Here is a 288,358-nt window from a genome sequence, read left to right as displayed (position 1 = left end):
CAGTTTGGCCTCACATGGAGGCTCTGGAGAACCAGCACATGCTCAGCATAGACTGACTTTTTGGAGTTTTCATCTGCCAAAAGCTAGAGAATCCTACTGAGAAAATGCAAAGTGCAAAGGGAATGGTACAAGGCAAATACCTAACTCAAGGCCGGTCAACCCCTGCGTTTCAGGTTCTCCTCCTTTCACTCAAGCATGGCAGCTGTAAGGATTTCTTTAACAGTGGCAAAAACATGCACTTCTCCATATTCCTGTTCCCAGAAATAGCCCAGCATGTTTTACTGCAGCTTTCCAAGGTCTTCAGCCTGACAAAGAAAATGGAAATAATAAGCTTTAGCCTGAAGTTTTATAAGGTCTTAAGCAGAGAAAAATGAGTCTTATTTTGGTTTAAAAGTTAGCAACTGTGAGAGAAGGAAGACTTTCTACTTATTCTTCCTGAGATGTGGAAATAGATGTTTTTATTCATTCTTTTCAGAGCTACATCATCCACTAGGGAGTTGAGATATCAGCTGAACAACTGGGCATAAGTCTGAAATATGTGAAATGCCAAGGAGCTGACGGCCCAGCAGTCCTCCCAGAAGCTTCCTGGGGACTGGTTGGAAAATTCTGTTTTTTCTCCAGTGACAGCACAGCAACAGCACAGCACAGCAACAGAGCACTTCAATTTATTGTAAGGTCAAAACCTAGTGTGGAGCATCTACCTGGATCAAATACTTTGGCACGGGAACCAAACTAATTGTCTCTAGTAAGTACCCTTATTATTGATTTTTTTCTTTCGCCTGCTAAATGGAGCACTCCAAAGAGAACAAAAATTAAGAATGAAAGAGTGTAGGAAAAATAATTTGTGCAGGATAAGTCATGTTTTGTCTGTGGTCTGTGCATGGAGCTCCAGTTGGATGGGTTGATGGGCAAGAAATATGTGGATCTGGTGAATACTGTGAGCACCTTTAGAACAGTTCCTAGATGTTTATTAAGGATGGGGGAGTGGAGAAATGCAGAGCAAGTTAAAGTTTAAATATTGGTTTGTGTTTATTCCCTGTGCTGCTCCAGGGAAGAAAAACAGAACTGCTTGAACATTGGCAGAGCCACTCTCAGGGTAGCAAGTGAGAAATGCAAAAGTTTCTTGTTGCTGGAGCTGGTTCAGTCGCTGTTGACTGGGGAGGAAAATTGCTGGGAATGGCACAGACTTGCAGCTCCTGGCTCTACTGAAAGTGATTGGTTTCCTTTTGCATTTGCATTCATCTGAATTGTGTTACAACTGTGCAACGGGTAACACGAATGCCTATCTCAGTTTAGAGCATGAAGCACTACTTACAGTGTGTTGCTCAGAATATATGAGAGATTAGCTAGGTGACTGTAAATATGTCAAGATGTAAAGAGCAGAGGACGATTCAACCCAAATTTAAAATGTTGTCATTGCCTCTAATCAAAAATGCTCTCTGCTACAATTTGCAATGAAATTGTGTTTGTCAAGAAAGATGATTTTGCCAAAGAGAGAACAGTACAAAAACTTACATTGTGCATGAACTTAGTTAAACACATCCTGGGGCTTAGTAAGTTTTAATAGGACAGTGGGCTGTGCATTTATAACATAGACTTCAAACTGTGAGTTTGCTGAAATCTTTTACCTCAAAGATTCATTAGTTCTCACAGAAAGTTACATTGATTGGCAACCAGAATAAAATATTTTGGCATTGGCACTGATGCTTTCAGGTATGTTTGTCAAAGTGTTTTCAAAGTTTCCTTCTGGCACAGTGAAATGAGGGCCAGGTTGAAGTACTTGCACACAATAAAGACTTCACAAGACAGTCAATCTTAAGAAAAGAATGTGTTTTCTGTTTGTTTAAAACCAACAAATAACTTGTGAATTGTCTGGATTTCCTTCAGGAATTAGAATATAACCATTTGTCTTCTTAAAACAAGTTAAAAGAACTTAGAAGAAGTTATCTTTGAGAAAACCCAACAGACTAGAGATAGCAGATCTTTGTTATGGAAATCCCAGAGATAAAAGGATTGTGCTGTGTTTGGAAACCTGAACTTTCTACTCACTACGAAAATCAAAGTACTCCTAAGACTGTAGTCCTTGTTAAAATTGCAGTTACTGCGCTGGATCAGGTGTTCACCAATCTCTAAATCAGAGAGACCTTTTCTGTAGCCTATGAAAAGAAAGTGAGGTGCAGGGGATATTGCTAAGCATTATCATACAGTGGGATGCTGATGTAAAAATATTTGGAAGTGGAACCAAGCTGATTGTTTCAGGTAAGTGTGAAATGTAAAACTTGCAACTTCTTCAATGCATTTCAATGGTTAGATTCTGCCTGCATGAAGTGCTCTGCTGCTTTAGCTCCCACTAGTTTTAATCCTACCGAATGCTTGGCAGGATTTTCCCCTTAAAGAGCATTTCAAGATACAGAACGCAACAGAACTGTTTTGTGTTTATTTATGAAATGTGGGAAATACAGCAATTATTGCAGAATAGAAGTATAGCTAATGCCACTATCATTTTGTTTTTAAAGATGAATCTAAATATGGCAAAGTTAACACCCAGGGAACTAAAAGATCCTTTTGTCTTTAACGATGTGCATTCAACTTCTATAAAATTTCTAAGTTGTTCTGAAAGAAAATGTCAAAGCTTTGGGTTACTCAAATTCTTTGAAGAGCAAGAAGTATTCATTTAGGAGTATGCCAGACTATACCGAATGACAGGAGTTAACAGAGTTATGCCTGGGATTGTCTGAAGATGTTCAAGGTTGAAGGGCTACCGCCTCTTCCTAGCTTTTGCAGAAACCTTTCAGTATTTGTTATTGTTATTATTGCTACTACCATTAAGGAAGAAAGACAAAACATGCAAACATTGAGCTTTCCCTCCCAAAACATTGGACATACTTAATCAAAACTATATTGTCTCAGGTTAACTTCAGCTGCTTCAATACTTGCCCATGAGTTGGCTTAATTAGTCACCTGAGATGGAAACAGTTTGTCTGATTGCAATCATCTAAAAAAGGGGTGTCTGGCTGGTGGGGCCTTTGGCTTTGATTCCAATGCAGTCAGGGTTTTTCTCCATGTGCTGACAAGAAAAATATTGATGTGGAGTCACGTTCTGCTTAGGTCTCAGTGTAATGTTCACTATTTTTCTGTCTGATTCTATGGGTTTCTTTTAGAAGAGTAGTTAGCTAATATCTGATCAGACAGATCAAAGAGGTCTTCTGCTGGTGCTTTCAATCTCCACAAAGCACATGTGGAGCCAAGGTGATCGATTTGCACTGTTCATCTAAACAGTCAGAAGATAAAAATTAGTTAAGATGACTCCTGCCTAGTTAGCACCATTGATACCTTAAAAAATCCCTCCTCCTTTTTATTTTACTTTAGGTTTCTGCCCCTTCTTTATTGTTCTAGGACCTAAAGATTGATTAAACAGCAAGTCTGTTTTTCTTTAAAAATAATATTTACCCATATAAACAAAAATAGATCTACACAGTTATTGCAAAGGTTTTATCCAATGTGTACGAGCAACTTAAAAATATTTGGCTATGGTACGAAACTCATTGTATCAGGTAAGTTACGCACTACTTTCTGTACAATAAGAACTAGGAGCTTAGCGTGGTCATACAGAACAATGTAATTCTAGTGTCCTGGAGGGCATTGAGCTTGGCTGGAGCCTGGGCACCAGCCCTGCATAGCGTCCTTCCTACAGCCAGCCTCGTTGATTTGTAATTTGTTGTTTTAGGATCACAAAGATTTCTGAAAAGCAGAGGTGTTTTGTGTCACTTCTGATCATAGTCTTACTTGGAAATATGTCAACAAGTGGTCTGCAGTAGTTTTCAGAGCCCTCATGTTTTGGTGGGGAAAACAGACATAATATTCATTAAAAAGGAGAACTTTGGGGAGGTGTAAAGAGGCAAATAAACAAAGTAGAAAGAGGCAAAGAAATTAAGTAAGCCTCAAATAGAATGGTTTAGAGCTTGCCTTCATTTTTGTATTATACAATTATTTAAATCAAGATTTTTTTTTTTTAATCATGTGGACAAAAACACTCACCATTCCAGAAAAATTTAATTGAAGGATCTTTCTCAGTTGCAGAATCAAGAGGAAATATTGTTGCTCAGTTGATGACCCAAAAAACAACAGTTGTGTTTTATCTTGTTTTTTTAACCAGTAACAGCAATTATCTTGAAACTGAATTTAAAGTACACATCACTAAGGGCTCCTTGAGAATAGCAGAATTAGCTGAGATTCAGTTCAGGTTTTCTACATACATGTAACCAAATGAATTGACTCTCTCTATTCACATGATTGTTGTAAAAAACAAACAAACAAACAAAAAAAAAAATTCACTGATTCTTGTCTGCTCAAAATGTTGCAAGCAGTTTTTGTAAGAAAATATATCAGTGTGAGGATCTTTACAAGATATTTGGTACTGGCACAAAACTCGTCGTCTCTGGTAAGTGTTTTAAAAAAGCTATTTTACAAGTTTTGTAACAGCAAAGCAATAGAGTGAAGGTTGACAGCTCTTTAGGGTATGTGGGGAGACTTGCAGTGGGTCAGGAGTACACTATTTTATTACCTGTGATGATATCAGAAGTCGCTGGCAAGCAGGACAAGAATGTTGTGTATGAACTCAGTGTGCTGAGTGCCCTCAGCTCCCACTGTCTTGAAGGGGACCTGAGAAGCTCTCAGGGTCAAAGTTACACGATTCTGTGGGACCATCCAATAATGAGCAGTAAAATCTGAGCTTAAAACAAATATATATATTTCTAAATCTTACTTATAAATATTTATAGACAAACTGTAGGGGAGCTTCCTTAGGAAAAAAATCCTAAAATAATTGATCTAATTAAATGTGTTTCTTGAAACCCAATAATTATAACCTCTATAATTGCAAGCCTAACTCCAGAGTTTTATTTGTGCAATATTGTGCAGAGTCACTGCCTTAGTACAGGAGAGAAAAGACAAATGACAGCTTATGAAATAAGTGCAAATTTTATGTGTGTGCTTATCTATTATTTAAAAAGTAAGACCTGTGTATCTGTTTAAACGTGCCTTAGAAAACTGTTATACAAATGAAACAGCAAAATGTTTTGAAAGTTTTACTAAAGCCAAAAGGACAGTGGAGTGGAAGTTCATTATCTTGAAATTCTTCAGAAAGGCTCAGATCATATGTTCAGAAAAGTAGGGGCAAAATCATCTTATTGACATCAATGGCTTTACAGCTCAGCCTAAAGGCACATCAAAATCTACAGCCAACTCTACACATATATTTACGTCCTTTTTTCCTAAGCATACCTACAGTTTATAGGTATGTGTGTATATATATTCTCACACACACACATGTAAACATATTTATATATATATGTATATATGGAAAACTGCATTTGTTCAGTTACTGATTGTTATCCAGTTATCTGTATGTGCATATGAGACTCTCCCATGCATGCACATGTACACAGCTATTCAGGCACTACTTTTTGCTTGAAGCTTGTACATAATTGGAAAGAAACTGGACTTCCTCAGTATAGTGATATGATTTAGGTGTTTCATTTAAACTAATCATCTAGATCTTTTTATGGTAAATGGAAAGACATTGGCACCTCTGGAGGGGAAATTATCCCATCTTAATAGAAGTCTCTAAAATAGACATGATGAAATGCCAACTGGAAGCATCTCTCTCTCTGTCTCTCTATTCAGATTTGATAATCCAAGAGAAAAAAAAATCAAACTGGACAATTACATTTTAGTCTACTAAAATTAGTCAGGGTATCTTACTGAGCTTTGAAAATCTAAAAGAAACACCTGAAAAAGCCATGAGTTTTTGCAGAGGCAGTGTCACTGGGACAAAAGCTACATCATGCTTTTTGAAACATTCACAGCTCTGGAGCAGATAAATAATTTTGGAAATGGGGTTAATCTTGCATTTCTGGTAGGTCTGATGCGTACAGAAGATAAAACTAGCCCCTAAATTGATGCTAGGGGACCACAAAATTGTTAGCAATTTTATTTCTGGGAAGAAAAGAAAACTCAGTCCACATCTTCATTTCAATGACATATCTCCAAAATGAGTGAAAATTCATTAATATAAGGATTATCTTTTTGAAGGTAGAAAGTCTTATACTCTGGTTATCTTTTCTTTTGAACAATAAGTATGAAATACTTGAAAGAATCTCCTGGTAGTTTCTTGGGGAGATGCAACGTGAAAGATTGCTCTAGAATAGCCCGATCATTTAAAGAAAGGTTAAAACCTTTTGACAGAAATATATGTTTATATTAATGTATTTTCTCACAATGCATGAAAAATGTGCCACTCGGCCAAACCAACACTATAAACCCTTTGCTTCTAGCTGCCGAAAAATGGTGATGGAGATTTATGCAGGCATCTGGAGGGAGGGAGTGGTGCAAGGAGGTGAACACCTAAATCTCTTTGCTGCCTTAAAAAATCAGCCTTTAGCAGTATTTTCTATACAACAAAAGTCAGTTTTGAAATCTGCATCTAGCTCCCACTCATACTTAAGCGTAGACAAAAATAACTGCCCATGAGCACTGGCTATACATGCACTGCGGAAGTGTATATATTTAACCAAAACAGCCTCTTAACGTTGCTCTCCACTTCTATAATATCAAAAAGTCATTTTTGTATGGACAAAGTCTGGCTGATTTGGACTCCTCCTAATAACACACGCTTTATTCCAGAGAGGCAAATGAAATAGAGATTAACTCTAAGCTTGTGGAAACAGCTCACTGTTCATGGTAAAATGTGCTCAATGTTCATATATTTGTATGGAGCACGTTTCTGAAAGCATATCACTTTCTAGAATGCTGGTACAAAGAGATATGATATTTGGATATAGAAATATTATTTGGATATAGAACTTTCTTCTCTTTTAGTTTTTTTTTTTTTTTTTGCTTTTCATTTGTGCGAATTCATACATTTACACAAACCTAGTATTAAAGTAACAGCATCGTCAACTTTCCTAATTCAGAGCATTTTGTGATTCCATATTTCTGTCTTTATCTAGATCATTCTCTGGTGAACACACAGAATTTCTTCAAAAACAATGGCCCAAATCCACAAAATTAATATCAGATTTAAAAAGAATTATTTAGGTAGAGCAGATCTTCACTAATTAGCAGTGTCTTATCCACTTTACAATGGGGACATAAACCTGCAAAGATTTGACAGCTAGGTAGGTCCATCTTTAATAAGTTATAGACAAATCTTCCATTTAATTGTCTTTGCATAAGCATTACAAAGCAATATTAAATTCCTTTCATCAAATAAATGAACAAAGTTATTCCAAGAAATATTACTATTATTTAATAATTGTCAAGGACTTGTGGAGACAAACACACTTTCTGACAGCTGTACCACTTGGAAGACTGTGTGGTCTACACTGCCATGTAGCTCTTTAAATGTTTTTTTAATTCAGCTTGAAGGGAAGTTGATTATGAATATCTTCAGCAATATTTCAGCTTCTTAACATGATTCTCAAAAATAATTTTTTGAACTGCTTTGGAAGAGATATCTCATGTTTTAAATAGCCAGATTTAAGTTTATTTTTCTAATAAAGTACTCCAGAAATCTTTTGTGAGATGCTTTTAAATCTACTTCGTATAACCTTTAATTCTTTATCTATCAGGTGCCATTTGTTTAAATTTCAATTACACAAAAGGTAATTTTTCAAAGACAACTTAACAGATGCTATACATCTCTTTAAAAATTTCTGATTTATTAATACGCTGGGAGACAAGATGCATGAATGAAGCACAGTCTGGATGTTAGTGTACACTGAGGAGTTTTACATTTAAATTATATTTCTCCACACACCTGGAACAGTATTAAAGTTTAGACTGAAAATTCTCAGGACTCTAAACATCTGTGTATTGTCTAAAAAAGAACAGGTTTACAAAATTTGGGCTGTATCTTGTCTTCAAGATTTTGAGTTTGGTTTGCTGTATTTTACTCATAAAAGCCTCTATTCATTTTAGTTTTCTTTCAACTGATTCATTTAAAGACAAAGTTAAAAGTCTTATTTTGTATTCTCACAGTCTTGTAACTGTTTTGGAGTGGAAACAAAAACCTGACATGTGGGTTCATCCAAGCAGTATTTAGTATAAAGTGTGTTTGAATGCGAAGTCAGAGAGTCCATTCAGCTCAAGCAAGAACTTATTTTTTGTTGAAGGACAGAAACAGCGGAAATTCACACATCCTATAATTGAAAATTCCTTTTGTACACAGGACATTTCTGTTCCCATCCTAAACACTGAATAACAAATCGGAGAATTAAAATGTTTGTTAATAAGACATTTAGGCTGCTGTTCTTCAGAAACTGTGAAATTCAGAAACTGTGCAGCTGAATATCCGATCTGAGAAAATTGTTAGTACATCTAGGTGAAATACTTATTTCTGTACACTATTGATCTTTCAACTCTCTATTTTATTCTTTTCTTTTTTCCTCCAAAACCAAATCCAGACAAAGGAACTACTGCACCAAAAAACTATGAAATCCTGAGTAGTGAAAATGAAAATAAGCTGACATATGTTTGCCTTGTTGAGAAATTCTACCCAGAAGTTATTCGAGTGACATGGACTGAAGGAGAAAAGGAAGTGACAGATAATGTAGTAAATGGAGACATCTGGAAATCTGCAGATAATGATGAATACTCTATTGGAAGCTGGTTAACCATACCAAAGGAGAACAAAAACAAGAAATATTCTTGCAAATATGAGCATGAAAGCCAAGTATATTCAATTAGCACCACTTCCATACAAGGTATATACTACCTTTTTAAAACAGGTATTCTCCATATTATAAAAAAGGTATTCTGCATATTAATATAGAACTCACTTTTTCTTTGCAATAAAATTATAGAAATAACCCAATGCATTAGTGCTCCTGAAAGGGGCTGTGCTTCTTGGCGCAACCATAGCCAAAATGCACATCAGGAGAAGATTCGGCCAAGGAACAGCCTCATGGACACATCCTTGAGCAGGGCAAAGACAGAGCTCTGAATCAGGGCAGCAAATACCCATTTACATGTATACAAGAATTTTTCCCTTCCAGTTTCTCTCTGCAAATGAATCTTACTCGTGAACATCTGCTCTGAGATGTTCTTAAGTGTCCATTTTGCTTATGTTTCCTTTCCATGAAAGATAGATCTTAAGTGTTTAATAGTATCTTCCCATTTCACTGTTGCTGTACTGCCTCTTCTTTTCTGTTTCACTATTGTTAAAGACAAGCCTAATTTGGATGTTTAAATTCTCTTTCCATTAGATCTTACAAAGACTGCAGGGAAACAGGACTGCAATGCATATTCTGGAAACAGTACAATTTTTTATGGAGGTAATTAAAATGTATTTAAACATGGGAATACAATGCATGTCATGGAAGAATTAAATATTGTTATACATGCTCAGAACATGATGAAAATAATCCTTCTAAATGGCCTACAGGAAATATTTTAAGTTGCTGGTGTCTGCAACATAAAGATGCTTAAACACTACTCTGAATTAACATCTGCTGTGGGTTATAAAACTTCTTTGACTTTTATTAGCATGCTACAGGTGTTTTTTGGGCTAATATAGTGCATTATTAGCCTACATTAAATGCTGTTGTTTTAAATAACTCAAGTGGTCAAATGCTCAGAGCTTCAGCTGATACTAGACCAGCAACTGCCCAGCATTTCAGAAAAAGAAACTCTCTTTTAGTTTGAATAGGGATTGAGGAAAAATCTTAGACACTAGTGTGCAAAAAAAATCAAAAGGATTGGAGAAAAAACAAGATTACCTGTAATCAGTGCTGGAAGCACTAGAATTATGTTCTTGCCTTCGCAGAGAATAGCACCCTAGCAGCATTTAGACAAACAATTTAGTTCTAAGAAACCCGCTTGACATTGGACTTGTTAGCAGTGCAAACCCTCTCGGAGGACAGGCAGACGATGCATTTGTTTATACACTGTTTGCTGAAGGTGATGTAATTGCAGCAATACAGGTACTACATCGTCTTGGTTCTGCCTGTCTTTTAGGAGGCTGCAGAATATCGATGGCTAAACAAGACTTTTCTGTGTTCATGTTTATTCCAGATCACTTAATGCACAGGACGGCGTATTTAGTGTACATAGTCCTTCTTCTGAAAAGCTCCATGTATTATGTCATCGTACTCTTCTTCGTATACAGAATGAGGACTCCAGCTAAGCACCATGGAAAGAAAACATAAGATAATGATTTTGTAAACCTTTGCTAAATCAGCACATATGTTTTCTTTGATGTAAGCTTGTTAAGTTTGCTTGGCTGCATTCTTATTCACATGGATCCCCTTGCTCCTAGTGTTACATATAACAAAAACACAAATGGATTTTCTATCACTAGTGCACATGGCCTGTTTTGCTTTACAGCTAGTAGTTTTATATCAGTCTCTGCTTCTCCTAATTTTTCTGAGTATTGAAATGGGTGGGGGGCAATAGGAGTAAGGTTATGTTTCTTGTATTTTAATAGGCATTTAGTATTGCAAAATAAGGATGGTCCTTGTGTTAAAAACAGTTATGCATGCAGAGAAAGTTTAGAGATTTAATGTTTAAGGCTTAATTAGGAGCATTCCAGTGCTGTAAAGTGACAGCTATTTGTTCTTTTCACTTATAGTATTTTTCTTATATATTGCTTTTAAAAGATTCAATTAAACGCAATATTACAAAATGTTATGATTGTCTTTTTAAAAGGAAGTTTAATGAGCATAAAAGCAAATCTAAGGCACACACCTACACAACTCTAAGAAATTCACTTGGTCACAGACCAGTGCTGTTAAACAAATTGTAAACCTGCACAACGTATTTTTAAAGAAACAAAACAGTTGTAATGATTACAAACATTATCTTGTTTAGAGAAGCCATTTAAAGTTGACAGAGCAAGTGTTTTCACAAAGAGGAAGAATTCTCAGACGTTGGACTTTGAATGCCTCATGTCCCCGCTCTGCAAATTTCTTCTTTTCAAAAGTTTGGAGAAAAATCAGAAGTAGAAGCATTTGCATAAAGCATTTGTTCAACTTGGGGCAACATATTATCACAGGTTTGCAGGTGAGGACCTGCAGTATTTACAGTAAAAGTCTACTTGCCACATCTGTAAGGATGTAGAGAGCAATAAAAGCTTTCTTTCAGACTGCATTTGTGAGGCCAAAGTTTGTGCTATATTATTTCCACTGCATGAACTAAGATGGCTAGAAAACTTGATTCATTTCTCACTGCTCACACAGATTCCCCAGGAAGCCAAAGATCTTTTAAAAAAGGTCAATTTTCTGCTTTTCAATCTATTAAATGGAACACTTTTCTAGATAGAAAAATAAAAAAGCTAGCTCATGAAATTTGTTTTCTATTGGACAGCTAAGCTGGGAGAACATGTTTTCTAGGGCTCACACCATTGCAAGGGAAAAATAAGTCAGGCTCAGTTCTAATAATCACAGAGGAGTAAGTTATTTTACAAATAGCATGTTGAAGCCAATGCAACTACTTGCTGCAAGTTTTGTGTGTGCAATGTCTCAGAGGCCCCAAAAGTTTATTTATAGAGATATATACTGTTTACATCATTTTTATCTTATTTATTTAGCCTGAATAAGGGACAAATTGATGTTTTAAGGCTTCTGGGTGTCGGGGGAGTTGTTTGTTTAGAGGAAGGTTTGGTTACTTAGTGGAAAAACCCTGCAAACTGAACCAGTCAGTACTGGTTCAGAGGAGGTGGGCTGTGATCAGCTCGGGTGATAAGTGAGGACAGTTAGACCACAGCCCATCCTGTTTGCTACCACAGTATGCTTCTAAACCATGCTTGCTAATGGAAATACAAAATGATAAAAACCACATACCTACATTACATGTAAAAAAAACAGTGAAACTTACTCTTCACTGTGCAGGTTGAGCTAATTGCATGGTTGTGGTCATAACACATAAGGACTACATCTACTGCAAAAACAGGTGCTCAAGGAAGTCTACAGGATTCAGCATTCCTATTTATCATGAATGCATGCCAGAGCTGTGTTATCTAGTAAATGCGAACTTCTATGATCAAGCATTGGTTAACATTTGAAAGACATGTCTGCTCAAACACACATCTTGCACCAACTGATTGAGTTTTTTCATTTTCAGTATTATCAGTGATTTCAGGCTTCTACAAGTAGGAGCATTACAGCTGCTCTACTTTTGTCACAGAGTTGCAGCTATTAATGCAAATATTAAGAGAATGGTTACAGAATCTGGTGCTTCTAGTGAAATCAAGATGACAGAATGGGATGAACTCTTGTTTTGTGTGTTAAAGCACACAGGAGTAATTTGCACAAATTTATTATTTTGTAGAAAGGGACTTGAAATGTATTCTTTATCTTGCTGGGATCCTTCTGTGTCCTATACTGTGCAACAACATACACACTTAAGAATACTGATTTTTCAACTATCAAAATACTCTAAAATAGATGATATATAAAGCTACCCATGGGTTCCATCCCCAGGAGACAGACCTGCGTAACTGGATTATGGCAGCCTGACAACAGTGGACTTCTGTATTAGTTTTTGAGAGACTTCAATAGACAGATATTCAATTTGAGATTCTGAAACAGCTGAGGCACCAGCACATAGCATAAAAACTGCTGAGGAATTAAAAAAAATCTCAGAGGTATAGTCTTAGAATATTTAAAGAGACAAAAAGAAGAAGTAGGGTTCCCATAATAACATAGGCTGTGATCCAATATTTTTTCAAAATCCATATTTACTGCAGTAGCTGATTAACATTTGCTCAGCTGTATTCAGACAGACAGCTGACAACAATTCAGTTTTCAGCAGCTATGCTGCTTTGATATGACTGATGGCATCAGTGACTGTAGTAAGAGATATTCCAGTCCCTTACAGTAAGGAGAAGGGGGAAACACAACAGGAAGATACTTGCTACTGAGTTCTGTAAAACTGAAAGCATCATCGAAGAGTTGAAGGAAAACACATGCCAGAAAACTTCTAATGCAAAGAGTGACATCTCGTATTTACTGTTTTCTGTATTAGTGAAAGTATTACAGAAAGCCAGTTTCCAGCAATACTTAACTATTACACTTAAATCAGGGAATACAGGGCTACAGCAAATAGTGAAAGGATTGTTATTCCAGCCTGAACAATGTCCACCACCAGCACAGGACATGTCATTAAGTTACTGCAGAAGATACTGCAAACACAACAGGCACAGTAATGACAGGTCACTAGCACTAAGACGGCATTCCTACAGGCAGCCAAATCCAGGCAAACCAAAAACGATTCAGAACCCCCCATTCCCCAGCCAGAAATAAGGAAGCGGTGCAAGCTGATCTGCAGCTCAACTAACAAAATATCACAACATATTGCCCAGGTTTTAACAACGTTTTTATTTCAGAAAGTGAGCATATCCATTAAAAAAAAAAAAAGAAAATGCATGGAGTTTAAAAAAAGTAAACATCAGAGATCTTCTTTAAAGCAAGGCATTTGCCTTTTCCTGCTGGAAAATAGGAGCTCTCAGATAATATTTATCTGACCATGGACCTCCTCTCCTAGGCTGCCTGTGAAAATAATGCAGCAAAATTAAGTTTGGATTCTGCTTTGTCCAGTCCCCCATGCCTATTTGCAACAGCATGACTCCCAGCTACCAAGTTATATCTTGCTTTCAGCAGCTTCATACTACAAACATCAGACCCTTCTTCAAAGGCTGTGTTGGAAATTCCTGCCTGAAATAACCCTTTCACATTGTGCCTTCAAGAAATGCCAGGGTGTTTCTCCGGATTAAGCTAAGTAGGACACCTACATTCCAATACCTTGTTCTTCAGGCATCTGCTTGTGTTTTGGAGGTGGTGGTCTTTCACCTGCTGGGACAAGAAGTGTCCTCCCAGTGCTGGGGCGGGAGCAAGCCGTGCTGGTAACACTCCGAAGACAATGACAAGGTGGCTCGAAAGGTTCCCCTGTTCAAAAGTTTCAAGGCACTTTGGATGACTCAAACACTCCTGGCAAATATCTTAAGATCTTAAGAGACAGTGTCTACAAATGGGCTAGACATGAAGCAGCTCACAGCTGTACCTACAACATCTGTCTTTCTATTCAACTAACAATAGTTAAGCAATAGTTAGGTTGATCCTGATTTGCAATTAAAAGGAGAACAGAAAGAATATTCACCTTTCCCTGGCACAGCACCAATGCTCCCTGTCGCTATTTCTGATTTTCTGTTTCCCCTCATCCTTTGTACATCTGGAAACACATACAGAGCACAGCAGCAGTTTGTTTTGAAGCAGTTTAAACAGGATGCCTCTTCAGTTACTACTTATCCTGAGGAAACAAACAGCTGGACAGGAGGCACAACCATGTGCCTTTTATAACACAATTTCATGTGCATCTGTACAAGCAGCTAGCTTGAAAGAGTCCACTTCTCTACAACAATGGTCTAGGAAGTCAAAAGTGACTATGGCAGATCCCTTTTCACACTCCACTTACCAGCTGGCTTTGTGCTTGGTCTAGGATGCTCCACCTAATTCTCATCCTGGAACTGTTCCTGCTGAGGCTGTGCCAGACACCTTTCAGGTCCTGGTCTTGCAGAGACTCCCCAGGCATCTGTTTTGGCTCCTGAGCTTCTGCTGGGTGATTTATGGCAGAAATGTATATGGAGGCTATCGTCTGAATCCTCCCCAAAGCTGCCTGATTCATGGCTGGGACTCTCAGGTACACCTTCTCTGTTGGTCACACCAGTACCAAGTCGGCGACCTTTAGCTATTAAAAACAAAGGATGATCTAGAGAAACATCTCCAAGTGTTTCTGAAATTGTTGCAGCCGAGTTGAGATGTATGATGAAAAGATGTAACAAGAAAATCAGTGAAAAAAAGGTTATGTTGTCTTGATACAAGTATTGGCAGGGGAAAACAAAGTGCAAGTAAGCATGATTGAAACTTGGCTGGCAAAGGGGAAAGCTTTTTTTATGAATCAAAGCACAATTCACTTAATCCCAACCAGTGTGTCCATGGCAGTCAGATGAATAATGGCTACAAGACCTTACCAGCATTGCTGAAAACCACAAATTGCTGGTTGATCAAATGCAAAATAAGTCTTAGCCATAAGTGAGGCAAACCTTACAGGGAAAGGTATTATTTTTGGTCAGACCAGCTTGGGTTTGGTTGAGAAAAAAAACAGAAAGCTGAGTTTAGTTTAATTATAACAATCAATTAGAAAATTTTAGAGAAACTTGCCTACAAGGGGACAGACAAGGTTGTTACTCCCTCTTGAATGCAGGATTATGCCTGACTGTTTACCATAAAAAGGTGAGAGCTTAACAAAAAGTGGATATAAGGGTCTTGGATTGAGTGAGTTTGGGTAGTCAGTGCAATTCCACCCAAAACATAGGAAGGCCTCTGAATCTAGACGTGCCTCTTCTTCTCACTTCTGCACGAGTGTCCCTAGCGCTGTCAGGAAGCAAGGCTTGGACTGCACTGGGAGCTGCCTGATGAGTCCTAGTGAATGCCCTATATTTATAGTACACCCTGTCACAGGTCGTGGAGCCCGGGAATAATCTCTACTCAGTGGATAACAGCCCGTCCTTTCACACTTTTTTGGAGTGTCTCCTTGATAGTCTACAAATGCATGCCTGCTCTTCACAGGGTCTTCTGACAAGTAAGTCATCCAGCTTCTGACAAGCACTTGCTGAAGAGACCTGTAATTTAACCTGACAGTTTTTTCCCAAAGCCATGTTTTTTGTCATAAGGCAGATTTTTTTTTTTTTAACCTGATAACTTGAACGACAAGTGGTTTTTTTGGCTTGCATTAATCTGTTGGAGAGGTGGGTGTTAATCTGGGTTGTAGTGGCAGCAGCTATATATTGTATGTGTATATATTGTGTGTGTATATTTGACTTGATGCTACATGATAAGGTACCAGCATTTTACAAATCATGTTTGTTTTTCTCCTGGGTCTAAAGAATCAGTTAGAAGGTATTTACAGTAAGGCTTGGTAGAAAATCCAGTTCCTCAAAGGTGAGTATGGAAACTAGGAACTGTCATGGGCTGGCTTGTCCTTTGTGTGCAACATCGTTCTGCCTACTTGGCCAGAAAATGAATGGACCAGTGAACAGTAGGAGGCAGAGTTGATCAGGAAGTGCAGTAAAAGCATATCCTGTTGAAGCCAACTACATTCTCTGAATATATTTTGGGTTCTTGTGTCCTGTATAAGCAAGGTCAATATGAGAGAAAATTACTATTTGCATGCAAACTGCTTTTCAAATTCCCAAATCAGTAGGAAAGTTTGCACTGATCAATGACTCCTTCCTAAAGGATCCAAGGAGCTCTCTTTCAGACCTGGCTGTTCTTCTCTCTCGGCTTCTCAAACAGCTGCACGTTTCTTCAAAACAAGAAGCTAAATATAAAGAAAATACTTTACATAAAAATAAACTCTGTAGCCCCAAGGCTGTTGTTTTTCCCTCACTGCTTGTTTTGCTGGAAAAAGCTTTTCCAACTCGATACTGTAAGCAAAGCTATAGAAATTGTTGCTTAGGAATAGCCATTATCTTCCCAAAGGTGCATTTTTTCCTACTTTTTGAGGGATTTTCTGCTGTAACTGATGAAAAGATTTTAGTGCGCTCTGCAAGTGCACATGCAGAAGTTCAGTCATGTTAAATGCATCAGAAGGTATTTTAACATTTTCTATATCTTCAATATGATACATGCTTGGAAAGCTGAAAGAGTTCTTACAGATGAACAGGGAAGTTTCTTGGAACACTGCTGTGACTCAAGTCAAAAATAAAGGTGAAGGACAAACAGAAGGAAAGAAGTATAAATTGAGAAGTGGAATAAATAGCATTAGGCTGTGCCAAGGAAAGTTTTTTTTTCTTCTTCTTCTTTTTTTAAATTGGAAATAAAGGCATGAAGAGGGTCAACCTAAACTCCTTTCTTGAATGGCAAAAGATAGAGCTGGGAGTTGGCTCATGTCTAGCCCACTTGTAGACATGGTCTTTAAGATTCATGTTTGTCTGAATTGTCTTTGGTGAGTGATGATTAAGTGAACATCAGAGCTGTCTGAATGGAGAACCTTTTGAGCCATCTGGTGGCTGTCTCTGGGATGCTGCCACCACCGCTCCCTTGCTCCTCAGCACTGGGGTGCAGAGTTTGCTCTGGGAGGTGAAGGAGCAGCACCTGAAACTGTGGGTGAAGCTGCCCTCTTCCTGCGAGCGTTGAAGAGCCATGGATCGCAGGGTAGGTGTCTGGTCTTCACTGCATCTACCGGAACACCATAGTCTTTCATCCAATGTAGGGGTGTTGAGAGTGTTGAAATATGAGAGTGTTGAAATATAGGCAATAAGTTCTCCCCTTCTCAAGAAGTGCCTGATATTAGTAGTTCGAAAGAGTGCAGGAAGGAATCAGCTTCTGTCTCCTCTCGCTCTCCGTTCCAGTCCTTCACCTGTTAGCAACTGCTGTCATTCACGCTCTCTCTGTTCATCCTTGCCTTTGTGTTTGTGTTTTCCTTAGTGCGGTTGTGGAGCTCAGGCAAAGCAGGAGGATGTGGCCCCGAAGCAGCTGCTCTGCCTGTTCCAAAGGGAGATCATAGGGTGTTTCATGGTGGCTCCCACAGGCATTTTTTTTTGGCCAGGTCTCTTATTCTTTGTTGTCTGTGCGTGAGGAGCTGGGAAGGTCCTGCTAGATGGTGAGCTCCCTGGCCTCCTTCTGACCCATGTATGTGAGAGGGCCTTCCAAAAGTAAGTCTTTCATTTTCCTGAGTGGCTGTGGACATACACCTGAAGGCTTACTTCCTGTTGTTGCCTGTGGGAATACAATGTGACTTGAGAGGCAAAAAATCCAGCTGAGGTGCCTAAGGGAAAGCACTGAAATTCACATTACAGCACTTAATCTCCAGCACCTGAGTTAGAAAGGCTTTTCCAAATCCAGTGGATGGGTTGCAGTAGAATTAGCAGTAGCAAGGGCTGCTCAGGCCCTTCAGGACCAGCTCTTGAGGGAGAAATTCATTTCCTGCAGCAGGAGCTGTTTACATGATTTTGAAAACATTTAAGCTCCTGAGCACCTCATTTTATTGTATCATTTGCAATGTTTTCCCAACTTCATACTTCCATTCTTTTCAATGGTGAAGTTTTTTGGTTTTGGTTTTGGGGTTTTTTTGAGTTGCATGATGGTTGTTGGAGCAGAACTGTGGATAACAAATGTTTTTGTTTCAGTTTATGATATAATCTAAAATGAAGAATTTAAAGGCAACTATCACTTCTAGCACATGAGCATTAGGTGCTGCCAGAATGACTATGGCCTGAACAAGCTTAACTTGGCTGCCCTGCGCATGCATGCCTCGGGAAGGGGTTGTTGATATAGCTCCAGTTTCTCCTCCTTATGAGAAGTCATAGCTGGGGAGGGGATACTTGACTTCTTTGGAAAATGAGCAATTTTGGGAGGATTTCTGCAATATGGAATTAGAAGTCTTCAGTTAAACTCCTATAGTTGTTTAACTTGTGGTCATACAGAGTCTGCTATTTCCAATACTATCAGCGATATCAAAATAGAGTGTGTTCATTCCAAATGAAAGCAACTATGAATGTTTCCTTATGAATAGGTGGAAGTTGTGGGCAAGTCATTTTTTTATTCTGAGACCTGCTGCTGTGGGCTGCTAATGAAACTTCATATTGTTTCCATATGGAGAGTTTTTATTCTGTAGAATCTGAAATGTCCCAGTTTCAGGAGGATTAAGGATTAAGTAAAAAGTCCCTTAATGTATTGATCATGTTGCATCAGTCCTTTAAAACTGATGTGGAAAATGATTTTTCTTGATGAGAAGAGCTAGAGAAGATTCATCTTCAAAATGGATCACAGAGCCTTTTAGTTTCCTGTTGTATCAGATCTGTGTTTGCATGGATCTGAAATTACTGACTCATGCTGTCTTAATAGGAACATTCAGACAACTAGAAAGATGTGATAGAAATAAGACAACCGCTTGGCTGGATGAAAAAACAATCTTAAAGAAGGCCAAAACTATAATGAATAGACTCTATAACCCTGTAACTCACTCAGTGTATTCATATTACAATCATTTTATGACAGCAGTACTCTAGTGAATTAATATAAATGTGTGTCCTAGCACATAACGCCACTGTGTTAATGCTATCCTCATCTGCCAACACCAGTTCACCAGAACACATTTATCACTGATATCAGCTCTTCACAGTATCGTAAAGGGTCTAATTCCTGCCTCCTCAATAGAAAACAGTAAGCAAAGGTCTATGAGAAGGTTCTTGAAAAAGTAAAAAGTGGCTGACATAATGCCAACCATATGCCACTGCAGAAGTGAGGATGGAGTTAATTTTCTTTCCCAGGAAATAAAAAAATGCAAGGCAAGCTGGGGTAGGTTCACTTTACAAATCATCTGCCTAACGGATGCCTACAGATCACTGCTGTGCCTTCTAGCTGCAGAGTAAAAATGAATCTTCATGGACTAAGCCCATATTGTGTCAGCATGGCACCGTGTCAGCACTGGCACAGACAATAGCCATCACCTTGGGGTCAGTTTGGCCTGTGGACAGCATGTTAAGAAGGCCACGGCCTGGGAACGTCATGCTCACACGCAGGTTGCAGCAGCAGTAAGACCAGTACTGCACACATTCAGGCAATAAGGGAAGGAAATCACCCAAAGATGTTCCCCCAACAGACATCGGACCTGGAAACAGCTGGGAGTCCAAGCCCACCCCTGCCCACACAGTGCAGGACACCTCCCTGCTCAGGAACAGAGATCACCATTGCCATCCAGCTATCATCATGCCTTCTTCCATCATGCCTGGGCAAGACAAGCTTCTGGTCCTCATCCTGAAATAGGAGGATGGACCAGCCTTTCCATTTATTCTTCCTGGGGTGCTGCTTCTGATGCTATGTTTATCCAGAACAGAGCAGAAAACAATGATCTGCTGGAAGTAGGAGCAAATTCCTGACTGTTGCAAAAGGATGAAATTCCATTAAATAATGAAGCTCAGGCTGACTCACAGCAGTAGTGACATTGACTCTAAGGCCTGATTCTTCTCTTTTTTTTTTCTCCCCACTAGCACAGAATGAATTTTACATTTTGGCCTCCCTACATCATCTTTATTTTAAACTAAACTTACATGAGCTGTAAAAACATATCTGTTCCTTTGTATAACACCCAGCATACAGAGATGCCACCCACGGTATATGGTCTCATGTCACCTGTGACAAGAAGCAGTAGCAAGAACAGCAATACTGCTGCCAAGCTCCCATACAAGTGCAGTGTATTTTTGTAGCCTTTGGCATTCAATTTGTGTAATGGGCAACAATTTGAGAACCTTCAAGTCAATCTCCTTTCTTTTTTTCTTTTTTTTTGAGTATTGAACTGCAGAGTGAAGTAGGCAATTGGATTGCAATATGAATTCCATGGCAAAAATTAAAGAAAGTCTTCCCATTAAGAAGTCAGGCTTGTGGTTGAAGCTTATTAGTTTAATGGAGCTTTTGACATCTAACCCACAGATGCATTTTCTCATCAAGTTTAAGACTTGATTAGGAAAATTCTCATGCTGTAAAGTGTCAGGTTTTTGATCATTTTTACTTCTAATGATTTATTGTAACTTGTAACCTCTGAAACAGGATTTAAATATCCTGAGGTGACACTTCTTTTCAAAAGGTTCAATTACACACCACTGTATAGGGATGAAAAAAAAAAAGCCAATCTCAATTCTAACAGTCACAGAGGACTAAGCTTTTAATAAACAGCACATTGAAGACAATGCAACTACTTACTGCCTTCAGTGTTATGTTAATCTTCAATGCGAGGGAAGTCAGGATGCCTAATTTTTAGTCATACTCTTACTTACAAGAAATAATTAGAGCAAAAGAGTAGCACATGATTTTATTATTTGTTAAAGCTTGATACCACCCAAAGTAAAATAAAATCGGTGTGAAAGTACTCTCAGAACATCTATTTAAACATAGCTAATGCATATTTCAGTAGCATCACTACTGTTCCCCTTGTATTGCTCTCAGGTGCAATGGCTCACAAGCCCCTACTTCAGTTGTTTTAAGGGGGGACCAACAGATATTTTAAGGCTTTGACAGTTTTGTCTTGTTTGCTGGGAGGCATGCTTTTTTAGTGGAAAAGTTATATAAGATGAGACAGCCACTACTGGTTCAAGGGAGAGCTGTGACCAGAACAGTTAGACAAGAGCCAGTCCTGTCTTCTACCACAATATACTTCTATTCCACAATAGTAGAAACACAAAGCAATAAAAACAACACATGAGTTGCCTGTGAAGAATACAGTGATATTCCTATTTGCTATACAGGCTGATCCAACTGCGTGCTTGTGGTATCATAATACATAAAGACTAAATATGGAAATCTGAAGCACTCATCTTCTCATATGTCATGAAGACAGACCAGAATTACATGTTATCTAACACTTTTTTGATCAAGCAATGATTAACACTTCAGAAGGATTACAGGTATGTGGGAATAAGATCTTTATCTGAGAATATATCTGACTGATGAAAATATATAGTAAAGAAACACTTGTATTTGCAAAGGCTCACTTACTTCCATCTCCTCCTTAAATCTGAACAATGTCCACCACCAGCACAGGACATGTCATTAAGTTACTGCAGAAGATACTGCAAACACAACAGGCAAAGAAATGACAAGTCTCTAGTGTTAAGATGGCATTCCTACAGGCAGCCAAATCTAGACAAACCAAAACTGATTCAGAATCCCCCATTCCCCAGCCAGAAATAAGGGAGTGGTGCAAGCTGATCTGCAGCTCAACTAACAGAATATCACAACACATTGCCCAGGTTTTACCAACGTTTTTATTTCAGAAAGTGAGCATATCCATTAAAAAAAGAAAATGCACGGAGTTAAAAAAAAAGTAAACATAAGACTAACGACAAATTTATAACAACATAAAATAATTTTACCTAGTGAATCCCAATAATCATTAAATATACTTCATTATATTACCAGTCTTTGGATTAGGTACACAAGACAACATTTTCCAGTAGTTATCTAGTCATTAGAAGATCAACTTCAAGAATCACTGAACACATCATGGACAAATAGTTTCATACCACCTGTGAGGCAACCTAATAAACAGATGTGAATAAGGTACATGTTGCTGAGGTATTACAGTACATCGGAACTGTTCCCTTTGCTTTCTAATGAACACATTCCCCTGTTAGCAGCTCCACCAGCAAGTCAGCCACAGATTCTGTTGTCACAGTTTCTGAATCCCAACAACTGCCCTCGGAAGTTTTCTTCCTGTAACAGATTACACAAGTCAGGGTGAATGAAGAGTGTGAGGCAAGGCAACAGACATTGATAGCAGTGAGGATGAAAAGAAAAGCGCATCCATTATCCCATGATACAACCTTTCAAATCAGAAACTTCCATTTCAAGAAGATTTATGCCTCCCTAGCTTCAGATACCATAATCATCTGTGGTGAAGGTGAAGGCACGGGGCAAGACAATTCCAAAAGAAAATAATTACTGGAATAAGCAAATCATCTGACATTTATAACAAAAAAGGCAGCCCCCAAATGCTAAGTAACACAGTAGGATGCAACCCTTCTGTTGCATTACACAGGAAGAGCAGGAGGGGAAATATCAAAGTGTTTTTCTCCATGTAGCCTTCAAGATGGGTAAATTTGTCCTAGACTTTAACTAAAAGAAAATCTCTTCTTAGTACTCCTGCATTCCCAGCTCCACAGAAATTTCTCTTTCCCCTTCCAGAAAGGGAGTTTTTACACTTCTTGTCCATCACTGTCCTTCCAGCATGGTCACGGAAGAAATGCTGGAGGTGTTTCACCCCGAGCCCACAGCCTTTTGCACTGGATTCCAAAACACAGCTACCTCAGACCCCTGCTCAGCTGCCACCAGCCTCTTGCCTGGGTGAACCAGCATTCAAGGGCCAAAGAGCACAACTACAGGCTCCACAACACCCAGATACCTCCCTGGCAGGATTTCCTGCTTGATCTGCTTGCTAGGAAAGAGAGAATGGGTTTAAAGATGAACTCCCAAGAATTACCCCACCATCCAGATTATGTGGGAAGAAGCTAAGAAGAAAAAATACTTTTAAAAAAATTCAGGTTCTGTGCAAAGGTACTTACCTGCTTTCCCTCATTTGCTATACGACTGGTTTTTCACTGTCCTGTTTTTCTTCAGATTCTTCATCTGATCCTAAATAGGAAGGAAGGAATGTTATTAGTTAGGTTAAAGAAAAAAAATAAAAAAAGACCAGCACTGATACCGATTTATCCAAAGGCACTCCAAAGCAAGCATTTCTGTTAAAAACACTTCCTTTTTCTTTTCAAGTACGTGTCTGGTTGTCAGACTTGCCACCTTGAAGGCTTGTTATAGTTATCAAAACCAAGCAACAGCCCTAGGATCCTTCCTGAAACACCTGGCCTGCCAATGGAGTCATGTAACAGGTGCTTCAAGCCTTCGTTATAACACACTCAGAACAAAACTGCACACTTGTTCACTGGCAAGCAGGGTTTCTCCCTTGCTCTAGCCTGCACTTTGGAAGACAGATGGTGATAACATTCCCAAAGCAGTAAGAAAGGCTGCTCTATAAAGTTAATCATTGCTGTCAACTAGCCTCCCTGGCAAGAGATCTTCTCTCAACCACACATCCAGCATCTCCCTCTGCCTCTCCACTACTGCTTGTTGTCGTCTTCTCCTCTTCTTGGCCTCAGCTCTTTGTTCTCACAGTCAAAGGGCTGCAAGGCCCACAGTAAAAAGCTGAGCTAGTCCCAGGGCTGGCCACAATCTGATACTAAGCAAATTCAGGGGAGCACCACTGATCTGCACTTCTGGAGCCCCACTCCAAGCCACATGTGTCCCTGCCTACATCTGAGGTGGCAGTCAGCACTATCTGGGACTACTGAGAAAATTCCCATCCCCAGCCTGTGTATTTTTATATACTTGTCTTGGGCAGCTTAAATGAGACTCCCACAGAAAAATAAATGAGAATAAGAAAGAACAGTCTTTGATAAAATGCCTGGAAAGCTTTAGCTTTCTGCTACCAGTTGAAAGCTCAATTACAGACCCCTATTCCCTCTCACGATGAAGCAAAAAAAAGAAATACAAAGGGATTAAGCTTTTGTTTTTGCCAAACTACTCAAACTAAGTCCTTTCATTTTCCTGGAACAGCATAACTGCTTTTCATTTTGAGGCTGAAATATTTAAATAACTGCAGAAATTAACTGTTTCCAGGCTAATTTTCCACCTGACACTACCACAATGGCTATGCAGCAACCAAACCCTATATTGAAGATGAAGGTTCAACACATATAAACTAGTGGAGCAAAAAAGTTATGTCCTTGTATATGTTTGTCTTCAAGAGAAACATTAAGACATAAATACACTGCAAATTCTAATAGCGCCTGTTTTTAATGTCACCTCCTGAAAGTTGTATTTGTTTTTAGACATGTTACCATGTCAGTAGAGGTATTTATTTAGCCTGCACGAGCATGAAGAACAGTTTATCTCTAAAAATTCTTCCTATCAATACATAAGGTGAATTGACTAAAAATTGCTGTCTTACAACAATCCATGGTTTTATCTTATCTGAACATGTACAGAATTTTGAAGTAAATATTTTTAATTGGGAGCTATTTTTATTGTACATCTCTGCTAGTTTTCAGAATAGTTCAGCGTTTTAGTTCAAGTATTTGTTTTTGACAGTTTTTCATTTCTCATACCCATAAAGGGTGCTTAAACCAATATAATTTACTTGGCATTTGGGGCAGACTACCAGAAGGCACGTGAGCTGTTACTGAGGCCCAAGTGACCAGTGGCAACTCATTAAGGTCAAAGCAATGGCAGAGTCAAATGCCTGTAGTCATCACTTGCAATCTGAGGCAGAGTAGCTGACTGCACATGTACTGTTAAGCCAGCCAAACGGCCAAGAAAAACATGTTAGCTCAACTCATATTTCCTCTCACGCTGTATATTTTACTGTCAAAAAAGCCAGGCTGAATCCAGCATAATCCTTTGACCAATATGCCTCAAAATCTACTGACAGGCAAAACAAATCAGTGAGCATATATACTGAGTTTGAATCATTAACTTTTTTAAATCTACATTACACCCAGAGATCATGGCCACTGCAAAAAGTTTTAACAATTTCCATGTGGGAAGGATGGTAACTTTATCTCAAAGCACAGAAATGTTCCCTGACTTATAATGTACTGGTACAGCACAGCATTATACTTGACATTGTCTTAATCCTTTGTCATCCCTAGATGGAGCTGTAGGCCATTTATTATGCAAAGACAATCAGGAACTATATAAAGGCAGCCATCAAGCTGTCAAAGGTATCACCAGTTATATCTTTATAATGGAGGACAGCAAGGATAGCTGTAAGCATTGAGCAGATATTAAGATTTTAATTCTAGTACATGATAAAACACAACTTTAGAAGAGACGTTTACATTTTAGTATAAAGAGACTGACGTGGGTTTTTAGGATTCACACTGGGTCCTCAAATAAGTCAAACTCAAATCCACTCAACCCATGAAGAAATTACCTATTTTCTCAAAATATCTACAAACAAATTCTTAAACCTTGCAGTATTTCCATTTATTTTTTGGCTTATGCGCCTCTTACCTCAACTGGAATGAAATGCACTATATATAGAGTTAAGGTATAACTAATATTCATCCTCAAAAAATTTAACATACACACAGCTAACTTTTTTTTCCCCCCCTAAATAGAGAGAAAATGTTTTTTGTAGTTATGAGAAAGGAAAAGAGCCTTTGATTGAAAATTCAATTTGTTTTAAACCAGTTTTCTTTCAGGTTCAGCGACTGTCCCACAATATGGCATAGTTCCAACCTTAGGCTGGAATAAATAGCGGCAGTTCTGCATAAATACCATTGCTAGCAGGACAGAGGGAGCAGAAACGAACAATAACCACCCTCCCTTTCAGTAGCAGTACCAAATTATGTCAGACTATCTGTATTGTATCTTAAAGCCAGTAGTATACTAATATTCAACAGAACTCACTTCATCCTTTGAAAAGTCTTAACTGCTTCTGAACAACACACTTAACTAGATGCAAGTTGGATATGAATTCTAGAAGTCTTCCCCTAAAAATGGAAATGGACTCAGAGATGATTGTGTAAAACTGATGCAGTGTATTTAGGTTATCTTTGTGTTATTTACAGCAGTGTAAGATTATTTATAGCAATGTATAAATTATTTTCAAAGTTTTAAAATGCTGTATAGGTTTGTTTCCTGTATTATTCTTGAGAGAACTTAGCTGGAAATGGATGAAACAAATCTAAAGCAATCTAATCCATGCATTTAGCAGGTTATTTGCCTGCTGCCTGGACTCTGGTAACTGACCAGGTCATCTCAGTCTGACCAGGCTGTGAATTAAAGAACCACTGATGATAGTTTAATCCAGCAAATTTTATATCACTTCTGAGGCATATGAGAAGGCCCACTAAGTGTACAGGCACACCTCGGAGATATTGCGGGTTCGGTTCCAGACCACCACAATAAAGTGAATATCGCAATAAAGCAAGTCAGACGATTTTTTTGGTTTCCCAGTGCATATGAAAGTTATGCTCACACTATACTGTAGTCTATTAAGTGTGCGATAGCATTATGTCTAAAAAAACCAATGTACATACCTTAACTAAAAAATACTTTATTGCTAAAAAATGCTAACGCTCATCTGAGCCTTCAGCAAGTCGTAATCTTTTTGCTGATGGAGGGTCCTGCCTCAATGCTGATGGCTGCTGACTGATCACAGTGGTGGCTGCTGAAGGTTCGGGCAGCTGCGGCCATTTCTTAAAATAAGACAAGAATGAAGTTTGCCACATCGATTGACTCTTCCTTTCACAAAGGATTTCTCTGTAGCATGTGATGCTGTTTGATAGCATTTTACCCACAATAGAACTTCTTTCAAAACTGGAGTCAGTCCTCTCAGACCCTGCCGCTGCTTTATCAACTAAGTTTATGTAACACTCTAAATCCTTTGTTGTCATTTCAACAATGTTCACAGCATCTTCACCAGGAGTAGATTCCACCTCAAGAAACCTCTTTCTTTGCTCATCCATAAGAAGCAACTCCTCATCCATTTAAGTTTTATCAGGAAATTGCAGCAATTCAGTCACATCTTCAGGCTCCACTTCTAATTCTAGTTCTCCTGCTATTTCCACCACACCTGCCGTTACTTCCTCCACTGATGTCTCGAACCCCTCCAAGTCATCCATGAGGGTTGGAATCAACTTCTTCCAAACTCCTGTTAATGTTGCTATTTTCACCTCCTCTCATGAATCACAGATGTTCTTAATGGCATCTAGAATGGTGAATCCTTTCCAGAAGGTTTTCAATTTACTTTGCCCAGATCCATCAGAGGAATCACTATCTATGGCAGCTATAGCCTTATGAAATGTATTTGTTAAATAATAAGACGTGAAATTCGAAAGTGCTCCTTGATCCATGGGCTGCAGAAGAGATGCTGCATTAGCAGGCATGAAAGCAACATCAATCTCGTTGTACATCTCCATCAGAGCTCTTGGGCGACCAGATGCATTATCAATGAGCAGTAATATTTTGAAAGGAATCTTTTTCTGAGCAGTAGGTCTCAACAGTGGGCTTAAAATATTCAGTAAACCATGCTGTAAACAGATGAGCTGTCATCCAGGCTTTGTTGTTCCATTTATAGAGACAAGCAGAGATTTAGCATCATTCTGAAGGGCCCTAAGATTTTCGGAATGGTAAACAAGCATTGGTCTCAACTTAAAGTCACCAGCTGCATTAGTCCCTCACAAGAGAGTCAGCCTGTCCTTTGAAGCCAGGCATTGACTTCTCCTCTCTAGCTGTGAAAGTCCTAGATGGCGTCATCTTCCAATATAAGGCTGTTTAGTCTACATTGAAAATCTGTTGTTTAGTGTAGCCACCTTCATCAATTACCTTAGCTAGATCTTCCGGATAACTTGCTGCAGCTTCTATATCTGCACTTGCTGCTTCACCTTGCACTTATGTTACGGAGATGGCTTCTTTCCTTAAACCTCATGAACCAACCTCTGCTAGCTTCAAACTTTTCTTCTGCAGCTTCCTCACCTCTCTCAGCTTGCTTGAACATCCTTGCTCTGGATTAGCCTTTGGCTTAAGGGAATGTTGTGGCTGGTTTGGTCTTCTATCCAGGCCACTAAAACTTTCTGCGTATCAGCAATAAGGCTGTTTTGCTTTCTTATCATTCATGTGTCCACTGTTTGGCACAAGAGGCCTAGCTTTTGGCCTACCTGGGCTTTCAACATGCCTTCCTCACTAAGCTTTATCATTTCTAGCTTTTGATTTAAAGTGAGAGACATACAACTCTTCCTTTCACTGTAGGGTTAACTGGCCTAATTTCAATATTGTTGTGTCTCAGGGAATAGGGAGGCCCAAGGAGAGGGAGAGAGATCGGAGAATGGCCAGTTGGTGGAACAGTCAGAACACACAACGTTTATCGATTATGTTTGCCATCTTATATGGGCGCAGGCCCCAAAACAATTACAATAGTAACAAAGATCACTGATCATAGATCACCATAACAGATACAATAATAATGAAAAAGTTAGAAATATTGTGAGAATTACCAAAATGTGACACAGAGACACGAAGCAAGCATATGCTGTTGGAAAAATGGCGCCAAGACACTTGCTTGATGCAGGGTCGCCACAAACCTTCAATTTGTAAAGACTGCAGTATCTGCGAAGCGCAATAAAATGAGGTATGCCTGTACTGTGATTCAGCTGATAGGCTGTAACTTAACTAAATTATTTTATAGAAGAATCCCTCATTTTAGGATTGTAAAGTACATTTCTCATTTCAAAAGGAAAATACACTTTTTTCCCTTTACACCCCCCATTATACTCTAAAGCGGGAAAAACATGCAGAATTTTAATGCCAACAAGAAAAAGCATTCATTATGCAAACATAACTACCTGCTACAGATTCAGGAGGAGAATAGAACTGCCCATCAGAGAGGACTCCTGGGTGAAGAAGAGCTGCTCGCTCAGAGGCATCCTGTGCTATCAACAATCCTAAAAAAAAAAAAAAAAAAAAAAAAAAAACCAAAAAAAAAAACCAAAAATAAAAAAAAACAGGCTATTATTCATAATATTTTAAATTAAAAAAGTCACAGTAAAGATTAATGTATTGTATTAGCATTCCTAATAAGTTACTGCTATTAAAAATAGCTCAGAAAAAAACAAATCATTAATGAAACATTAAAGTCTTCCATATAGTTTCAGTAAGCTAAAGAGAGACACTTCAGCCAAACAGAGGTACTGTATATGTGAGTGAAAGAATCCTTCCTCCCACTATATGAAATTACATGGTTAGGATGCCATATGCAAATTCATTAATATAACCAGAACTCTGAAACATATTTTTAATGCTAGGTGAGCTGCCACATGTAACCAAATAAATGTATTTTCTCACTTTGGCTCCTCATTAGGAGGCAAAGTAAACTCCCCATTAATAGCTTGCTTTCACTTCATCTGTCTCAACAGACTTAGTTTCATCTAAAATCAAGCAAATGCAATGAGTTAAGAGGGGTATTCTGATGGGTATAAGAGAGGCAAGAGAAAAACAAGGGGGGCTGGGAGAAAAGGGAACTCATCTCACCCTTACTGGCATCAACAGGTCTGCTGGTAACTAGCAGGGTAAAGATGGTATTTTAGGTCAACATAAGACCATCAAAGTTCCATCCTTTACTCTCTGCCACATGAAGATTGACAGGGAAAAAAATCTTGATGTTTTATTGGATCAGGAGAGCTACTTGAGGTAGCTAGCAATTATAAAAACCCAAACTCTTTCCAACTCAATCTACTATTTCCACATACTGATTTATTGTATTAATCAGTTATGAAAGATAACAGCCAGAAGCAGCCAATTATCAGTGGCAAGAAAGCAAATGGAAACTACTACAGTCAAGTAAAAATCACTAGGCATGAAAACTGGATGATACAATCAAATGTATAACCCTCAATAATTAATCAATACTGTAAAAATAAGGACTACATGTATGAATGTCCTTCTTCTGTGACCTGCTCAGTGTTCAAAGAAGACTTCTCTATGTTACTTTTATTTCCACTCTGTCCAAAAGAGGAAAGTCAGTCTCTACATAAGTCACAAAATATTAAAAGGCACACTGGGTGGGAAAGATGGAGAGATGGTAAGGGGAAAAAAAAAAAAAGAGGAGGATTTCATCCTCTTCTTCTCAAGAATCAGACTTGGCCTATGTTCCGTTCAAATACATCCACATTTTTTTACTAAGGATTTTATTCTTTATTTAGTTGAACTGTTCACAGAAGCTCAAAAGGAAGCATCTAGAGCTGGAAAGCTTTTTCACTGGAAAGACAGTTTTGGAGAATTTTTGTTCTTAAAAAATTAAGTTAAGTTATGAACAGCATTGCATTAGCTAGAAAAGCTAGAAAATTGTTTTTTAACACAATAGTAAGATGGAAAACAGTCACATTTCCACTCCTAATAAAGAGATGAGAGAAACATACCTGGTCAAAAACAAAAACTATCATGAGCTGTCTTCCCTGTCTGCCTCAAACTAACTTAAGATTATGCAAGGCACCATAGAATTACCTGTGCATGAGAAGTACCACACAATACAATCCAAACACGCCTATTTTTTGTCTCACTTAATTGCTTAAAAACTGCATTTTCCAGGGAAATTCGGCCTTCTTTTTGGAACATAGAGTTCAAATATTAAGCACACAGACTGTATTTCTAGATAAACGCTAAGTTACAACTAACTGTTTCCAGCTTAGTAGAAATTAAAAAAAGAAAATACCACCAAGTTTCACATGGATTTATCAATAATATCTGGATTTATGAATATCATTTTTTTTATCAATTACTTGATGTGTATGTGTCAAATCTTTTCTTAGTCTATGAATAGTGTAAGATATGCAAAAGTTCCTGAACTGGTTAGGTTTCTTGTCTACTGAGACAAAGTGGGATAAAGCTGCATTGTCCTGCCCCTCCCCCCCCCCAAAAAAAAAGAGAGAGGGGAGTACACTAATTTTTCCTTTCTTTAGGCAAAACACAACGTCTTTATTTAATAAACTTTTTTCTAAGAGTGGGGGGGAAAGTGGAGGGAAGGGGACAAAGTAGAAAGGCTATGCATTTCAGAGCACAAGGAACTGGAGACATCCACGCCCATTTCAAGGTTTTGTTATTAACCTAACAGGCAAAGACATTCCTTGGAACAGTTTCAGACCGTATTTCCAAAAGTGATGCACAAATAAAAGGTTCTCTATATAATTACCCTCCTGCTGTTGAAACTAGAGAGAACATCTCTAGCAGAAATTTATACTTTCTTTTCCTCACCACCCAAGTAATGTTCTCTTTCACTAAATCAATGAGTTTCCTCTATTTAACTGAATGCGTTCCTGGGGTCAGATGACCTGCTGCCTCATCTTGAAGAGGCTGAAATTCATACTTGCTCTGGTCTCAATCTGTGCATGAAGGAGACTCTCCACAATACTTCTTCGTGTTCCCTTTCCACCTCAAAAGAAGAGTTAGTGACACAGAGTTAGTTATTGTGTCTATTCTTCCTAGAAGAGGAACCAGTAACTTCTTCTGTATATTACCCACAAAATAAAATTTTACAAGCCCAAACCAGTTAAATTTTCACGCCTTAACCGTACAAAATTAGATATGCTCCTGAGTGCTTGACAAATTACTGATCTGGCTATTGTAACTTTTAACCTGGCCTCGCTAAATAAATTGAAACTCCACTTCTTCAAAGGCACACACATTCCTTCAAGAAAAAGAAAAAAATATACCATATGAATAATTTTTCCACGGCTCTAAGTTCTTGAAGAACCGAAAGAAGCAATCTTTTGCTGTATAGTATGGGACTGAATATAGCCAACTGCAGTGACTGACGGGAATAACAAAAGCTTACTGTTTTCTTCTTCTGCTTCTTGTGGTAACACTTTAAAGTCTAAGAACCAGGTTTCAATCCAGGCAAGTATGAAGGATATGATGGGGAGCACATAGCCAAAAGCACCCTGTGAAAACAGCTTGAAGGAAACAAAACCACACATTACAGAAATTATCTTCAAGAATGCTGCTTCTTCAAGAAGCAAAAACAAACATACAAACATTTGATTAGAATATATATACCTGTGAAATAATTACTTTTGCTAATAAAAAGGCACTGGTCACTGCTGTTGTAAACTGAAAGAGACAGGGTAAGAACAGTTAAGACTAATAACTGCATTTACTTTCTTATTTCTGCAATTATTTATCAGTTGCAGCTTTAAAAGTATTTACCAACAACAGCAAGATCATAGATTAACAAAATTTATCAAGTATAATTAAGTTTATTAAAATAACCTCCTGAATATGGACATCTCCAAATGCTCATTTCCATTCAGCAGACAGTTTAGATGCTATGCAAATACTGAGTTGTATAAATTGTGATCTTACTGTATAATGATGATGCAATATTTTATTCACCAACTCCCCTAAAAAAGATATCTATTGAGAAAAAGCAAATAGCTATTATTCCAAATGCTTTTCAATATACTATTCACATCAAAGCAATCATTTCAAATAACAAAGCATCTTTGCATGAGAAAACCTGAATTAGTATTGTAATTCACCCTCTCATGCTGTGAAAAATATGTAATTTTTGTTGAAGACTTAATATTCCTATTTCCTATCTGAAAAAGGGGAAGTGAGATAAAACAGACCTTGTGTCTGTAGAAAAAGGCAATGGACAAGTAGTGTGCACTTAAAGCTTCTAACTATATTAGTGCATTTGGGTCCAGCACTTCTTTAAATAATAAGAAAACATAACAAGCTTCTGGTAAGTGCAAATGGGATTTTAAGCTAAGTGGCTTCTGCACAACCTTCAGTGAAGCTTTATATGTCTACTGCCTACCAACAAGATGGGTTGGCCCTCGCCAGCTCATAACCAAACTGCATCAAGTTGGAGGATGTCATTGTAAAAAATATTCTAAAGCTACACAGCTATGAGTAAGGTGTTTTGAGATGCATGCACTTTGCAATAAAAATCCCATCACAATCAGAGCAGCAATTACTACCATGTATATACTTGTGTGTCATGCTAATAACTTCAAAAATCATGACGGCAATCTCAGACTACTAAACAGATTGCATGCTACTCAGTTGAAGAAAGTTATACATGGACATACTCTACATGCAGCTACCATAATGTAAGGAAAAAACCTCTAAGATTTACAGTATACTGAACCAGCAATACGCATTTCATATTACAAGCTGCAGTATTAATTTTTCGGCAAACACACAGATGGAAGCATGAGTTCATCATTAAGCAGTTTTGCATTCATTCTCATCCACATAGCACAGCTGCATTAAAGATATTTGTTCTAACCCACTGAAAGAAATATCACTGGCTATAGTTCAAGAACTTTCTTTCTAAGGGATGCATAATCTACATTTTGCCTCAGAACAAGAAGCAATACAAGCTCAATGGCTGGTATTCAAAACTCTCTAAAAAGCTAAGAATTTGGGAGTTAACACAGAACTGGATATCTGGTACAAAAATGATAACTCCTTTTTGGAATACAGTTCATTATTTCCAGTGCATGTATATTTCAAACTTCAATTAAGAAGTCAGAGATAACAAGGGATTAGGCATACATACTGAATTCAAAATAAGCCTTCAATTTGTATTAACATAATGCTTACTAAGGATCACACCCACTGTGATATTAATTTTGTCTTTAAGCTGAACATCTTCCAGAACAGAAGTTTTTAATCTGTTACTAGTTACTGTACAGTGAATTTTTATATATAGCATCAAGATGATTCTTAACAAACAAACGTTAAGAGGCATCTAAAATTTGTCTAAGTTTGACCCATTCTAGTTAAAACTCCATTATGCTTGGCTACTACTCACAGCTATTGCCCACCAATGGCGCAGTCTGCACATTGCATATGCAAGTATTAACACCTTAAATCGAAAGACTGCCAGTAGCTATAGAGAAAGGAAAAAAATATTTGTTGGTTAATTCAGAACACAGAAGAACCACAAGATTCTCAGCTCACTGAAAATACTAACTGCTTATAAAACAATTTAAAACAGGACAAACCAAGTTCTGTTATTAAGAAACAAATTTGAAAGTGGAGTTGCTTATTAAGATAGAAATAGCATATCATTTTCCATTTTTAAAGGACACAGTTGATGACATCACTCACATGCTTACATGGCATCAAATATGCAAGCATGTGCTATTCCACAAATGTAAGTTAGAAATGTAAAAAAAAACTTCATAAAGTATGTTTATGATCATTTTATCTAACTGGAATCTAAGCAGTTCAATCTAGACAGAGTTAAACCAGCAAATACATTAAGTGTCACTGTACATCTCACTAATCTTTCTAGTGTGCTACTATGCAAAAATACCATTCCAAATTGGCCAGACTTCAAAAATGCACGGGAGAATTTAAAAAGATTTTCTATTCATTAAATTTAAAGTATTTATTGAAATCTCGACATTGCAAACATCGATTATTCTTTGTGGAGATGCCTGCAGTTGTTCTATTTTCTTACCACATCCAAAAAAACAGCCCTACTTTTTCACAGGTAAGCAAGTACTTAAGCATAGCTAAGAAGCAAGCCGTTCCAAACATCTTGCAGTGAAAGAAGGTGAACTACAGGATTTGCTCTAGGCCAGAGAATGAATCAATAGCAACAGCCAGATGAGATTTCTGGATCAGGGACCCTAGTCCTCTGTTTCTCTGTTTATTCCTCAATTTTATACTGCCTCTAACTTCCTTTAAAAGATATGCTCACAATCTATAAAATGTAAAACAAAGACTTGAAACTGAAGAGATCTGTCTTTTGGAAAAGGGGGAAATAACAAAAACAAACAAACAGAAACAATGAAGGAAATGACCAGAGGTACAATGAACCCATTTGATATTATGCAAATATGTACATTTTGGACATTTGTACCAGAAAGAGAAGAATTCTGCAAATGATTTGTGAGCTTACATGCTATTCCAATGACCTAGTCCCTTCCCAAAGAATAAAGGTATACTACTTGACATTAGATGTTTTTAACCCTTGGTTTGGCTACAGGCAAAATAATTGCCAGTGCATCCAAATTAACAAATAACACTTTTTGCTTCTGCAGTAACATACATCGTGGAGAAACTGCCAGCAAAATAACGGGAGGTAAAGAGAGAAGCAGCATAGTTTGCTAGCTTATAAATCTTTCGTATCCAATGCCTCATTCTATTTGACACAGTAAATGTTCCAATGCAGAAGGAAGGACAGATTTTTATACCAGTTTCAAAGAGAGATTCTCAATACAGTCATTAGTATAAAATGATATATACCAAAACAACTCATCTCTGCAGGGCATCTCTAGTAGAATTAATGGCCATGCAAAAAGATGGGGCCCTTTACAAGATCTGCAGATAAAAAAACACAAGCTTTGCTTGGAGATCAATAACTCAACGGTCCATACAGTGCAAAATGTAATGCAACCACAGAGCTACAGCCTAGCTGAAAGACAGAAAAGTTTCCTAAAACAGCAGAGCTCCTTCCAGGTCCCTAAGGCTCTTGTGCATAAGAAATGAAAATCATACTTCTTGTCATCCATTTTTTAGTGCAACATTAAAAATCTGTTTTAGTTAAAAAACAGGAATCTAGGGGAAAAAACTGATCCATACAGGCAAACTGGGAAGAAGTCTCTCCTCATTATGAGGGAATATTTCTGTGGAAGAATGAAAGTGTCAATTTAAACAGAATGTTTTTACAATTGGAGGACTACTGGTCTTTTCTTTCCCTTAATGAATTCTCTGTGTTAGATTAGTCTCTCATTCTTGACAGAGTTTTTCATCTTTTTTCTCCCAAAGTAGAAGATCCAATTTAAGTGTGCTTAAGCACCTCTACCAACAGGCTCCATGAGCACTTGCGGTTAAAGCAGGGGTAGGCAACCCCAAGACAGGTGAAATTTGGCACAACTCCTACTTTATCAAGAAAAGACCAACCCTTTCACAGGACTGAAACTAGGTCACATCTAGGGAAGGAGGAAAGTGGGAAGATTATATTCTTGCCTTTTTTTTTTTTTTTGAGAACACTTACAAATATATCAAAATATGAGGAAGAGTAGTCATATTGCAGGACTTCTTTCTCTAAAGTAGTCTCAATGCCTCCTTTTACCTACAAAGGAACAAAGACACGTAACAGCTCTAGAACAGAATTACTGAAGCAAAAATACATATTTGAAAGACCAAATTAATAGTTCCCCATCGATGCACAAAAACATCATGAAATTAAGTACAGAGGACATACACACTAAGTATGAACATCAAAACTGTTATCCTCATTTGTCTTTCATGATTTTTTACAATTTCAAAGTCAAAATACTCTAGGATTATGAACATTAATAACCTGACCTATTCAAGCTACACTTCAGACTATCCTAAAGTAAAAGCAAATAAGATGTTGAGGGAAGAAGAGAGGTTTAAGTCTAAGTTCTCCTATACAAATTCACTGAGAGTTTTACATCTCAGAAGGATCAAAACAGCCAATATGTTGAGCAAAAAGCCATGCAGAAAGCTCTAGTTACTCACATACTGACAATCAAAAATACTAAGGTTACTTCTTTTAGGCTTCAGCACTTGAATTCTAGCTAAGTTACTGAATTCATATTCCAGCTTTTTTCCTGAAAAGCATATATGCTATCGATTCTACAGAACTGAGCAAAAAATACTGTAAAAAAATAAAGCAGCTGCAGCAGCTTAGATCATTAGAACATTCCCCCACAAATAACTAACACACAAGTTTAGCTCTTTCCTTTGCTTGCAGGGATTTGAAACTACATCTTCCTTAGCCACAACGTTTTTTTGGTGCAAGTTCTCATCACCTCTCCTGTTCAAGCTGTGCCAGTAAGAAAATAATTTAAGATGTCTTGGGTGAGAAAACAAGAGGAACACAGCTTAGCTGGGAGTGAAGAACCTTCATGTTCACACACTATTCCAAAGACTGTTTTTAACATTAAATTAGATAATTGAGATTAGACTTAGATTAGATACATGAAATAAGTATGTAATGCACTAGAAAACAACAGCAACAGAAGGCTTTAATACTGTTTGACTACTGTCATCCTTCCAAAGAAAGGAGATACCAAAGCATCGCAACAACATACACTCACCATGTCAAAGCAATACAGCATAGATACTTCCATACTCTTTTCTCAATTATACTGCCAGTATTTTAGAGTTCTTTTCTGGAACTATTCACCAACCACAAGTTTCTTCTGTTTCTTCAACCCTCCCTTCATTTCACCCCACCTCTGGCTAGCTGACAAAGATATTTTTACGTATTGCTTTCTCTTGTTTGCTCTGCCGTTATCAGGAATCATCATCTGTTTCCAGCATAGATAAGAAAGATATACTAGACAGAATATAGAAGAAGATGGAGGAAAATGGTAACTAGATTGCTCACATGTTTTTGGGAAGCATTTATGAGGAAACAGAAGGAAAGATGCGTACAAAGTAATGTGTGGGACACTGCTCCATGGCACTTTAGGTCAATTTAAACAAGGGTTGCCTGGTCCTTTCTTTCTCCCTGATCCCAAACATGTTCTCTCAGTCCTTTCCTAAGGGACAAAGCAAAGAAAAGACAAACCAAAGAATAAGATGACGCGACACATCAGCACCAGCTGATGACTGACACTAAGACAGTTCAGGAAATTTTCAACATGTGGCTGCATAAGCACCCATGCTAATGCAAGAATGAACAGAGAACCATGACAGCCCTCATTTAGGGTTTGCTCAAATTGCCATGGAAATACTCCCTGAAGTGTTTAAACAAACAAACAAAAATTATGCTTAAGCACTTTGGATAATGGATGGCCAAGGGAAAGCATATTGCTAGTATATAAGGTAACTGATCTTGATTTTCATTTTCCCTACAACATTCTCAAGCTACCCACTCCAACTGTTGCTCCTACTGAAATAAATTTTGGTGACTGTCCACTCTGTAGCTTCTAATAAATAAAGAAACAATAATAAAGATCTAGATCTGATAGATTTATTCAAACAATATTTAGAGAAACACTGGTGGCAGTTCTGAAGCTCCATTAGTTATTTATCAGTGAAGGACAAGCATAATGCAATACTATGACTTCCCTGTGAAGAAAACTTAGCTAAACGAAAACCCAAACCAACCAACCAAAAAAAAATTTCAAACCATGTGTTAATCTCAGCTATCATATGATATGGCAGTCATGATACCACGACCTACGAAGGCAAAAACTGTTTTTTTCATTCTTGCTGACTTCTGACACTATAGGGCTTAGTTCATAATTTTTCTTTAAAATAAAGTTTTTCCACAAAAAGAAAACTGCTAACGCCTGCCATCTTGAAGTTCCTTAATGCTGCAACATTCAAAATAAAACTTCAGGAGTCAATAACATTTTCTATACAGAGTCTTAACTAAAGATACCAAGAGAACTAATGTGAAAGTCTGTGCTCTGAATCCTGAACAAGAGATATACAACCAGATTCTGTTCCTCTAAGTCAAATAAGCGGTTGAGAAATTGGCCTAAAAATGCATCAGAAGGCTAAGCTTCACAGGGTCAGATCAATAGCTAAAAGCTGGTTAGCTTGTAAAGGAATGCTGACAAAAAAAAAAGATGTTTACTCAAGATCTTTACTATCCAAGAAAGGGATTCCTCATATTTTTCTTTTGTGTTCTTTTTTAAACATGTACTTCAGGCTATAGTTTAAAACTTTGCTCAAGAACTAGGATGTTACTGATCAACTACTAACAAATAAACCAACCTACTGTTTTTTGGAAATTTCATGAGAACAAAAATAGTCATTTTCCTAATTACAAATGCTAGATTTAAAAGAACAGAAGTAACTGTGGGAGTTTATGTTGTTGTTCAAACGCACCCTGTCATAAACAATGTTATACTAAGGTTGGCTTAAAGAAAACGCACCACTGCAAAAGAAAAGCTTTGGCCACTGCAAGTTTTTCCAAGGACTAACACCTCAAAGACTTTTTCAGCTACTGAGAAGGCAGCAAACTGTTGAATCTTGTTAAAATTCACGCTTCTTATCCTATTTAAAGAAGTTCAATAATGTTTTTTATTTACTTGCTGCCTGAAAAGGTCACTGGATTTCCAATGGTTTCTTCAGTTAGTTAACAGACTAAGTTAGTAGATTACAGGAATGTCAAAGGATTTAATGATATGAATAAAATAAGGCACACATCCAGTGACTAAAAACAGGTTCAGGTAAATAGATATTATGCTCACAAAAACTAAAGAAGAAGCTACTTTAGTTTAAATAAAGATACAAATAGCATACATTTGGCATAGAAAAGAACAACTTACTAATCAGTTCCAAAATAAATTATCCAATAAATAAAGTCTAACAATACTGAAAAGACAACTCACATTTAACTCTATTATCCACAGCAAGGTTACGAATAAGAGATCAAATGTAACAAACAAACAGAAAGTCCTTCTGACATCTGAAATTCCTTTCTTCTCTCTTCCTTCATATGACTCAATTCTTGCCATCAGCTGCGCTGGGTTGATGGACTGGACATCCCGCAAGGAAGGACAGGATTCCACACTGCTACTGTGAGCATTTTCTGCATCATCTGGCACCCAATTCATCCTCGGTTTGTTTAGAGTAGTCCTCTTCCTGCTTCACCATCACTAGAAGGCTGATCCATATAGCAAGAATTTCTTTAAAACAAAATTAAAAAGAAAAAAAAAGACATTAGTCACCAAAAACTCCACTAAAGAACTTCATCTTACCATGTGAGATTTCTTTTTGCTAATCTGACAACTAAGGGCATTTGGCAAGTAGATTCTGAAAAATGTTTCTAAAATGAGACATTTCTATGGTCTCTTCATCTCTCAGAAGATTTATGAAACAGAGAACTAATGTTCAATTAGACAGCTCGGAATGAGGGAGCACTGCCTAGATTTAGAAGGCTGCAATCTCCCTTTAGTTGGATTGAGCATTAAACAGGCATGAATAAAAGGCATGATGTTATGCAACAAGTTACCTATACTGATTTAAATGCTATCAATAGTAAGCTAATTTAAAAGAGGTCTTCCACATAAGTTGTTGAAATATGGCAGCCTTAGGCATTAGCACATCCAGCGTTGGCACCAGTGAAGAGACCAGAAGTCCATTAAAATAACTGAATAGTAATCATTCTTTAGTAATCATTTAGTAATCATTCTTTAGGGTAAATACATTGACATTTGATCTGCAGATAACCACAGTTGCTGTGACAGTTTATATTGCCAGACTGGTCTCTGTGCAACTCAGCAGCAAAAGGTAAAGGCAATTGCATTAAGTCTTCTCTATTGACAGGGCTTTTCAAAAATATTCTCAGGCTAAATTTCATATAAAACTTGGACAGTTTGGTATATGATTCACTATATTAGTCCATGGGAACCTTTTTCTAATTAAAGCTTCTAGGAAGTGTTAACAAAGGAAATCACAAATGTTTCAAGAAAACAGACAAAATTTAATTTTATGCAAATACTCAGAATATAAAGCTCTATTTCCTGCAATATAAGTCACATCAGACAAGCTTCTGTAATGCTTGGAGCATAACTTTCTGCAAGTCAAGAACCAAAACTTCACCTCTTCCTGCGTGGCCCATCTTTCAGGAATGGCAAAATAGACAAAAGTCTTTCTGGTTCTTTGATTCCAAGTAACTACAGTGTTTCAAACGCAAATTGTCCAATGGTATAGAAAGTCTAAGCATAAGGCGAAAAATGGATGGGGATCTGTAATGCAACACCAGGCAAACATGAGAATATAGGGACATATGGGAAAAGGAAAAGTGGGGTAGGGAGTGGCCTGGGCACACAGATCACCGCTCAGGAAAAGGCAGACAAGCCAGAGGTGATCAATGTTTAGTTCAGGTCATATGCAACTTTCAGGCAGTTCAAATCAGCTCTTCTTGGGCTACATCACAGGAACAGTAACAGACCCATGCCAAGACGGAAGCCACCTCGTCAGTCAAGTTTCTGACTGAAGGGAATAAGCTATCGGAGGCGAATGAAGCCAGCACAACCATGGCATTCTGGGATCTGGCTATGAGCCGAACCAAGCTCAAGACTATTAGCAGGCTACTGCCATCCTGCTCCTGTCTGGGGAATCAATTCCAGGCCGCTGCTGCCCTTGGCTTTCCAAAACCAACCCATGGAACACATGTTTTAGTTCTCAATCATAAATTACAGGACTTGGAAAGCTGATAGGCCCTTAAAGCAGGGGCTAACCTCTTTTCAAGAGATTTTAGCACAGCACACACGACGAGAGAAGTTAAGAAGTGGGAACATAAGGCACAGATAACCAGTTTCAACATTAACAGAGAGGGCAGAGTTGTTAGAGTCCACTCTCTCCTGTTCCAAAATTTCTTTCTTTTTCTTTTTTTTTTTTTTTTAAAGCAGATCTAGACCTGAACATCTTCATTACATCTCACAGTCACTGTCATGTTTATCCACCTTTGGTGGGAGGTGTCGTCAGAATCTGTGCAACAACTATTCCCAGTAAGTACAATCTCAATTCTAATACATGCTTCCTCCCCTGAGTCATATACCCTGAGTCATTAAGAGTTTATAAACACTGTTAGGCAAGTGGTCAAACTCTGAAGTTAAAGAGAACCCACATCATGCTTCTACCTTTAAACACAAAACAACACACACATTCATTCAAAGTATTGAAAGGTAGGAAGTTTTACTTTAAGAACCTGAATGTGGAATTATTTCACACTGAGAATTCTGAAGAACCTGCTTCTCCCTGACTGTATTGACATACATTTTCAATCAGAAATTCCTTTACGCTTCCTTATCTGTTTCAAATACCAGACACTAAACCTCCTTTTACACATCACATCAATCCTTTAGTTTGATAATAACCACAAATTATCTGAAATGACTACTCAGAACAAAGCATATCATCTAATCATCCACTACTATACATGGAAATATTTCAGAATAGTATACAAAAAAGTTAAGAAACAAGGTTATATCCTAATATCTTAAATAATTATTAAAGTTTGTACTCTATACGTAAAGATTTGTGTTGCTCCTTAAAGAAAAGGCACAATTTTGGAAAGTAAATAAAAATTCTGAAGAGCTCTGCCATTTATTTTTTTCTTCTGTTCCCATGAATAGAAATACTACTAACTGCCATCAATTTCACTAGTAACATCAGACTCACAACTTCATACCAACTATAAGCTTATTGGAATGTCAAAATATTTTAAGAAAGAAAAAAATCTCTTTTTCCCCCAATTATCTGCATTAGTATATTTGTGGTATATTTCCTCTTCACCCTTTCTGACTCCAAGAGAAAGAAAAATAAGTTTTTTTTTTGTTTTGTTTTTTTGCTTAGCAACTGCATACACTCACTTTCACTCAACTCCTAACACTAAGACATTTAACAGATTATTCTAGAAAACCTACATAGCTAAGAGCTATGTTCAAATATTTTTTTTCCTGAGAAGGAACAAAGTTTGTATTTATTTCATATAAAATGAATGGGGTTTTGTTGTTGTTGTTTTTTAAACACTTAACAGTTATAGCCATAACTCAGGCTTTCAAAGACAGAATTCTATTCCAAAACTTTTCCTAGAGAACTAAAGATTTTACTCTTACTAATAGCACTAACTAGTACAACAAGTGAAAACTAATCGAGTTTATTAAAACTATCACAGTCAAGACTCAAATCCTTCCCTGCCCTGAAGCCTAATAAGCTTTAGTAATACACGGAGAGAACTAACCCATGGTTATCAAGTTATATGTACAATTAATAAAATTATTTTCACTCAAACTGATGCAAGCAGATACACATATATCTCAGAGACACAAGATCAGGACTGTATTTCTCTTTCCTACCATTATACTATCCCTGTTCTTCCTTTTAATCTTGTTTTAATTTACTTTTGTTATGCTTATGTTAATTTATTATGCATGAGCATCAACATAGCTTATTACTTTTCTTTCAAAGTAAAAAACACACAATAATTTAACCAAAGAGATACCAGATGTGATTAGCAGTAAAAAAAACACAGGAAAAAAAATGAAAAAACCCCCATAAAAAAACCCACCACCAACTTAATCAAAGGGTTATCCACAGCTCAGCAAAATTGAAAGAAGCATGCGGAGACTATATTAGAAAAAGGAAGCACTATTTTGTGTTAAAATATCAGAGAAACCATATTTGCATAAAGTAGTTATGTAACCAAAGTAATGCTGTGTCATGATTTTTCCTGAAACCTACTGAAAAACTACAGTATTTTACACAGTAGTGTAATGCTACAGTGTTTTCTACATATGTTATGATAAAAGGACTTGTATTACTGCATACACTCTCCGTTAGTCTTCGGGAATACAATATGTGGCATAATATTTATCTTTAAGTTGCAATGAAAGACAGTTTCAGATAATTTTAGCATATATTTGTATAACACAAAACAACAATTACGTGTAAGCATAACAAGCAACATAATACCTACAGCTAAATGGTCTTAAAGTTAGCAAATTCTGAGTCAGCAGCTTTTCCAAAGAGTAAGACCCTAGGGAGCATCCAATCCAAGGTCCAATGTGGGCAGTATCCATTGCAGGTGATGAATGGCCTGCAACAGATACTCCAGGATTTACTGATTCATTACAGAAGACCACATCAGACTTGAGTCCAGTAAATGTGTTCCAGAAGCACAGTACAGAAGTTGCTTTAGCCACCACCTCAGACAGGACATAGCTGTAAAGACTGCTCTGGTACACTGCATATACAAAACCTAATATGCCAAGTACAGATGGTAAAAATCTGTATTCTCCTCCAGGAGTATTAGCTTAATTCTCTCAACCTGTCTTTTGACAATTCCAATATAAATCCAGATTAAGAGCCAAAAGATGTGAACCCAACTCCTCTGAAGATGATGTAATGCTCAAAAGAAAGAAGGAAAGAAAGTCAGTCAGTCAGTCCCAAAGAGCCTGAGACTGCCTCCAAAGCTTACCCAGACGCACTTTGATACCACTCACTATTACAAATGAACCAGGAAGGTTCTGCTGATAGTCTCTCTTCTTATGTAAGTCAAAGAACTCATTTTCATGAAATCAGCTTGTCATGAACCTGTTACTAGTGACCTTCTGGAAGCCATTCCATTTCTACCTTTTCTGAACAGTGTTTATATCCTATTCAATCTGTACTCATTCTACCTTTAATCATGACATATCAGTGCCCCAGAAGCATTTACAGGTTTCAGCACCTTTTAAAAATACTTTTCCACTAGTCTAAAGTAATCTGCTCTTCCTAACAACCGTTCCTTAGCAAACATGGGGAAATATTAAAAAAAAAAGAGAGAGAGAGAGAGACAGACAGACACACACACACACACACACACACTTGGGGAAATGTACCACCATAATTTTAAAGTTGATTCAGTTCCTTGGTGTTATAGTTTGATCTGTAAAGTAGAGAATTTAGAAGATGAAAGCATCTCCAGATGCAGTCCCATCTTGCAAATCTGGGCATTAGCTAAGCAAGAATGTACATTATAAAGCCCTTGAATTTCAATACCACTATTCTGGAGACTAGTCGACAACCTCCTGCTCATCAACATGAATAGCATAAGCAGAATAAAAACATAAATTCATACAAAATCCCACTGACACAAAGCAGGCACATAATTATAGAAAATGGAGAGAATAAAAACTTGATGTTTTGTGTAATCATAGAATCACAGAACTGCTGATTGGAAGGGACCTCTGGAGGTCATCTAGTCCAACCTCCTGCTCATAACAGGACTAGCACAAGACTAGGATTAACGCTAGATCAACTGAGGCTGCGTTAAACTGAGAGCTGAAAACCTCTGACAGTTTCTGTGGGTAACCTGTTCCAGTACAGCACTAACCTCCTACAAAAGGTGGTTTTCCTGCAATTTGCAGGGTTATCCCTTGTTATGCCATCTACCACTACAGAAGAGTTTGGCTTCATCAGTCCCTGATTTAGGACTAAAATTTAGCCGCATGTATTGGTTTTCCAGAATCCAGGCATAAAAGGAAGACAAATACAACATAAAATAGACTTACCATACCAAAAATTTATCCAAAATTATTCTCAAAGCTCCCATTTCAGCCTTCCCTGGACTTGCAGTGTCGAAACACTAGCTGACACATGTTGGGAGGTCTTACTGACATAATTCTGATATCCAATGATGCTCAAAGGCTTAAAGGATAACTTAAAGACATCTGCCCTTCATACATACAGTAGTAGCCTTTATGGTCATGAGATGTTTCTTAATGAGTGAAGTAGCATGTAGTTTATAAGACTGCTCACTCCTCAACAAGTTAGAACAGAGACATAGTATCTGAATCCTCTGATAGACGAAACATGAAAAAATATCTGGTGCTGTAATTTTTCAAATTGAGCCAGTTTATTTGCTTTCCTATTAATTACTTCACAGCATATTTGAGAATTTTAAGACTCCTCTGCTTCCTTCCTCCACAGATATTTTTTATTCCAGTTAAAGTATGTAAAGTCCATAAAAATATTTTGGTTTTATTATCTCTAGCTTTAAAATAGGAAGGTATAAATGGTTAAACCATATTAATAGGCACACCACAGTACTAGACTTGTACATTCAAAACTAAAATCTGCTTAGTGAGAGAGAACTACAGAATAGTCAAATGAAAGCTGAAAGAACAGCAGTTAACCTTTGGAAAGGAGACTAAAATAGGAAAGTTACGTCATTTCAATTGACATGAGACATTCTGAGTAACATTCAGGTCACATTATATCATCAAAAGGCACAAAGAAAGAAACAAATCATTTACAGAATTAACACACACTGCTTTAAATCAAAATCTAGTGGGTTGGTCTGGAGAGAGGGCAAGACTTAAAACTCATGTCTGCATAGCACATCAAGAGGTCCAGGCTCTGAATAGCGAGACTGAATGATATAAACCAACATGAAGGTACTGACGACTACCTGAGGAGCTCTTAATATCAAAAATAGTACCACAGATACCAATTCTGGTAACTGTTAGTACAGAGAAAGCTTTTCTCAAACAAGAAGTCTGCCTTTTGTTGTCCCTGACTTGCACAGTACTGTATTTCCTTTACATTTCACTTGTCTTTTGTGCTCCCTTCCAGCTCTGTTCTCATGAAATTCCTGCAAACTATGAAGCATGCCTTCCTACTTTGGCTATATTATAGGGTAAGTCAGCTCCACTATGATCAATTGCATGTTCTCTTATTCCAACAGAGATTTCATCTAGTTATACAATTATTATATGGTTAGGAATATATCTTAACTTACAATCTATCCTCTATACACTGAGTTTCTTCTATCTATTAACTAAAAAAGCTTTCCAGATACTGTTGCATTCTACAGGCGTTAGACACTTTAATAAAATTAAGACCAAAAAATTGAAACTGATGCATGCCCACAAAATTCAAGAATAGAAGCACAAAATAGAGTGTATAACTTTGTTGGAATTCCCTGGATATTCAATTAAGCAATGTATCAGTAATTACAAGTTACAAATATGCAATCCATTTAAAGACCGGGAAGCCTTCCAGTTGAAAAGGCAGGATGTATTAGCATACAGAAGAGTTTGGATTCTTCTGAAAGTTCAGAACTAGAGTAGTTCTGCTCGACTTTGAAGTAGAAGTTCTTACCTATCCTTCAATTCAAAAGAACTCCTCATCCAACATACAAGATGAATACACACAATATACTTGAGGACAGCTTGCACAGCACACAAATTATACTTATTCTTACATTTATATTGCGCATGTTGTTTCATCTCAATGAACCCTGAAGTAACTTATCACCAAAATTTTGAAAGGTATACTACCAAGATGGCTAGATATCAAACAAAAACAAAGCAAGACAACCTATTAAAATTGCCTTGCATAGAAAGTGAATGGAAACACTTTTCCGTACTTGTGTTAACAGAGAGAAAACTAAGATGAAGTCAAATATTTGCTTTTGCTAATGATTAAATACTAAGTTATTTTGTTTTGCCTTATTTCCTGTTATTTCTTTCATGTGGGATTTAAGTTTTATTTTCTATGAAAAGATTATGCAACTTAAAGTCATGCCATTTACTTGATCAAGAACAGTATTTGAAAAATACGTAGATAACTTATCTAGTTAAAAAAAAATTGTTTTCTAATTTCCTCGAGCAAGACTCTTCCCCAGATTACTATGCTCTCGTGGCAACCTAACAAAAGTAACTACAATTACACAGCTCTCACATACCTGCTACACAATATTTTTCTGTAAATACTGGAAGAAGGTGCGAAAGAGTAGAGGGGATAATTCACACGCTAAAAGGAGAAAGGAAAAAAACGTCAAACTTTTGTGTCAGTGGGACATCTGAGGGAATAGCAATGTCATCCTTCCTTATCCCTGAAGAATCCGTCTTACAGATTCTGAAAGTCAAATCAAAGTGCTCCAACCTTGGACTAATTTTTTCCCTGCAGCTGAAGAAGGCCTGCTAGTAAGCACTATGCTGCAGACCATGACTGTTCTTGACTATCACTCTAATTCTTGCTCTATAAGAGCTGAGAAAATGGCAGAGCAAGCAACTTGCAAACTTGGTATCTTCAATGTCTTATTTTTATCCCCACTACCATTTTTACCTCTGGGTTCTTTTGCTTAACAGCACGTCCCAACTTTTTTACTCTTAAAATGAGCAAGCATGGTTTTGTGCCTGCATATGAACATGCTCAAACCAGACATGGGAAATGGGACACGAAATATCAGTCCTTCAGATCTAAACCAAAAATACTTTGAAAATACACTCCATGCTGGAATTCACGAGAGCCTTGAAAACATATTTGCCAGGAATCACAAAATGTCTTAAGTACAGCTTCTTTTTAATCAAGAGTGTGATTTTTAAATATGCAATTAAAATCTGTTTTAAGAAAAATACTAAAAATTGACATATAAAAAGGATGCATCATAATACATTCTGAAGCTGTATCTTAAATAATGTCTTACATTCAAGGCTTTTAACCACTCCAAGCTACAAAACTGAAATGCATGCATTTTATCACTATTACTGTTAAGTCCACTGAACACAAAGAATGAGAACTTCAGTTACTGAACTGATAATAAATCATTCCATTTGAGACCAATAAACTCCACTCAATAGTATTCAACTATTTAACTATATATTAGGTTATTAATCTTTTCTAGTCTTGCCAAAGACCTGAAACTGCATCAGGATTTTAAGCTAAACGTAATCAACTCTGCACAGATGTACAAGCATAGTGTATTGTATTTATACAGATTTTATAAATACATACACCCACACCAGTAACATGCAGCAGCTGCATGTAATTAAAAAAAATAAGAAAATGACACTGATTTCCTGGCAAAACAGGCAAGGAGGAAGAGTGGGCATAAAGGGGAACTGGTACGATAACAGAGAAAAGACAATTAGAAAAACCTCTGCCAAATCTTGTCTTAACTCATTTTCTTCACAGCTATTTCCTGCTCTTCTGAAGCTGACTTTGTGGCCCACCCAACTTCAGCTCACAGAAATAAAGATCCCATTGCAAAATTTACTACATTAAGCACTAAATGCTAAGCAAAAAGAGCTTATAATATATTTAGTTTGCCAGAGTTAACACAACCGCAGGTCAAATAAACCTACTTTCAGGTATCATTAACAATTATATTTTAAAACATCCACATCCCTTTAGAGTTCATGAGTTTTATTTTATATTTAAAGAGACCAAACATCTTATTGATTGTTTGAAATATCAAGCACAATACTGGTTTATTACATAGGACACTCAGATTTTTTGTTTTGTTTTGTTTTCTCTAGTTCAACAACATATGCTCAGGGCTGCTAGCCAGAAGCTACTCAGACAAGAAAAGCTCTTATTTTGCTAACACTGAACTGTGGGACTCTTCGGTCATCTTATTCTTAAGCATTTCTTAACGGGAAACCCTCAGGACTCCATAACCTACACAGCTATTCCACAAAATGGTGGAAAAGCTTTTTCCAGGCAAACTTGGTCCCTGGAAATTCTGTGGAGCTCTTAAGAAACACATTATTTTAGAACCTGAAGCCCGCTTAAAAAAACCCACAAAATAAACTTTTGAAAGCTTTTTAACCCTAATTCCTATTTTATAGCTCTTTAAAAGGCTTCCAAACAAAAGAAAAACATCAAGTTTTACGTTACCTCAATTTTTCTCCTTATAAGGCTTAAACGACATTGTAAGGAAATAATTACCCAGTCCAAGAAAAAGCAAATTCTAATAAAGACCTATATGTGAACCTTCAGCATAAAGTACTACTTCTACCACACTTCCCAGTAACTAATCTAGTTCCTCTGTCCATGCTAGATACAAATTAAATCCTGATGTCCAAAGTCAAGACGTTTCAGGGCTTCAATTGATGTCTAGCCGATTTTAGTATGAAAGTGTAAAGCCATCAAGAGATATTTGTTTAGTTCCACATATTTGCTGAGATTCCTCCCTCCCCCCACTTCATTCTGAATCTCATTCCTAATTGAATTTAACAAAGTGAAGCAGACAGGTCACATAAAAATCATATAAAATTAGAACTTGTGTATGTGGATACACTTAGAGAATATTCAACAAAAAACATATCTGCAATGCTTTATACTGTCTCAGCTAAACTGGTGGAAGCTGATAGCTAATCATGCAAAAGCACAGTTTGCTATTGTCACAATTCAGATTTCCATTACCACTTCACCAATCTCTTCTGCAAAGGCTCTGGTAATATCACACTTGCTGACTTAAGGCATTGAATGAAATCCATTAATCCTGCTTACTAGAAATTAGGTTTGGCCCTGTAAAACATTTCAATAAATAAAGTTACCGAAATATATTTAATATAATGGTCTGATGAATTTTAAAATGGTAAAAGTCTAAATACATTCCCTCAAGTGAATGAAGATATAAAATAATGGTGCAGAATGCATTTCAAAAAGACTCAGGGATAAGCACTTTTTTTGAGAATTCAGGAAAATTATAACACCTCAAGTCAAGGAAACAGCATTCTACTCCAAATGCACCAAGAAGAACACCTAATCGATCTCAATTAAGAGTTAAATAATTCACAATTTTCAGTATTATTGGGAAGGTCAAATATTTCTTTCTCTGAATACCAAGTTTATAAAGAAAAACATTCATCCCATAAAATCTAACATGCAAATAACGCAGACAAATACTTCAAGTTAAGGATCTGTTTCACAAGACAGACCATTGGCCCATTATACCCTCAATGCTGCCAAAACACCCTGTATCTAGCCTATTGCACACAACAAACTTGATAAACAGTATCTACTGAAAATAATTATATCCAGGAGCTGATAAAGAGAAATGAAAGTGAAAGATAGTCTTCTCGCAATGCTGGACTGAGCAACAATCCCCCAGAACACAGGCATTTTCAGAACAAAATGAGAGCACTCATTATCAATGAATGCTCAGCACAATCCCGTATCACATAGTAAAAGCCCGGGTGACAAACACACATTTAAAAAAGTATCCTGTTAACACTGTGCAGAAATACTGTGATGATCTTAGTGCTCTAAGCACACTAATATGATCTTTTTTAATCTTTCCTCAAGCTTACTATTAATTATATATCTACTTATGGCTAACTATCATGAAACTGGGAACTGACTAAAGGTCACCATTATGAAAACAGCATTACTGGATTAACAACATTTCTTTACAGATAGCTTTTTCATCAATGAGTAACTTTAACTGCCAGTAAGATCAAGCTGCTATAAGGTTAACCAGTCAGATCACTAGACGTGCGAGTCTAGCCCTTAAGAAACATGCAAGACATTACACTTCAACAATTAATAATGCTGTTGTAACTCAGATTAGACACTGAAATCAAGAATTCTCTCTCCATAATTACCTGAATTCAAACTGACATGGAAATTAAACCCTAACGTAACATCTCTCTGGGACGGAAGCTAGAGATTCGCACGCCCTAATTTGCCGGCGAGACAGACAGGACGCTGTACGTCCACGAGAAGATGCGCCTGCTGAAGCCGCACCTCAGAAGGGTAAACAAAAACACATCAGTAAATAAATAAATCACAGACAGATAACTAAACGAAGAGATCCTCCGGCTTTTGAAGCCCACAACCAAAACGACCCGCGCCTCGCGGGGGCCGCGACCTCCTTCCCCCGCCTCCTCCCCCCTAGCCCCGCACAGGCGGGGGCGGCCCGCCCCGCCTCCCCCCGCCCCGCCCCGCCGCAACGGGGTAGAGGGAGGGGGAGGGAGGCCACAACGGCCGCAGCGCGCGGCCGTAGGCGCGGCCCGGCGAACCGGGCCCTCCGCGCCGCCGCCCGAGAGCCGCCCCTCCGCGAAGAAACCCGCTCCCCCCCACCTGGCTTTATTTCCTCCCCCCGCACCCGCGCTGCCGGGCGACAGCGGGAGGGTGGCGGCGGCGACGCCTCTTACCCCGGCCGCGCCGCTCCGGCCCGAAGGAGAGGGCCCCAACCGCGGCGAGCCACCACCGCAGGCCCTGGGGGCTGCCGGGGAGGGGGCGGGGCCGGCGTGCGACGGGGGCGGGGCCACGGCGCAACGGGGGACGGGACCATGGCGCGGCGGGGCGGGGCTCCGCCCACCGCCCCGCCCCCCCATGGCGGCGAGGGCCTGCCGCCGAGGCGGGTCGCGTCCTGTGGGGGGCGGGGGGAGCGTACGCACATATTTGCGTTTTATTTCAGTCTGAGGGCACGGCTTAAGTTGTACCCGTGAGCTGAAGCTGAGTGAATTAGCGGGTTTCTCTGCCGAGTGCTCCTCAAGCATGCAAATGCTTGGTTGCTGGCGCTGGTAACAGAGATGAGGACATAAAATTAAATGTTAACGTTCAGACGTCCCCAGGATCGCCATGGTAGCTAGCTGCTGCTGCTGCTTGCTTCTGAGCCAAGCTGTTTTCCATTTCAGCCTGGCCTTGGCGCACGGGTTTCTGTGAAGGCTCGGTGGAGGGATGACTCGTGGCCAAGCGGGAAGCTGTAAATAGCCAGTGTGTAATGAAACACGCACCTGTATGCGGGACGATGAGTGTCGCCTCCTTCAAAAAATGCCCTGGCACATGGCATGGAAAAGCACTGCTGCATCCTGCCCCTGGAGGCACTCTCCTGGGTCATCAGGTTGGGATTTCTGCTGTCGCATATGGTCCCTCTCAAAAGCTGACTGAAGGCCCGTCTTAAAACCAATCACTAAAAAAACTAATTATTTTTTGCTCTTACTACTGCTATTAGAAAGATGCATATCGTTCCTTGGGAATGACAGCTTGGTCTCAACATTCGGTGATACATGCGGGAGTCAAAAATTGCATTGCAACGCTAGTTTACCTGCATCTTGATTAGAAGAGCCAAAACAATGTGTTTCGAGAAAAAAATATTATCTTGTTTCAGCTCGTGCGTTTCAGTAGTAGCTTTATTTAAATGTGAACCCCTCTAAATTGTAATCTGCAATCAAAACAAGCAATGAAACCGGTTATATCTCATTGGCCTAAATTCCACTTAAATTCCTGTGTCTTATTATGACACAGATTACACAGAGCCCATATATTTACACAGGTTAGTACAAAACCCAATCATCATTAGAGTTGTTACGAAAACGTGGCAGAAACTTGACCCACCAACCACCTCAGAAAACTATCCCTTCCTTTGAGGAAGCCTAGTGTCCGTCCTTATCAATCACATAGGTGATTCATAGCCCAAAGCTTATCAATCACATAGGTTGTCGGCTTTGCCTGCAGTTAAATATTCAGCTCAACAGAGCTGAAAACATATGCACTGAACATGTGTAATATCAGGTATCGCATTGTGATTGATACCTGAAGTGAATCTCTTCACTCTTGTTCCACAAATGCCGCAACCGCTACTGCCTCTCCTTAATAAAAAAGGAGAGCAATTCTGTTACCTATGAGGAAAATCTTGCAAGATCTTTTTGGTGCTAACATATTTTCTTATTCAAATTCTGTAACCATGCAGTCATTTTGTGCATGTTCTTTTTATCCATATGAGTTTTCTTCGATTGTCTTTATATGGTCTTTTTTCAGATTTTTTGTACTAAAAAACTCTTAAGGCTTTCAATCAGGTAGCTGTATTTATGACTTAGCATTGCTTTTATACAAACGCAAAAAGAAAGACTTCTGAATCTCTACAGCAGCTTGTATTTGAATTATCTGTCTCCAAACAGTTTTGATAGAAGTTGTTAAAGTCTAACATATTGTAAAAGCAGAAACAGCTGCCCTCTGCCACTGCATATGTGTAAACATATATTGAAATAAAGTGTAGCCGACATTTAGCTGAACACATCAGTAGCATTATTTGTGAAAATACATGAAAAACACTGTAAATCAGGCCTCATGAGCAGCTATCAAACTATAAAAAGGCCCAATGGTACTTCTTGGAAAATACAACCAAGCTAAATAAATATGGCCTAGCTACAGCCAGCTAAAGCCTACGCAGGCTGTGTGTAACCATTAATATCACAAGTAAAGCAAAACATTCAAGATTCCTGCACAAACATGACCAAATTTCCAGAGGGAATAAATTAGTATAAACCAATAAAGAAGCGTGATAATTATAAACAGCTGAGACTCAGGCCTGTTGTCTATATATATTCAGAGAACTAGCCAGCTAGCTGATTGACAGTAAAGAGAAGATGTGGCTGGAAGCAAAGGGCTAAGTAGAAAGACATTATGTAGCAGGGCCAGAATGGCTATTCTATTTTTTAGTTATGCTAGATTTGTATCACTTGGCGCAACTTCTCTGTTTCCTCAGATTTTTTGTTATGTTGACAGCTCTCTTAAACTATTGGTGATAACTAGGAAAGGTTAAGCTATAGAAAAGTGGAGAGCTTGAGACAGGGGTGATTGCCTTTCAGAGAAAAGAATAAGGCAACTACAGAAGACAGGAGGAGGGGTGAAAGAAGGAGTCCTAGATCAAATCTAGGAAAGAGGGAGTAGAGATTTAAAAGATAAGGACAATCTTTGTATTAAGGTAATAAGCTGATGTCTGAAGTCCTGTTAGATTAGTGTTAGAACCTCTTCTTCCTCCTAGGTTGCTTATCTCCTCTCTTTCTCTGCTAGCTTTGTTAAAATACTCCCTTACAGAATCTCACTGGGGAAAAAAACAGTATTTTTCCTACCCTTCAGGCTTCATAGAGGGAATCCTGATGACTGAAAAACTGTTTCATGTCCTTCTGCATGGAGTCAGAGACATTACTTCTTATATTCTTTAGGGAAATTCAAGAAAACATTTTGAGATGACTTTACTAAAAATCCTTGGTAATTAAAATGCTTAGTACAATATACCAAGGCTATGTAAAATAGCCTGGAATTCTGAGAGCCAAAATAGCTGTGGTCTTGTTCGTGCATCCTGCTCAGTATTATTCCTGTGAGTCTTAATTTCAAATCACTTTAGTGGGCTAAATGGCAGCTTAATTCTGAGAGCTGATAATGAACTTCAGCTCTTGGATGAGAAATTGAGATCTCTATGGATTTATGCTCAGTAACCACTCAGATAACTTTAGACAGATTAAATTGTATTGAAGTTGTCTTCGAAAGCCCTTATTTAGGGTCAAATTTAACCTAATCAATCTTGTGATTGCAGTGCTAGCAGTGAAGATTTGGGGCATATGAGCTGAGCCCAGGATAATGGGCTGGTTTTCCCAGACTGGACAGAGATTTTTCTAGTATTGGGTGGATTTGAATGTAGTGAGGGACAGACAACATTAGTTTATGTAAGGATTTTGCAGTTTTCTGGCTAGTGCTTTACTAAAAGAGGCATGTCTCTCCTTCCTGATGCTGAAGTTTGAATGTGAGCAACTGAATTTTGTGTGCAGGTGAAGGAGTGCCTGCTTCTCCTTTGAAAGAAGGGAAGGTAGTTGCTCTCAGGTGACTTGAACTGCTTCCCTGGGCCACGTTGATGAGTTGCTGTTACAGGATGTTATGGAAAGAGCGTCTGTAATGTTCTGGAGCAAGAGAAATGGAAATAGAAGCATTGGATCAGGACTCAACATAACTTACAATCTTCAGTCTTCAGAATCTACAGTCTTCATCAATCTTACAAAAGATTATTTTTTTTAATGAAGTGATTCAATATAAGTAGATGAACAGCATAATGTAGAAACTGAAACCTTAGCCTGTAGTAAGAGAGTGACTAAGTGAAACTGAGAGACAAACTCTAAGCATATGCCAGGCATTTAAATTAAATGAAAATGAAAAACCTTCTTTTCTAAATCTTTTATAAGATGACACAATGTTATTAGTGCAAGTGATAATTGCTGCTTAATATTCAATGCAGTAGCTGAGCAGCAGTATTCAGCATTTTCATAACAATGCCATATTTGAAAGGCTAACATGCCACTTTTCTTCATGCCATGAAATTAGATACCTCCTACTTACTTTTGTTGTGTCAAATGCTAAAAGCCTCTAAATTTCTAATACACGAGTCAAACTTTGTAACCCCACATTCTGAAGAGAACCTCTGCTTACCTGCAAGACAAACAAACCAAATATCCCACTCTCTGTGATGTTAATGGAAGCTTTATTTGACTGAAACCCACAGCAGTGTACTTGTCAGCTCAGTAACAGCAGTTTCCTTCTCTGAGCTCCTGCCTGTCATCAAAATGAGACAAAACCCATCTTAAAGATAAGAGCTTATTCACATGGGAAATAAGAAAGAAATGCTTGTACTTTAGTTTTGAACGAAAGACCACTTTGAATTTCTGTTAGCTTTTGGAGAGTGCTTTGAGTAGACAGTGCTACAGGGTGATTTCACAGCTGGTTTTTCATTTTTGGCCATGTACACTTATTTTGACTTTCTGCAAACTCTACATTATCTTTCTCATGCATATAAAATTTTCTATTAATTTTTCTGTGTTGACTCCTCTTTGTCCTGTTTCTGTACATGACTTCTTCAGATTGTGCTTCCTTCTTCATTAGTACTGAGTTCCTCTGTTCTAGTAAAAGTGTTCTCACCCACTGTTAGAGTTTAATGGAAACATTTCAGAAGAGTATAAATTAACAGTTTCAAGAATTCAATGGTTTTTTACTTTTTTTTCCCTAGAATCTGAGGATAGGTGGAAATAAACTTAAAAACTGTTCACATGTGCCCAAAACTATCCTGCTGTCTTTATCGAAAAACTTCTGTATGCTCTCCATATGCTATTCTGTAGACAGCAATATTTAACTCATCTTTAGCTAAGTTTTGGAACATAAACTGCAGTTAATTTTCTATTATGGATCTGTTTTATTCTAGTTTATCTGGTTTTATATGTTTCTGAGTTTACTTGTCCATTGATTCCACCTAAATGATTTCCGTTTTGCACAGAAACACAGAAGTTACGAAACATAGAAGTAACGTGAATCTCTGAAATATGCACATATGCGTACAGGACCAAATAAACAATCGGTAGTTCATGAAGCTGAAAAAGGAAGACATCATTTTTCTCATTCTTGTGACCAGACTTATTGAAACAAAAATATTTACATGAAAAAATGAGAACTAGCATAAAATTAGAAAAACAAGGAACAAGGTCTGAGGTTTTAAGCATGACCCTTTGATATATTTTATTTTGCTAAGAGGAACTATTTCCACATTACTGTGCAGAAACTACCCTGTAAGCAAGACAGGTTTTTCACCACATCTGACATTACCCAAGAAGCATTTGTAGTGCTAATTCTGCAAAGCCTGAAACAGCAAACTAGCAGAGGTCATTAAAACTACAGCTGCAGCCTTCAGTAACCAACTTTACAGATATTATCAGTATGAAGTACTCCCCACATCAGTAAAAAACAGAGATGGTCAACAATTCAGTACAGATGATCAATACCTCTAGATTTTAGTCTCAGATGGTCACCAATATACTATACATAGTACCTGTTTCCTGACAAATTTGCTCATGTGCATCAAAGTACTTTGGCTCCAGACTATGTATTTGATAACATTTCCTGAATGTAGATAAAATAAACAAAATTTTTCTAAGGAAATAACATGTATGTTTAAAACACTGTCAGTTCTAGAAAGGTCAACAACACTGACATATTGTTTCAGCCAAAGGGTTACTTAAAAAGGATGCTTTGACAAAAGTTGATCAAACCATTTGAAAGGAATGCTGAAATAGCTGCAGTCCATTTTTTCACCTTAAATGGCCATAGAGTGAGTTGGCCCTGTAGTCCTTGTCTCGTCCCTCCTCTTCCTCTCTGTTTTGCTTTAAGGATATTGTCATAGGAACGACACTAATGTCTAGTACATTGTTCCTATCTGAATAACAAATATTTTCTGAATGAAACATTTACAGGGGATTTTGAGTAAATGGAAAAGAAAGCACTAAATCATGCAAATAAAAGAGGAGAGAAGCAGAATTCATGCCGCTGGCAAGGAAACCTGGAAAATTCAAATGACTAAACCTTTTACTTTTTTTTCCTCCATGCTGAAGCATATGACCCCATAAGTGATATCAGTTTTTAAAATACCTGCACTCCTTTTTCACAGAGCAATACAGAATACAGAATGCAGAAAAAGTAGCATCATTTTTTTTTGCTGCAGAAACAACTTTTTAGTGTTCAGTAATCAGATTTAATTAAGCTTGTGTATTCGTTTGACCCAGTCCTCCATGAAAAAAGTAGTCACATACTCATTTTCATCTCTTTTACTCCTTTCCATCTCCTTTAGCATGTGAGAGTCTGTCTCGTACATTCCTTTCCATCTGTTTTGTGAAATTCCTGCACAGTTTGGGTTTGTCTTCTAAAATAATATACATGGGCCTCACGCAATGTAGCTAGACACGTTTTTAGTTGAGTATAGTTAGGTTCGCTCTAATTTGGGATTCTCTTTTTGAAGGTACTGCTTGGGAGCTGTGCTGTGTGACACAGCACCCACTTCTTCTGGCAGGTCCCCAGCAAAGACCTGCTGGCTGGAGGTGGGTACGGAGCATATCAGGGATACAGACAAGGTCCACAGGGAAGATCTTCCCAGCTGAGCCAAAACCTGGTGATCTCTGACCAGGTATCAGTGCAACCAGGACTCTGGTCTATTCGGATGGCAAACTGCCTTGTCTTGTGCACAAGCTCAGGGGAGAAATGCTTTTTCCTCTGTCGCTTTCTGGTGAGCACAGAACAGCCATCAGGCTTGAAGAGGGTCAGGCGAGGATGGAGGAGCAGGTCACTGGCCCAGCTCCTGGCAAGGGGACATACTCCCTCCACAGGATCAAACCAAAAAATTGGGACCTGGTATCACAGCTCATCACCCGACCTCAAATTTGTCTTCCCCAAATCCTGTCCTCCTCCCCTGCGGCTGTGCCGCTCCGGCAACGCTGTCGTGAGCAATGAAGCCAGCCCCCTCTTCTGGACAACCGAATTTCTGCACTTGCTTTTCTTTGATTTTTGCAAGTAAATCCCCCACAAAAAGCATGCCGTTTTTAGATGACTTCTATGTTATGATAATCTGTGTTTTCTCAAGAAAAGAAGACGTGATTAGTCAGTAAGACTTCTAACCTCAGGATAAGGAATATCTCCTTATGTATATCCGGAGACATATCATCTCTGGTCATTGGAAGAGACCACGAAACATTAACTTGCAAGAAAATGCAACCTCTCTCATCAAATAAGACATATCCTGAAAAAGAGAAGAGTCAAAAATTCATTTAGCACAAAAAATCTAGAAGCTGACAAAAGGCCTTCAGATGAGGGAATTGTCTTGTCAGCATTTGTTCGTCTAAGAGCCAAGCAGAAACACTGCACTTACTCTCTTCTTGTTCTTTAGAGTTCAGCCTAATGCTTCTGAAGCATTGTACCTAAAATGAAGGAAAAAGAAATCTATAGAAGGAAAGTTAAAAAATAGTGTATGACCCAGTGCAGCTGTATTTGAATTATCTCTTATAGAGGCTTTGAAAAAGAACAAGAGAAAAAACACATTGTTTCCATTTTTTTTCCAGGAGTGTTTCCTCCTTTCCAAAAGATAACACACTGCAGGAGAAACTCTTTATGCAAGCATCTTTTTTATCAAGGTATTTTCATCATCTATGTCTCAGTGAACTGCAACATTCAGAAAGTAGGGCAGGATGCAATAGATAGTAAAGTTCATGTGCATTACAGACATTAAAGGTTGTTAAAGGATTAAAGGATGCTTTTAATTAGCAATATATATATATATGACATGCATTGTATTTCATAATATTCTGAGCCAGTGTAGATTAATTGGGATAAAGCAATTGTTCCAGCATGCATTGTGAGCGTTAGCTTTCTTCACACACATACTAGAGAAAGATACTTCAGATGTAAGAATAGAGGCCCAACGTTATTCCCTTTCATGCTGAGGCTGTGTTCCACTGTAATTTAATTACAATAAATGGTACAGCAAGTTTAAATATCCTAGGGATTTTTATTGTGATATATTTTGTATAATCTTATACTGGTAGTAATGTACATGAGAGAATATTGTTTATATAGATGGTAAATACATGAAAGAATATCACTTAAAGCAGAGGTAACCAGTGTTGATCAGCTTAAAAAAAATCTACCCTTAGTTTTAGAACACTAAACTTTTCTAAAATTTAGACAAATTTTGGTAGTAGTAATCTTTTTTTTTGGACAAAGAATTCTTAAAGCTGATGAATAAAGTTCCTAAAAAAACTGCTTAAAGTGACTGTAAATATAAATTGTTAATAGTTTAAGAAACTTAATGTTAAACCAGTTATTTCGGTTGCAAAATTATGTGCTAGGTATAGATGCTTAAAAAGGGAGAGAGATAGCTGTTCTAATGCTGAGCTGAACTTTACCCTTCACTACAGAAAAGGGGAAGGAAATTCTCATGCTTGCAGTATGGAAGTCTAGAACAACCTTCTGTTATGGTGGGAAACCCTTCCGTTGTGTACAAGGAGTAGTGTAGTGCAAACAGCTGTGGGCTGCAACATCTGTCACTGAGTTGGTGGGAGATCAATTTGATTTTTGAGATATATTTTGGTTGACAGTCCAGTTACGTTACACAGCCAGTTCAAGAAACTCTTGAATCGTTATCTCATGGCACTGAGCCCACAAAACTGTGTTCCCTGTAGGAACAGGCTTTGATTTTGAACTTATTTCTTATTAATTAATGGCACTGTTGCCAGGGTTGTGACTTCACTTGCAGAAGCCTCATTTCCTCAGGAATACCTCATCAAACTTTTCCTTGAAACCCTCATGCCCTGAGCAGCGTTACATCTTGCCACACCATGGGAGGCCATCAGAGAGCTGGTCAATGCGTCGGTCCTAGTTCAAGAGCTGATGGAAAGAGTCCTTCCTCCTGCTTCTGCCAGCTTTTTTCCTGATGGTCTATGCTGCAGTTATAATGCATTTCCAAGTGCCCTCACGTTACACATTGTTGCTTCCTTGCTGGGAAGTATTTTCTTGTTCTCTTTCTTTGATTGCACACAAGGGAGAGAACCTTGCATTTGAATAATTAACAATCGTTTGTCTCGAAGCTGGCATCTGTTGCTGCGCAGTGGTGTTTACAGCTTAAGCCGTTCCCACACAGGGCAGCAGCTCTGCCAAAACCTGATATCTGATCGCATGTGGCAGCAGATGTACTGGACACTCGCTGCGTGTTACCACTGAGCCCTTTGGGATTCTGCAGATGCACTGGCCAGTGAAGGAACGTGGAGTATAATTCATCCCATGCTAACTGCAGATCTTGGGAAGTTTTGGAAACCATCTACATCTCTGTTTTGTTAATTACTGTATTAGCAGGGAACACTTCCAGGACCTTGTACAGGAATACAGGGCTTAAAAGCCACTCTGTTGAGCAGACAAAGTTGCTGTATTTGGGGATGATAGCCAGATTTCAGGGAGTCTGGAATAAGAGCTCCTAGAGGTGTTTTTTATATAGAGGGACATTTAGTAAGTGAGGCACCAGATAAGAGCTAAGTAAGTGAAGTGAAGTGCAGGTCAAGGAGATTACTGCAAAAAGGGATTGGACAAATTCATGGACAACAGGTCCATACACAAATAGTAAAGGGACTAGGTAAGGATGTACCCTCTAACATCCCCAACCCCATAATTGCAGATGCTGGAAGAATACAGGGGAAAATGAACCACAGAAATCATTCTTCCTAAAAAATATCTTTTATTATTACTGCTGGAGACCACAGTAGGTTACAGGGACCATGGCTCTGACACAGTAGGACATGTTTTGTATTTTTACATTCTTAGCTGCCAAGTGTGTGCAGACAGCTCAGTCTGCTCAGTGTCATTTGCACTATCAATAAAGAGAAGGTCCTGATTTGCTGTGTATATGTGGTCTCTTCAGAATGAAAGACGTGTTACTTTTCCCTGCCTTTTGTTCACAGATGACAGGTACATGGGATTTGGGTTTTGGCCTGTTGAAACCACACCAGCTTTCCACTGGCCTGCAGAGTGAAGAGATCCCTCTCCACTGACTGCATCTGTGTGTGGGTTTGTCAACTGAGCATAAAGATTCGATGGTTCATCCCTGAGTTTCACTGCTGAAGAGCTTCTAGTTAGTACCAATGCCAAAGTACAGTGGCAGAATCATATGTTTATTTTTCTGAACTTAAAAACTATTAACAAAAATCCTGAATAAATAGACTTCCAACCACTACATTCTTTTCTCCTTCCATCCCAACAAGCAATGCAAAGAGAAAACATGCCCAGCCTGGCACCGCAGAGCTTTGGAATAAAATAGGATAGGTAAAAGAAGTGTTGTGAACTGAGTGCAGCATTTCCAAGAAACAGCCACTTGCAGGATCAAGTGCTTCTTCTGCCCGTTTGGTGATACTGTTCTTTTTCCTGCCTGCAAATTTCCTTACAGGTGAACTGAGATATAGTAACTCAGTAAATCCATAGTTTCAGTCCTTGTGAGCCTCTTTTTTTCTCTTTGCAAGTGCTGTTCTCAAGCTCTCCTTCACTTAAAGGGGAAAAAATATCCATACTATAGTAATACTATTTCTAATGCTATTATGATAATAATATCAATATAATACAGATGCTTTATACTGGCTAAACTATCAGTATTCTATCTCAGTTTTTGAGACAAAAAAATTAAACATTTTATTGTGTGCTAGTATGCATCTACTTTAATAGAAATTAGAGTAAAAGAGGCCGAGAGTCAGATTTCTTTGGTGGCTGATGCCAGGTGGCATTTTCAGAAGTAATGGAGAAAGGTGCGCAAATATTCATCCCAAGATTATGTAAGATATTTCTTCAGAAAGACATATTTAAAGGTAGCTGTTGCCCAAACCAGGTAACCTTCAAAGGTAGTCTGAAATAATCTAGGTGCAGCCTGGTCACTGTCTCAACCCCTTATATTTGTGTTATCTCACGCAGCGTTTGTCTTCTGCTGCCCTCCCTCACCCAGCATCCTCAAACCTCAGGGTTATTGAGCAAGGCAAACTCCATCCCCAGTCCTAGACACAGCCCAGAAATGGCCTGGCTTGTTTTGCTGGCTGAGGCAGAAGGAGATTGAGGGAGCAGGCTGTGAGGGGCAACCTCAGCGCTAAGAACCTGCACCTTGATTCCAGCCCCTTCCTCCTTCAGCAAAAAGGCCTTCAGAAAGACCAGAAAAAAGAAAACCCTTATTGAAGTCACTCTCAATAACATCTGAAAGCATCAAAAGGATAGCTTATATCATCCGTGGAGAAGAGGAAGGGAAAAAGGGCTCCAGGATGCATGATAGATGTCCATATACCTGCATGGTGGGATAGCATGCACGTCTTCCCTTCCACCGTCTGTTGCCCGCAAGGCAGATGCAGTGTCAACAGCAGGGATGGACACCTTGCACAGGGATGGAGAGAGGTTGGGATTTAGTCCCTTGTGCCTGAGAAACTGCTTAGGCTGAGCTCACTTGTTTCAGGTGTGGAAAGCACAAATCAAGTTTGGAACCTTCATGATGAAGAAAGCACTGCCGCAATAGCTGAGTGTCTCTACAGGCCAGTGCGCAGGGCCAAGCTGTGACTGGAGAGGTGCACGGATGTGTATACACCTCTATCAGTAAATGCATTATCTATAAAATTTAATTTAAAAATATTAAATAAATAGCTGTACTCATGTGCTCCCATTCAAAATATGGGCACAGAGCTCTCAGGGCTGCAGTCAGAAACAACGGGCTGTGTCTGGGCTTACTGGGCACAGGGTTACAGCCTAAAGTCCTTCTCCAACAAATGTTTGTTTTCAAAGTATTATCTGCCTGAGCCTCTATGAAGAAGTAGGGCCAGTTTGTTTATTTTTTTACCGGTCTTTGGGATCTAATCCTAGATTTTTTAGCATCATGCAGGGAATAGAAACAGTTCTGCTCTGGTTAAAGCTAGTGTTTGCTTTTAGAAAGAGATTTTAAAAGAGGGAAAAAGTAACAAACACTGAAATGGGGGGAAGTATCAAGGCCAAAGTAAGCTTACTTAATGTCTCTGTGGCCTAAGCCATAAATATAAGCAAAACCCTTTCTATTCCTAATTTTGGCAGAGATAACTTATGAGACATTTAGGGATAATTAGGGAAGTATTTTAATTTCTCGAGCCTGTGGAGATGTATGAACTAGTTCCCTTGCATTCTGAATTACATTAGTTAATTCTGAAAGTCAATGAGAACAGTTCATTCAGCACAAAAGCAGTTTGATGTTGTCGCTTTTAGAAGGGGGATCAGAGTGCATCAGGTGTTTGGCAATGGACTTTGAAGGGGACATGGTACCTATGAAAGTGCAGGCAGAGTTACAAAGTACAGAAAACCAAATGAGTCTCCACGGATGCTGCTGCTGCAATAGCAAGATACTAAGCTAATACCTAGAAATCCATTTAGCTCACAACTTACTGACTTTTGGCCTGTATGCAGATATCCCAGGGATTTTGCTGAGTGAGTTATTGTTGGGATTATTCTGACATTGAATATGAAGGCAGAGCTACATCACAGCAAATTTACCTGCACCCTAAATTGAGAAGGCTCACAGATACAGCTGGGAGGCCGCTTAAGGATGGCAAGGTTGCAGGAAGTACAGATTGCAAAGGAGCAAATCAGTGGGGGGAAAAGATGGTATGGGTAAATGGAAAAGTATAAGAAGCTTTTTTATTTAACAGGTTCCTTAATAGAGAGGAACTTAGCTAAGAAAGCATATTTTATCTGTCAGGTACCATACAAAAAGACAATCAGAAAAGGAAGCTTTAAAAGCAGATGACCAAGTCAGAAAAATGTGTTCTATTACTGTATCAGTAGCATCTTCTATCAAAGCAAAATAAGCCAAGCAAGCCATGTGTTGATAGAATTATGGCAGTGTTTTTATAAAGACTGTTCTGCTTACAACCTAGCAAAAAAGCAATAAGGGCTTGAAAATATTTGTTTTAACTGAAAGAAATTCTGTTTATTGGGCCCTAGCACACTGTTACGGTAAGCCTGAACTTTTCACATCCCATTCACGAGTGATGGGACAGAATAGAAAGCTGATGTTTCACTTGCGGCTTGGTTCTATTCTATTGTATTTTATTATAATTACTCTGGTTTGAGAGTGAAATTACTGATGAAGTGGCGAATGATTCCCATGTCAACATAAAACCTCTACAAACAGGGGTTTGGTCTCTAAAGTACACACATCACAACACAGTATCCTATCATTTACATCTGACAAGACATATCCACTGTTTTGGTTGGCCATCAACTGCAAGGGAATAGCCAAGTTTCCAATAGCTTCACTTTCCAAACTCTAAATGAGACTTCAAAAGGCGTAGAAATGCAGTACAGGATTATGAAGTCCTATACATACAATATCAAATCTTTCTAGAAGGAATAACTGTGGGAGCAATTATTGTTATGCTAACTTTGACATAGTTTCTGGAAATTGCTTGTGATTTCTCATGAAGGCTTTAAAAATCTTTTCCATCTGTTCTTTTTGCTGGTAATTTTAAGGTGCATTTATAGTAATACATCCGCAATATATTGTGGCCACAATATATAGATAATATTTGATGTATGCATTTCTCCCAAAAAGCTACATTTAAAGTAATATGAATACTGATTCCCCTAAAGAGGCATCCAAAGAACTGAGACTGACTGAAGGCTCCAACCAGTAGTCTGGGATAAATAATAGTCTGAGAAAAGGAAAATTCACTTGGTCAGTAGTCTCAGAAGACTGAACATTGTCTTCCTGTTCAATGCACATCTCAAGCCTGGGAAAGATCTGAGGTTTTCTTCACAGGGGCATACTTCAGCAAAACAGAATCCAATCCACAGCAATGCCTGTCCCCAGAAAACTGATCATCTATCCTCCAAAAATTAGGAGGCTGCACATCCTGTGGTAAGAACAGTATAGTTATTACAGGTTAGTTATTAGCTAGCCAACATGCTGACACTATGCAAAACACTCTCACTGCATTAAGTCTTCAACTGTGGACCAGTTAAGGACATGCATTCCTCATGCTAATTTAGATGTCTGAGAGATCAGGCACGCCAGACATTTTCTTCAGCTGCTTTTGAGGATAAAAAAGCTTATAGTACTATTACATAAGTGAAACAGTTGTGCAAATACTTACAGATTTAGACTAAAGCCTGAAAAAGTCTACAAGGTCACCTTTCCAAGGCAAAGATAGCTACTACCAGATTGTTTCTTGAGTTATAATGACAACTTTTCACAGTATATGCTGCCCCACTACATTCAACAAACTCTTATGATGGTAGTCTACCATTTTGAAATTTGACAGAGCTCTAGTCTATAGTAAAACAAAGCTACCATTTCCTCTATAGTTGCTATAGTTATGAGCCATCCATAGTCGAGGTAGTCTCAGGCATAATTCATAGCATATGAATGGCAACTACAATGTGTGTGACTAGAAAGGCTTAAGAAAGTAGCAAATAAAATGTTTTCAGCAGAAGGACTATTTGGCATTGAGAATAATATGGAGGCAGCAGATGGGTGTTAAATGACCGTATTGCTAAATAGCTCAACCAGAGACAAAGTTTGGTGGGCATTACTGATGACCTAAAAAAAAGAAAATCCATTAAAACAATTTGGATAATGGTGTGGAAGTGAAGAAATTAAACCATGCCACCCTGACAGGGATGAACAATTTTCTGATTGTGTTTTCAGAAAAGGCTATGGATGGTCACAGAAGAGGGGTAGAAGAGGACGTGTCACAGGAGATGACACCCCAAAGTGGCCTATGTCTGGAAGGTCGATCTAGCAGCACAGTCTGGGCATGCCTGTAGTGGAGATGCTGGGTGACTGTCCCACATGGGACATAGGCTATATGCTCTGGAGACAGTGAAATAGTAAGTTGTCTTTAATGGGGTCTCCACCACAGACAAAGACAGAGTTATACAATAGAAAATAGTTTCTCATTACATTGCACAAGTATTAGAGGAAAAGTTAATGCACAAAAAAAGACTAGGCTTTAATTTGATTATTGCTTGGCTTCTACAGACCCCACAGGACAGGTGTGCCAGTGCCCTGTTGCCAAATAAATATAATGAACTCCACATCTTTTCTCACATCAAGGAGAGAATCAGGAGAACAAAAAACGAAAGGCTGCCCTTCCCAATGAGGAGAAAAAAAAAACAGATGTGCTAAAGGAGATCTGCAAGAAATCAGTGTTTGTCTGTTTTATACAAAGGCAGTGAGAATATCTTTGGCCTGTATCATCCAAACAACAAAGTTTTGCAAGAGTACACCCTACCTTGCAGAAATGGCTTGAGAGGAAAAGGAGAGAGATTCTTATGAAAGCCTCGTAGCAGTTGGTTCACGCTTCTCCTCCAGCCACAGAGCTGGCTGGCTATTTACCCAGTACCACCCATCTCCTCCTTGTTTGGCAGTTTGAAGAGACTTAGCAGTTCAAGCTGTACATGAAATAATCCCCAGATGATAAGGGCTCCAAGTCATGGTCCAGGCAGTAGGAGTGAAGGACACCTGGGCTGTAACCAAAGACGTCATCTTTAAGGGGAAGCAGTAGACCTCTTTCTGGAACAGCTATTGCACATTAGGCACTGAATTTTGGAAGCATTGTTAACCACACTGACACAAGCCATACAGTAGCCTAAGGATTAATATGGTCTGAAGAGTCTGTAAGCTGCCATCGCTTCATCAACAGGAAGTAAACTAATGCACTGAATGGCAAAGGAGTCAAAAGTGGAGACAACCAGCTGACAGCTCTGGGGAAATGATGATTTTTTTTTTCCCATTGGATATTAAGCAGTTGCTAACTCCTCATCACGGAAGAAGTTATCTACCTCATCCACTGGTAGATAACTTTCTTGGCCCAGGGAGCTGCCTGTGAAAATCTCTTATGGTTCTCAGCTACACAAGCACTTCCATGTACTCCTGAGAGCCAGGAGGGAGATAAATGATGCTTTTGGCTTCCTTGGAGTCCCTGTGCCCTCTGCAGAATAAGATGGGCTTGAAGAGCCAGATCTTACCTCAGATGCACGGGTGTTGCACCTGAATTGCTCATGAGCTGTATGCAGCTGAAAAGCCAGAGGGTTGCCCAGTATTCAGGGAGCAAAGAGATTACCTGTCATCCATGAGGACTCTGGAAAAAGGGCTGCCTGGACAGAGCAACAGAGATGGACTCGAGTGCTTCCCTGGCTTGGGTTTACAGGGAGAGGTTGGAAACATTTACAGGCCTTACCAGGGAGATCTTTATGCCTGTCCTGAAACCTGCCCTTTGCCTGATCAGCGAAGGTCCAGACTCAGTCTGGAGGTAAAAATATCAGTAGGGGAAAATGCTAATCGAGCTAAAGAAAAAGCGTGATCTGAGAAATTTTGTCTGCAGAAGACCTACTTTTCTGGCGTGGGAACCAGAAAACAGAGCTCCCAAAGATGTCAAAGAATTGCTCCTCTTCTCTCTCCCTTGCTGCATCCCTCCAGCCTTAGCTCCAAACACTTCAGTTTTTCATCCAGTGGCTGCTCTATGAGCCAGTGAAACTTTTAACAGAGACAACTGCCAATTGGCTCCTGCAAATGGATCCACATCCAGGAGACAGTATTACAGCAGGCCTTCCGTTCCTGGGTAGACACTTTCCAAACAATTTCATTCCTTTTAAGGTTGCAGGTATCCTGGAAGTTTACAGGGATGATCAGATCATTAGTCCACTACCTAAACCTCCATAGGGATGTGTGTGTGCGTATATATTTTAAATATTGATCTGTCAACTTAATGCCATTAATACATTTTTGTCTTTAATTCAACTTGTTGATTATGAATCCATGTGCCTGTAATAGAGGTCAACAGCTTAAAAATAAAAATACTCCTTAAAGGGTTAATTAGCAATAATAGCTCTTTCCTTATAGAATGCAAATTGCTGCAAACTTCGGTTTACTGCCTAAATAAGTAGCATGAATTTATAAAGGACAATGATTTCAAAACTTAAAGGAAAAATGGTCAGTTTTGGAATACTACATGCCAAACCAATAGCTGAGATGTTTGGACATTATTTTAGCCCAGGTTAGTTTAAATAAGAATATTTTCTGTTTCTTATCACAGGAAATATCGTGCACTTATCTACTTCTCAAAATACATGTTTAACATTGTTAAGTTTCATTCAGCATAATTAAGTATGATGAAATTCAGCAACATAAACTCTTAATAGAGCTTTATTTTTTAATACAGTAGAAATTCAAACATAAGATTTTTTTGTTGTTGTTTAAAAGACAACTTAGTTCAGGACTAGGTAATTATCATTTTTATGATGCACATATCACCTGAAATGCTCTAAGTCATTTACAAACATTAATGCAGCAGGTTTTTGAAAGTTTACTTCATTTTCTCCACTTGCAAAATGGGATTAATAAATAGTTTCTGAAGAATATTCTTCAGTTTCCTGTGAAGGTGGCAATGATAATAAATATAAATGATATCTTGCTTTTGCCAGTCCTGAGCTTTAATGTTCTGACCACTGGGCATTATTGGAGAAACCTTGATCAAAAGCATAAGGGTGTAATTAGAGCGTTTATTTTCTTTTACAATAATAAAATGGTACAGGACCATGGCTAGGAGGATTTTGACTTACTTTTGTCCTATCAACAATGCCATACATGCCTGTTCGGACTTTAAAATTTAAGGAACACTGAATTATTTTGTCCAAAAGTGTGCTTGTCATTGATTCTGAGAAAATTCCCTTTTCTCTGTTTTGGGTGTGTTCAATCAAGTCTTTCCAAAGGGGAAAAGAACAGTATTCTATCTGTACAAAGATTTCATCAGATTAAAAAAAAATGCTGATGCTTGGGCATTATAAAGATACATGGATAATCTTCTACTCAACACAACATTCATGAATTCCAACCATGGGTCAAGACCTCAAGAAATGTTCAGAGTAGGAATGACAGGTTGGCACCAATCTTCCTTAGGCTATGGAGGATGAGCATTGCTCCAGCTACCTGGATGACTTCTAGAAACAAGGCAGTCACAAAATATAATCAGAAGTTGGCTGGATCCTGGAAAAAATAATATTCTAGTCTATCATAGTTTGTTATTTTACAGGGACATTTATACGAATGAAAAGTTGCATACCCAGCCCCTGCTCTTAGGCTCAGGACTAATGTCTTCAAGCTATGGACAGGACGTGTCCTGCTGTCCTGTTCCATGACAGTGGGTTAGTTTCTTTGCCTCAGCTTCTTCTTATCCTCTGTCATCTCCAAATATAGTGTTCAGGCAAATGGTTATTTTTCTTTTTAGACACCAGATGCAAAGCTAGGCATGTCGCCAACTTCATGTATCCTTGAACAGAAATGATAAGACAGACCTTCTGGGAAGAGCAAGAAGGAAGTTCAAAGGGCAGATAGCCTTCCAGCTGCATTTATGTTATGCTTACACAAGCCTCAGCACCCACAGCAGAACTAAAAAAAAAACATTGGCAAGTTAAGCAAAGCACAAATACAGGTAGTTGGACTACCATTGCAGAGGGATAAATTGTTATTACTGCATTAATTGCCAAAGAAATGTCCGGAGTCATCTTATTTGGCAGTCTCGCAAATCACAACTTAAGTGCAGGATGAAGTAGGTCAGAGAGTGATATGTTATCCCCTGAGAGCATGTGAGGAGTACCCAGGCCCGGCAAATGGCTCTTGAGCTTCTGAGTTCACGCCAGCTCAGTTAACTGTAAATAAATATCAGACCTAGAGTGAAAAGATAGGAGAGGAAAGGTTTATTTGTTCCTGTGTGGGCTGCCAGGAAAAGCAGACATCTTCCTTCATGTCTTGTGAGAAAGGCCCCAAGGGACCAGATAAGGACAAGAGACCACTGCTACCAGTCTCTGAAGAAGTGTAGTGTCAGTGTTGTCCATAAAGCGCTGTTTATCTGAGCTGTCTATTGCTGAAACTGATGGTGACAAAACTACTTTTCCTGAAGAACATAGCAAGCAAAAGAAGGCCTTTTTCTTTCTGCACCAGCCTGGGAACTTGTTGGTGGTTTGTCCAGATCTTGGTAAAGGCAAGATGGAAGGCCTACTTGAAAAAGAAGTAGATTGAGCTCAGTGTGTTTATGCATGTCCTACTCCTCATTCGTTTGTCATTCCGGGGCGCCTTTTGGGATGGTTGGTAGAATTTAGGGACATGGTGAAATTTGTGGGCATTGAGGGGAGTGAAACTGATGGATTTTCATGTGACTTTTATTGCAGAAAGAGAACTGCCTAGAAAAGAAGGCTGAAAACCTCATCTCCACACACGTAACTCTGGTATCCATAGCCTTTGAAGTTGCCTGTTGCCCGAGATGGAGCTGTGCTGTAGTACAAGCCTGGATGGGTGGGAGGTCAAGCAATGAAAATGGATCTGCAGATGAATAAGTCCTTGACCTGGGATAGTAACCATGCAGATGCCAGTTACAGGCTCAGAGGCATAGGGCACACAGTCATATGAAGGGTGTGGCAGAAATCAAGTAGTGGCTTTTAGAAGTGCAAGTGGTTCCTAGAGGGACACAGAGGCAGCTAAGTATCCATCACAATAGCAGTGTTAGTTTTGATAGTGATTTGGAAGAGCTCTTTGGTCCCCGCATTGCTGATCCCTCCCATTGCACCAAAAGGATTAGTTCTGAGGTCCACCTGGCCCATACCTTTGTTGGCATTTTATTGGCCGAGTTGTCCAAAAGAGCCTTAGAAGTGAATTATGCCTGGAGGCCCACAAGGAAATATAGTGTATGATACCATTTGTGAGTATGCTTAGTAAGAAGACAAATGCTAACCTGTTTTGATGCACACAGGATCAGATGACTGAAACTAAGTCTTTTAGGACTTCCAACCAAAGAATACCTTGATCTTTGCAATAACACTGTAAAAGCAAGGTGGGTTTTTTCCTTCCTGGAAGATCTGCTGACCTACACAGCTGAACAACACTGAACAAAAGAACCCAAAACCCACAAGCAGTATGTATTCCACATTAGAAGCACAACAAGTGACCGTTACAGCATGCAGTACTTGCTTTGTTTCTATTTTAAGAGCACTGAGTAAGTACATTGAGCAGGGTTTGTTGGTGTACATGTGTTTGGAAAGAAACTATTGGGAAATTGAATCTGTCTTAGCTATTATCCCTATTTACTGACAGATCACTCAGCTGCTCTTCAAGCAGCAAGTATGATTACAGACACCCATTTAACTTACTCAAAAAATAAATTTAAAAAAAATCTACATCAAAGCTAAGATAACGTTTACAGAAATGACACGTCAGATTGTTTGCTATTCCTTGCTTGCAAAACTTTGATTGAGGTATTGAACTGTGGATGAATATTGTATCTACAGCTCAGCGAATATAGTGAGGCTTTAGTGAATTTGGCCTGAATGGTGCAGTTTTGTTTTGTTAGTGTTTTGTGATCACATGCACAGTTGAAGCAAGACAGGGTTTTCAAGCAAGTTCCTCACAGTTCCCTGAGATGCCGACCCCATGAGTAGAGCACAGGGTAGCTATACTCTGTGGCTTGCTGCCTGTCTCTGGTCGGGTTCATCCTTTACACATATATGTAAGCAGGACAGACCTGCATGAACAGTTTTGTGCCTCCCTAATTCCTGGACTCTTCAATATCTGTCTGAGATCAGCAACTCCTATTGCAGTTTCATAAAAGGATTAGGAGGCAGGACAAGGTTTCAGATCAGAAGCCTCAAAGGGGATCAGGAACATAAGCAGCTATATTTAGGCAGCTGAGGTATGTAGTATCAGTTGTTCTCAACTGTTTTATGGTCACATTATGGGTTTCACAGGATCACCACTGACTGAATGGAGCAAGCCCATGACTATTTTCGGTCCCAGTGAGCTTATTTTTGACCTTCCAGGCCCAAGTTAAAGAACATTTGTTCCTAACATAAGTAACTTGATCAAAGAGTGTCCATTGGTGATGAGTAGCTAGGACTTAAATCCTTCCAAGTCTTATTCTTTGTGTTACATCTTCTCTGGCAATGAAGAATCTGAATTACCTTTTTTCTAGCAGCTACCTCTGATAGGCCTCTGGAAATGTTCTGGTTCAGATTGGTCAATATTCTGACAGTGTGAACATCTTTAAGAAGTTCTCCTGCCACCCATTCATTTGACAGAAGTCAATTAAAGCATATGAGTTTTTTCAAGGTCTTCTGTGCTTTAAATCCCTAAAGAAATGTTGGCAGGACTCAGATATGACAGATCTGAATTCTGATGGGCAGTTTCACTTTGTTTTGTCTCTGAATCCTGCCCAAGTCTTTCACTGCTGAAGCTTTTAAGCCAGTTCTCCAGATCTAGCCCTCTATGCCCTTCCAGCCTAAAAGCTGTACATTGTCCGCTGCCAGTTTGGCTGCTGTCTTGAATGTGTTGTATCTTAGTGTTTGGGGCCAGAAATCTGAGTTTTCCTCTTTTCTCAACAAACCCAGGAACTAAAGACAACTATCACATCTGAAGCTCATTAGTACTCTTTTGAGGTTTGTCCCAGCTGAAAAGGACTTTGTCAGTTTTGTATATGAAAATATTTTAAATGCAAATCTATTTCCTTTGTATTTTTTAAGGCATATGCTAAAGAACTTCAAATCATTTAATTCTGGAGAATTTATGTAAACATTTGATGAAGTTAATGACTGCAAACATAGGAAACATTGCAGTGAGAAAAACAGGGATTTTCCTTTAGGATTCTAAATACAGGATTTGGGGTTATGTATCTGAATTATATGCTTGTAACTTCCATGAAGTCTAATTAACTAGCCACTTGTAAAGTTTAACCCTTTCTAGATGGACTGGGCTTCAGCCCATCTTTTGCTGTGGAGGAAACCAGAACAAAATGTCATGATGTGGACGAAGGGTCTTGTTACAATGATTATGCATAAAATAAATGTATTTGTTTTCCAGTGGTCAAAGTGGGTTTTGAAACACTATAATTACTCGTGGCTGAAAAATATTTCTGAAAGGACGTTTGGTCACAAAGGGAGACTATATATTCACATTATTGTTATGGGCTGTTTATACAACAGAGTGTGCAGTATAACCTTTTCTTTAGCTTATTAAACATTTTCAAGCATAAAATACATTAACAGTTTTAGTTTCCTAAAATTTTAGATATTGAATATTGCTAAGAATGACTGAGCAATTTTCTTTTTAAATGGCATAGAATGAAAATTTTTACTATCTTTTCTACCAAAAATGTAACCTGGTAATGAAATATGGTATTGTGGAATCAGTATAAGAGGGTTAACTTAACATTAAAAAGCTGATAAAAATCATTCTGTTACTATGTTAAACCTCGTACAGTGGAAATGTTTTGTATAATGAAATAGAGAAACAATAAAGTTCTTTAATAGGCTTATAGATTTAAATCTGTAAAGCTGACCCACTAAAATGTTCTGTGTTTATTTGATAGACAGCAATAGCCTAGAGAGTTGCTCACTCAGATAGACAAAAATCACTTCATCAAACAATTGCAAGGGGTTTTTCTGAAATGACTCACGAGGGAGAGGGAAGTTTTGAAGGATGGGGTGGGAAGACAGGCAACAGAGTTGTCATTAAATTTTCAGCAAGTGGCAGATAAAAGCCATGGAACTGCTCATCTTCAGAAATGAATGTTACCCCAGAATGATTTGTTTTAATTAAAACAGGCAATTCCAATTCCCTTGGAGTCAGCAATATGAATAGTCAGGCCAAGAATTTATACCAAATTTTGGCATAAACTGAATGGAGACTTTAGAATCACTGAAGTAAGATTCAGTAGATAAGCACAGCTAAAATGAAAATCCCGAAGAAAGAAATACATTAAGGTAACTGACTAAGTATCATTAACTTTTTTTTAACCCTGTCTTATATAGATCCATGTGGTATGTTCACGGGTCTGGCTATTGGGCCTTGTGATTTTCTATCATCCTTTGCTAAGGACGTGATCATTCAACATCCATGAAATTAGATTTCAAGCCAATGATCTGACAAAACAGATTTCTAATTTGGAATTTTAACAGGGAATCCAAGGGTTTGCTTGTATAGTCTTCTAATCAGTGGCGTGATGTACAGTGGTTATGTGTCATGCAGTGAACTTGCCATGTTTTCTTTGCTGCCAGAAAGCACTTCCGTTATTCAAAGTGTTCTCATAATAACTAAAACCCTGTAATTTGGAAAAACAAGTACTGCCACTGCAAAGTGTCAGAGAAGCCACGTATGAGATTCAAATTCAAAAGCACACCAGCACCTCTGAGGAAAGGAACTGACAACCAAGGAAGGAGAAAGAGCAGAGAAATTAGAAGTTAGAACCACCAGAAGTGAAAAGACCAAATGGCACAATGTATAGGTGGACATGTACTTAAATTCTGGCCCCTCCTCCATCCAGTGATCACAGGAACAGCCCACGTCCAGCTCTCAGTGTAGAAATTGAAAAAAAAAGACCCCCAAGAACCAAAGATCCCTTGAGCACCTCAGAAGTCTCTTGGCTGAATGGACTAGAAAGCTGCATCGGATATATCTGAGATGCATCAGCTGAGCCTGCAAGGCTCATCCAGCTGCACAGAGAAAGACCTCCCAAGGTGATGGACTATGTGAGACAGTGCTACTGTGCCAGGAGCGGTAGCGCAGAAGGGCTTGTAACAGGCAGTGCTCTTTTTTCCCTGAGCCAAGATACAACTGCAGGAGCAGAAGATGGTGAGTGGTGCTCTGCAGAGATGGCGCAGGACAACATTAAGGAGGGGATGCCATGTGATATTTCAGAGGATTTAAAAGAAGGCTGCTTGTGGGCCAGCATTTATGCAGCCCTTCTGTCAGACACTGCTGGGCAGCAATGAGAGGCAGAGTCAGCTGCCAACGGTCCTTGTTAAAGCATTTAGACGGGAACTTAAAACCCAACTCGGAAATATGGAAAACTTAATTTAACTCTTAACTCTGGGCTCTTAATGAACTACTTTTCCTTATCAAAGAATTTAACACAGAACTTCATTACAGGAGAAGAAGAGGGAAACACAATAGCACTCTCACCTGTAAAATGAAAAATCCTTCCAGTGCTACCAGAGCAGTGACGATTAAGGTCACAATAGTAACACACACCAGTGTACACTCTCACCCAGAGTTCTTGGTGATGACTGACCTGCTCAATGGCTATCCTTCAGCCAGTTGCATCCTGTCCTGTTTGTCATCCCACCCAGAGAAGCCCAATTCTGGTGGATGTATGGCTTTAAAATCTCCTTTTTTGACTCTAGGTAGCAGTTGTACTCTGGGGTGAGAAGCTCTCCACAGACCATTCAGACCTGCTACTGCTAAGCTTTCCTACTACAAGGTTCCCCACTGGCTGCTGCTTTTCACCATGGTTGTCCATTTTGCCTACTGACTGCATTTGCAGCCGACTGACTGGCTTGCTGTGCCTGCTAGTAGTCATTTGCTCTAGCCAAGCCCACTGGGGTGGACCTCACAGCAGCCTATTTCAGTGACTGACTCGTTTGAAGAGGGTGCAGTGACGTGCAGGATCCACACAGAGTCCTTGCCACATAAAAAAATGAAGGCTTCCTAAATGGAGTCTTCTCCTTTCTTAAAAAACCTTCTTTGTCCAACGTTTCTGTAGTCTAAGGCTATAGCCTCTAATTAGGACCATCCACGCTGGGCACGTCATGGACAGCGGAGTTGCCTATGGTTTTCCCTGCAGCGATATAAGCGTCTTCATTTCCCCACCTTTAAGAATTCAGCTGTCTTTAACTGAAATGTCCTAAAATATGGTAACACTGGGACATGAATTAGATCTGCGTAGAGCCGCCCACTGGTCCCTTCACCTCAGCTCTCTGCAGGCTCCTGCAGGAGCCGGCCAGGGCTCAGGAGGCAGCTGTCAGCTGTCCTGGGCTCTCGGAGAGGAGCTGCTCTGCCTCGCTTCAGGCTGGCTGACAATCCTTTGCCAGGCCAAAGGAGATCACTTAAGCCAGCAGTTCTGAAAGAAGAGGACACGCTGGTGCTAGATGCAGAGTTAAAGAAAAAAAGTGATGTCTTGAATGATTAACAGAAAACAGGGTGTATTTTTGAAAAAACTTAATTTTAGGTAATAAAGGTAACAGCTTCTGTCACGGAGTGTTGAGTGAGAAGAGGAATAGCAATTTCACTGTTTGCTATATTAGGAGAAATATCCACAGGACACTCACACATGCGATCTGAAGTCCCACTGTTTTTATTGTTACTTCTGGGATTCCTATGATAATCAGCCACAAAGTTTTCCACAAGTTGTATTTCATTAGTAAGTATGACAGCCAAACCTTTAGTGGATATTTTCACACTATAAGCCTGCACAGTGCTTTGCCATCCCCTGAGAAACCTCAGGGCTTTTAGGCATGCTCATCATTATGAGAGAATGTTTTTCTAGTCTCATGTTCTCACATTTTGGCCCTACTGTCCATAGACGGGGCCCTTAGATACATATATATGTGTGTATATATGTACATATGTGTGTGTGTATATATATATATATATACACACACACACATACACACATACACACACACATATATATACACACACACACACACACACACATACATACACACACTGATAAACATATATGCACACACACAAAGATGCACACATTAATTCGTTTCCCATGAAAACAAGGTATATCCAGGATATGCTTGGCTTTATTTTTCTGTACTTTTTTCCTGCATAATAATTTTAAATAAAGGCCTGGAAGTAAAATTACTTAATGGTAAAGGCAAGGGAAAAGGGAGAGCAGTGCAAGTCTTGGGCAACTGTCTAAGCTACAGGAATTGCTCCAGTGAAGGCAAGAAGGTTTGAAGACTGTAGAAGAGCTAACGTCCCAATTTACAATGCTTGGTGAAAGCAACATAGGGAAGAGGGAAATCAGAGGATTCATTAGCTTGCTTTGCTAAATATGTAATCACATAAAATGGCTCTATGGATAATTTGGGGGAGAGAAAAGAGCACCAAAAAGCAGCCTTTGCACAGTAGAATGAATAGGAAAAAACTAGCCTTTAATCTAAATCTTTGTTTTATGAGCTTTAGTCATTAACGCAGACACCCTAATGGTTACTATGATTTTCCTTTTGGGAGGTGGGGGAAGGGGGCTGCATGTATTTAAAGAATTTCAAGATTAATTTTAGAAATGCTTATTGTCTTAGTGACCAGTGTGGCTGCCTCTTTGCTGTGTTTTTTGTTTTTGTAGAAACTAAAAATAATTTAATTGGTTTGTGTTAGCAAGAAATGTTTGGCTTTTCTTCTGTGCTGCCATGTGGCATAGTCTGGGATGTGGGTTTTTAATGGCCCAAGTAGTTTGTGCTTTGTCCCCACAGCATCATCAACACCACATGCTCCAATGTACCCTTATGTTTGTACAAGAAAATGAAACCTCTGGGCACTGTAGCCTTTCTTTTAATATCCCTTCCACCTGTCAGACCTGAGTCAAAGTTAGACTATGCAGCTTTCTAGTGTTGTGTAATGCTTCAGCAGTAAGCAAAGTTTAAAAACAACATGGGATCAAATCCAGCCAGGGTATGCTTAGTCCTTTTATCAGTCACAAAGCTATAGGCCGTGGGACTCCTAAGTTAGGCAGGACAAATAGGCTTGTGGAGACCACCAACCCTTTACGAAGAGTCTATGAGGAAATCAGCTGTGTGAAGAAGTGATTTTTTCCCACACCAGGTAATGCCTTTAGAGCTGAAGAGATAAAAATATCACAGGTGCTTTTGATGCTTACAACGTCCTTTCTGTGAGTTTCTCTTTTATTAATATTTCAATACTCTTCACACTGAATGGCAGAGGCATCACCTTTGCATATCAAAAAAAAAAAAAAAAAAAAAAAAAAAGACATTCAGGTGGAGGACAAGGCTTCCAATGTCTGAGTTTAAGTAGATTTATGGACAAAAGGAGCTGCATGACCCTATTGCTGAGTTACAGTTCATTCCAAATAATGAGGCTGAGAAATTGAACAAGAGTTGCTGGCTTACACTGCCATCCGTAAATCTTTTAACTCATTGTAGCAGCAGTTGAAATGATATATTTGACACTACAGGTCTCTAATCAGCTAACCTCTTGGACTCATGAGGGAAGTAAGGAAGGGACAGGGAGGAAAGAAGAAAGATCACTCACCCTGTAGTCATATATTACCTGACATTTTAATTCTTGTTAGTATGAGTCAGTTTGTATATCAAAGTTTGGAGGGGAAGGCAGGATGTGTCTCAGCCCAGAATATATGAAGCAGAGTTTTGTAGACCCTTATACCGTGTCCCTGGCTTGTGGGTGCTAGCTGTTTATATTGACTGATGCATCTAGTGCTTTCACGTTTCGGTTTCTAATAGTCTGGCTTTCCTCGAGTTTTATTGACCCAGCCTTGTTCACGAATCAACTTTCAGTTCTCTGTAGTGTGGGGACTGTAGAAAAGAAAAGACAAAGGATGATGCAGCAGAGCCAGTTGTGTTACTCGATCCACTAATGTAATGGTCTCAAATATCAGGGCACAATATAAAAACATCTCTTTAGAAAAAAGCACAGCTAATGAAATATTGTCAAAAATTTTCCTTCAGCTGTATTATCTATAGATATTATGGAGAGTTTGGATTCTTGCATTTCTGAGCAAGGACTATTTAGGAAGATGAGTGTGTAACCTTCCTTTCTATTGCTGCAACCTCCCTCCCCCTCTAGCTTGCAGTAAAACTCCTTTTGAAGGGGATTTATTACTGTTTGGGACTCTTCAAAAAGCCTCCGCCTGATGCAGTTCAAGGTTCACGGCTCCTGCTGCCCATGAGCTTCCATCGTGATGCAAATCAATGGACAGTAAGCTTTTATTATGGCCAGTCTGACCATGTAAAATTTGCTCGTCCTGATGTCAAAAATCCTTCCGCATTTTTCACTTACAACTAAAAAAGCTCTAACCATGTCCTTTGAAGGGACATTTTTAATTACATTCCACTGTTTTTATTTACTATGTGCATTTAATTTGCCCATTGGTTTCTGGTTAAAAAAAAAAAATCTTTACCATGGGATCTTACACTGAAACATTTTTGAGGGGATACTTAAGGAAGTTATGACCGATCTCTTTTTCCTTAAATGAAAATGGTAATTATGTCAAATGAATGATAAAAAAAGTAGTCCAGTCTCTGTCTTCTGTGAACATATTAAAGCACAGAATGATGTGGATGCTCAAAGCTCAAGGAAGATTTTGCCTTCCTCTTTGTCCATGACCACCATCTGTCTCCACCAAGGAGGCACAGCTATGAAGCTCCACCCCAACAGCATAGTCCGGCTGCCTCTGCTAAGGAATAAAAGTGTGGATATTTAGTGAACTGTCCCATTGGCATGTTATGATTTTACTGCACAGTGATTGCTTTTTGTAATCTATCCAACACCTTAAAAGCTGATCTAAAAACTCTCTTAATTCAGTCACATACTTCTCATAAATCAGTCATTCACCAATATCCATGCTGAGTTTGCTCTGTGCTTATCCTAAGTATTTTACTCTAGCTTTTTTGGTATGCGTACGGTAACTGCCAGGAAACAGAGCTGGCAAGGTATCAGATAGCTAGAGGAAACATTAATCTATCAAGATAAGACAAGAACTATGGATCTGACTCAGGAACCAAACTTATGAGTGAACATTAGAATGTGCCTATGAACCAGGGTATAAAAGCCACCATAACCAGCTGATTAATGTCAGTGAAGGATGAAAACCATGATAATTACATGTTAGTATGGCCTTTACAGCCATAGGAAATTCGTGGTAAAGAGCAAACTGAAAAGCCAGCACAAAAACACTATCGGGATCTCCAAATGGGTGTCAGATTTTGACAAGAACATAAAGAAGTAGTTTTTCGAACTTGTTTTTTACCTGTTTTGGTGTCCTAATGTAGAGGAAGGCCAAAAGCCGTAGCTGATAAATTTGGGAGAGCATGTTAGATGCAATCCATATCTCCCTGTTCCAAGAGAAGATGGGGAACAGATGTTCAAGCTGCAAATAGAGACCAAATAGCCACTACCACCACCAGTGCAGCCCACTGACACTCCCTGCTAGCCCTGCTGAAGCCAGAAGAGCTTCAGTCTGAGCAGGAGGAGAGGGAGGTGGCCACGTCTATCCCACAGCCCTGGAAGCAGGAGTTTGCCTGCTTGGACTGTTAAGGGGGTGTACTAAGGCGTGACATCGTCTTTGAATTGTTCTAAAACCTTGATCTGTCCTCCAAAGTTTCTGAAGTCAGATCATCTTTGAGGTTTAGACAGCAAGGAGAGGGGTTACACAGTGTTCCTTAAATTCTGTATAACCTTCCAGCTATGCTCACAGCTATGTCATGGTTTCTAGAGAGGAAATGGAAGATGGGAGGGAACAGCTTTTACCAGCTGCTAAATACACTGGGATTTTCTGGGAATTGCTTTGGGGGTACTGTCTTTGGCTTTTTGCCTAGAGGTCAGTCCTTTTTATAAGCTACCAAAGACTTGGGGCGTATTCTTGATTGCTCTCCTAAAATCCCCAACTTCAAGACAGCTCAGTTTGTTCTGATGACCTTGAGAAAAAAACAACCCCAAAGTAGAAAGGGAGACAGAAATATATTGTCTTTCTCAGGATGAAATCAGAACACACACATTTTTCTGCCATGTTAATACACTAGAACCATGCAGCAGGGAGCCTGGCAAGGAACAGGGCAAATGCAGTGAAGGGGAAAGAAGGTGCAGCTGGAGCAGGAGATGGTAAAAGGTGACCATCCCTTTCTGTGCTCCCTGGTAGCCCTGGCTTTGTGGTTCCAAAAGGAGCTGTTGTAGTCAGCAGGGAAACTCCATAAAATACCAGCGATTTTGGCAGATTGGCTGTTACCTTTATCAGCAGCAAGCTGGGATCCTTCCTGTAATGTATTAGGCCACTTGTGTAGGACCCGTCTCCCTTCAGCTCTCTGGGCTGGAAGTTGATGTCTTATGACGCTCCTTGCAGTGTTTTGTTTTTGTTTGAAGCTTAGGGTGTGAGGACTGTGACCAGCGGCCCAAGGGATTCCCTGGGCTGCAGCCACAGTAGCAACCATTTGTTTTCTTTTGACAGCCTGTGGGGGCCCTGAAGACAGCTCAAATCCACCAGTTTACTACAAGCTACAAACCACAACCCCTTTCCACTATTTTAGAGCATGTACCTGATGGGAATATAAGCTTTGGAGGCCTTAGCTGTGTTCTTCCAGCTGTCTCTTACATTTCACAGGTTTTTTAACCTCGGATTTGCCTGCAGCAGCTTGCTTGGATTTTGGCATCCCTAAAAGTGGTGGTGGTAGCCCCAGCCCCAGCCTGTGGGTAACTGGAGGGAGCAATTTTCAGAGGTGTTCAAGGAGCTGGAGTACCAAAAAGGGTCTGCAGAAAATACTTCATCCCTTCCTACTAGTGTCATAAAGAGAATATGAACAGGAATGAGAAATTAGGAAATTATAGAAAGGATGTTTCACTCCTGAAGTTCTCTGTGAGATTACTGTTTCCCAGTTCGTGAAGCAACTTCCTAAAAAGCACACATATATGGAATTCAAGTGGCTTTGAATCCTTCTGCATCTGGTGTCTGATCTCTCAGTTTCTGTGAAAGACTGGGAGTTTCTGTAGGCTGCCTGGTAGATAGCCATCTCCCACAAACTCTGCAGTCCAACACCTGAGTAAGCAGTTGTTTCCCAGCTCTGCCCAAGGTTCTACTCAGCCTAGGCAGCCAGGCTAGAAGAATAGTTATTGCACTGTTCTGGGCTGTGGTGACCGAGATGTCTTTTCAATATGATTTACACAGAAGAAAGATGACCCCCACTTCAACTGTGGTACGTGATTCCTGTTACCCTAAACAGCCAAAAACTCTTACAAAATGACTGAAGGGATAATGAGGACATCTCAAATGAGAGGTCCAACACACAATCTGCTGCGTGTTATTGTTAAGTCCTACCAAAATCAATAGGACATATATCATTCAAGGAAACAGAGCGGTGCAATGTGAAATAGCTCTTCCTGAGAGCTTAAGCATGCCAAGTCTGGGGGGAGGAGAGGAAAAGACAGCCACTTACTGCTCAGGACTTTATCATAAACAGGTAGTTCTGAAAACCCTTCTGTAGCAGCGCACATCTACAAACACAATATTATTTCTAGAAACCACCCATGGCCTTTAGTGCTGAAAGATGCAGAGGGGCCCCAGCATGAGGAACATCAAGTTCTCATATTCCAGACTGCGGTTTCCTTGCACCTTTCCATGTGGGCATAAGTTTGCAAAGCCACTCTCCATTTTTAATATTTAAATGTTAGCTGATGAACCAAGAATATTCTTGGGAAAAGGAGTGGCTACAGCTCCAATAGACAAAGCTGAAAAGGGGAAAAATAATATGGTCATATAGCTCAGGGCAAATGGGGCAATAAGCTACATGAACTAGGAAATCCATTTTTTGCCTTGTTTAGAGAGTAGGTCTTACTTATTGCTTCAGACTATAAAGATGCTGGTTAAAATTGGGTGATTCATGTTGATTCACTACAGGCTTAAAAAAAAAACCCTCTCTGACCAAATTCTTTAGTGGGCAGGAGAGCCTTCTTTGTTGAAAACAAAACAAAAAACAGAAAACACAACACACACACATATTCACACACGCTTAAAAGTTACTGTTTTTTCCCTGGAAAATGTGGTTTCTCTAATTGAGGGTTGTAAAAAAGAAAAAGCCTTTTCAAGCATCCCACTCGATTAGTCATTTCAGGGTGGGTCAGTCTTATCATGTCATGTGATGTCCAGTAATGGTGATGCAATAAAAGAGATGCTGTCCAAATTTCGTGCCATCAGTCATCAGCAAAACTGTTCAAATTAAACCACGGTCCTTTTCTAGAAATTCCAAAACATCACATTTCCTCAGGGCACTGTGTTTAATAGTCTTGCCTTCCCAAACAGTCTGGTGAGGAATTAAATGTGTGCTGATTTGTTCTTCCACAGCACTTGACAAGAGTAAGGGTCAGAATATTGGGAACCTACGAAAGCTGAAATCCTGCTTGATTACAGAGGGTCATTACACCTTCTTGGAAGAAGAGGTAGGAAAAATAAGATCTCCACATATTCATTACTGCCAGGCTACCAATATTGTCCCTAAAATGTCCTACTGAGGTAATATCAACCTGCTTAGTCCCGCCACACTCTGTATTATCCCTGGAAGTTTTTACCAAATGGAAGAAAGGATTGAAAAATGCAGAATTTCAATATAGAAGTGAAAGAAGGATGATGACAAAGTGGTATTAATTCTTCTTCTATTTTGCACATTTCTCATCTAACTGATATCTGGATACACAGAAAAAGAAAGGTAATGAGCTGGACTGTCAAGGTTAATAGCTAATTTATTTGAATGTATTTCATTTGAAGAACCCTCCATCATGGATTGTATGACTTCAAGAAACTAATTCTAAGCAGGTTTTATCCAATAAATGAGAGAAAGCTCAATAAAAATGTTACGTCCCAAGATTTTGTTGCCACAGAGTGAAATAGTGTTAGCAGTGTATGAAAAAAATACCAGGACACAATCAGAATGACTAACACCAAGCACAGCAGTATCTATAAATCAGACTTTATGAATAAGTGATAAGATATGATTTTTATGGTGAATCTGGTTTTACTTGAAAAAGTGGCAGTATTTCTGCTGGAACATGAAGTCTTGAAGTTATTTATGACTGAAACTTTTCTTCATTCTCCAGCTGCCAACAACAAATCTAGAGCAACACTATCATCTTCTTTTAAACAAACACTTTCTTGAGATACGTGTTCTGCCAAGCTGTAGATGAGTTTTCTATCTTATAATTAAGGTTCTCTAAAAACTTCTGAAGTTGCTTTGGGTACCTGACTAGGCTCTAAGAGGAAGGAAAAATGCTCCATCTCCAATTGCATTTCTAGAATTTGTATACGTGCTTTTTATAGCTAAAAAAATAGTATCAGAGACAAATTTTATTGTGTAATTAATGCCTTGAGTATGAAAAGCAGAGTTTTAAAAGTATAAGCCCAGCTGTGGTCAAAAGACAAGATGTGATGGCAGTGGCCATGCGACAAACACAACTGTGCGAAGAACTCATTACTGCTGGCTTGCTGTTGGCCACAACTGATCCAGGTAGGTATGTCCCTAGAAGCCATGTTCCCCATAGCCCCAGAAGTTTGCCCAACAGCCGTAAAAAATACACATCAGAGAAATCAAGTGAGCTAAACACAGAGCCATGGCAGAGCTGAATTTTCCAGGGCTTATGCCCTGTGCTAGACTAAACTTCAGAATTTTTTGCTGTGAGCAGCTGTAGTGACCTGGGAAGGCTGAGGTGCCAGAAGCTTACTGCAAGACAGCTTTCTTTGTCCTTCAGCATCTGATGATGCAAGCAAGTGGTTTGTGGGAAATGGTCCAGAAATACAAAACATTTTGAAGGATCTCCAGGTGCCGGGCCAGGAGGATGCCGTGGGAATTAGACTGGAGAAGGCCTAGGGTAAAAAACAGCAGTGGCTAATGGGGGAAAATCCTTGGATAAGTTGCAGTTGGGGCAATATAGTGTTTGGCCTGAGTAAGTGAAAGAGGGAAACAGATTTCCAGCAGGTTTTCAGCACAGGAGTAGTTGAGGAAGCCTAATTTGCAACAGCCAAACAGTGAGGTGTGTTTAAGGACTGAGGGCTGGTAAAGGAAACTGTAATGAAACCATTGCTTTTAGTGGAAAGACACTTTCCAAAGTTGTCGAGTTTTTCCAGAATCAGATGTTCAAAAAAGCCTCAGTAAGGCTTGCGAAAGACCTACAAAATTACCATTTATGAATTTTAATCTATGTGGGACTTATGCTTGCTCTTTGTTTGCAAACACTTGGCCTGCTGTTGCATTTCATGCTCAGTCCTTTCTCTGCCACCATGATGAAGAGCAGCTGATGTGTGAAGGCTGAGAGTCTGACTTAGACACAGCCCTGAGGTACTGTGGAGGCATGCCTGGGCTCATACCCAGGAAAAGGCTGGCAATATTGGACTTCCTTGGCCATACTTCAAAATGGAAAATGTCCTTCAGTCCCTGCAACCATGTGCAGTCAGATCCTCCCCAAAGAAGGACACCTCCCCACACACATTGTACACGAGGCCCTAGCAGGGCACATCAGAGCAATTGAGCAGAAAGCAGCATTGTCCCAAGGAAGCTGCTTAGCTGATCTGGGACTGAGGAATGCAAATGGCTTTTGGGAGAGGAAGAGCAGTGACTGAGACCTGTCAACTGAAGTTTGAGAGAGAATGGAAATAGAGAGGTCTTTCCCTCCAAAATAAGAACTTTGAAATAAATATTTAAATATCCCCTACACAAGAAATTGAAGTAACTTATCTCAGTCCGCAGTGATTATGCAATGTTTATACATTCATATGATTTAAAACTTAAAAACTTAAAAGCATCATAATATTAAGCATCATAATATTATAGCCTACAATCTTTACTGGAAAAAGCAAAGACATGCAATGGAGTGATATTTAATTTGGAAAAGCAGCATATTTTCTGAACCTTTTTGTTTGCTTATTTATTTTTTGTTTGAGAGAAGCAGGCTAGCCTCATTACACATTTATGCCTCGTGCATTTACCCAGGTGAATACGTGAAGCAAATACAGAACAGGAGACTTCATTCCACTTGGAAGAGGCATTAGTATGAGATTTGCAGAACAAAGTAGAGCATTTTACAAATGCACTGTGTTGTAGTGAAGTACATTGTAATTTAGTAGCATGCTATATGCTTAAGCAGTGGCCACTATATATGCTGCCTATTAATTATTAAGGGTGTTTCCTGATTAAAAGACACAATATACTACATGCAATGAAGGAATAATACTGGAATGATTTATTTTTAAATGCTACTGTGTCAAAATTATTAAATTAAACTCTTAGGTTGAGAACTGACCATATGACCATATTTGAGGTATGTGAGATCAGCAATGACAATGTCTGTTTTACTTGTTTCTCTGTGATATATAATAATCTTTCGAACATTCCTACCTGCAATGTTATGAGTGCAAAGAACTTTTTGGAGAAGTCCCAGAATCGAGAAACGTTCTATTAGGTAATTTGGCAGAAAACAATAGCACTGCAAGAAAAACAATTGCTTTTCCAGGCTTAAAAATAGGCAGTGTTAACAGGTCTCTAATCTTGCACAGATCTGTCACTTGAGCAATGTAGTTATAAAATCGAGTACTAAACATTTGCATTCTGATGTTTCCATTCTTTAATAATTGAAAGCCCTTGCCAAGCATAAGGAAACCTTAATTCCAAAGATGCACTGAAGCTTTGTCAAAGAAGAATCAATCATTTTCCAATAGATGATGTCCAGGAACAATGCCTGCCAGAATCTCCGTGGGAGGCTCTAAAGGCATATTTTGTATAACAGAAGGCAGAGTCAGACTTATTTTATGTAGTTCTTCAGCATGATTACATTTTCCAATGCCTGGTACTTGCTCAAAAGAAACTATGGCTGTCTCATCTTCCTTTCTGTATTTCCAGTGTTGCGTCATTCATTTCCCGTTCTCATTTGCAGGGTTTGTTAGTTGCTGATGTCTGGCAATTTATACATATGGCAAATGTTAGCCGGTGAGCTTGTCATGGATTAAATTAGGCATCTGTGACTTCTGTGTGCTGATAATCAGACTGGACTCATAGAGTCCTTCTGATAGGAAGGGACCTTGGGAGGTCTCTAGTCCAACTTCCTCATTAAAGCAGGGTCAATGCTGAATTCAGACCAGCTGTGTCTTGAAAATCTCCAAGGATGGCAACCTCTTCTCAGTAACCTCCCCTTGCATCCCAGGAGGTTGCCCTGAGATCCTGCACCAGGTGCCATGCCAGTTTGATTTAGCCCATGGAGTTGAGCTGGGTGGCTCCATAGAACCAAGTGTTAGAGCACAATGTGCTGTGAGAGAAACATTCAAAGATTTCCCCTGCCTTTGGGTCATGCTTTCCCCTGATTTCACATCACTGTCCCAGTTAGTTGCCCAGTGAAAGGATGTCTCGTAGAGAGCTAGCAGAGACCTACAGATTCTCCCTATTCACCTAAGGAGTTATTTTTAAGATGAGAAGACTATAGAAGGGTGCTAATGCACCATAGTCATGATAGTAGCATACCACATGTGAATCCTGTGTGGGAGAATAAAAGATTTCACAGAGCCAGAAATAAACACAACTTCTATAATCCATCTGCTAAAAGTGATTTCTGCTTCTGTTTTCCACTCTTAGAGCTGTGGACTTGGACAGACAAAGGGGAAAACCTTCCCTTCCCAGAAATTTTAACCAAGCTGGATGAATTTCTGGGATATAGCTTGAGTGGCTGACACTGGTGGGAAAGGTAATCAGCGCTAGGGTGAATGCTTCGCTTCACTGACTCAGACATTGCTCAGTTAATGTTATGTCCAGTACTTGCAAGATCCCAGCACAACCCTTGTGGCTTTCCCCATTGGTTTACTTCGCTGGATATCAGTTCCTGGTAGGGCCAAAGTGGAAACAAGAGAAGAGAGGCATGGTAAGGACAGTGGCAAATAGTACGTGCCCCCAAAACTGAGCAGGAGCTCTATGACAAAATAAAGCAAAGAAGTATAAGCTAGTCATGAATAAATTTAAGCTGGAAAGTAGGTGTCTAGCTATTAGAGGAGTGAGATCTTCCAACATCCTTTCAATAGGAGCAGCAGGAGGCAAAACAACATGACTACTTTAAGATGGAGCAACCTATGTTTTTAAAAGAGAAGTGCGGTCATAAAAGGACTAACTGCGATAGCAGGGGCCTGGCCCTGGTGTTCCAAGAAATGCTTCCCTGATCTTTAGAAAAGGTGAGTTTAAGAAAGCTGCTCATTCATATAGGGTAAAACAATCTCATTTTTCCATATTCTGAAGATCCATTATAACAGACGCCTTTAATGTCAATGAGTGACGAAAGAACGCTTCAAATAAAGAGCACTTGAATACAACAAAGAATGCAGTCCACACTATTTTTTAGTTTGACTTGTGGTTAATGAAGCCCTGGGAACATTCACCTTGCCCAATTAAGCATCAGTTATGACAAAACGTTTGAAGAGAAGAGTCATCCTTTGGGTTCTTTGGTTTTTTTTTACAAAAAAAAGAAAGAAAACCTTTCCAAAGGCAGCAGATGTGCTGCCTTTATTTACTACTGAGTAAACAAGTCTTGAATTTTGGGGGTTTAGGGTTTGTTTTTTCTTGACCTGTTTGTGCCACAACAGCCACCAGCATCTAAAACACATCTGGTGCTTTTATTTTGGCTCATGCATACATATAAAATACACAAATGTAAATGTTAAAAATATGACTGCCAGAGCACTTACCCTCTCCTCTCTCATTGCCAGCCATGGCCCACCTCAAGCTGCACCACAATAACCTTCCCTCATTTCTGTGCAAACAGTCAGTAAAACCTTGATCTCTTGCTGACCTTCTACTGAAAGCCAGCCTTCTGCAGCCATTGAGCTAAAGCCCAGTGATGCTTTACTTATTGTGAGGAATTCAATTTATCTCTGATCTAAAATATCAATCCAGATAGTTCTTCTATAGCTGTCTCCCTGGGCACTGCTCACCACAGCTGTTAGCTACCTTTCTCTCCCCTTAGTTCTCAAGCCAATTTAATTTCCTCCTGTAACAGGCTTTGTGGACAAAGCAAAAGCAGTAGGTGTCATATATCTTGAACCATGTTTCATATGACACTCATAAATAAGAGAAGGAAACATGGTCAAGATGAAATGAATATTCCATTGGAGAAAAGATTCTAGAAAATCATGTTCAGAGCAGTCATCTATGTCTGCTGTCAAAGCAGAGGGCTACATCAAGTAGGGTTTCACAGCAGTTTAATCTGTCTAGTACTATGCAGCAGTTTCATTAATGACCTGATGATAGAATAAAGTGTTGCATTAAATTTGCGTATGATGCCAAGCTGGGAAGAAGGACAAGGTTAGAATTCAAAGTGATCTTGCCACATTGGAGATCTCTCATGGAAACAAAACCAAACACTTTTCAACAGAGACAAGTACGAGGTACGCAGACACTGAGGAGTAACAACTGGCTCAGCAACATGTCAGTAGGAAAGGAACTACAAGCTGAACATGAGTCAACAATGTTATAGTGCTACAAGAAAAGCAAAAACTGGGTTGTATAAACAAGAGGAAGACCTGTAAGACACATAGATGGAAAAATCTAACCGTTCAGTTACAACACAGCCTCGGCTGGAGCTCTGTATCTAGCTGGGGGTACTGCACATTAAGAAGGACATAACTGCTTGGAAAGAATCCAGAGAAGAAGAATGAGCCAGAGCAAAAACCTAGAAAACATAGTCTGTGAAGAAAGATTGAATTTACTCATGTTTAGCCTAGAGAAGGGATGGCTCACTGAGACTTCAGTTTTCCCAGAATATGAAAGACTGCTGCAGCGGTGAAGGGAATAATCTTTTTGCTGCATCCATAGAGTAAAATAAATGACTGTGGGCTTAACAAGTGCAGGGACATGCCTAGCAGCAAGGGAAGCAGTGCATGAGATAGACTATCTAAGGAGACAGTGAGGTCTTTGGGAAATGGATGAGAGTTCAAAGCTATTTTAAAAATGACCCCATACCACTTTGAAGAAACTAAACTTCACAGCACTGTTTCATGCCTGCCTGGAAATGTTCGGGCAGTTGTCTGTGAGGAGATGGGGCTGTACAACACCATCTGAAAGCTGTTGCCAAAAAACAAAGGTTTAATACTTACAATCCAATGGCAGCAATGAGAAGTTATTATGTTAGTGTCTGGTTTAGTCTCCCCTCACCATTGCAAAATAACCAGGAAAGCATTTATCCTTCATATCTCAGATTGTTGCATTCTCCCTTAAGATAGAGAGAGAATGAGTAAGGAAGGTGGAGATTTGGAGTTTAGTTTGGGGTGTTTTATGTCTCAGGATATATGCAAAATAGGAAGATTCCTCTAAAGGGCCCAGAATTATCCAAAAATCAGGTCTGCAGATAATTGCAGAGGCTGTCATCAAGCATCGCCACTACATAGGAAGGTTTCAGTGTGCTTGAGCCCCTTGCAGGTCCCACTCAGGCATCTCCTGACAGCTGAGCCAGTCAGAGTGTTATGGGGGAAAATACAGGATCTGAAACAGCCCTGTGGACCTTGTGGCTGCCTGATGAGGGATTATAGCGTGTGGCTAGAGCGAGTCCCGGTGTCGCTTCGAGGACTGGAGTGCTGCTGGCCCTGAAGGCTTTGTTTGACAGGGCCATCCCACAGCGTGAAAGGACAGAAACATGGTCCTTTTGCTCGAACTCTGAAGAGCCCCCATAACATGCCTTCGGAGATGTGTTTTCACATGCAGTGAGACACTCTCTGAACAAAGATCGAAAGCACGTATGCACTAACATCTAACAGTGCCAGTGCTTCTGGTGAAACAATATTTGGTAATGTCTTGGGATGAAAGGCAAGTGTCTAAAAACTCAGGAAGTTGATATGAGGCATAACACTGGATTTACTCTCTAATAGCTTTTGGTTAAAAGTTACTCTTGTGCTACAAATACTTCTTGGGGTTTTTTTATGCTGTTTTGGTGGTTTGCTACACATGAAGTGTTTCACTGAAAACTGGAATTGTGACTTTGTTGAAAACTGACTACAAACATTTATTTATCAATGCTTTACATGGAGTAGCTCTGAAGTTTAACCTCTGTAATGCCTTATGACAAGTCCTGAACAGACAGAACACAACCTGAGCTTCAACAGTAAGTGCACTAAGATACAGCAATACAGAAGGGTGGACATCAACCACAGAATTGCATTGTCTCAGGATCTTGATAATCCATTACACCACAGTGGATTACTATAAAACAGATAAAAGAAATTTTCTCTGTTGCTGCCTACTGCTAATTTCATTCTCAGCAGAATCAGTGAACAAAGCCCTGCATGGGAAGGTAATATTGAAGTTGTCAAGATTTTAAAGATCTAACAGCTTTATAGAGTTGCATGAGCAGGATTTTGAATAAGAGTTCTGGGTTGAAAAGGCATACAAACCCCTGGAATGTTTTCATTGCAACCAGATGGGACATGAGACAAAGGAAATGTCAAGTGGGAAACCAGTAAGCGAAGGGGGTCAAATATCAACCACTGAGGTGGTAACATCTGGATGTTTAGTAAGCCAATGTAGGAAGAAATTAAGAGGTCTCTTAAAAGAGAATGCTTTATTTTTACCTTAAAGAAATGCATAGATGATGGAAAAACTCATTCACTTCTTAGACTTAGACAAATCAAGCAAGATTTTGTTGTCTGTATAGCCATTCTTTCAATGATCAGCACCTTCTATATTTGAGTGTTGAAATTTTCCATCTATTTGATGATTAACAGGGTGAAGCTGACAAGTCTGTCTTTCAGCTCCGTAACTCAGTATCTCCTAGACCTTAATGTGAAGATGTTTTCTTTTTCCACTGCTTTCTTTAGAGCAGTGAAAGTGGGAAAAGCATTCTTTGTAGTGTCAGAAATGAGTTTAAGGAATTTACAGCTGCTAATTTAAGAAAACCTTATTTCACAAATTTCTGTGATCAGAAGTATGAGGTGATGAGGATAATTCTGGTTCTCCATTAGCCACAGCTTACAGTGCTGCTGTCAATTGCAATACCTTGACAGCCCTCACTCAGTGCTTGGAACTTGAGAACACTTTCATGTATTACATGACAATTGCTGTTGACTTTATTCTCCTAATCTCAAGCTGTATTGCAAATTGATTTCATCAGTCTGAAGTTTTACTGTGAATAATCCAAGTGTCAGATCAACAAAAAACAAAAAAATGATGATGACAAGTGTATAGTCTTCCAGATTTGTTTGGCATACTTCTATTTCACGTAACTTTTTGAACTTGCTGCACTGCCATTTCTTTGGGGAGACAGGACTCTCTCTTTTACCTGAAAAAAAAATCTTTGCAAAGAATATTATCTTCATTTTACAAATGGGATGCTAAAGCAGAGGTGCCTCATCTAATTTGCCATGGTAGATCTAGGAAGCCAAGAGGAGTCAGATTCATCTAGGACTCTGAGGTCCCAAATTTTATCTAGGTTCCTAAACCTCGTTTGAGTTCAATAGCAAATTAGCTGCCCAAATACTTGCATTTAATCTGGTCTTTTGGTTTTTTGGTCAAAACTCCAGACTTTTTAACAACCACATTCTAGACAATGAAAGGACCTCTAAAACACAGTTTAATATTGACGTGTAAAACATCTGCAAATAGCCTGTTACCAATTATCTGGATAGCGGTAACACTATCAGACAACAAATCCCTTGGTCACAATCTCAGTTAAAATAAGCCCCCTCCCTTGAGCAATGAAAATGAACTGTTTAAAAGAAAGAAACATATCTCTGAGGAAGAATTTCAGTGCTTCTCTTATATATGCTGTGTTTCTCAATAGCTATCGGAAGGTGAAGTCCTAACGTAATACCGAACGATAAAAAGAGACTAGTTTCTCTAAGCAACTGGGAAAGGAAGGGTCAAGGGAGGAAACATTTTTTTTGTCTTGAAGTTGGTTTGAAGCAGCTTTTGAAATGCTTTATGCTTTAATAATATGGCTGGGGGAGTGGGGAGTTTTTGCCTAGAATAAAACTGGAAGAATGATTCACTGCATGTCTGCAACTCTTCCTTGATCCTGGTTAAGTTTGACACCACTAACACCTATGAGTCAGCAGAGGCTCCTTGGGATGGGCTTCGCCTGCCCTGTTTTGAGCCTGTAGCAGTAGAATCCTTACCCACGGCTGGAAATTGGCTTCCAGCATTGCCTGTGTCAGTTTTTCCTACCCACTATCAAATACCACCAGCCTCTGCTAGGATCCGGGATCTGTTACTGTATCCCATGATCTCTGCAGTACAGCTGTAATCCTGGGTCTGTATCTTACCGTTTACGTCCAGGATCTCAGTATTGTTTATCAGCTCTGTCTAGCCAAGATAATGGATGTTCCCATAGGGATTTTGACCCTGTGTTGAAGCTGAATGTCTGGACTCATCAACACAGCCTAGAAACGGGCAGCTGTCATAAAAAGCAGCCATGCCGTGGGAGAGGCCGGCATGCTATGCCCGAGCATCCCTTGCCTCGGCTTGTATTTTAATGCACTCTGCTCTTAAGTTTAGAAAACAACTCCACTTCTAAAAAAATCTGATGTCATTTTGGGATTTGAAAAAGTAGAAAATATGGGAGTTCTTCCATATATGATGCCATGTTTTTCAAATCTCACAATATGTCTTTCTTTGTCTTTTGTGATTCCAAGATTCCTCAGCCTCGGAGCTGGTTCAGCTGTCTATCTTGACTTGGCCCACAGCTCCTTAGACAAGTGCTACAACATTTAAGTTTTTGGCTAATGAACAGGCTTCTATCTTCTGGAGCCATTTTCCAAAAAATGTGATGAGCAAATGGTAAGGGAAATACTTGGAAGTGCATTTGATAGATGTGCTTGGTGCATCTATCCGGAATTAGAACATTTTACAGTAGTCCTCGTGATTTCTTTTAGCCCCATACCTAAAACTAGTTGCCTGGGAAGAAAGATTAATGATCTTCTTGCTAAACAATCTCCTCTGTACTGCAGTAGGATGTACTGCTGGTTATTCTGCAAAATGAAATCATTTGAGAGAGGCATTTTTCTCCAGATTTAGGTTTCAGCCACCATCTCCCTTCATAAATATTTTGAGTACACAGCACATGGGTCCTGTGCTGTGGAAATGAGGAAGCAAGATCAATTTTAGCCATTTGCCAACAGTCACAGCAAGTCAGCAACAGATTTGGAACAGAAGACATATTTTTATGTGCAAGCAAGTGTGGATGTGTTTTCCAGATTTCACTTTGAAGTATTCATCACAATGTGAGCTATGTTGGACAGTGCTAATGGATAGTCCAGATAACAAAAAAGACATGATTTCAAATAAATCCCCATGTCTGCAGTGCTTGCCCTGCACATACTCATTGTAATAAATTGAAGCCTAAAATAAGACTGCACGTGTGCAGACTAGTAGGGCTTTTGGAATACATTCAGTGGATGGTTAAACAATTTCGCAAAGTCCTTTGGAGGGAATGTTATCTGCCAAAATTCTCACTTTGCAAAAGGTGATCAGTAGTTTGCCACGTAACTCAGTCCGAGCAAACAGTCTCCACAGTGATACTACCTGGAAAAGCAATGATTAAAGGGTTAGTTAACATTCATGTCTATCACATATAGTCATCATTGCTATTGGTGATTGTGGGTTTTTGGTATGGAGGAATATTTTTATATCTCCTCTGTTAACTTCAGGCTGAATTACTGTGAGGTACTTTGTACAAGCTTACATCTTACGGTATTCCCAAAATTGAAGGCAGTACAGGTTTCACTTAGTTACCGGAGACTGCATCTTCCCAAAGTATATCACCCTTATATGCGTGGAACCAAAATGCTTGTCAGTTAAATGCTGAGCAGAGTTTTGTCATACTGTTTTTTGTTCATAAAGACTTTAATGGGGTTGAAACATATTTATCTTGGTCTCTGTCTCTTCCTGTGCCATGTAGTCTACAATCCTGGTCAGAGCTAGATTCCTATTGATCGATAGATGATGCAGTTTTCTTTTGGAGAAAGGGAAAAAAATCCACTGACATTTGGCTTTCTGGCTTCTCTGAAGGTACAGAGTAATCCTATTGCATCAAACTTTAGGCTATGCACTGATTTTTTTTTTGCTGATTTTGATTTATTAGTGAGTGGACAAAAAGAGAGTTTCTGAAATAGATTATTTCTTTTCAAGAAAATGTCAGGGAGCATCTGCAGAAAAAAAAAACATATTTATGAAATGCTTGCAAATAAGCTGTATAGTTGTCTTTGGTGCTTTTAATTGGCTTCAAAATTTACAATCTCAAAGTCTGACACTGAGAACATCCTACTTGAGCTTATACACCCCACTGAGAAGTGGGAGAGAGATGAACACAGTTCACCAGGAGAGGCTGAATACAGCTACCAATTTCAAAAGCTACTTTAAAATTTATGAACACCAAAACGGTCTTAAAATTTGGCCTTGGACTTCCACCACTTCTTCAAAATGAGAGAAAAGGACATTGGCTTCCAGCAATCGTGGACTTTTTCATTCAAAAGCTCAAACAAAATTGCATTTTAAAATTACAAATGTATTTTTATTTTAAAAAGTGTAAAGGAGAGATCCCCATCTTGTCTATGCACCACTTATAGATGTAACACTCTTAGCTTAAATTCTCTGTAAAAAACTCCACAATTCTAACTGTAAAAGATTATATTCTTACCAAAATATGGTCTTTGAAGAAAAACTGAAGTCAAATTCAGAAAAAATAGTTCCTCTACAGCAGCCTGAGATTTGCAGCCTTCTTCAGTCCTGTCCAGCCATCCATCTACTCCTCTGGCACTTTTAGAGGAAAAGACTGAGTGAGAAAATAATTCCGCTAGTTTTATAATTAGGTTTATATTTTGAATTATAACCTGTAACTCATGATTCTTTAGCAGTGGTGCTTACTGTGGGTCATTTCATTTCAGCTGAGTACCAGGATAGGCTGAGTGCTCTAGCTCTTCATTTCATTCTTGTGAGGAGCAGAAATTTACTCCAATAAATACTTCCAGACTGTTTCCATTTTTAATTTCTCTTGACAGGTAGCGTTCTTGAATAAGAAGAAGGGCCATGGCTCAGATTTCCTTAAAATCCTACCTGTCATTTGAGTCCTGCCTTGGATTTTATATTTCTACATGAAAGAGACACTCTTTCTAATTAAATTTAAATTTAATTTCTCTGTCAAGACTAACACTTGGCTTGTTCCACCAGTACACGAATGCTTTCCTGCAGGCCAGCCTGTTAGTCACCTTTCTCCCTGGAAACATTAAAAATATTGTGACAGCCTACTTGCGCTTTGGATTTCTTAAATCTTGAATCTGAATTTCCATCTTCAGTTAATCAAGACTGAGTGATTGGAATAATTCAAGGAGATTCATAAGACTTTTGTAACCTCAGAAAAATGGGAGAGAAGAGAGAATAATTTTGAGTTTCATTACCTTGGAGCACACTGAGATATTATTTTGGGATAAAGTATTTTAATCTTTAAGGTAACTTTGCCAGTGGTGCAGGACTAATTATTATTCTTTAAGGTTGCACTATGTTAAAATTTATTTACAGGAAGATTGGAGTGTCTCCATATTAAAAAACAAATGCTTTTTTTTACAACGAAAGGCCTCACATGATTGTTAAATTTGTGAGAAAACAGAGTTCAACTAACTGGCTTGTTTTCAATGGGTATGTAAAAATAAAGTGAAAATATTATCAAAGGGCTATTTGGAAGGAATTTAAAAACACTTCTGCCAAGAAAAATTACTTTTGGAAGCTGACAGCAAGGTCAATATTTGAAGCTTTTATCCCTAAACTTTCTTAACAAAGTCTTTTCGCTATGTATAAAGATACTGTATCATTAGCCAACCAGCATGATAGTCCTGCATGGATTTTCTGTCTCGTAAGGGTGAAGCACAGTCTTAAATCTCCATAAAGGAAGGCAAAATTTTAATATTTCACAAGTGATACAAGAGAGCTGGAGATGAAACATTTATTCCATCAGAGGTTCCTGTATTTTAAAAATAAATGGCCATTTAAATGACACTCAGGAATTTCCCTTGAGACTGGTGTTGTGAAATGTAGTGGCTTTGTCTCTGTCGTGGTTTGCGTTGGAGGCTTGTTGGTAAATAATAATTTTTTTAGTTCTCATCAATTATTCCTTTAGATGCAGTCTAATATCTGTTTAGGATTCCTTCTGGGGCAACAATAACATTACAGTAAATGACTACCTTCAGTGTGGAAGGGAAACACTGGTTTTGGGAATGGACATTCAGCTATAGCTAACTTTCACTATCAGCTGGCCTGTAACTATTTTTTCCTCCAGAGTGGACCAGCAAAATGACTTTGTTTTATCAGTCAGTAAATCTACATTTAATTCTCTTGACAGGTACAGTCTTTGAAGGAAACTCCAGATAGCTGGGGGGTGGTCACACTTTACTGTTAGCCCTTCGTGACCAGAGTACTGGCCAGCGGATGAGAGGACGAAGTGATCCTTCATGGAGTCGTTAGAAAGTGGCTGTAGTCAGGGCAGTTTACCACCTCCCCTTTCTTTCAAAATGACATATTAATGAAATAGCAGTGGTACCACTATTATTATTACTGCTATTATAGATGTACAGTACTTAGGTTTCTGCAAGGACCAATATCATTCTTCCAGTCCAGTATGGACTTTTGCTGTCTAGGTCTTTTCAATGGATGCTTAAGGCCCAACAGTTTTGATACAGGTCTGTAAATTACTATCTGCAGCCATAGCACAAAACTGCATAAATAAACTGGGTTCCAGTATTGAAGAGATGGATCTCACTTCAGGAAATCTCAGTATTTATTTTAAATGTAAGGAGATGTGTTCAGAGGAAGCGTATGCATGAGCCCTCAGTTTTTTGCTGGCCTGGGGATGGGTGAACTACCCTGTCCCTGAAAGGTTAGGACTAGAGTTTATTCTCATGTATTGTACAGTATGGAAATTTGTGTCTGGAAACTTCTGAAGTTGTTGGAGGAAGTGAAAAATAAATTTGAGGAGAATGCTTGGTCTCCCTAATTACACACCCAGATGCTTTGCTTAGTTCAGAGGTGGGTGAACACTCTCCTTCAGCTAGAGCAAAACACTGCTATATTAAATTATTGATTATGAATTCAGAATGTGAATTTACATCAGTCCCTGAGGTTATGTTTGGAGAAACCACTTAGGTTTAAAACTAAAATTTGCCTGGCTTCTTCCAACTCTCTGTTCTCTATATTCTTTGGATTTATATCCCTCTGACTCCTGTTTCTTTTTTTAAAAGTTATCCATCATTTTTGAACATTCAAATAAAAAGCTAATGGCAGCTTTCACAGCTCTGATTTAGACAATGCTCTCAGTTTAGTGAGAAAAATGTATAGCAGCACTGAGAAGTAGAGCAGCTCATGCCTGTGTACAAACCTCTCAGCATTATTTTTCTGTACCTGCCATAGTCATTAAAGCAGTAAATCTCCTTTGCCAGTCTAAGCCACAAACCTTTCTTCCTCTCTGCATCAAAATTTGGAGTATTTGTTACAGAAAGATGAAATTTCAGTTCTAAAGGCTGTTGCTCAGTCTAAATGGCACTGAAAACCAATCAAGTAAATTGAAGTTATTTTTCTGCATGATCTCAGGGGGATCAATTCTCATGACCTCATTTGTGTTATGCAATGTTTTGAAAGTGTCCTGTGAATTTAGAAGACCTGGCTCTTTAGTGACACTTCTAAAAATGTAACTGGTACTGTTAAGAGTTGTTTCAAGGATATTATACTAATAAAGATACTACAATAGGAGACCATGAACTGCTCATTTCATAAAATAAACCTGTCTATATATGTGGCTCACCATGCCATGTCTGAGGATTTTGTCTATTGAAGATCTCTCTTAATTCTCTGTTGGGCCAAAATAGGGGTTCCCTTCAGTTTGTCATTCCCAAATTCACTTGCAAATTAGATATTTCTGGGGGTGCCCCAGACAGAAAGTGACCCACAGGCACAATCTGTACCACAGACCTGCTGAAGAAGACCTGCCAAAATCAAAGTGTAGAGCAGATCCTCAGGTTATAGAAAACTTTCCATAAAGCTCTCTCATGGATGCACTTCTTGCAACCTGCAGTGAGGAATTAGTTATCTTCAAAAGGATTTAATTCAAATCTTTAGGTTAGTAGCAAGCTTGATGATATTCAATTTCATGAAGATGAAAGCTGTTGCTATCTAGGAAAATACAGATTCTAAAATGATCTAAAAGCTAACTCCTCTTCCAATTGCTTATGGTATGGTGGTTTTCATTTTTGTTTAAGAGAAAGTTCCCATGAGAAAACATTCACTGTATCTGTAACAATGATATTACAATAAGTGTAAACAAGCTTAAATAAGTGTAAATTTCTAAAATCCTCAAAAATGTTCTACCATATTTTCTCTCTGCAAACATTTTTCCGAAAGTAGCTCTTAGTGCCTTTATACATTCTGTCCCTGGAAAATAGTAATCGTAGTGATACAGGAAGAAATAAAGCCATTTGTAAGTCAAGTGATTAACTTCTTAATGCTGAAAATACTCTGAAAGGAAGACAGTAAGTCTTTTGAAATTGCAAGTATAAACTAAACTCCCACAATCATTAAATCTCATGCTAACTTAAGGCTATATGAATATCAGTAGAGGCTTTTTAGTCCTCTACTTGTTACTCAAATGTAAACGGTCAGTTTTCTAAACTGGAAGTCCCATCTAGTAAAGAAGATCATACCTGGAAAAATGATGATCTAAATGCAAAGAAAAAACCTGACTTTATGAAGGAGTCCATGAGTAATGACTTTTTATACTGCTTAGGTTTAAAATTCCTCTATAACAGTGGTTAAAATGTTTTAAGTGCTAAATTACAAGTTAGCTTCCCAGACTAATTCAAGGGGATGGTACAGTAGATTGCAAACCCAAGCTTGCATCTTTTCCTTGAGAGGCTAACCCAAAGCCAGTAGAAGCTAGCTGTAGTCTTTCCAGTGAATTTGCTTTGGGCTCTGGAAGATAAGCAGTGTGTAAGTACTTATGCCTTCTTAATTCTTTTCTGCTCCCAAGCAGGATATGCAGAGAAAGAGGAAACGGATGAGCAGGTGCAAACTGCTGCATGTCAGGTCTGACCTGCAGTAGTGAAACATGTTAAATACCCCATTTCAGTGCTGTGGCACATAGTCCACTGCAGACAAGTATTGACAGCCACCTCTGTTAGGGGCTACATGGCCCAATGTTTGAGGACGTAGAACTTGCAGAGGCCCCAGCTGATCCTCAGCGGGAGCCAAGTCCTCCCTGGGGTCTGCCCTGAGCTCCTGCAGTCCCTCTGATTAGGATGCCGGCAGGTGACCCCTGAGATGCACCCTGTGTTTAGCTTGTTGGACCAGCTAGCTCCAAGCCTCTGGATGCCGAGCTTGAGCCCTCCCCCTGGGATGATCCTATCGCTAGGCCTGATCCCAGTATTTTCAAGTGCATGAAATATATAGTCTTATGTCCTAAAATGGAGGATGAGATTCTTAGCTCCATCTCAATCAGGCACCTGTAAAGTGCTTTGAAGGCAAAAGACTGCCTAAAACTAAAAGATCATTTTGGTATTTACTTGTCTCATAGATACTGGTATCATATGGCAATCAGCCAGTTGTACAGTTCTTTTCTCTTTTCATTAGTACAAATCATTTTTGCACAGTTAAAATCCCAGAGCTTCAAGAGAGAAATGCATTAACAGAAGTAATAGCTAAGCCACATTATGTATTTTTGGTGCTTTACACTATAAATACAAACTTTGTTCCTACAAGCACTGGGATGAGGCACTGACACCTGGCTGAGGCTGAAGCAATACTCTCGTGAAGCAGGAAAGGTGGAGGAGGCAGAATACATTCTGAATTTGAAGCAGCGGAAAAGCAGGCTTATTCATCCTGCTGCTGCTAGGCGGGAGTTCAAGAGGCAGAAGTGATGACTATCATTTTTGGGAGGCATCATCACCACTCACACCCCCACAGTCCCAGTACCTGGACACTGCAACCCTCATCTCCTTTTGCTCAAAAAATTGCTCAGCAATTTTTATTTGTACAGTGTTTTATGCCTGCATTGAGCCAGGGTCATGACTGCTTTAGGAAGCAAAGGCTGGCCTAGGCTAAGTGAAGAATCTGCTTTCTCTCCTGCCAAAACTGCTGTACCTGCTAATCGCTACAGCCCCATAGTGTTCAGGTTTAAAAATGCATTACCTTTTAAACTGATTTTGCAGGGCTAAAGGGTACCATATCCCTATTATTTCAGGAAAAAAAAAAAAAAAGGAACAAATAATCTGAAGGGCTGGACATCTGCATCCTGTAGCTGCAAAAATTTAAGTTTAAAACTGCACTCCTGTCTGCACTAGCTCCAAGCAATGATGTACTGTCCTCTAACAATGATAGTGTTTCCCAGCAGTTTTCTGGGGTTTTAGATCAAATTCAGTGGCAATCTTGGCGATAAATACTCTGACGTAGTTGAATAATTGATGAAAATGTCTGCTGTGAAACAATTAGCTAGGCACCGAAGCACACTGCCTGCTCTGGCTTGCTTCATTAGAAACACTTGCACAACCAAAGTCTAAGCCCTCTCTGCTGCCCAGTGGTGAGCTAATTGCTGTTTGCCTCTCATGACAAACTTTTTTCCCCTTTCTAAATGTAAAATTGCTGACTTGGCTCATTTCCCCCCCTTCTTGGTTCTTAAGCTTTAACTGAGGACTGAGTGCGATTCTCTCAAAGTCCCGTGTGTGCACACTCACTCAAAGCAATAGGCTAGATTTCGATATAGTACCATCCAATTTGTATGTATAATTTCTAAATATTAAATGTGGGTCCTAGCTCATTCTGAGTCTTTTTTTCATTTGTTACCACAATTAACTTTTTCTTTTTTTTGGGGGGGGGGGGGGGGGGAGGGGGGGGAGCCTAAGCCTAATACCTCAGCTGCAATGCAGTGAACATTTATTGTAAACTTCCCTTCCCCGACCTCCAAATCCACCTGCTCCCTATAAAGTTGAGGCTATTATGCTTGTGGGCAGACCTGGGAAAACCTCTCTCTGAGTGTAAAACACTATATATAGTGAGAAGTATGAGAAATATGTAGTTTACAAGGTGAAAATATAGATACGATGTTTCAGACAACTTTTTTTAACCTAGCTGTTGGAGGGGTGGAGGTGATAAAACTAGCTACAGTCTAGTTTTGCCAAATATAAGGGGTTAAGGTGTTGGACAGACATGAGACTGATGAGGAAAAGTGGGGCCATAACTTTTCTGGGACTGGAAAGCTGGCCATAACCAAGATGCTCTGTGGGCAAGTAGCTTTTACGGATTTCCTGCCCTCGGGCAGAACACAAAAGCTAGATAAACGTCGTCTTCTGCAAAAACATGTCGATTCTAATAAAAGTGGTCCTTCTCCTGAAATCAGTTTATAGGAAAATTAAAAGACCTTGAGAACTTCTGATTTTTTAAAATTTTCTGTGGAAATCAGTTTATTAGGGGCTTGTTATATTTCACTGAACAAACACATATTGCCTCATAAGCTATTTGTTGTAAACAAAATAGTCCTTTTACAATGTTTATACAACCTTGTGCAAATTGTTTTTGAAAACTACCCAGAATATTCAAGACAGGCCATGCAGCTCCATGTCACAGGCTTTGAAACACACCAAAACAGACATTTAGAACTGTTGGAATTTTCCTTTTTTTTTCTTTTTTGGCTTAATTGCATTGCATTCACACCCTACGATGATCTCTGTGGAGAGCAAGGGCTTCTCCCTGCTTGAGCAAGCCTGCTTGTTTGCCAGCAATGATAGGAGGCAGAAGAAGTCCTGCTCTGCGCAGCCAGCTAATGGCATCTCCTCCCAGCTGGAGAGAGCCAGATGCCAAGTGTCCTTCTGCTGTACAGCAGGAACCGGACCTTGCCGTGCATAGACCAGTCCTCTATAGCACTTCCTTGCTTAAATATCAGCTACCTGTCAGGAGTAGTCTTTGGTACTGGCTTTTCAGGAAGACAAAAGTAATGTAAGCACCAAAGAAAATCTACAATAATCGACACTGGGCACACAGACAGAGGAATGCTGTCTGGGTAAAATATAAAAGGCAGCAATAAAACATCCTGCTGCTGTGAAGCATTCCCGTCCAGCCTCATGAAAGCTACTCTAGAGCCAAAGAAGCCTGTCTGTGAAGAAGGTGGAAAATTTCACAAAGTGAGAAATGCTTGAATCTATGAAAAGAATCTGGATTCACCCTCCAGAACAGTTCAATAGGCGTTAACTCCACAAGCGGTGGGGGGAAAGAAATTCTTAAATTTCCACTGCGATCATGGGAAAAAGATGTCTGGTCTGCATGGTGCAACCAGGGGGTTTGGCAAGGGCTATCAGCTGACAGCCAGATCGTCCCTCCTTCTTCTGTTAACTTGCCCCGGGAGGCTGCTGCATAGCAACATCATCCCTGGAGCAGTGTGAAGCAGAGTGGCTTCAGGGACCGGTGCCCAAGAAGAAGATATATTTAATCACAATGTCTTCCAAGAGTTTTGGCACCATGTCTGAGAAGCAGTTTCATTCCCACCAAGCTTGCACCTTTGAGCACAGTGGGAAGGACATCTCTGCAGGTGAAGCCCACTATGGTCACACAGCCTCCCCCACTGGTGGGGACTGGCTGGTATCAGACAGTAGGTTCCCAGCCCTGAGGGCACAGCAAATCAGTCCTCTCTTTCCCCCAGGCACTTTTTGGGAAAGCGAACTCCCTTCAGGAGCCCTTGCCTCTGTTAGCACGCAGGAATAACAGGCTGCAGCCATTTGCCTCACATCAGCTGGCAAGTTCACACGAATTTATTCTAAGCCACTCTTGTTATATATGGGAGCATTTTTCTTCAAGTTTGGATGCTTGAGATTGGCAAAACACCCTGAATGATGGTATTTGGCACTTCATATAATATTTTCCACATAAGGTGAGCCAATAAGCCTGACGCAGCTGGGGCTGGCCAAGTCTCCTCCTCGTCACACTGACCCCTTACGTGCCAAGGAAGCCCCATGAGTGGCAGCACGAAGGATGGGTTGCCGCGGAGGAGAGAGGAAATCTTGGCTGTCTTTTCATTGTTCTTCATATATCCCCCAAGACTCAGGAGGAGGAACCATGGAGGAAACCTCGCTCTGCGTCCACAACCTGGCTAGCAGGAGCCCTTTCTACCCCAGCCCAATGTGTGACGGTCCTTTGGATAGCACTCCCAGAGAGTTTCACTCCCACTCCCTTGCCACTGGTGATGCAAACCCAGAATTGTCCCAGAAATACTGTACCTGAGTGTGTGGAAAAGGACAACTGTCTGCTGTGGAAAGAGGAGCGTATTGGGTTGTGGTTACTGACCCTGTCTGCGGCTGAGGGCTCTGCTGATGGAGGAGGCTCCTAGGAGCCCTCTGACGAGGCTCCCGCCTCCCAGAGGTGGCTGGCAGATATTACTGATGTCTTTGGCTGCCCCAAGTGTCTGTTGTTCAAGACCCTGCAGAAAATTCTCTCCTCTGCCAGGAGGTTTTTTTTTTTTTTTTTTTTTTTTAAAATAGACTTACATTTTAAAAATCAGTTTGGAAAATATGCTGCTTAAAATCAACCCCCGTTTACAAAGAAATCAATTCAAGATGTTGGCACTTCCCGAGCCAGGAGACAGTGGGAGCACAATGCAGGAAGCCTCTTTGGCCCTGGGCCTTCCGCTTGGACAGGGGCAAGTTACTGTAGTGCAAGTGAAGCAAAAAAGGGCTTGAAGCACCCAGGGAAAAAGTATGCTTTGCCTGCATACAATGTCTATATAACCCAACCTGTACACTGCACCCACCTGAGGGATAGAAAAGAAGAGGCTCCTGGGCATTTTCCAGTTATACCCTCCATGAACTCACCTTGTTCCTGACAAACTACACATGGTATCTGATACGCATGTCGCTGTGATGCCTGTTCGTGCCACGTCGCTGTCAAGACAGGGCTAAAGGGGGCTGCAGTGGCTCCACTGCGTGGTCACATGTGCTTCAGTGGCAGCTGCGGAAGCATTTGTGCCGTGGCTTTGTGGTGGAGGCTCCCGTCTGTGCCTGAAGCCTGGTAAAGAATAACTGGAAAAGTTGGTGCAGAAACAGTGCGAAGGACAAACCAAACTATAGGGCTGTCAGGTACAGATGTCAGCAGGACGATGATACTAGTAATGCAATGGGGCAGTGAACCACCATACATACAGAAGTAATTAAATATTTTAAGCAAGCGAGTCTTACTTGGTCTGGGTGTTGGTGTATGATATACCCATGCTAAGAGTACTGAGGCATAAGGATGCGTGTCAGTTATCGGTTATTCTGTTACCACGAGATACATGCTCCTGCATGGCAGCACAATCACACACATGATTTATTTTAGGAAGGGGAGAGGAGAAGGGAGGAGGAATAGCTTTCTTATTTTTCAGTTCAGGACTGGATCCAAATCCCTCTGAAGTCAATGGAAATCTTTCCAGGGCTTTCATTAGGTTTCAGCATACATTGTGTTTGCAGTAGAACAAACTGGCGTTATTCTATAATGCAGAGAAATTTTCTGTCACCTTTACTTAGCAGTAGGTTTCTGTGCAAGAGAGACATAGCTCATATTTGTGAGTCAATATATTGCTTAATAACTATCTGGCAACACTGGGAGGTATGTGCCTTTGGAAGAACCCCTAGAACCGAACATCCCAGGGAGAGGAAAAACGTAAACTGGCATCCACAGGGCATAAGGTGTCGCTTCCAGGAGCCCATTCTTTTTTTTCTATTTCTTTCTTTTTTTGTTCCTGATCTCCTCGGCCGGCCAACCTTTCCTTTCCCTTCACTTCTTTTACCATAAGGTTTTTACTTCAGTGAGCCAATGCACAGTGTGTAAAATACAGATGCCAGGATGATTTTTTTTTTTTGAAACTGTTTTAAGGCAACTCAAATTTGATCTTTCTCCATTCTCTAGTGTTGCAGCTATTTTCAGTGTAAGCCCCTTCTGTAAGTTAAAATATCTAGTATTGTAGTGTGAAGTAAAGATTTATTTAACACAGGCAAAGAAGTGCAAGTTCCATTCTCAACACATATTTTACTAGTCAAAACCATCTTTTGAATAATTTGAGGAATTGTATAATTTAATAGGAATTTTTAATTGTCTATATCTGTAAGTAGAACTCTCAGAATTATTTATCCTCAACCCCATATGTACACATTTCTAAGAAATGAAAAATGTAGTCTAAAAGGTCTAAAAAAATTCTAAAACAATGTTTACATATAGAATATTGTAGCACTGAAGTTGGATCTCTCAGGACCCTACACAGATACTCCACAGATAGGATGGTATTTCTTACATTTAGTGTTATCAAATTCTTGACTGTAATTTTTTCAAATGAATGTCAGAAGTTAGGTTCTAAGTTAACTTGCTGGCATTTGAAATACTTTGAGGTTTTTTTCAGAAGTGAATTCTTAAGAAATCATAGTGTTTGAAACTATCTTATTAAGTGCCTAAACATGTATTAAAGAAACATAATTTTGAAAGTTCACCTTTATTTAGCTATTTTTTAAGAGATTGTTGGCTTGATACTAACCTTAAGATACATATCTGTATGTTGGCAGGGTTTAATTTCATAAAGTGATTTGAACAAACAGAATTATTTTCCCTTCTTGCTTGAAAATAATACACTGCAGAGATTAACAAATGACTCCTTATGTTTTGACAGAAAAGTCATTTTCTCATTGAAGTTCCCCTTTTATCCTCAGCTGTAGAAGGAGTATTTGTCCTTTATTTAAGTAAATCGAAAGATTGACTGCAGACTAAAAGGTTTCAATATCAGTTCAAGCAACATAACAAAAAAAAAGCCTGAGAAATCAGTTATTGTATGATAAAAGAGTATGAAGGAAAAAAGGCTTGGGTGCCTAAATTTGGGAACTTTGGACAACCAATTCCCTTTAACAATAGTAGAAGACAGAGACAACATTCATGAGGCCCACAGTAAGTGTCAACAATGTTACGCATGTTGGAGCTAGATGAACAGGTTCACTTTTAGTCAATAAAGGTTATAAATAGGCATTTTGAGACACTGATTTGTCTCCTCCTAAAGTAGACTCCTCACCTGGATCATATAGCTTATTCCATAAACTACCTCTTTGTACTCCTTGCCTCTGCAGGGAAACTGAGATTGCTTAGCCAGATGTAGAGCTTCCCATGCTGGTATCTATGATTGGGTAAAATGAATCCTGCCAAAACTGCCCAGTTTGCATGTGCAGCTTTGAAAATATCAGACTGATTCTTAATTGAGAAACCTAAATGTATGGCCTTTATTTGCACAGATACTAAGCTTAACAGTTCCTGCTGAGCTGAAATATTTTGTTTAGTTTCACTAGAGAGAGACGAAATCAGTCAAGAAGTCTTTGACCTAAACACCTGCATAGGCTTTTCCCAGAAAACAGAAATAAGCAATATTGTCCTTTAGGTTCTCTTTTAGAGTATGTGCTACTTTCCAAATTTAATGTAAAAAGAATTTCTAATCGATTACCTATTTCTGCTACCTTCAACTGCTTTGCCCTTTCATAGGCCCATCTAATATGCTGTGCATTTTCTCTCATCAACATAGAAATAATTCCTATCTCAAGTTTCTTCCTGTACCTAAAGCCAAAATATAAGGAGGGAAGTGAGAACACATGAAGTTAAGCACAGTTCCTAACACTATAAATCCACTCAAGGCATAAATAGCAAGGAGATTTGGTTTCTTAACACTTAACTTAAGTGTAAAAGCTAATAACAAGCCACAAATGCTGGAAAGTTGAAGATCGTAAAGGGTTAGGAGTAACTTAGATGTTAGAAATAGGGGTATAAAACTGGCAAAAGCTGTGCTGGCTATGAAGAAATAAGGGTTAGGAGCAAGAGTCCTGAGTCTGTGCCAGAGAAATTCTTATTTGAACAAATCATTCCATGAAATCTATTATGTGTCTGTATGCCAACATCTTTCATAAAGGCAGGGAATCATGGTGGGAAAATTCCCTGCTTGCCGCATGCAGATTCAGGAGCTGAGTACTGAGTGAGAGCAAATAGGCTGTGTTTTGTCTCTGGTTCAGACTGAGACATTGCATGTTGGGTGTCTACAAAGGCAAAAAATAGACTGTCCTTGCCCAGGAAGGCTTGTTCTGAAGACACCTTGAAGTTGTCAGATTAGCCTGAATTAGGCTTGAATTTGGAGGTAGCTGTTTCCACTCCTCTGGTTAGGGTTTGGGCCTCGTTTCAAATTCATCCCCATTGAACAAATGTATAATTCAGTATCACAACATCCTTGTGTTCCAGCACATCTTTACACACTGGCTGTTTCAGTTGTGTAGCTTAATTTTGCTATTCTGGCCCAAGTCCTCCCCTCGTATCCTTATGAATATCACAATAGGCCTGAGCTTAGATTCTCTCAAAACATTTCCTCTGAGTGGAGCAGATTATTCTCTGTTGAGAAGATCCAACAAACTACATTGTATGGAAACTTCAATAAAAGAAGATCACTTGGATTCACATGCATGCCTGTACATGCACTACGACTTGGAAGGCTAAACATATTTTTTTCCCTTCTTTGGGACAGGACTCTTTTGTGACTCTCCAGATGCATGGGGTCTGAGCACCGAATGGGACACCCAGGCAATATCCCAGTTCCCATGAGTGACACTAATGAGTACGGCAAAAGAAAGAGCTGAACATGAGTAAAGAAAATTAGATTTGTGCAGAATGCCAGCTTGAAAAGCTCACTAGTCTGGATCTAATGAAAAGTGCCTATTGGCTGCGCTGCTGAATGCTGCTATTTGCTTCCACTTTCATTTTTTGCTAGACCTCTCACTTGAACCATAGTGACTGCCACCACTGAGTGGTCCGGCATGTCCTCGTTATAGGTTGCTGAGCCCCTGACAACCTCACGCTAAGAGTTCATTAATTACAAGAACAGAAGTGCTGCCTGTGCACTACGCCAGTACGTGGCTCCCAAGCCTTTGATGGCGTGTGTTTATGCAACTGCAGACAACACCAGTGCCTGCTGTGCCTTGCAGGAGGACAAGGAAATGACAGTAAATGCAGGGGCTCGCCTGTCCACCAGTTATGCTAAAATATTTTGCTTTCATCATTCCAGACAGGGACCAATGTCCGTGCTCAACATTATGAGGTAACTTCACTGATGTCATGTCACTTGTCCCCTAGCCATTGCACTGACACAACAACAACGTTTAGGGTATTATATTTTGTCTCAGAGGAAGTTGACCAATGCACAACCATTTAGGTCAGCTAAAATGAGGTAAACTGTAGGCTACATAATGGAGAAATATCTTATTTGGCCTCACAGCTTGCTTGTACCTTTAATTCAGAGTAGCCATTTGCCTGGATTTTATGAATGGCAAATCACAGATAAGGATCAGCTCCTCGCTTGTGGCCAGCCAACGGAGCTCCCCTGGATGCAGTGGACTGACACCAGTTTACGCTGCGCGAGGATCTGGCTCACGGTCTTTTGGGCCTCCTGATTGCTGTGAGTCATCCACATTCCAACTGAAAAATAAACCCATTTTAAGACAGTTTAAAAATGTAAAACTAGTGCTTAGTTTCTTGACTGCTAGCATCAAACCCAGCCAAGGCAGCTATCTGTAATTTTAGAATGTCTCAGGAAGATTTACAGATCTCATGAAAAAACTCTTTTCCATCTCCCCAGTGATTTAGCCTTCCACTTGCTTTTTAACTTCAGTCCATCTTTAGATCCTGTGGAAACAACACCAAAGCTAAACACAGAGAGAATGATCTCACACCATCTGCAAAGACTTCTCTTTTGTGGATGCAGTGTTTAACTTAGGAAGACCCCTACCAGGGCAGTGGGAGTTCAAATGAAAAGCTTTCTGTAATAAATGTATTTTAAGGGTGTATACAGCGATAGAACGCAACACTATAGCTGATATCCTTTCCAGGATTCATTACAAAGGACTATGCAAATAGAAATGAGTTGCATGAACAGATGTCAAACTTTTTAAATGTTAGACTGAACCAAAACTTTATATTAAAAGGAAGATAGAGGAATAGGCTTGGAGAAACGTAATATAATGATCATAGCAGTGATGGAAACTTCCAAACATGGTGTTATAACCATTTTATGTAAGATGAAGAGGCTTCTTAATGATAGGTTCCCATGTAAATAACCACAGTAATAATGATCAGTGCTTTCATACTTGGCATCTATATACAATGTGCTTTATATATTGTACATAAATGTAAAATATACATGCATAATATACTTGTTTGTATAATATACTGTTAAGGTTGAGGACTGAGGTGGTCCTAACAGCCATCTGAAAAGATATCAAGCATTTTAATATCTTAAAATGAGTGGTTCACAATATGCTTGTGAGTAAGCTAGCAAACCACCTCATCCTATTTCTATCACTCAAAAAAATGGAAGTAGTGAGATCAAGAGACTGGGGAAAAAATGTGGTATGAGAGAGCTTGGAAAGGAGGCCAGCCATAGCACGGGTACAGAAGGAGGGTTTTTTCAGAGGAAAATGATAAGCTTAAACTTAAATGGGTAGCAGCTGGACTCTGCAGCTACTGCAGATAGCTGAAAATAAAATACTAGGAACTGTAGCACTTACAAGCCTATGCTCTTCTGAGAATTTCATAAATTTAAGACACCAGTTTTTCATCCTGAAGCCTCCCAGTCTTCCAGAAAGACATTTCACAGGGGTAAATCAACAATAATGAGCAATGACCAAGTAGGGAGCCTAGATCACTGCCATATGGGACCCTGAACTGAAGATACTCGGTATTTCCTTTCACAATTCTCCTTCACACCCATCCGTAGATTACAGAATCCTTGAGACTCCTGCTTGAGACTCCTTGAGACTGAGCATTGAGTTTTCAAGGATAACTTGTCTGGGGGGATGTCATACTTGCCAGGAAAACATAGGGCTGAAAGTCTGTTCTGAAGCTAAATATTTTATTCCTGTTATCTTATGCTACCCAATGGGCGAGACTAACTTTTCACTCTTGGTCAATGAAATACAGAAACAGACTCTGGTTCATCTTCCAGGATCTGTCTGGTATGAGGGAGATTTGAAAGTCTAACTAAGTTGTCCTTGGCTACATACTTGCATAAACTTGCATAAAGTTTAGGCTTTTAGTTTTCTAAAAAAATTGCATAATGCAGTAGTCCAGATGTTCTTCATAGAAGGCTATGAAGTATGTTACCACCACAACCAAGGAAAAAGCGCTGTATTCTTGCAGGCATTCACAAATTTCCTTTTTGTAGCCCAAACATTTAGCCAAGTATGCTACTCCAATGAGAAGGACAAACTGGTGATGGAATTGTGCATTTTTACGGAGATGTATTTATTTACAAGAATGCCTAGCCTTTTCCAGAACTCATGAGGAATCAAACAACAAGGAGACTGTTATTTGCCTGAAATGCCAAGGGTTTTTCAGTAAGGACTTGGCTCCAAAAGCACTTTCAAGGCCACATATCAGAAAGGTCTCAAGTGGTAACAGGACTTTTTTTCTGAATCTGTTTCTGAATTCCATCTTGTCCTGAGCTCTGTGCTATTCAGCACATAACACAGCCAAAATCCTACCTAGAAATGTTCTTCCATCCTTCCTGGAACAACCTGAGCAGCTCTTCATTTCTATTCACTGTGGATGGGAACATAAGCTTTGCTCTTTCAACGGGTATCTTATATCTTAAACTTACTGCTTCCACTTTTGAGTGGTAGAAAGGAGATGACACAACTCGTTAACTTCACAAGTACATTACAAGCACTCATTTGCTGGTATTAAAATACTTGCTGCTTGCTCCTATGGCCTGTATAACAGCTGCAATACAGTTTAACCCAAACTACAGAACACACCACAGACGGTTCAGAGGAATTAACACAATGAGCATGTGTTGCCAGGAGCAGGCTGATGCAGTCCTCAGCTTAGCTTGTAAAATATCACTTGAAATCTGGCAAAATAAAGTCACAAGGATAAAGAAAGTCACAAATCCCGTACAGCTTGTGGAGAACCCCATGCTATTGAGACTGCATGGGGAATATAGTTTTCTAGCTGTTTTACATGTCTCTCTTGACAAGGAGTTAATGGCACAGTCAGCATCCAGAACAGCTGTTACAAACCCCACCTCTTCAGGCCAGATAGTCTGTAGAGATTCTTCCAATATCAGGAATTACTGGTTGTTTATCTTCCTGGTGAACGTCCTTCACCCAGCCGCTGCAGAGAATGAACATGCCAGTCTGTAAACAGCATTCCTTCATAGGATGTACTTTATTTCAACCACAATTCCTTACTGAAATCTGCCATATAGAATAACCCAAACAACATGACTGCCTGGAGCCGAGAGAAAGGATACCAGCTCAACCCAGTCTCCTCCAAATCAGAGACAGACACTGGGTCAACCCACAGACGATGCAACAGTCCTGAAAATATGTAACTAATATTGTCATAACAAAAATTAACTCTAAAATATTAACTCTTGACAGAAATAGGAAAGCAGATAACTGACCAATGCACAAAGAAGGCTCTCTCTGGAACTAATTTAAACTTTTAAGAATGTTATTTTTTCTCCTTATTTTTTGATCATGATTTTTTTCATCCAAATTTATATTTTGGCATTCAAAAAAAAGTCATTACCATGCCCAGGTTATAATTATTCTTTCTTTTTAGTTTCTAAATTATTTTTTCTTTTAGTCTTTGAGAAGACTATATTCAATGTTATATATCACTTAGGATGCAAAAAGGTATTACCTGTATCAATGACAACATGCTTTTTGCTTGAAAAATTGCAAGATCATAATTCATCCGGTTCTGACCTTGTGGCCAGCTGTCAGTCAGCCTGAGGAAGGTGCTACTTTGTGCTGGGCTGCAGGAAGGACCTTGGATGGGCACCCCAGCTCTGTCGCACTGCTTGGCCAGTCCTACTCGAAAACCACTCTCGTGCCTGCATGTCCCCCATGGCGAAGCACCTTAAAGAAGAGCCACACTGCGGGAGAAAGCCATTAGGTACAGATGAAAGTAAGTTTAATTTCAAGGAACTTCAGTACATCTGAGCAGGGGGGGCACAGTTTCACCTTTTTTATCTTAAATAAGAAGGTAGATGCATATGAAATGAAGCCTGAATTATCTTCCAGTACCTGCAATAGATTTGTCACTTCAGGAAGGCTACCGATTGCTGGGAATTCATACCAGGAATGAATGCGGATTCATACCATGAATGAAATAAAGGCTTGAGTCTTAGTTCTGGAGAACAGGCCAAATCCCTTTCTTTCACACCTTGCTTTGAAAGAGTTTTAATATCTGTATATTTCAGATTATTTTCAGTATGGGAAGACAAACAAATGAATAGTAAACAAGACTAGATTATTAATTCCTAGGTGGATTGTGCCAGTTGACATGCTTCACTGCCCATAAATGCATCCTGCGTCATTCTGGCTTGCAGGAAGGCTAATGCCAGCTCCTGAACATGTACTAATTGCTGTTTCTCTTCTCTCGGGCTGTGGCAGAAACCAAAGCTGCAGCCAAAAGACCACCTCTGCTGGCCAACCTCTTCTCTACGCCAGAATTTATGTTCATGAAGCCACACAGTGAGGAGGATCAGGGAATTGATCTGGCTTAAAATGAATCCCTTTCTGGGGGTGGGGATTATTTCAGCAACTGCGGCATGGAGGAAAGGGAAAGTATAACGAGAGCCATAGGTTGGGATGGACGGTGCCAATAGACTGCAATGGAAATAACACAGGATTTTAAAAACAAGTGAACGGAGGTTACACCAGTGTGGTTGAAAGGTTGGTAATTTTCAAACCTAGAACAGTTGGATCCATGCCCAAAGCGCAATGAGGTAAACTACAGCTCTTCCAAACTGTAAAAATAGGCCGTTGCTGCTATCACCGTGACATCACCTTTTCCGACTGAAACCAAGCTGCGCAACTCCTTTCTTAAACACGCCAATTGGCCGTGTTTATACGGGATACAAAACGTGTTTCAGCCATGTGGTAAAACTTTCATAGCTCATTTGTGACTTTACCCTTCTTGAGAATTATTTGTCTACCTCATTTTGTGGGAAGACATTCAGATCTTATATAAAATCCTGGCAAATACCTTATTCCTATAGGATTTTGTATTTTTAGCACCAAGTAACTTAAATTAGCTCCCGAAACAGTAAGTAAGGTACTACTTCTGTCATTCTGTAGGTTGGTGCCAAAATTTCTATGTACAATCAGCCTCTAAATACAGGCATTTATACCATACTTTTATTTGGTTGTGGCGATGCCAGAGGTGAAAGAGGGGGTTCTGCTTCCTCTGCATGAACTTTTGCAGAGACTTGGAGAGCATATGTGATTTCCTCCCCATTCACATGCCCCAAGTGACATTTATCACTATACCATTTATTGTGAGGCCTTCTTTTTATAAGAAATGTGGAAGAAATGAATTATTTTGTGCACTTTTGCTATAACTGTCTTTGCACTAAAATAGTTCTTTTCTCCCTAGGCCTTAATTGATGATATCTTTATGGAAAGTGACTGTAGCCCTCTCAGCTTTCTGCTCCTTTTAGTCTTCTTTCCCAATATAGGCCCTCCATTTCCCTAATCATCTGATTAGCTTTTGCTTGCCTTCATCGCAGACTGAATTCATCTTTCTTGAACCTGAGTAATGAGAACTGTCCACTTACTGGTGAATTCTCACCAGTGCCTTGCACAATGCTTACCTTTCCTGTATAACTACCTTGCCTGACATTATAAGGATACTTTGCCTGTATAATATTGTGGCTCACAGTCGCACTGTGGTCAGCTCGTGGTTCCAGAAATATTTGCCTACTCTGATGTTTCCAAACTGCAGCAGAAACTCATGGCACTGTCCTTGACTTTGTGTTACCTGTTTCCACTTCGCAGTTCTTCATGTATGGGTTATGGATGAAGGGGGTATCTCTTCTGTCAGAGCTTCAACTGGTGCTGAGCACTGGGTAAGTGGCAGTCTGCATGGGTGGGCTGTGAACATGAAGCTGGTGGTGTCAGTCTAATCACTGTAAAAATGGATGCCTGCCTTGTAGGAAAGAAAATAAGCATAGTTGGCATTAACCGACCTTCCATTTTGGAAGCTTAATTTAAGGAGTACCAAATCAGCCCAGACATGGAAAAAGCTATTAGAGATGAAACACTGGTGGTACAATGTAACACAGTCAGTGGCAGTGCTGTCTATGGGATATGGTTTGCTATCCAGGAGTGTGACTGAAGTTTGCTGGGTTTTTAAATGAGTTCTGCAGGTATTTAATTTAGAGGAAGGCTGTTGTTGATAATGCTGCTACTGATAATGCTGCCACTGATTGGGGTAGCCATCCCAATCTAAAAGGCAACTGCCCCTGTTTAAGAGTACCTACCAACCTATGAGGTAGATGAAAAGGAGAACTGAAGATTTTGCTCTTTACATGCCCACATGAAGCTACCTGTGAATGTCAGTGGAATGTAATACTGATGAGGCTGTTCAGGTATAAAGGAACTAACTTTTTCTTGATTAATATGAGATGCTATCAAAAAGAATCTTCTAGCAAATGCTTGCTAATAAATCAGTTTGCAAAGCTGGTTCAATTATTGCAGGAGCTGCCAGACTATTTCTATACAGATTAAAGAATCTCAGAATTTTCATACAAGCTCACTGTGAACACACAGGCCTTTGAATGTGTCCAACACACATGGATCTCATAGAGCGGCAGGCAGAATGAAGCTAAAGACAAATTCCCTTGACCGTCCCCTGGCCAGAGGGCTTTCAGGAAAAAGACAATCTTTAAGTAGCAAGGATTCAAACTATATGGAATTTTTAAACTGAGACCTAAGTTTTGAGTTATGCTTGAAAATGAACTGGTAGCCAGTGCACTTTAAGACCATGCTTTCGTCTGTGCAAAGAGCTCCACAAGGCAAATGAAAGCTGAAATAGCACATCCTGAAAAAAAGTTATAGCTGTACTAATTGCATTCCTGTACCGTGCTGTATCTAGCAATAATCCAGACTGGAAGTAACAAATTCCTAGATAAATACAGTGACCGCCACATCAAAAAAGAAAGGTCGTATGTTATAGCCAATGTAGATGTAAAATTTTTTGGAAGCACAGGTGTTATTTGCTTTTCGTCTTTCTTTAACAATCCACTGGCTTTTCTTTTTTCTTTTTCTTCCTTTTTTTTTTACTATGGTCATCAATGGCCAGATCTCGGTTTTATATCTCATCCCAAATGTTTTCATATGAACTCCTATTACTCAGCAGGGCATTTTAGGGTGACGCTTTTCAGTATAAAGTGAGTGCTGTTTACAGCACTTGAAAGCAACACTTCTATACACACCCTTGGGTACAGGTGGCCCAAAGTTCATTGTAGTGCTCACAACACCTGACCAAACACACGCCACATATGTCTTCCTCCTCTAAAGCCCTTTGACAGCCATGTTTCTAGCAGCTGCTGTAGAAATAAAGAAGGAAACTTTAAAAATGTATTGTCTTTGGCCAATCGTGCTTGGTGTTTTTGGCTGGCTGGAACACAACTTGCTGTGGAGGCATTATCCAACGTTTCCTTCTGCTCTTAAAAAAGAACCTCCACAGAGGGCGGTTTCATTTGCGAGCAACATGTTTGACATCAAGCAAGTGCTGTTATAACATACACAATATTAGCACCAATCTTTGAAGTGCAATAATGCTTTGCTTCCTGTGGCTTAGCTTTCTCATTGCCTGTTTTGCAATTCCAGCTCCAGTGGCTCATATGATGGGAAAGGCAGCAGGTGTAAGGGAACATATCATGCCTTGTTTCTTTCTGGGCTACTCCCTTTGATTATTTCTCATAACGTTTCCCATTGGGACCATCTGTCCTTTTCATCCACATCTGTAAGAGTGAAACTGTTGGAAAAAATAATCCTAAGGGCAATATCATTTTGGCAGTGCGAGCTAGCACAAGGTGGAAATTAAATGGAAGGGAGTTAGGCGCATTTAATGTCCAAATTCAGCAGCTCAGTTAAGAAAACTTTTCTTGGAAAGAAAAGAACAGGGTCATAAGCGATGACTGCTAATTTCCACTGGCTAGATATGATTTCATGCTCAATGTATCTACTTCAGCGGGAGGTGCGTATGTTTGGCACTTCCTTGAAGTGAGCCCGAAAGGTCAAACACGCCTTGGTGTGGAGCCTGCACAAAGCCACCGCCTCTCCACGAGCCCCTTGCACGCTCTGCTTGGAGGGACTTCGCCCCGGGCCCGCAGGGACAGGCTGGTGCACAGGGAGCAGCAGCGGTGTGAGCCAAACCTGCGGATACTTTGTGAGACTGGGAATAGCCTTCGGGGGTTTGTATTGCCTCAGAAGGAATGCTGATCTTCAGGAACCTTTGCATTTGGAGTGGGCTCCCCATGTCACTTCTTTAAGCCACCCATAAAACAGACTAAGAAGGGGCAGGCAAGGACAGTTCTCTGTCTTCTTTTTTTTTTTTTTTTTTTTTTTTTTTTAGACTTTGGGAGTGTTTGCCTGGTTTCTGGGCTATCACTGTCTTAATATATTTTATTTTTGCCCATTCTCACTCCCATTTTTCACCTTACTCTTTCATCGCTGTCTTTCACCCTTTCTCTCCTAAATGGAACATGACCCTTACAGAGTCCTAAATGGTATTTCCAATCTAGTATGTCTCAGTAGGTATAAAACTGGGAAATAATGAATCTGCTCATCTGTTTGGCTGAGAATTTCTTCCATGATAGGGACACTGACTTGCTCATAGACTGCTCTGTGTTCAAGCAAACCCTTTTGACAAAAACATCTAAGGCAGATCCTCTGCTGGCATAAAATACCATCTTTCTTTGGAAATCTGAGGAGTAATGAGTATATGCACAAGTAAAAGAGCCCCACCACTTTGTCAGGATGAGGTTTTGTAGGAAGAGGCAATATCTTTCGTTTCATCAACTGGTATGATCAGACAAATTAGCAATCTTCAAGCAAGAGCCCATCTTCAAGTCCACACTAGAAGCAGCCTCTCTCAAAGCTGAATTGCAGCTGAGACTACTTACTCAGTGTTTAGTCCTTCTGACAGGTTGTATTTACTATGTCCATGATTTTAAAATCTTCTTAGGGTCAAGTGTTACTGATGCAAATTTGCTCTTCTGAGAAAATCCACCTGTAAAACAGAATTGGTCAGAAAATAAACATACATTTTATTCAATGGGACAGAGATTCATCTGGGGTAAAAATATAGTCATATTAGGAATATCTCATCACCACTGATCTGCTTTGCAATGGCATCTGGTGGCCTGCAGCTAACTAGGACTAAGCTGTATAATAGCAACATAAAGCTAAACGATATTCCAAAATTAGCACCTCTCATTTCATGGAGGAGTTCCCTCGCCTGCTGCAAGTGTAAAGCTAAACAGCATTTGTGGGAAGAAAACAAAATGTTGGCTCCATTTACAGTCCTGGGAGGGACCTGTGGCAGGTGGGCACTGAAGTGGTAACTTCTTCCTGTGTGCAAGGAGCCATGCAGGCTTCACTTTGAGATCTCCTAAGAAATTACTGGTTTTTTCTAGCCTTGCTGTGTTCAAAATCAAGGTTTTTTCCATCAAAGTTTTCTCTGATAAAAAATTATATTCTTAATTGTCATCCAGATTTAAAAACACCTACTTCCTTGTAAATTTTCCATTTTCTATTTGAAAATTAAAAGTTCTAAGGCTGAAAATCTTTAGCGTAAAACTATAGATTTCTTTATCTACATAGATACAGTGTTTCTTTCACTACAAGTCTTTGGAACTTTTTACAAAATATTTCTTTAACCCCGAAGTCAACATTTTCTGCTAATAACTGAGTTTTGCATCAGTTTTGTGGGATTCTGTAGCTAGGAGAAAATGTCTGTTTTTCTCTCTATTTATGAAATGACTGCTCAAGAGAGATTTATGGTCATGTGCGCAGGTTTCCATTGAAGTAACACAAGATAGTATTTTAATGTGGCATAAGTGCTATACAATTGCTGCTGCTTATTTTTGTATAGTTAGAGCAGCTTTATTTCTAAGCACTTCTCTCACAGTTGCAAGTAAAGGCCTAGAAATGTGCTGTTCATAATTTAACTACAGAGTTTTAAAAGTTTCAACAAACAAAAAAAATAGTGTTGAAATATTTGTCTGCATCAGCTCTCTTGTGGGCAGATGTTTTCTAGCAGCTGGGAGTACATTGCCCCTTTGTTGTGCCAGCATAAATCCAATTAACTTTAATGGGCACAGTCTGGTGCCTTGGCTGGCCCATTGGCAACGCACAACTCCTATTAAACGCTTCGCGGCTGCTCTTCCTGCCCAGCTGGGGAGCCCTGGAGTCCCACGGGATGCGCCTGCCATGCTTGGCCCTGGGCACTGAAAAGGGGTACGGGCAGTAGGACATGTAGGTGCATATGGGGGAGGGAGAGGGCAGAACTCACAGGAATGGCTGCCCTTCTTGCTGAGACTAGCACCAGCATGCACACTGGCACATGCAGTGCCACACTGGATGGAGGCCACCCCTAAAGCACCTTGCAAAGGGGGTGCAGCATTTCTTTGCAGTGAAGCATGAGGCACTGCGGTGCTGGATTTGTGTTACCTGATGATGGCATGAAAGCCCTCCTGGAGAGGCCTTTCCACAGCTTGAGGGAGCTCTGGAGACTACAAGGGGGCAGGGGAGAGGAGTACAGAAGGAAAAAGAGGCTCCTATCCTCATCTGCAGCCTCTCAAAATCCCACTGGCCCATTCCCCCAGGAGCTTAATGTTATCACAGTACTTGGTAGTCACTTCGGTCATCAGTGGCAGGCTCTTTGCTGTCATTCATCATTACTAAGTATTTTTGCCACACATGCTCTTATTAGTGCAAGCTGCTACCAGCATCAGGAATGTCTATCACTACAAGCCTGGCCTGACAGTCACTCAGTACGAAATATTGGAGCAATAAACAAGGGCCACTGGCCAGTACCAGTAGTGGTAGTAAAACAAGCAAGCTCAGCATCCCTGTGACAAATCACCCCATTAAATTAACAGGCACAGTTCTCATTTAAAGAAGAAAATAACCAGATGAAGGAACAATATCAAAAGGAGGTTCAAAACAACAGAAAGGACCTAAGGAAGGGAGCTGCACCCCATCTAGCATCCTATACCATGCCCTAAGCACAGGCAGCACTAGGTGAACCACCTCCTCTGAGAGATGGCTCGAGAGCACAGGGCTCCAGCCAAGGAAGAGGAGGCAAATCACAGTTATGGTGCAGGACACTCTTTCTGGGGTCACCTGAAGACCACTCATGCTTTAGGGTAGCTCTTCCAGCACCATTTTATACACTCTTACCAGCTAAATGATGGATCTATGAGGCTGCATTAGCAAAAGCAAAACCAGCAGGTTCAGGGAGATGATTGTGGGACACTGGGAGAACACATCTGGAGGCCTATACCCAGTTTGGGGCTCCCCAGTGTCAGGGGGACATGGACATACTGGAGTGAGTTCAGCCCAGCTGCTTGGGGGCTGGAGCACACTGTGTGAGGAGAGGCTGAGGGACCTGGGTTTGTTCAACCTGGAGAAGAGGTGGCCCTGGAGGGACCTTATGACTGTCTTCAGCTACCCAGTGGGAAAGTACAAGAGAAAGACAGAGCCAGACTCTTCTGGGAGGTGCAGAGACATGGGAACTAGCTGGAACACAGGAAATTGCAATGTTACTGGAAAAAAAAATCGTAATGGAGGTGGGGGATCAACAGGGTGCCAAGAGTGGTTGTGAAATCTTCATCCTTGTAGATATCCAAGCTTGACTGGACAAGGCCATGGACAGCCCGACCTAGGCGGCCTTGTCATGAACACCTGCAGGCCCTGTGTTTGGGGAGAGCCCGGGCAGTGCTGTCAACTTCTTTGTTCTCAGAAGTTGCTGGATGGACAGAGGACAAAACGGATGAGCTGAGGAGGATTATCCGGCAGCCCTCAAAGGTTTTCATAGACTTCCTTCTAGGCAGCCATGGAGTTCAGCTGAGAGCACCCCCTTCCCTGCACTCCCTCTGCCAGTGTGCCCGCTCAGGGTGGGCACCGCGGAGTGGACCAACACAGTGGCCTGTGTGGCCCCTGCTAGTTGGGGGCACTGTGGATGTAAACCCCTGCCAACCAGACTGGCACGTCTGCAGCAGGCACGCTTTCTCAACCGAAATCGATACTGAATTCCTGACCCAGCATGAAGGGTAATTTTAGTGCAGGGGGAGGAACTCAACCCTCTCCTTTAGCATGCTACCGGCTGTAACGTAGAGTTGACAACTGAACTGCTGCTGTTTCCAGAACGTCAAAACTCTTTATTAGAGCTGGGGAAGCTGGGAAAAACCCACCTGGTGTGAGCCCAGTGGGATTTCCTTTTCTTTCCCTAGCGAGCCACGTTTGCCTGGCTTCATTGAAGCCCGAGCTGAGCTCAGTTAACAATTGACGGCCGGATGCTGAGGTCATGATTAACAATCAAATGTACTCAGTGAGCACGCAGGCCTGCAAAGGTTAAGCCCATTCAACCACGTGTATAACACACACACACACACACACACACACACACACAATATTATTATACGTTGGAAGGGAGACGCTGGGAACTATCCATGACATTATTAGTTAAACTACAGCAATGTCTAGAGGCCTCCTCAGGCCCTGCTGTGTGAGGCAATGGTGTTGGCTTAAAGATTTTATAATCAGTAAGGCAAAGGTAGGTGAAAAGCGGGAATTATTTTTCCTACTTTGCAGAGTGGGAAAGGAATAAGTCTAAAGCCAGTTCTTAGGGAACGGAGATGGTGAGAAGAAAAATTTTTCTATGATCTGAAGTGCTCAGCATCCTCTTAAAGGCAGCAGGCCGCACCACTTCTGAAAAGCTTATATTCCTGTAGCTACATAGCCAGGTAACCTGGTGCTTGCTCATGCTTGAAAAAGTGTGCACTACTCTGCTAGTTGTCCTCACTTCAAACAAAATATCATACTACAAGCACGTGCATTATTTCATTCCAGATGCAGTTTCAGTCTTTATTCTGAAACACTGGCATCAAAGCACACGAATCTTTATCCCGGATTATTTTAAATCAGGATGTACTACAATGAACCCAGTTTCATAGTGACAACTTATCATTTTTATCCTAATTATCTATCACTGCTTTCATAGGGATGATGGTTTTCAAATGAAACCATGGGTTACTAAGAATGTTAGGAGACTATATAAAAAAATGGTGAAATTTCTGATGTTGAATTTTCCTGAAAAAAAAAGGTGAATTTTCCTGAGATTTTTATTTCAGGAGGGAGAATTAAACACAGAAGAGGGTTTTTTGCAGGGAGGGGGCAGGGAGGGCCTTCCTGGTAACTCATAGGCAACGCTCCATTGGTTCATAAGCATTTTTTCCCTCTCCTATGACAAAGCTGTAAAGGCTTAAAGGTATTAAGAGTCTTCAAAACTCAGTTCATTTGTTCATATGCCTAAGTGCAGCTATGAAGATTAAATGTGTACATGCCTGAGTACATGCTGGACGTGCACTATCACAGAAGGACAGCTGAGAGAGACCTTGGTGTCTTTACACGGAGGATCTCTGTCTTTCTGAGTCGCATCTGGGTGTTTTGAAATCTTTATTCATCTTACGTAGCAGCCTATTTCCCTATGCCCCTATCATCTTATCATTGGTCACCTGCACGTAGATCACAATGCATTGGTCACATTTTGTTATGGCCAGCCCTGCTCTTCAAATTAAGACTGCTGGCAAAATTATAGAGATCAGGTCCAGATCAGACCCATGAGATACGTATGTGCCAAACTTCCGTTGAAATGAATGGAAGTGAGAGTTTTAAATGCCATTTTGGAAGTGGACTCTACAACCCACTGACCTTAGGAAGGATGGTGCTGGGAAAACAGCTGCAACTTTGCAAGGAGTAAAGGTGACCACTAGAATGAAATGAACTTCAAGGTGGAAAAGACACTAATTTTGTTAGTATGTATGTCCCAGACTAAGAATACTGTATTGTTTTGAGACTTCTTCACCAAAGGTGACCTTGACTATGAGTTATGGTATTTCTTCCTACATTCTCTGTGAAAGAGCCCCTTGGTATGCCCTGGTAAATGGAAGCACTTTCATGGTGTGCAGCATGGCTTGAGGCAGCAAAATTTGGCCCTAATACTACAGTTAAGCAAACTGTTAAAATGGGAACTGAACCAAATGTCCAGATCTCCTCCCCAAACTCAAACTAAGCCTGTTTTGAGGTTCAGGAATGTTTGGTTAACTTTAAATAAAACAATGTTGTGTTTCTACACATCCTGCTTTCAGTTAAGCCTCCAAGCAGAAATACAAAAATATGGCAGGAAAGTCTGTTTGCGCTATTTCTGGCCCAGCTAAAACCAGGAAGCATTGGAAATCTCACAAAAACAGCTTTGTCTCACATGGTATTCAACTCTGAGATTCTGTCACTGTTACCTAGTAGAATATAATGTATCTTGTATAAAAACCAATTTATGATTAATTTTCCACCCAGATAATTGTGATAAAGAAATTCCCCAGACCAGACATATGAAAGCCCCTTTTTACTCTACCATGACAGCACAATTTATGCCTATTTTAAAGTCCTTTCATGCTCATTCTTATTAAGTCACTGGTATAGCAGCATAAAGCCAAAATGTCGTTTGCAGTACACAGTAACAAACTGCAGCAAACGATAACAAACTAGGCATACGCTTTTTCTGCTTCATATTTGGTTCATGGCTAATTCAAGGAATGAACAAAATACCAAAAAATTTGTTGTTTGCCCTTTCTTGGACAACTCTCTTTATTGAATTTGCACAGCATAAATACAAAGACAATAGCATTGTTTTAAAGGTACATATTTAGCCATATAAAATTGCCCCGGATGTCACTGCAACATTTTTAAAGCACTTCTGTGTTACAGAGTCTTGCAAGTTCATATTAAAAGGAACATTTAATTTTATTGCTAGAAATGATATCATTGTCAGCAAAACTTAATACATGCACTCTGATTATACAGCTATCTGCTCTACCACAACAAAGTCATCCCAAACGATATGGTACCATAGCTCCATGTTTGCTAGCCAGATTATTATATTTTCCAGATTACAAGAAGAAACAGATATTAAGAAATGCATGTTAATCATTGCCGTAATGAGAACAATATGCAGTTAGCTTTTAGGCTGTCACAAAAATACAGAAGGCAAGTACAGACTAAATGCATTCTAAATTTGAGGAAACCCAATCTATTTTTCCACTAGCACATTTCAGTGAAATGGTCATGTCTGATATAATATTTTTAATGAATTACTTAAATTTCAGCAGGTATATGTATATGTTTTCATTAAGCACGAGGCTAACTAAAATGCCATTCTGACTACAACCATGAAAGGAAAATACCCATTATACCACTTGCTTAAGTACAAAAAGCTAAGACAATGCAGACCATTAAAAGCCTACCCAGCTCCACTGTCTTCCACAGATGGTTCAGGCCTTTGGTTTTTGTTAGATATGGTACTATTGGCCAGTAAATTATGTATCCTGTTTATGTAAGACTTCCTATCACTGTCAAATTGGACCATTTTTCCTCACTAGACGTCCTAGAAAAGAAATCTATCTGTGAGGAGGAGCTCAGCATCCACTGGGGAAGCAACAGAACTTGACATCTGTGCCCAAAAACACACCAAACTCCTCCATGTTGCACTGTTTTCAGCTAGACAACTTCTCGAGCAACTACTCAACACGTGTAAAAGAATAAGAATCAGTCTCTAAAAAAATCTGCAAATAATACATTAAATGCATGCATAGACTTACAGAATAAGCCAATTAATTTAATTTGATAGAAGTGCAAAACCTGTTACCATTCCACACTCTCAAGGGCCTGAAGGTGCATGCAGATTTGGTTTGAATTTTCTAAAGCAAAGATGTGTACTTCCTGCACTTTTTTTTTTTTTTTTAGTTATTTGTTTAGTTCCTTTAAGGAAACATTCATTCTGCCCACCAGAAAAGGAGGTGCAGAAAATAAGGTTTGAAGTGCTGACTGAACAGCAAATATAGCAGGCATCAATGGAGTGGGGGCAAAAGAAAGCAAGATTGTCCTTTCTGCTTAGATTGCAGTGCCTTGCAGTCATACAGAAGGCAACCAAAACACCTCTTTTTCTCACTATTTCCTCCTCCCACCTCATCCCTGCCCCTCACACAGTTGTCTTTCACTCCACCTGTATTGCAAGGCACCATCTGAGTGCTGATATAGCCTTTATTAATAAGGTACTAAGAACAGGTGATTTTTACTTCTACCTGAAATTATAAAGGTGTTTCATACTCTTTGAAAAAGGAAAGACTTCTGAAAATAGGTGCAGAATATTAAAGCAACTTAGAGTGCAGTACCTCATAATGTCTTTGCATAGGTTAAACCTAGTATTGCCTTGAAAAGTGAGTGCTAAAGTAAAATAAAATCGAGAAATGTCTCATCAACCCTGCTGGAAAACTTCACCAAAGGTGTAATAAATATAAGAAAACTTTGGCTTACTTTTTTGGGGTGTCTTTCTCCCTGCTTTCCTTCCTTTCACACCATTCTCCTCAGGAAAAAAAAAAAGTATTTTTGCATTTTTGCATATCAGCTAGTGTTATATGAACAGAGTTACTCCCATTCCTTAGCAGAAAGAAACACATCAACCAAAGCACTGGACTATCAGCTTTCTGAAGAGCAGTAAGCAAGCAAGCAAGCAAGCAAAGCCACTAGAGAAGGAATTTCCATACTTTTGATGAATTTTTTTAAAATGGGCTATTTTCTGGTTGGGGATTAGGTCTTACCCAGGACATATTTCCCTTCCTCTCATCTCTCCAGAAGTAATGACAACAACAAATTCTAGCTTTTTCTTCATCATATTACCACCATAACAGGCTGCTTATGTTTTGTATTCTCGAAAAAATAAATAATAAAATCTTTACAAAAAGAAAATCACCCATAGCTAATATAAATAGTATCTATAAATATTATCTTCACAGTAACAATATAATACTGCAAGTGCATCATTGAACAAACTAATGTGATGAAAAAGACCTTCTGTTACATATCTTACTCAGTTAAATATTTATGTTCTCCTTAAGGGAAAACTTACAATTCCCAAAAGTGCAACAAGCAGCTTGAAAAATCAGGTTAGATGTCAACAGTTGACTATTAATAATCATCCTCCTAGGTATTATTTATCTGCCTGGGGCAGCCAGTGTCCATAATCAGCATTCATCTTTCATCTTTCTCAGCTGGGCTGTCTGGCAGGTGCTGGGTGGGGTAAACACAGAAGGGTCGGCAATACCCAGCTGTAGATCAAAAAAGCGAGTGGAGGTTGTAACGCTGTAGTTCCTTGTGTAGGTCTCCTGTACTGGGTAACAGTCTTTGACTGTGTAAACACCGACCCAGGACTCCACTGCAATAAAGTAGAAATTTGAGTATTTTAGATGACAAGCATGACTGTGTCACAACAGTGTCAAGACAATGGCCTTCCAATTCCCTCATCCTGAAGCAAAGCCTCTAGGTTGGGACTTCCCATGTATCTAAACAGGGCCCTATCTTTCTGAAAGCCTTAGTGTAGAATTGAAAACAAAAGCAATTTAATAGAAGATCCTGGAGAAATTCTGGAAAATCCTACGGCACTCACAATAAAATAGGCTGATTTTTGCTATCTGAAGGGCCATCAGTAGTTAATTAGCTTCACGTTCCTATGCAGTCTGCTTACCAGGACAGCATTCCCTATTAGAGGATGCACGGCAACACCAAGAAAGGCCACAAAAGTATCATGGACACCATGATGATCTTAAACCTGAACATCTTAGTGTCATGCATGTTTAGAATCATGGTACCACCATGGCATCAGTATGTCACCTTTCAAATGTACCTGTTTTGAAGGAACATCACTTATGCTTAGTCCCAAATTTAGTTACGTTCCACACAAATCTGATTTCTCTCACCTTTCCTGTCAGCATTCATTCACTTCAGCAGTAAACCAAGGTAATGCTCAGGGAGTTGTTTTCACAGAAAGCAAATTTTTGTGCCTTCAGTTTAGGTAGCATGTGGACATTTCACCTTACTCTCTGTTCTTAACAAGTTGAAAGGCATGTTTGCTGAAAACTTTTGGTCCATTTGACATTGTTGGGCCTCAACAGTCTTTGACACTCTAAAACACTCAGTCTCCACAACCAATGTAGGACATCCGATTCCTTCCTGTACACAATTCTGCACTCACCTACAGGATAAATCGCTTGTCCTCTGCTGTGCTGTAGGCTCCTTCTGCACCAGAACTCTCCACTGTAGACATCCATAACATTTTACCCTCACAGCTTTCAGTCATCTGAGACCTCAACTACCACTCTTACACTGATGATACTCACCATATCCTTAATTCAAATAAACATGATGTTTTTTCATAATTTTTCCACCTTACTGTCTCAAACAGTGTTTTTCTTGGAAAAGGTGAAACATTCCCAAATACAACTCCAGTGCCTCTATCTCTTAAGTCATTCCTCCTGTTTGCTGCCATCTATACATATTATCACTATCATGTTCATTTTTCAAATTCCAATTCCCCTTCAATGTATGTAATATAGCAGTTCTGCCCCTTTTCTTTAACTCCAGTTTAACTCTGCAACATACTTAACTCAAAGATTTTCTCTCTCACTCTCTTCCCTCTCATCCTCTGCCGTCACCCCGACTTTCACTGCTGTTCTACTTCTGCAGTCAATACCATTGAGGTGGTTTCCCTTGCCCACCCTTCACTTTTGAAACCTCACTTTTAATCTCTTTTATTTCTCCCATGCACCTCTTCAGTGATCTTTCTTTATCACTTTCATTATACATCACTTCATCTAATTGTTTCATGTATTTCAGATCTCCTGATAGCAGAAACTCTCATTAGGTTAGAATACAAAACTACCTGCTGTCATCACAATCAGATCCTTTCAGTGACTCCTGTTTGAAATTGTGCCAGTCCCTATGAAGCCTATTGTCTCTCACCCAAACAGCAATCAAACATACTTATTTTCTGTCATTTCAGTACTGTGTCATATGCTGTACCATAATCACATTATCAGAAGTAGGTAAGCTGTGACATGAAATGTACGTACAGTATTTATAAAAGGCCTTGCAAGCTAAGCAATATTTAAACATACCTCTCCAGTACACCTTATTGGCAAAATATAATGATACCAAGGTATTCTGTATCTCCACTGAAACCTTCATAATATTAACAGAATTATAATTTCTAGAATCCAAATCAATACTAGCAGAAAGGTGAATGGGTAGGCAAGTTTCAGATACTGTTTTTCGGAATGATCATGCAAAAAAAGTACTGGAAATACAAAATACTACAGGATAAAAATCACACATCATTAACTGAAGGTATCTGGATATTAAGTTCCATAAAAGTTCCAAAAATACTGGATCTGAAAAACAAGATTCTTGGAGTGAGGGATAATTTGTCTCTTGCAGAATACCAGCGGATACATCGACCTAGTTACAAAGCTATAATGATCTTATCCTTCATTTTCTTTCTACTTTTATCCAAGAAAGATATTTTTTCCCCCTGGCTAAATGCTCAGGTTCATAACCAGCCCATATATTAGGTGTCTATAACCGTAAGTATTGCATTAGCTGAATAATACCATAAATTTCATGGGATTTTAAGAATTATTTTTATAGTTGTCTGGGTCATCACTAAACCATAGACGAAACTGAAGCCAACGTGCTAATAAACTGCTATGCATCCAAAACCTAACATACTGTACCTTGGAAAATTCAGCCTACTTTCTTTTATGATGCAGGTGTTCAGCTGCCAAGTGCAGAACTAAGCTTTGAGAACAGATGCTTCTACTAGCATTGTGGATAACAAAACTTGGGTGCATACTGAAGATGTCCACTGCTGCAGAACAGCATATTGGATGTATTTTGTGATAACATTTGATAACAGTGTGTAGACAAACACTGATGCCTGCTTTATTTCTATAATGCCTTTTAACAGAAATATGATACATGCTAGTTGTGTCCCTGTGTTGAGTGTGTCCCTACCTATATTACTGATTTTTCTCTAGATAAATTTTGGATTCAGGCTGCTGCATTCAGATGCAAAATGACAGCGTTCTATGCTGAAATCTATATGATACAGAGTAGAATACAGATAAGTCCCTTGGATATATATGATCCTGCTGAGATATGAGACATTTTCTTAATAAAATGCATTGATAATAAAATGATATGCTGTACATGGGAGATATTTATTATGTCTTCCAGCAAACTTTATGGAAATATGGAAACATGAACAATTTTATTTGTCCCTGGGTAGCAGAAACAATGATTACTATTACTAAGATGAAATAAAAGTATGCACATACATTTCCTGGCTGGTTTTCTGTCAGACCATTCCTGTACCATAATTTCATCTCCAGGTCCCCCGACGTAGTACTGATCTTCATAAGTTGAATTGGCAGGGATATCATATGGATCCCATGGCTCAGTCAGAGGAATCTTTGAGCAAAGCTTTGTAACTTGTTCAATCTGAAACATCACTGCATCTTTATAGAGCAATATATACTCAAAGAATCTGAAACATTAAAAACAAGCAGTTAATATTCATAGTCTTTTTCTACAAAGAAAAAGAAGCATTGCTGATAGGTAAGCCTGCCATTGACTCCTCAGTGTAAGACCATTTTCACTTGCTTATAACTGCCAAACTTTGAGAAAGGCTAACCAGTTGGGCTGAAATTTCCCATGGTGAAAATTTGTCTCAGCTGACACTCTCCAAAATAAATAGATCAGGCTGAACTGGTTCAGCCATTTCTGAGAACAACAGGACAACTTTTCTGAGAACAACTGAGAGGAAAACATGTTATTATTCCCAGTTTTGTTTTGTTTTTTAATAACGTTTCATTAAAAAGCTCTAGTGCCTCCATGTTTTGGAGAAAGGTCTTGAAATTTGGCGGGGGAGAAGCTTTTACTAAAAGTTGCCCAAATTTGGCTAAGTTATAAGCCTTTTAAAAAATCTGTTTGCATAGGCTGAATACATTCTGTTCCCCATGAATGTGGTAGAGCCTTCCTCTGTGCCGGTTAGACATAGTATCTGTCACCCTCCCAGATGCTCCCCTACGGAAACCCAAGTAGCTCAGTGGGACATGGCAGGTGAAGGGAGGAATATGTGATCCCAAAGGCAGAACTGAGAGGGTCAGTACTGGCAAGTCTTCCCTCTGGAAGCCACCATGCCCAAGGGACTAGTGAAAGGAGAAAGCAGAGGAGCAAAAAAATAAGGAAGAGATAGGGGAAGATGTGGGGATTGGTGAGTCCAAGGGGCCAGAAGGTGAAGACAACAGAATGGTTAGCTAATAAAACCTTAAAAATGATCTTGTACTTGTAATGTATGCAGTGTAGGCTTCACTTATCATCAGGTAATCACACCCTTCTCTGAAGAGAAATGATAAATCTCTTCATGGGCATTTTCATCTAATTCCTAGTTACAGTAGTTGTGTATATCACAAACACTGTGACTTTGCCTCCACACCTATAAATAGGAGGCCATATGATCCTTGCTTTATTACTGGGAACAGAAACACACAGGAACTTCAATAAAAATTATCAGAAGTGTCACCTGATTTTGAATATGCACCCAGAAACACCTGAAATCTGACTTTTCCAGGATATGTAGCATTACCTATCACACGATGAATTGTTCAAAGCACAACTCAAAGCATCCTCATGAGTGCTCTTCACCTTTTGTGAAGGGCGGCCAGGAGCCACACTGTAAACCCCTCAAAACTGTGTGCTCAGAGGCTTCCTAACAGTATCTCAGCTCAAGTATTTGGCTACAGTCTACTATCATGTACTGATTCTAGAGAAAAGGAAGGACGTATTTAATTCCCTGGAGCAGCATTCAACTTCTCCATCTATAACAGCATCTTTTCTGTTTGTAATTCCCTGGCTCATTCATGATGCTGCCTCCACTTCCTGCAAACAAGGGCTTGTGTCCTTCAGACAACAGCTTCCTCCACTTCACAGCCCTGCTGCTAGCCCAAAGCAGTATTCATTCTGTGCCTTAACCAAGACAGGAATCTGGTGGAAAACAGTGTGCAATTCATGTAATTAAAGACATTACACACAAAAGCAACAGGCATGTTCGTTCTGGTATTTCCCAACTCCTGAATGTTTTTCTTTGCAGTCTTCACATTCTTTTGACATCTTTTGGGGGGGATGTTTACATAACATAGGGTTGACACCAAAACAATTTACAAATTTAACTGTTGTACTATACAACCATATTAGATAGGAATAACTTCACCCACCATTGACACAAAGTCATTTAAAGGTCCCACTATGAGAAGTGTATAACCATGGTTAAAAGCAGCCGAGCAACATTTCCATCACTTCTTGAGAGGAAATGAAGGACCATTTCTCCAGCTGTGTGTGGAAATGTAGGCAAGTTAAATAGCATTAGCCAAACTGAAAGGTAATTAAGAACATAGGCAGACAAGGAAGCTGACATGAGATAAGCTTGGGCATGCATCTCACGTACCACCTTGCATAACACATGAAGTAGCTTACCCTACTTTCAGTGAGGATGGGAACCACCAGGCCCTTCTCACATGTTAACAAAACTTACACAAACAGAGGTGGACAAGCGGCAAGTTTATGTATTAGCTTCCCTGTAGTAAATCGTTCCCCTGCTCATATCCTAAAAGATCCCTATTTCTACAATAGCTGTGTCAGGAAGCTGTTACAGACCTAAGCTCACCTGCAATTTCTTAGTCAAAGGCAATATCCCCACAGTTGTGATAAGCTACCAAAGAACTACCTGGTTCCTTGTAAAAACCCAGGCCTGTGATCAAATAAGCACAGATGTAACTTTTACTTCACACTGAGTTCATAGAAGATATCCACAAGAATGCTAATATATACTTATTTACATGTTTCCAATGAGGGTCTAAGGACTCAACTACTGTTAAGGTGGCTGCCCAGCAGCTCCCATAAAAGTGGGGTGGGGAATGCCTTACACATGAGTTCAACAATGTGTTTGAGATATTTTGATGATAATCTGGTCATTTGGTGAAAGAACAAAACAGCAACATATTAATTAAACATTAAAAATTATGGGAAATAAAATTTAAATAATTTCATTTCTCTTTTTCCCTTTCAATCCTTACTTAAAACTCATTTCCTAGAGGAACTTCATTTGTATTTCTAGCAATCACTTTTTCATGTTTTCTTCTTCCTTATCCTTTCTTTTGTAAATTATTTCATGGAATAAATATCTTTTTTCTAAGTTTTGTAACCCATGTATTCGCATCATTGCACGAGGGACGTGTGCCACCTTTAGTAAAGTCAAACAGTAGTTCAGACTTCCATCTGACAAATGCATATATTTAACTTGCAGCACATGAGCAGGCACTGTGGCATCAAGAGTTGACTTGTATACTTGCAGAAGTAGGGCCAGAATCCAGACAAGCCTACTTTCTTTCCAATGCAGATGGTAATGCTTGCATTATAAAACAATAACAATGAAAACAAGAATTAGAAGAATCCAAACAAATCAAAGCCATTACCAAACATCTCACTAGCAAATGTTCTACAAAACAAAACGTTCCACCACCTACACTTCGGTTCCAGGAGAGAGGTAGAAAGAACAGATGTTAAACATACACCAATCATACAACGTGATGCACTACTGGAACAAACTTGGCAGCTATGGTGACACCACACAAGACAAAAGCTACAGAGAACAGAATACATGCAGTTCTATCAACAGGGATACTTGCAGAGCATGGATCTATTCAGTATGCATGACAGCACTGGGTTAGAAAGGGAACACGATTTATACTGTCATTACTCAGTTCAGATGTACCTCATGTCTAAATTTTAAACAGGATTGCTCCTGTGTGTGTTCTGGAAATAGCAAGCACACTGACAGAAGATTACACAGGACCTGAGTTTCACTGCATATGAAAGGTGAATGGTTAAGTCGTCATTTTATAAAGAGAACTATATACCAGCCAAAATTAATAACAGAATGTGCATGGATATAAAAATGACAATTTAGTATATTTTAAAACAAAATATTTAAAAATCATTTCCTCTTTTTTTTTTACTGGCCAAGTCCTAAGTATACTGCCTCTATGTGCTTTAGGTGCCTGAGATTTCATTGGCTGCTTGAGGGGAAACACAGAGTCCTGAAAATAGGTCTTGGCAAAGAAACAGAAAAGGAAATGATTTTTAATTAGTTTGTTTTTTCAAAAGCAGCATATTTGTAGCCTTTGCCCACCCCTAATATTATTTTTTTAATAATTTCATTCCTTAAACTGCAACTTTGAGAAAGCGCCAGGACCTTCCCAGGGCACCTTCAAACAGATTTGGAGAAGTTATTTGGATGACTTATGCTTTTTGCCTGACTGAGATTATCTCCTTACCTTTCCTACCCTATCCCATCCTCTCCTATGCTGCTCCACAAATGCTTATCACTACACCCTTAGAGGGACTCTCTCACGGTTCCTTAATACTCCCTTTGTCTGTGTCCAAAAATGGGCAAATTCCAACACATAGTTTTTGCTTCTATACTTTAAAGAATTTCTCAACACTGGATCTTATCCTGCACAAATAATTCCATCTGACTTTGCTGGAAGTAATCATATCGGACAGGTGGGATACATACTGCGTTCTCTCTTCCGTATGCCTGACTTAAGGAATTCAATGTTGGGGCAGAATACCATACCCACATACGCACAAGTCAAAGCATTTACAATGTGGAAATGCTGCGAGGAGTATGTGTGCATCCAAATACCAGCCTACTGTTGAGATTCCTCCTGAAATTCTGGGAGATTGTTAGACAGAGATGCCTTCCAGAAGACAGCCTAGATAACAGAGGCACACTACTGGACACCCCAAAATGAATGAAGCTGATAAACTTATCTAAGGACTTGTCTTTTTAATGGATTATTGTTCCGCATGTTATGAGTGCAACTTGTAATTTTTAGTATTTGTCAGGACATAAGACATTACACTCCAGCCCATGCTACCAGCTCTGTTTAAGATACCTCTGCACTGAGTCCTGCTGAAAAGTATCCCAAGCCGAGGCACTTCTTAATTGTCAGTTTTGAAGTGTGCTAGCTAGCATGTCACCTAAAACATCAGCATCACTCTCTCAGGATCTACTTCTGCACTTCTGCCAGCTTCCTTGCATTGTCAGACTTAAAAGAAGGAGTTGCTTGTCTAATTGCCTTTGCAGTGACTCAGAGGAGCAGAGGTGCTGGTGGTACCGTGCCAAAACTTGCATGATGTATCAAAGCATACCAGCCAGGGTCATTTGCTAGAGAGAAACAAAAAAATGGTCTGAGGCTAAGACTGGGTAAAAGAAATTCCTTGTGTTCTAAGTCCGCTCTACATCATTTTACTCTGTGGCTCTGGACCAGTAACTTACAGTATTGGCACCTTAAAAATCCATTCTGGTTATTTATTTTTTTGATTGCTGTAACACTAAAGAGCTCCTAATCTGAGATCAAGAACCAGTTGTGCTAAGCAATGTATTAACAAAGAACAAAAACACAACTGCTGCCCCAAAAAGCAATGGAACAACAGGTTCTTGTAAAACAGACTTTCCTTTCCTGCAAAGGCATATGGGGTTTCATGTGTCCAAGACTTTAACCTGTTGACTCACTTTTCCCAGCTGCAGCTATTGTATCCTTAAAAATCCCACTTGCATTAGTCAGGAATTACATTATCTAATAATTATTATAAAGTAATTGAAAGATGAAAGCAAATTTTATGCATTATTTGTATTAGAGCTATTGTATTGCTCAGCTGGGAACAACATTTGATATTTAAGATATTAAGTAGAGATTGCTGCAATTATTCCAAAGTTAACGCTGTTTTCCCTTTTGAGATTAACTGAAAGCTTGAAGCACCTACGTCTGTCCTTGTGGTATTATTTAATTCTTTCCTAGTTCTACTTGCAAAAAGGCATTTTTAGACACCATGAAAGAGACTTTCCTAACTAGAAGAAATTCCACTAAAAATATCCTAAACAAATCCTCTGTTCTCATGTGCTTTGACAGCTACAGCCAAATGTGTAATTCTTGAGTTGTAGCCTCTTGATAACACATACCATAAAACTTTCATAATAATATCACTACCTTTTACAAATTTGTTATTCAAATAAGACGTATTGGGGGAACTAGAACACTTATTAGAAGGATGACTACAAAATCTCACCTTCTCAACTCTTCAGAAAAAGAAAAATTTCAACAGAGAAAAGCTGCTGAGCAGACATTCAGACAGTTGATAAACACTATTCAGGTCAAGAACATTCATCTGCTTTTGGAAAGCTCTGGCTAGCTCATTTCATAACTGAGAGCCATTCGCTTGTCGATATATTTCTGGGAACTCCTTTCTTCTTTCCCATGAAGTTTCGGTAATTTCAGACTTGTGTTTTTCTTCTGGTGTATCAGACCTCAACAACAACAGTAATTTACCATATTCGATCTCACATGTTTGGCAGTGATGCTACAGTATGGTATATATTGTACAAATATAGTATTGTGCAAATACATGTGACAGCACATGTAATCTGATATTGTGTAAAAGCAGTATTTTTAGACTGACTTAAATCATTCACAGATTGTAAAGACCTTTTTATTTTCAAGAGACCAAGCCCTCTGTACGAGGTATCTAATTAGCAAGATACAGAGGGAACTTTCGGAATACTACCAGTTTCTGAAGTAGAGAGAATTAGGCAGTTTAAATTCTGTCAATTATGACGTTCTTGTAGAAGGAAAATCTTAAGTATAGGAAAGGAATTAAAAGCTGAAAAGTCAAAGCTACATTAACTAGAGGATTACATATTTCTGTGACTTTAATTACAAAACTCATTAAAAATTATGCAACGTCTTATTCCTTTAATGTTTTTCTATAAAATAGATTAGCTACTTTGGACAATACTAAGGGAAATTAAGTTCTCCAGCAACAATGTTGTTTCCCTTGCTGTCCCTTTTTGGCTATTTGACATTCCATAATAAACAGCTTGATCCATCAAGTTTTACCCCCGAGTACAATGCACTGTAATTTAAGTTCAGATTCAGGAAGACAATAAGGCATTGTGTTTAAGGGAGTTGTGTTTTGCAAGGGGCGAAAAGATGCACAGTGCTTAATAGACAGCGTTTCTGTGTTTCCCTAAATAACAGGGAATATTCTTGACTTGGAGCCCTAAGCAGACAATGGCGTAGCTCAAAAGAAAGGGAATGGAAGATATGGACAGTATACCGTAATGCTTTTCAATGAATCAGTGACTCAATTCCTATGGAATAGGGTATATACGAGAGAGTCACATGATACCAAAATACACTTGAGATCAGAGATTATTTTCTTGTACTGGGCTTGTAAAAATCTGGACAGTGAGGTCCTTCTGCCTAAGTAGGTTAATAATAACAAAGGTTTCCAAAAAATCAGAGCAGGATTTAGTGAAGAGCAAGGATTGGATGCTCAAAACTGAGACATGGAAATGCTCTTTTACACAGTATACAAATTATATTCAGGTACTTCATAAACTTGGAAAACTTTTAGAAAAAAAGTGGGCATTTCACATATAGAAATAGCCAGAAAAATCACAGTTACAATAATTTAGCGTAATTCCAAAAAGAAAAAAAATTTAGAAGACATACCTGTTTTCCTATTTTTAGTTTTACCACTAATTGTCAGATTTATCACTAGTTTTCACACCTTTCTGTGAATCAGGCTCAGAGACGGGATATTCGATTGGATCTTAGCTCTGCCTCAGTATGATAATACCCATTTTACACACAAGAAAGGCATAATAGAATGAGGTCCATATTCACAAATAACTAAGCTAAAACAATCTCCCTTTTCCAGTAATTTTAGTTTGGAATAACAAAATAAAAAACAATAAACACCAATTTTTAAGCTAGTACTGTGCACTGCAGCTTCCTATATATCTTAACTTCAGTATATAAACAGAGAAGGATCTTTAGATACTATAAATATACCATAAACATTACATGAAATTCAATAAACACGTTGCTCTTTACTCAGATTGTAAATCCTATCACCCATATATTTGGACAGTTAGTAAATCTTCAGTATAAACTCCTTTATAAAAAGTAGTAATAAAGAAGTCTGAGGAACAGATTGCCCTCTAAAATAAATAGGGAGCAGGTGCTCATTCTGACAGAATAAATTTTGCTTCCATGGTGGAACACTCCCTGGAAAAAATTGGGAGGACATTCACCTGTACCAGTTTACTTCCTAAGATATAATGATTTCCACCTTCCATTTGCAATTATTTCCTTTAAAAGGATGATTCAGGTATCTCAGATATCTGCCTAACATAAAAAATAAAAATAAAAACCACTAGGTCTATTTTCAAGGAAGTTTGGAAGACAGGCCAGTCAGGATAATCAGACAACACAGTTTGAAAGTTAAGTACACTTTAACTTCCTCACATCTTTATCCAAAGATTGGAGAATAGCTTATTTTTACATAAACTTTGTGCAAGATGGAGATTCACTTCATTGGAAATAAATGCAATCTGAAATTCTGGCACTGCACTTACTCTCCCTCCTCACCTCCAAAGTAAAAATAACTTTTTCATTTCACCCAGAATTCTTTGTTCAAGTGTTTTGCTTTTTCCTTCAGCAGCTATAAATCAAAAATGTTGCTTGCTCAGTGCATAAATTAGTGACTAAAATCAAATACAAAGAATTCATACATTAAATGCCCAGGTGGAACTGACTGAAAGTGTGCAAAATAAAAGAATTATGGGAACGAAGGGAATGTCTGTGTGAGAGAAAACATCATTAGGGACAAATATTAATTGTTCCATGGTTATAAAGCATTTTGAACACATATCCATCGAGATGTGGTAGAGTAAACAACAAGAATTTAGAAAGGTAAGACTACAATTCTGGATTGTACAATTCTATCTTTATGTCAGACAGAGTAGGACCATGTGCCTTAAACAGGAACAGATTTACGGCCATGGAGTGACACTCTGTTCCCTCTGTGCAGGAGGGTATCACAGTATGATCCATTTCAGGCTTCACTGTAGGGCTCACCTCATGATTAGGCAGTTAAAAGCATAGAATCACAGTCCTCAATGAAACATGTATATGAAATCAAACATTTCATTTGCTCTACCGTACACAACTAACAAAATAAGAAGTTATCAAATGACTGCTTTGGAGATGTCCACCTCAGCCTACCCTATCCCTTGTCCCTTTTCGCAGCACTCAGTGCTGTCCCACCTGGGAGGTCACATCCCAGCCTAAATTCCTCTTGCAGGGAAACTCTTTGACTTCTCCCCATTTCTACATTAGAACATGAGATACAGTGCCCGTTCTATTGGTCATGCTTATCTACCCTGCATTAAAAAAAACTGAATTTTGGACCCTTGAGCTTCTCTTTGGGAAGTGGTGGAAAAGGTGATGACTGTGGAGGCTTTTAAAAAACAAAATATAGCTAAGTGCATAGGAAGAAACTAAGTTTTAATAGAGATTTTAAAGCAACTGACAGTTTACATACATCTAGCCTGAAGTACAATTCGTCTTTCTCTGAGAGTACAACAGATGAGACTAACTTCAACAAGCTCTAGCAGATGCTTGCCTTATAGAGTCCCTCAAGCAACTACCTCTCCCCCAAAAGTGCACATCCAGTGCCTTCTAGTGTGCATGAGCCTTGTCCTCAGGACGGTACTGTTGCTTAGCTCTCCTGTGTTTGCTGACCAGTGTCTTGCCTTGAGCCATTCTTCTTCCCCCATTTCAATAAGCAAGTCCACATAAAGTATTTATAAGCTGATGATAGCACTCCTGAAGAAAGTTTCCTTTGCCTCAAATACGGGGCTGCTTTTCTGGCTCAACCATCGACCAGCTCACTAACCTTGGGTAAGCCACTAGTTCCGGTTTCGGAGAGGCTATTAGCTGACTGTAATACACTTTAGGCAGAAATAGGAGGTACCAGATTTTGACTGTTCTTTCCCGTACTATTAGGAAGCAAGTTCAAATCCCCAAGAAGCTTCGGTGTGGGAAACAAAAGCAGCTAAAACTTACACTGTCGTACTGTTAAGCCATTGGAAATGGAGACTCCAAAAAGAGAGGTCTATCCTGGGCCTAGTTTTAGTCTTTACTACTTTTTAGATAAAGACCATACCTCACTATTGAAATTCAACTTGAAAGGGTCACAAGCACTTCAGAAAAAAAGATGAGATTTATCCAGATGATCTTGATCAACTGCAAAGTACACCCCCAAATCAAAAGTGTATATTCAGCCTCGACAAGTGCAAATTAATACGAAGGATAAGTACTGCACAAATACACAAATATAAAAACTGGAATAACTGCCTGGCCAACAGTTCTGAACAAAAGTATCTGGGAATCCTTTAGATAAAAGACTGAGGAGGAGTCAACAGTATGAACCTGTTGCCCAAAAAGCCAAGCTCATTCTCACATGTATTAACAACAGCATCAGATGCAAGACATGGAAGGCAATTTATTCCTTTCTGCTTAGCACTGATGAGGTCGTAGTGGTAATGTTTTTTCTGGTTTTGGATACTCACTTCAGGGAACAGATAAACAGCCTGGATATAGTCCAGAGAACAGCAAGGATGATGTGATGTTTAAAAAATATGACCTATGAAGAAATTGGGCATGTTTAGTCTAGAAAAGAAGACTAAGGTAGGACATGATAAGCTTTCCAGTATATAAAAAAGTTAGAAAAGAACACCAATTGTTCTTCATCTCCACTGAAGGTAAGATTGGAAGAAAAGAGCATCATTTTCAGCAAGGAAGGTTTAAGTGAGATAATCTGAAAAATCCTGTGTATGAGAGGGTTGCAAGAACAGGTTTCTACAGTCTTCTTCATTCCAGCTTTTACAAGAAAAAGTTAGAAAAGCATGGGTCAGAGACATCGCAAGTTATGCTTCTTCAGGATGGAGGAACAGGTTATACAGTCACTCAGAGACCTTCCCAGCCTTATATGTACATGATTCTACAATATCAATGGCTTTTAATCTCTTCTGGTAACAGACAAGTTTAATGAATTAGTCCTGATATTATCAATTCTGTGACCAACTTGGATCCTCAGCACTGCTACCTGCCAAACAACCCTTGGTGAATCCTTTTCTGAGAGCTCCCAAAAGCAAAGCTGGGAACTGTGCACCCTCTAGGAGGAGTTTCACCAGCGGGCTGAGCCACATTGTCACCATCTTCTTATTTTACATGGGGAGACTGGGGATTTCAGGGATGTTTTCTCTCAACTCTGTTTTCTTTTACAGCTAACCTTAACTACACTATCTCATTATTTCAGTGCCTGAATGGGTCAAAAGACTGGAAAAATACAGTCTGAATACAGGCTGGGGAGGTATGATTCAAGTGACACATGCCAGCAATGAGAGGCATTCAGAGGGAATGATTAAAAGGTCAAACCATTTGTTGTAACCACCCTTTGCAAAAATGTTTTCTTGTCTCCTCTTGAGTTATTGAGCTTTTCATTATTTGGAACTGTCCAGGTAGTCACAACTGCTCTCCCTTTTGTGGGAGTCTTCCAGCAGTCACCCATGCATTTTGCTTGCAGGACTACTCTGTAAGCAATATCCACAACGCAGCACAAGAAACAAACAGTATTTTGAAGAGGAAATTGCTTTTAAAAATAATGCTGTGAATGGTGTTGCAATGAAATTGTTGCACTGGTTGCCTATGAGGTCAGTTTAACATGTGCATCATAACCTTTAATGCCCCAAGTAGTCTGGCAAAATGGACATCTGTGAGAAGGCTGTCTCTAAACCTCTCCACTTTCTAGCACATACATGTAACTAGAAAGTGTTCTGTATTGATTCCTGGATTAAACACTGCTATCAGCTCCAGAGCTTCCTCTGAAATGGCCCTTGTTTTGGAGCTTTGCTCCTATTCCGGTATGTTGATACAGTTAATTAATATCATCACTGAATACGATCACCTACCTATATATTCTTTAGTACTGACCAACCTCAGGATGTTGTTAAAAATCAACTGGACTGCAAATACGTAAGTATTTAATAGATTAACATGAATTTCAAAACTTTCTTCTTCAAAATACTGAGTTCTTGCATTAGGGTAACTCGTAAGTGTATTTGACAGAGAATTATTTCATAGACTATCTGTTAGTCCACCACAGAAGCAGCTGTTTCCAAAGACATAACATTCAGCTAAAATACCTTTCTATTTTTAAGAAAAGACACATTTATTTTAATTGTATTAAAAACTAGGTGTAACTAAAAAAACCTTACTGACACATTTATTTATCATTCAAGGACAGTTCTGAGAAAGAGTAGCAAGAAGGACAAGACCCGTAAATAATATTGGTATAAATATACTGCACTGGCACTGTTGAAAGTTTTCCACTACTCCGGAAAAGGTCACTAGACCTATTCAACATGTTTAGACTACCCAGGCTGATTAAAGCATGACAGAAATAGGTTTACCATTTAGCATCTGACACCAATACAAACTGAAGTCTTTAGCAAACAGGTAAGCCTACCTAATTTTGGGGTGTTTTCCTGACACAACAGTGCCTGGTGTCATGCATAACTTGGCAAAGAAGGCCACAGTTTTCTTTGAGCTTTTCTTAAATTAATATGAACTGAGAACTTTTATACATGCAAAAATTATTTCTCTTCACTGTTCCTGTAACCACAACAAATACTATCATTAAAATACCTCATTTCGAGATGAACAAGTGACTTCATAATTATTTATGATTTACACAATGTCTAATGTCTCCATAATGTAGTCTTCTGGTATTACAAATTGGTGTTATTTTACACATTTAATGAGAAAGATTTTCAAAACTGACTGGTCTGAACACTCCATATTTTGGATGTCCAGCATCCAAATATCTGAAAAGACCTAATTTTCACAGGGACAGTATTTGGGATTTTCTAAAACTCAATGTGTTGAAGCATGACCATCCCAAAATTGAGATGCCCAAAACCACTAGATGCTTTTAAGTTTTTTGCCAACAGTTTGTCTTGTCTCTTAACTAGGATTTCTTTAAGTTACTGTTAAACTGGACAAGCAGTCTCTCTGCTTTAAGGATTTTCATGTTTCCAGCTTACGCCTTCAAGACTTCTAAAGATTTGTCATTTATGATACATCCCATCTCTTTGCACACACAAATCCTTGAAAATCTACTACAGTTCTTTAGGAGTTTTCTATTCAAATATGTAAGAAACTCCTGAATTCTTTCTCCAGAGAAATGCATCAGCACAAACCACTCTTTTTATCCCTCAGATTTTCCCTCCAACCTCTGATGTGTTCCCTGGCTGTCAAAAGACAATTGATCTTTCCATATCATAACAGGAGATCCTCATGTAACTGCCACTGTTTCCTATTTCCATCTAGCAGCTATGTAATTAGAGATAAATCTGGCCGTATAACTCCTTCTCCAAAATTAAACATTAACCTAACCCAAAGCCCTGTGAAAGCAGCCAGAAATCAGGTGCACTGATTTTTACAGATGTTAGATCAGGTGTTTACTATCTGTTACATTCAGAAGAAAAAGAGAAGCTGAAAAGTGTTTAAAATCTATGTGAAATACCTAACACAATTGCCAATTTATCTCAAAGGGGTAATTTTGGGGGATGCTGGAAGGCAAACATAACACATTCTATGCAATCTCAGCTCCCAAAAACATGTTTTCCACAAGTTCAAGCTGGCTTTGAATTCTCTGGGTTTCATGATATTTCTTGTTCTTTTATTTTCAGAGTTCTGGGATTGTTTTTTAGGCAAAGTAATTTCTTTCTACCCTTAGCTACAAGCATTTAAAGTATTTGAAACATCTTTTTGCCATAAAAAAACCCTCTTTGGGGCCTTTTTTATGTAGTAACTTGCTACAGCTAACTGGACAAGATCTTAGAACTCTGAGAGTGTGGAAACTCAAAAAAATGAATTCACTTACGGAAAATCCTTGTAGCATTTTCATTTATCTATTTGTTTTCTGGACTGCTGTATCTCTTATGGGACTTGTTCTTCCACGTTCTTTGTATTGTGCTAATCCTGTAGCTGGACTCATTCAGGGAACAGGAAAGAGATTTCTCAGGGAGGGAGCTGTTAAGGCCTTGATGAATGAAAGAGCAAAAATCAGAGAGATAATTCTCACTATGGGTGAGATGGAGATTTGGCTGCTACTCATCACTTAGACAGAAAGCATTTGTGTGCAGGTACGTCCAAGTCCTTGTGCCAGTCATAAAAAGAGACCTGTGTGATACATCACTCTCTTAATCCTGGAGTTTCTCCCTATCCTTAAAAACTTTACAGAGTGGCACGCTAAGGCCATTTTATAGTATCTTGGTTAAGACAATATGGCCCATCTGCTCCAGCAAACTGCTTATTAACGCCACCACATTTTGGGTATGACATTCACTGGCCGTGGATGCATTGTAGGGCCACTGTAGATCTCCCTCCAGACAACGCTCCTGAAGAAATGAGTAAGCCCCTTTCAACAGCACTACTCAGCCTTCAGCAGAGGCAATCTGCTTTTTATTTAGCTAACCAGAGAAACAGAAAATGGAGAAGTTTTTATGTGCAAATTGAGCCCAATGTTGTTACTGCCTGCCCCTATCCCTCTAAACTATCATGTATATCACACAGGCAGAATGTATGCATTAGTATCTGGGAGACAGTTATGATCGCCTGTAACAAAGATAAATTTCTACATATGCTGCTTTAGCATGAACAGATCAGGCTAACAGAGTTTTAAAAAGCTTTTTGTTAATATTCAGTGCTTGTTCATACACCACCCTAATTTCTTGGCAAATATGCTGTACACATTACACATGCCACAATGATTACGTGTTCTCCACCTTTTCATAAAATTTTGAGTGAAATTTTCTAAAATAAAGAATTATGTATGGATTTTTTACAGCCCAAAATTGCATCCAAATACTTCCGGGGGATGAATTATTACAAAGACCAGATCAATTCTAATGGGGGTAGCAATTAAAAACAACAGATAGTGAATTAGGCCTACATGCAAGAGAATACTAGAGATTTAAAGAAGACTTGCATGGCAAAAAAAAAAAAAAAAAAATCCGAAGGACACTGCAAGATGTTTATAGTTACTATTGCTACAGTATATAAGCATTTCACTTACAATACATATCCTGCAGAGACATAATACAAGCTTTGTAAGTGAGTTTTTCCATTCTTTCAGTGGAAGGAAATTCAGAGAACCAAACTGTGTTTCAGATGCACGTTAGCCTTCCAAAAAACAACAAAAAGGAGATTTCATTTGGCCCACTACGAATCCCTTTACTGGGATCCAACTAAGCAGCCGTAGTACCTACATTTGGCAGCACCTCAAACAGCAACTTGTGCCTGGGTGTCACTTTGATCTGGCCCAACCATGTTAGCAGGACCTATGTGACAGATTCAGTACCTTGAATGTATCTGAATTGTATCCAATCCTGCCTCCATGTCTGATTGGCCACCTGTTTTCTACTTCAGAAGACTAGATTACTTCACATTCATGATTTACAGACTTAAAATACTAATTTGACAAACCAAAAATTAAAATATGTCAATAAACAAAGAATACATATAAATGTATTGAGACTCAATATATATGTGCTTACATTAGGTTCTGGAGAGAGGCAGCTCAAAAATTAAGTAAAAAAAATGACAAGTCTTTCATCTTCTGCTATGCTGAGGTAGTTAGATAGTGCATTGCATTTTCACTGTTTAATAATAATAAAGTGAATAAACAAAATGCAAGGGGTGTCTCCACTCTCACGGTACATAACCTTATATCCTTTTACTCTCCCTTAATCCTTTTTTGCTCTATAAAAAGTACAGGAGATACCACACCTTAGTACTTTATCAAGCACATTGTCCAAATTTGTCCCATTTCTTCTTTTCTGAGACAGGTAAGATAACAAAACAGTCTGACTTTGCAAATCCCAGTGAGTTTCTAGGCACACGTATTTTAAGTGACACCAGGAGGCGTCCAAGTCCCCAGAGGTCACCACAGATAAGAAAAAAGCAATGTGTTTCTTGTATAGCAGATGTTGGCCAACAAATCTGGATCTAATTAAATAGTGATACATTAATTTGGGAACTAATTGTAGTAAGAATTCCTCATCCTGTATGGAAATATGTTTTCCAAATAATAAACATCCTCTGAGAATTATCGTAACTGCACAGAATGAGTAAACTTTCCAGTGCTGGCTGCTTAAAAATATGGCAGAATCGTAAGTTTCCTGGCAAGAAAAGTATCTGAATATGATAAAAACCACAATTACAAGCGGTATTAGGAGATACCGAAAGAATGAAAAGTGGGACGTTTCTTTGCTGCGTTCAGTAGATCAGCTCTGCAGCCTATATGAGTATGTCCAGCATTGCTCTCTCAAAACTTCAGTGAAAATCCAGCTGCTCCTCCTCAAAAACACCCACTTCTGAAACAACAGGTATCCATGCAAACAACAGGTATCCATGCAGACAGACTACTTAAAGAGAAATTCCCAGCTATTCAGAAGCTAAGAACAAGACAGATACACCATTGCTATCTAAGCAATATTGTGAGGGCCACATTGGCCTATATGCACTATACAGGCCTCATACCAGTCTTCCTGCATAAGATTTCACCAGAATTCTTCAAAATAGATGACAAATGCCAAAGTACCACATTTTTATTAACTCTGAGTCTTTTATCTGCTTAAGCCACCTGATTTTCAGATGAAGAAGCAACCACTCCCTGAACTCTACAAAGAAGCGACAAGAGGACAAAAAATTTTTACTAAGGATGAAAGTGCCAGAACAGACAGAGAAACAGAAGGGCAAGACTAAAGACTGAAACCTGAATGGAAAGTCTTGTAACCTGGGGTTTTAATTGCTATCTTACACTGTCTTCCTCTGTAATTAGTCACAAGCTCAGAATAAGAACACATTAGGACAAAGGCAGAAACTTTTGCTCTTTAGCCTACTGGGAAATAGTACCACTCTGTGGTAGTGTTTTGGAGGCTTTTTTCTCCCCTCATTAAAACCTCAAAAAAACCCTTAGTTCTTTGGGAAAAAAAATCTATTAGAAAACACTCTGTTCCCAATAGACAACCTATAGACATTACACAACATTTACTGCTTAAGTGCTAACTCCAGTAAAGCAGATGACAGTGTGCTTTGAACATATGCTTAAAAATATGAAATAATATTAGGCATTAGCTATAAAGGGGCAGATTCTGAAGAACACATTACTGCACAAGAAGCCAATCAGTGAAGCCATTTTTGGAATGCGTTATTTATGAAGCCATTGTTGGAATAAATCATTTGTGAACTATTCAGCCATCCAAAAGGTAAGTATGCAGGGCCTTATTACAATATTATTTCTTAACTGGAGTAAAGAAATAAGGTTCATGATAAATACCCTTAATATGTGATGCTGCAATACATGTGGTAATTCTGGTCTTCTGCGTCATTTCGCTCTCAATCACAACATCACAGTTCAGTATGAACTGTCCTCAGGACACACAGTACGTGTAGAAAATAAAGTATCCAGTAAGTATGCAATGCTACCTTCCATTTGAGAAGGACAAATGAATTTAGTGAATTTAAGAATAAACCACTGCTTGAATATTTCATATTAAAATACAATTTCAAATTCACTGAAGAGATTGCTTTTATTTATAGTGTAGGAAGGAGCTAGAGCAGAACTGTCTCACTGGGTTATAGATTCGTAAGATCCAAAAGAAGACAATAATCAAGACTTTCACTACTCTTCCATAACTATAAAAACTGTTTGCTCTTTTGTATCCTGTACCTTTTAGGTGGCCCTTTGGGGACTTACAGGTTGAATTCAGATAGTTATGCAGTTCCAAAAATATGTGTAGTAAGTTTTTAAACAGATTATTTTTTATTTACAAAAAAATCCAGATGGAGATCCACATTTAGAATAACTGGTATCTGACTATATCGATGATATCTAATAATGCAATTCTTCTTGACTGTCAAAAACTTCCAATTTTTTCTGACAGACAATAAATTAATTATGACCCAAGATCATTCAGCTCCAAGATTTTTATATGCAAAAGAAATAAACTATACACATGCAGTGTGGTACCTGCAAAACTTGCTGGTGCTTTCCTTTACATTACTCTTTCAATATGACAGTGCACAGCATTGACGATGATCCACAGTGTTGGTTGGGGTAACTTCCCACCTATGTGTCCAGTCCCTTCTGCTCCTCCAACATGGACACAGTGGCAGCAGCTTGAGAGCCAAGTGCCAGACATCAAAGCAGCAGGGAGCTACTCAGCTGGAAAAGGCAGAAGCCTGGATGGAAATTCCCTCTGGGCTAGATTTTGCCCACAAAATACAGTCCGGATCATGCTGGAATGAATAAGGTAAATTTAATTTCATAAGGAATGTAAGGGATAAAACAGGCTTTCATGGAATGAATAGCTAAGCAGCTCCTGAGACATGTGAAATCCTACTAGCTAAAGACTGAAAAATTGTAATGACCACAGTATAAATACTGTAGAAAAAGCATGCATCTGCCACATTAAGGTTCTGATGCATTCTAAGCAAATCAGAAAATAAAAACCAACAAAGCAAAAATACGGTCACTGCTAAGTTACGGAAGCAGCCCTGCTGACTGTAGGAATGTCGCTAATAAAAATCTTCTCAGATTGAAAGCAAGAATTTCAAAAATTACTATTACCTCATTCAACTATTGTGGTACAGGGGGAAATGTCTTGGAATGACCAAGCTGGCCACAAAGCCAAATGTATACACATGTATTACACCTTTCAAAACAATGATTTGGTATCATTAGAGACACTATATATTTAATAGCTAAGCTGATCAAAATGATTCTCAAATAAATGCTTCTAAAGGATCTATATTTATAAAAGACAAAAACAAGTTCAAGTACCTGAAGCAGTGGTTCGTTCTTTCTTTCTTACTTACTACCACCTGTCATAAATTAGTTTTTGTGGATAAGGACAATTACGCTGCTGCTGAAAACCCCTAATTTACTCCTGGGTAAAAAAGTATAAAAGGTACTAAGTTCAGAAATAATACACTGCTCAACACAAGGATTGTCTCACATGTTGGGCTATCTGGTATTTTCATGCATGGGAATAAACTCTTGGCAGAAAATTCTGCCCTTGACCTGTCACTCTCAGGTATCAGAAAGTGACTATTAAATAGGCAAAAAGCAGTTTTCTGGAGCCTGGGGAGAACACACAGCTTTCTAATGGAATTTAAGATCTGTTCTCAACATCCGTATCTCCCTTCTGGTCCTAAAAGTGAGATGGTAAATGAAAACAGCTGAAATAAACAGGTCTGTTTGGCAGAGATGAGGAGGAGTTTTGCTGGCCACCGCTACTTTCAGGTTATGCTATGTCATGCAGGCATAACGATCCTTATTCTAAAAGAGCCAAAACATTGCACAATGTGGCCATGCTCCATTCAGACATCACCCCCTCCCCAGCCTGCCAGACACTATACCATGCTTTAAAAACACTCTGAAAAAGGAAGTAATTTCTCCTTCAAGTTAACAAGCACAACTGGTAAAAGCATCTTCAGTGATATAACTCAGCAAGTTGCAGAGCACACAATTCCTTGCAGATCTACAAGGAAGATCAACCTGAAGGTCATCTGAAGATAGGTATGAAGTGAGCCAACATGACGGTCAGGAATTAGACTTCTGCTGCTGCAGCTACACAGATCCATAGCTCAAACTGCACAGGCTGGATAGCCACAAGTTCATTTCTCCAGAAAGCAGCCCTAGAGCAACAGGCATGGGAAAGGATTCACTCCTCCAGCCCTTGCACAGATCGGATACTTAAAAACTTGGCTTCAGAAGAAATTCCTGTTCTCAATGTAATAATAAGAATTATCATTATCAGGCTTTGAGCATTATAGTTCAAGCCCAAAGCTTCTAGCCTACTTTCTATGGTCATCCTGAAATGTCAACAGACCGTTTCTAAAACTGCACCACTTCCTAATCTAAAACATTTATTTGCACATCTCTTAGCCCTACTCTTACCTCTTCCCTATACCTGGCCTGTGTGGTACACAGTCTTCTTACCCCCAAATTATGTGAAAGTTAAGTGTATTTATGCTTATTTTGGATAACTCATTATTATTTGCTATGCCACTGTGCTTTTCTGGATTGAAAGGTCAAATACTGTAAAGTTTAGCCATCAGTTCATAGCAAAATGGACAGGATGGGAGGATATCTGAAACATACTTTGCAATTTTGCAGCAGCTAATGACCTGGCATACAGATAAAGGCATAAATTGCTATTGTTTCTCTGACTTCGGTTGTCTATGATAATTTCCTACAGTTGAAAGTCTGTCTCGCAGAGTTGATTTGTAAAAAATGATTTGTCTCAACCTGTCGATTTGTAAAAAAGTATCTCCAGCTGGAGAAGAAAACTGTCAAAGCAGGATCACCTCTGATAGAAGAAAACACAAGAGCATACTCTGAAATATGAAATAATTCCCCAACTGCACATATTTCCACCCCAAGAGTTTATAACAATTTTTATATGAATTCTCTCATCACATAAATAAATTAATGGCCATACTAACCAAATTTAAAATAATTTTTTTTTAAATAAATAGCACAAAAATAGCTACATTAGTGAATAAACAGACCGCAAAGTGAAATGCAGAAAGAGGGAAAAAAGACTCTTCTGTTCTTATGTTCTTCTACTTAAAACATCCTGCCTCCTTCTCTGAACGCTTCCTCTCCTCTAACTGGCAATGCCTACCAAAATGCACCTCTGGAAGTGTTGGCGGAAGCTGGGTGCGGACTGGATGCAGAGAGGCACAGGTTTTATCACCACATCTTCCAATTCCACTTGGATGACACAATATGGAAAGCTGTCCACAACACAGTTACACCAGTGCTGTCATCAGTAAGGCTAGAGACTGAATGATGGTCTCATTTTTGGCAGCATGGACCAACTTCAGGAATTGAGGCTGAGTTTGAATTGGAAACGGAAAAATGTATTTCTTGTATATACCTCCCACATACGTTACAAATGTGCATCTAACAAAGTCCTGGGATGAAATCCTTGTGCCAGAGACAATTGACTTCACTGATTTTGCAGTCCTGAGATACAAAATTTAGCAAAAAATAATTAAAAAATCTTCTGCTTGTTAACCAAAACTCTTCAGCCTTTCAGTATCCTTTCAACTGCAACATAGGCTGCAGTTGAAAGGATTGTATGTCCCTAAATCCCACACCTGGGAACATGGCCCAGCTGCTTCCCAGCTGTTTGGACAATACTGGAGCATATTCCCACACGCCACAAGGAGAGGAGCTGGGGTGCACATCTATCACTCAGCTCAGAAATGGCTACAGCCACAAAAGGAAACTGATGGATACAAGTCATTGGAAAGAGATTATGCCCTAAACCACCCTTTCATGTCATGTACTGTAATTGAGATGAACCACATTGACCTGGGAAGAAATGGACGGCCTCCAGCTACATTAATGAGAATCCAAATTTCCTAAGGCAAGAAAGAACTCAGGAGAGAAAACAGACTGTAGCACTGTGTAGGCTAATTGCACAAACAGACAAGTTTTCTCATATATGTAACTTGACATTTTTGAAGGCACTGCAGTACATGCTCTCTTTTGAATACCTGAAATTGCTTTTAATATACTAATTTCTACAGTGCTATACATTTTTGGCTCTTTTAAATTAAGGAGACCTGGATCCTTGGTTTAAACAGATTACTATCTCAGGGACTGTCTATCAACTGGTAAAATGTCTTTTGGATGTTTTTATTCCTCCAGTTTCTCTGAAAGCAGTACACGGCCAGTGTTTTCTCAGCTCACAACAGTACAACATTAGCCCAAATTAGAAGCTTACGGTCTCTCTGTCAAAGAAGATACTTTTTCAGACATACGGCATTTGGTCCTGTGTGAATAGGTGCGATGTTGCCAGTTGTGCCATCTGAATTACATCAAGCCTCAAGCTGAATGGAGCCCAAATTAAGATCATGAATATAAAGATTTCTTTCATCGTGTTTGTTTAGCTGTGCAATCACCTCACCATCAACTGTCTGTGGGCTGTCTGCAAACACAGAACAAATTAAGAACTAGAATCTATCTACCTTTCATCTCCACTCTAACTCTTTACACACGCGCACACACACACACACACACACACACACACACACACACACATCTCTCTGAATTAAAATGACGGCGATTTATGTTGTGAAGCCTTCTGGTTTGAGTTACAGAATTTAGACGTATTATACCTTCAGTTCAGTCTTGGTTTTACTTTAAGTACTTACTGTAATGTCCGATAGTACAAAAGCCCTAAGTTTCAACATACCAGGCACTGCAAACAAACATTGTCTCAAAGAGTTTAAACAGACACAGAAGATACGATAAGAGGGCAGATGTATTCTCTTAACTTTAAACAGTTCAGAAGGATTAAAGGCTTAAGCCAATATCCACTAATACCAAAAGCAATATGGTGCCAATGGCTATCATTTAACAGTGTTTTTTAAAAAAGCAAAACCTCATAATGAGAAACACTATTTTTTAAGAACATCCTGTCAACAATATTTATAACTGATTTTACAGTAATAGTCCCACTGAATATTGGACAGTAGTTACTAAACACACTGACAAGCACCCTGGCAAGTTATCAGTTTGGGATCACTGGACTCTGCTTATCTACATTTTCTTGCCAGCTTTAAGGGATTTGGGATCCTGCTCTTCCAAAATTAAAAGCCCAGTTTATATAATGAAGTTTGGGTGGATGGTGTGTTTCAGTAGTGTAGTAAATGGCTCCAAAATACATGGCATAAAAAAGGGTTTTGAGAACATTATAGTAAACACAATTGTCTGAACCAATGGACCTGCTTTATTCATGCTCAGTGAGCCTTCTTTTTTGTTTTGTTTTTACAATTCTGACAAAGATGTTACAGTCCAAAGAAGTTATCAAAAGCATAAAATAAAAAACAGCAAAAGCATTGCAAAGCCAGGGGTTCCTGGCTTCCACTGACACAGCCCACTTGCTTTCTTATACTGCCTCCTCAATGTCTAGAGAGTAGTTCTCAGCCTCCTCTTCTGAACTGTGTGCTCATCTGCTTCCACCCAGGCCGCCTGTCACAATGAATGCAATTAGCCTCACTGTCTCCCTGAACTGTATAGCCTGTCTGACTTCCCACAATACCAAGAAGAAAAAGGCTGTTGCCTCTCATAGACAGGAGCAAACAGAAACAAAAGACAAGGTAAGACCCTCCCCTAAGCAGCCTTTGCAGACCACAGCTTGCTCCTCACACAATATTTTTCTCCAAGGAACAGGCCACCTTGGCAGGATGCATCACTGAGGGACAGTTTTGCTTGTAAATCAACGTAAGACAAGAATGTGAATGTTAAGGCTTGTACAGCCCATCCTTCTTACCCCAAAGACATACAACTCCCTAGCACAATTGCTGTATGCTTCAGCCGAGCATCTAGCGTCTACCTGCTACCCTGCATCCATCTCAGTAGCTTTCGAGTGCCCTCTTCTCCAAATTCACTCTTGTTATCGGCAGTAGACACCTCAGGGGATTAGACACCTACAGGATGAATGTAAAGTCAGGAGGTCTGAATACCTTCCATTAGTGCTTATTTTCAAAAGCAATTTATATATGCAACAGCTTATGAAGCATTTTGGATCCGAAGAGCTCATATTAGATTTAGAGAAACTGCGTAAAATTCAATTCTAAGTTTCACTGCAAATTAAGGGTCTCAGAAGTCTGCACACTCTACATAATCTTAAAAAATGGGCTTTGGGTTCCCGAGTCACTTAGACAATTTTGAAAATTTTACCCATGACCATAGTTCATTCCCCTAAATGTTAAAAAGCAGAAACCACTCCCAAAACCAAGTCTGGGAAACAAATCTGCAGTCAGTCAATGTAGCTCAATACTTAGCCTGTTGAGTCACCATAATGACCACAGAATGGACGGATTATATGTAGGTCAGACACCACTGTTTTTTCCTTTACAATCACACATCCTAAAACGACTAAGCAGCAGCTTAAGTCAGATGCATGTGTTCGTTTATTTTGAAAAGTGATCACCTCTTCTCCAGGTGAATGCTGTTATATTTACACCTGACCATACAGTGCTTCTGTTCAGTCGAGGACCTGGTGACAAAGGACACAGAAAAGGCCGAGGTACTGAATGCCTTCTTCACCTCCATCTTTACTGGTACAACTGGCCCTCAACAATCTCAAGCCCCTGAGAGCAGAGGGGAAGTCTGGAACAAGGAATACTTACCCTCAGTAGAGGAGGATGAGGTTAGGGAATACTTAAACGAACTGGCCATAAACAAGTCCACGGGGCCTGATGGGATGCAGCCGCGAGTGCTGAGGGAGCTGACCTATGTTGTTGTGAGGCCTCTCTCCATTATCTTTGAAAGGTCACGGTGATCGGGAGAGGTGCCTGAGGACTGGCAGAAAGCAAATGTCACCCCTATCTTCAAGAAGGGCAAGAAAGAGGATCCAGAGAACTACAGGCCAGTCAGCCTCACCTCCATCCCTGAGAAGGTGAGGGAACAACTAATCCTGGCTACCGCTTCCAGACACATGAAGGACCGGAAGGTTACTGGGAGTAGTCAGCATGGATTTGTGAAGGGGAAATCACACCTACTCAACCTGACAGCCTTCTATGATGAGATGACTGGCTTGGTGGCTGAGGGAAGAACAGCAGATGTTGTTTACCTTGACTTTAGTAAGGCTTTTGACACCACCTCCCATAACATCCTCATAGACAAGTTGGCAAAGTATGCCAAAGTATAAGCGGTCAGTGAGGTGGATTGAAAACTGGCTGAGCTGCTGGGCTCAGAAAGTTGTGATCAGCAGTATGGTCCAGCTGGAGGCCAGCCACTAGTGGTGTCCCCCAGAGGCTGATACTGGGGCCAATACTATTCAACATCTTTATTAATGACCTGGATGATGAGAGCGAATGAACCCTCAGGAAAATTGCTGATAACACCAAATTGGGAGAAGTGACTGATACACCAGATGGTTGTGGTGCTGTTCAGAGGAACCTTGGCAGGCTGGAGAACTGGGGAGAGGGGAATCTCATGAAGTTCAACAAAAGGAAGCACAAAGTCCCACACCTGGGCAGGAATAAGTCTATGCACCAGTACAAGTTGGGGGCCAACAAGCTGGAGAGCAGCTCTGCAGAGAAGGACCTGGGGGTCCTGGTGGACAACAGACTGTACATGGGCCAGCAGTGTGCCTTTGTGGAAAAGAAGGCCATTCATATTATAGGCTGCATTAGGAACAGCACTGCCAGTAGGTTGAGGGAAGTGATCCTTTCCCTCTAGTTAGCTCTGATGAGGCCACATCTGGACTGCTGGGTCCAGGTCTGGGCCCCAGTACATGAAAGACATGGACCTGCTGGAGCAAGTGCAGTAAAGGGCACCTCACATTAGGGGAGGCTGAGAAAGCTGGGACTGTTTCACCTGGAGAAGAGAAGGCTCAGGGGGATCCTATCAGTGTGTATAAATATCTGATGGGACGGTGTGAAGAGGATAGGGCCAGACTCTTCTCAGTGGTGCCTAGTGACAGGAGAAGAGGCACTGGGCACAAACTGAAATACAGGAAGGTCCATCTGAACATAGGAAAACACTTTTTTTTACTGTGAGGGTGACTAAGCACTGGATCAGGTTGCCCAGAGAGGTTGTGGAGTTTCCATGGTCCTGAGCAACCTGCTCTAGGTGATCTTGCTTGAATCGGGGGTGGGTTAGACCCAATAATTTCCAGAGGTCCCTTCCAGCCTCAACTATTCTGTGATTCTTTGAGCACAGGGATTGACATGTATTCAGATAGCCTGCAGGAATAACAGATATATTGCTCTAAACACAGGCTTTGTCCCTCCTCTTCATAATTGTGCCTATGCCTCTCTTTTGCAAATACATTTGAAATGAAGGAAATTACCAATATGCAGTTTTGCCTTTAAATAAACGCTGATGTGATATCCCCAGTTCTTGCTGGATTTTTTTCTACTCTGCAGTTATGGCTATTGAGACAATAGATGCAGCATCCTCAATTACATCAGAATCCCAATGTGCTGCACACAGTACAATACAGACATATCACCCACAGAGGTTACTTTAAAAATACACCATAGAAGAGAGAAATTAATTTTCTTGCAAGGAATTTTTCTTTTTTTCTTTTCTTCTGCTTTTCTAATTTTGCAGACCCCATGGAAAATTTTTTCTCCCCACTCTCACATTTTTTATAGGACAAACTGTTAGACTAGTGTGCCTCCTCTAAAAGTCACTCTGTGAAAAATACGGAAGCTAAGGGTAGAGCATGGCATGTAACACCCCAGGCCTCAAAGAAGCGTGATGCATAGTGTTTCACTCTGCTACCAATTTCATGCTTTCCTTCCTTCATAGCCGAGCACTAATGCCTATTAAGTGGCTTCAGCACTGCCAGGAAGTACATTTCTTGCTCTGTTTCTCCGAGAAAATGAAAAGTGGTGTAGGACACATGCAAAATTTATAGAAGAATGAAACCGGCCACAATATAGCCAATGGCATTTTTGGTTTTGATTTTTGTAGTGCCAGGATGTCCCATCAGTCTGCAGTGATGTGATCTTCAAATTTGAATCTATAGCAAGACACACCTTAAAATGAAACAAACACTCCCCAATAGTACAATTGTGATGATGATACTTGCCTATTTTGTGAAGCGTTTTGTTGAACAAAGGGTTGAACAGGAGCAAGAAATCATTAATATACAGAGGGCATCTGAGGAAGTAATTCCATGCAGAAGGCACTAAAGTATTAAAAAAACCACCCACTTCCTGTGTTTAAAGGTAATGTGACACAAAGTCTAGCTCTGCCTTAAGAACTTCAGGGAATAATTTCAAGTGTTCTCATTTCACATCATTTAATAACCTGACTGGCATGACCTCTTCCAAACAGGAAATGGCAAAATCTACTCAATTGAAATCCTTGTTTTCTTTTTTTCCCTGGTATCAGCTGAGTGCTACTCAAAAACAAAAGAGAAGGATGTCCCTTCCTTCTCTATCCCCTAAATTTTGATCTTAAAGGGGAAAAAAGCGGAGGGGTAAGGTAGACTGGACAAAGTAGAAGATGAATACAGAGATGCAGAGTGTGGCTAAGGTTGGAGCTGTAAAAGAAGTAAAAAAGAAAGCTTAGTACTGAATCCAACTGGAATAGGTTTTCTTCTAAAAATCCCAGCCTAAGATCACAATTGGGAGTTTTTATGTTCTAAGCTGGAGTACAAGCAGGCTACAGTGCTACCCACAGAAACACAAACAGAGCAAGCTGGCTGAAACAACGGTCAATGACTGCTCTAATGAGCTTGCTTTGCTTTGTTCTACAACGAGCAAGGTGTGGGTTGTGATGGTCAGTCGCAGCATTACAGCTGGCACGACGGGGAGGGGGCAGTTTTTACCAACACAGTAACTCGATCTTGGGTGACCATGCAATAATGGATGAGTGAAAAGCGGGGAGGGGGCAGTTTTTACCAACACAGTAACTCGATCTTGGGTGACCATGCAATAATGGATGAGTGAAAAGGAGATATTAATGAAGCAGTGATGGGCTATTCACTTTATGGTTACTTTTCAGTGTTTACTTAAAACACTGGGTTGATGTAGATATGAAAATGCCACACAGCAAATTACATGAATTTGAAAAATATACCTACTATGAAAACTGAAAGTTTTAGGTTTTCCTGTGGTTACCAGCCTGCAAGCCATTCCACACAGGCAGATCTTTGCGTCCCTGACTAACCTCAGTCAACTAACTTAAACGGGGCTGTGTATGATTAAGGTCCACATTTGTAAGATTCAGAAAAGACTTTGCATAAAAATTCGTTCTTTGGCCAACCCTGATTGCTGCTAAGTTACATCTGATAGGAGGAAAACGTGTCTATTTATGAGAATTTATATCGAAATTTCCTTGGAGACCAGGATAGCACTATTTTTCTTGTTGCTTTTGTAGTCACTGCCTTGGCGTAATCATCCTTTTCTTGCCAATATCAAAGCGGAGTGGGAGAGAGCCTTTTTTTTCAAAGGCAGGATAAATCCCCTAGCCTCTAAGTTCTGAAGCCTTCAGTTTATGACTCACTATGTCCAAAGTGAAATGAAGTTGTGATCACAACTTTAGACCTGATCCAACACACATTGAAATCAATGGGAGTCTTTCCGTTGACTTCAATGGAAGTCGGGTCACACCCTTAGCAGACACTAGCTGCACTCATAACAAAACCACCCTCCAGTTTTGGATGGCAGAAAATATGGTCAGCCTGGGAACAGCGGGGATCCCAAAGGTCAGAAATTGTCTGCAACAAAAAAACTCACACAGGCAAAGCCAATACAGAGACGCTCCAGCTGCACCTGTCTGCACTGTGCCTCTTTGTCGCACTATCAGCCCAGACGAAACTGAGTCCAGAGCAAATATTTATCAAAAATGTAAAAAGAACAGATCCTGGCAAAAGTCAAAATCTGGCCCAGAGTGAAAAATGTAAAATAATTATTCAATCTTAAAATAGTCTTCAAATAAAATAGAAAGAAGCCTAAAGAAATGATCTCAGTACAACTTAGCTGTTAGAAAAGACTTAGATTAGACCTTCTAGTGCAGTTTATGCTTGTCTAATAATGACGGTTAATGTAGGACTTCTAAAAGAAGGGGAGTATTAGCACAGACAGTGTCAGGCCTGTATGTTAGCAGACCGTTAACAAACAACTGTATGCTGCCTTAAACATTCTTCATATGGATCCTACCTAAAATACCTATAAAGAAAAACTCACACTGAGGGAACAGAAACCTTTAAAACAGGACACAAATGAGACTTTTGACAATCAGTCTTTCAGAGAAAGAACTGAGGAAGAGCATATACTTTGGAGGGACAAAAACAATGACTAGGGAATGTTGGTAAGAAATCAATCAGTGGCAGGAAAAAAAAGGAGCAAAAAGAAATGTTGATCTTTTAATGGCAAAGAACTTTTAGTTTGGATGTCTGTATTTGCAGGGTGGTCTTCATCTCAGTTTGCACATCGCCAACACTTAAGCACTTCTACTTGTACAGTTTTGGGGTGGGAAAGGTGAAAGTGCCAGCAGACTAGCTGTTCTTACACTGGCTGGTATGTCTTGACATGGTGTCTGAGAGTTATTTGGTACCTCAAAATATTTCACTTAGGAAGGCCTCACTGGAGTAATCATTTCTTCTGACTAGCCTGTCACAGCCAGAGCTTTGTGCGCTGAGAAAAAGACAGGCCTCTTTTCAGTCAGCTTTTTTTCTGCACTTACTTTTCACCAAATCGAGAAGTGCCCAGTGAAGCAGTGATTTTGCTGGGTTAGTTACTGACTCAGCAGAAACACAGCGTATAAATTAAGAGCACAGCTGTCGTCTGGGGGCTGGGCAGCCTCTGCAACATGAATGAACGCACTGCACTACAGGTGAGGGAGCCTGGGAGGCGATACCAGGCACTGACTTAGCGCTTGCAGGAATGGAGAACAGCAGCTAGAGAGCTTGTAAAATAGGAATCGAGCTTGTTAAGAAATCACTGGGCTGGAAGCCCTTCTGTGACACTTGAACGTGATCTCTTCAAGTTACAGTTTGCATGTGGTACTATATTTTCGGACGCTGTTTCCATTCCATTTTAGAAAGACGCTCGGCTGGGAGCGGGCAGTATGGCTGACGGTGAAAGGTATACACTGCCAATAATAAACCTCTCCCTGTGAACCCCCCCCCCCCCCGAAGCCGCCTTCTCGTCCAGCGCCCCGCAGACCCCTCAGCCCGCACGAAGCCCCAACGGCCTCCCCTCCCCCAGCCACCCGCCCGCCCCCAACGACCGCGCCTCGCGAGGGGCCGGAGGCAGCCGCGTCCCCCTGCGGGGGCCGTTAACTGCCGCCGCGCGCCCCGCAGAGCGAGGCCGCGTCGCGGGCAGCCCCGCGCTGCGCCACAGCGCCCCGCCCGCGCCGCCGCCGCCATCACGCAGCCCGCCCCGGCCCGGCCCCGCCGCCCGCCCGGCACCTACTTTTTGCAAGGGATGAGCGCCTTCCTCTCCTCCAGGATGCGGAGGCGCTGGTTGGGGCCGTCGTAGGACACCGCCGCCCGCGTGTTGCGGCCCGTGCCGTGCTCGTAGTATACGGTGCGCCCTTCCCACTGCCGCGGCGCCTGGCACGGCAGTGCCGCCGCCCCGCCGCCGCGCAGCAGGAGGCCGCCCAGCACCAGCCCCAGCAGCAGCCGCCGCAGGCCACTCGCCGCCCGCGCCATGCTCCGCGCCGCGCACTGCCGCCCCGCGCAGCGCCGCGCAGGCGGGCCGCGGTGGCCGCGCCGGAGGCGGGGGGGGGCGGCCCGCCTCCAAACCCGCATCACCTATTTACCCGGGGATTTTTTTTCCTTCCTCCCCCCCTCCCCCCCGCCGCCCATTGCAGCTAGGGTGGCCCTATAGGGCTCTCTCCTGCCGAGTCATGCACGCTGCGGCAGTATGTGTTAAACTGTTCAGTGCGGGCATCCCGGGGTGCACTGACAGGGCAATGCCGACACCGCAGAAGGGGATTTAAGCATATTCTGCTCCTTCTTAAACCACAGTGGGACCTCCCCCCCCCCGTTGGGCCAGGAGTCCCTGGGGGGAGATGGCCCTCTTGCCCCACTCCCAGCAGGGCTGCAGAGGTTGCTGTCCCTCTGCGGAGGGGCTGCGGGTGCCCTGCTGCCATCCAAGGTGGTCGGGAGGGTTTGCTTGGCCCAGCCGTGCCCCCTGGTTTGCACAGGGTGACACCAGTGGGGCACCTGCGAGGCCCAAGCCTTGGGCATTTCAGGGCGCTTTGGGTGGGCTTTGAGACAGAGAGGGCGGCAATGGGAAGGACCGGCTGGGTGAAACGGCTTTAGTGTTACTGCCGAGGGAGAAATTTACTTTTTCTTGCTTCTACCTGCTCCCTGTGGGCTGACAGTGTCACTAAGCACACGCATCCCTTCATCTCCCGTTGTCCCTGTTGCTTTCTCGGCCGTGGTTTCCTGCTTGCTCGCGACGCCCAGGCCAGAGCCCCAGCGGCTGGGCGAGGAGCTCGGGCAGGCCGGGAGCTGCTAGCTTCGAGCCAGGTTTGGGCTGCTCCGGACCACTGCGACAACCTGCCATGGAGTTAGCCGTGTTTTCTCAGAGGGTGCCTGACAAGGCAGGGGTGCGGCATTTGTCCCGCAGGGAGGAAGAGGCCACCGCCAGGTCTTTCCAGTCGGGAGCGGCAGCAGGGCCGGCGCGGGAGGGGAGGCGCGTGTGGCTGGGGGGCACCGAGGAAAGAGCTTCGGAAAAGCCCGAAATTCTCTCTCCGACCCGTTTGGAGACCCGGCTGGGGGCGGGGGAAGAGGCAGGGGAAGGGGGAAAGCCCGGCGTGAGTGCCGAGCAGTCTCCCGGAGCCGCGCACGGCCACGGCCCCGCCCGTGGGGGTGCGCCGTCCTGTGCCGTTTCCCCACAAGCCGGGCGAAAACGCCTTTGCCCGCCGCCGGCCCGTCTCACGCGTTTTTCTGTACGTGCCGAGCTCACGGAGGCAGCTCTGTAACCCCTTACAGGCGACGGGAACAACCACCGGCTTTCTCAGAAGCTCGCAAAAACTTTCTGTTCTGTGTCGCTTTTGAAAATGTAGGGGAAGAGCTTCAAGTTCAGCTCTGAAGCCGAAGGACTTTTCGCCTCCCCCACAGCCCCCCCCCCCCCCCGTCCGCCCTCCCCTCTTGCGTCTGAGCGGGCAGATCCGAGGCAGACGCGTTTGGTTTTGCTTTGTTTTGCTTTCCTTCCCCCTCCCAGCCCCCCTTCCACCTCAAGGAATTTATTGCACACATCAAAACTGAAATGGAGCTGGAGACACAACGAGAAACGTAGTGATGTCGCCGGGGGATTAAATGGAGTGGAGGTGATGTCAGCGTGCCTGCACAGCACAACACAAACACACACACACACACACACACCCTCCCGATGGATGATGCTGCCAAGGCAGCGAGATCAGCCCCCACGTCACTCGTGCCACCGGTATAAATGCGGTCCCGCAATTTCCATGGCTGTCTGCGAGCCTCCTGCGACCTGGGGCTCGGCGCCGGCAGGCAGCGAGCCGCTCCGCGCAGCCCCTCGCCGCCCCGCGCAGCCTCGCTCGTCCCGCCGGCCAGACCCGCGGCGGCTCCGCGCCGCTCCGCAGCGGCGGCCCGCGGGGCAGCCCCCGCCGGGCGGCGGCGGCAGCGGCGGGAGGAGGCGGAGGCGGAGGCGGGAGGAGGCGGAGGAGGAGGATGCTGCGCGCCTTGGTGGCCGTGTCCCTGTGGCTGCGGGTGAGCCCGCGGGCGCAGGGCGCGCCGTGCGAGGCGGTGCGCATCCCCATGTGCCGGCCCATGCCCTGGAACATCACCCGCATGCCCAACCACCTGCACCACAGCACCCAGGAAAACGCCGTCCTCGCCATCGAGCAGTACGAGGAGCTGGTGGGCACCGGCTGCAGCCCGGTCCTCCCCTTCTTCCTCTGCGCCATGTACGCCCCCATCTGCACGCTGGAGTTCCTCTACGACCCCATCAAGCCCTGCAAGTCGGTCTGCCAGCGCGCCCGCGACGGCTGCGAGCCCATCATGCGCCGTTACAACCACAGCTGGCCCGAGAGCCTCGCCTGCGACGACCTGCCCGTCTACGACCGCGGCGTCTGCATTTCCCCCGAGGCCATCGTCACCGACCTGCCGGAGGGTGAGAGGGGCCGGGCCGAGGCCGGGGAGCGCCGTGCGGGCGCCGCGGGCTCCCCCGCGGGGCGGGCGGGCGGGAGGCGGGCGGCGGCGGCCCCGCGGGTCTTTCTCGGCGGCCGGTGCTTCCTGCGGCGCCTCTGTTTGCAGATGTGAAGTGGATGGATTTCACGCAAGGTGTGATGGTGCCGGAGAGACCCCCCGAGCCCGAGTGCAAGAGCCGAAACCAGGGTGAGCCTCGGGCGCCCCTCTCGTGACTCCCCGGGCAGGCGAGTCCCTCGCTGACACCTCTTAACCATCTCCTCTTCCCTTCCTTCGAAGAGCGATGCAGGTGCAAAAAGATAAAGCCTACGCTGTCGACCTATTTGACCAAGAACTACAGCTACAGTAAGTTGATGAAGGAAATAATTTCATTTTCCCCTTCCTGCCCAAGCCCCCCTCCGTGCCCCGCACCACCCTCACCTGCAAATGAGGCGGCTTCTCAGAGGGGGCCACACACCCTGTACCGGGTCCCAGCCCCCGTCCGGCACGAGGGCACTGCTGAACCTCAGACTTTCAAAGTTGCATACATTTCATCTTCCTCTTCCAAAACTGACTGCTAGTTCCCCTCTCCTGCAGGCAGTAATAGTCACTGTGTGGATGACAGTGCTTTTCTGGTAAAAACAGGAAAAGTTCAGTAAAATGCACAGTGACCCCCGGTTGCTCAGCAGAAATGTTGCTTGCCAGTGTAAAGGTCACACTTGATTAACGCGACTGGATTCAGTGCAAGCGTGACCATGTGCTAGCTGGCTCCCACTTTCCTTCAGCAGGTGGAATAAACCAGGATTTACTTATCACATGCATTTTGCAGCTCTCACCTAAATAAAACAGGTAACAGTGAATGAAGTTGAAGCAACCTAATAAAATACTTGAAAAGTAACTTTATTATTTACAAATTGATATATTCTATCTTTTATCTACTAGCCAGAGCTTCAGCTGGTGGAGAATTGTCATAGATCAACTGAATTCAATGACAATTTACACCAGCCAGCCAAGGAGTTGGCCAATAGTTTTATGATACGTTGTATGGCATACTGGCAATGCAAGTAAGTATTTGTCCCACTCCCACTCCCCCCCACACACACACACATTCTGACCCTTGGGATTTCTGACTTTGGGAGTCAGAAAGAAAGCTAAGTAAGATTAGATAAATACCAGATTAAACTTCAGTACTGTCAATAGAAAATCTCTATTAACTGTGAATTTAACATGTAGTATGGTGTAGTGCAGTTTAAGCACTTTTTTTCAGAGAAAAGTTTTTTCTTCAGGGATGTATTCATTTCTTATACAAGAGGGATATTATATCCTGTCACAGTAGACATTTAAATTCCTATTTGTCTGAAATCAAATGAAAATAAGTTTGTAGTTATTTGCTTCAGTCTTTGTTAGTACAAAAAAAATCACAGCCAGTTTGGTGGGAATGATCAAACTAAACATCTAACTTAGAAAGCTAATTTTGTCATGGCATTTTGGTGCATTTATATGATATATTCTCCTTATGTAATTCCTTAATCCATTTCAGTACACCAAGAGTGATCGTTCAGGTGGAACAATGAACTTCCACACTTGTCTGAAATATATGAAAAAGAAGTGATATAAAATGACTATTCTGAAATACAGGTTTAACCTTACAAATTTTGATTCTACTGACTTCAGTGGGAGTGTTGCCTGAATAAAAACTGCAGGTGGGGATTCCAAATTTAGAAAAGCTTCAGCAATTTAATTCCATTGCGTTTGTAAAATCAAGATTTTAATTCTGAGAAGTAGATTTTTATTCAGCCTCCTCTAAAATAAATAGACATGTTCATATGGAAAATGACTGGGAGATGGGACAAGGGAGAACAAGTTACAAATAAAACCCAATTTTTCCTTATGTCCTTTAAAATAATTTAGACAGTCAAATTGTTTTTCTGTTAAAAACAAGAGAGTCATAGCTGATTACCTGGCTATAGCTATAACCGTAACTATAACCATAGCTATAATTTTATAATGTTTTCATAAATCATTCATTGCAACAGATATCTTTCATGCTTACAGTACTAGGTCAGCATCTGCACTGATCATTGAAAAGCAAATTCCAGCTAAAATTCCTGCAAATATGATGGGTAAATATTTTGTTGTTTAGGAGCTGAAGTACTATTTGGTTTCAATCACACTTAAAGATGGGTTGTGAGTCTCTAAAACTGAACTCCCCAATGCATTTTGTAGCTGTTATTTATGTCTTGATCAGGTTAGCACATAAAAGCCAGAGTGCATTAGAATTGCTGGTCTCCTGTCTCTTCCTCTGCATTTGAAATTTATTCCAAATGCTTCGAGGTGCATTTGACTGCCTTTGACCTGGAGACTGCAAGGGGCAATGTTACTGCATGCTGATCACATCATGTTCTATGTCAACTGGGGTTGCATTTAACATATATAATAAGGAAGAGAAAAAGGAGTCCTGTATTTTGCTGTTTCCTTTGAAACCTCTGTAACTGTGGCTTTCCTCCACTTGCTATTAAATGTTCATGTTGAACTCCATAAAAAGAAAACTTTGGGGCCTAAGCATTTGTTCCCTTCTCACTCAAAGTTCCTGGCACTATTGACAGGACTTTGTGCACGTAGAGCTATAGAATCCGGCTTTCAGAACCGAGGCATGTACACGCTAATTTCACAGAAGAATTTCTTGATAGCAGAACCCTTCTACTTCTGATATTTCCTAGAGACAAAGTTCTTCATGTAAAAATCTTGCTTCATTTCTCTGATTTGGTACTTAGCACAGGGACTTAAGAAAGAACAAATGTGTAAAATAGCACAGTGGTAGATACCTCCAGGCTTCTCGGGTACAAAATTGGACAGGTACTGTCAGAGCAATCTGTAGAACTTCATCTTCTTGCAACCGTGTAGGCATAAAGTTTTCCTCAGTAAAAGATAAAAATGTGAATGCTTTATATTCAGAATCAGAAGAACACTTTTTAGAACTTATTTGGGAATCTTTACTACTGAAGCATAATCCAATAATTAGGTTCTCTCAAAAAAGGCAAAAGAAAAAAGTATAAACCATCATGAAAATCCCAAGTCTCTTAGTCTCTGCCTACTTGTTTCAAATCTTCCTTTCTTTTTTACATTTAAGAGGAGACTTTAGTTCCTGGATGCACACCACACTGAAATGATTTTATTATTAAAAAGACAGCATTCATGTAAACTGTCTGTGAGGTAAATTATTCATTACTTAATTGGAAATAGCAACATGTAGCTATAGAACAACTCTGATATATGCAAGGGGTTGTTCAAGTCTGAGTCAAAGGAACTATTTGTGTGTGCAGTTCCAGGCTAGATCATTCGGCTTGATCTGGCAAAGCTTTAAGCACATGTTTAATTTCACACTTGTCAACAGTCCTACTGAAAACCAAATCAGGATCATGTCTTTGTTATTCTAAGCCACTGTACATGCCCACACATGAAGAAATAATTCTAGATTCACAACCTAAATGACAGCTTCCAATTTAAGACATTTTATTTATTTTTAAGATGTGTTTAAATTTCTAATACAATGTGGTGTTCTTATGCCTGTTTTTCTGATTGCAGTCATTCATGCTAAAGTGAGAGGTGTAGAAAGAGGGAACTGCAACGAGATAACAACTGTGGTTGAAGTAAAAGACATACTTAAGTCTTCGATGCCTATTCCTCTGTCTCAAGTGCCTCTTCTTACAAATTCCTCCTGCCAGTGTCCACCTCTTCAACCAAAGCAGGATGTTCTCATCATGTGTTACGAATGGCGTTCAAGGTGAGCACTTGCTGCGTGGTTCAGAAAAGCATTAGCTTTATAGCTAGCTGTAATAGAAGAGAAAGAGGCAAAGCTCCCTTTCTGTTCATGAATATATTTTGTGAGTCTAAATAGTTAATATTACACTAATTTTTTTTCTTGATAACCCACACACAGACCTCTGTGTTTCAATTACCTTTACAATTCATTTTTGCACTTAAAAATCAACCTCAGCTCTGACCCACAATGTGGTATTTACAAAACCTGGCTCTCACGTGGAGTGTAAACCCTGGTGTCACTGGGAGCTGACAGCATATTGTTTAATACGTTGTGCGGCAGTTCAGGCATTTCCAGCTGTTTAGGGCTGTTTTCCACAGGTACAAAGTGCTTCACATATTACAAGGCCGATGGTGGCTGTGAAGTCAGGGCTCCTTTCATTCCCACTGGACCGTTTAGGAGCTCAAAGGAAGGCAGATTTCTGTCTCACCGACCCTAGGGGTGAGGAAAGGAGCTGAAGGAGTCCACAGAGCTGCAGGAGACATAGCCAGCCCTTCTCATTCGGCCTATCCATACTTCGGATTGATGCCATCAGTGAGATGTTTCTGATCCCACAGCTGCACCAAGACCAGCCAAAGCTGCAGCTATGGGAGCTTTGGCTCCCGGATGGCCGATGAAAAGTAAATACTTGCAGAGCAGCTTGCCAGCTTTGCTGTATGATTAGAAAAAAAAACACTAAAACCCAAACTAACTTTACCAGACCTTTAAACTGGCAGTCAGCCTAGCCCCAGGCATGCAAGGAAATCCAGCATGCTGGTCTGGAGAAGAGAGGGTATGGTGAATCACAAACTTTCCTTCCGGGTTCTTGGGGCATAAGTCAACATCCCACCCCCTTCAGCACCCCAAATGCACCGGTAGCAACAAACACTAACAGGACAGGTTATGTATGATAAGTAAATGGAAGTCTGTGCTGTGGGTCAGAGGTAAGGTTGTTCGTAAAACATGCAAATTGTTTTTTCATACAGCAGTATGACTGTTGATTGAACATATGCAGTTGTAAGGATCGTAGAATATCTACATACAGAATTTGATGGGCCATCTCCATATTTTAAATCATTTTAATGTTGATATTTTAAAAGCATTTTATAGGTGCTTCTAAAAGTCACCATTGGAATACCTTATTAACATAACGTTTTGCGAGCTAAAAGACATACTACACTATTGTCACATAGCACCCTCTAGATCTGGAAGTATTTCACGAAGATTAATTCAGAGCCCTTTAACTGTGTTACCCACTTTAGGGATACAGGCACTGAGTGACATAGAGGGACCATGACTGAGATTGCTGTCCAGGAGTGCTGAGCTGCAGAACTTTGTTGTAGTTGCCCCTGAGGAGGTTGTCGGGAAAAGGGGATTTCAAAAGCAAAAGATCACAATCTGCTTCTCAATTACTTTGGAAAAACACACCAATCACCAAATATTTTGTGATGGTTTTTAAAGGTCACTGAGGTTTTTAATTTCATATAGTGTACTAAAATGGATTTGAAAAAGAAACATAAACTATTATATGTGTTTCCTGTTGAACTCAGTGGTATGTAAACGGAAGGTTTTGAGTTACAGTGGCTTTTTAAAATGTCAGAGACAAAACGGGTGGAAGCTCTGGCTCCACTGAAGTTGATGGCAAAACACCCATTGTCCTCCAGTAGGATTAAGGTTTCACTCAGTAATTTGTCCTGAACAGAAGATGCATCAGATATACACCATGTTGTGGTTTCATTCATAATGATGTGGCCTTAACTTCAGTCCTATATGTTTATTCTAAAATCTCTCCTTGGAAAGAAGAGATGTGTGTCATGTTGGTCTGATTCTCCAGGGCTTGCACTCAATGTTGTCATTTTATATTTGGGCAAAGTGGATAATAGTGCTACTGGATATGGATGGCAGCATTTCATACTCTCTTTGAACTGGTTTGGATGACAACATTGTTCAGGAAAACTGGAAAGTCAGGCCCTGCTATGTTGTGTAAAGCCCACCTGCTGACTAAGTGCTATATGAAATTGTGTACACATATCAAGATGCTTTGATTTCTTCAGGCAACACTGATATCTTAATTAAAGCCTTCCAAAATTAGGGAAATGATACTGGGACATATGAAGGCCCACTACCTTACAAAATATCCGCTGTGGAACTATTTAGCAATAAGAGGAGATATAGAAATTCCAGCATCTCTGTGCTATAAAAATAATGGTTTCTAGGTTAGGACTTAGAAGGTGTGACATCAGAGTGTTTTAGAATAAACAGGATAGAATATAATAGAAGCTTTTTAAGGCATATATTATGTAATAGTTACACTTGTTTCATTCATTTCATAACACCTAGACTAGTATTCTCATATTGGAGCTAGCCAAATTTCATTGGTAGACAAGTATCACCATCCATGCATTTTCTAAATTCACTTGAAAATATCCACTTTAAATATCTTCATAATACATTTGTAGGTAGCAATGTAGATGACTGCAAATGATCAGATAACATATTACTATTCATCAGCTGAGCTGTATTTACTGGTGCATATGAAACTTACTTTTTTTCAATTCAGAAGTAAAATACATTAACTCAAACTGCTCTCCTGGTTTAGGTCAAGATATTTTATTTTATCCATAATATACAGAATAGCTTTTCACACACACACACATTAGACATAATTAAAAAAAATACGTAAGAAAGAAATGTAAAGAGTTTTATAGGACATGTTATACAACCTAAATTTCCATTACCTGTGATTAAGACAAGACAATTTTCTCCTGCAGAGTGAGGACAAAGAGCTCTGAATGTTTTCTCAGCACTGTTATGGTTGTAAAGTCTGAAGGGAAATGTTGCAATTTTTTTTTTCTGGAAGTCTGAAATATTGAGGTGATTTCGATCTAACTGATTTTTCTTTTGGAAACTATCTTTTTACAGAGCTTAGAATGGAATTTCAGAAGTATTAGTATAAGCATTTAGAAATACTTTTATGGGGAAAACATGTCCCATCCTTCTGCTGAGCTCCCCATATGCAGAAACTGTCAGTGCCAGTATCTGCTGGCTCATTTTAACTTCAATCTATGTTAAATCATCTGGAATGACATCTCAGGATTCAGAACTAGAATTATGTGTAACTCACATTTATTTCTTAATTTTCAGGTTGATGCTTCTTGATGGATGTCTAGTTGAAAAATGGAAGGATCAGCTAAACAAAAGATTTAAGGTAAATACAACCAAACAAAAGAGTGCTGATGTTCTTGATAAAAAGTTAAGCACCTACGTTCTGTTTCAGTATTGAATAAATTGCTTGAATTTCAGATACCCTGAACATCTCTGGGTATTATTTTCACCTCAGCATTTTAATAACTCCAGAAGTCAGGCTATTTTTCTGTACATCACTACATATAAACATAAGTGAAAATGTGAAAATTTTAGTCTTGCATGTTAGGGTCTCTAAAATTTTATTTTTATTTTATCTGCAAACTATTCCTAAGTATGATGGTTGGGTGATGTGTTGGATGGTAAACTCTGTCTTAGTACAGTAACAAATCTGGGAATTTCTTTCAAATCACTGCTAAGGCACGTAACTGTTTGATAAGTGATATGCAGATGGGCACATAGCACACATTAGGTAAGAAAGTCTAGCTAAAATCCACTGCACTGGGTAAACGGGCTTTACTGCATAGAAGACTGTAGGCCTGAGAGACAGACTCCTCACCAGCTGACTGTCACTGATTTGGGGACAGTGGAGTGAAAAGTTGATAGTATAAAGACAGAGGAGGCAGGAGCAGCAGATGCCCTGACTTCTTGGGGCTTCAGGACAGCAGTTAGAATCATTTCCTGCTCCTATGCTCCTCTTTCCTTTGTAATGCAAAAAGAGAGTTGATGAAGAAAATGTCCAACTCTTCCTGGTGCTTTTAGAGATGGAAGAAAACTACATCTGTAATTCAGAGAAGATGTTTTCAAAGCATTAGAGAAGTTTATTTTAATTATTTCGATTATAGGCGAACTGGCAATTGATAGGAAGGAAAAAAGGCAGATGTTTCATCAGCAGAAGCTTTTAGATTACAGACCAATTCCTTGAATTGTTTTTGATAATTTCATCATTCCCTTTTCTCCTCATTTACTCAAGTAAAGCCTGTGTGTGAAAAAAGTGTTTTAAATGTGAAAAAAAGAAAAAGATTGCAATTGTAGGTGACACCAGATGGGATTTATGTGCGTAACATAAATTGACATTGACTGAGATACTTGAAAGGCCTTAGCTGTCAACTTAATGACCTGTCACTGGTACACAGTGTGTTTCAGTGGTCTCCTCACACTACTTTCTCATTTCTAATTTTCTTTTGAAACCTGTTTGGACATTCATTTGTAGACTGTCAGAATAGATACATGATTGCAAAACAAACTGCTTCTCAAAGCACATGTCATGTCTCTCATATTAATAGTTTCATATGTTAAATCCTCATTTATACACGTTTGAGTGGGACAAACCTAAATGCCTGCTGAGTTTTTCTTTTAAAAAGATGCATATAATGACCCTGACTTAATGAATGTAACTAACATGGAGCTAGGTATTGCAGTGGTTTCATTTTAATGCCCATCATTCATCTCTGAAGACTTGCATCCAACTTTTATCTTGAATTACCACTTAAAATAAGCGTTTTGAGCTAGCTGCGGACCACAGAAGACATCTGTTAACATAACCACAACATGGCTGATCTCTTCTGTAGCCAGACTGCAGCTCTGAATAGCAACAAGGTCAGTGCAGAAATACTAAACAGCAAAGCTGCAGAGCATTTCCCATGCTCTGATCAACGAGCAAAGACCCTCTCTTTGGGATTTTCAGAAGAGAAATTTCATTAATAGAGGGGAAGAGTGAGACTCCCTCCAGCTTCTCCTGTCTAGCTTGTTTTCCTTAAAACAAGTCTTTCTGTTCCTAGAGGTGTAAGAATGCAGTCTGTGCTGCAGTGTTGTGAATCTCTCCATATTTTAGACCACCCAAACACTTAACCTCACTCTAAAATCCTGTTTTCTAACCACTGCTCTGGGCTTAGAAATCTGGCAGCTATTCTCATTGATGGGCTGGTTGAGCTAATTGCTTTGCAAAATTTCTCAGGGATGCTGCTAAATAGAGCTGCATATGCATTATTCACAACTGTCTCATTGCAACTCTAAGTACTCTGTGATTTTGGTGGTCATCTCCCTGGTGTGTCCATAACATAAGCTGTTTTATGCCCAGTCCTCTGCACCGCAGGGAAAAGCAGAACCAAAAAGTAAACACCACCTTCCCTTGTAGCTGTGTGTTTAAATACATATTGTGAAAGGATTGTCTGCTTTTTGGTGGCATGATGCCAACTTCCCAGAATTTCTGAAAAAGCGTAAGATGCATACACATGGTTCCCTCTGCAGGATAAAGACCACTGAGATGAGTTGCCATTCTTATCAACTGGTGTTGTGGAAATTCCCCTACCCAAGAACATGTGGCAGGTTCACACTGCAGACAACAATAAAATATTGAGATAAATGGCCTGCAGGACAGAACCTAAAACCAGTGAGAACAGCACTAGTACGGTTTGGGCTAGCTTTGATTAAGACTCAATTATTTATGGCAATGTCTTTCCCTAACTCAAGTCTCTCTGTTTTCTGCCAACTTCTGCAGAGATGGGAACAGAGACTGCAAGAGCAAAAGCAGCGAACGGCCCACAGTAAGACCCAAAATGCAGGACACGGTGGTCGCAGTGGGGCACCAAAACCATCAACAAAGAACACCAACCCGTTGGTCAGTGGTCCCAAAAAGGCCATTAAAACGAGAAATGGCCAGAAAGAAATAAACCCTAAAAAAGTTTGAACGTTACACTTCTGAAAGGAAAGACTTTTCTTGCATGATAAAGGTCACAAGCTGGCTTGATCGGCATGTTTTATTAATCTAGAACTCATCAATTTAAAAACTCACTGCAGTTTCTACATAGACATTGTTGCTGCACTTTACTTTTAAAGGTTTTCTTTTCCTTTCAAGCCACAGAGTGTAGGTTTGCACTAATTCATGGTAGGCATATTCAAGCTGATTGAGCGTTACCTTAGGGCTCTGATTCCAATTCTACGTAGAGGGTTAAGGCAGTAACTACTGCAGCTGCTGGAGCTGAATCTATCTGCTATTAGGAATCACAGCCCTTCTTCAGAGCATTCAAAAGCACAGTTTACCAACAAGCATCTGGGTATCCATTATGTGATTACTTTTTTTTATGTGTGTGCCAGAAATATGCTTACCATGTTACTATTTGAACTTGTGAGTTTGTGTAGCAAAAATGCATTGAAAGCAGACATTTTTTTTATTGTACTTCAGGCTGGCTTCTGTTGTTATAACCTCAAGCATATTTAAACATCTAATTGAAAAATCAGTATTTTTTAAAAGAACAGATTTAAGTGAAGCAGAATTGTAGAATTCTTTAAAGTAACATTTACATATTTGCTGTAATATACCTTTGTTGTGAAAATGAAAAGCATTACTCTAAACATAACTGCTACTGTACAGTATTAAAATGAAGATAGGGCTTCATGTGGCTCAGTGTTCATTTGGATCTTTAACCATTTTTTACTGTTGGACACTATTTCAAAATGTTGCTTAGTTACCAAATAAATAAATAAATAAATAAGATTGCTTGTCCCTATTCATAAATCTCTCAAAAACAACTGGCTATCTGCAGTTTTCCTAATGTCAAGGTAACATTGGCCCTGCAACAGGTCACAGACAAAGCAGATGCTACTATTTTGGGACTAAGAGTAAGTTTTACTTAACTTTTGCTGTGTGAGGTATTAAAATAGTAGAGGTGATATAAATCCAATTGGCATAACTCCAAGATCATGTTTATTCTATTCCTGCCCAGCTGTATGTGAAGTATGTTCAGTATGGCTTGCACAGTCTAGTTTCTGTTAGCACATAAGGAAATCACCTTCATTTATGTTCTAAGAGCTCATGATAACTATCCTAAAGACCTTCAAGAAGTCCTGCAGCAAAACCAGAATGGACTAGATTTGGTATTTCTAATATTTATAAAATATAATAAGTATTTCTAAAATAGAGAGTGTCTATATCAGAAGAAAGAGTTCTTCATAGGTTAACACATTAATATATTGAGATGATTAGTTGTAATCTGTGTTATTATAAGAATTCCAATGAAATCTGCATGCATGAATTGGAAGGCAAAATTTGCTGTAACTTGCTAACACAAGTAGAAAGCATAATTTACAAAGCAGAATGGTTCAAAGGGGCAGAGGTATTTCAGAAAATTTGAAAAATACCATATAAGGTAGTTATAAGCAAAACTACAAGACTATTGGCTGAGATTTGAAGTGTTCGTTAAAACAAGCAAAGGTCAACATCAGAATGTAGGCCTTTTTTGCTAATTCTCTTTGGAAAACCTGCAGAATTAGGTTCAAAGTTCAATCCAGGTGCCAGGAACAATGGGCATATAGCATCCATTGATCTTAATGGGAATTATGTGTGTTTAACATGCCTAAAAAAAAGAAAAACACACTACATATTTAGGTGCCTAAATACAGACTCACTTCACAGGTGAAATTTTAATACTATAGAATAAAATGACAAAACTGAAATTGAAATTAAGGGAGCCAGAATTTCACTGTAGGTGACTGAATTAGGTAAATTTGAAAATGCTGACGTAAGTAAGCATGAACTTAAAGATCAGTATGATTGGAAAGCTCCTAAAATATTTTTTTTTACTCCGTAGCAGGAGTTTTTAAGATTTGTTTTCCTATTGATCCCAGTTTAAAATTCCCTAATGAATATATATAAGGATAACTACTCAAAATGAACAACAGTCCTATCATTGTCATGTTGAAATAACAAATACTGAAGTTGTGTATTTCACTTTAACAAGTTTGATTGTGAACATAGTCAAGTGTGGTGTTCATTGACTGAACCCACTAGACCAGCTAGTTAGACTTCATAGCAGCATTACATATTATTTTACAACTGTTAAAATCAAACTTTTTTGAGTCAGTTTTTATATTAAAGAAAAAAATGCAAAAATTATTTTCACAGAGAATTTTCACCATTCCTTCCTTCTGTAAGTCATTTCACTCAGCATTCCATTATATTGGAATAAACTCTGATGCACCAGTCCCAGTGTTTACCAACTCCTTGACATTTTTCTGTATGTTTTATGCTAGCTTTCATTTTGATACTGAAGAAGGGAAGGCAATACAACAAACAGCAAGGCATACCATAATATAAAGAACAAACATGCAGACAGGGGGAATGAACTAGTAAGATAGTGCATTTTCCCAATTTTATTTTCTCTATTTTTCTATTTTTTATGAAGCCATGAGTAAATGCAATTTACTACTCATATAATTCACTCCATTTGGAAAGTCCCTCACAGTTATTAACTAACTGCAGCATCAACTGCCAGCTGAATCCAGACCCAGAACATAGCCTTCCAGCCTGTTATCCTTCCCTTGCGAAGGTGAGAAACTGCTGTTGGAGCAGCCAGGGCTGTTCCAGCAGATGAGTGCATCCCTCTGCCTCCCCACAAGGCTCACTCATCACTTCCACTCTCCTGCATGGGACAAAAGTCAGACTTACCTCTCCTTGTGCATGTCCATGGCCAAGCCCAGGGATGGCAGAAACTGCCATGTTAACACACCCAAGGACTGGAGCCATGAAACCTGGGTTTATCAGAGAGGACAAACAACCTGTTGATGGACAAAAGTAATTTTTGTACCTTTTCAGAGCTGAAAAATTAACAGGCCAAAATTGAAATTGTCAAATGTTTTCTTCTTAGTGTTACAGCTGCCTTCCTACTGAAGGGCCTGGCATTTCTTTATATAAATTAAAAATGGTCTGGAATATTGTACAGATGTTTCCAGCGAGTCTCTTACTACCTCCCCCACACATGTAGCACGTTTAGTAAGAGCTGCCATTGAAAATTTTCACCGAATGTTCTAACCTCAATTCCAAAAGAATGAAACCTGAAAAAATATTTACTCTAATGGTGAATAATTGGCACCATTTTAGCAGCTCACTGTAAGTGCAAATCAGAACTCTTTTATGAACCACATAAAAGCCCCCATAAACCTCCCTGCAACAGGACCTGAATGACCTGGTCAGTTTAATTCAATTCAGAACTGTAATTTTGTTACTTTTGACCAGTCATTGCATATAACTGAGAAATACTTCCTGTACAAACAAAAAGATTTCTCCAGTCCAAAATACTCAAACAGCTCTTAAATTATTTTATTCACCATTGTAACCTGGATTCCAAATCAATGAAACCTGAAAAAATATTTACTCCAATTATGCACAACAGACATACACTTTTCGGTTTTGCTTAGCAGTTGAATGTAAATGCAAATTTGAAAATTTCCTCAATCAGATCTTTCTGGTCAACCTTATCAGCTGTGAATAATTTTGTAGATAAATATAAATCCATCAATACCAGTCAACAAACACTAGAAATTATGTTTCCGTTTGTAGTGAAACCAATACTGTAACTTGCAAGGGCCTACAAATGAAGGTATAATTTCTGTACAGGTACATAACTTTCAATTAGACCTAGCCACAGCTCTATGGAAATACTAATTTCAACTGCTAATACTTTTATTTCCTGTAACATCTCTGAAATTAAATGTTGGATTCGTTGGAAGATCAAACAGGATTTTGAAATTTCTTGTTAGGCCATAAATTCAGAGGGTTCCAGGTAATCTTTTTATCAGTATCAGACTGGCTCCAGTCATGACTGCCAAAAGGCTTCTAGATAGAACAGTGTGGCAATACCCACGGAGAGGAGCATTTGGGAGGGAGGACATATTCTTTTTTTTCTGGGTGACAATACTAAGACCAAAACCTAAATGTACCTTAAATATGTCAACAGTCTCTGTTATGGACAGAAGGTAAATGGATATATCAGAGTGATCAAGAGGTCCTCAAAATAGAAAAACAATCTCAATATTTTGATTCTTTCTGGTTACAATATGATGAAAACTTTCTTTATAGATACTTGGAGCACATCAGTATTTATCCTCTGAGCAGGATAATCAGAAAGTCGATCATTTATGCACAATGAATTGCGGATAAAGTGAACAGACACTTGTAAGGTTTGACCCACCAGCATACTTCATCCAGTAGTCAGAGCAAAGAAAAACCAGTGCAGCAGTACACAACCACAGGCTGATTGATTTCATCTTCTTAGTGGGGAACAATCTCCCCAGTTCCCTTATTTTATTATGTAGTAATGCAGTACAAATACTACAATTAGACTTATTAATTCTTCTTATGCAGTATTTTGAACCAGCTTGTTTATCATTCTAACCTGAAACAGATCTTTAATACAGTCTTAATATCAGATTATGATTTCATTAAAGTTCCTAAACAAGGAAATATGTAGTCTGTTATCCAAATAAACACACTCTGTGGTTCTGTTTATCTCCTGCTGGGACAAAAATCAGACAAATAATTATGTTATCTTTTGTTAGTACTGGAAGAATTTTAGTCACATCTCTGCACCATCAAATTCAACACAGAACCACAAAATATTTTCCAGATAAATGGTCAAGAAGGTCACATTCTCTTTCACTCTGACATTTACATACAAGATAAAAAGACACAGTCAGACTTTCTGTGAGATTTGTAGGCAAAGAAGCTAAGCAAATGTAATTGCAAGAAGATTTTCATCTGTGAGACTCACAGTGCCTGGAGTTTATGTTGGAACACATTCCTCCTGACTCTACAAAAGCAAATATCTGCCCATCTGATCACAACTGCTCAAACCTTGACCATGTCAAGTTCACAGTAATATAAAATTTAAAGACTAGTGGATGGCAGCATAGATTATGTGGACAATACCTAAATGTTGAGTTAAACTTCTAAAATGATAAAGTAATCTGTTAAAACATTGATGGTATTTCAAGTGCCATGTTTTTGAATGTATGCTGTTTTGATATTCCTACAAAGTTTTTAACTGGAAGAGACACAGTCTTCATGCATCTGAATCTCTCCACCAGCTGCCTAAGACAGTTATTTTTATTGGTTTGAAATGTATCTCTTAAATTACTTCTTTCCAAAGCTGCCAAGAGACATTGAGATCAAGAAGGTATTTAGGAGAAACAAATAAGCATTAATAAATTACATGTTCCCACATTTCAATTGAAGTTTGCATATTCAGGCAACATGAAGAAAAACTGTCACAGATCTATGCATAATGTTTCAGTGAATCTGAATCATTTTAACCTGAACACTGAATCATTTTAACCAAGCACAGAACAAGGATCACGAGTGATACATACGTATATACGGACTCAAATAATGCAATCCTTCAACAGCTAACAGTTAAAGCCTAACAGAAAAAATGCTGAATTTTAATTTTCATGACAGCTTAGGTACCTCTGAATTGCAAGGATTTGATTGATGTAATGGAGTATAAAGAATCATGGTTAAATAAATAGTAACTGAGTATGAAAAATTATATCACAGTTAACCAGGCACAACTAGTGTACAGCAAGAGCTGACTGAAATATCTAAGACTGGCACAGTAAATATTCCACAGTATTCAAAGCCTGTGTATGATATCTATCAAGTATTTACTATTTGGTTGTGAACTTCCATCAGAAGCTTCTTGAACACTTATTAAGACATAAACATATTCTCCCATTTCAGCATTTCTGGCCCTGTCAAAAATCTTCAACATTATATTTACCCCACGGTAGAGAAGTCAGTAACTCTAGTAAAGATCTCGGGAAATGAACTGAACTGATGCATCTACGTTGCCTAATTCAGGCCTTTTCTGAGACTGCCTCCTGGTTTAAAGCACTGCATGCCAGCACCCAAAAGATCCACAACACTGAAACAATGCCAGGAAGAACAGTTCTAATTGGTTTTTGAAGTAAAAGACAAGCCAAAGAACATAAAGCAATTCTGAAATACGCTTCTCAGAAATCAGCTCACTGAGGTGACATAAATTCTGCACTAATCAGAACTTCCTACAGGCTAGCCTCAAGTACAGTTTACTGTAGTAAAGCAGCTGTAGGTGAAAATGCGCCACCAGCAGAATGTTCAGTCCAATTTTTGCTGGAGGAATGCCTGTAATAACAAATGCCCCATCCACAACAGAAATATTTTTTCAGGAAGCTCTTTAAAATAGCTGGTCACATTAAATACAATAGGAACTGTAAGAAAAGTGTGAAGACTGTTCTTTCTGGCCTTCATACTTCTAATCATGCTGCAGTGTAAACTCCTTTAATTGTATGCCATTCTTTAGTATCTCAACCTTCAACAGATTCGGACAGCAAAAATGAGAATTTATCAGCTACAGAAGCACAGCTGTGTTCTTAATGAAAGCCAGCCAAACTAGACTGAGATAGGATACAAATTCACCAGTTTGGCAAGGATGTAGATTTCAAGAACAGCCATATATAAGAGTTGACTATATTTTTCTTCATGTGATATATTTGGATTGACTGACTGGACTGGAAAGAACCATCTTGTTTATTATCCTATTTGTGACAGTGACTATTAGGAGATGTTAAGGGAAAGGATAAACAAACAATGAAAATGTTCATCAGAACCCTGAGGGCACCAGTAAGCCTTAATAGGCCTGGGCAGTCTCACCTGCAACCCCCATGCCCACTCTGTTCCCATGGGCCCCAGAGTCCCATTTAAGCTCAGACCTGGTGTTAATCCTTGCTTGAGCTATGTTTTGTCTCTACTGTCTGTTGCTGACTGAATCCCTCTGGGTGGATCCTGGATCTGGCTCATTGCTTGCTTTTTCTGGGGCTGTTGATGGACCCTGTTACTAGCACCTGGTTCTGCTCAGGTGCTGTGGGACTGTGGCCCTGTTGGTGAGGTCATGGCCTGTGCTGGGGTCACTCTCGGCTCCTTGCTTATTCTGCCTTGTGGAGATGCTTCCTGCCAATGTTGTAATAGCACCTCCACTGTCTTCCAGCATCTTTTCTCTACAGACTGCCTGAACTGGAGGACTGTATCCACCTTACAGTGGAAGTGTCATAATGACCTTTCTTCCTTGACCCTATTTTTCACGTATTTATACTACAAAATGCCTCAGACTTCTGGAACTATTGGAAAGATACAAGCTTGTAAGATGTTAAAAGAAAAAAAAATGTGTATTGTGCATATATAGCAATCATTACTCACAACAAACTTCTAGCAGATATATCAGTTGTTACACTGATATGCTTTGCTACATGGGGATCAACTGATAACAAAAATAGATGGAGTATGAAGGAAAATGTGTATGTATAGCCTTAAATACAGCAGATTGGATAGGCAAATTTATCTTATAACTTGAATACTATTTTTCAGAGATTACATATTATTTTTAATCTATATCAATCTCTCCAAATACACACTCAATACTCTTCAGTGCATGCTCCTTATTAGATGATCCATGAACAGCATTGGACAAAATATCTTGTGCAAACTGAGCTCGAATTGATTCAGGAGAGGTCATTTTTGCAATTTCTGGATCTGCTGGACCCATTAATTGCCTCCATTCTTCCACAGCATTTTCCTTTGTTAAAATCATGACCACTGATGGGCCCCTGTAGAATCAAGACATGAAAGTTCTTCCACAGTTCTGAGATGCAAATTTACCTTTGGCTTCGGGGGTGCTGTGAAGGGTTATGGTAAACACACATGCATTATTATATATGAATTTAGTCATACTTTTTAATTTTTAATATGTATTTCCAGAGTGTTTTAAGACAATATAAAACTACTAATACTTGTATCTGAAAGCCAAAAAGATTATGATGATCCCTTATTCTGACTTCTTTTCCTACAAAGACTCACCCATTAATTTCTGAAGCAAGGCAACAAATGTTGTTTTATCAACAGCTATACTACACATACCACGAGGAAAATAATTCCCTTGCGTGGAAAGGTCAGGGATTCCATCAGCAATGATGGACTTTTTTTTTTTTTTTTGAGGAACAAATCCAAAATAATAGTCACTATCTGTAAGTTTGGAAAGAATTGTAAATTTTCATTTTAAAGGAGGGGCACTCCAACCTCAAAGATAATCATAGTAATTTGAAGAACTCACTATCCTTGCCTGAAAGAGTGACAGAATGCAAAATCTTTAGCCTACTTTGGGTGTAGCATGTTTGCTTGCTCTGTAAATTCAAAGTTATGATGTATACTTGCATACCTCAGTACTGTGTAACTAGACACTTACGCGGTCATACAAGTCACTAATGGTTCAAAAAAGGGTTTTCCTTCATGATCTTTATAAAACTGTGTAGCCATTTCACGAGTTAAAGCTGCTTCTTTAATCTTTGAGATAGTAAATCCAGCATCTTTAACTTTTTGCATAATGTCATCTAGGGGGAAAAAGAAGAAAACTCATTCTTTCTTGATTTAAATAATTATTCTATTTTAGATACAAAAAATGTAAAAAGTTTCAGAAAATACTGTATTTGCTTTTTGGAAAATTCACTATTGATCATTAGAATTCTACTTACAATATCAAACAATCATGGACAATATGATGAACACTTCAGCATTCCTCCAAGATATACAGTCAACCATTGTCATTGGACTAATCCATTTCTATGCAGGTGACAAATCTGAATTGTTATCAATTATACCAGTAGCATTCATTACCATTTCTCACATATGCAATATACACACCATCTGGCCTGGTTAATCAATTTGGGTTGTTACAAGAGGGGAAGAAAGACTCTCAAAAGCCAATGATGAATTAAAATCAGAAAGACTACTGAATTTGTCAGGACATAAAAGAAGAATGACAGGAGGCTCTGGATAGAGAAGTAAAAACAGAGGCAGCAAAAATCTTAAGGCAAGGCTCCAAATTTTGTGTGTGTTGTTTTGTGTGGTGTTCTTTTCTTTGACCTTTCCTCCTCTTTCTCTTTGACAGTGAATTAAACCAAGGATGGGGATCCATCTAATTTAGTATTGGTCCCTTTTGAATCAATAAAGATAGCTGTCTGCAATGAGTGGGATGAGTCTGGAAGGCCTCTCTTCCCTTTCAATTAGAAGGATGCTAGATGACTAGTTTGGACAAGTACCTGGGTTTTAAACAGCTTAACTTAGCTAAGAACACTCACTTTTTTTTTTTTTTTTTTTTGGTGAAAAACGAACTATGGCTAATTTAATAATGGAAAGGAGCAACAGAAATGTCACATTTCAGACATCTATATGAATTATGCAAGCCCCATAAAAGCATTTCTCTGCAGGAAAAAGCATTCAGGAAGATGAATGCAGCTGACATGATTTACTGCAAACTGTACATTGCTAATATTTTGTAGAAATTAGGTCTGCAGGCATAGCTCTTACTTTCTGGATTATTTACCTTTATGTTCCTTAACAGCAGCGGGTTTAATTAATGCCAAAGTGTGTTCCTGAGGGAAGAAGAACTGTAATTCCTTCTGAGCATCATCAGGTGAAGAACTACCATGCAGCTGATCAAGAGGTATGCTGTCTACTGCATACTCTGCACGTAAACTAACAGTCATTAAAACAGCAAAGTTATTTAATGGAATAGCCATTTTGAACTTTAACTATGACTAGCCTTAATCCAGTGAATATAACTTAATGCTGATCTGGGACTTAAGAGCTCAATTATCTTTCTGTAGGAGTAAGAAGCCTTCACTGTCTACAGGAAAAGCAGTTACCTTTTTAATTAACATCCTGAAATATGAACACCTTCCCTCCCAACTGTCATCTTGTTATATCTCCAAGATAACACCAGTTCTTGCATAATGAAATAGTATGTCTATCAACAACAGACAAGATGATGCCACAGCAGTTTCTTAGAACAATATTATAAGCAGGTAACTAACTTGTTCATTTATAAAATATGTAGAAGAAACACAATTAATCACAAATAAAATAGTGAAGCTATCTACTAGTGAAGATTTTTCACCAAACTAAGAGGCCATAGGCATCTGTTCTAATAAATAGTGGCACTATTTCAAGCTAACAGACAATCAATGAGATTTTACCAATATTTTTTGCACACAGAAAATGAGTAGCAGTACTTTTGTGCATCACAAAGCCTAAAAACTGCAATCTAAGGTCACAAAGGTTCGATTTAATAGCCAAATAACCTGTTTCCATGAGTGACTGGCAGAGCAGGATTATAAAATAATACAGATGGATTCTTCCTGCTGTATGTGCATCCAACAGTCAAAGATTTCTCCCTAATTTAGCAATCTTCCTTCTCTTTAATGCCTCCCAAACTTGCTTTTTTAAACTCAGCTTTTCATTTTGTTTATTAGCCATTGTTTCTCAAAATATGCTATAGTTCCTGTGTGTAATACAACATTTAATCCAAGAAAAGCTTAACAAGCTGCAGAAATATATGTCTGTTTCCAGATGATGGCACTATAGTTACATAAGTTGCAATGTGGAATTCATTGAGCTGAAGAAGGTAAAAATAAAGCTTAAGTTATGAATGATAGTTTACTATTTTAAGTATTACCTGGCTGGACTTTTCTTCTTAGCCTCTTCAATAGTCTTTGGGCCTAGTAATTCTCTCCAGCGTTCTATAGCATTTTCTCGTGTTAGAGCAAGTGCAAGAGTTGGACCACTGTAAAATGGGAAAACTGGCATTAAAAGTATCAGAACAAATCTTAAACTGACTGTAATTTGTAATAGGAATTTGATTAAATTCTGTGCAGTCCAGAAAAACAAGTCCTAGTAAAGGAGGATTTTGAAGCCAATCCCCATTTAAACAGCTAGAGTCTGATACAACATTATAGGGCTTAAAAGTGAATTTAATTTTCAAAGTTACTGAATGTTACTACAACAGCAAGAATGTCATAGAATTAGTCTTTATTATTAGACTTAAGAATGCTGCTTAGCTTCTCAGTTTTTGTATTTGTCCCAGCTATGTCTTGACTTCATATGAAGACGATATCCAAACAGATTTTTCTTCAGCTCCAAGGAAACCCAGCACACAGCCTGGGTAAGAGCCACAGAACCCTTCTGCAGACAAGCTAAATCCACTCTATCAGAGCAGAGCTCAACTGTTTTCACTTAAATCAAAGGACCTGGCTACAGACTTCAACATCCTACATACAGAGGTATGGAGTACCTAATAATTTTAAAAATCTGGTTTATTTATCTACTATACTTAGGAACTATCTCATCTGCAGTTGTGATCTTGTTTCGAGTTCTGCTAAACTCTCAGATTCAGTCGTGCCTTGTAGCTGTATATTCTTCGGGTTAATTATTTATTGTGAAAAACCTATTTCCATTTATAGTTCCACACTCTCATTTTTCAATCAACGTACCTGGTCATTTGCTCTAGAAGTACTGGAAAGTAATCTTCATTTTCATGCTCCTTGTAAAATTGACGTGCTTGTTCTTCAGATAGGACTATTTCTTTCTGCATTGCTATTTTGAAGCCATCATCCATTATTCTTTGCATAATAGAATCTGTTTCAAATATTGAAACAATGCTGAATTGCCATTCATTAATTTTTGCACTTCTGAAGAAATGACATTTACTTTCCAATTGTAATGTTAAATTAATTTTGAATTAATTTTTTAACTGAAGAGCAGAAAACTGACTCAAAGCAACTGCTACAGTGCTTCAGTAGTTGCCTGGATGCTCAGAAAGCTGATGCTTTCTTAAGGACAGATGGAAGGAAAAAATAGCACATGTATCAGCTTTGGATTATGTCACTCATTCTAACAAAAGGGAAAATTAGACTGTTTATCAGTGCTGGAGCTAACCGGTGTGTGGGAAATAATCTTATGGGGAGACAGAGTGGACATGCTCATACACCAGACTACATAGATGGCAGAAGGCTGGAATGAGCAGCTATTTTCTGTAAATATCTCTGCTGCCTGGCATAATGTGATGGAAGTATGCCAGACAATGTAACCAAAAGCAGAATAACTGTTCAATGCTAGAGCATGAAAAGTTATCCACATCTGAAGGATATACCTAACTTCCAGTTATTCATAACTGTGATGGCTCCTTTTTGAAATCCTAACAGCTGTAATGAGTACTACTCAAAGTCTCAGCTGAGCTTGACAATAGTAACACAACTGTCATTATTATGTAACTGATCAATGAAGCTACAAAGGGAGAACATCCTCTATCAAGTTCCACCTATTGTCATAAAAAGGATCCATAATAGACCAGAGAAGTGGGAGTACAGGTCTGCATCTATGATTTCAGTACTCTTAAGAAACAGATATTGCAAAGCATCCCTTTTCTTTCTCTCACTTCAGAAATCTCGGTATGAATATCTGACTGAGAAATATAATATGCGTTTTAACCACCAGAAGAAGGGCTGAGGATTTTGAATAGGTAGATATTCATTTGATTGATTAAGTCTTACAAGACTGTATGTGTAAATAAGCAGTATTTGGCACAAGTCAAAAAGACAGAATAATTCCCCCTGCAGAACTGTTCTCCTAAGCAACGTACATATCAACTAAAAAAAAGAAATAGACAAGGAAAGGTCAAAACTGTAGTCTTCCTGACCTCTATGTATAGATTATACTGCACACTATTGTCAGTGCAGGGGTTATTAAACTAGAAATAAAGGAGCTAGCCAGAATCCAGGAAGAAATGCAAATATATGCCAGAAAAGCAAAGGAAACTAACTTGGATAGAGCTTCACACTATATGGGGCTAGATTATTTCTGATTTTACTTGTAAAAACCTAGTCTGTATAAACTTATCCTTGTGCAGAACTGCCTTATGCAGCATAAAATAACCTGGGACAAATCACGCTTGCCACTGATCTGTCTTGGACCTGCTATTCAAGGATAGCATAGCTACTTCATTATAGCAGGAAATACGATCCCATTTAGTACACTTTGCTAATGTTAGCTTCTCTGAGAGGTCTTCTATAAATATTCCATCCAAATACACAATCCAAAGATATTTTTGAAGAATCAACCAAAGGAGCAAAATAGCATTGACATTTAAATTCTAAATATTTCAGATTAACTATGTAACTTTTTTTTTACTGACAAAAGATTACTGTCAACTTCATGCTGGGCAGACAATATAACCTAAAAACTTTTCATTAGTAGTGTCAGAATTTTTAAAATGCAAAATATGAGGCTTTTTATATACTTTAGATGGAAAACGTAGTTATTAACACTTACGTCGTCTTTCCTTTAAGAGTAAGGGTCTAATTAAGGCCAAAGTTCTTTCAACATTTTGGCCTGTTTTCTGTTTACCAAAATTTGGGAAAAAGAAGGCAAGTTGCCTGCTGGCATCTTCTATACTGTCTTGCACATCACATATATTTAATAGACCCTCAGTTTCCAAGATTCCATCCAACCTAACAATACACAAAATAATACAGTATTTAAGTCACTGTATACACTGTGTTAGCAACTGAATCATTGAAAATATACTTTCTTAAAGTTTAGCGAAACCTAAAAATAGAATATCAAACTAATTTGTTTTTACTGAATTCAGATTCACTACTAAAGTAGTATTACTGAGACAATAATTATTTCTTATCCTCTCACAAGTTAGTTCTATGCAAGAGAAATCTCAGCCATACAGCATTTCTAATTCCTCTTTAGCTTCTTCAAAATAGTGCATGTTTCACTAGACAGAATTACTGACAAGTGTACGGCATATAATGAAAGATCAATAAAAGGACTGTACTTCCTTCACGTAAAGCATGATCCTGAAAATGATAGCATTATAGCATTCTCTTTAGCAGAGATTCTTTTCATTGGGACATGTTTGTAATCCTCAGGTTTATTCAGCTATGTAAATAGAGCCACTCTTAGCCACTTAAGGCAAATATAATATTCCTGGGTCACACTAAATTCAAGCAGAAGGGATACAACAGGCATCAATAAAAGTATAAATTATTATGACAGATTCTCCTTGGAACAAAGTGTTTAAGTTCATGTTGCTTTCAGTAAACTTCTGGCCTAAATATATAACTCAATCCAATATTCATATTTTTTGTGAGCACTCCCTTTATTGCCTGGTGCATTGTATACAACTAATACTCTCTTTAAAATTCTCAATTAAATCCTTGGTCTACGACAAAAACAGGCATTTCATGATACCATGGTTGTAAACACCAAATCCTTACGATGTTTTTATGTATCTTGGCAAAATAAAGCTAGTGGTGTGGTCAATCTCCCACTTGTTTGCTGGCTTTTACGGAGTGGTTCTAGGAAGCACTGCATGCTTCGGGTGTCCCCCAGCCACATTTGGACCACACCTACAATTTCCCAGTATGCATAGGAGCAAACATGGACAAGAGCTCAACCCTCTATAGGCAGTGTAGGCAGTCACTTTGTCTTAGTGAATTAGTGTGAAGTGGAATTGCATGGACTATATCAGCTTGAATTAGTGTGAAGTGGAATTGCATGGACTGTATCAACTTTGAAGTATACCACTGTTCCCATTAGGCTGACAATCCATTCAAGGCCACTTCAAAAACAGTAAGAGATCAGTGCCCTTTGCTTGTTATCTTTACCTAAGAATCACGGAGTTTTTATGTTCCCTTAGGTACTCAGATTGCATCTTCAATGACAGTTCTGTAAAAGACCAGGTACAGAACTCTGACTGCTCTCTGAACTCTGTATACACAGGCACATAAGTCTGGCAACATTGGCTTTGTATGCAGTTTAGTTCCGAATACTGTAACTGAATCACATATAGCAATGTCATGTTAGTTATTAGTTACCTCTCTGGCTTTTTAGACTCCGGCTCATCAGGCTCATTTTCACTTGATTCACTTAGGTCCTTCCAGTGAGGAATAGCATCAGTTGATTCTTTTTTAGCGATTACCAGAATGTGGCATGGCCCACTCATCATGAATTGAACAAAATCATCAAAATCAGGCTAAAAAACATATTTTTTTCTGCTATGAATTGCAAGAATTGACTTTATCATCAGAAATGAGAACATCCATTGCTAAGGAACTCATAACTCCTGTTCTATAATGGCATTCACATACATTACACAACCTTGTGAAACTGTTTAAATTTATAATTGATATGATTGTTTAGAAGGTCTTTCGATCAGTCCTTTGACACAACAGCATTATAAAATGTCTCAAATGCAATTAATTGAGATAAATGAAGTCACAGAACTACATTCAGCAAGCGTGTTCTGCCAGGTTAAAGTACAAATGACGAGTAAAGAAAATGATCTGGAAACTAGCTGAGATCAAATGCAATGCTTGGACTAGCATGTATAGTGTGATTTAACAAACTGTAAAACAGTTCCATGCACAATTTTTGAAAGTAAACATCATGTAGCTGGCTGCAAATATAGAACATTTAGATATTTGTAAGATATTTGTAAGCACTTCCTTCATTTTCTTTGCTATGTTCATTTCATTCCTTCAGTTTCAACCTTCAACCGTATGAATGCATATTTTCATTGGAAAATAACTTCAAACACTGTAGTTAGCTTTTAACCTTTTTTTCCTTGTATGTTAGCTTTTTCTTCAGTATTGCAAATTTCCTCAAAGATCTTCTCTCAAGTATATGTCTAAATTTTTTCTTTATCAGCCACTCCCATCTGATTGTATATGATGTATTTTTCCTTTAATAATATGAGGATAAAATATTCACATGCATTGCTTTCATTTCATTGCTTTTCTCTTTCATTTTGCTTCATACCTATGCATCAACTTAACCCGTTTCACAAGATTAAGACATTCAAAAGAAATTGAATGAATTCAAGTAGAAAAACATTTAGTACAATGCATAAAGTGAGTATCTAAACTGTTGCGGCTTAAAAAGCACACTTGCTCACTTTAGAAGAAATAGATGTTTGTTTAGATAGAAATAGATAGCTTCACTGTTAAAAACAAACTATTTCCACTTTCAGTTGTATCTGTGAAGATCTGTTTCTTTGAGATTCTGTTCTGTTGTAATAGGTAGCCTCAAGACCTTCAACAGGTTTGTGAGGTATTAAATTAGGAAGAATTTTGCTCACTAAGCACAAAGACATCCATATTCTACACAAAGCACTACAAGTGCTGCTGAAACATAATTATGTTTCAGCTTAGAATGACACTAAAAGAATAACAAATAGCTGACTTCTCAATATCCACAGGCCCCTCTGAACTGCTTTTCACATTTCATAGTAGTTTTTCTATTCTCCTTATCCTAAGGTCGGCTAGGATTTACTGCAGCATAGTGCTGCAGCATATCAAACACTGCATGCTATTTCCCTGTCTTTGTTCTTCCCACTTCTCCCTCTACACCTAACTAATCTCAAATTTGGCTGCCATTCCCATGAAGATGACTTACAGATTTACCTCTATTTCAAAACTGTCTCTGTCTGTCCAAACTACAATCTCAGCTTTGCCTTTGGCAGCTCCTTATGAATGAAGTATCTTGAGATTCAACACTGCCAAAACGAAGCTCTTCACCAGATCTCCCCATTACTTCCTTTCTGTATCATAGTGCCACCACCTGACAATTTCTATCACTTTTTTTTTCCTCTGGCTTCCATAAGTAGAGTCTGAGTCCTGTCTCATTCTCATTTGGAATGCCATAGGAACATTTTCCCAGCTTCTTGTTTTCATTGTCAACCCTTTCCTTGCACCGTTCCATTGGTCCCCCTACTAATATCAAATTCTCTGCATGTAATTCCAGCCTCTATCTACAGTATGCAGATCTTAAACAGGAGAATATATTTATATCTTCTAAGAGGATTCATTTTTCTGCTTCAGATCTTTCAGTGGAGTTCACTTTAGCTATCACACCTCCAAAACACTTGACAGTATGAGGCTGCCAGTTTACTAGACCACTGACACTTAATGGTGACCAACACCATTTCATTGGTTCTTTGAACTTTGTTTGTCCTTAGCAATCTGTTTGCCTCTAACACAGGATATGTCCATAAAAATAAGCCTAATTGAAGAAGCTTTCTCTTTTCTCTTTCTCCACAATACTACTCAGTGATAAAAGCAGGATGGTGGAGAGGGAAGGGGAAAAATATAGTATCACCCATTTCCTGGCCAGAAGAGTACATGTCAAATAGATACATACAGTCAAATGGATGACATAGATTTTATTTTCATTCTAGATTTCACCAGCTAACTGAGTCTGTTTAGGGCCATGACTAAGGGACATAGATGCTCTGATAACAGAAAGAACTAATAAAATCTCTCAGCATTTAACTGAAACAGTAGAATGCTACCACCCTATACCTGTCTAGGATTTATAAGAGTTGGTAAGAAAAAAAAAAAAGAGAGAATATTTTTCCTATGTACTGAAGCTCCATTAATTCAGTTCTTCAACATATTAAAAATTTATGAGCCAGAGATTTAGAAAGACCTATAGCCAAAGTGTGTTTTTATCTGTTCCTATTTTTGTTTGTTTCTACCTTTTCTATATTCCGAGCGTAGAATACTCTGATTTGCTCTTCAGTTAGCAGTTTTTCTTCTGTTGCTGCAATGCTAAAGCCCGCATCTGTAATCTACAATTGTTCAGTTATTATTCAGTGATATTTTAAAATGATATATACAAAATCGCACATTACCATAAATCTAAAGATTGATTGGATTTTGGATACCATCTTTAAACTTGAGATGATCTGAAATATTCCAAAATTTAATAACTCCTACTTTTGTCCAAACTAAAGCTTTTTAGCTTTCCAGCTTTTCAAAGCACTTCACTGAATTCAGGATTACAATGCCCACTAAGTTAAAAAGTTTTTGAAAAATACAATGCATTAATTCAGTGATGAGTAATCCTATTTTTTATCACTGAATTACTATTTTTTACCATTATTCTGAGTGATTAACATGCAGCCATTTCTAAAAATGATATAAACTGTATTATAATCATAGTAGTCATATAAATGTATAATTATCAAGTTTTTGTATTAGGATAAACTACTTGCCCACCATCATAAAGCTGATAAACTTTAAAAACAGAAAATAAACTAAAATAAAATCCATTTTATGATTAGCTGTTTCAAATTTAGTGTACTAATGTAACTGAAGTATGTATGAGATGCACACTTACATGAACTATATCAAAATTCATAGTTCAGTGACATGCGATTTATACCCTATACTGATTTCTGAATTACAAAGGTACTATCCAACCCCAATACTGATCATGTGCCAATATTAATCTGCTACCAGCTCTCTGCCCCTCTGACATTGCTGACGGTTTCCAGATTGCCTTGACAAGGTGGAGCATGGAAACAGTATGGGCACGGTCCTCATAAGGCAGGGCAAAGACAGGGCCAACTAGCAGCTGCTCATCTCCATTAAAACTGCTTTCAAACATTGCCTGGTTTTTTTTTTTTTTTTGCCTTTACTGAACCTCCTTGCCTTCCGGTCAAGATAGAGTAATTGCAGAAACAAGCTACATAACACTCAGATTTTCTTTTCTGCATAGGTCACTGATCTTGTCATAATGCTTTTTTTAAATTGGCATAGTTTTATCTTGATATATAGGATTATGAGATCTTTTTTTGTATCAGGAATAGTGAGAAATTTCTATAACTGAAATGAGCATTATTATAGCATTATATTCTGGAAGTAGCAATGATTTCTCTTTCACTGTATAATGGCTTAAACAAATGCTGAATCCTTCTGTGCACTGAGATTGTTATTAGTGCATAACCTCTGATTGCACTTTACTAGCACACATGAATTACTTGCTCCATCTACAAACATACGTTAAATCATCTGCATGTGCACACACACAAACATACACAAACACACTATTGCACAAAGAAGTGGTTAGTCAATTTTTGTGTGCCTAGAGTTCTTAAAGATGCTAGTTAGTCAAAAAAAAAACCCTCTACAGCTGAATGAACTAACTTCACTACCCCAGAGTTTCTAGTTCTCATCTCCACTACAGTATGATGAGAAAAAGAGAGTTTTCTGTCTGTAAATTTCATGTCAGGAATCTCCACAGTACAAATCAATGTCATACCTCACCTAGTGACATAATATGTTAAAGAAGTAGTGTCAATCTGAATACGACGTTATTTCAAGTCAAAACCTACCTACTTTTGTCACGCTTAGGAGAGAAACATTTACATGTCTTATTATAAAGTATGGGTTTAAATTAGGATCTATTTCATTTTCCATGTTACTACCATGCCACTTAACTAAACGGGATGAAAGAATCAAGTTTTGTCACCTTCTGTTTAATTTCTTCTACACGTCCCTCTAAGACAGCATCAGGTTTTACAATTGCAACAGAATACCTGACTTCTTCTGTTGGAAAAGAAAAAAAATGTTGTGTTGTTGAATATATTTACTGAAATAAGTACACAGCTAAATGTTCTGTTACTTTTAAGTGAGTTTCTCTAAATACTTCTCCATTTTAATACTGTGATAGCCAAACAGTGGTTCCAAAAAATCAGTGACTCAAGCACTTAAAGCATGTCCTGGAGAGCGGAACACTCCTTGGCCACCCCTGGAATCTATGTTCCTGGTGAACCACTGGTGTTTTGGGTCATATGGTGGAGAAATGGTTCACATGCAGGCAGGTGTGGTAGAAAAGTTACAATTTAAGATGATGCTTTCTCTAGGAAGCCCTCTTTGTACAGGACTGGAAATATGAAAGGAATTAATATTTTTAAGGAAAAAATCACCAAGTGAGTCACACAAATTCTGTATCAATATCAGAGATTTCCAGTAAAATAGGCGTTTCTTGTAATAGTAAATATACCTTTTTTTCCTTAGTTTTGTGGATCCTGAAATTATTTACAAGAAATAACCTTTGAAGTAACACATGCTTGCTAACACAGTCTAACATTTAAAACAAGACTAAAACAAGAGGTGTTCCCAGTCACAGACATACTATTACAATATCTGTAATAGTACACATCTCTGCAAAATGACAGAAAGTGGTTAGAGAAAAATTAACCAATATATGTCTTTCTCTATAGAATCTGAGGTTTACGATTAAGTGTTAGAATGTAATTCAATCAGATCTCAGACACTAAAGAAGCACTTAATAATAGCTCGAATGTAAACACAAGACTACTACCTGTTTCCAGTAATAGACAACACTCAAAGGCACCTGAATGTGGTAAGGAATGTTTCACCATAAAGTGTTAGTGCATTATGGTTTCTTAAGGATTTCTTAATCTAGCAGGATGTATGGAGAGGTCACTCAAGATGAAAACTCTGTTCCATGATTTTGTAGAGCATTTAGATTTTGTAGCTTAGTGAGAAGTCTACACACAATTGCTGAAGGATTTGTCATATTGTATTACTAGCTCTCAGAGGGCTTATAAGAAAAAAATAGATTAAAGATGAAGTCAGGAACATGACATTTGAACTACACAATAAAGAAGACAGGAAGAGGAAGGAGAGAAAAGATGACTTAATCCCTGACAGTCATCTAATGTCTTAGCACAGGAAAAAGAGAAGGTAAAGAAGAAGATAGTTCATTCCATCTCAACCTTGCAAAATGACATTCTATGCGTTTATGAAGCAGTAACTTCAGAAAGCCTTGGTAGCTATAGATAATAATAAGAATAGAAAAGACATAGGTCCCAGTTCATACCAAGCCTGAAATAAATCATAGAAGGCAGCTTCACAAGCAGAAGGGTGTATACTTCTTAATCTTTTTGGAACTTTCTCCCACTACTGTGAATTTATGCTTTTATGTGGGCCTGTTCTTCAGTTCTTATATCTTCTCCAGTGATAAAGTTAATTTAAAATAACCTAATGTACAAGGAATGCCATTCCTTCATAGATTTATACCTTTAATCCTCATGGCTTGCCCACCATCTTGTTTTTTCTGCAGGACATTCAAAGGCTAACAAGCATCGCTTCAACAAAAGTACATAGCTAAGATAGGGGCTATGTAGAAGTGACTTTCAGTCAGCAGTTTACACAGGAAAACTCCCTGGAACATAGCAGGAGAGCTGTAAGAATACCTGAATTCTGAAGGTCCCCGAAAGGTGCTGAAAACACTAATGACCGTCCAATATCTTAACTCCTTACAGAAAAAAAAACCAAACTTTCCCTCAATTTGATTTCCTCAACCTGCCATGTTATTAGCTGAATCAAAGGAACGTCTATTGGAGGTGGACATGAACAATTTTTAATCAAATACCTAAAAAGACATTTGTTCTTTTTCTTTAACATTATTAAAATAAATCAAATATATTTACCCTCAAGTACAGTCTCCTTAACAGCATCTTCTGATAATTTCTCTTCTGGAAAAACAAGTTCCTCTACCTAAGGTAATTGCAAATATAGTAAGAATACCAGTAAGTATACCACCACTATGAAGTTAATATAGAGGCAGAGAGTACTTCTGATATAATACTAATCCGCTACAGGCCTACTGAGTAACACTGGGAAAGGAATTTTCTCCTCCTTTTTTCTGACCCTCTTCTGAAAACCTCCAGGCAATTTGAGCTTGGTAAGAAAGAAAATATCTACTCACATATTTAAGATGCCTGCTCCTCCTGTTTCTAAGTTTTTGCAGATTTTATGGAAATAATGAATTTGCTGAGACATCAAAAATGCTACATTTTAAAATTGCTCTACAGAATTTTCCCACTTTGTTGTACTTCGCTTCTTCTCAGTTTTGATTCCCACAGTTATTTAAAAAGAAAATAAAGAACATGACTTTCAGAAATAAGAGATGCAAGTTATAATGAATAGGATCTATGTGGTACTCTCCAAAGACAGTAATTTTAAACACATAAATATAAATCTTTGCCCTATGTTTTGGCCACTTGCTTTTAAATGGTGGCCAAAGCCTTACCACTCTAGACAGAAACATACAGCATAGTAAGAAAAAAGACTGATTACCCTAATAAACTTAATCTTATCTACCTTACAATAAAACCAAGTAAAGACTCTTCTACTGAGATATCAAGTCTGCAAAAGGACTTAAAAATAATTTTAGGTAATTTTTCATTTTTTCCATTTTCCTTCTCAATATGTATAAATATATATCTCAGTATGTATAAATATAGTATGTAAGTATGTAGACTTACCACAGATTTGAATATCTGTCATGAAAATGTGACAATCTAGAATACACTTATTATCCCAGTACTTAACTAACTTGAAAGCATTTAATAAATTTATTCTATTTCTCATTCTATATATCATAAATCATACGTAATACAGACATGACTTAAGAATATCTACTATCTATTTCTCTCATCCTCCTCAGCTCCAGATATTTAGCTGTTGATCTGTTGATGATGTGGAATTCAGAGAAAAACAATATGGAAAAAACTCACTGTCATAAAAAAGGTTATTTTTATTGGATATTTTAGTGCTTTTCCTTTTCTAGGCAGAAAAATTTATAGTCTTGGGTAGGTGTATAAGACCAAGGTTACTTTCTTCTGTGTCATACACAATTCTGGAGGTCCTTTCATAGTGAAGAGAGGAATTCATGTTACTGGATCAACAGTGCACTGAAGCAGAGTAAGGCTAGAAATCACTAGAAATTTACAGTAAGACTAAATTTCACATCAAGTATTTCAAAACACAGCACTAGTCGCCAAGTAGGGAAGCAGATCCTATCAGGCTGTATTACATTCTAATACATCTTTACAGAGTGAAATATTATCCTGGAAGAAATTACGGTCACTCACACTTCAATAACTCAAAAGAAATAGGCAACTGTGATGCTGTGATTAGAGGTCTGCAAAAGATACAGACTGTAGCTGAAGAAACTGCACAGGTACAGAACACTAAATTCAGAAGAAGTCATTCAGTCATGCAGGGGAAGAAGAGTAAACCTAATATGTGATCATTTTGTAACACTCAAAATGCAGAGGTATTGTCTTTAGTAGCCAATATGTCTCTGGATTTGTCATTGTTTCCATTAGCAAGTATGTACAAAAGGTGAAAAAGTTATTTTTTATGCGCACAATATAAAAAACTCCCACACCACATTAAAGATAATCTAGATTGTAAGTATTTCCATCCTATTTCTCTGACAAACATAGACTATAAAAATAATAAAGCTAGCAACCCACCATTACATTTAATCTCAAAAAATTGAGTGGACTTTGTAACAAACAGGATTGCTGCCAATATTGTGAAAAAAAATTTGTCTCAAGTCACCAAACTCAGCTCCCAGACCTTTACAATAGTTTTAACTTAATGTAATAATACATTTGCTACGCGGGTAAGCCAGCAGTTCTAAGACAGACCTTGAGCTAGCCTGATTATCCTTAATTGAGCTGCAGTTTGTTAAAAATTTCCTTTATACTTAAAGTGGAGTTCTTTGATCTCCATTTCAATCAAAAAAAGCAATGAGGCATGACTATTTCCCATGTCTCCATTTGTTTTATACAGTGAATTCTTACTAAAATATACATGAAAAAATATTCAGTGCTAAAAGATAAAAAGATAATGACTAAAATGGGTTTATATGCTAGTGGCATTTTGTTAGCAAACCATCCCTCCATTTCTTGCATTAATAGACTAATCTGTAAATTTTTCAAGTTTCTGAAACAATCAACATAAACTATCATTTAATGGAAATTTCTGTAAGAAAATCCTCATATATTTCACTTTGCTGTGAAGAAAACAACTACAAAAAAGTAAATGTTACATTACCAAAAACTATCACAGGCATTGGGAAAAAAACATGTAATAAAAATACTCATATATATTATCTATTATCTATTTTATGAATACCTCAGTACGTTCTTTCTCTCCAGCTACAATTTTCCTCTCTTCTTCTACTAGCTCTGTTATTTTCTTACTTATAATAGGAGCATTTGCACCTCTCACTATTGCAATTATTTTTCCATTCTGTAAAAGAGAAAATAACACTCAGTAACCTCTACTCATTTAGTTTACACATTTATTTGAGTTTTAGAATATGCTATTTTGCAATTTTTGCACTAATAGAATCACTTCCTCTGCCCACTAAAGTTAAAATCTAAGCTACCACTGCCTCTGCTGGTTCAGAATTGCTGGAATCCAACGCTTCCAAATTGAAGAAAGAACAATGCTTACAAAGATAACAGTGTTCTAAAGTAGAGTCCTAAGAACATAATCTTTCTGTATCCATCAATGAGATATAATAAATATGTGATTTATTGTTACAGTTGCTGAGGTGTGAAAAATGCAATTTTATTTCCTTATCTTAGAAAAACTGAAATGTCAGGAAATGTAAACTCTTTTTCCCTGAGGGAAAGTGCACACAAAATAATGATTTCAGACTAGCCACATGTAGGCACTTGGAACTTTATGTGAGGCAACACTGGAAAAACTTACTCCGATTTCTCACTAACTACCAGAACTGTGGCTACCACAAAGCTGCTGTGGCTGTATGTGCAGCCACAATAAAAATGTGTTGGAGAACCACAGATTTAGGCTGTGGAAAACAACAGCTGCAGCTAAACAATGTCCAATGACACAATCCTACATACTGTGAAATTTAAAGATACAACTTACGTAGCTTCATTTTTTTTAATCTATTGAAAAATTCATGCAAAAATACACAATACGTTAATAACAAGTGACGTGATATACTTACAACACAAAAGAGAAACACAGGTTCACATTTATTCCTAAATGGTTTCAGAGTCTCAATGCTGTCAGCCTCTGCCTGTAGTCAGATGAAAAAAACTATTTACCTACATAGGTGTGTATATGTATGTACGTATGTGTATGTGTGTGTGTATGTGTATATATACATATATACATATATATATATAAAACTTTTTGCCAAACAGAAAACTAGTCTTATACGCTGTAGTCTAACATACTCAAAACACATTCTTACATACAGTTAGCAGTCCTTATGGCACTTGCTGGTAGTTAAGGAAGAACTGGTTTTGTAACATGGGATTGGCCTCCCTTCCTTTTACAGAAGCTAATCACATTACAAATACATTATCCTGTTTTTCCATGTAGGTTATGATAAAAATGTCTGATTATAAATAAAGGAGGAAGTAGTCCATGTAGCCTTGTCAAAAGAAATGATCCACTGTACAAAGCTTTTTGTAATATACGGTCAACTCTATGAAAGCATTGAGATGACCTCTGAATACAATTGGTTGCTTTTTTATATATTTATGATACATATACATTCTGCACAAATTCAAGAATGCTTTGATCAAACAATGTAAATTTTTCAATAAAATGCGAAAGAATAAGCTTGATCAATATCAGGAGGAACTGAGTCTGTGAAACAAATTTATCTACCTTAAATACAATATATACCTCCAATTTAATCCTTCTAGTGCAGAGGAACTTAGCCTGTGAAACAAAAGTATCTACTTTAAATACAATATATACCTCCTATTTTATCCTTCTAGTGTAGTGCAACACTTTTATTACTATAATTTTGAAATCATTTATTCTTCAATTAATTTTTGCTCCTTTAAAAATGAAATACAAAGAAATATTTGGAGAAAAATTATAACAATAGTTTTCAGGGATGTAAGAAGTTTAAATGTGATAATCAATAATGTACAGCCTTAATATTAAAGAAACATATAGCCTGGTTTTCAAAAGTTTCTGCAATTCTCATCTAGGAATATGAAATTTATGGGATATTACCTCCCTTTATATTATAGTTCTTTCCATACTTATTACTATTTCTAATCTACCTCTAAATGAAGTCTCATAAGGAGATATGCAGAAGAAGAGGCAACCAACCCAAAATTATAATGATCTAATTGCTATAAGAACAGTAAAATGAAAGCTCAATATTGCAGATGGATAAAAAGATACATTTAAAATGAAACAGAATTGAAGTTTCATACAGAATATTCATCCTTACCACTGCAAAATGCAACAGAGTGTCTTCACTAAACTCATTCTTCAGTTTTCTGAATAAATTTACCACAGCTTTGCAAGGACCACACCAAGCTTGATACACATCTATTACTTAAAATATAATATTTTGTAATTAGAGACAGCTGATGTGGAACTTTTAAAATGAAACACATATATGAGTGGAATATATTAGGAATAGTTCTGGGAAGGCATTACCATGCATCTTTCAATCCTCTTTGAGCCAATGAATACATCATGGTTTTCTCTTTTATTTCAATTACTTTCAGCATCACAATACTATTTGAGATGATGAATCCAAACAACTAAATTTCTGTACTACATTCCTTTTCCTTTTTATTGCTCTTCTTTTTCTATTCCCACTCTTGGTTTTCATTCTTCTCTACATCTTTATTTTACAGTCTTTTTATCTCCCTGAGGCCATGCAGACCATTTCTTTCCTTTTACTGCTCCTCTGCACATATGATCCCATTACACATTTGTTCCCTCTACCCAAATACCATTCCTAGGAAACATGGGAGACGCTGCCAGTGACATAAACAAGCATGCCTCACTGAACTGAAAACTGTGGAGGAAATACATGCTGTAGAACATGCACTTTCAAGAATGGTGATTGATAACTGCTAAGCATATCTGTATGGTATTAATTCAGTCTGCATAAGATTTTAGGGAACAACTTTCACAGAAATGGCCTATTCCCTCCCATACAGAATACCATAGTGGAATGGTATTTTCTAAACATCAGTGTATAAAAGTGAATAAAATATTAGATAATATGATTTGTGAAAGCATCTATTTATCATAGATAATAAGGCATTTTTTCCCCAAACACAATATGTACATTTATAAACATATTAATATAACATTATTTAACAGATAATATTGCAGTAATATTATAGAAGTATGACGAGTATCTATCATAGGTTATACGATTTATGACAAGCATGAGAAACTGTGTTGCAAACACAAGCAGTGAGACACTGTAAATGTTTCATTATTTTACACATAATCAGACCACTTTACTCTCTAATAATTCAAAATGGCTTTTATTATGGCAATTTATTAGATGGCAACTATTAGATGGCTACTGCAAATAGCAGAGTTGTGTGTGTGTTTTAGCTGGGACCACCTGTAATGAGTTTACAGGAACTATTTTACCCAGAACTCCCTGCTAACTGTATTATTTAGAAATAATAGTAATCACAGACATAGCTACAAGTGTAGTGTAGAGATTGTGGAGTGGTTCCACAAAAAAATCACAAGTTTTGCCAACACATAAAAGATGTTCATTTGAACCTGTCCAAGTCTTCACACACCATAGCTGTAATCAAACTGTTGTGACCACTATTCTCAGTTGACAATACCTGGAGACAGGACCCAACAGTCCTGATGACTGTGCCACTCATTACTCTCTTGACTTCTCACACCAAGCTTGTCACTGCAGCAGATTAGGTGTGCAGAACATATTCCTCATTCAGTGCATAGGCTTCATACAGGTTTTTACAATTTTTTACTCACAGAAGAGTCACAGCACTTGTTTATTTACCGGCTTACAACAGCAAAGACTGTCTTAGTCAGAAGAGACGATCACAACAGTAAAACTTAAAAAAAATGCATACAGTACATGTCACTATTTGAGATTAACAAGAAAATAATAATAGCTAATACCTAATACACCTTTTGTCAGCAACATTTCATCCCATTGGTTTTGATTGGTTACCACGACCTGAAATAAAATGGGTAGACATGTTAATATCTTAAAAGGCAAAAGAATCTATTCATCTCTAGAATCGTTCAAGTAATTAAGATTTATACCTGAAGCTGGATTTCTTTCTTCTTGCCTGCCATTTCCCTATGACTATATGAAACATAACAAAATATGAAACACAGTTAGTTTTTAAAGGAGAATGATGCATATCTGTGGCATGCAGAACTGACTTATACACAGTACTTTTTCAACACAGTACTGTCTTCTAATTCCCTTAAAAATTAGTTCTACTGAAGCCACTGTAACAATGGCGGCTGACACTCATTTCACATCATAATTTTGCGGACCACTATACAAATTCTTTACAGAACCAATATACCACAAGAAGCAGAATAAAATTCACCTCCTTAATCTGTTAAGGTCATCAGAATCTTTTGGCCTCAAGCATTGTTCAGACTTATATTGCTCTGTTAAGAATGGCTACAAGGATCTTGGATGGGAAGATAGGTGCTGCGACAGTGATGTGTCAATGACTTACCGATGTCCCACAACTAATCTCCCAAACTATCAAGTTCTGCTGTATTCATCATTCTGTCATTAAGAAAACACATCCTTCATCATTTTTTGCCTTTTTTTTTTTAAATAGATATTAAGCTAGGAACTGGGCCAGAAAACTATCTCAATTAAATTATATACTAGGATGAAGTTTACTTCAGCTTCCAAATGAAGCTTGGCTGAAGAATAAATGTATCATTGGACCAGCCCATGCATGGAGGTTTCTAAAGTTCCCGGTTAAGAAGATGGTAGTCTTTCTTGCAAGGAAAAGGAAATGTGAGCATCAGCTCCATTGGCATCGTTACCGGACAAGTCACACAGCATGTATGTCTAGAGGTTGAACTATCCTGTAATTCCCCGGAGTTGCTCCCTTCAGATCAAAGGTTGAGGCATAGTGATCAATGTGAGAACTCTTACCCTGACGCTCATTTCATTTTTCTTCTGAAAATATTATTAAGAAGTAAAAAAAATTATATATATGATTAAAAAATATTATTAAGGAGTAAAATACAGGCTTTCTTCAAATCATTTAAACCAGGTAATGAGACAAAGTCATTTGTATACGGCAATAAATTTAATCCTTTAAAATCTCTGGGGAGGTGATGCTTACTATCCAAACTATAGGAAACTTATATCTGACTGACATGAAAATACACCATATTAATAGGAAGTGTTTGCAAAAGAACACTTCTTTTGTTGTTAGCTACCACCACTGAGCAATCGTAAGAATCTCTCCACTGCAAGACTGGATCTACAGAATATATACCACACATGCCACAAGGGGCTATACTTTCCAAGTGGCATACACGCATATGCCAACTAAAAATGTGCTGTCATACATTCTCAGATGGCAAATGAAAATACTGTAGAATAGACACATGCTACTATATTCAAATACACAAATATACATGTTAATTGGCACAACGGCTGAGTGAGACAGACATGTGACTAACACATGAAAACACATTTGACATATCTATACCTTTTCACGAATGGTTCACATAACATTTTCACAGTAATACAATCAGTATTATACTCATAAAACATGTACAGACAAGCACATTTTCCCCTTTATCAATGATACAAGCAACAGGCTCTCTACCCTTGACACAAAGCGATTTGCTATCCACACTCCATCAACGATGTGCAAACACTACACCACTTACAACATATATTATAACCAAAATTGCTTTCACTGACAAATTTCCATATGAAAATAGACATGGATGCACACTGAGATACACAGTCAAACTGACATTCAAATATGCACAATCTTTGCATATACGCATTCAATCTTTTGTACACATACAAACATGAAAATATCCAAAAATCATAGACTTGTGGGATTTTCATATGCACCTGTGCATACATATATACAAACCCATACATAATTTTCTTTATATAAGCTCTTGTGTACAGCAATGGATTCATGCACCTCATGGTCAGCACTCTGACAGACAGACTATCTGCACCCTACCCTTAGATTCTATGAAATGGCATAAAAGACCAGAAAATTACAAGTGGAAAATACTCATCCATGTACATAACACTTCAACTTGCACATATATGTACACCTGCATGCTTACACAAGTAAGTGCAAAGACTCAAGTGCTTTCAGAAATGTACTCACCCAAGCATGTAAGCACATACATCCATTAAACAGGTACATACCAATTGGTGCAAACCCACTCCATGAACACAGCTGGGCCCACACACACACTCTTCCGCAGAAGCCCCCATGCACACACACTCACTGATATGAACACATGAACAAATGCATGGACACATGCCACCCCAGGGACAGCACGCTACCTGGGTTCACGTAACCATAAAGCTCAGGTGCTTCACCCAGTGCTTCGAGACACAGCCCCCAGGCACCAGTGCCCTCTGGCACCAGTGGCCCCTGGCACGAAGTGAGCCCGTGCCTGCCTCTTCCTCGCACGCCCCTGCAGGCCCGCCCCAGGAATAGGCAAGCACCCCATCCATGCACACACCTCACCCACCTGCAGCACCCAGCCCAGCCGTGAGCCCGGGGCCGGCGCAGGGGGCCACTCACCCGTCACGCCGCCGCCGCCACCAACAGCTTCCTAACGGCCCTGGGCGGTAGCGTTCTAGAGCCGTTAGCCCCGCCCCCGCCTCAGGGCGCCGACTCGCTCTCCGCCGGGGGCGGGGCTCGGCCAGGCGACACCAGGTGCATGCGCCGCAGGGGTGAGCTGCCCTTTTCAGGAGTGTGTTGGTGTCTTCGTCTTTCTGCCCTTGTGCTGGGGGTTGTAGAGAAGGGTTATCTTTGCTTTTCTATCTTCAAGCATCTTCTGCCCCCTCCCCCTTTCTCTTTCAATCTTCTCAGGTTTGTATATCTTTGAGGAGCTTATCTGGTGCTCTGCTCCAGGCAAGGAGAATGGGGAAGCTGCCACTAAAAGCATGAGGAGCCAATACAATTTCCTGCATTGTTTCTCCTCCGTTACTTTCCCCCCGGGAAATGCCTTTCTTGACATACCTCTAGCTGGGTCCCTGCTGCTGCTGAAGTGCTTTGGAGATCTGTTTCTGCTCCATGTTGCAAGGCTTAGTTACTGGAGCGCTGCAGGAGGCTTAGGCCTTATGGAAGCGTTAGGAGAGTCAATATTACAGTGCCTGCTCTGTAGCACTGAAAATTACATGTTGCTCTTCATTCACTTCTTAACCAAGAGAAAACTGTCCTTAAAGCCTGTGGCATGTTATAACATTTGGGGTTGTAGATAATTTTCCTTGAAGTTATTCAGTGACTTGATTGTGACCCACAATGCTGGGAAAATCCTGTCTTCAGATAAAATCTAATCTTCGCCTTTAAAATACAAGAAAAATTTGTCTGGAGGCCTGGTTGGCACTCTACCTTCACTGTGCTACTTGCAAGTTGTGGAACAATGTAGGCTGAAGTAGGGAATTGTTCTTAGAAGTCGCTGTGATCCTGCTTCCCCTTGAAAGCCGTGGAATGGTGACTGTTTATGCTGATCAAAGCTATGAATGCAGATGTATCTACTGGTTCAGAATAGAATATCACTTTTCAAATACAAACTTACATTTCAGCAGCCCTAAAAATGCATGGAAGATAAAGCCTAAGTCCATTTATATATGAGCAGAAAATAGTATTGTTCTAGAGTGTGTTGTGACTATTTTCATAACTAGACAATCTCTTGAACAAGGTAGCCCTGTTTGAGAGTTTCTTTTTGGAGGTGTGGGTTTAATAATAGTCATAAAACAAATATGGGTACCTCTGAACTATTCATTCTTCACATATACATGTTGTTCCTTATTTTTAAACTGAGTAGTGATTCCAATTTACTCCTGAATCTCTGTTCTGAGCTACAATTACTGCTGTTATGTGTATTTGTTGCATCTTAAGAAAATCTGTTTTTAGTGACCGACTTTACACTTTTCTTAAACCTTTCCAGGACTAGTCACGAAAGCATGACTTGCAAAAACCCTCACTGAAGAGTTCATTTTATTTCCTGAAAGTAATATGAAGAAAAAAAGTAGGATTAAATCTCTTAAAGAGTGAAGGTCTTCTGTCTTAGTTTAGTTATCTCGAGTTGAATTAGGTCCATTCTGCAGTAGTTTGAAATGGCAACATATTAATAGAGCTGTAGAATTTTTCATTTGCAAGATTGTCTCTGCCTTAAAAGTTTGGATTAGATCAGGTTAGGTAACAAGGCAGATTTCATATTCAAGTCAGAAATAATACATTTCTATAACCAACACTAAATTGTTGCATTTCATCACTTAGGTTTTCTTACTGAAAAGTCCCAGTGCTGGAACTACTGCAAACCCTCCATTGGCCTGCTTGGGGGAGTTCCCTTAAATCATCTTTCTTTTGCTGCATGAATTGGGAAAACAGCTTTCAAAACCGTAATAAGCTTACAAAATTAGACTGTAAACTATGAAAGCTGAGACTTTTGACCCATTCTCCATGTGGAAGATTAAGCCCCTAAACATAGGCTATGGTTTTTGGGTTTCCTTCACAAACTGCCAGCTTCTTTCTCTGGACTGCTCTCTTCATGAACACCCACTTTTCATATATTTTTTATATATTTTAGTCTTGAAGAGAAATGCTAGAATGCAGTAATGCTCATGTACCAAATGTCGAAGGGCTGATGCAGCCTGTTCTTTAACTGCTCTGCTAGAATGGATATGTATGCTTTTAGGATATTTAATGTAAAGGGACCTCATTCATCGATTTGATATTTTTAAATGTTCACCTCAGAAGAAGAGGTCACTCTGTGCTGCATCCATCTCCATCAATATATCTGCAAAATTTAGAAGCAAGTAGTAAATGAAGATCATGGCTATGCCATCTGTTTTCTAATCTGTGGTTGAATCTAGTATAAAACTCTTCCTTTTGGGTCTCATGCTGTACTTTTTTCCATTCTTCCTCATTTTAATGAGGAATTATGTCTATATATTACTGCATAGTAATTGCTGTTTAGAGGTACATGCATGATTTTTGAGGCAAAAGGGATCAAAAATATGGGACTTGAATAGGGAAAAATACTTTCTGCATGGTTTTATCTTTAACATTTCATTTCTTATATGCTGGATCATATCATATTAGTGTTTGCTTATTTTAGGAGCAATAGTCAATGACTCTTTCTTCTGTTGATCCCTGGTCTGAAACATTGTATCTACATAGACATGAAAGCAAGACCTTAGTTGGCGGCTGTAACTGATTTGTGTGTCACTTTTTTTTCTCCAAACCAAGGACTTTCTTCTGTCAGTGTTTTAACTGCCAACTTATGCAGTTTCATGCAGCTTGCTGAGCTTATATAGTGTTATTCCACAACAAGCGCTATTAAAACTGCAAGTCTGCACTTTTGGTGGGACAAGTATAATAAAGAGATGCCTTTTCAGAGCTTATGGTTCAGTAAAGTTCTTAATGATGACATACTTCGAGAGCTTATCCAGACCAGAATTTTGGATGGTTATTATAAAAATCTTCAGAGAATAGAGGTTAGGAGTTTATTGTCTTTTTTCTGAATCAAAAAGCAGTGAAATTATGCAAGGGATAAACCAAAATGGGTTCATGATGAATGACTGCATAATTCTGAGTAACTTTGGAACTATTTCATTCCATTTTGTGCATACCATTGATTTCAGGTCTGCTCTTTGTCATGCAATGTTAATGGCTGCAGTGGCTTGCTTTCAGATGACTAACATTCTTTTACAAAGTAATGAAAACCAGTTGTAGACATTGCTGAGACTGGTAACCTTTGAGGCAAAACTAGAGATAGACTTCCCTTTCACTTATATCTTTTTATCTGTCCTAGTACCTGCTCACATGCAGGTGGCTGTGATTGCTACCTGATAGTAAATACATTGGAGACCTTAATCACATACTTGCATGTATTGTATAATCTCTTGTGATCTCTTCTTAGCTCTGTAGTTAGCAAGCATACTGGCATTGCAGTTTTGTCAGTGTCTTTTGGGTGCTAGTTTTCTTGGATAAGTCCTGGTTTCCTCTTGCTTCTCTACCTGAAATTGTTCTAGGATTTCTCACGATGGGAGAACTTCTGACCTTCCTAGCTCTTGTGCAAAATTTCTCTTAGTCTGCCAGCATGTCAGCTCATGTATCCTGAAAGCTTTGTATGCATACATACAAAAGCAGTACAAGAGCTTTCTGAGTACATATTTGTGGTATTGTTGTGAAATAAAGAAAGAAACTATGTGAAATGATGGACACATCCATTTCTGGAAAACAAAAATGGCTGTTGTGACAAGGAAGGGTTCAGGAAAAGGTAGTGAAACTGAAGAACCTGATGCTGCTGCAAATGCAGATTTCCCTTGCACAGACTATTTCTGTGCAGTAGTTCTGTGTGGAAGACAACAATATTGATAAACGATGAAACAATATAAAATAATTGGACAATTAATAAAATTTGCATGAGGACTTAATGTGATGCATCAGCATGTGTGCTCTCAAGGTTAGAGATCATATGACCCCCCAAAAGGGGATGTACCTGCCACTGACAGGCCCAATTCATTCCCAGAAAGCAAGCTGTTAATTCAGTTTATGTTAGTTAGCATCTTGGATAGTTACCATCCTAGGAAAGAGCAAAGTGAACTCTAAGCTTGTATCTATAAGCATAGCACCTACTAGCCACGTGGGAGGTGGAAATGAATGCGAGTGGGTTGCACAGCTCCACTGTCTTTGCTAAAATGTTTTGTCCAAATTAATTTATTACTATGGATCTGGATGCAACTGTCCATTTCAAGTCACTCACGGCTGTGTGTATCATCTAATGCCAGAGCTATCTGGTGGCTGCAATATGCATTATGTCTGTGGGTGATGTTGGTGAAACAGGAGGTGGAGCCCAGTGGGCAGAAGTATGAGCACATACTCAGAACAAATACACTTTCTGATCTCTTTTTGCTCAGTCCATTTCCTTACTCTTTGTTACCCTTCCTTGTCTCTTTTCCTCTTCTCTGTCCTCCAAAAATCCCCCTGATCCTCCAAAATCTCTTGCACTATTTTATCCATGACTTTTTCTCACCTTCCCAAGCTGGTGATATGATTAAGTACTTCTGGAAGGAATTTTTAGTCCTTCAGGGCTGGAAGATACTTTCAAGTAAATTAAACCTTCTCTTTCACATTTTGTGCTGTAATGAGGCACCACAATACTTTCGTATTGGAACACACTTAGAAGTCTATTCAGCTTGCTTAGCCATTTTGTCAGTTTACAGAAGCATAATTTTAAGGACTAGAGCTGTGTAATCTGTTAAAAAAATTAGAAAGAAGCCAAGTGTTTTTATGTAGGTGGGAGGCAGGCCTGGAAGAGAGGTAGACATGTTGAAGCAAGGGTCTTGTTTCCTGTAATTGTTTCGCTGTGCATGCCAAGAAAACAATTTGAAAAGATATATTTATTAAATGTGCCATCATAGAGAAAGGGAAGGAGGTCACTTTCCTTTGCCTTTGTGACACTAAGAGCCTTTTATATTTCACAGAAATCCCAGGCACTTGATGAATTCATAGTACATCAGCATTGGTAGCTAATATGGTGACGGTTGAGTGTTGTTGGTCATTGATAAGGCTTGCGTAGCTAAATTGAAGGAGTAAACCAACCACCCTTTCACTTATGAAAACAGATATGAAATAGATGACATGATTATTTTCTTTAAGCTATAAGCTTAAAGCTCTTTTTCTGTTGTACCAAGCTATAAACAAAACTGTCTCAGAAGTTCTTAATTTGTCACAGGTCACTATACCACTTACATTAGGCTTGTATACACTCTTTGGCATATTAGTCCAAATTAGTCTTCCCCAGAGAAACTGGTAACTGATCTGGATCGTATCTAGGCCAGCTGAAAATAGACTAGTAATTTGCTTTCTAGTTGTTTCAAATACACTGATTCACTAGATCCATATAAATTTGCCTTCTTATTCATAGGTCCTGGTTAGTACTTTACTGAGAGAGGGATGGACAAGACTTCAGAACTGGATCTGAAAAATTTAGGTAAAAGAAGATAAGATGACTCAAAGTAGCTTCCTTTATATTGAAGAACAAGCCCTGTGTGACCAGGCAACAAAGATCAGATTATAAGCAAGGTTCAAATAAGTATTTTAAATAAAGGTAAACTGGCAACAGTACTGGAGGTGGTTCCCAATATATAATCTGAAGATTTTCAGATCCTAATATAAAGAATAGTTAACACGGCCGGATTAAACTCAGACCTATTTATATTCAAGGGAACTTCACATAGTAGAAACTTGTTATGCATGCCTGTTGTGACTGGGCAATCCTCATGGATGGAGGCAACTTGTCCAGATTTGTGTGGAAAACTTTAGCACAGTCTTTGTAGTAAATCCCAGCAGAGGAGGAAAAATATGGAGTCAGACAATCACTTCTTGATACATGAAGGTGAGCACCAAAATATACTTGAGGAAAGGTTTACCAGAGCTGAAAATATGGAGATCTATACAAACACTTGAATTGTGATATAGTCCAAGCAGAAAATGCTGTTTCTTCCTAGTCATGGAGACAGGCTATTATCTGCATGGTTGGACTGGGTGGAAAATTTTGTAGCTTATGAAATACTGTTCCTTGCTAAGAGAGGAATGGAAATTATTCAGCATAGTAAAATCACTACTAAAAACTTTTTCAGAGACTAATAGAGGCATCTTTTGATGGCCATAATGGATAAAATAGTTGAGTAGTTGGAGCAAGATTCACTGTTGTAAGAGTTTAGGGGGTTTTGTTTGTTTTTTAAAATTCTCTTAATCGGCACTATGTGGTCATTAAAGAGTAAGACAGTGGTGATTTATAAGCAGGAAGAATATACAAAGCAAAGAGAGTTGGACAGATCACATTAAGAAGGATAATTTTAAACAAAATCACATTAATTCCTTCTGGATCTAAAGAACATGCCAAAGAAGTTGAAACTTTTTCAAGCTGTACCCGTTCAAACTTATACAGAAAAAAGCTTACACTGAGCTATTCTCTTTATTGCCTTTTTCTGATTCTATTCCAATCCATGCAAAAAACTATCTGTGTCTGAACAAATTGCTGCACATCTGTTGTGAGATAATAAAATTATTTGGGACAGATTACAGGACCTGATATAATGACTGCTGTCATCATAACATTTAGCCAACCATAGCTTTCAAAAACATACCCCAATCCCTAGAAGGCTGCTGGTTAGAAATGGTAAATGCCAGCATAGTACCCCAAAACATTTTAAATGTTAGATCCTGTTTCAGATGTCACTATTGTCCAAGGCAGTTAATGCTTTATGCTGGTTCAGCTTGTTTAATGGGTGCTAAGTTCTGGCTTGTATGCCACGTGTATCTGCAAATAAAAGTACTGCACAGACCTATGGTAACCAACCTTTTACCTGGCATAGGCCATGTTACTTTTTGCTGAGGATATGCCATGTGCTTCCCCAGTATCTGACAAAAATATGAGATAAACCACAGCTGGTCATTCTCATCAAAAATTCCTGTAGATAGGAAAAGGAAATCTGATTCATCATGTAGTTAGCATGCATTACGTGGGGTGGTCCACTGGAGGGAGATGGCTCATGGAAAAGGTAGTAGTCACTTTTTAGCAGGAACAGTAAGCTTTTATGTGTCTGGAGCTGTATTTTTATCCACAGAGGAGGAATCTAGGGGAAAAGGGTGATACAGTGTAAGTCCTTGGCTGGATGACTCATTCTGTTTGTTTCTAAGCTGTAGTTTGGGTTCCTCCGAGGGCTTCCAAAATACCCTCAACACCCAACATATGCTAAAGTATTAGAAATCAGCTCTGAGTCATCTCAAAACCAGGTTTGCCTCCGTTGTCATTGTTTCCTCCCGGCGCTCTGGCTGGTGTCAGGGCCCACAGGTGGCAATTCTCAGTGCAGATCTTTCTGCACAAACATAGTAGAAGGCCATCACAGTGGCATCAAAGAGGCTGGAGCTTTGCTGAAGTCATCTTGGCACACAGCATGTACATACACTTCGTGTATGTATGAGGTGCTCCTGGTTACAAGGATCACTATTATAGGCAGCCCAGGTGCAAACGAACCTCCTAGCCTTACCACAGAGGTTTGAACGTGATTCCCCAGCACTGGTCTTGAGCTCAGAAGCAGATAGAGAGCACATACAGATCCTATGCAAACACAGTAAATGGAAATGTATGCGGTAATTCCTTGTTTAAACATTGCAAACAGCTCTACCATCCCATATGGTATTCTTAGTGCAGATGGCACCATGTCCTAACAATTTTTTCCTAAAAAAATAGTCACTGGTGGAAGATGGTCCAATGGTGAAATAGAATAACTGAATATCCCTTGGAGAACTGGAAATTCATGATATTTCAGACAGACTGGGGAGTGCTTATTTTAATTACTTCCTGATTTTTTTGTTTTAAACATTTTAGTTTCTATAGCCCACTCTGCTTTTTCTTTTTTTTTTCCTACGAAGTCAGCTGTTGATCCCAAGTCTTCCTGAGTCATCCTCACTGATAAAGTTTCAAATTCAATAGACTTCAAGATCAAAACTGATGAATATCAATCTGAAACCCAACTGAACATTTAACCTTTTCTCTTTTGATACTTCTAGAGTCCATAGGTTATTGATCTGCTAATAATAATGCAGTGATATGCTTATCATATCTGTCTGGGAGAGTTTTGCTGATAATTTCTTGTGAGTTATTCCCTTTCCTGCATAGGCATTCTAGAAGGCTAGCACAATGGTGTTGAAGAGCTGGAGCTTTGCTTAAGTGATACATTTTTTGTATATCACTGTGTATACAAAATCTGTATCATGCTGCAGGCAGCTGCTTGATTCTTATATGAGAGAGGTTATAGCTTTATATAAGTGATGAAACAGGCTGTAAAAATGGTAATCCTGTTAAAAATAAGTAAATGATCTTCCAGGTAATCCCAAGATGACATAGTAGTTTCAACTTTTTGCTCTGTAAACCGATATAGTAGTGTAATTCTGTATATGTGTGTTTAAATTCAGTATTTGTAACATGTTTATAACATGTTAAATAGAACAGATCTATTTCTTTCATACAAGCAACTACAGATCTAATTCTTTCCTTCAGCTTTTAGTACATAAAAGTATAAAATGAGTTTTAAAATCTGATTTGTGCTCTAAACACATCCATGCCCTTTTCACCTAAATTTTGCTCAGTGTTCTCAATTATAATTTCCAACTATTCAGTTAATATAGATCATAACTACTTTTTAAAGTTTTCATTAACTCAAGCTTAACACTTCAAATTCAGTGACTTTTCCACATGAGTCTTCCACTAATTCCATTTCTGCCACTTCGCCCTTAGTTTCAGCATCTGAAATATACAAAGAAGCAGATGGGTACTTTAGTTACAGATGGCAGAAGTGTATTTGTCTCTTATATAAAAATTATGATAGCTTTTTATGAAAATTTGCTGTGTGAATTGGAGTTAGGTGCCAAATGTCCCTTGTTATGACATACAGTTCGAGCTTGGAATAAGAGCAAAGGCCTTGAAAATATTGACACAGATTTAAAACAGGGGCCCCAGAACTATGAACAATTAATCAATGGTCAGCTAATGATCATTGAAGAAGTACAGCCTTGAGAGGGGGGGAAAGACTGCTTTAAGCATAAGTAGGAAAAGAAGTATCAGCTAAGCAGGAGGGAAAAGGAAAAAAAAAAGAGCAATTGAACAGGGCACCTACCACAGCACAGGAGAGCCCAGCTTTGCACAGTGTGTAGGCCAGGGGCAGGGAGCAAGGGTAAGAACTGTTTAATGACTTTTCTTACGCCTTATAAAACGAGATTTTGAATTTGGAGGTGAGGGAGAAGATGCTTGTTTTGGTTCCAGCTTTCCTTGTCAAAGAGCTCTTGAGTATTTTGAACATGATATGTGAACATGAACTGAAATTTTTGAATTTGCATATAATCTTTGAATCCATTTTTTGAATCTTTTTTGCTGATGTTTTTTGCTGCATCCAGCAAAGTTTTGTTTTTAATAGTGACTCTGGAATTACTGGCAGGAACAGCTGAGTTGGCATTTTATGCAGAATTCACATTTGTCAATCCAAAAAAGCAAGATGATTTATCTTGTCAGTCAAAAAAATTCTCATTAAACTGAAGATTTACTCAACAAATGCATTACCACATGGCACAAATGCACATAACAGAATGATCTGCAAGATACTGAAAACTGCATCTGCCATGAGAAAAATAAGCCACTTGCCATGGATCAAGACAGTGGAGTAGTCACAAAACTCACTGTCCAAGTCATATTAACTCAATTTCAGAAGGCCGGGAAGTTTATTAAGCAGATAAATTTAAACATGCAAGTGATTTCAGTGATGGAAAGAAAAATCATTCCTGGAGCACTGTTGCTGTCTAGAATTTTGTTTGCCTCATTTTTTTAACTTTTCTAGGTCTCTTTTTCATTTGCTAACCAAGAATTTCATCTTTTTTTTTCTTTCAGTTGGTTGATTTTGACATGATATCAATAAGTTCTATGTTATTCCTTGAATTCTTTTCAGGGGAAAAGCTTAGTTTCTGAAAGACAGATATGACAGAATGCACAAAATAAATGTAGCACTTTGGGGGAGTGTCAGTTTTTCACTTTCTTCCACAATTAGAAACAGGAGGTACCTCCAGATCAGTCACCCACTATCTGATTCACCAGTGTGCAAGAAATGTATGTTAATAGCGCTGTTGTTCAATGGAGACTTTAGCAACCGCAACAGAGCAACTTACCCAATCAGACCACACAGCAGAAAACACCATTTCTGTACAAATTTGAAGCAGTATATTGGACTTTTGACTTCCTCAGCAATGTCATGAGAACTGAAATTCTTTCTAAACAATTGTTAATTGGTTTTGTAACTGTTAATTATTAATCAGTAATTTGTCATGAATTAGCACTTGTTAATTGACTAATCTTCTGTGCCAAAAATAAGGGCTTTGGGCAGTTTTTTGCAGTATTGTGTAAAAATCTGACAGTCACAGTTAGTGTGTACTATCTGTACATATGCTGATATGTTCCTTCTTGCTTTAGGAACTAACTTCCTTCAGGTCCAGTGGAAGCTTACAGCATCAGCAAAATATCTTGAAAAAGTGACTGTTCAAAAAAATCCAAAGGACATTATTTATACCTCTTTTCAACCACAAAAGAATGAATGTGCAGAGGACAGACTACTTGTTTTTTCTTGAGGTCTGCTTTCCATCATCTTAAATTGATTGGGACAATTTGTTATACATGGTTTGTTTGTTATGATGAGTTTTTAAAAAGTGTGTGTTTTATAAACTGAAGACACTCAAAGTTCCATTATATTTTTAGTTCGTAATTTACTGCATGTCTCGGCTTAGGTATTTGTTTTTCAGAATTGCATAAAAGTATACTTTTGTTTCATTAATTTACTTTTTTAAACAAAAATCCCATTGTGGATTTTTTTCCAAATGGGAATATCTTGTGGAGTTTGCAAATGCAAAAATTAAGGTAAAAGCTGACACACTGAGCAGGAAATGATGGAAAACTTGGTACACAGCCAATTCTCATAATTGTTAAACAGTCTTTTGAGACATTCCCGAGGTAAACTTGCTGTTTACTTTTGTTTTCATAAGTTTATTGTGGATAATATGTTCTCCTCTAAAAATATCTAGAATAGAACATCACAAACAATAAAATTCCCGGTTTGGTAAAATGAGAAAGCAGTCTTTACCCAATTTAATCTGGAAGCAGGATTCTGTGGTAACTATGTGTTCTGTGCTTTCTTGTCAGTCAGTTGTTTCTTACTGTAGAGGTGCTATATATATATATATGCATATTTATATAAATATAAAAGGCAATTTCAAAGAATCTAAAGGGCAAACAAGGAAGAGAATCTGAAATGAGATCTTGAAAAGCACTCACTGATTTATTTGAAATAACATTCTCACTGCAAAACAAGAAAGCCAATTTAACTATGAGATTATGAAAATAATGCCCCACAGGTATCTTACTAATATGTATCTTACTTTTGCATGAATGATAAATGTGCGTGTAGTCCTTTAGCATGAATAATACTCAGGACCAGGCCTTCGTAGACAGCTAATGCTTAGCATTCCTATAAGCAGTTGTGTTAAATGATTGATGAATCCACAGATCTCAAAACAAATGAAAGCTATTGACACAGAAGATTTTTTGTTGTTGTAAAGAAATGACAAAACTATGTTCAATTCCATTTTTAAATTGATGCAAGGGGTCAAAATGGAGTCATCCTGTAGAAAACACCTTGTGGCGCAGAAAGCCAATGGTATCCTGGACTGCATTAGGAAGAGCATTGCCAGCAGGTTAAGGAAGGTGGTCTTACCACTCTAATCAGCACTGGTGAGGCCACATCAGAAATGCTTGGTCCGGGTCTGGGCTCCCCAGTACAAGAGAGATATGGACCTGCTGGAGCAAGTCCAGCAAAGGGCCACAAAGATGATTAAAGGACTAGAGCATCTTTCATATGAGGCAAGGCTGAGAGAGCTGGGACTGTTCAGAGAAGAGAAGACTGAGGGGGGATCTTATCAATGTGTATAAATATCTGAAGGTAGGGTGTAAAGAGAATGGAGCCAGGCTCTTCTCTCTGGTGCCCAGTGATAGGACAAGAGGCACTGGGCACAAATTGAAATGCACAAAGCTCTGTCTGAACATAAAAGCTTTTTTACTGTGCGAGTGACTGAGCCCTGGATCAGGTTACCCAGAGAGGTTGTGCAGTCTCAATCCTTGCAGATACTCAAAAACCATCTGGATAGGGCTCTGGGCAATGTGACTCGGTGACCCTGCTTGAGCAGGGGGGTTGGATGAGATAATCTTTAAAGGTCCCCTCCAACCTCAACCATTCTGTGATTCTGTGAAAAATAGCCACTATAATGTTGCTTCTTGCATACAAAACAATAAATTGATGCCAACAAATCTTGAATAGAAATCATTTGAAATTTCATAATGTTGGGTCAATATGCATATACTCTGAAGAACAACCACCCTGGAAAACAGGTTTTCAGGTTTTGAGCAATATCTGCATATTGTATGTTGAAATGCTATTAGATGCATTGTATGTAGTGCCACTTGCAAGTTTCCTGTGAACTGAATCCATCAATCATTTTTGGATAACTGCAATTTTCATCAGTGTCATTTTCAACAGAGTAGCTAAACCAACTACATGAGCCTGTGATATCTTAGAAGAAAGGTAGATATGTTTTGATTATCCACTGCCACAGCAGTTGCCAGAATTAGAGATACCTGGAGTACTGGGCAACAGATAGCTGTGTAATGTGTGAATGATAGGTCTGTCATAGATGTGTAAAGGTGTCCTTTGAGGACAGCTTTATGGGGAGGACTCTTGTTAGTATAATAGCAAGCTCATCACAAAGTTCAGATTTATCACCATTAAAACCCTCTTCATCGTTTCATCATGCAGCCCTTCTTGCCAGTTTGGGCATGCCTTGGAAATACCTTTTTTCCTCACTGCTGAAGTGTCATACAGAAATCGCAAAAGTGTTACACAAGCATCAAATTGATTAAGCAGATGATGTGCTAATGAAAGGGTTATGTCAACCACAGCAAGAAAGATTTGCACCTAGAGAATTGTTGCCTGGTATTTTTATAGGGTAGTCTCGTCCTTTGAATAGTAACAGTTTCTGTCTCTGATATACACCAGACCTGCTTGAGCTCCTCAAATTAGTTTCAAACCAATCTGAGATTTTAGTCACTATCTGAAGGCAGTCTGAAGGCTGTTACATGATGCTTTTGGAACTCTTGGAGTTAGTCCTCAGCTGTAATGGAATACAGCACATATCTATTACTGTGCTGTACCCTGCTTCTCACCATGATTTTTGTTAGGACACTGTACTAGCTCAAAAGCAGCAAGACTGACCTGTTAACCAGAAATCTCGAGGAAAAAAGGAAAAATAAACCTTTGAGTAGGGATCTCTTCAAGATTAAGCCAAGGATAGTCATCTTTCACGCTGCGTATGTGTCCAATGTTGGCCTCCCTGTGACATTATCATGGAAGGTAAGACTTTTCCACCATGGAGAACATATACGAAGAAGAGAATATATTCTCAGTAAAGAAATATAGCAGAAAACTACAGGAGGGCAGAAAGACAAATTTACTCCTGTTGATTTTAAAAGATATATTCTTCAGTTCCACTACCTTTACTCTCTGTGTAGCAAGAATGAGTGCTTTACCCAGTACGGTTTATGTTGACTAATACTTGACTGAATTCAGACATTTCTGTATCTTGGTGTTTTCAACTGGTGATTGTTTATCTTAGCTCTGTGTGGTCAGCCTTTGGTCATGCTGTGAGACTTCATCTTTACACTCATGCCATGTACATATCCTTGCATAAAACTGTCAGATTTAACAATAAAGTGGTGCACCCGAAAAATCCCGCTGTACAAGCAGAAACGCTTGCCTAATGGTACGTGAAACATGGAGTGGTGTGTTCTTAAATACTGTAGTATATCAAAAAGCCTCTCTGGTTTAAGACAGAGACAGCTTTGCCCTAAATATGTCCCCTTGGTTCTAAATACTGTAATCCCAGAAGCTGTGCACTCAAATTGGGCACCTGAGGTTGCTGACTACTGCCTGACCTGCAGCAGTGGCCCAGGCTTCACTGTTGCCAACTATATGAAAATGAATTAATGTAGGATTCCCATCAACATCTCAACACTTGACAGAAACAGCAAGTCACTTGTGTGAGTTTCCACTGCTATCTCATTAAAAGGGTGACTAACGGCCTGGTGCGTCCCTCCCAGCACTGAACACCCTGGCATTGCAAGTTCTTCTTCCACAGGGAGGAAGATGATGGACATTTCTACTTTTTGCTCAGTCTGAGTGTTGAGAATTTCTAAATAAAAGTGCAATACATTTAAAATCACAAGAAAAAGGAAATATTTCACCCATTGCTGCCCCAGCTCATCCTGAATAATATTTGTACTCTGTTTTGTTATTTAAAAAATAGGAAACAGTAAGATCAGGAAGTCACATGATGTGCTTAATACTGAAGTCTTGTGGTTATGAATCATTTCAGAAGTTTTTAAAAATGGATACAGTCTATCCTGAGCTGCTTGTAAATTGTGTCAGTACCTCAGCAGAATTGGATCCTGAAGAGAAATATGAATGATGGAAGAGTGGAGTGAGGAAATGGTGACAGCTGACAGAACAGTAATGAGCTGGTTCTAAAACTTCACACTTGATTTCTTGTACCGTTCCGAAGCGATAGACATGTGGTATCAGATCATCAACTGAGCAGCGGAGCAGTTATCAGTGCTTCCCCCTTCCTGTGGTCACTCAGATTCTTTCTTTAAAGATGTTTTGTCCTTAAGATAAAAACAAACTAGAAAAAGGAAGGGAGATACTTATTTTTTAGTTTATACCATCTTGGTAGACTTTCTGCTCCATCTTACAGACATCTTGTTAAAAATCTTTATTACTTGGTGTGTAACTAATGTACTCTTTGAAATAACCTGGAATAATGGAACTTCCTCTTGGATTTCTGTGTTCTGTGATGCTTTCTTTTATCATACTGGCATTTTCATACAACAGTAGGAATTTTATACTAACACATTTAACACAACATTAAAAAACTGGTTAGAATGATAGTCTGGGACTTGTTTGGGACCTGGAACCTGCAAACTTTTTACCTGTTTACCAAACAGGTAAAACTGTAATCTGCTTGCAATTTGTCACTACTCTGTGGTGTAGATCTTTATTTACGAGCTGTCTATTACCAGCATTTTAAAATTAAATTATAAGTCAGAGAATGTTTTTTGGGCCTTCAGTTTTATCTTAACCTTAACTGCAGAATTTGTTGCTGACTTGAGTGGGATCTTCTGAGCTTACTCCACAGTACTGAATACAGTACAGAACCCTGTACTGGAAGCAGTAAACCAGCAGATGGCATTAGTTGCATTGAAAGAGAATATCAGACAGTGCTTCCCCACAGGCAGAAGTTCTAGGAACTTGCAATGGAATTTTGCATAAACTTGTAGGTCATACATGGTAATGTAGTGGTATTTTGATACATAATTCATGGAAATCGCTCCCTTCTATGGCAAGATAGGAACCAAGAAGGGATGTGACAGGATGCATCCACGAATGCTGAGGGAGCTGACCTATGTTGTTGTGAGGCCTCTCTCCATTATCTTTGAAAGGTCACGGTGATCGGGAGAGGTGCCTGAGGACTGGCAGAAAGCAAATGTCACCCCTATCTTCAAGAAGGGCAAGAAAGAGGATCCAGAGAACTACAGGCCAGTCAGCCTCACCTCCATCCCTGAGAAGGTGAGGGAACAACTAATCCTGGCTTCCAGACACATGAAGGACCGGAAGGTTACTGGGAGTAGTCAGCATGGATTTGTGAAGGGGAAATCACACCTACTCAACCTGACAGCCTTCTATGATGAGATGACTGGCTTGGTGGCTGAGGGAAGAACAGCAGATGTTGTTTACCTTGACTTTAGTAAGGCTTTTGACACCACCTCCCATAACATCCTCATAGACAAGTTGGCAAAGTATGCCAAAGTATAAGCGGTCAGTGAGGTGGATTGAAAACTGGCTGAGCTGCTGGGCTCAGAAAGTTGTGATCAGCAGTATGGTCCAGCTGGAGGCCAGCCACTAGTGGTGTCCCCCAGAGGCTGATACTGGGGCCAATACTATTCAACATCTTTATTAATGACCTGGATGATGAGAGCGAATGAACCCTCAGGAAAATTGCTGATAACACCAAATTGGGAGAAGTGACTGATACACCAGATGGTTGTGGTGCTGTTCAGAGGAACCTTGGCAGGCTGGAGAACTGGGGAGAGGGGAATCTCATGAAGTTCAACAAAAGGAAGCACAAAGTCCCACACCTGGGCAGGAATAAGTCTATGCACCAGTACAAGTTGGGGGCCAACAAGCTGGAGAGCAGCTCTGCAGAGAAGGACCTGGACGTCCTCGTGGACAAGAAGTTTACTATGAGCTAGCAATGCACTCCCCCCAAAAAGTAAGCCAACAGTATCCTGGGCTGCATTAGGAAGAACATTGTCAGCAGGTTGAGGGAGGTGATCTTACCCCTGTAATCAGCACTGGTGAGGCCACATCAGAAATGCTTGGTCCAGGTCTGAGCTCCCCAGTGCAAGAGAGATGTGGACCTGCTGGAGCAAGTCCAGCAAAGGGCCACAAAGATGATTAAAGGACTAGAGCATCTCTCATATGAGGTGAGGCTTAGAAAGCTGGGACTGTTCAGCCTGGAGAAGAGAAGACTGAGGGGGGATCTTATCAATATGTATAAATATCTGAAGGTAGGTTGTAAAGAGGATGGAGCCAGGCTCTTCTCAGCAGTATGAAGATAGAGCCAGACTCTTCTCTCTGGTGCCCAGTGATAGATCAAGAGGCACTGGGCACAAACTGAAACACAGGAAGGTCCATCTGAACACAAGAAAATACTTCTTTACTGTGAGGATGATTGAACATGGAACAGGCTGCCCAGAGAGGCTGTGGTGTCTTGTCCTTGGAGATATTCAAAACCTGACTGGAAATGGTCCTGGGCAGCCTGCTCCAGCTGACCCTGCTTGAGCAGGAGGATTGGAACAAATTATCTCAAGGGGAGATTCAGCCCCAGCTATTCTGTGATTTTGTGAAAGGCACTTGGGGTCAAAAGTGTATCTTCTCTCCTGTATACATTATCTGTCTTACTATTAAGACTTACAGAAAGTCATAATAATTGTTTTTCTCCGTATACTAGGAAACCAATATACTTATTTTTCAGGTAAGAACCCAGTAATTTCAAAAATAACTGTAAAAATAAATTAAAAAAATACTGCTGCTAGGTAAACCTATGTATTTCCTGCACTTCCTCTTTCTGAAGCACTGTCGCAGAAGAAGCTCGATTTCAAATGTTGCTTAAAGTGTTGCCACAGAGTGGCAGAATCTTTTTTGTGTGGGGAAAACATTTATTCTCCCTCTCTGCCTTTCTTTTTTTCAGTCAATGTGCATATTATGTTTTGCTTTTCTCCTTTCTTGATTCTCTTCGTGTTCTGAGTTTGGATTGTATTTTTATCATCTTCTGACATCTTTTCCATTCTAGAAACCATGTTGCTTCTTTGGATTTCAAGCTGGTTGGATTTAGTGCATACACATCTACTTCTTGTTTTCTGAAATTGTGTTTTTAGGTGAAGAATAAGTCATAACTAAAAAGAGGAGTTTGTATGATTTTTAAAGAAAATTTATCTATAGCCTTTTTTAACTAAAGGTTCTGGTTTTCATTTAATTCTTTATTCATGATTGACTGAAATGTTCCTTTTACTAATAACTAGATTCTGCATAACCAGGCTTTCTGTCATCAATCATGTTGTCTGTTCAGCCAGAAGAGAAAAATGTAAAGAATGATAATATTGCAGTAGCACTGATTTGGTTCTCAAGGCTTTAATAAGATAAATGTCAGCACTGATGCACTTAAACATCATCTATAACAGCCAAACTGAAAAGTGGAGGAGGAGGAGAACCTAGTTAGTGGACATTTCTGTATGTCTTATGCATGATCAACTTAGTACGCGGTCCGAAGTGAAAACACAAGTACATAAAGGAGAAGATTATGGATAGTGCAAAGTATTACTCTAAATGCATCATTTGTTAATTTGAAATCATGAAAGGAAGACTACCTTTCTGTGAGGAAGACTCCAGAAAAGAATAGTACTTAGAAAGACCGATACATACATGAGACTACTGTGTGCTTTTCTAGCTGATTAGCTCATCTTTTTCAAGGAGAGATGACACAGGGAAGTGATAAGTTCTTGAGGTGAAAATAAAATGTGAAGCAGATGGATTATTTACAAATCACTTCTGAGATTCTAATTTCCTTTGAGTTTCATGTTTGTTTTTATTTTTAAATGTAGTAATGTCACTAGCAGAGTAGTTTCAAGCATACTTGGCCTCTACCTGCTGAGCAACTTGTGGTATGTTGTGATTAATGATTAATGTAGGAGAACCTGAGACTAAATTACATCTCTCCACCAGCTTCACTGTTATTTGATTAGTATCATTTACAAATTTTGCATAGCTCCTTTCAGTGATCTTTAGTAACTCAGATCGTTCCTGACATATTTATCAACATTTTACTGCCCAGTATAGCTCACTGACTACAAGTATTCCAAAAAGAACATAAAGATCTAATGAGGTTGTGAAAATTAATCGTTAAGACTGGAAATGAGGTCAGTTAGCCACTTGATGATAGTATGTGTAATGAGAAGTGCAGCAAGCTTGTATATTTGATCTGGGAGTGTCAGAGGGAAGAACTATTGCTTTTAAGGGGATAACAGTTTAGTTGTTAGAGCCAACGGTGGAAGGAGATTGAGTGGAGGAGATGTGAATTCCCTTGTTCTGCTAGTACTTACATTTTCCTAATACTGCCTTCCAGAAATTAGGCATCCAATATAAGCCAGTTGTCTGGACCCCCTCAGTAGTTGGTAAAGATAGATTGTTGCCTTCAGATGGTAATTCATCCTATTTATCTCAAACACCTATTTTAGAATGGGATGGATTGCCTGCTGCAGCTACGTGTCTCTTTTAGATGACTAGCTTAAACTATACCCCTAACTTCTGGGTGGCCACAGTTAGCTGCGATGAACTGTCCTCTGAGTGACTGTATGACAAACAGGAAGTTTGAGCAGTGGAAAGACAAGGAGAGATAGCACCAACCACAAAATGATTCATTACAACCAAACAGAAAAATATTTTTTAACCTTTTGTAATTTTATTTCTTAACACTGTGTAATATATTACGTACTCCATTCCATTTTTCACTATGAGCTTTTCCAGTAGTAGATTACCTGACGTAACTGGTTTATGGTAGCTCCATTAATATGCGAGACACACTCAATTCCTGGTTTTTCAGTGGAGAGAAAGTGCACAACTGGCTGTGAGGGGCAGCAATAGGCAATCTGTTCAGAGGCCAGCTCAGCTCATGGTGAGGAACCTGACAGACCTGGGCATTTAAGATGGACAAAAACATAGGAAACACAGAAACTATCCAAATAAGTTCAAGAATGTCACACCATGCCTAAGCTATTGCAGGGGAGGAAACACAGATGAAAGAGGCTTTCTGAGGAGCTGACAAGTGGGCAGACACATATCAGAACACTGAAAAAGGAAGGAAAGACAGTGCTGATGAGTAATCCCACTTGAATTTTTCATGGCACCAAAACCAACAAAAAATGTCACGATACCACCAGGTATCACGATTCTATTAAACAGATTTGAAAAGAATTATGACAAAGAAGGTTCTAATTGTGGTAAATTTTGAGTCATCTAGCATAACTGATTATGGTATCAAAGATACAAAGTGGTTATTGGAAAATGTGTCTGAATGTCTTGAGGTAATAATTGCATTGTTATGAAAGCTTCATAATGGGGTGCTCTTCATGCTGTCACAGCTATTGATTGTGCACATACAACACTGCACAATAAAGCTAGCATGCTCCTTAGAATGGCAAAGCTGAAGATTTTTTTCCTGTGACATTACAGGAAAAGTTAACTGATAAAACAGAAGTCATGTCAAAAGAAGCAGTTATGTTGCTCAGTTACCAGTGGTTAAAATGGTTGTGCTCAGCCTAGCTAAGTTTTAAATGAAAGGAAAAGTGTGATCAAGCCTTGCACTCGCCACTGCCTGGTGTTCCAACACAATCACTCAGGGCTGATCTAAGTCCTGTTTTGATTGGCACATCAAGAAAGAGATTACAGCATGAAAACACTATCAGACTGTGTGTTTCTTCTGCAAGTCTCACTTTATTTTTCAAGAGTGGGGAAAAGTCAAGAGTGTTTCTTAGTCTGGAAAATCTAAACTGTAGCTTTATCTATTTTTTTTCTGTCCAAAGCAAGAGGTCCACCTACAGGCAGCCCTGAAACTCTTTTAAAAGAAAATTTTATAAGTGCTCTTGGAAGTGGTTGCTGACGTGGTCTGCTCATGTAATCTGCACTGGTTTGGGATGTTCAGGAGTGCTGCATGGGATGAGCAGCAGTTCCACACATCCTGAACAGCAGCACTGCTTTCTCTGTAACAAGTAAAGTAATCAACACAAAGTCACTGCTACAGGTCATTCCATAGTCCGCTGGACAGTTTGTGTGAAAGCACTAAAATAGTTTAAAGATTGATGTGGTTGCTGTGGGAAACTGGGATTTAGTTCCCAGCAGGAATCTGCCACTAGGTATTTGATATCTCTGTAGCCTTCAGAAAATTCTGAAATATTCATTTCTCCACAGAGAAAACTGGCATTTTGTGATTGCCAGTAAACTCTACAGTAGTTTCTTGGGAGTCAGTGGGATAAGCCCTGTTAATACTTTGTGTTGTTTACTCGTTATTGACCCTAGCACACTTGCCAGGTACACTTCTTACTGATCGCTTCCTTCCTGATGTAGCTGGCATTAGGGCATGAAATCCACCCAGCTTGCATCTGTATTTTAGACATGTAGCAAAACAGTCTTGCGAAATGTCTAACTTCCCAGAACAGTCAGTAGGGAGAAGTACGTGTGTTTGAACACCACAGGGGGAACATGTCCACCTCTGACAGGTGCTACCAAAGTGATTTATTGGCAGCTTCTGCCTTAATTGTTTCAAGACTTATGTCATTGCTTGCTGAGACCCACCAGCTTCACATGTGCAGGACTCCTTTTGGCTCTCAATATTTTGATGGAAAGGAAGAAGACCTCTTAGCACTGAAGAGGGAAATGGAGCATTGATCATGACAAGTCCCTTCTTCCCATTGCTGGAACAGAATGATCATGCAGCTAAACCTGCCCAGGTTTTTGTAAATACTAAGGCAGTACCGAGCTACACGGGGGAAAACAGAATGTGATGCTAGTATTGCACATACAGCAGTAATATCTGTAGCTAACAGTATCAGTCTTCCTCGGTATCATTTAGAATCATACTGCTGCTCTTATGCTGATGTATGACACAAGAGAGTTTAGCAAGAGAGATGGGCAAGTTCTCTACAGCGCTGGTGGATGGGGAAGGCGATGATAATCCTGTAAAGAACTCTGCACCTTTAGTTCCATGGAGATGCCTCAAGATTGTTTTTTGTGTGCGTTTCTATACCGCCCACCAGTTTGCCTGAGGTCATGTAGTAGCATAACGAGACTCCATTAAAGAATAATGAATCAGAGAGTGGCAGGACGTTCTCATGTTATTGCGGTGTAGCACAATTACACCTCAGTTCACAGAGGTTCACAAGTTGTTTCCTCTGAAATCTAGTACAGGTTTCAAAAGGCAAACCCCAGAGCGACTGACCTGATTGTTTAATGCTTGAAAAACTGAGTCCTGGGGTCATTGTTGGATCTATTTGAGATGTTCTACCAGACCTGCTTCTAAATCTGTGTAGAAGAGGTTTCTCAGTTTAATAGATGGATTAAGGGCGTATTTTGACTGCTTGAAATCTTACTGCTTTTTTTTTTTTAATGCACTCACATAATTATTTTTCTGATTGTCTACTATCTATCTCATTTAACTCTCTCAGTTAGTTGTGTTACTTCTACTAGCTGCTTAAAAACTTATGCTCCCACTGCCCTCCTTTCCAGGAACAAGTGCCCAGCTATGTTCCACTGGCCAGCTGGCAGCACCTTGTGAAATCCTTTTACTGCAAGGACGTTACTTACCAGAAAACAAAAGTCAGGCTTTGCCCTTAGCAGTAGAGAGTGATGTATATTCTATTGTGGATTTGCAGGAAGAGGAAGAGTTGAATATAAAGAATTGCTGAATTGCAGTTCTGTGCAAATTTTGTAGGTGGGACTCTGTTCTTTCTTATAAATTCAGCAGAAAGCATCATGCTCTCAGATCATCTGGCTCTTTTCTCACAGCCCCAGGAAGGCATTGAGGACACTGAAGCTGTAGCCTGATTGTATGGAGGATCAATGAGTTACGAAGCAAGCAGAGTCTCAGGCATGAACCAGCCTCCCAGAGCAGGCATAACCATAAAGTACTGTGTCCATTGTCACATCTCTCTTGCAGTTTTTGGCATATCTTGAATAATGTTTCTAAAGTCCAAGGACCTTGGCTGTATGGTCTGGTGCCTGACGAAACCTGCACATTTTAGGTGACCTCTGTTTTGCTCAGTTGTTATCTAGGGGCTTTACCCTGCTCTGGCTCCTCACTTTGTTCCTATGCCACAGTCCCTTAAGCAGAGGTATTCCAAGCACATTGCTACACTGTACAGCAGCTTGTGTTCATTTTCATGGGGCTCTGTTATAAAGTGACCCCACTTGGATGGGAGTGCCTTCATGACACTTCTTAAAGGATGCGAATAAGTGTTATATCACCATATTGGTGAGCTGACTGGCACAACTGTAGCATTCTCTGATGACAGCAGCTCAGGGAAACATCAGTGCGAGGAGGCAATTGGGTGACTGAGAGACTTTTATCTGTTAGCCGAATAGTAAGGCAAGATACTTTGATCATTCTCCCACTGGCCTATGCAGGGTGGGTGAACGGAAGGTGAACTGAGAGCTTTTATGCAGGAGCTATTATATGAAGTGCAAGCCGTTGTAGAAATAAGTGTAGAGGATGGATTGCTTTCTTATTAGTTGCCTAGACATTGTCTGCCTAGACAGGATCTGATTAAACAGATTTTATTCTGTCTGATAATGATAGAACAGCATTTCTTTTTAACTGAGTTCCTTTTCAAGCGCTGTGAGATGTAGTAAAAGAATAATTCTAGAAGAAAACTAGTGGAATTGGACATTGTTATACTTAATAACAGAGATACACTGATTTGGGGTGACTTCAGAGAGCAATTCCACTTCTGCAAGTGTAATCCTTGGTTTTGGTCTACTAAGACTCTCCTGAAAATGCCTTTCATTTTTTCCTAGTCCCTGTTTATTTCAGTCACCTCTGTTTATTATCAACCAGCAATGGTTGGTTACTTTGACTCATCAAATTTAGTTTCCTTATTTTAGAGAGATCTTTTGAGGCTGCGTCTTCCATTTTTTGCCTTTGCTTAACTGTTTTTCTCTTGCACTCTCTTAACTTCTTTGTCATTTTAATAACAAATTAGCAAATCATAGTGAGTTATGTGTTTCTTTCTCCTCTCATTCTCACTTGCATTTTTTTGTCTTGACTTGTAATGCCCTGAGTTTCATAAATAAGCTGTTTCTCTTTTATAAAACCTAATGTTCTTTTTAAATTTTCTTGGTTTTCTCATTCTTGCAGACTTTTCAGAGTTCCTTTATTTCCTTTATTTCCTCTAAGTGTTTCTAATCTCACTCTGATGTTTAACATGCAGACACCACTATTGTGAGATTATTTGGTAAATTATCTTTAAATTTGTACAGGTGGTGTTGTTAGAGGAAGCTGTCAGAGATTTCAATAAAAAGCCAGTATTTTGGCACAGAGATTGTCTCATTTGAATCCGAGGGCTATGTCCATTCCATTTATCTTATATGGCTTGTAGAACACAAGGTTATCTCGGTGAGGTGGCTGCCCTTAAACTGCAAATGTCCCTGTCTAAATAAGCTTTAAAGCTGTTTAAAACTTCTGGAAAATAATCATAGCACAACTTCGGTTTAAGCCAGTGGTTCTCAAACTTTATACTCTCTGTCTATGCATGCCAGAAACTGATTGACAGCATGTCCTGGTTGTAAGTTGTAGGGTCACTAATAGAACACTAGCCCAAAGTCTAGAAGCCTGGAAAATTACACAGAACTTTAGTTTTCCCACCCATGGACATAAAAGCAGTATTTTATTAAATAGAGAAAAACTAAAAAGACAATGGGGAAATGAACCACATGTTATATGATACCAAACTATTCTTTCCCTGAAACAGAGTAATAGCTATTTACAACTCTCTGGTTTCTTGGTGGGAGCTACTGCCTGCTTACAAGTTCCTCTCTCACAGTTTGGGGTTATCATGTCCCAAGAGTCTGTCCCTCTCCCAGGAGCCAGAGCAGGTCCAAGCTGCTCTAATTCTGCTAGTCCCTTCCCTGCTGCAATCCTGCTGCTGCATTGGCTGCTGTGGCCTCACTGGCTGTTTCAACCAGCTGTTGTACCTATGCTCCAGCCTCTTCCTGCACCAGCTCCAGGGCTGCTACCTGCTGTAGATAATTTCTGTAGCTTTGCTAGCAGCTTTTCTTACCCCAGCTCTTCAGCAAAGAGTACATAGAAGTGCACACATGTTCACTCTCCTGCTTTTTCAAATCAGATAAGACCATTAAATATTCTCTCCTTTCATCTTGCAGTAACCTCTTAAACAGACTCTCATGCCTTTTCTTCCAATTTCTGTGCCTTAGGGCTAAAAAGCCTAGTGTAGCTGTTCACTCCAAACACACTCAGGCACAGACAGTTATTACAAACTTTTACACCTTATCACAATTGTAAGCTTTCCTCCATTGTGTGGAGAGGTAGCCTTCTGGGCAGAAATGCTTTCTGAAGGAATTAAAATGTATATTTAAATTAAACATGTATTCATCCTACCCCTTGGTTCCTTTTACCCATCTCCTTCTCTTCCCCAAATGTCAACAGAGCACTTTTCCTCTTTGATCTGTCCCTCTTCCCTCAAGGGCCAGGGAGCTGCTCTCTCTCTCTGAGGTCTTGGCATCAAAGCTCATATCTGCTTGACAAAGCAAAAGATCTTTGACCTTGTCATATGCTAGGAATGCTAGATCTTGTTATGCTCTCTGCTTGTATGGTGACGGTTGCCTAAAATTTTAGAAAGCTGTAACCAATTCAGTATTAACTTTTGCTGACGTCAGTCTTCTGAAGGAGAGTTAGACAATAAAATTTCAAGGAAAGGGAAAAGTCTGGAGATAAAAAGAGTTGGCAGTTTTCAAAAGCCATTTGTCTGAAAGTATGCTTTCTCTTTGAGGATTTCTAGGGATTAGGAGGAAAGATCCTAGTAATTAGGAGAAGTGCCTGTTTGCAGTATGAAATGTTTTTAGGGTAACTGTGAGAGTAACATGGTAGATTTAAAGCAGGAGAGTGCCCAGTGACTTATGCTACACAGCTCATACTACAAATCTCTGTTTATGGGACAGGCTGCTCTAGCCTGTGCCTTTTATGTCTTTTGGTAGAGCCAGAGGGCAGTGGGAGAGAAACCAGGAGCAGAGGATGAGTCATCATGGTGCTTCCCATTGTGGAAAAGCCTCTTTATTAATTCATTCTGTCATTCCCCCACCCACAGTACACAGTCACTTGGTTAGGTTAAGTGTTGGAAAAGGAGGCTGATACGTCTGGGCCAGGGAGAAAATAAAGCATGGTGCATAGGGTCAGAGTGATCCCTGCCCACTTCTGTTTTTTACAGCACTGCTTCAAGACAAGGGACTTCAAAGAGTCTGTTTTTGTCCGACCCTTTCTCGGTTCACTAGTATAGGCTCCTATAAAACTGCTGGGAAGGTTAGCAGTCTACTTCTGTTCTTTCTGAAGATTGCCTCTAGAAAAGCAGTACAGTTGTATCTAGTTTTCCATTGCTGCTTAATTAATGCTGTTGTACACTGCTATACCAGTGATGGGCAAGAGAGGAGAGTGGTGGAGATGGATGAAGGGGAGGGCAACACCCAGGAGAAATCATGAAAGGCAAAGTATAAAGTAACAGACCCTTGACCTCCCACTAAAATACCTGGAGGATGGAGGAAAGAAAATCATTGCAAAAATGCTTCTAAAAGAGAGAGAGCAGGTAAAATGGATTATCTGCTCACTTCCTGCTTTTTCCAATTGCATTCATTGAGAGAGTGTATAAACGCACAGAAAAGTTATCAGAAAGGTGCAGAGCTGAGGAAGAGAAGCATATTATGGTTGGGAAGAGAACATAACAATTTTATGTGAAGAGTCCCCTTTACTTCCAGTTCCTTTTCTATGTTTGGGAAAAGGAAGTTTTTTTCTTCAGTAAGTAGGCCTTTTTGTATAAAACTGCGTGGCTTTCATGTTGCAAAATTCAAGTGGGGGTTTCCACACAGAGAGGACATGAAGATGAAAGAGGAAGAATCTTTATGAAAAGAGCTTTTTTTAAAAAAAAAAATATGGCTGAAAGACTGCTTATCACATCTATGAGTAAATGTTAGTGGGGTGCTGACAGAGGAGGTGTCATTGGAGTTCATAGTCTAAGATGCTTCTACCAAGCAGAGTATGACATGAACACAGCATGTATTTTTATGCTATTATTTAACAATGCATAGAGGCTCTGCATTATTGTAGTGGCTTCTGTATTTTTCTGTTGTTCAGCAGATTATGTAATTTGCCATTACTGAGTATTAGAACGTACACTGTGTTGTATGCAGCGATTATGTAACATAAATCAGCTTTCCCAAATGTTCAAGAGAAATTATGAATTGGCAGGCAAGGCAAATGCCTCCTAGTCTGTCTCCTGTAGCCTTCCTTTGTCTGCAGTCTTCATCACCTTCCTCTTTGCTTGCCAGGATCTAAAAGCAGTCAGCTCCTTTCTTGTTAGCTTTAAGGCAGAGCGCAGAAAGGCACCGTCGTATCTTTCCTTGGCAGAGAGAAAAATGACTTCAGCTGGAAAGCAGTTTTCTCCCCTTCTGCATTGAGCCAGGTTCATCAGGTTCTATGTTTCCACATGTACATTGGTGCTCCTATGTGGTTTTTCATAAATGATCATATACATCTACATGGAGTGGGAGAGCCTCTGCAGGCTGGGGATGTCATCTCCGTTCCAGATAGATCCAGATAGATCAGAAGCTGGGACATGAAGGGTGTGCTTGAGAGCCTAATGTGAGAAGAGACAGCTAAGAAACACAACTGAACAAGAAAAAAGGCCACCTAGGACCTGATTGCATTGGGCAGACAATGAATGTGTCTGCTGAGGACTTTATATACCTTTTAGAGAGAAGTGACTGGGACTGGCGGGGAGCATATTGAGTGGTTCAAAACAAGAGCCCTTTCAAGAGTCTGAGTAGAAGGTGTGGAGTCTAAAGATTCAAAAGTGAGGTTGCTCAGTGCACCTGATTTCATGCTATCAGATGTTTTCCTTTTCTTTCCTAGAACTCCCCAGAGTTTGTATTCTCTTCAGGATTCTTTTTCTGTTCAACACTGGAAATTTCCTTTCTGCTGAAGAATAGGTGAAGCACTTGACTGGCAGCTCTTTGCCTTTCCTGTTGTTCTGTTAAAATAATGCCAGGAAATATATCACTGTGAGCAATTACAGTCATCGCTGATAGAATTTAGAAGTTTCAGACTTGCCATTACATAATACCGCTTCTGTGATCCAGCTCTTTGATCTCTTACCACCTCAGCATCTTGCTCCTTAGCTGTAGCTGCTGCCCTTTGGTTGTCAGCATGGTCACAAAATTGTCGGCTATGCACAAAATATCTCCATACAATTTAGTGTCACAGCCTCTGTGTGACAGTGATGGTCACAACTTACCACAGATTTAGCATGTGGCATCTCATCAATAGTAGAAAATATTGTAGTAAAGAAGACATGAGAAAATCATGTTTTCTGCTGGTCATTTGTAGCTTTCAGGGTTTTTTTAAATCCTTCTTTTAATTTTGTGTGGGCTTAGTTTTGTCTCATGTTTATTTTTTCTGTGTAACAAATAGTGGTATGAATGCTGTGCTCCTGTAGCTTTTCTGCAGTGTTTTCATCCAAGCACTCATGGCTCAAAATCATTTTCAGCAAAAAACTCCATCGATCCCAGGTCACTGAAACTGTTCACTGAACTCTGGGCAGAATACCTGAAGTGAACAGTTTCAGTGTTCATGGAGACAAACATTACTGTGTCTGTACAGCACGCACACTCTGCAAGCATGCCATCCCCACACCATTCTCCCTGTGACCTTGGATGGATTGGTTTCTTCAGTGTATACTCGTGAAACTGAAATGGTAATGGCTTCAGATACTGCAGACGGCAGAATGAAGAATGTAAATTATAATGAGCTTCCTGCTATGCATGGGCTGGGCAGCTTGCATTGTCTGAGACAAGTAACATTGCTTGATGGTTCTTTTTTTCCCCCACCAGCTAGTGCTGAAAATGCCAGTGCCGGGGAAGCCTTTGTTTCCTTCTGGTGCATCTGTTCTTTCTGCTTGCTTATAGTGAGGGGGCAAGTTCATCTGACAACATCATCAATATGACCTCAATAGATGCAACAGAAGGAAGTGGAGACCTTTTTCCATTCAAGCATTGCCATTCTGGCCATTAGCAGATTTCAATTAAAAAATGTGCCTCTTGTACTGTTTGTCTGTGAGTGGGCTTACATCACTCTCAGTGCTGTTTATAAGGGTATGCCTGAGCGAGGTAGAAACAGGCCAGCTACAGCAGCAGCATAGTCATGACAGTAGGGAGTTCCGGAAATGCTCACATACATTCAGGCATGCCTAGTAAATGAGTTTTCTGTGCTTTATACATTCCCACTGAGATCTCCAGAGCAATTTTACTACAGGAGAGAGCATTTATGTTCCAACTTTACAGAGAAACCAAGGTTCAGAAGGAAATAAATTGACTGAAGTCATAGTTTCAGTAATGGAGATGGAAGCCAAGGTCCAGCCTCTTAATCTTCCAAACATGCCTGGACTTCAGCTGTTGCTCTGTCTAGTTTTGTGGTATGTCTCATAGCAGAGAAAATAACATACTGTATGTGTGTGTTCTCCAAATATAATATTTAGGCAGATGGAATGTGACCTCTGGGAGAAAAAAATTTAGAATTTAAGGAGAATTTTTGACAGGCTAGTTTTTGATTATGAGCATTCTCTTGCTCAGTCTATAGAGTTTTGTTACTAAACTAATTTAGGAAGTTGGATTGTACATGTGGGGTTTTGTTTTTGTTCTTTTTATGCAGAACTTAATGCAAAGAAAAACAACAATGGATGATAGCAATTTGATATTCTTTCCTTCAGGACATCTGGGGATTTTTCCAGTGTTCATTTGATGACATTAAAAATGAATGGGATGACTAAGTGGTTTACAATTATACATATTCAGTTAACATGAAATCAATTACTGATGTGTATAATTATCTCCAGAATTACTTGGATCATATAAATGGCATTCAAACTAACCATTTTTAACTGTTTTCCAGGGGATGTGTTATTACATAATTCATAGTAAGAATAGTATCTTACGATCTGAGCATAGTATTATTGCCCTTTCCAAATTTCATTCTCAGATTAGGCTCCAGGAGAGTGATAACTTTCTATTTTAACCAGTCTTTAGAGTGCTTCCAGATCTCATCTGGGGGCTGGTTATTGAGTACATAGGAGATGGGAGGGGAATGAGGCTTATCTAGACATAACCTCATATCTCTGGCATTCTCTCTATCACTTTAAAGTGAGTCTTAAACATAATGATACTGAGATCAATGCTGAATCCATTTTCCTCTGAATCAAGAGGACCATACTAAGGCCAGTGAAAGGTTTGGCCTTGCATGACTGAGCCCTAGTCAATGAGGAGAGGGACAGAGAAATTGAGTCCAGCATGAGAGAGAAAAAGGAGCTTAGATTAAAATACATGATAGCTAGATCAGCGGTGAAGGCCAAGATGCAGAGGGAGGGATAAAGAAAGTGACTGTTGGCTGGAAGAAGGCTTGAGGTTTATGTACATTCTTGATGGTACAAGCACTAAAATGAAGTTCTATCTGAGGCCTCAGTGCAAAACCATTTCAGTTTTTAACAACTGCAAGAAGAGCTGAGGTGTAAGCTCCACTTCACTTTCCATACTCTCCTCCATTACTGCAGTGGTTAATAATAAAGGTTGTTTGACTGTGGCGGCAAGGAAGAAGCACCACAGATGCTGAATTGAGCTACATCCAATTTTCTGGTATATAAAACCTCACAGCAGATTTGAAGTGAAGATAATGTGAAGATAGCTTTGTAGTTCCTAATGCTACTGCTCACAATCTCTCATGTATAACAGTAATGAAGTTTGCTCTGACTTTCTGTCAGGATAGCAAGAGAGGACTGCTTTGTGAGGGAGGCCAGGTACTTTTGAGGCAGGCATGAGGGACAGTGGCCTCACAGATGAGGGGCGCCATCCCACAGTACTCAGGCAAGGCAAGCAGAGCAGGTCTGGTAACTGTAACCAGGGTCAGCCAACAGTCCAGTGGTTGCCAGACAAATGTGAAGTGACAACACAGCTTCAAATCAAGCCAGGAAGCCAAGTCGGTGGGTCAGGGTTAGATCAGCAAAATACCTGGCCAAGCACAGGCAAGCAAAACTCAAGCAAAAGCCAAGAGCAAGGGTCTGAGTTTAAGTCCTACTCCCGAGCCAAGGTGGCCCCCCAGCAATACAGCTCTTTCTCACACCACTCTTTTCACAGCAGTCTGATCCAGGATTATGCAGCTGCACTGTGTCAGAGCTGGCCTTGAGCACAGACAGCCAAACCCCCTAGGAGATGGTGGGGAGAAGCTGTTGGTGCACTCAACACTGACACATCTGTGCTGGATTGAATCAAGTATAGGGGCCCCAAATTACTTCTGCTTTGACCCCCTGCTCAAAAAAACCTTTTCCTAGCTGATTGCAAAATTGTATAGGAGACCTTGACTTGGAGTTATTCTGCTAAAAGATAAACCTTAATGTGGGCAGTTCATCCAAGTAGCTCTACTGTCTTTATGGCTAGAACGCTATGCCAAGATTATCCCAAGTTTCCTGGGTAGATCTGGGTCCACAAGTGACCTTGGAGCCAACATCTGATATCATTCAACCACGCTGGAAAGTGAAGGGTTTCTAGCTAATTCAGGTCTGCAATCTACAAATGAATTATTTCTGTACACACCTCAGAACAGAACTGAAAGTGAAGAGAATCAGGTGCCCACATCTTTACAAGGTACCTGTAGTTGAGCTTCTCTCTGGTCCTAGTCTTTGTCACATAATCTATGTTTCCTGTTATATTTGTGTAAAATATTGCGGTAGCCAACAGACAGGGAAAGGAGAGAAGAAAAGGAAATTATTAGGGGAGAGGCATAAGAAGTTCAGTCAACCATGGGAGAGGAGAGTGACAGGGAAATGAGGTGAATATATATGTGGAAAAACATATGGTGAACTATGAGAAAAAAGAGGAACAGATAAAATGTGAGCATGATGGAAGAACTCTAAAAGATGCATATCAAATATGTTCTAATATTAGAACGTAGTATTACATGAACATATATGTATGTGCTGAGGTAATATATATTATTAATTTATATCAGTAATATATTTATTAATTTATATATATGTTTATTTGCCTAAATTTTTAATATATTTAAAAAACAAATGGATTTCATTAGTTATGAAGTATGACTGAATATAGACCTTGCATAAAAGAATGTGTTAGCAACATAACTCCTCAAAAATAGGTAGATAGGAAATATGTAAATTGCCCAATCAGCATTATACCAGCATATGGAGCACAGAACAGCCCTATCTTTAAGGAGCTAAAAAGATAAATGCTTAGTTCTGTGGGAGTTAGAGTCACATCTAAGTGTGTGAGATCTGTTATGGTAGTGGACTGATCAGAACTAAGCAATTGCACAATTGTCTCTAAAATCCGGATAAACCACATTCTTGTAGGAACCTTGTAGGATTTGTTACCATAGCTGAGGATTTGTACCTGTAACCTCTCTCTCAGGTCTTGCATGAAAGTACCTTCCAAACATGGCCAGATTTGGCTGGAATCCTTGGGTCATGTAATTTTCCTTTCCTGCTCCTAAACTTGCACCCTTTTATACTGGACTGCTAGACTATCAGTCAACTCTTGAGCTGCATCAGGTGGCTCTGATCTTCATAGAGGTCATCTTGGAAATACTGGTCAGTAAGAAAAGGCAGTGACACAGGTTACTTCTTCAAACAACAGACTTTCTATTTAGTCACAAGAGTCCAGTATTCAGAGGAGGTAAAAAAAGTGTTTGTTGCCTCACCTAAAGCTTAACCAGTTTCCCTAAATACTTTGGTAGATCCAGCTTACCCAACTCTCTCTGGTGGGCTTCTCTGCAGGCCCTGCCTCTTGCCTTGTCTTCCTCAAAACTCTTCTGAAGTACCAAGGCTTTGTTTAAGCCTTTTCACCTCTAGGGGCTCTTACCAGCTAAGTATCTTGTGTCCTGCCTGATTAGAGATGGAATTTAAAAAGCCACTGGTTTAGGAACTATTCGCTCATTTCAGAATCTGGCCTTTTGCACTTTCTCTCTATTTGATGGTATTGTATCTCTAACTACTACCTTGGAAAATCACGGACTGAGAAGACAGTACTGTAGGAACAGCAGTGGACCTGGTAAACCTAGGGAAAGCCCTGAGGCCAGAATTTTCAGGAACCTGAAGGACTTGCTCAAGCTCCTTGTACGCCTCCTGCTTTTAAAAAGAGGCAGAAAGGATCCTGTAACTGCTGGGAGCTTTTGCACAAGTAGGGTTAGCAAATGGTTAAAGGCAAAATGTTTATTCAGGATTGGCAAAGTAGACATAGGCTCTTTTGTTCAAAGAAGTGCCATCAGTCTGAGGCATCACTAGCATTACTTGATAGGTGTAGCTTTTTTAACTCTCTCAAGTCAACTTCTGGCCTTTTTGAATCCAGGTATCACAGCACTCTTCAAGCAAAAACTGACAGACTACAAATCATGACAACAAAGGGGCTATGGAGGAGGGAGCATACCCCTGTGGGACTCCTCGGAGTCTGGGTTGGGAGCAGTCTGGTCTCAAGCTGTTGGGATGCAGAAAGTGGCAGTGGGGCCTTAGACAGAAGGATTAGAGGCCTTTTCCACTAAGCAGAACATGTAGAATTAATAAATAAATAAAATAAATTTTACTATGAAAATAAAGATAAAACAGAGATTCCCAGAACAGATGCAGTTCCTGAGGGAACAAGACTATCAATTATTTCATTCCACTTTTCAAGGTCACAAAGAATATAATCTGTCTAGTGGAGGAAACATACACTCCAGCATGAATTTGTATACACATGCATAAGCATATGCTGAACTGATTAAACAGAGTTCAGCTAGTTTATTGTAGTTTTGCTTTGTTACATCTGTAAATGGGAAAAATATGGCATCTGACAATAAATCAACAAGGCAACTCAAAGCGAGCAGACATCAAAGAGATTTTCTGATCAAAAGCTTTTTCTTTGACGGCTGATAAAATATTTCTCTCTTACAAAAGGTAGCTAGCTATTCCTTCAGTAGAGGATCAGATCCCTCAGTCCTGAATCCAGCTCCAGTTATCATGGGCAGGGGATTACAGTAACTTCTTTTTCTTAGGCTACTATGGGCCTAAGGATTAACAGCAGTAGGTCCAGTCCTGGTGGGAGAGTCACGTAAAACAGAAGTTTTGAAACTCATGGCCTGTTCAGCTCTCATTCACTCTAAATGTTTAATTACCACAATTCACAGAGCTTGTTGCTTTTTTGAAATGAGGCAGGTAAAGGTGAAGTAGTGAGATTTACATGTTTTCATTTCATTTAATATATAGTTTGATCTATATATTAAAGGTGAAGAAAAGAAGGCTTTTACTAAACTATTTCATTTATACCTGTTTCCAGCCTTGTTATCCAAAATCACTCATACAGATCCTATAAAGGAAAACACCTTTCTTCTCTCTCTCATCAGTACCACAAATGTCAGAAGAAATTGTTAAAATTTCACAGTAGACCATTTATTGGCCACAGTGGGTTGTTGTAACTGAGACACTTTGAGGAAAAAAAGAGAAAGGGTCGGATACTTGTGCCAGAATCATTAGAGAGAGAGGGACAGCTCAGGAAAATCTTAATGAGCTTCAGGACATGACACTTAGACAGCGTAAGACTGATGCGTCTACCTTCAAGAGAGAAGATAAAAACCAGTAGCTTCAGAAGGATATATCTTATAAGACCGCAAAACCCAGAGAAACTACAATCCTATATAGCCATACTGAAAACTGAGCAGTCTCCCTATCTCAGTGAAGTCCTGACAGTCTTATTTCTGCCAAGAGCCAGTATCGACACACTTCAGCTGGATTTCCTAGTAGTTCACAATTCAGTGGGCCATTCCTGCTATGAAGCACAACATATCCAAGCAGCACATTGTTGTTAAAGCTAAAAAAATTTCATTGTATGGGATTAGCTTATGGTCTTTATCCAGATGGTAGTTTTGGATGTAATATATTCTGAAAACATGATGAGGCATAAAACACACCAATGTTACCAAGATAAAGAAAAAACTCTTTGCTTGAGCCCTGAATTCAACGTGGGAGTAGATGTCAGGCCAATATTTCACAGCCAGTCTATAGATCACCGATAACTGGATTGTGGTAAGCACAGTGCAAATCACAAGCAAAATTCCAACTAAGCAATAGTTTGCTATCACTATGGGTGTCTCCTGTATCTCCTGGTGGAACTGAAAGCATTCAGAGGAATCATATGTTTTAGAGGTGCCATAATAAGAGAGAAAAACAGGTGAGATCACCAATGCTCCCACCAGCCAGACAGCAGTCACCCAAGTTGTAGTGTAGCACTTCTTAAACTCTAGTTGGAAGAGGCGTATTATAATGATAGCAATGTAAAAAGCAAAGGTGGTGTACATGTGGAGATAGATCATGGCACTTGCTAGCTTGCAGGCAAACGTCCCAAATTTCCACTTGCGTAAAATGTAATAGCTGAGGCGGAAGGGGATGCTGAGTAGCAGGAGGGTGTGCAGCACCAGGAGGTTGATGATGATAATGGTCATCACAGATTGTGATCTCCTCCGAAACAAGTGATGGGACATCACGATGACCCCAAGAGTGCCGCCAGCCAGGTCAATGCTGTACAGTGCTATCAGGATGGAGCGGAGTCTTTCGGAAGCATCCAGGAGTGTTTCATTAAAGGGATGAGTCTGTTGTGTCAAGCTGGTGTTAGGCATCTTCCTAACATACTGTTTCGAAGGTTACTGAAAATGAAGAATGGGAATTTTTAAAATACACGTTGTCTTTGCTCCCTTTATTGTTAATTATGGAATATTCCAGACTGATCAAGTGACATTTACTCAATTGTGTTTGAAACAGCGTTATCCTATGTAGTATATAATCTTATAAAAGCTGGCATACTGTATATGACAGCAATAAACTATGTCTTTTGGTGTTAAAACCATATTGTATATAATTATGAATAATTTTTTTCATATACTAAACTTCATTCCAGGGTTCTTTTCTAGTTATTTACATCTGGATTTAGCCTTTTGGAATAGTCAAGACACAGTCTGTTTGTAAATTATACAAGTTTAATTTGCACCTGTGTTACGAAGCTAAAATTGAAAGTGGTAGAAATACTGGAATGTAAAGAGGTTTCATGTATAAGCTGTGGATAACTTATGAAGAGACCTGAGCCACCTTTTTAGCATCCTGCTGGACGACTGCAGGACAGCCATGAGGCAGCAACAGATTTCAGTTTAAAGATTCATAGAGCACATTGAAAATGTGCTGCAGATGAAAAATCGATTTCTTCTTGCTTTTAGCTCCCACTCTTTTTGCCACAGAATTTCACCTAAGCCACTCTATTATGAAAAGTGAAGAAAAGCTGAAAATTAATTTAATAACAGTTTTCTGAAAGATATAAACCTATTGACACCTGTTGAACATAGCAATATACTGCATTCATATTTAGAGAAAAGGTAAACAGTGGATTGCTCAGTTGTTTGGGCTTGCACACAGGTTTCTGTTTGCACACAAGGATATGGTGATAGCATGCAGAGTATATGCATATTTTGCTAATGAAATCTGTCCTCACCTTACAAATAGTTTCAACAGAACAAAAACAGCTGAGAAATGGTCTCTTAGAAAGGGAGAGACTTCTGTCTCTGATTGTTCTGAAGTTTGAGATCAATAATCTAGTTTTAATTGGCAATTCTCAACTCTGTTGTATGCATCTATAAAATATTTACAAAGCACACTTCCAGTTTCAATATCAGTTAAGGACCTTTAAGTGCGTTTTTCCTGTTTATTGACTCTAAGTGCAAAACATCTTCAGAGAAACTTCTTATTTATGAAGTGTCAGTCAAAGCATCTTTAGAAAACCATTGCAGTGCTGCATCCAAGACTGATCTAAACCTTTTATTAGCTCCATTTTAAAATGCATGTTTCATATGCATAGAAAAGTTTAAGTGGTTAAATTTATATACATGCCTAATATTCCTGGGGCAGACTAGAAAATTTGCTTACCTAGCAACTTTGCAGTAAAACAAGTTTTACAAGCTTTAATAAGATGTCCTTCTGGTCTTAAAATAAATTCCCTTTCCATTGTATGTTATTAGATTTCAAACTGACCTTAAGTAGGTACGATTTTTTCTGTTGTTACAAATAGCAACAGTTTTAGCAGGTTTTGGAAATTCCCGGATTATATTACTCAGAAATAGATTACGTTTTTTTCACTATTTATGACAATAGTATACTTAAAATAAATTTTACCTTATAATCTCTTTTTTGTGTGTTTTTCCCCCCTCTTCTTTGCCATTTCATGCATTCATAGAATGGCGTATACTATCAGTGCGAGAAAGATGCATTAGTGTTGTTGTTTGCCTGAGAACAGTTGAGGGTTTTCTCAGCCCACTTACAGGAAGACACAAGCCTTTTTTGCTTCACACAGAGATAGCGATCACATACATTCAAATCAAACACTACTTTGCTCTTCATGTAGAAAGAAGTGCTGGAGGGCTGCTGAGCTGTGGGAGATCAACACTGCCCATGGACTTGTAGGACAAACCTTCCTGGCAGGACTACAGCTGCCCACAGCTTGGTCAGTCGTAAAGTTCAGATGGGCAGTGATTTCCTAAGCTGTACAACTGTTACAAGTTACTGGATTTTGCTGCTAAGCAAGTGAGTGAAGAAAAACCCAACTGAGCAGAGGATTTTTCATCATAAATGCACTTTTAATGCATGTTTAGTAGAATTAACAACAAATTTCACTCTAACACTAAAAGAGATTTAGAGTTCCTACTGTTAAACAAAACAGGCAGAGACCAGTGACACTTGAGGAATACGTGTGAACCACAGGCATGAGGGCAAACCCTGACCCACAGCGTTGCTATAACATAGTTCACTGAAAGTAATGGTCATTCAATAGTCAGGGCTCTTCTAGGGACAGTAAAAATAGCAGTCTCTTGATTAGACAGGAAACAGAAAGAAAGATAGCCCAGTTTATCTTTCAGTTAGAGTTCTGGACCACAATCAGAGATGTCAGTGCTCAAAGAGCAAAGAAGAATGGACAATGTGCGAGGTTTTGTGAGTGGCAACAAAATAACAGTTTCCTGGTGGGGTCAAACCAGCATTGCTCCTGGATGGTTCCCTTTGGGAGGCTTCTCTCCTAGTATTAAGTACAGTCATGAGGAAGAACAAGATATGAAAGCAGACCTATTAGGAGTAAATAAATATGAAGACTTGAAAAACCAAGGGTGCTAAAAGTCAGAGTAACAGAAAGGTTTTTCAGTATGAGCAAGGACATGGAGACAGCAGTCTGCGAGATATCATCAGGATATGCTCTGAAAGTTTTGAGGGAGCAGTTATGAGTTTATCTAGACCAAGATTCAGAGCAGGAGAGAAGCCCATCTTCGCAACTGTATATACTCGTGGACTGGGATTAAAAAAAAACATGTAATTGCCAAAGCTCTGGCAGACAGAGCACTGAAGGAAAGCAGCTACATGAATAATGGCACTCACCAAGTGTGGATCCAGCATCACTTCAATCCCACTTAAGGACAGGCTGCTGAGTGACATGTTAGCAGTGGTGTTTGGATGACCAAATGATCAGCTGGATCTGCAGAAACATATGGGAGGGTAGGGTGGGAACCACCGGAGTGTCAGATTCCCATGCTTTCAGTGGGTTCAAGTGATCGTGAAACTATATCCACAGCCTTTGGATAAAGCAAGGGAATGTCTTGTGCTCAGTCCACAAGGCCTGAAGTGATCCACAAAGTTGGGACCACCAAATAATAATGTAGAGGACACATGAAGAGATTAGGTTCCCTAAATAGCTGCTATGTGACAGCCAGCACTCCAGACAGAGCTAAAGCAGGCTATGAGATCAAGAGCCTAGCACACTCTTTCTTACCTGTTCAGCTGAGCTCTTTGGATGTATGGTGATTCCAAAAAACTTGCAAAGGAGTTGCATAGAAAATTCTCTTGTGACCTTGGGAGAGCACCTTTGGCTGATGTCAGAGCTCCTGGATGCCAGAAGCTGAACTTCTGAATTGATGTTTCTGACCTCTCTGTCACTTTGCCCTTGAGATGTTCCTTGAAGGCTGCACATTGAAACTGCTCAGCGTCTGTTAATCTTTCATCTTCGCTTACTTCTGTTGGAAAAAATTGTTCAACTCTGTAATCTAGGTCTTAAATTCTAGGTCAGCTTCCTATGTAAGTACAAGAGGAAATTGAGTCATTCCAGGCTGTTCAAATGAACTTTCAGATCTTGCCTGTGTTTCTGACTTCCTCAATGCAATAGATTGCCTGGACCGGTGGTGAGAATAAAGATTGAAGGGGAAATGTATATCACATCAGAGATCCAGTTTAAGAGGAGCACCACGAACAGATTTTAGGCAAAGAAACAACTGCATGTGTGTGATTCAACACTGGGGAAAACAGAGAAGACAGAGAAGGGGAAAGAAGGCTTACATTCTCTCTCCTTTTTTATATTAAACAGATAAAATGATACAGAAGAGGAAGCAAGAGTTGAGAGAAGAGGAACAAGACTTGCTGGATATTTCGAGATTGGATGAGTCTTTATGGAAGTGTTACTGAGTGTGCTCATGCGTAGGTGTAGAGAAGTTCCTTTAAGCAGTGGCTGGATTCACAGTAGAACTCTTTTAAGTTCTTGATTTCATTTCATCTCCACAGATTTCCCCTGCTTTCTGTGTCACTGTGTAAGAAATTTATATGTTTACCAGTGAGTATAACAGCAATATTGGATTCACATACAATCTCGATAACTTCTTTCTGTCTAGGAGCTATGACACAACTACGCTTCTGTTACTGGATAGGTTTTCAATTTTAGCTGCTTCAAACCTAGGGTCCTAACTACTCAGAATCGCAATAGTTCATTAGCATTAAATACTCTATTGCTAATCAGTTAGCCCTGGGGCTAAGCTACATATAAACATGAGTCATAAACAACAGCAAGATAGGGAGTACTTGCATTAAGTTTCACCTTATGGCCTACTCTGTGATGGCAATTGGTTCTTGCAATCCCACTCTGATATACATGAGGCACAGGTACTGGAAAACAACCTAGTCATACTTCGTGGCTGGTAACCTTGCCAGATAATCCCTTTAACTTGCAAAACCAACCCATCCATGCAGCATGAAGGAAAAAACAATTTCACTCAGTAAATGGTCCACCAGGTTAGCAAGAGATTTGAGATTCTCAGGCTAATCTTTTATCTATTGAGTTGCAGATTTGCTGAGAGGTTTCTTATTCTTTGCTTGTTATGGTGGAAGAGGCTATCTGGCTTCTCTGTTTATTATAAATAATAATATATAGTTGCTTCAGTCATGCCTATTTAATATGATTCAGAAGTAGATGTTATGTCTTAGATAACTAGAAATAGTGTATCAGGTATTTCTATAGAGAAATGTGATAGGGTATTTCACAAGCAGGCTATGTCTTGCCTTTGAAGCAAAATGGTTATTTTGTGCATTTGGTGCAAGGGGAAGATGTTTATTATTATATGTGCAGGAGCTTGTGGCCTTTCTTCTCCTGTGCTGGTATATACCAGTTCAGTAATAAATTAGAAGATTTATGAGGTAGTTATGTCCTAATGTTTGGTCCGGTTCTCTGCCAACACCCATAGGGGCAATTAAATTTGTTGCTGCTTTAGGTTATGCCAGAAAATTGATAATGCTAGGTTTAAAGCCCTCTTGTACTAGGGAATAGCTGCAGAGAACCACATGTGAGCCAAGTATCTAGCACTCACAGCACAACCTTTTCCTGGTCCAAAAATCTTTCCATTCTGCTCCAACACCCTTCCATCCATCCTCCTCAGACTTAATTCTCTCATGTTTTCAGTTCCACGGCCTTTCTCAGAAAGCTGCTTTTCTGGGGATAGCTATGCGCAAGGCTATTTTACCTTCTTTCTCATTGTTTTTCACTTGATAAATGCAGTCACAGCCACAGCCCAAATTCTTCTTTTCTGCTACTAATACGTGGAATCCACAGGGCTGCTGCAGGAATTACATCCCTGCAATGGACATTCACTTAACACAGAGTTGGGCAAGGCTTATTTATTAAACTAAAAAGCAATCAGAAAACAAACACATAAACCAATTAACTTATGCAAGAAAGCAGATATCCTCACAGACAACAATTTTCAATGAATTGCAGGAAGCAGGGAGAGTGCTCAAAACACAGGTGGTGCTTTCTAAGGTGTGTGTGGGGGGTCTGCTTTGGGATTGTTTTCTCCTTACGGAACAAAAAAAAAATTCCATCGATTTTGAACTCTCAGAAATCTTGCAATCGGTGCACAAGGAGATAAATTTGTGATTAGCCTTAGTGCCCTGGGTGTTTGTGGGCATCTCCCACAGATATGAGCCTTACCTTTTCTGAAGAGAGTTTCCCATTATTTTGGAAGAAAGGTGAAGGCTGATGTTTTGCATGCAGCCATAGGGAGAGCTCTAGAAGGCAGAGACCAGGATGCTGAAAATACAAACTGTGTACATTTGTTAGGAAATTACAGCTTGATGATTCTGGTGTCTAGAGACCTGTCACCCATTTCCATCAATATACACACACCAAAATACACACCTACTAGAAAAACAATGATAAAACAGGATTTTGAACTCTTGAGAACTCAAATTATCAGATATATGTTTTTCATAGCTCTCTGGAAACGAAGTCCATAAGCAAATAAGAAAAAAATGTGTTAGCATTTACCTTTACTTGGGAAAAAAAAAACCAATAGTGAGAATTCTGAGAGATAAAAAAATTAAAAATCAGTACAAAACAGAAGACGTAGAGCATTTCCAGTATATAGCAGTAATATTTCATTATGTTTTCAGTGGGTGAAACTGGATCGATTGTGAAACTAGAAAATTTTTGAGTTCCTACTGCTAAATAGAAATTTGATTACTAAATTTATGATGCAGGTGACCAGCCTTCTCCCATTTAATTTCCTGTAGGATTTCAAAAGAAGTTTAGCCCAGAGAAGCAAGGCCGAGTTTGAAATTTGAATCTTTCAGTTACTGGATTCCACCACAGAAGTTGCTTTTTTCTAGTCCCTGGCAAAAAGACAGGACCAGGAGGTTTGAAAGATCTAAAGTGAGGCAAATCCCCAAGCAGAAGGACCTCTAAAGTTGAGGCTATTTGTGCAGTGGAGAAAGTCCTGAGTCTTTCACCATCAGAGTGCCTAAGTCCAATAGGCGGCATGGCCATAATTTGAAGAAGAAAATACAACAGAAAAACAAAAGAAGTTCTGCAATGTTTGGGGGTAGAAGTGATTTAGGAAACAAAGCATTGTGCAGATAGGAATAATCCAGAAGTTCTTAAGAGAAGATCCTCATTATTTAAAGTATTCCTTCTCTTCTCTTCAGAGATGCCAGTAGCAAACAGAAATGAACCTATGTGCTAGCCAGTCCATCTCCCACGGTAAGTCCAGTAGCTTGGGCGGGCACATACATTTCTTAGGGCAGATGTGTCATTTTATATTCCAATCACAGTTATCACTGGCATCATTAGATCTGGATAGCCAGTGGTTTAAGAAAAGATTGTCGAAGTTATCAAGCAAATAGCATCTCTTTTGGGTCCTCTGTGATTACACTCTTCCTAGGCATCAGGTTTCTTTTGGCTCTGAAGCACCCAGGTCTTCCTCTTTTCAGGAGGAGATTGCAGCCTCATTTGGTGGTTTAATCACCAACAGTGATTACCTCGACTGTTTTGACTTATGCCCTGGCCAGCAGTTCTGTTCCTTCTAGCTCCATGATAATGGTAAGCAATGATCAAACAGCTTCTTTACAAAAAGGTATTTCTTTACAGGAAACAAAAAAGGCGTTTAAGAGGAAACACCTTTGAATCATAAAGCAGACTGTATACATATTTAAGTCTTATTCAGGTTTCTTATTTGCTGAATATGTGAGGAACCATTAGGTGATAGCATCTCCTAAAGCAACTCAGAAAGGCTTTTTTTCACTATATTATATTAGATATTAAATATATTATACATATTACCTAAATAATTTGGCCACAGTCAACTTTGGCAAGGTGAAAGAGCAATGCCACTTCCATTGCATTTTTTACTAATCAGGGAAGCTCTCTGATTTCGTTATACATGCTGTTTGCAGGAACAAAATAAAATGTATGCCATGCCATACGTCTGTTTATACCCCATACTCTCAACACATGGTAAAGAGAATATGTGCAACCAATCAAAATGCTTTTGTACTAAAATGAGCAGGAACCTAAGTACCATCAAACTGTCTACATCAATGCGTTCAATTGCTTTCACTGTTTCTCTGTTTTGTCAGTTCAAGGATTTGAGCAATTACTGTAATTGTAAGAACATTCCTACTCTAAAGCATAGATGGGCCGTGCAGCTAATTATCATACTTTAAGCTAACTCTGTGAAAATGAAATATATGATAGATTCCAAATGAACCATTTAGCAGAGTCCTGTTGGATTTATCTTTCCATTGTAACAAAAATAGATTGTATAAAGAGAAAATGGGATGGAAGGGAATGTTTGAAATGAAGTGATTAACTAAATTGCTTTTCTTTCAACCACCAGCAGTTCTTGGAAGTGAAGGATGAGGGAAGTCTTTGTTAATGCAAAAGACACGAGGAGGAAATTATTTCTGTACATGAAACATGAGCTTACTTTATAAAATCTTGTTCTCAACTACCAATCATTTTTTGAAAGACTAAAACTCAAATTAGTACAAAATGCCACAAGCTTGAAGCTTGAATATCTTAACGCAGCTGTTGCCAACTGAAGAGAGAAATGGAGAAAGGGAGTCTAGAACAATAATCAAATCCCTCCATTGCAGGTATCATCCTGCTGTAGGTGCCAGTGGTGGCTGCTTCACAGAGATAGGAGGAGGCTGGCTCTGAAAGCAGAAGGGAGTCTTTTAGGATTACAGTTACCTCCCTTCAGGGGTGGAGAGAGCTCTGCTGTGGGGGCTTTTCCTCCACTTTCGACTGAAGCATGCTGGGGTTACCGAGAGGCCAGTGTTTCTGAGCGTCAGCATGCCTCTCCTGTCTCTGCCTGTGGCTTCAAAGTCACTGAGCAAGTACAGTGGAGCAGGGATTAAGACCCTGCTGCTCTTCATCTAAAAATTTGGCAAGGGAGCAACCCCAGATCCAGGAAGAGTCTTAAGTCCAGTGCAACCCAGTACAAATACAGCACTTGCTGGTGATATACTCCTTTCCCAAAGAATAGACAGACTTACCGAGGCTGGTGGATGAAGAGAATAGACTGTCAGAAGCACTATAATTCTTGAACCCAATTGGAGAAATCAAAGCCACAAGATGTTTAGAGACTGAGAAGAATGCTCAGCCCAAGGAGAAGGCCCAGGAATGAAGATAGAAAAGTTCTTAGTATTAAATAAAAGAGCCAAAAAAACCTGGTCAATTAAAAAAAAATAAAAATAAACTTTACTAGCACAGCTAAGAAAAGTAAGATTGCTGTTGCTCAGTCAAGCAGTTGAAAGGAATTGAGAACTTTCCCTCTTCTATGCCCATACACGGCAAAGGCAGGATTTGGGAGCACCCACATTAAATAGCTGCAAGTCTGAAAAGGCTTCTGTGTTAGCAGTCATATGTAGGTTCAGCCACGGGGTAAATACGCATGCTAGCAAGAATCAAAAGGAGAAGCTGCTGTTCCTTTAATCAGTTCTTTAATCATAGCCGGTGGGCTACCAGTGTCCTTGCAAACCTGCCTGACTAATCTCCTATTGCGTAGTGACAGACTTGTCAGTTGGCTGTTTATATGGCCCTCCAGGACCTCAGAGAGCACAAACCTTTCCATAGGGAAATGCAGTCATCTGGACCATGAAATATTTGAAAGGGCCTGAAGTCCTTGCTCAGCTCCCATTTTAAATACCTGTGAGGAAAAAAAGGGATTTTACTGAACAGAGGATCCTAGGAGTGGCTCAAGTCAACTCACATTTTGTAAATCATAATGCTTTTAGATACGTTTCTTGTATACCTTTAATATTAATAAAAGCCAAAAAACACCATAAGCATTTCTCTGCCCTATCACTACAAATTCCATCTCAAACAGAGATCCCTTCCCTATGCTTATGAGTGCCTTTTGAATGATACTGGTTGCAGCATCCCCCTATAGCTGCCTTCCAAAGATGAAGGGCCAGTTGGCCATTTTCCCCAGGGTTGTCATTGACCCAAGCCACAGGGCTGCTTCTCAAAGTGTTTTGGTTACAGGATGGCTGCAGCTGCACACACTTGCATAAGGAAACAAGGCAGGACAATTTTCCATAATCTGAGTGCCACATTCATTTACCTATACCAGCTCCATGTGACATCCTTTTGGCAGCTATTCAGTCATAATAAGAAATGAGTGCATGGGGAAGGTTTTCTCCCCAAGAGGTCATACTTTTCCTCTAAACAAATCCTGATGTTTTTGGAGGTTTATTATTCTTAAATCTGGCAGGGAAAGAGCTACCTTAAATACGTCAAATAATTTGATCAGAAGTGCAGATGTAAATCAGGGAGGGAGTTTACTTACAGATTTCAAAAGGTATGTAGATTTATGTGTTTCAGCTCTATATTTTCAAGGTACAGAATAACTGAAATAATCATAGTGAAAATAATAAGAATCTTTAAAAATATTATATTCATCTGTAGAGATGAGAGCTTAATTCATCTAAAAATTCAAAGTTATGTTCCTTTGCATCAGAAGCTGCAAGCTCTCAAAAATAAATCCAGGGATTAGGTCCTTCAGTTCAAATGAGGATACAGAAAGAGACAATTAATTCTCTCGCTTCTTTTCTTCTTTTACCGTGCACAGTTTTAAGCGTGATTTTCAAACCTTTGTCAGCATCAACCGATTGTCACCTATGAGAAGCTAAATATTAGTTGATTTTGAAGTTGCTTGTTAAATCCTATCCTACTTCAAAAAACCTCCTGATTTAAATATAGCTAAATAACATTGATTTTTCCTGTTTGAGCCTTGGGGATTTTTTGCTTCGCATGCTTAACAGTTTGAATAAAACTGAGGTCAGATCAAAACTCAATTTTATTTCCTAAAATGAGGCACTGCAATATAAAATATTTGTCTAATCAGAAGTAAAAAGTTCCAATTTCTGGCAATATAATGCTATTCTTACTCCCTTTTTAAAAATATGGCTTACCTTTGAACAGAAAAATGAAATTTTGAAGCAAACAGTTGAAATATTGTGAAAATGTAATACATGGATCTTTCAAAAAAACTTTGAAACATGAAAACTTTTGTTTGGAAAAATTAAAAGTATTTTCAGAAAGCTTTCCTGGAGTATGGGTTACTCCAGACAAGTAAAAGCTTTCTAGGGTGCAAAACTCATTTGAAGAGACCAATATAGGCCTGTCTTTGCCTCCTGTGTGGGCTATGCTCTGGTGGTGTCACTGGTGTGCCAGGTGAAGGAGCTATGGGGAGGAGGTGAGCAGAGAGCAGAGCTTCAGGGAGGGTGAACACTCTGTGAAGATGGACAGGGTCTTTGCAGAGGTTGAGTGGGGACGGGAGCCCAAACACACACCAGCCAGAAGAAGATGGTCAGAGGTTCTGCTCAAAGAGGAGGCACTGCCCTGACAACCAAGGTCAGAAGCCTGTGACTTCCAGGAACAAGGAGACTCTTTTCCACCTGCAGGTGTGTGAGTGCAGAGCAGATGTAGGGCCTTTGCAAAAGGAGAGGAGGAGTGAGTCCTGATGGGGAGGCACTTGTGCTGAACACAGCTGGTTCATGGACCAGACCCACTGCCAGAAAGAGGAAGCAATGGGTAACAGTGGCCAGGGACTCCTGCAGGACACAGGGGCACCTATCTGCCAGGCAGCCCTGACATGCTGGGCGGTTTGCTGGCTGCCCAGGGCCCAGATCAATGATGTTGAGAGGAAACAGCTGAGGCTTGTTGGCTTTCAGACTACTACCCTTTGCTGCCTGGACTCGTGGGCACCGATGGTAGTGCCGAGACAGACATCAGCTGAAGACAACTACATGGCTCTGAAAGCTAGGGCGAAGGGAATGGGGGCCTGGGTGTTGTTCTCCGTTCTCCTGGCCAAGCAAAAAGGCCCAGGCAGATGGAGGTACGTTCTGTGGGTCAGCACATGCATGCCTGGCTGGTATTGTCCACAGAGCTTCATTCCTCTTTGAAGAGGGAAGGCTGGTGGGCAGAGATGGGACCCACCTGACAAAGGGAGGCAAGAGCATCCTTGCCAACAGGCTTGCTAGCCTTGCCAGAAGAGCTCTGAACTAGGCTAGGCTCAAAGGTCAGTGGTGTAAAGGCTAAGTGGCAGTCAGTTGTGAGTAGTGTCCCTCAGTGCCGGAAGTGATACTGTTCAACAGCTTCAACAACAACCTGCATAACAGGGCAGAATGCACCCTCAGCAACTTTGTGGATAACACTAGCCTGGGGGGAGCAGTAATACACTGGAGGGCAGAGCTGCCATTCAGAAGGACTGCAGCAAACTGGAGGAATGGGCCAACAGGAATCTTACAAAGTTTGATAAAGACAGATACAACATTCAACACAAAGTCCTGTACCTGGGACGAAACAATCCTGTGCATCAGGATGGGATGGGGACTGGCTGCCTGGGTAGCAGCTCTGCAGAAAAGTACTGGGGACAAAGCTGAACATAGGTTTTCCCTTGCAATAATGGGGAACAGTGACATAGTGAGCTGTGTTAGGAAGACCACAGCCAGCAGGCTGCAGGAACTGGGTTTGTTTAGCTATTAAAAGAGAAGGCTAAGGGGTGAGAGGAGGTGAACTAACTGCTGTCTTCCTCTAAATAACAGGGGTTATAAATAAGATGGAGTCAGACTCCCTCAGAGACACACAGTGAAAGGACAAGAGGCAACAGTCACAAGTTGCAGCAAGGAAAACTCTGATTGATGTACAGAAAAAAAAAAGAAAGAAAAAGATCACCATGTGAGTGGTGCAGCTCTGGGACAGGAGTGCATAGAAGGTGTGTGGATTCTCCATCCTTGGAGATTTCAAAACACAGCTGGACATGGCCCTGAGCAGCCTCATCTAACTTCAGGTTGCTTGCTTTGAACAAGGGATAGGACTAGATGACCTCAAGAGATCTCCTCCAACATATTTTTATTATGATTCTGTGATTTTAACCACTCTTAATACAACAGAGGTGAGCTGCCCTTCCATGTCTCTACTTTGTGTTTATAACTTAATGGGGTTTCAAGTTACTAAAAGTGGTTACTAAATATAGTAACTAACTTGCAGTAATTATTAATGTGGAACATTGAGTAATGTCTCTAAATTACCATTTGCTCATACACACATTCTGATCTGCTGAACAGGATTCTGTCCTTGTTGATATTTTATCAGCTCAGGGTTTTTCTCTAATAGCAAAAATACCTCTTGACATTAAAAGACAAGAAACTGCTTTGGTCCAAAATAATTATTTTTCTCATTTTTAGCTCATGAGTAACTGCAGTGGTTTCACAATCCTACACACTTTTGTAAAAGTTGTTGTTACGGGGATGTATTTCACATGCTGATTTTTTCCACATGCCTCTGTTACCACTTTTTCTTGTCCCTCATACAGTTAAATGTGCCTGCAAGTGACCTATTATCTTGTCCAGCTTGGGGAATTTAGCCAAGAAACAGCTGACATTTTTCTTACAGATTCATTTTTGTCACACAGCTTGGCTTTACTTGTTTGTCTATAGACTAACTGCTTAGTGCCTCATTTCACTTGTCAGGTTTTTCATCTGTTCTTGTAATTTTGGTGCTTCGTGTACTTCACATTCATTGGGGTTAAAAGTTTGCTCATGTTATTTTCCAACCTTGTTTATCCTCTGCACCCCACTGTTGCATTACAAAGAACTCCATCTTTCCTAAAGCACCAAAAAAGGTTCAGCCTTTCGAATTGCTTAACTGACTGAACATTAATACTTCTCAATGAAAGATGTATCAGTTTGATTTTGCAGTCTGCTGATAGTGGTGAATAGAATAAGAACTCTACTCTCTTATATCATTATTTTTCTTTATTTTTTTTGAGACTGAGTTTCCAGGTCAATTATTGTCAAGACAAAGTAAAATGTATGAAAGGGTACAGCAGCCCTGAACAGAGCAAATTCATGAATAGCAGAGCAGTGCTGCAGGATGTTGCCACTTTATTTATTACAAGATCACAGAGGAGATACAGCAGAGGTAAAGAGACTGTGCATATATATGGGTTACATTAGTAATGAGCAAGAGCTACACTAATTAACTGTGGTCCCTAATGAAATTAAATTCATGCAGTAAAAGACATTTATAATAAACTCAGTACAAAAACAAATGATATCAGTTTCTAGTTCCTTCATTATGGCAAGGCGACATAAGCAATATCATGATTAGATATTCTTTTAACAGTAATCACTGATGGGGGGAAGCAGGACTTTGTGTTGGTAGGCTGAGGTTGTCCTACTTCACACCAAAGAAAACAACCCTTCCCTCTCCTCTTCCCCCACTCCAGATCTACAGACTGCTAAATAAGTGAACTATTACTTATCACTTTTTAACTTCATTTTGGAAAAATATCTTGATACATTAATTTGCAGATGTAAATTCCTCAAAACCAATATAAGCCTGGAATGTAAGCTTGAGAAAGAGAGGTAAAACAGTATTTTTTCCTTTACATTTGTCTTTAAACCGTTCACTAATGAGCGAGCAATTTTCACTGTTGAGACAATCATGACACAGGCTGTTGTTGCATCCATTTTGCTTTGTAGCATTTGAATCAGCTTGTTTGTCGGTCCTTTGGTCAGCCTAGGGGACAGTCATGTTTTCTCCATTCTTGCCTACCTGAAGGCTGGCTCAGCCACACTTTGCCTTCTTGTATGCTGACCTGCCTTGTTCCACCTGGCCAGCCTAGTCCCTATGTGATCTTTCATCCTGCTTACAGGCTGATGAAAATAGAGGTCAGCTTCTGAGGCTGGGATAGCTAGTGGTGATCCTCTGGCCATGGACTCTGGTGGCAAAAGGCTAAATGTCTGTAAGGTCTGCATGGGTGGAGATTTCTGTGTTTATAGATGAATTTCAGCTGGCAGAGACTCAGCTGCAGTTGCAATAGCAGTGCCAGTGTGGTCATCTGGAGCTGTTTCAGCCACAGAGACAGGTGATACAGCAGCGGCAGTCAGCACAGAGGCCAAGTCTTCCTTGGCCTTTAGGCAGTTGATGATATCTGATGGAAGAGAGGTCGAGGTAAGCCCACACCTGGGATCTGTTCCAAATACAGCTGTATATGGTGCGCAGTTTATTCCAGAGTGGTAAGCTGAATTCTTACTGAACTGCACAAAGGGAATTCCCATAGTCCAGTCCCATGAATTATTGTCTGTCATCCATTCCATTAGCATATCCTTAATATTGCTGTTTGGATGCTTGAGCAATTCTTGGCTTTGAGGATGTCTTGATTTTCCAGGCACCAAGCTGAGCTGAGGCCACAAATATTTTAGTTCTTGTATTACTTCAGTAAGGAATTCAGTTCCATCATGACCTTGCAATGCAACTGGGGCACCAAAAGTGAGAAAGATGTCAAGAAGCTGTAGAGCCACCTCAGCCACTTTTTTTGATGTAAGCAGACGGAGAACACAAAATTTGGTGAAGCAGTCCTGGTACACCATTATCCACTTCAAGCTGCCTAGAGACATGGACTGCATACTGATAAAGTCAATTTGCCCCCATGCTAAGTGCTCCTTGTTCAGAGTGGACTGGCCAGCAAACCTTTTAACCAAGTGGTGCCTTTTTTTTTCTGGCACACTGCACAGAAGGATTTGAAGAGCTCAACAGCATCTCTGGTGACGTTTGCATAGTTGGATGACAAGTGTTTTATGACACAGTCACGGCCACCGTGCCTAGTAGCCATATGTGCCTTTTTGATGATACCATATGAGTCCTCGATGCTCACATAATATGTGGGAGATTCCTCTTTCCTCTGCCTCCTCTTAATCAGCTTCTCAGTGTCTCCACACTGTAGAATTTCATATCTGAAATGAGGGAAATAGCATACAGGTCATTAATAAAAATGCTGTGCATCTGAAGGGGCAAAGTAATAATGTGTGTGCCTACAGTTTAAAAAAAAAAGGAGTGGGTCTTCCATACTTACTTTGTAAGCAGATAGTATTCATGTCTTGACTTTGACCTGGGATTCTGCTTTGCCTTCTTTATTTCAGCAATAGTTGCATAATACTCCTCCTGTGGGATCATGTACTTGGAGCATTTTTATACTTTTTGTAAAGTTCTTCTCTGAATTTAGCTTCAAAATCCTGAGGCATCTTCAGGACTGATTACTTAGAAAGTGGAGAAATCTGATCCAACTACCTCCTTTTATGTACAATTGCTCTTGCACCAAATTCTGCCGCATGCTACAGTCATATTGTGAATCCAGTCATTTTGTAAAATGACTAAAATCTTCAGTCATTTCTTAAAATGACTTACAGTTATTTTACAAAATGACAGAAAATGGCAGGCAGGTATTATGCAAAATGCCTAATCTCTAGTTTTTTGAAATTATTAGCTCAAAGACAACATATAAAACTGTTTTATTTCTTCATGTTATTTCCCAGTCTGTTCATAAATACACAACTAATAATGGAAAAACACTGATTTGTATAACAGAGACTCTTCTGAGGTCAATTCTACTTTGTAAAATTTGCATCTGTTTTTAATTTTTTTGTTCCACTGAGCTGAAAACACCTCACCTTCCCCACTACAACAATAGTGACAGTCATTTCATGAAATGCTAGAAACCAGTAGGCATTTCAGGTGATGACCAAATAAAGTATGCAGTCCAATGGTGTAATAAAATGGCCATTTACTGTGAACTGCATGAAATCTTCAGTCATTTTATGTAATAAATGGCTGAAATAGTCATTTCATGAAAGAACTGAAAATTTCCGATCCTTTTACAAAATCGCTATTTTCAGAATATCATCATAATACATACAGATTGCACGCCATTCAGTTTTAACTTTCTCAAGGCCATTTTACTGCACAGAGAGTTTTATTCTTGCAAATTGGATTTAACTTACAAACTGCTTTTTATTAAGAGAAACTTTGTGATATCAGTTTCTATTGCATCAACATATTTCCTATCATCAACGGATACTGATTTAACTGCTCCTTCTATAGCAAAAGATAGGAACTGCACCAGAAGAAGGAAAAACAGGTTGGGGGTCTGTCTCCCTGTATTTGGAGTTTACCCCATTCATCTTTCTCTGCACTCAACCCCTGGCTGAGTGAGGCTCTCCCACTCTCCAAGGATATGATACCGGATTGTCCGCCAAGAGTTTTCTTTGAATGCAGAGATGATCTGTGCTGCCCTTTCTTATTTTCTCCCGTGATTTTGTAGCACCTGACTAGTGGAGTCATGGTGTCTCACCTCTGCTAAGGAAAAGCATCAGGCAGACCAAGGACTATCTGCATTTCTTATTCATGTGCCCCTGTCTCTGTTATAGACCATTGTGCCATGACTTATACGTGCCTCCTACCTCAACAACAGGCAGGATCTTGTGCTTCTCTATGTTATAGGCCTCTGTGATAGGTTAGAGGATATACACCCTCTTCATAAGTACCCTTCTCTTACCATACAACCCCTGCAAAGGCAGAAGTCAAGATCTCACTTTCCACGTTCTTATGAAGGATTCGGAGATGCTATTAAATTTCTGCGCTAAAGTAACTGCAGAGGCATAGTTTGCTTGGCATGAGTACAGCTCTGAAATGAAAAGGATCTATTCATTGCCATTGCAAACATCTGTCTTACCTCTTTTTAAGGGTCTTGGGTGTTTGGCTTTTCCTGACCATAACCCCACTATGGATGGGTTTGCTTGGGGAATTGATAGCTGTGCCTCCAATTAGTTGTGTGTCACCATTTTCAGCTATGTGCCTGGACCTGGCACAGTTTCTGTTAGAAAGCTGTAAGAGTCAGGGGAGCTCAGATCACCCATGGGTGATGCACAGCTAACTGAGGGTGCAGTTATAAAAACTGGTGACCGAGGCCTGTAGCAAAGAGCAAAACCAGCCAGGCCCTTGCAAATGATGGGTTACGTGTTAGCAGAAGGGAGGGAAAGCAGCCTGCTGGCCTATTGGCTGCCTTACCAGAGGAAGGAGGGCTAGGTAATACTTATGGTTATGCTTTAGAAATTGGATACTGTATTGCTATCTTCATTGCTATTTTCACTTAAAAAAAAAATACTGTTTATTAAGCAACTAAGTTGTGTTTGCGGGTAGAGAAAATTTCCTTGCTGAGTACCAGAAAGATCAGTTTGATTTCCTGAAGCTTCTGGCTGGGAGCTCAAACTGGTGTTTTATTATGACCCCTTGACTTTTGAAACCAGCTCTTGTTGTCACCCATCAAGTCCTAGCTGTAGGTTTACTTACAGAGAAAGTGCACACAAAGTCCTGTTTCCTCAAGAAAGCAGAAATGAGTGACTTTGTAGGTCAGAAATGCCCAGTCCTGCAATACTTTTGATGTTTATTTTCAGAAATTGTCCCCTTGCAGCACCTGTAGTCTAATACTCCCTGGTCCAAAGGAGTATAAGGAAATAGAAATGTCAGTGATTCAGGTCTGTGAGGAAACTGCGTGGAAAGAAAAGATTTGGAGCTTAAGGGGAGTGAGAAAACTAGGACTACTGCCTGCAAAATGCCCCAAATCCATAGCTTTGCTAAAAACAGTCTTGCTGTCCTTATGCTTGTATTGACTCAATTTGGCATGGCACTCTGGTGAACCAGAGTAGGGAACTGATCCAGCTGGAAACTAATTCAGCAGAAAAAATTCCAGCTGTACAGGAAGGGTGCTGTGGAAATGGGAACAAGTCGCGAGGAAGGACAGGTTCGCTCCTATCAGTGAGAATGCAGATATTTGGCAACTTATAATGGTTCAATAAACTGCAAGATGACACAGAGGCCATAGTCTATGTTATCTTGCCTCTGCGCAGCAGACACTTACCTTTGTTTTACCCTCATATTCTCTTCCCTGTTACATTCACCAGGGCTTATCCTCTCTTTGGCTGTAATACAGCTTTTTGTTTCTCATGTGGTTGTTTTTAATCAAGAACTCTCCTCTGTGATCAAATGTCAGCAAAAGCAGGGTCTGCTTTAAGCCTGTGGTGCCTCTGATCAAGCACATGGTGGTAACTGGCATTCCCAGCTCCTTCCTCCATTGACTCCAGCACGTCTGCTGTCCCCAGACCACTGCCTCTGCCATCACTGCTTGGCTACATTTTGGATGCTGCTTTGGCCTTTTCTATGCTTCCGTCTTCAGAAGCTTTTCAGACTCCTGTCCTTCTCTGATGTTGCTTGGCAGCATCTCCATTCTCTCCTCAGCCTTCCTGGTCACCCGAAAAAACAGAGCGGTGAGCCAGCTAGCGCAGCTGCCGGAGTGCCTGGGAGGTGTGGGGAAAGGGCAAGAAGCAGCGCCAGGAGGGCTACCGAGAAGCCAGAGCCCTGCACCTGCGGCAGAGGAGAGCCCAGGAGAGTAGCTGGATTTGACAGAGAAAACAGCCAGGCTGTCCTGGAGATGGGAAGCGAATGCACTTTGGGCTGAGAAGAGTGAGTACAGTGTGACAGGGAGCACAGTGTGAGACAGCTCCCGATTTAGTTAAAAGCAGAGTTCATCGCCAGCAAGCCAGCACGCCTCTGACAGACTTGAAATCTGTTTCTCTCTCTTGTCTGCAGCTCTCTGACTCTTGTGTTTTTCTCTCAGACAGTTCACAGCCTCTTGATCGCCTTACTGCCTGCTAACTCCCCAGCCCCAGCTTCCCTCCCGAAGGTCGTGAGGGACAAAACGGGGGGAGACTTGAGAGGGAGAGCAGCACCCACTGTGCCCCACAGCACCCTTGCTGGAAGTACCACCTCTGTCACCACCTGCCCCTGCAATTCCTGCCAGCGCGAGCTGAGGCTCACGCCACACTGCGAGCAGCAAGGCTTTCTCTGCCAGGCATGAGCAGTCACAGCGCCAGACGAGCAGCAGATGTAAATTTTGTTTAGACGGTTCCATAAAAATCATGACTTGGTGCTGACTGGTGAAGCCAGCTTAAAGCATGGAATTAGGCCCCCTTAATTCTGCTCATTAGCACCAGGAGTAAATTTTTATTTGGAGAAAATACAGGCTAATATTTTTTTAATGCTACTGTGTGGGGTATTGTTTCTACAAGAATTAAACTACTTGTGATTTTTACCAAATACATGAACACATTTACTTAAGCTATACTGTACAAAATTTTTTCAAGTCTTTTTTTTCAAAATTTTACCTAGTTAAATATAAAACACTTCTTCATTTATAAGTATATCTTCAGAAAGGACTTGCTTAACTTCTTCAGCACATAGTCATTTGAGTTGTTAACACCTTTATTACAACAAAAAGGTTATAATACAGTGTTACAAAGGTATGTAATGCCTACAGAGCACACGCAAGGCATTTTTGTCCACCAAAGACGTTGCTATAGGAAGAAACAGAAATGTTGTGTTGTTTTCCATCTTCTCTTCTGTCACTTCTTCTGTCTTCTGGGAAAAACTGCCTAGCTCATGTAGTTTAAACCAAATTGGGATCAGAGCAGTTTATTGCTTCATTAATGGCACATAATCAACTGGCAATCAGTGAACTATACAGTCAAGATGACTCCTTCTTTGTTTTAAAAATCTACGTAATTCTCTGATTTAATCTGGCTGATGATCACCTTCTTCTTTAACATAATCCATTTGGGGTAAAAACCCTCTCAGACAGTTTTGGGTGTCTCAGTCACACACACTGCAAACACTCACATTTCTATCTTAATGGCTCTCGCTATGGTAGCTTTTTGCCAGGGTGGGTGATGTGAGCACCCCCTCATGTCCCTTGGTTTATGAACTTCTGTGATATCCGCCTGTAACACCAGGTGTTACAGAGGATTACTCAGACTCTGGCCTGCAAATATTCTCTCATAATCAGATCTACTGAAAGATAATAGTGGGGGCTCTCAGCAGGAAGGAAGACAGGATAGAAAGGATATAGAAGAGGTGGGATCCTATAATGTAACAATCTTGGACATCACCGTATGGTGGGAATGAAAGCGATAAGCATAGCAGCATGATTGTATGGATACAGCAAGATTAGCCAACTGTTATTTCATGGCAGTCTGAGCATGAGATGTTGAAGGTGAAGCTGAAAGAAACGGAAAGAATTCAGGAATAAGAAAAGTGGAGTTTAACAGCATCAGGAGAGACTTTGGCTGGGAATTAATCAATTGATAACCTCTAATTTGTCAAAACATTAAAATATTATTTGACTGACTCTAGATGAAAAATGTGATCTTGCTGCAGATGGCAAGAAGAAGAAAGATAAATTAGTCATCACTATCTTGAGTTATAGCAGTCAGAGTCTTATATTATCTTTTGGGATAGGCATAAAATAGTAAATCTATGAATGCTTGAATGCCTTTCACAGAACAGTTTTGCTGAGTTTTTCCTTGTTTCAAGTGGAATTCACTTCACTTAACTTCAGAAAATTCCCTACTCACAACACCTAACTAATAGGCTTTTTAGCTACACCAGGCTCATTAGCTTTTCCATCCTTCCAATCCGAGTGGTAACATTTTAGCTTCTTCTACTTGTACAGGGTACCAACTTTTCTAGATTGGATTTTAAGCTAAAGACATTGTGAGTAATCAGTTACAAGCTTAAGAATTGCACAAAAACAGCATAGGGAAAAAAGCATCATTGTTACCTTGGAGACCTAAAATATTTCATTTTGAAAGAGAAGGCAACTGCTGTCTGAATGATCTAAATAAAATTCTTTTCAGTTAACTAAATTATTTTTTGTAATTAAAGAATTCTATAAATAAAGACACAAGCTTTTGGTTTGAACTTACAATGTTCATTGCAGTAGTGACACGTAACTTTTACTGTAGGAGACATTTTCAAAATACGGGAAGGAGAACCAAAACTCTTTTTCTCCTGTAATGATATCATGTTCAAAAGGTGATTTCAAGATCTCTTTCGATAAATAAATATATATTGCTTCTTTGAAGAGTTGATTGAATTGTTCAATTAATCTAGATAGTTACACCTGACATTCTAGTGGAGGAACAGCTCTATTCAGGAGGAACAATAGTTTCACCAATATTTTGAGAGCTTGTTGTGAACAAGAAATAAATGTAGAAAATTATATAGAAACTTGCACTTCAAAAAACCATACCTTATACATACTTTTTTATTTGCAGATTCTCTTGAGTTTCCTTCTAGTGCCTTTGACTTCACAAGTGATGATTTTAAGAGAGTAAATTAGAAGAGCCTGTACATTCTCCTACCTCTTAAAGAAAGCTGTCTCTCCTCCAAGTATATCTTCGACACATGAGGTAGTACTCTGAGAAAATCCAAGAACCCCCCTATCAGTTTACCAGTTGAGATACTGGAGGTAGTTAGCCCCATTATTTTGGTGAATAGGCAGGCAGAGGGCTGTGCTAGTGTATTATGCCATCTCTGGCACACACACCGATTTGTTTAGAACTGGGTTTTCTCTCTCTGTCCTGCACCATGTTCTTCCAGGCTGGTGCATGCTATACATGGGTGAAGCTAACAGCAAGTCAACCTGCTTCGGAGCACACATACCTTTTGCTTAAAGAGACGGCTTCCACTCAGCACAAATGACAACAAATCTAGACAGCTGAGGGAGGTCAGACTCAAAAATACTTCATTGTAGCTTTCTAACTGGCTGTAATCATTCACGTGCTGTATATAGTAGGCCCTAAAGAGGTGATAGGGAAGGAAGCAAACCATGATAACACAGATGAAAATCAAGTTTTTCACCTGGGCCCAGAACTCTTGGTGTGACCAGAGGAAGAAGGAGAATTTTCGCGCCACTTTTACCAGAATGAAAATCTGCAAGCCCAAGAGGACACAAGTAATGCAGGCTACAGCCACAATTACGGTATAGTTCAGGCCTTTCACACTATCCTGCTGTAGCTCTTTGTGGAACTTAAAGCATGTTTTATCGTCATATCTCCCTGAGCGTCCATATTCAACACTGAAGACCGGCACCAAAAAGATGATGACTGCAACCCACACTGCAGCACTTGCTGCGATGGCATGCAGCTTCCTGTAAAACTCCACCTTGTCCTTCCATTGAAAGAATATGAGCCACCGAATCACCAGTGTGATCACATAGAATAGGAAAGTCAGGTACATGTGGATGTGCACCATGGCACTCACCATTTTACAAAATGGCATCTTAAAGATCCACTCTTTTTTGATGTAGTAGTGCAGCCGGAAGGGCACAGTCAGGAGAAGAAGACCATGCACCACAACCAGGTTAATAATTGCTGTAGTGGTCACAGACAGAGTGTTCATCTTGACTAGCACAAATGACATTGCAATGGATCCAATCCCACCTCCAGCAAATGCAACTGAGTAGGCTGTAATCAATATGGCCGTCACGGTACTGGTGTGAGGGAAGGCAGGGAAGGATCCATTACTGGTTATATTATCTTCAGTCATGTTCCTGGAATCCTCCTTGTACATCTTCTAAAAATGAAAGAATACATTAAGAGTAAGGTGAGGTAAGAGTGAGGAGAGCCCACCTAAAAAGCCAGCAGAGCCCTCCACCTAGCTCTTGCTCAAGAGGTAATCCGGGAAGTATTTAGATGACCTTACTCCCAGAAGAAGCTATAATGGGTAGTTTTATCCAAACATTCTGCAGCCTAGAGAAAAATGGCTGAGAAGGTTGGGAGGAGAAGCTGCTCTAGACCTTAAAATCTTACTAGCCATACCCTTGAAAACATGCACGAATTAGTATTAGGTGGGAAGAAGATACCCTTGGACAAATGATGTGATTAATGTATTTTTGAGGTCTCTGTGTTATTAGTTCTCCTCTCTTCTGAGCATCTGCATGCTTTTGTTATTTTTATATATACATATATATATATATAATATATCCAAGATATTGTTAGAATTCTGCTACTCATTCATCAGTTGGTTTATTTGCAACAAAAATAGTCTCTTCCCAGAGCCAGATGATAACCATATGTTGTTCTATCAAAGCTACAAATTTGGTTTGTTACTGAGTGCTGAGTTTTGCACACATTACAGTCAACTCCTTCTTTTCCATGGACAGTTTATCTGATTAATGGATTAAGTACCATGGACACTCAGGCTCCACGGTGATCCTGCTCAGGTCCTGCCAGATTTAGTAGCGTGGGCAGTGCTGTCCTGGTGCTTGGGGCCATTTCGCATCTATTATGTGGTAACAGAGTGTTGCAAAATGGGTTGTCAGAAAATGTTGGGAAAGGACATCCTGGGTTAGTACAAATAAGCCTGCCTGGGCCAAGCTGACTGAGGCTAACTGAAAGTTGACAGCAAATTTAATAAGTATGCTATACATTTTTAATGGAAGTATACTTCTTTGCTATTTCAAAGAGAGATTAAATATAATTCTGATAAAGGTAAATTTGATTTCTGGTAGTTTTTTTTTAAGTATTACAAAAGTGCATTGGAGGGGAAGAGTTCAGGTAGGGCATTATCCTGAAGCATGTTTGCATCTATGAAAATGTCAAAAGGATGTCCACACTACAGTCACAGAAAGAAAGTGGGGGAAATTAAACAGTGCTGAGCTCCATGCCGCCCCAGTTATACTCCTACTGCTATCTGAACTATCTAATTTAAAACTGGTTTTGGTATGTCTTCCATTTCATCTGTGAATCCTACAACACAAGATTTTTTCCTGGCTGAGTTTTTTGAATCTTTTAATACTGCAGTGATGTTAACCTTACAAAATGGTTCCTGCATCTCTTTGATATTTTAGGTTATTTACATTCTTAGGTAGCAAATATTGACTGAAGTGGGGAGGGAAAAGGGTGTTTTCGCATTTTCCTCTTTTATGGAAAAGAAGAAATATCTGTAATGGTTTTCTAAACTGGTTTTGCTCACAGTGGGGCATTAATATCTGTGATATGCCTCAGACTTTGTTTGTTGTTGTTTCTTAGCAATATTTCTAAGCAATTACCCCTACAATAACCAAGATCTCTTTATACATTGAAAAGTCAATTATTCTCTGGTTATCCCAACATTTGTAAGACTACAGATATTTCATTATAGCCAATATAAATATAACTGCTACGTCTTAAATTGCATGTATTAGTGGTTGGCACATCTGAGCTTTTCTGTTTAAAACTCTATTCTAAGTTACATTATGAGGTGTAAAATAGGTTACAATGAAAGCTCTTTTTGTCAAAGGGGCTGCTGATTGGCATATTTCAGCTATTGCATCAGAAACCATAGAAGTTCCTTCCATTTCTGCTATTTCTGAGATGTTGCATTTCAGCTTCATAACCGTGTAAGCCAGAAGGGATTAGCAATAACTGTTCATCAGTTTCTCAAGTTGTTCAGCTTTAATTTGAAAAGATGTCTCTAAAAAGTGGCATTATCACACTGTTTTAATTTAAAATGCATACTTAAAGTTTAAGAAGTGCCACAGCCCTGAAGGCAATATGCTGCAAATGTGGGTTGGTGGTAGCAGCCCTGGCAGCAATTGTGTGTGTGGAGAGGCAGGACTCCTCATGGTCACTGTTCAGAGTCCAACCTGAACTGAAAGCAGGAAGCAAAAGATAAGCAGAAGTCAGATAACTGGTATTTTCCTTGGACAGTCCTATTAGGGGGACAGCTAAAGAGCTATGTATGTCTGCAAATAAGCAACCTAGACACTGAAATGTAGGCTTCTGCAGAATTTTGCAGTCACCACTACATCCCTTTATTGTAAGATTCTGTAACAAATCTCATTTTCATTAATCTTTCAAAAAAAAGTTATTGATAACTATGATATATGAAATAAGCTTATCTAATCCCCACTACTACAGGCATCCAACTGAAACATCGTTGTGTGATGAATACGGAGTATAGCATGACACAGAGTATGTTTCACAGAGGAAACACTGCTTTCTGCTAAAAATGACGTTTCCTGTTGTACTGACAATCACATAGCTATAACCTAGTGATCTGAGTTACAATTACCAAGCCCTTTGGTCAGAATTTAATAGGAGGTACATGGAATGAGAATGAGTCCAGGTTTTACAGGAGACTAATTAATTATATGACAATAGGCTATATACTGAACCTAACTGGAAACATGAGCCGCAGAAGTCTCCAAAAGCAGGAAAATATCTTACAGAAGAGGAGAAACAATGGAAGAGACCACTGAACATGGTATTAAGCTATCTCAGAAATGGTCTTCTCCCATGCTGATTAGTTGCTTGCCAATGTTAGCTGGTATAAGCTCTAGCCAGCTGCAGCAGCACTGCTTCGGTATTGAAGCCAGCTTCTTTAGAAGTAGCTTTTAAAATTTCTTACAATTACCTTCCAGGCTACAGAGCTACCGTACCCTGTCCACAGAGTTTCAGTTCAGTCTCTTCCTTTCTTCCCTCTTTCCCACGCCAGAAACAGCTTCTGAAGCACTGCGGAGCTCCTTCGGGATTGTATTTTGCAGATTTACCCCGTCCAGACTTCTTCTGTCATGCACACTAATGCTAGCTTTTGACATCTATAAGAAAGGAAGGAGCAAAGACGGAACTTACCCCACTGCCTGTACAAAAGCAGAGAGTTGCTCCTCAAGGAGATGTTCTTGTGTCGGTGTCTTTCTACCCCATCCCCCTCTAGCTACAGCCAGTTCAGTGATATTGCTCAAGGTCTGGAGCCAGTTTTGGTCTTCCTCTGTGTTGAGTCTCTCATCACTTGGCTAAACTTCTGCAGGACATGTGCTTTGAGAGGCCATGAGGCAATGATGGGCAACCACTTCATTTGAATGCCATAGCAGTTAAAGAGACATCTGATGTCAGGGGCTTGGGGAAATTGCCAAAATAGCTACATTTTAGTTTGACAAAGGAGATAGATTGCCAAGAAGCCAGATGCTGGGTTCTTTCAGAAATAAAATCAGTAAAAAGACACTTGTATATTAAAGATTCATCAGCTATCAGTGCATATAAGGCCATTATGTTCCTTCCATGTTGCTTTCTATGTAGCACAGTCCACAGGACTTCCCAGGATTGCTCTGGGTTTAGGCCAGAACATGTCATTTAGAAATATGATTCTTCCTCTGTCAAAATTTTCCCAGTAAAAGGAAATTCATTCCAACTTTCAGCAACATGTTTCTTTTTGTTTAGATTATTAATTTGTCTACCGTTAAAAAAAAGAAGGGTGAGTCATATTTCTAGATTGAACTTGTACAGCTTCAATATCCAGGCACAGTATCTGCTTATGTTTTTGCCTCCATACTGAAAAACCCTTTGTCAAATTTTTGTTCTCTCCATAAATACTTAGACGACCTACCTTGTCTTCTCTTTGTTCCGGTCATACTTGTGGCTCCCCACTGAACTGCCTCCACACCATCAACATTGTGCTCATATTCTTTTGTTCTTAGATGAACAACTTTACATTGGGCAGTAGTAAAATGCATGTTGTTAGTTTGCACCTGACAGAGCAATCCAGATCAGTCTGTTACTGACTTGTCCTCTTCATTATTTAGTATTTTCCCAACCAGTAAATAGTTCATCAGTCATTAATATGTTACATCAACATTGTATCAACTTATCAAAGAGTTTTTTTGTTTTAATTTGTCAAGAATGATGACACTTTTACCATCCCTGCCAAACAGTGAGCTCTACTCTCTGTATAATACAAATGTTGGCAAAATTTACCCTCCAGTATGTATCTGCTGAAGGACTGGCAGGCTTCACACTGATTTTCATGTGTTCCAACAGTTGGTTCTAAAGAAGAAGCATTTGTAGTCTGTCTGCACCCAACTGAGAAGTTTCATTTGAATTTAGAGGTGAAAAAAGTTCACTTCATATGAAAGATTTCTATTTCTGGCAGACTTAATAAAATGGAAAAAAGGGGTGTTTCTCACAACTGACGTGTGCATCAAACCAGACTAGGTTGGTAACAGTCAAAAAAACAAACATTGCTTAATAAAAACCTGTTTAAAATGTGCATTTGTTTCACAGACATCTCAGTTGGTCACAAACTTCTTAGTCACAAAGCTGCATTTTGTTCAAAGCATTGTAATTGCTTTTCAATATGCTCTAATTCTGTGCTGTGTTATGGTAATGCAGACTATGCCACTAGAATAGCTGTAGCATTCTTTTAATTTCAAAATAACCACTCATATCTAAATCTTGAAGTATAAATGTCTGCTAAAAGAAAACATTACATATTAAATATATGAAATATGGTATGTATATTTACATGCTGATTTTTTTCAAATGACTTTTGGTAATTCCTCTAACTCATTCAGCAGCTCATTTACTGATGACTGTGTCATCATTTTCCTTAAAATTTCTAGTTTAAATCCAGTCTATTGAAGTAGATGTTACAAAAATGTATGGAGTAGAAAACATGTAGATGTAGTTCTGTTTGAGATTTTTTTTTCTGTTTTTACACAAAAACAGAAGTCATAGAACCTTCCAGAAAATAATCATTTATCCTTCTAGCTATGTGTTACTGAGGAGAACCAACCAACCATTCTGATTTTTACAGAGAATGGGTGATAGCGAACACAAGACATGCACAAAGATGGATGAAAACAAACAAAAAAAAAATTCACCTCCTGCTTTTAGGAGGCGGTATAGAACTACACGATAACAACATAAAAAAGGATAAACCAAGGTTTTCCTGTACTAGAAAATTAGAAATAAGTAACCGTGATGAAAGCAGTTGTGCAGAAAAGTTCTAAAATATGTTCAAAATAAAATGACTAGATAATTGGATATATTTTTTTGAGTTGCAAGCATCATGTTAAAAGCATTGCAGACCAAACCTTTTGTTTATTTTGTATATGTTTACATGTTAATCTCCACGTTTCAAGTGTTGTTTACTTGGCTCTTCATTTTAGATAAGATCTAAGAACAAAAAGCAAAATGCCTGCTATTTTAAAGCGTTATTGTCTTACTTCCTCATTTGAACCTATGACAGAACAGCTCCGATCCTTGGCTATGTGAGGGCAGGGCTGCTTGTAAGCACGCAGCCTCAAGGAATCTTTCATGTTGCATTCCCGGTGAGGAGTTCACGGGAGAAAGAAACGCCAGCTTGGCCCGCATGTTACTCTCCCCTCCCAGTCATCTCTATCAGAACACCTCTCTGATGCATTTCACACAAGATGACCTAATTTCCAGCTGTACGTTAGCCATGGGAAGCCTTCAAACCCTCCAGTTTCTGTAGTTGTATTCTTCAATTGCCCAAAGTGATCACTGCTACACATCTGCTTAACCCCATAGATGACACAGACACTCATTTGGAAGGGGCTGTAGAGGGAGGCATCAGTGGAAAAACCATGGAAGAAGCTGTCTTAGAGATAGGACTCACACAGAGAGGTGAGTGGGAGGCGAGGAGCCATCAAGGTCAGCGTTTCCTCCAGCTCGTGGAGTTCAAGACAGCGTTCTCTGCATCAATGAATGCAGTGGTCTAAGGAGTCGCGGACAGCTTGCCACCCTGAGACTAGGTGTGGGCAGACCCAGGTTATTCCTCAGCATGAAGAGGATTGTTTGTAAGAGTATTTTGAGAAAGCAGGGCAGGACTGGAGCAAGGTAGGGGCTATACTGTGACTGACTGAATGCGTGCTTTGGGATATGACTGTTGTATGCACAGCAATGTGTAAGGAATGAAGCGAAGCCCACCATAAAGCCAAGCACCCAGCTTTCTGACAAGTTTTAGTTCCATGTCAGGATCTCTTGGGACTCAGTGCAATTGCTACACCTGTACACTCCTAGCAAAATGAAAGTAGATTTCATAAAAAAGCATTAGCCATGTCAGTACTGGAGGCTTGTCAAGAGCAATGGTTATTGTGTGGCATGTGTGGTACAAGATATCTTACTCCAGGACTGAGAGTCTCTGTTATGAGTCTGTGCAAGGCCAGTTTTGCCCTCCTGCAGTCTTTACTAGTTTCTCTCAGAACACATCATTATATTTGAATGCAATAGTTTCGAAAGCAAGTCTATCAACATTTAACATTCAGACATACTCTTACATAAGAACATCTTAACTGACTACATCCTGTTGTTTAACAGTTGGTTAAAAAAACACAAGCAAGATACTGTTCTGTGGTACTTCACAAAAGACTGGTATATAATGGAGATCATCTTTTTCCATTTTGCAATTTTAACAGTGCCTAACAGCTAAAGAGATGTTCAAATATTATTTAATAATAATAATCATGCTTAACTCTTACCTAGAATTTTTCTTCAGTTGATCACAAAGCTGTATGAAAAGGCGTACATATCATTCTTCTCCTGTCGCAGCTGAAAAGCTGAAACTTCTGTGGCAAAGCTAAATGTAAAGCTAAGATATCCTCAATTCAAGTTCTGTACCTTCTCGAGTTAGTCAGGTTGTCTTGGCTTCTTGTAGGTCTTGTTCTAGAATAAATATCTCCTGATTAATAGTGGCAATAAAGCCCTATCTTAAAGATCTGCAGGTAGCCTAAAGCAGCTGAATGTTTTATTGAAATTGTGTAATATTGTTGATACGTAACAATGTTGTTTTCCTAAGTGGTCATCACAGACGGGCCTTTCCAGATTGACCTTTTTCCTTATGTTTGCATTGTGACACAAACTGAATTCTTGTACTGACTCAGGATGAAAATAAATATTGAAATACTAGAGTTTGCTCTGGGACAGACTTCATTATTACCTTTCTTCATCTCTAAGCTGTACTTAGTGTCAAGCTCTAAATAGGTATAGAAAGCTTAATACGCATGATTGCAATTCATTTTCCTTCTTAAATTGATGCAATTTTGCTCAAGATAAAGCTATAACATGTATAATCTCTGGAGAATGTTGCTCTCCTGTGATTCAAAGAATAGATTACAGACTGGTATGTTTAGTGTTTCACCAGTAATGTACAAAGCTGGTGACGGAATGTGATTATTTTAGAACATGACACACCAGCTGTATTTAAATGCAGGGTGCTAGAAATGTACATATTTTGTAAGTTTCCAGTAATTGCTGAGGGTCTTAGTAACACCTCAAAATCTGGAAGAGAAGTATTATAGCAGATTTGCATAGTCACATTACGTTACCTGGATCAAACCTTCGCATAGCTTAAGTTCATATCATAACAATGATTTCAAAGGCCAAGACTGTTTAATAGTAGCTGAGAATCTGGCCCACATTTCAAGGACTACTTGTCTTGAGATATGAGTAGCATCCAGGCTCTGTTACTCTGGTCTGTGTAAAAGGTCCTGGAGAAATGAGAACCATGCCCTTTGTGCTCAGGCATAATATGTGCTGTCAGTTATTTTTCATCTGTTCCAAACTTGGAGATGTACATGTAATAGCCATGGCAACCCAGGTGTTTTGATTTACTGCATTTATTGGGGTAGAACTCAAGAATCTGGAGTGCTAATTCAGAACTGGACCACAGAGGATGGTGGGCTGTGTACAGGCGTGGTGGTTTGGCCTTTTGGAAAGCTACTTCTTTCCTTTAATTATGCAGATGGCAGAAAGAAAAAAAATAAGCTCCACCTGAACACCTTAAATTCACTGTGGGTGACCTGATTCTTTCAGTTACATGAGGGTAAACCTGGAGCAACACTCCTGGAGACACTGAGATGATGCTGATATAAAAACTGACAGAAGAGAATCAGGCCCACAGAGGAGGGCCTGGGATTGGGGAGCGTGAATTTCAGAATATTCTCCAAAGTGCTAGGGACTGTTTCCTGAATAAATCGAGTTTGATCAGACTTTTGTCAGACAGACAACTCCATTAGAAGTAGCAAGTTATTCATTAATTATGTCATTTTCTTTTACATTGCGAGAGCTAAATCCTGCTTGCCATTACATTTGTGAAAAAATTAGACCTTGTAGTATCAAACATCTGTTTCAATACTTGTTTTCTAGCCTTCTTTGTTCCAGGTAGATACTTGCAGCCAGCACTTTACCTGGTATTAATTAATATAAAGCTGTTCATATCAGCCAAGGCATTATTGCATAGTTGCATAGTATTAGTATTATAGTGAGCCCTGAGCTTGATTATCCCCTCTACTCTCTTATCTTTAATACAGTGTAGTTCCAGTTTCACCAGTGACACCACTGACTGAATCTGGTGGGAGACCAGATCAAGGCCCTGCTTTTTCAATTTTCCCTTTTGTGACTGAATCTGAAGCAGCCAATAGCAACTGTGACTTGAAGAAAGGTTCCTCTGAAACCTCCTTCAAAATTCCTGCCATAGAGATATCAGGGAGCTGATCAGATAAAGCAAGGTTCTGTTTCTTGACAAGAGATCTGATTTTAAGCTGCTCTCATAAACTGGGGAAAATCCCGTATTGCCATATGTTTGACTGTGAAAGAGAGGATTTTGGTAGCTGTCCCTATGGGCTGACCAACGCCAAGGATGTTCATGCTCCTCAGGCCTTAGGATGTGTCAGAGCAGAGCCCTCAAGCAAGGGCAGCTTCTACTTCCTAGGATGAGATACGTGGAAAGCCTGAGAGCATCGTCTGCCAAATCCTGAGCTCCTCCCTCAAATTTCAGAGCTCCTCAGGAACCCAGTGCCAGCTATGCACATGTTCCTACTATGTAGTACTGTGTGTAGACTCACTGAATCGGTTATTAAGCTATAATTGTGACAAGTTAATTGCAATTTATCAGTAAGTAAAAGATCAGCTGCTAATACAAATAGCTGAAATTTAGCATGTAGTTATAGTGAGTAACTTGTAGCTGCAACCAACAAAATTTTATTTTCTGATTCGTATTTTCAATGTGCCTTACTATTTCAAGTGCCTGAGCAGAAAGATATTAATTATCTACAAAAGGAAAGGTATTTGGTATCAATAACAGCTAAAACCACTTTGTAGATAATAGATTTCTTAAAATGTCTCTGTCTAGGTGCTGAGGGGGATGTGATTTGTGCCTGTCATCCAGGAGGTATAAGGCCTTCTATGAGAGGGAAATACTGCCTGTGACACATCTGAAAGAACATTTTGTAAAAGTATAGGTAGGACAATGTGACTTGCAATTCCTCATTTCACACACATTTGCACAGCAGAGATATAAATTCAAGCTCGTCTGAAAAGTGGAAATATATCTGGTGGCCTCCTCCTAGTTCCCTTTTCTAATTTAGAGAGGGAAAAAACAACTTTTTGCAAGTTACCATCCCTGAGCATCATTACTCAAAAAAGCTTTGCTTGAAAATAACTAAGCTGGAGTGCTGTGGAGAACGTCTGTCTTCCCTTCAGTCTACCCCATTACCTTTCTCTCTTTTGCAAGGACCAAAATTACACCTGATTCCTCATTAAAGAATAAAATATAAATAAAATCGCATCAAGTTTCTATTCAGCTGTTTCCCTAGGCCAGATCTTTCACTGGAGAAGTACTGCAAAGAAAACAAAGCAAAACCTAAATCCACATCAAAATGTATTGTACTTCTTTAATAGTGTGTATGTTTGAAATCACAAATGGAAAAAACAACTGTTTTAACACTAATAATTCACCTAACTTTCCCTGTACCTGTTCATGTTCTCTTCTTTTCTGGCCTCGGTGTATCTTACTGAGGAGCAATCAAAACTGCATACAAAATATAGCAGTGCAAACTCCAATCTACATGGGTCTTTCGAGAAGGCGCCTTATTTATTTTTCATGACTGCACATTTCCAGCAATCTATCACCAGCTTTAATATTAACTTTTTCTGCAGGTTTTTAGTAGTTCCCATCCATCGCATGCCAGTAGGCTTTTCAGGAGACATACTTTTCATCAAGAATCCAGTACAGCTGTTCACTTGTTATCAGAGCTTGTTCTCGACAGGATAAAACAAATTGAGGGAGCTGATTGACAGCGAGAGGTATTACTCCTGCCGTAAGGCTGACATTAGACTGCAGGGAATGAAATTATGTACCTACTATCTGCCCTTGCAAGAAGAAAAAGTCCTCCTCTTCACCTGGAAAGACAATGCTTATCCTAAAACTTCTTTGAACTGCATGCTAGCCTCTCACTAACAGCCTGCTGAGGCAGGTTGCCTGTTGTAAGAAAGTATATTATTGAAAAACAGCTACAGCACAGGTCTATTGCTACTCTCCCTCAAAATGTCTACTGCAATCACTAATGCTACTTTATTCTTGGATTTTTTTGTTTTATTTCATTTCTGACTGGAGAAGTAATGCAAATGCTATCAGATGGATGGAAAAAATCATTCTAGTAATGACCTCTTTCATGCTGAATATACACATGTAGATATTAATGAAATTTAGTGTAGTAAAATGTGTTCTCTGTGTTGGCAGAGGAACACACCTCCACGCAGTAGTCTAGTGTCTGCATATGAGAAGTACAGAAACCAAAGCTTAGTACCAGCAGTGCTGGATTGATCCTGAAGGTGATCTCCTATCTTAGCATAAGTACAATGAAATGTACGACTTCAGCACTACAGCTGAGCTAGACAGGAGCTTGGAATTTAGGGTTCCTCATATTTCTTTCAGAAATGGGGAATTACTGCATGGGAATTGCTCTGCATTGCATTCATACAGTACATCGGTGTGCAAAAGCCTTTCCTAACCAGGAAGGCTAAAGAATGGGTAATAAAATAAGGCACTGTATGCATGTGAGTGCTCTGTTACATGAAATTGTTTGGGCTGAAATGGTTCATTTTACTGTTAAATCTGGAGGTTTCTGTTCTGAGCTAGCGATAAGCATTTGTGTTAGATTAAACTCTTTAGTGTATTTGCCAAAGTGTGAAACTAATTGTGTTAGGAATAAGCTCATTACTGATGTATTTTTTAAGACTTTTGCCTATCTGAAGTGCAGCTGAAATATTTAAGGATGCAGCTAGAGGCTCCAGGCTAGAGCAGCTCTAGAAACAGCTAGAGTAAGGGCTGTTCTGCACTGTAGGAGGAGTACCACATCTGCCCTTCTTCCCCTCGTGTCCTCCTCACTTGCTGTCCTGTAGCCTCTCTCCCCATTTAGTTGACACATGACCCCATCATGCTCTTTGACTGTGCACAATAGTTCTTGCCCAAATCTGCCTTTTTGATTTGGGAGCTCTTGAGAGGAAGGACTGCTTTGTATTCTTAAGTTGCACAGAGCACCATGCCACTGGGCCCCTATTCTTGTTTGGTCTTTAGACCTCTCTGTAAGACATAGAATTAAAAATAATAAATGGTCAATTGGATTCGCTGCCTAACTTCCGTCTTTTCAGTTTATCCTGTTTATTTGATGTAAATACTGTATAGATCTCCAATCGCTGGAAGGCGTAAGTAAGTGTGTAAATATTTTCATCATTATTCACTATAGCTCTTACCAGATCATCTTAACTGAAGCCAGACTGACAGAACATTTCTGTATGATATTACAAACCCTACTAGATAGATTTACATGCCAGACCTTTGTAAAATCCATATGGAGTCAGTGCAGCATGGTGGAGAGATGCCCAAAATAGCTTCAACATAAGTTAGTGCAACAGTGCGTGGTGTAGGAGATACTCTGTGGAGATGTAAGCTCTGATCACAAAGCAGAATAGCCACATCAGGGCAGTGCTGTGCCCGTTAGCTTCTCAACAGGTTTTACTGGGCTGGACATAGCAACATGTTTATTTAGCATTATTGCTTCTGTTTCTCAAGCTAGCATATTAAGAACTAGTCTGAGAATGTCTACATAGAGAAGATACCCCAAGAATAGCTTTCCTGTTGATTTCTGTGGTGTTAAGGATTTAGATTAGGAAAACAAAGCACAGAGTTAATGCACTTAATTGTGCTACTGAATTGGAAACCAGAAGCATCTGCTCACTGAGGAGAGATTCACATAACTAGCTTTCTTCTCTCCTTGCACCATCAAATCAGGATTGTCACTGAAAGCGATCCAATGACTTTTACAGCTCTCATGCTGAGAGATCTCGGCATTCGTTGCTAAGTGTCATTAGCATGATGAAAAGTGCAGATAAAGCAATGCCTATTCAATATCCACTCCAGATTTTCCCTTATGCTTCTATTGCTATGATCAGTGAAATGACAATAAAATAATGAATTCTGTATCAAAAGCAATCTCCATTTAATTTTCTGATTCAGTTTCACATAGACGAGTTATTGGGCATCTGAGCTCATCTAGTAATCATTCTGTTCCCACACCTAAAATATGTAAGATTATCCTCACATTAACTTAATTTCAGCTGTGTATCAGACACAGGGAACTCCTCTAGGTTAGGAAGAAGTTGATTAGCCTGGTAAGAAGTTTCAGCATTGTATTTTGTCATTCTTTTTTGAAGTATTTTTTCCCCCAATTTTTTTGTTTCAGATTCAGAAGCAGCCTGCACATGTTGTTTTAGGGGTAAAAGGGTAGAATTCATGCAGTTTTGTGCATGGCATTGGCAAAAGAAGATATGCATGTTACCATGTGAGGCTCAGGTATTCACAAAATTCAGAAAGCAATGTGATGCAGAAATAGCTAAGCCAGCTTAAATAGGCACTCATTAACAAATCTGTATTACTATGATACTCCCTCTTATTTAATTTATCCCTGCTTTCCAGGTCTAGATTTTCAGTGCTTGAGTTAGCTACTTCACAGATAGCTTAGATACCTCTATGTGACGCTGCAGAATCATATGCATATCCTAGTTTGTGTCTCTTGTGGCCGTTGAATCCAGTAAAAGTCCAGGTTGGCAGGGACCTCTGCAGGTCGCATGGTGCAACCTTCTGTTGAAAGCAGAGCTTTAGATTGGGTTATCCAGGGCTCTCTTAAGATGAGTCTTGAATATTTACAGTGAGCGAGATTCATCACTTCTCTGAGCCACTATTCCAATATTTAATTGCTCTCATGGTACACATGTTCTTCTTATATCTAGAATGTGTTTCTTCTCTTCTTCAAAAAATGCTTCTCTTGTATTATCCTTCTCTGCAGAAGGTTGCTGAATGAAAAGAGGCAAGTTCTGAGAAATGCACAGCTTAAGTTCACAGGACTCATGCTGTCTCCTGCAGCTGAGATGACACACCTGCAATCACTCACTTATTTCAGGATGCAGTAGCAGGGACAGGTCTTTGAGCCACCAAGCACAAAACTGCCTGGTGTATCAGCTTCTTACAAGGTTGGGAGAGATCAAACTGGTCAGACCTGCCTTAAGTTAGCCCTATTTAGCATGGGTTTGGCACCCTCACTAGAAAATTGAGGTGTAAAACTTCCTGTCAGTTGTGATTGACTAGAAAGTTTCTTCTTGACTGACCTCCATTATTGACACCTTTGACGCCCATGGGCTGAACTGCAGCCACGTGTATTTCCTGGGCATGAATCCTTAGGGAGCTCCAGCTGGCAGGGATGGCTGCAGTGTATCTGTGCTATGCTACACAGCAGGCAGATCCTCCACGTCAACATCAGATCCCCATAGAAGAGCAGGATCTTGCTTCTTCTCTTCAAGATGCTCTGCAACCTGGGCCTTGTGTTTTGAAAAAGCTACTCCCAGTTTCAGAATTAAGATCATAATGAGCGACTGCACTTCTCAGGGACTCATTAAGATAAGGATAAAGTGATGGAGCCAGTCCCTCTCAGGGATGGCTCTGGGACTGAGAGCCATGAACTAAGAGTCACTGCAAAGCTGAAAATGCAATGCAATTTCTCTGAGCATGCTATTGCCTTCTCTTGAAGAAATTCATCACAGAATACATCTTAAAAAAAACTTACCAAAATAAAATATGATATTTCAAAAGTTTCTGCACTTGAGCAAGGAGAATATACAGCAAGAAACAGCCTGCTGCAGCTGGTTAATCACTTTATTCAATTTAGCTTTGAAAGGTATTCAGATACTATGAAAACAGCCATTAGATGCCATGGCAATGGCCATTATATGAATCCATACAGAACAGGAATAGAACTCCAACTGTTTTATCTAATTATTAGTATTGCTCACTTTTTCACTTACAAAATGCAAGCACAACCTTCTCAGACTCTCGTTGCCTGAGAAAATACATTTCAAAGGCCAGTACCTTTACAAACCAAAACAAACCACAATCTTGAAGTATATAATCATGCCACAAAACAAGGCAAAATAGCCATCACACCTCCTGTTTCCCTCAGCATCACCTTTGAACAATGCGTGTTTCTGCAACAGTTCTCTTCAAAAGCTGTGTCTATGTGCAGATCACAACCTGAAGAGCAGTAGACGCAGGCTCTTTGGGCTAAACATAAGCAGAATATTCAGAGGCATTATGCCTTTCCATGGGTGCTAAGAACACCAGGAAGTTTTAAGCTCTCATGTGTAGTGAGATGCTCCGGCACTGGAGCAAGTCTTTGGACAGTTATTTTGGAATATATAGTGGCCTTCAAATTTGCAGCCTAGTTTTCCCTGTCATAGCTTGTCTGCATGCTTCCACTGTTAATGCTGCCATAAAGATAAGGACTGCAATAGTTCAAAGTGAAAGGTGAAAACATGCTGCTACTTTCTGTCTTCTCATCATAAAGGGCATGGAGCTGTGGGGTTTACAACAGGGGAAGAAAAAAGCTGCTACTGCTGCTACAGAGATTTAAAAACAACCCACCTCATACATGGTTTTCCAGCAAAATTTCAGAGTCCAAACCAAATCCCACTGCATAATTACCTGAATAAATATAGGTATACACCTGCCTATCTTTGGTGACACAGGTAATTTTTGTTGCTGTACCTTCTGATCATTTTTCTCTACCCTCCAGCCATGACTCTCTCCTGTCTGACTCATCTGCTTCACTCAGTTAATTCCTTTCTTTTTCCTGATCACTGAGAAAGGCACTCAGCTGCTTTTCCTGGCTAATGGAAGAAAGCTCTGTATCATCAACATAACGAAAACACTGCAGTCCAGACTTCCTCTGTTGCCCTCCTAATGGCCTCCTGTACACACTGAGCAAGAAGAAGACAACAAAGTAAAATTCAGTATCAGAGCAGATGAAGCAGTGTCTAAACTAGCTATCCAAAGGCCCTCCAAGAAGTAGACGCAAAACCACTGGGCTGCCGTTCTTGCTGGGCCGCACAGTTGTCTAAGAGCACCAGGGAATGTTCTCAAAGGCACCGAAGTGATGGCAGAGCTGAAGTGCCTCTGACTGTCGGGAGACTCATGGTCCTCAGCAACTGAAGCAATTCTAAAAATTTGACTATTCATGAAAAAGTCTCCAAAAGAGATCTGAGAAATCTATGAGCGTCAGTATGGAAATTTCCTTCTTATCCTTTGAAGATAAATCACCAAAATCAATATTGTCATTCTTGTCTTTCTGGTTACATTTTCTTTTAGTAAATCAATTTTGAGAAGCGTGGATGCTATCATAGAAGGAGCCCTGGCTTCCTGCAGCCTTGACTCCCAAAGTAGACATTTAACTACATCCTATTTTGCTACCACAGATGTCACAAAATCTCTCTCCACAGTTGACTAAAAAGCCGAAGGACTTTTAACTTTGATCCTAAAACTATTCCTCCCAGCTTTGCTTTAAGCTTACCTCCCAGCAAGAACCGTTAAACTCCTTCCAGATCTGAAGTCTTCTCATCTGAGTTTAATAACATTACCCTTCTCCTCTCCAAGGTGAGGGGGAGAAAAAATCTTTTCTCTTCTGCCTGTCTAACTCCAGTACCTCTGCTGAGTACCTCCACAGCACTTACCTGGTACTGGCTTTGCAGACTATCCAGCTGCACAGGCTCTCATGCCTCTGTGTTCAGCTCCCCGACTGCAGAGAACTGCTGCTGAGGAACTGCAACCAAGCTCTTTTGGCTTCCTGAAATGTCGCCCACTACCAATAAACCACAAACAGCTGAAAAAGATGCTGGGACCGATTGTGATGATCTCATGTAGCAAGTCTATTGATTTAAATGTTTTTTTTTACCTTATTCTTGTTCCATTCAATGCACACTAAATATTTCCAGTTATGTATCTACTTGTAAGCATCTAGAGTTGCAAGAAAGAGGTCTAATATGGCTGAAAGCAAAAAAGCACATGTGTGTGTTTGTATGCACTTATGTGGATATATAGATATAGCTATTTATCTCATGTGATATGAAAGCCACCCAACCTCTCAACAGCATGTGTTCAGTTGCTCAGATAGCAAGCACCTCAATGTAAGTTAGCACTAAGAGGTTTTATTCATTCTGTAGTTTGTGCTTGGCCATTGGTCATCTAATAAACTTTATTTTTGACAGTCCCTCTGATGCCACTTACAGCTCCATATACAAATTTCACACAACGTCAGAGGTGAATGTATTGATTTGAGAGCCATTGCAAGCACTTTCTTCATGATGCAATGTTAAAATATATGTAAAAATGGTGGAGCAGGGCAGCCTGGAAAACTGAATGCTTACTGCTACTCTTGAAATGCTTCTGTCCCATCATCGAGTCTTGTGAAGAGATGTGAGTACCTGCTTTATACACACTATACATACACAACAGTCCTCTTATAAATGAAAGATATTGTCTCAGTCTAGGACTTCTGGATGCTATCCATTTGAACCAGTGCACAAAGCAGGGAAGGCTTATGTCAGGTTGCTCAGGGTCCTGTCCAGTGGAGTTTGAATATCTCCAAGGGTGGAGATCCTGCAGCCTCTATGGGCTCCTCTTCCACAAGCATCCTCATGGTGAAAATGTTTTTCCTAACATCTCATTGGAATGTCCCATGTTGTAACTGCTATTCGTTGCCTCTTGTCCTGTCGCTTTCCTTCTGAGAAACATCTGTCTCCATCTTTCTCTACCTTCTCATGAGGTAGTTGCAGTAAGATCTCAATGAGCTTTATCCCAGCTGAACACTGTCCTCTCTGTCTTGCTTTCTACATCACATGCTGCACCCTCCAGGCCAACTTTGTGGCCCTCCACTGTACTCACTCCTGTACGTCCATGTCTTTCTTGTACTAGGGAGCCCCAAAACTGGACACAGTAATTGTGGTCTCATAGTTGCCGAGCACAGCAATAGTCAGTTACCTTGATCTACTGCCCACGCCCATGATGCTGTTGGCCTTCTTTGCCACCAGGGCACATTCCTGGCTCACGTTCAACTTGTTGTCCAACAGGTAGCCCCCTCCTCCAACCCACTATCCCCTAGTCCTTTTCTGCAAAGCTGTTTTCTAGACAGTCTGTGCCCAGCCCGTACTGTTATATGGGTTTATTCTGTCCCAGGTGCAGGGCTTCGCTTTACCTTTGTTGAACTTCATGATATTCCTGTCAGCCCATTTCTCCAGCCTGTTGAGGTCCCTCTGAATGGGAGCCCTAGATTATATCAGCCACCTGCCTCAATTTAGTATCATCCTCAAATTTGCTGAGGATATGCTCTGTCCCATCAGCCAGGTCATTAATAGAGACATTAAACAGTATTGGCCTTCATATCAGCTGAGAATCATGGAAAGCTGTGTCATCAGCCTTGCTAAAGTCGAAGTATACAACATCCACTGCTCTCCCCTCATTCACAGAGCCAGGCATAACTTCATAGAAGGTAATCAGGCTGGTCAGGAAGCATTTGCCCTTGGTGAGTCTGGATGCAGTTTCCAGAAGGATTTGCTCCATAACTGATTGCCTTAACCTTTCAAATATGATAGACAGCATCCTCGTAATGGTATCGGCCAGCTCCCCCAGCAACCTTGGATGAAACTTCAGGTCTCATGGAGTTGGGCCCATGGTGCTTTGGCCCAGACAAGTTGATGGCCCTCGTGGCCATTGCTGAAGCTAAGGATGAGGCCTCAAAATCCGTCCTGGAACCTCTCCAATGGGCGACTGTTTGCATCACAAGGGTTTGCAATCCTGCCATCGCACATTCTGCAGGCTGGATCTCTGCAGAAGTGGGCATAGCCATACTCCTGACATGGTAAAACAATCATTCATACAGGCAGTAAAAAATACAGCTGTAAACCAGCTGGTTTTTCTCACCTAAGGTTTTTTTGGAAGTAATTTATCCTCATGGCTTGATCATAACAATCAATAAATTATATCAGAAACTGGACAGCCTTCCACTACCTCCTTCATTTTCAAAAGGGAATCCTGCCTGATTCATACTGTCATTTCCATAGAAAAGCCACAGAACTGTATAAAGAACGCCACACTAAATAAAGAAACATAAAGAGAGAGAAAAAAAGCCAATACAGCATTTTACTTTTATGACTTTTGTCTTCTATCTGCTGTCCAGTCTTTTTCTCCTGTGTGCAAATAAGGTTTTACAACATAGCAAGGTGTTGTAGTAAAGGTGGACGGATCAAAAAAAAAAAAAAAAGAAAAGAAAAAAAAAAGAAAAAAAAAAGAAAAAAAAAGCAGTGAAAGAATGTGGGGGGACAGGTGTGAAAAATAGCCCATTGTCACAGGAAGAAACAATACACCTACTGATTCCCTCTCTCTTTTCTTTTCTTCCTCCTCCCCCTAAGTTTTTTTCTTACTCTTTTAGATGAGAAATATTATTTCACTCTTTTTTCTCTAGACAGTAGCAATCTTTGAAGGGCCAAAAACAGGAGAACACCATAACCCATTCTCTCAATTCCTAGGTGACTGGAAAAGAGTTATTATAATTATAAAAACATCATAGCTTGGAAGTCACCATCTGAGTTATTATGGCCTTTCTCAAGCATTCACAGGCTACAATATTAATGGACTTTTAGTCCAGAAGTTCAACAAGACACCTATTCTGTGTGCCACTCTACACCACAGGATGCAAAACTCTTCTCAACATCCTATAACAAATGTCCAATGTATTCTGAAGTAGCAAACACTGGAGGCATTAAAGGGCTGCTGGACAAGCATGGTTCGAGACAGCTGGTCTTCAGCCAAGTGTTGTTTCCCACTGTGTTTGCATTATGACATCCTTGTGATGGCCATGGTTGCATCTGCTAAAACTAGGAGACATATAAACATATATCCTTGTTATGTTGCTGAGATCAGATCACATGGCATCTTTCCACTGTCTCTAAGTATCTCCTTGAGCAATGAAGAGGAGGAGGATAGTGGATAAGTCTTTAAGAGACTCAGCTGGTAAACGGAAGTTGCCCATTGTGCTTTTAAAGGAGACATCACCCCACATCTTTCCAGGTATGTTATGGAAGTAGGTCAGCAACACAGTATGGTCTAAACTGAGGAAGGCTGCAAGGAGACTGGAGAGTTTTAAGTAACAAGATGTGGCACACACATATTGTCACAAGGAAATGTCTTCAATGACAAGTAGAACTTTTCTCTATGTTTGTAGACCTGACCAGAAGTATTCAGGAAATGTGAAAGATGCTTGCTGTTAGCACTTAGTTTTGACTATTTTATCTTATTTTTTTCCTAGGAATCAGATTAGCAATACAATGATAACTGTTAAGATATCTCGATCATGTCTTGACCTTTTGAACACCTAACAGATTATTGAACTTCTTCAGAAAAGCCTGCAAATTGCCTTCTTAGAGGAAAATGTGGATAATTTCTGCTAGTAACTTGGTTTGAGCTGATCATCAAATATTTCTTACACCTTCCTTGTTCATGACAAGATGGAAGTGCAAAAAAGGCAGTGGGCAAGCGCAACTGCTGACGCCTTGAGTTATCCACCTTGATGATGAATTCTCTGGAGGGTTTATCTTTTCCATAGTGCAGTATGAGATGTTTTTTGCCGCAAAAAGTGTGCTTGAGGCCAGTGTGTGAAGAACAGTCAGTTGTTTGCGTTGTGCAGTGTTGTGCAGGGAAGGAAACAGAAAGTGTGATTTGCTGCTGTTATTGTCGTGGCCCAGTTGGAGAATAGGTTTGCCTATGGGGAACTAGAGCTGGTTTTGAGGCAACAGCAATCTGTCTTCTGCCTGTTGGGTTTTCCAGTGCAGCTTGTCAGTGAAATACAGTTGTACTCTTTGGTCAGAGTGGATAGGGAAGCAAGTTAGGTTCAAGAAAGACACACTAGCAGTTGTGAAAACACTCAGAGCAAGAGAGGTGTCCTGAATTTCTCCCAACGTGTTAGCTCTTTGCGGGGAAAGTGAGTGACTTATCTTTGTAAGGCAAACTGGAAATGCAAGGAACTCAAAAGCTTTCCTTAGTGGACTCACTTTTTGCTCGTTTCCTCTCCTGGAACAAACATAGAAGTCCTCGGCTGCTGGGAGGGTTCATATCCCTCAGCACCCAGCCTTAAGCAGTGATCCATGTCTTTGGCAACTATCTGAGATGAAAAGATAACCCAAGTAAGGCATAAAAATATTTGGGAAAAAGCCAATCTAGCTTAGGATATTATAGGAAAATCAAGTCTTTACAGCCACACAGAAGAGAAGAGAATGTACTTAAAGCACTATGTCTACTGAAAAACAAGATGCAGGCATCTGCTCTCTGAGCGTTCATGGCAGATAGCTCTCTGAGCAAACAGACTTGGAAATAACAGAAGATTTTTTAAAAATCACCATTGAATAAACAATGAAATTGCACTTTAGAAGCTCATGAGGGATGCAGAGCAGTGATGAAATCAGATGTGAGATTTTTTTCTCATACACAAGCAAGAAAGCTTTTGGTAAACAAAATATAAATGACCATTCAGCTGCCATAAAAGGACAGACATCTGTACCACAGAAAAATCAAAAAACCTTTCCTTGTTTGATTGAGGCGCTCTGCATCTGAAGGTTGACAAGATGACATCTTTGTCTGGGGGAAAGGGAAACTGTCTTGTGAGCTGTTCTGAACTGTAGACCAGTGTACTTTCACAGGGAGAAGTACATTATCTGTAAAAGAACAGTGATGACCCAAAGAAAGGTGGCAGCAGTAAGATGTAAAGAAACACAAGCAGACAAAAAGAAATTAGAAGTTGTACAATCAGGAGTATGACACCACAGAGGCTGCAAAGTCAGGCACTCAAAAATCAGGGGATGGGGAAATTCGAGCACAGAAAAGCTAACTCTGTCTCTCTCAAGTTTTCTTCAGAGTTGGATTCCCCCGCTTGGGAGACAGCTTTTCCAGTTCGCTAAATACTGGGAGAATGAAGAGCAGGAGAGTGCTGGCACTACAGCTCCTAACAAGCTGGAGTTAATTACATCTGTCTGGGATGTGTAGTCTCAACACAGGGCTTCCTTGTCTGCCTCAGTCACGCTGCTCTGGTGATATTTCTAGGCAACCTGACAAATGGAAAGTTCAAGCTAATACTTTCTGTCGGGCTAGATTAAGTTATGCACCACACTGAACATTCAACTTGAACGTATTTTCTTTTAGCAATAGCTGCTAAAATTAAATTCATTATGGAAGCGATTGGGGGCTGGCGTTCAGCATGAGCACCCCGTAATGCTGACTGTGTTTGGTGCATTACTAAGAGACAATTGCTGCCTCACAGAGCTCACAGTCTGAGCTGGCAGTGAAGATAATACTTTATCAAGGAAATAGCACTTGCTATTTTAAATTGAGCCAACACAACATCCTCCTGTTTACCTAGGCATCTTGTCTCACCTCCTACACCATTCCTGTTACAGTCAATGACCCTCTGTACTACCCTGCCAATAAGAAAAGAGGTTAAGGAGAGTCTTAAGGCTTCAGTCCCACTCCCTCTATTGCCAAGATACGGTTTCTTCCAGGCAAGGCTGGATGATATAGCTCCCGTCTCCTCTAGGTCTTCCCAGTAGCGGGGGCAAAGCCTGAGGTATTTAATCTTAGACAGCTATTATTTTTTTTCTATCTGTAGGCGTGCACATGCTCACACATGCGAGCCTGTGCACGCAGGCATACGTGTCTTGGTTTAGATAGACTTGTTTTATAATCCATTGCTGAATATAGTTGAATTGGGGTTTTATATGTCTGAACTAAAAATAAATACTCAGTGCTAACACATCACACACCTACAGAATAAAAACTGCATGCTAATTGTCATGATAATCAGCTTTCTAGTTCCCGTTTTGCAGTCATGGCAGCGGACTTCAAAAGAAAACTGTTATGCACTACACCACTACACCACCAGTCCCTAGAGGCTGGCATGGAGAAGACTGTCTATAAAATGAAAAGACACACAAAAGCAAACTACATGATAAGTCTAAAACAACAACAGCAGCAACAACAAAATCATTCCTACGTTTAAAATAAAACTTAGGAATTCATTTGTGGACTAGTGGAAATAATACCAGCTCCAGCTGGTCAGACATGGACTGAAGCAATAATTGGTTTCAGGTTATTGAATCCCACACATTAACATGTAACACCACATCTCCCTTTAACATCTCTGGTTCCTCAGAGGCTGTCGCTGAAAAATAACGGCCTAACTCTGCTGTTCACCACAGACCTCAGTAATAGCATGACAAAAATAGATGTCATGAGCCATATGAACCACTTCAACCACAGCTGTATCACAATATTTATCCATTACACAGTTTCTGTTCAAATAGCTGAAAGTTTTGAGATCATAGTCTTGTCCTGTAGAAGCATATGGCTGAATCTATAAATTCACTGAAGAACGAGTTTACTTTGGTTAGAGTGTCTCTGCGGTTAGTATAAGTACAGTTGTAAAATTACTACAGTGTAAAATAGCATTTGCTGGTTAGCAAGAGCACTGAGGGTTTTTTGTTTTTCCATGCACCCGATAGTAACCGACGCCTGTGTGAGAATATATCCAGCTTTTAAATTATGTATTGCTTCTAATCACTGTCTTCAATTCTATCTGCATAACCTTGTGGTTAGCATCCTGCCTTTCCTAGTATTTCCTATTAATCCTTCTAAATTTCTGTCACTCAGATGTACTTTTTGGTGGGCCTTTTTTATGCCTCCTACAAATCTCAGAATTAAGGACATATCAAAAATACTTACTTTTCAAATTCCCACTGAGACTGCCTCAAAGGAGGAGAAAACTTCCCCTTTTTGGTTTTTAATATATAGTTCTTTTGTTCATTAGAGCATTTGAGTGATTTTCACTGAAGTGTTGGAACACTTTCTGATTTATAAGAGCTGATTTATAAGAGCTGGCAGGGAGCTAACCAACACAGTTTTGGTCTTTGCTGTGTTAGCTATTGATCTCTGATAGATTTTTCAAGGCCCTATCTGTATCCGGTTCCCCTTTTGAGGAATGAAAGACCAAGGAATATATTTGTTAACTGGAGCCTGTAATTGAGTAGATTGATGATTTGACTGGCATGGTATAAGTCCCAGTTTTAAAAGCACATGATTAACTTTAAGAACTAGTGTTCCCATTCAAGTCAGTTGTTATTCCTTTACTTAAGTCCTTTGTTGAACTGGGTCCTGAATATGAAGCAGACCTGTATTATAAAATTAATTTCTTGAACACCTCTCTGCCCCAGGAGCTTAGCTGCTTTACTAACAAAACCAACACATGGAAATTATAGACACCATTCAGTGTGAGTTAATTCAGTGAGAATTAATAGCACTACTGACATGGCTGTTACCTGAGAGTAAGACTATCAGAAGAAAGAGATTTCTAAGTGAAACTGAAAACTAACAAGCCAAAATAAATGAGCCTTACATCTTGCTTGGGTAGGTTCAGGTCTGGTGAGCTGCCAAAGGGTGTGAACTCCAGAAGCAAAATCCTGCACCTCAGAGAGTCCGGGCAGGGAGCTGCCAGCTCGGTTGCTCGTGGCAGGCTGAGAGAGTAGTGCAAGGAGTAGCCTCTCCACATAGCTCACTGCTCTCTCCTCAAAGTGATGTCCTCATGCAACCGGAAGCAAACAGGAAGCCCGAGCAGACCATGAGCACAGATATTACAGGCTTGCACTGGCCTGCCCTGCTCGTCCAGCAGCTGCTCTCTGCTCGAGCCTGTAGGATGCTGAAGGGAGGAAATGCCTTAAATCAAGCACATCCTAGAAGTTCAACCTGCCTGTGTCAAATGCATGGCTGAACCCTCCAAAAGCCACAGAAGGGACAGTCACATCTTCTCAGCCACCCCAAGTTATCGACTTGGGGGTCAGTAACGTCGTCAGTGTGCACACGGGCCGTAGTGGGTGCAGCAATAATTGCAAAGCTCTGACCTTGTGAGAAAACTCTAACACCATTGACCAAGAAAGGTGGCAACTAGTGCGTTGCAGTGACCACAGCTTGAGACACTGATGACTGTGAAAACATGGGAAGGCCACAGGAACTAAAGCTCCTCTCCACTGTTCTCCAGCCACTGCAGTTAATTAAAAAGTGCTTTCTTGAGCCGGAGCACAACTGAGCCTTCTTGGAGAAAGACAAAGGCAAAATGCTGGGTAGTGTCTGTTAACTAAAAACTTACTATCTTGCACCACCTCACCATACCTGAGGACCTTAGGGAGTTAGATGTAGCAGATATAGCTGTAATTGTATTTGTAAAAGAGCTCTTAACCTTTGATCTTCTTGAGTCAAGGAGCGCAGCCCTCTCTGACCACAGCTTTTTCATTTAGATCAGGTTTTTCATCATCTCCTTCTCATTTTGCTATGTTTTGTTTCTGGCTGAGGTGCAGGGTCCACCTTTATTTGGGATGCATAACTAAATCTTAGTGACGTGATGGTGTGACGGTGTAGAAGAGGCTTCAGTTGTTTTTGTGAGTTCTTGTCAGGTTTATGTCTCTGTTTGCTTAGTCCAAAGTGGTGAATTTTGGCGGAACAGACCATGCAGTGACAATGCAAACATTTCTCACAGGCCTCTGGCCCTTCGCTCCTTCCCCTCCCTTCCGCAATACAGGTATTTACAGAAGAACACAGAGAATAAGCTTCTTTAAAGTCTGAGGTCCTCTTTCTGCTGGGATGGCCAAATTTAGGAGACCCAAGGCACATAAAGCAGGATAAAAAGGGGGACGTTTTCACCATTTTCTTTTGTGATTTTACCTCTCTCCTCAAATTACAGCAGATTCCCTGTGGGGTAAACATAATCACACAGTTTACTTAATTCTGTGGATGGGAAAGTGACCCCGTATTTTGCCCTCTTGGAGTAGACTGTGCTATTCCAGCCCAGGGCATGCAAGGCAGAGCCATCTGCATCAGCATCAGGCAAGTGAACTCCGGCACCAGGAGTCACGTAGCTGCCACCCTGCACTGATTTGCCGTAGCCCAAGTGAAATGCCAGACTGAGATGTCTGCATTTGTTCTGGCCCCCCACCTACTTGCCCACCTCTTGCACACCACCTTGGAGATGTACGCACTGTCTCAGGGCTAGCAGAAGGATTTCTGTGTTGTGTTCTGCTGCATGGTGGGGACACATCCCTCAGGTCAAGCAGCCACCGGTTGTGCCCTCAGACCCCCACAGGTCTGTGCTCTGCCCTCACAGCTGTAACCAAGCAGTTGCAGCATTCAGAAAGCCAGTTGTCCAAAAACTATCCCTCAGTTTTACATCTGACATCCTGACTGTGAATACCAGAGGAAAAGCTCAATCCTTTCACTGTGTAAATAGGGCCACGGAGCTATCTACGGGAAATGCCTCCAAAAGCTCCCTTCATGCAGATTATTTTGTCCTTGAAAGCATGTGCAGAATTGCAGCAAAGCTTTTTGTGCTTGGGATCAAGAAAAGATCCCAAGAATGTATCATGGTCTAACCCAGTACTTCCTACTGCTGAGCAGGCTCTGCCTGTACTACCTCAGGTCTTTCCCTTCAAGGTCCCTCAGGGCATGCGCACATAGCCATGTACTCATGGGATCCTCACAGCCATAGCCCTGAATGGGAATTTCTCTTCCTGGCTGAGTCCCACATATCCTATATGACTTTCTCAAGCCTATTTGTGCCTGAATGCCCTGTCTAAAACGGGAATTAGAGATAAATTCAACTGCTAGGATAATAATGTTAAGATTAGATTTATGGACATGGATTAAAGAAATAGCCAAGGAGTTCCATGTTTGCCTTTTCTGCAGCTTTGCAACAGTCGCTACCATAAAATACATTGTTTTGCTTTGTAAGAACTTGGTAACAGGACTGGTTTTCTACAAGCTTTTCTCAAAAGTCCAGAAGAAACTGATATTAAATATATAAGAGACAACCCATTGCGAGGTCTGTCAGGCATGAAGAATTTGGAAGAGGCAATTATACAGCCCAGCTGAATATCTCTTTCCAACTCTGTAGGAGAAGGGGCGTGACCCAGTGTTTAGTGTAAAACAACAGATTTTTCTGTGCAAATGTTTTTGTAGGAACATAATGTTTATAGACCTGACCTTAGCTACAGAGAAACTGAAAAGTGTGAAGACAGATCTCAGCAAGATGGTTTATAAATTACTTGGGGAAAACAAGCAACTCCTCAGTGAAAACAGACATTTTGAGAGGTAAATACAATCTGAATAGATTTGCTCATAATTGTGTCAAATATGGCTGCCTCTCCAAATGTATTCAGCCAAAGTTGGATTTCTGTTTTTCTAGAACAAGTGGAAAGCAAACATCTCTTAGAGTGTTTTGCATAACAAAATTCTGAAGTGGATGTTTTCTGGTGTTAAGTAGGCCTGACCAGAAGTACAGGTACTTCCCAACCCACTCAGAATTCACAAGGAAAACAGTTTCTTTCTGAGATTTTGTCTGCTTCCTTTAACCCATTAGGCTAAAATAAATGTGAAATAAGGTTGTTCTGTATATGTTTTGGTACATCCAGGTCTTGGCAAGTCAGATAATGAAAGAGTGCAAAATAGATAAATGTACAAATATATTTTGGGGAGTTCATTAAAACCTTTTGTTGTTTGAAAGTGGGATTAAGTCATTGTTGCATAAAAAGGCTGAATTTAATTATTTTATAATTATACTGTGTAACAAGAAAAAACAAACATGGGGGGGTTCAGAAAGCAAAAGGAATAATACAGAATTTGAATTTTGATTTTAATGTTCTCACTCCCACCTTGCCAGTTTTCGTGTCACACCAGAATGGTCACCCAAACTGTTGTCCTTCACGTGACATTGTATCCTACAGTTTTCAGAGCTCACCTGCGCCTCCAAGGACTGAGATGAGACAGAAGGATGATGCAGGCTCTACTCCTGCAAAGGTCAAGAAAGATTTGGAATGGCCGGTGGAGGAGGTAGGGTACTACAGTCTGGATGGAGTTGCTAATTAGTATCTGTGTCCCCAGACAAGGATGTAATTGTCTCGTAGTTCTTGCAACTGATTCACACATTTGTGGGCAAGTGTCTTGGGCTCACTGGAGTCAGTGGAATTTTTTTCTGATGATTCAAGCTAGAGCCAGAATTTCATCATCTGTGTCACATGCTTGTGGGCAGAGAGAGGGAAGGTGTATACACACAAACACACACTGAAATATTTACCTGGAGCATCATGGTAAAAGAAGATTCTTGAGGTCAGGCTATATTCTACGTAGTTTAGCTAATTGCAAAGAAGTGAGTGTTCTGAAAATATGAAAAAAATCAAGTTTTATTTATGTGCTTCCCAAATACCATTACCTTCCTGATAATTAAACACAACCTGAAAAAATGGCCAAAATATACTGAGGACTTACCTTGAAGTAGCCTTCATGTGCTACCTTTCCAGTGCCTTAAATAACACTTAACATTTCTTGATACTTCAGGCATCTTTGAAAATTGAATTGAGTCCTTCATGGGAAGCACGACTAAAATGGCAGTGCCTGCAAAAGCACATGCTGAGTCATTTTTACATTTTGTGCCATTCTATTTCAGATTAAGGCCTCACAGGGAAACTTTCTGTCATTTTGGACTAGAAACATACAGGTCTGACAAATCACGGACCCTTGTATAAAGAAAATAGAGAAAAATCTACACTTCACTTCACTGTTTCTTCTTCATGACATATGTTTCATTTTAAATTTCAGACTTCTGAATTGTATGAATATAAACTTCTTCAGCATCAAGAGCTTCCGCGTATAGAGGACATAAATCAATTGAAGGCAAGTGGACAAGTAGTAATTCATCCTTCTATTAATGATTTGATAAAATGTGTAGTATGCAAACTTTACATTTTGACTTGATGCATAGAAATGTTCAGAATAAGATATTCCTGTTTCCCAAGGGTTTGCTAACTGATTGAAGAGGCTCTTTTCTGGGGAAGAATAAAGGTGAAAGACACATGGTCATTGGTAAAGCCATCTGTGGTATGCAGGGTTCTAAATCAGGAATGGTGTTTGCTATAGCAGATATTTTACATGCATAAATAAAAATCCACTTCCTCATCTAAAGATTTTGCCATCTAGACACACACACAATAAGGCTTCAGACTTCAATTGCTGCTGTATGTAAAAACAAGGAAGATACCTGTTTTCCATTCAGTTGACTCTTCCACTTATTCCTACATACAATTGCAGTAAGAAATCAGTTGCAGACTGAGTACACAAAGACACACATACACACACACAGGCTTCTTCAATTTTCCTTTACTTGCAAAAGATCTGCAAATAACCAACACAGCAAGGATTTGATTCATAATTTTCTAATAGAAATAAAACCAAATGGCATAGTTTACATTAAGAATGCCTGTGGGTAGTTACCCTGAGGACATGCAAAACTTACAGCAAGACTCATTTTCGGTTTTCCATCTTGCCAAATCTGTGACTTCTCCCTGCCCATTGCTCTGCCCAGCCTCACCCAGTTCTAATCTTTTTCCTGTGTTAGATCTGTTTGCAGGAGTGGGAGAGATGGATGAAAGAAAAGAAAAAGGACATTATAAAGGTATCAAAATGCCCTCATGAAGGAATAAATGTGCATGGAAGATG

The 288,358-nt window shown here is 39.5% G+C and overlaps 7 protein-coding genes and 2 long non-coding RNA genes across 23 annotated transcripts in view; 4 read left to right on the top strand and 5 right to left on the bottom strand.

Moving 5' to 3' along the window:
* Positions 1-11,148, top strand: part of LOC112984326 (T cell receptor gamma constant 1) — an 11,812-nt gene extending 664 nt beyond the window's left edge. The window contains exons 3-6 of the mRNA XM_064506586.1: positions 2,206-2,259; positions 8,466-8,765; positions 9,267-9,335; positions 10,075-11,148. Of these exons, the coding sequence (XP_064362656.1) occupies positions 2,206-2,259; positions 8,466-8,765; positions 9,267-9,335; positions 10,075-10,208 (557 nt within the window). The 3' untranslated portion in view covers positions 10,209-11,148. The remainder of the gene's footprint in view (positions 1-2,205; positions 2,260-8,465; positions 8,766-9,266; positions 9,336-10,074) is intronic.
* Positions 11,149-21,799: 10,651 nt separating this feature from the next.
* STARD3NL (STARD3 N-terminal like) lies at positions 21,800-51,609 on the bottom strand. Of its 11 annotated transcripts, none has more exons than XM_064506576.1 (12): positions 51,491-51,601; positions 50,939-51,080; positions 39,443-39,739; positions 36,118-36,195; positions 33,922-33,999; positions 32,463-32,513; positions 32,157-32,210; positions 31,936-32,053; positions 31,468-31,533; positions 28,952-29,050; positions 23,114-23,183; positions 21,800-22,265 (listed from the first exon to the last, which is right to left on the bottom strand). In XM_064506576.1, the coding sequence occupies exons 3-11, from the start codon at positions 39,665-39,667 to the stop codon at positions 23,131-23,133; spliced, it is 822 nt and encodes a 273-aa protein (XP_064362646.1). In that variant the 5' UTR covers positions 39,668-39,739; positions 50,939-51,080; positions 51,491-51,601; the 3' UTR covers positions 21,800-22,265; positions 23,114-23,130. The 11 variants fall into 11 exon arrangements, with proteins under 11 accessions (XP_064362646.1, XP_064362647.1, XP_064362645.1 ...); XM_064506577.1 differs by lacking the exon at positions 50,939-51,080 and adding an exon at positions 47,290-47,357; XM_064506575.1 differs by lacking the exon at positions 50,939-51,080 and having other exon boundaries at positions 51,491-51,609.
* On the top strand, positions 45,920-49,457 carry LOC112984331 (uncharacterized). The gene is made up of 3 exons (XR_003259443.2): positions 45,920-45,997; positions 46,176-46,239; positions 48,866-49,457. It is a non-coding gene; the product is annotated as an uncharacterized LOC112984331 (long non-coding RNA).
* Positions 51,610-123,677: 72,068 nt separating the features above from the next.
* EPDR1 (ependymin related 1) lies at positions 123,678-159,326 on the bottom strand. The gene is made up of 3 exons (XM_064506573.1): positions 158,956-159,326; positions 129,289-129,497; positions 123,678-126,332 (listed from the first exon to the last, which is right to left on the bottom strand). The coding sequence occupies exons 1-3, from the start codon at positions 159,291-159,293 to the stop codon at positions 126,142-126,144; spliced, it is 738 nt and encodes a 245-aa protein (XP_064362643.1). The 5' UTR covers positions 159,294-159,326; the 3' UTR covers positions 123,678-126,141.
* Positions 159,327-161,148: 1,822 nt separating this feature from the next.
* SFRP4 (secreted frizzled related protein 4) lies at positions 161,149-172,082 on the top strand. The gene is made up of 6 exons (XM_026102155.2): positions 161,149-161,631; positions 161,775-161,855; positions 161,946-162,011; positions 165,231-165,429; positions 168,589-168,652; positions 171,089-172,082. Exons 1-6 carry the CDS (start codon positions 161,190-161,192, stop codon positions 171,275-171,277), a joined length of 1,041 nt encoding a protein of 346 aa, XP_025957940.2. The 5' UTR covers positions 161,149-161,189; the 3' UTR covers positions 171,278-172,082.
* Positions 172,083-178,781: 6,699 nt separating this feature from the next.
* On the bottom strand, positions 178,782-199,002 carry NME8 (NME/NM23 family member 8). Its single transcript, XM_026102154.1, has 15 exons — positions 198,970-199,002; positions 198,823-198,880; positions 197,141-197,247; positions 195,890-195,961; positions 195,043-195,159; positions 192,543-192,609; positions 190,553-190,629; positions 188,775-188,867; positions 186,115-186,272; positions 184,559-184,737; positions 182,722-182,866; positions 181,908-182,015; positions 180,777-180,928; positions 179,640-179,784; positions 178,782-179,004 (listed from the first exon to the last, which is right to left on the bottom strand). Exons 1-15 carry the CDS (start codon positions 199,000-199,002, stop codon positions 178,782-178,784), a joined length of 1,734 nt encoding a protein of 577 aa, XP_025957939.1.
* On the top strand, positions 182,423-287,535 carry LOC112984346 (uncharacterized). Its single transcript, XR_003259445.2, has 3 exons — positions 182,423-182,511; positions 286,591-286,696; positions 287,462-287,535. It is a non-coding gene; the product is annotated as an uncharacterized LOC112984346 (long non-coding RNA).
* Positions 234,729-240,147, bottom strand: LOC112984345 (probable G-protein coupled receptor 141). 2 transcript variants are annotated; one of them, XM_026102161.2, is made up of 3 exons: positions 239,834-240,147; positions 239,443-239,539; positions 234,729-236,681 (listed from the first exon to the last, which is right to left on the bottom strand). In XM_026102161.2, exon 3 carries the CDS (start codon positions 236,652-236,654, stop codon positions 235,791-235,793), a length of 864 nt encoding a protein of 287 aa, XP_025957946.1. In that variant the 5' UTR covers positions 236,655-236,681; positions 239,443-239,539; positions 239,834-240,147; the 3' UTR covers positions 234,729-235,790. The 2 variants fall into 2 exon arrangements, with proteins under 2 accessions (XP_025957946.1, XP_025957947.1); XM_026102162.2 differs by lacking the exon at positions 239,443-239,539.
* On the bottom strand, positions 256,901-266,294 carry GPR141 (G protein-coupled receptor 141). Of its 4 annotated transcripts, XM_026102159.2 has the most exons (4): positions 266,100-266,294; positions 263,207-263,348; positions 262,238-262,421; positions 256,901-259,414 (listed from the first exon to the last, which is right to left on the bottom strand). In XM_026102159.2, the coding sequence occupies exon 4, from the start codon at positions 259,409-259,411 to the stop codon at positions 258,467-258,469; it is 945 nt and encodes a 314-aa protein (XP_025957944.1). In that variant the 5' UTR covers positions 259,412-259,414; positions 262,238-262,421; positions 263,207-263,348; positions 266,100-266,294; the 3' UTR covers positions 256,901-258,466. The 4 variants fall into 4 exon arrangements, with proteins under 4 accessions (XP_025957944.1, XP_025957943.1, XP_025957945.1 ...); XM_026102158.2 differs by lacking the exon at positions 263,207-263,348; XM_026102160.2 differs by lacking the exon at positions 263,207-263,348 and having other exon boundaries at positions 262,263-262,421.
* Positions 287,536-288,358: the final 823 nt, after the last annotated feature.

The sequence above is a fragment of the Dromaius novaehollandiae genome, chromosome 2 (assembly GCF_036370855.1).
Source record: "Dromaius novaehollandiae isolate bDroNov1 chromosome 2, bDroNov1.hap1, whole genome shotgun sequence".
Taxonomy (NCBI): domain Eukaryota; kingdom Metazoa; phylum Chordata; class Aves; order Casuariiformes; family Dromaiidae; genus Dromaius; species Dromaius novaehollandiae.
This window is presented reverse-complemented; position numbering and strand designations above follow the sequence as displayed.

Coding starts and splice junctions, on each gene's coding strand:
- NME8 (XM_026102154.1), bottom strand. CDS start 199,002: ATGGCAGGCAAGAAGAAAGAAATCCAGCTTCAG. Junction 195,160..195,889: donor CTGTGTTTCTCTTTTGTGTT/GTAAGTATATCA, acceptor TCTCTTTTACAG/AATGGAAAAATAATTGCAAT. Junction 180,929..181,907: donor AAGAAGAAAAGTCCAGCCAG/GTAATACTTAAA, acceptor AATGACTGTTAG/TTTACGTGCAGAGTATGCAG.
- EPDR1 (XM_064506573.1), bottom strand. CDS start 159,293: ATGCGGGTTTGGAGGCGGGCCGCCCCCCCCCGCCTCCGGCGCGGCCAC. Junction 129,498..158,955: donor GCGCTCATCCCTTGCAAAAA/GTAGGTGCCGGG, acceptor TTAATGTTTCAG/ATTCTTTGAGTATATATTGC. Junction 126,333..129,288: donor CAGAAAACCAGCCAGGAAAT/GTATGTGCATAC, acceptor ACTTTATTGCAG/TGGAGTCCTGGGTCGGTGTT.
- LOC112984345 (XM_026102161.2), bottom strand. CDS start 236,654: ATGCCTAACACCAGCTTGACACAACAGACTCATCCCTTTAATGAAACA.
- SFRP4 (XM_026102155.2), top strand. CDS start 161,190: ATGCTGCGCGCCTTGGTGGCCGTGTCCCTGTGGCTGCGGGTGAGCCCG. Junction 161,632..161,774: donor CGTCACCGACCTGCCGGAGG/GTGAGAGGGGCC, acceptor CTCTGTTTGCAG/ATGTGAAGTGGATGGATTTC. Junction 165,430..168,588: donor TGTTACGAATGGCGTTCAAG/GTGAGCACTTGC, acceptor CTTAATTTTCAG/GTTGATGCTTCTTGATGGAT.
- GPR141 (XM_026102159.2), bottom strand. CDS start 259,411: ATGTACAAGGAGGATTCCAGGAACATGACTGAAGATAATATAACCAGT.
- STARD3NL (XM_064506575.1), bottom strand. CDS start 39,667: ATGAATTGGGTGCCAGATGATGCAGAAAATGCTCACAGTAGCAGTGTG. Junction 32,211..32,462: donor TATTGCATCATCATTATACA/GTAAGATCACAA, acceptor TGTCTCTTTCAG/TTTACAACAGCAGTGACCAG. Junction 23,184..28,951: donor TCCTCCTGAATCTGTAGCAG/GTAGTTATGTTT, acceptor CTTCCTATTTAG/GATCAGATGAAGAATCTGAA.